We start from the raw sequence: 288358 nt of genomic DNA on the forward strand, positions 1-288358 counted from the left end.
GGGTCTTGTTTTCAAATTTGATTAGAATTCAGATAGGCAAGAGAGTAGACAGACTTACAAGAGAGAGAAACAATACGAGGGTAGGCAGAAATGTGGAAATGAGCTAGGTATTACACACAGGATCGTGAAGAAACCTCCTTGATTTGATGACAAAGTACACTTTGAGCAGTACAAAATAATATTGGACAGATAGGATAGGGACAGATCAACTTTCTGTAATGGAGCTGATGAAAGAGAACAAAGCATCAGAATTTCAAAGTTTTATCAGCTATGTGATTTGTCTTTAAGTAATGTAATTTGCTTTTAAGTATGGATGCAGCCACTCTGTAGAATCATGGTTGGTTAAAAATTGCTATCATATTCAATAAGTGGGGCTTGAATTGGACAGGATCTCGTAAGATTTTAGATATGGAAACTGATTCTGAAGTCCTGTGCTAGATGTAGGAAGACAGGAAGTTCAGAAGTGCATTCTTAGCTAAACAGAGTGTAGGAATAGATCTACTAATGAGGCAACATAAGTGTGCAGCTATGGCAACAATACTATCATTCAAGATTGCTTCCTTTCCCAAAGCAGGAGACAACATTACAATGATTTCCTCTCTCTACGCAGGAGCCTGCTTCCTACCAGCCAGGTAGGTAATAAGAGAAGCTTCATCATTTTTTGCCAGTCCTTCCATGATGGGGACTGGGTAAAGTAAAGGTCATAGGAATAGGAATAATATTGTGTGGGCATAGGAATTTTTAAGGTCTTAGCAAGCACTGTCTTGTTAGTGCTACATTCTATGGGCTTTTCCTTTGTGTCTTCACCCTCTGTTCTCCCAATTGCAAATGAAGAAAAGTGGCACTGAAACCCATCCACCATTAACAATTGCTGCTTAAATGTCTTTTAGCACTTGGTTCTGGAGTAGCAATTATTGGAGCACTTAGCTAATAAATGCCTGGTGAGTTTCATCTCTGGATATCAGAAAATTAAATAAAAACGCCAGAAAACTGGATAGTAAATTAGCAACACCGGTTATTGAAATGATATGTAAGTGTCTTTTTTCACATTAAGGTACCAGTATGATATAACACTCCTATCATGACAGTGCCTAGACTCCTTGAGTTAGCAGAACAAAGAATTTACACCCTACATAACTATTTCAGGCAGTAAAAATTTCTAAGTCAGCACCATTTTTCTCTATAAACCTGTCTTGCATACATCACATTGATGTGAAGTCAGATGAGATAATTACGCGAAGACACTTTGTAAACTGGAGAGCTAGATAATGGTCAAGGAATCATTATTACTATCATTCGACGAATCATGAAAGAACATATTGGAAGGTGACTTGTGGATCAGTATTTTCAAACTCTAGAAAAAGCACTTATCCTTAAGAACTAAAAGGAATGAATTAAGAATTTTGAAGTATTTATTGCGTTTGATATGTTAATAATAATCTGAAGTGCTAACAAGAATGAATACATTGAAACAGTATTATTCTATTATTTCTTTTTAATGCTCTATGGTACCATGTTCCAAGTATATACAGATACATTTAAAAGGATATTCACTGCGACATTGGTATGGTAAAAGAAAACAAAACAAACAAAACTAACCTGGAAACAACTCGTGTGTCCATCATTATGGATCTATTTGAGCAAATTATGGTACATTTATATTATGGAATGCTATATACATAAAGAAAAGAATGAAATAGACTTTATAAATACTAACATGGAAAGATGTCCAAGAGATATTAAGTGATAAACACAATGTACAAAACAGTATGTACGGTATAATTTAGTACATTTATGAGAGCTATATAATTATCAAGGAATTATTGCTCAAGCAACTGAGCCACTCAGGCTCCCCTCTATCAAGGAATTATTGAAAAAAGTCTTTCTATAAAGTAAACAGGAAACATTATTGAGGAATATTTGCTATTCTTCTATTAACAATGGCTGTCCATATCAGAAGAGTTTATCTACAATAATTTTTTAATGTTAGAATTTTTTTTATAATAAGCATGTTTCTCTCATGAGCATAAAAATCAAGGCTTTTACAGATGGATAAAATGTCTGTGCTTCAAACAAAACCTAAACACGTTAATGAGTAGATAGCATTGACTTTCAACCATATATTGAAAAAAATATTGAAGGTTTGAAATTACTTAAGCCAAATAGAACTTAGTGCAACTTGCTGAGGCTCATTTGGAATTACAAGACTTGAAAGAAATGCCTCAAAATATTGATCCTGCTGCTCTAAGGAACCATGCAATAAGTTCAAAATAAGGTTCAGAGTCTCCATGGAGCTAAAACAACTCTTCCTGCTAACATAAGCTGAAACAAAGATGAGTTTTATCCTCCTGTAAGATTTTAGCTTTTGTTTGTGACCAATAAATCAAATGTCCACATGTTTGTTGAATGCATTGTAAGCCCCAGAGAGCAATCAACTAAAATGGTTTGACATAGGTTGAACAAGGTCAACTTGGACTTACACTAAAAGAAGTAATAGTAATGGCCAAAGTTAGCTTTGCTATTTTCCATCGGAAGCAAAGCACGAAGAGTGTGGACTGTTTGTGAAGGGAGATGTTTCAAAGATTCAGCCATTTCAGAGATGAATGATTACTTTTTCTTATTTTCCTTCATTTGTCCATCTGCATGCCTCTTAAATACCTACCTGATGGCTGAATAGAGAGAAAACTGTGATGTTATTAAAATTATAATGCTACAGGCTCTTTAGCAGTGCAAAAAACCAAACTTTAGGCAAACACATAAAATAGTAATAAAATCTCAATCTGTGAGGATGGTGAGGTTGTAGGTGATTTTAAAAAGTTCCTACTGTTACTGTTTTCAATTTGAGTAAGCCACACATTGAAAAACAAAACATATTTGGGGCGCCTAGGTGACTCAGTCAGGTCAGCATCCAACTCTTGACGTCAGCTCAGGTCATGATCTCATGGTTCGGGAGTTCGAACTCCATGTCAGGCTCCATGCCACCAGCACGGAACCTTCTTGGGATTCTCTCTCTCTCTCTCTCTCTCTGACCCTCCTGTGCACTCTCTCTCCTCTCTCTCTCTCTCTCTCTCTCTCAAAGTAAATAAACTTAAAAATATTTTTTAAAAACATGATTTCACAAAAATTATGGCTTCCTACTTCTCAAAGGATGCACGTGAAGAAAAAAATCATGCAATACTATATTTGTGAGAATAGTTTGGTTCCAGACTGATTCTTCAAAACTAGTTGTAAATGTGGCACAGGAAAGGAAATTGTTCTTTAGGTATCCTGTGATTGTCTAATAGTTTCAGCTTGTTCAACAGACTGTTATTATAGGAGAATGTTCACAAAATAAAAAGCCTTTTGGAATCTGAAAGCGAGCTTCCATAAGTTCACTCTGATATTAAATTATATCCCCTTCTGGAAATGTAGGGATTAAAATTAAAAAAAAAAAAGAAAAGCTCAGGGCTCCTGGGTGGCTCAGTCAGGTAACTGTTCAACTCTGGATCTCAGCTCAGGTCTTGATCTCAGGGTCATGAATTCAAGCTCTACTTTGGGCTCAAAAAACAATAATAATGATAAAAAAGAAAAGAAAAAGAAAACCCATACATCCTATTAAATATCTGCCACAAATCTATAAAGAACTTATCAAACTCAATACCAAAAACACAAATAATCCGGTGAAGAAATGGACAAAAGACATGAATAGACACTTCTCCAAAAAAGACATCCAGATGGCCAATCGACACATGAAAAAATGCTCAACATCACTCATCATCAGGAAAATACAAATCAAAACCACAATGAGATACCACCTTAAACCTGTCAGAATGGCTAACATTAACAAGTCAGGCGACAACAGACGTTGGCGAGGATGCGGAGAGGATCTCTTTTGCATTGTTGGTGGGAATGCAAACTGGTGCAGCCACTCTGGAAAACAGTACGGAGGTTCCTCAAAAAACTAAAAATAGAACTACCCTATGACCCAGCAATTGCACTACTAGGCATTTATCCAAGGGATACAGGTGTGCTGTTTCAAAGGGACATGCACCCCAATGTTTATAGCAGCACCAGCAACAATAGCCAAAGTATGGAAAGAGCCCAAATGTCCATCGATGGATGAATGGATAAAGAAGATGTGGTATATATATACAATGGAGTATTACTCAGCAATTAAAAAGAATGAAGTCTTGCCATTTGCAACTACGTGGATGGAACTGGAGGGTATTATGCTAAGTGAAATTAGTCAGAGAAAGACAAATATCATATGACTTTACTCATATGAAGATTTTAAGAGACAAAACAGATGAACATAAGGGAAGGGAAACAAAAAAAACAGGGAGGGGGACAAAACAGAAGAGACTCATAACTATGGAGAACAAACTGAGGGTTACGGGAGGGGTTGTAGGAGGGGGGATGGGCTAAATGGGTAAGGGGCACTAAGGAATCTACTCCTGAAATCAATGCTGCACTACATACTAACTAATTTGGATGTAAATTTAAAAAAAATAAAAATTAAAAATTAAAAAAAATATCTACCGGGGCACCTGGGTGGCTCAGTCGGTTGAGTGACCGACTTCGGCTCAGGTCATGATCTCACGGTTTGTGAGTTCAAGCCCCACGTCGGGCTCTGTGCTGACAGCTCAGAGTCTGCAGCCTGCTTTGGATTCTGTGTCTCCCTCTCTCTCTGCCCCTCCCCCACTCATGCTCTGTCTCTCTCTGTCTCTGAAATAAATAAACATAAAAAAATTTTTTCTTAATTAAAAAAAAGTATCTACCACAAATTCCTAGAAACTCCTTAGGGAATCTGAGGTCCTGGATCCATAATACTTACAATAAAACATTGTAAACACTATGTAACACATTGTAAAAACATTGTAAACACTAAATATATTTATAACACAAATATATGAAGCCATATTTAATAATATTGTAGAATGGCATAAACTCCAAACCGGGATTCAAAAATATTTTCAGTGAAAAGAGCTCTTATAATAAACTTAAGAAACTAGTCAGGAGGTAACATAAGCTTAAATTTTGATTGAATTGAAGCTAAACAAATAACATGTTCAACAGAACAAATTACATAAATTTGGGTGTTTGATATATTGATAATATTGACTGTTAGGTGAGTTATAACATGACATGTTAGAGCTATCTTGGTTTTCAACTAATTTTAATCAAAGATTATGCAACATAATTACTTTGCTTTTATTCTTGTAAAAAACAGATTCAAATGTAAGCTGTTACATAAATGTATTTGCTTCTAAATGTATAATTGAGCTGCAGCACTGGGCTCTTTATTTCTTTAGCTAAAATCTGGTGTTTGCACATTTGCTAACATTTTATACTATGTACAATGACATTCTCTTCATAGAATCATAATGAGAAATTGCAGTATGTGGAACACAAAATTAAAAAGGATTATTTCTAATAATAATCCTTAAGATACAAATAGTAAAATAGTAAGAAAAAAATCACATCACAATGATTTCATATAACTGTAAAAAACTTTGATGCAAAAAGATTAACTTCTATCACCTTTCTTTTTTTTAATTTTTTAAAATTTATTTATTTTGAGAGACAAGAGAGAATAAACATGAGTGGAAGAGAGGCAGAGAAATCGGGAGAGAGAGAATCCCAAGCAGGCTCCACACTGTTATCATGGACGCTCGAGGCAGGGCTCAAACTCATGAATGGTGAGATCATGACCTCAGTCTACACCAAGAGTCAGATGCGTAACTGACTGAGCCACCCAGGTGCCCCTAACTTCTATCATCTTTCTTATTCTTTATGTGCAAAATAAACGTAATTATTTTAAAGAAACTGATAACTTAAAAGTTCTGAAGAGTAAAAATTGACTTAGTACCCAAATAAATTATTGTGAATAACTTTTAACTTTTAAAAAGTGATTTGTTTGGTTTTTTTTCATTTATTTAAGAAATCTCTACAGCCCATGTGGGGCTCAAACTCATGACCCTGAGATCAACAGTTGCATACTCTTCTGGCTAAGTCAGCCAGGTGCCCCATGTAAAAAATTTTGATGAAACAAAATAAACTTTTAAATCTACATATTTAGAATTCCTTTGCAAAAATTTGTCAAAAATTAAAAACACCTCTTAATTTGTAAACAGGTGGAATAGGGAAATAAAGGCATACAGACTGTGGTGCCAGACAGCCGAAGTTTGATCTCAGGCTCTGTTTCTTCTTTGCTGTGCGATCTTGGGCGTGTTACTCAGCCTTAGTTGAGAAACTGCCCTTCAGTTTCCTTCTCTGTAAAATGGGATGGTAACAATAGCAGTACTTCCTTCGTAAGGTTGCTGTTAAAAGTAAATGAGTTAATAAAAGTAAAACATTCAGAACCGTGGCACTTGGTAAGTGCCATATGGGCATTAGATGTTTTTATTATAGTACCTTTCTTTTCAATCCTAAATTATAAAGCAAATGGTACTTTCCGTTGTAGTTGATGGTTGGTTCAAAACTAACCTCATTTTCTGTCTTATGGGGCTGAGTTTTCATTGAGAAATTTCCCAGGATGGAAATCCCAGGACTGTCACGTTGGTCTCTGGCCAATGATTCCAAACACGCTGAGTTGAATCCACCCTGCAGGAAATGTGGTGAATGAGTCAGCTGGGAGGTAACCCACCTGTTTGCTGCTGGCTGAACAAATACTGAAATATTGTTTCATAAAGTTGCTTGGTACTGGAGGGCAAGTTTTCCAACACAGGATGTAACCTTCAAGCCACTTAAACTTTCATGTCATTTTTTTTCTAGAAAGATGGAAGATTAACAAAACCATGGTAAAGTCATTTAGCAATGCATAAGCTTATCAAAATCAAATAAAGAAGCAAAAGCAATGGGTGCCTGGGTGGCTCAGTCAGTTAAGTATCTCAGTTCGGCTCAGGTCATGATCTCACGGTTCATGAGTTTGAGCCCCGCGTCAGGCTCTGTGCTGACAGCTCGGAGCCTGAAGCCTGCTTCAGATTCTGTGTCTCTCTCTCTCTCTACCTCTCCCTCACTGATGCTCTCTTTCTCTCTGTCTCAAAAGTAAATAAACACTAAAAAAAAAAAAGCAAAAGCCATAAAGAAACAAAACTCCGTTTCTGAAGACCCTACCTATCAAGTAATAAAAGCAAAATGTCTGGCAGGATTCCTGGGATGACTCCTCACCATTGTGTCCAGCTGCCCTTCTGCCATCTTGAGGCATTAATAATAGAGGACTGGGTGACAGAGTCGGATTTGCCGTGAAATGCTTTAGAGTCGCAGTGATTTATGTGTGCACAATTGGATGTATACCGCAAATATTTCCATAAACATGGTGGACTGGGTGAGTAACCTACCACCAGTTGTGGGAACAGCATTCTGGTAGTTCCTCTCCTTCTTCTTGATTCCTGTTTTCAGAATAGGATTCCTAGTTTCAGAATAAGAATAGTAGTTAAGATTTATTTAGAATTTAATATGTGATACTGTACTAAAAACTTTTCATATATTGTCTAATTTCATCTTTAATCCCATGTGGTAAGTACTATTATTGTGCACATTTTATAGAAGAGGAAACTAAGGTATCAACTATGCCATGGCCTTATAATTTTTTTTAAATGTGTATTTCTTCTGAGAAAGAGAGAAAGAGAGAGAGTGAGAGAGGGAGAGTAGTGGAGGGGCAGAAAGAGGAGGAGAAACCCAAGTGGGGCTTGAACTCACAAACCATGAGATCATGATCTGAGCCGAAGTCAAGAGCCGGATACTCAACTGACTGAGCCACCACGTGCCCCAACTCCTTATAATTTTTAAAAGAAGGATCTGGGGCTCATACCAAGGCCCATAGCTTTTGCCCTGCACTGCAGTCATATCCAGACTCTGGAAGGAAGGGTTTCTCTGTACTAAGGGACAGGACAGATGCGAATGTATCTGAAAGTAAACACAAGTCTTATGCAAATGTTTTGAAAAAATGCATCCATTTTCCATACCTGCCCACTTCCATTTCTGTACCTTTCTCCTACACTGTTCTATTTCTCCTGTGATCTGGAGTACAAATTTAATAAAGTTATTTCTGGAATAAAATTTGCTAATACAAAATAAAATTTGATTATCTAATCACATCACAGTTCCCTACCCCTAATTTTCCATGGGTATTATGCCAGTTCCATTTCCTCACACCGCAGTATGCTCTGGTTGCCCGTCACGGACCCTGCTGCTAGTTAGCAGAGAGAGGAGACCGTTCTGCTGCCCTGAATGAGCCCTAACACAAGTTCTTTCTGTGCTCTTTCATTGCTCACCAATGGCCTTCTCAGATCAGCTTCAAAATCTCTCGAGAATATAACCCAGCTGTCCTGAAAGGTTCTGTGCCAAATGTATCAGGCTTTAGGCTTGGCCCTATTATTAAAATATAGATTTTAATGAATGAATTATCTAAAATTCTGGTTTCTAAAAGCTTTTTTTGAAGTTATGGTGACAACCAACATGGTCTTAAGTTCATATTTATACATGGGTTCTTAGAAACAGACTCCAGGAGCAAAATGACTACAGTATATTCTGGTTTGCAAACCAACATGTTTGATTGTCATGTAACATTAGTGCTAATCCAATGCTTTTACTCTAGAGGTGAAGAAATGGAAATTCCAAGAAGCTAGGAAATATTCTAGAGTTACACAATTGATTAATGCTTGTGCGGAATTAGAATCCAGGTCTTCTTATCATATCTCTTCTGGTGAACAAACAACAAGGCCAAGGGCAATATGATGTGATGGAAGGAGCACTTGGTTAGAGATAAAGAGAAAGAGGTTCAAGGTGCCTAGGGGGCTCAGTCAGTTAAGTGTCTGACTTTGGCTCGTGTCATGATCTCATGGTTTGTGAGTTCGAGCTCTACATCAGGCCTCTGCTCTCAGCACAGAGCCTACTTCAGATCCTGTCTCCCTCTCTCTCTGCCCCTCCCCTGTTTGCATGCGCATGCTCACTCTCTTTATCTCAGAAAGAAAAAAAAAAGAGCTAGATTCAATTTCAAATTCTTTTTTTTTTTATTTAAAATAGTTTTTTTTATGTGTATTTATTCTTGAGAGACAGAGAGAGAGAGACAGAACACCAGCAGGGGAGGGGCAGAGAGAGAGGGAGACACAGAATCCAAAGCAGGCTCCAGGCTCTGAGCTGTCAGCATAGAGCCTGACAAGGGCTCAAACTCACGTACTGTGAGATCATGACCTGAGCCAAAGTCAGAGGCTTAACCGACTGAGCCACCCAGGCACCCCAATGTCTAATTCTTCCATTAACCATGTGACTTTAGATTAGACTCTTACCCTCTTTGGATCAATTTCTTCAACTATAAACTGATGGATTTGACTTAGAATTGTCCAATAATATAGCTAAGAGCTGCACATATGGCTAGTGATCCCTTGAAACAGGGGTAGTCTAAATTAAGATGTTCTGTAAGTATAAAATATTTACACAGTTTCAAAGACTTAGTACTAAAAAAGAATGTAAAATATCTCATTACATAGTAATTTTAATATTAATTACACATTGAAATAACATTTTCATATATTGAATTAAATAAAACTCATTATTAAAATTATTTTTGTCTGTTTCTTTTCTTTTTTCTTTAATGTGGCTACAGCAAGTTTTACATTTTATTTTTTTTAATGTTTATTTATTTTTGAGAGAGAGTGAGAGACAGAGTACAGGTGGGGGAGGGGCAGAGAGAGAGGGAGACACAGAATCCAAAGCAGGCTCCAGACCCTGAGCTGTCAGCACAGACCCCAACGCGGGCCTTGAACCCACAAACCATAAGATGACCTGAGTTAAAGTTGGATGCTTAACCGACTGAGCCACCCAGGTGCCCCTACAGCAAGTTTTAAATTACATACGTGATTTGCATTATCTTTCTGCTGGATACACTACAATAGAAGATCTCTCATTTTCCTTTTAGGTCAGAAGACAGCAGACTTTTTCTGCAAATGGCCATATCATAAATATTTTGGGCCTTGGGGACCATATGGTCTCTGTTGCAAGTACTTAATTCTGCCCTTGCAGCATTAAAGCAACCACAAACAATACATATGAGTGTGGCTATGTTTTCAATACAAATTTACACATATATACAAATGGATGTATTTATATAATACATAGAGATGGATGTAGCTATGTTTCGTTAAAATTGTAGTTACAAAACAGGCAATGGGCCAGATGTGGTCTACAAGCAAACTGTAGTTTGCTGCCTACATTGTATGAGTCTACTCATTCTTCATTGACTAAGAGGTTGTTATTGTTTTAAAATATGAAGGGGCACCTGGGTGGCGCAGTCGGTTAAGCGTACGACTTCAGCCAGGTCACGATCTCGCGGTCCGTGAGTTCGAGCCCCCCGTCAGGCTCTGGGCTGATGGCTCAGAGCCTGGAGCCTGTTTCCGATTCTGTGTCTCCCTCTCTCTCTGCCCCTCCCCCGTACATGCTCTGTCTCTCTCTGTCCCAAAAATAAATAAACGTTGAAAAAAAAATTTTTTTTAATAAAATATGTAAAATAAGGACTCATCCTCTACCTTCAGTCTAGAGGAAGGGCCAGAAGCATGAACACACAAGCCATCATGATACAGTGTAAATAACACCATAATCAAGGGGGTGGGAGAAGGCTTTGCAGAGGGGAGCCACAGTTGAGTTAAGAGGCCTGAAGGATGAGTCAGGAAGTATCCAGATTTAAACCATATAAATATGTCTGTGGAAATCTGATAAGACGCATAAGGGGATGTGTGTGGGAGTGCGGGAATCCTACGGTACTGATAGTGGGGAGGTTGAAAGAGGAAAGGGGTCAGATAATGAAATGCCTTTTATACTACATTGAGGGCACACGTGGATGCTATGATAGGATATATTAGATGGGAACTCTGAGGGTCAAACAGGCCACCCCGGGGACCGGCCCTGAGTGCAGCACCACCTGTGGAGGGCAGCCAGGCTGGCAGAGGTGAAGAGACCCTGGAGGAGCATAGAAGCAGCTGCAGAAATGATGAGCGGACAACCTCTGGGTAACTAGATCAGTGTGTTTTGCATTAGAGGCTGAAAACCTAGCCCACCGTACCACAATAGGGCCAAACAGCCTTAGCAGGTACTGTTGGCAGGCCTCAGGCAGGAGCACACAAGAAGGGGACAAGAAGTAAAGGAAAGGGAGGAAAGTAGTTGAAAGAAAAGGAGAGTGAGGTGAAAGCTGAGGTCTCTAAGGAGGTAATACATTACTAATTGCCCTAAGAGACCCTTGGAGAGGCTGAATTGGGCCTGACAAGCTACGTCCAAAGATTCTTGGCCCAGGCTATGCACTAGAATCTCTTGCCCAGCTGGGATTTTTAAAAAAGTTTATTTACTTATTTTTGAGAGAGACAGAGAGATGCAAGGGAAGTGCAGAGAGAGAGGGAGAGAGAGAATCTCAAACAGCAACTGCACTGTCAGTGCAGACTCTTGACGTGGTACTTGATTACACAAACCGTGAAATCATGACCCAAGCCTCAATCAAGAGTTGGGTGCTTAACCAACTGAGCCACATGTGCACCCCTGGAATTAAAACAAAAACATTACTGATACCCTGGCCCCACTCCCCCAAGATTCTGATTTAATTGGAATCAGGGGCCTATCCATTAGCAACTTAAAAAGATGATTCCAGTGCATAGCCAGGGTTGAGAACTACTGGTCTGGCTGATTGGAAGTTGAAGTGATGCCCTGTGACTGTTCAGCTGGTAAGCAGACGCTCAAGGGAAGCCAGGAAGAGCAAAACAAAGAATCTAAACTCATTTTCGGTGCGCTGAAATGAGGCTAAGTTCCCCACCTATAAAATAAGACTCATATCTGTCCTTAGAATTGCAGCCATGGCTACATGGAATAATACATTTAAAAATAGTCTAACTTGGGGCACCTGGGTGGCTCAGTGTGTTAAGCGTCCGACTCTTGATTTCGGCTCAGGTCACGATCTCACGGTTCGTGAGATCAAGCCCCGCGTCAGGGTCTGCGCTGACAGCATAGAACCTGCTCGGGATTGTCTCTCCTTCTCTCTGTGCCCCTTCTCCACTCATGCTCTATCCACTCATCCAGTCTATCAAAATAAATAAATAAACTTTAAACTCATTTTCATATGTGGGAAAACGATGGCAATTTCATGCTATACTAATCCACAAATATTTATAGTTGGTTAGTACTGTTATTTACTGTGTATGAAATGTAGCAGCGTGCAAGAAATCTCGGCCTTTATCTAAAATAACTAAAATCAGATGGGTTCACCCGAGGTTTTTGGTCCCAGGTTTTCTAGAGTACTCTTTTTTTTTTTGTGGAGTCATCAACTCTTAGGAACATGTCTTCTGATGCTCCAAATTGCCAGTCACTTTGGAAAGTGGAATATTGCTATCAAGTGATCAATTCAAACTAGATCTATTTCCACTAGAATGGAAAATACATGAGGGCAAGTGTTGTTGTCTCTTTTATTCAGCTACATTCCCAGTAGCTGGCCCTAGTAGGGGCTCAATAAATGTTTGTTAAAAAGGTGAATGAATTGTTTAAAAACCCTTGTTACTTTAACATGTTGCCAAGGTGTTTGAGAACAAGGAAGGAGACGTCTGATATGAGTTTAAGAGTGAGTTTCTTAAAGAAGAACGTTGAAAAGAAGTGGAATTCTACCAAAGCTGTTTGAAATGAGTCAATAGTACATAGATGGAAAGTGTAGGTATAAAATCAGTTACAAGGCTGGGAGAAATTGGATCAAGTTAGTCAGCAGTTGTAGAATTGCCTGTTGACTAAAAGAGGATCATTTCAGGATTTTGATTCAGGTCTAGGTCATGCTGAAACACTTTTTTCCCCTCTTCTTTTGCTCTAAGGACAAAAAGATGAAGTCTGGAGCAGGGAGAGTTGAAGCAATTGCTTTCTTTCTAAAAGTTGCAGGCAGTTATAGATAACTCGTGGTTTATAAACAGAGTAGAAACTACTTACTAAAATTCCTTTATGAAAAGTCGCTTTAAAGTCCCTTGGTTTTTGATCAAAGGCATGCCTACAGACTTCTGATTATAAGAGAAGATTTATGGCAAATTTGTTTATTTATTTATTATTTTTTTTAAATAATACATTACATCAAACAGATTTTATTTTTTATTTCTAAGTGTCATCCTGACACTTTAAATATATCTTTTAACATTTATTTATTTATTTTTGAGAGAGATAGAGTGTGAGCAGATGAGGGGCAGAGAGAGAGACACAGAATCTGAAGCAGGCCCCAAGCTCTGAGCTGTCCACACAGCCCGACGTGGGGCTCAAACTCACAAGCCGTGAGATCATGACCTGCGCCAGAGTCAGACGCTTAACTTACTGAGCCACCCAGGTGCCCTGCTTTATGGCAAACTTAATCTGCATGGGCCAAAATAAACCTGAGTTAATTTAACCAGAGGATTATCGAGTAGGCTACTTAACTGTAATTATAACAAAGGCTAATGGGCAAGATTGTTGATTGTAGAAGGATATTAGATTTCCTTACATTGTTACAAATTGTGATAGCTTTCTAATGAAAACATCCATCATCATTAAGAAATTTTACATAATGCATTATGCATTTCAGTAATTAGGTTTTACGTGAAAAGGTATCACTGAGTGGTAGTTATTCACTCTGGTGAGAAGCCCTCCAATTGAGCTCATGGTTGAGTCATTATTTCTCAACTGTTAACAGCTAACTAAATTTTAGGCTTTCTACCAAATGGTAATCCGGTCATGAGGTACTCATATGCAATCCCAGTACAACCAAATGGTGGCACCAGTAATAAAACACTGACTTCAGGGGGCACTTGGCTGGCTCTGTTGGTAGAGCACCCGATTCTTGATCTTGGGGTTGTTAAGTTTGAGCCCCATGTTGAATGTAGAGATTACTTAAAAATAAAATCTTGAAGACAAAACATTGACTTCAGTTCTGTATCTTAGTTAATTAAAGGAGACAGACAGACTCAGGGGCTGTGAGAAGAGGTGGGAGAACAAGATGGATAGGTAGGAGAGGGAGAAAGATTAACAGTAAAGAAATTGAAATGGAACTATCAATGGACAAGAACACCATGCTGAATAGACTCCTGTGCTCATGCACGTAGAAATCCCAGAAAGACAAGGAGAAGCACACTGAATGACAGACTTTAATGGAGTTTCAGGCTTATTACTAAAGTCTTCTAAAATATTTTCCCTCTAACTATAGGTATATATGGGAATAACAACATCTGAAACCCACAAAAGGAGGTGATACACATAAATCAAGAGTAAACGTTTATTCTTTCTGTCTTGGAATATACTCTTTAGGTATTAAAAAACCTTACAAACCCTAAATTGTCTTTAAAGTAAAAAATTTCCAAGTGACTTTCAAGATTACACATAACTTAGAAGATAGAAGAATATGTTCAAGTGTCTTGGTGGCCTTGAATGTCCAATGAAGAAAAGATTACAAGAAAATTTTTTAAACCCTCCATGAGATATATAGGAAACGAAAGAGAATAAAGTAAGGGAATACAAGTAATAAAGAGAGGACTCAAACTAAAATTGCACCTAAGTCTTTCTACGTCTACCCACACCTCCATCTGGAGAATCTTCCCTGCTCACTTTTACTGACGTTCAGCCATGTTTTGCACCACATGGCCCTCCTCCCCACTGCCCAGCCACAGATGGTGGTGCCCAAAGGTGGTATCTGGTCCAGGGATTGCCAGTTCAATGATTTGTCTGTGGCTAATAAAGTAAGTTCTATGACAGCAGACATCTTTATCTGTTCCTTCCAGCGCTTTTACCCCAGAATGTAGAAGAATGTCTAGCATATATTATATATTCCTTAAATATTTGATGAATGAATGTGGCTTGATGAGCTGTGTCACTTAGAGTTCTCTCTTGTGGATCTGAAATTTGAGAAAAAAAGAGGAAGTTGTGGGGGCAAAATGTAAAAAAAATGTTGGAAACTTGAATTGTAGCCAAAAGTCAAGCCCAAGTTATCAGGAAATCAAAAGCAAATGGAGTTGGGAGAGAACGAAGAGAAGGATGCAAAGATGTGACAAGAGGCCAAGAAGATGTTCTGTGCCCCATGTGTATTCACATCCCATGAGGCTTCCTGTGCTTAGAGCCCCTAAATATCACCTCAGTGTCTTAAAAACCACTCCCACCCCCATCTCATCCCTTGAGTTAGCTTGAGTAATTCTCTGTTCCTTCTAATTATACAAGATCTAACTTAAGCAATAATGTTGTGTTTGATACAGTAATGATGTCCCAAAATAAGATTATAAGAACTACTTACCTGATACTAAAAGGATGCTAAACTGGCATACAGAAAGGATTAAAATTTGCAAAAATAGGCGGGGCGCCTGGGTGGCTCTTTCGATTAAGCTTCCAGCTCAGGTCATGATCTCACAGTTCATGAATTGGAGCCACCCATCAAGCTCTGTGTTGATAGCTCAGAGCCTAGAGCCTGCTTCAGATTCTGAGTCTCCCTCTCTCTCTGCCCCTCCCCCTGCTCACAGTCTGTCTCTACCTCTCAAAAAAAAATTTTTTTTTTAATTTGCAAAAATAGAAAAGTAAGATTTATAAAATGAAATCAGTCCAGGACCTAAGAATATATGAAACTATACATTCATTCAACAAACATTAAGTTGTTGCATCCACACGACTCCTGAAACAGAATGCTACGGACACCAGTGACTGCCACAACAAAGTTTATTACAATGAGAGACAAGGCAAACCGATCGATCAGACCGACGCTCTTGACCAGAGTGTGGTCCGGAACAGCCGGGGTACAGAGTTTTTATAGCCGACCACATCGTCTTATTATCACCTGGGAACAGAGAACAAAGGAATAGTTCCCAGGTGGAAACAGTTCAAACAGGCCCTTGCCCCAATCCAATCAAGCGCTAATCCATCCCTTGATTAATAGGATAAGGCTATTATCTCTTAACCTATAGTGTTAAGGCTACAGGTTAGCCCTACCCTTACAAAGTGTTTATTAGGTGAAGGCATTGTGCTAGCCACTGGAGACAGCAACAGAAGACATGCTCAATTCTCTTTAGGAATCAACAGCCTAAAAAAGTGCAACAAATTTGAAAAAAAAAAAAAAAAAAGATCCAAACAAAGTCGAAAGGGAGCATGCAAAAGGGAGACATTTTGAACTAAGACATGAAACATCAGTAGAATTTTGCCAGCAATAAATGAGAAGATTCTGCAGAAATATTGTACCAGAGTTGCCCAGTGGGAGGAGGAAGTCATTTTAGGCAGGAAGAATAAATGTGCAAATGCATGGAGACAGGAAAAAACACAGCCATGGAATTATTGTGAAGTACACGAAGGGAAACAGAAGATAAAGCTGAACAGTTAGGCAGCGCTAGATGGTGACAGAGTTGAGATTTCATTCCACACATGACTAGAAGCCATAAAGAACACCAAGCACTAGAAAAAACATGATTATATTTGCACATGAGAAATTTCACTCTGTGGTGAGGTGGTTTGAAGGAAACCCTAGGATAGTCGGGGGTGGGGTTAAGTGGGTGGTGAGGTGGTGAACCTGAATGGTGCAGAGGAAGATCTGGATATGAGAGATTGGGGGTAAAACTATCAAGACTTAATAATGGATATAGACAAGATCGACAGGTTTGTATAGGCAAAAAAAAAAAAGATGAAAAAGCAATCATTAACATTTGGAAATAATTTTGGCAGACTCTAAAAAGAATTTACACACTCTTACTTAAACATCAGAACAGCACTGTGAGAGAGTTACTGTTATGATCAAAACCCCATTTTATAGAAGTGTCTGAGAACTATAGTGGCTTGCTCAAGGTCACTTAGACTTCAAGAGGCGGAGCCAGAGCTAAAATGACTCCAATGCCATTCTTTCCCCCCTTCACTGGGCTGTGTCTATGAAAATCAGGCGAACAGATAAGAGAGCACAGAAATAGCTTTCTCAAGGTAGCTCTACTGTTGAAAAGGCAACAACAACAACAAAAAGACGAAATATTAAACTTCTGTCAAAGTATTTTTATAGAATTAAACTTATTTTTCATTTATTCATTAAAATGCCCAAAGAACCAAAGCATTCAGGACTCAGATTTGATTCTTTTCCTTCATATATTGATTTTGTGTTTAAATTCAAAGGTAGGAGTCTTCATTTTTCTTATTTTCCTCTCTTTGAAGAAAAATGACATTTTATAGTTTTGTGAGCAGGGTTATTTTTCTTGTCGCGATTTTATACCCTATTTCAAAAATAGCATGTGGTGTATTTCACAGAGCCCTGGTAGCCAGTTTCTGATGATACTGCACTGAGTCTTTACGTAACACTGCTCTTCTAAGGTACACGATATTTTTACCAACATTCAACTCACTAATCTTTATGATGTCCTTGTCATTTCAAAAGGCATCACGAAATTTTTTCCTTCCTTGCAAATAGAGAAACTTGGTGTTAAAGTGGTTAAGTCTGTTCACGAGTGTCCAAAGTAGATCAATGCAATTGTCTTTTATATTCAAACCACTGGACACATCAGGCTCCAGCTGGAAAAAAAAAAAAAAAAGTATTGTTGCTTTTTAGATTCATGTTCACACTCACATAACCCGTTTCAATACATTCATTTGCCTACTATGGGTAAGGTCGCGTGTAAGTTATTTTTTTAATCCTTAGGAATTCTCCTGCCTTTTACCTACCTAGGTAATGATTAATGACATTAATCTAGTAGAAGAGAGATGAATTAATTGATTTTTTTTTCCCAACTTGGGCAAAGAACTTTTTCCTCACTTTGTATTTAAAGTGAGTTGCATTCACAGAAAGTAAGTGCAAAAATTATAAGTGTACAGCTCAAGGACATTATTATTAAAACCAAATATCAGTTCTTGTCAGTGAGAAAAATAACTTTTTATTTGTGTATGTTTTCAAAAATTTTAGTAACTTCACAAAATGTTTCCTTTAATTTTCATACATTTTAATTTCAATGCCTAAATTACATTAAACAGGGAAGTTTTTGAGAGGCCCTAACAACCATTTTAAGCTGGGTTCTCTAGTTGCAAAGCTAGAAAGAACCACTAGGGGGCGACCAAAACTGTCATTTTCCAAAAGTATTTTGAAATCACTGGATTGGAGTTTTAGACCTGGAAATGACCCAAAGGTCATTAAAGCCAAACTTCATATTTTATGGATGTGAAAACGGATTCCAAGTTAAATGACCTGATTTCCCCAAGATCGTATACCCATCTGTAAATAGAGGCAGCTTAGAAGTCAAGCTTTCCTGTCCCTGTCCAGCCATGTTCTCCTTAATAGTACTCAGACTTCAATTCTTCTTTTCATCGTTTGGCAAACATTTACCATCACTTGGTAAACCATTTCATTGATTCTTCCACCCTCTTAGCTGTTGTTCCCTATCAGGAGAAACCTGGAGGCTTGTGTTAGGTTTTTTGGAGCTTCTCCCAGTGAGTTTGATGATATGAAGTACATTTTGAAGCCAGAACTAGTGAGCAAAGCATGATCTCTCCTGCTGTACCATTATTCAGCAAGAAAATCAGCATCATCATCAACATCCTTGAATATATGTTCTCTGAATACCATGGTTTGGCATTGCTTTGATTTCTTAATCTAACTATTTTGATAAATACTAAAGCTTTCTACTTTTAGATTTATATTCTAGAGAAATTTGTGCACATTCCCCCAGAGATGTGAATAAAAATGTTCACAGTAGCACTGTTCATGAAGACACGAAAAATGGGAAACAGCCCAAATATCCATCAGTAGTAAAATGGATAACAAAATTGTGGTCTGTTCATACAGTGGAATACTACAGGGTAGCAAAAATGAATAAATTACAACTTTACATACCAATGGATTAGATAAATCTTAAAAACATGTTGAACAAAAAAACAAATCATTCAAGCCTAGATATGTATACCATTTATATAAATTGAGAAAGAAGGCAAAATTAAACCATATATTGCTTAGAGACATACATATAAGTCAATTAATAAAGGTGAGGGATGATTAACAAAGTTTTAACATATGGTTACCTATGGGGCAGACAGGGAGGGGGACATCATTGGGGAGAGGTACAAAGGAAACTTCTAAGGTACTGGTAATGTTCTATTTCTTAAGATGAATGGTAGGTACATAATTATTCTTTTATTATTCTTCTTAAACTGCATACACACACACACACACACACACACACACACTCTTGTGAAGGTATGAAATATTCCACAGTAAGAAAGTTTAAACAAAAGAAAGCTAATATTTTCTAAATTAAGTTGGAAATTCTAAACTATGGTTACAAAGGTACACTTTTTTTAATGTTTATGTATTTTTGAGAGAGAGAGAGAGAGAGAGAGAGAGAGACAGAGCATGAGCGGGGGAGGGGCAGAGAGAGAGGGAGACACGGAATCTGAAGCAGGCTCCAGGCACTGAGCCGTCAGCACAGAGCCTGATATGCATCTCAAACTTAGAAACCGTGAGACCACGACCTGAGTCAAAGTCGGATGTTTAACCGACTGAGCCACCCAGGTGCCCCTACAAAGGTACATCATAAAACTGTTTTCTTTTTCATTTAGAATTAAAGCTTGGTTTTAACTTATATCTCAGAACATATTGAGAATTAAACATAGTACAAAATATTGCAATAAAGACCATGTTTTAAGAAATACACTTACACTAAGCATGGGTAGGCTAAATATGGCTAGGTCTGATGTTGTTGGATATAGCTATATTTATGTTGGGCCAACACATTTGAAAAACCAAACATCCTCTTTTCACTGATGTTTCCAGAAATATGACGTATCTGGTGAGCTTTACACTGAACACCAAATCAACTTGGTAAAATTTTTCCTTTTCCTTGTTTTAGGTGTGGTATTATAAAAGCTTAAGTTGTCAGAAAGAAGAGGAGACATATTCTATTACCCACTTTAATATATCTTCAGCCATTTGGGTAACTGAAATTTGTTTTTGCTGAAATAAACATGGCCTTAAACAACCATATGTGTATGTATTTTAGAAATGTTATAAGAAAATTCTTCCCTACTACCACATGTGTATTTATTATTGTAGATTATTGTATTATATGAATGCCTGCTTATATTATTAAGCTCTGCAAAAGTAAAGACTTGACTGATGGACTGAGCAATTCTCTATGTCAGTTCTTAAGGGAAGAGGTAGATTACATGGGAAATCAGAACTGAGAGGGCAAAGGAGATGTGGGGTGATAAACAAGGGAGCTGGATCTCTGTTCCTCTTGATGTAGAACTTGAATATTCTCGATACCTAGTCAGGGTCTCCACAGCTATATGATACATGTGCACAAAGTGGAGAAAGGCACCACCTCCCTAAGTCTTCCTCAAGACATTTTACTTCCAACGATTGTAAAACTATAATGTACTGACTAAATAGGTAACAAGGCACTTAGCTGCCGTTTGCCAGAAAGTAATTTTGATAAATATAAAAATATATGATGTCCATAATGTGAGTGGTACCTCCTTATATGTGATATCTTTCTGCAGTGCCCAACCCACATAGTTCTGTGTCTGGAATTGTACATCTAGGGTTGGGCGCTCGTCTATGGGATATACCATGATGAGGGCAGTTGGAAGCTAGAAGGAATCTAAGCAAAATTTCTTTTCCTAAGGCTTCGTGTGGTATAGGGAGATATCTTTGAGAAAGCCAACTCTACCTTGGATACACTTTGTTTTGATTTATTCCTTTCTTTAAAAAAAATATCTTCTATAATTTACTCTTTGTTTTTTCTTCCACAATCCAGTTTGGTCTCAGCAAAGAGGAACAATTCCTTCTCAGCCAGCTAGAATGGTGGCAAAGTAATCAACCCGGAGTGGAACCTCAGGTGGGGGAGCAGGGATCCAGCTGCCATTCCTCACCAGGAAATTCGCCATGGTTCCAGATTTGGAATTTCTAGATTTTGTTTCCTTACAGATGCTCCATGGGATTTCATGTTGCAAGGAACCAAGAATTGTGAGTTTTGAAGACAAGTAGAGGGGCAGAGTTCAGATACTTCAGATTTTAATAATAGCCAATAATAGTAACACTTGTTAAGCACTAATTATGAGCTATGCTAAAATGTTTTACATGATTATGTACTTTATTTTTTATTTTTTTAAGTTGTTTTAATGTTTATTTTTGAGAGAGAGAGAGAGAGAGAGAGAGAGAGAGTAGGGGAGAGGCAGATAATGGAATCTAAAGCAGGCTTCACGCTCTGAGCTGTTAGCACAGAGCCCAAAGCGGGTCTCCAGCACACGAACCATGGGATTATGACCTGAGCTCAAGTTGGACACTCAACCAACTGAACCACCCAGGAGCCCCTATGCTTATGCATTTTAATCTTTGCAACTACCATATGAAGTAGGTCTACTAATGGAGGAAAATGAAGCTTAGGAAATTTAAATAACTTTTCCTAGAATATACAGAAGTATCTGGTAGAGGTTAAATCAAACATAGGTCTGTCTGTGTGATTGTAGAGCCTAGATTTACCACTACCCAATCTAAAATAGTCCTTAAAGACCTAAGACTTTATCAAATGGACTGAGGCTGAGACAGATTTTACATGAAGCTAATGGAACTTTAGCTTCAGAGCCCCTTTCTTGCATGGGTCCCTTCCACGTCCCCTGGGACATGCTCACATAGTCTCCTGATTTTGTAAAATGTGAAGGCAAGATTTTTGTATTCATTTTCTTAAAGTAGCTTTCCCAAATTATGCAAGCTTAGGGCCTCACAAAACCTCATCCATCTCTGGCTGTCCAAGTCTCATAGGAATAAACAGTTAATCGGTTAGGATTGGCCTAACTCATCTGGTTATTCATTCAAATGCTTTTAGAGAATTGTCCTGGACATTTGGAACTTATGTTCCTACCCTATGAACACTTGTATGATCATCTGTGTAACTCACCAGAATGTGACTCCTTAAAGGCAGACAACATACTTTTTTAACCTGTGTTTCTCTGACATTGAATACATTAAGCTCTTAGTAAATATTTGCTGAATGAATGAATGAATGAATGAGCTTGAGATTCATAAAGAATAAACATCCATTTTCTTTCCACAGTACTGATGACTAAAAATCTACATATGGAGAGTTAGACTTTATTTCAAATAGACTGTGGAGCTGTTTTCATTTAGCCAGATCAATGGGTTCAGATTTGCATTTAAGAGGGTCTGTTTCTTTTTTTTCTTTCTTTCTTTCTTTCTTTCTTTCTTTCTTTCTTTCTTTCTTTCTTAACGTTTATTTGAGAGAGAGCACAAGGAGGGGAGGGGCAGAGAGAGAGAAGGAGAGAGAGAATCCCAAGCAGTTTCCTTACTGACACAGGGCTCAATCTGACAAACCGTGAGATCATGACCTGAGCTGAAATCACGAGTCAGACACTTAACTGACTGAGTCACCCAGATGCCCCAACAGAGTCTATTTCTGATGGCAGAACTAGAGGTAGAGAGGGGAGCAGGAAAGGTTGTGGGGAAACGTAGGGTCATACTGGGACATAAAAAAATTAAAGAGGTTAGGTTGACCTGATGCTTTTCAAGCATTCTATTACTCTGCCATGGAGTTGGGGTTTCATGTTGGTATGAGCTAAACTAAGTTCTCCATGGAGTCATCTTACAGCTGTGCCCTGTAAGGTGGGATAGGAGGGGAATATTTTGGGGAGGGGAGAGCCTGGCATGGAGGAATCAGGAATTTGTACCTGTCCTTCCTCTGAAAACAAGTAAGTGGAAAAAGGTGTCATTAAGGGAACTAGGTGGCAGGCGAAGAGAATTGGTGTTAGGCTTGATATTAAGAGTCAGCTTGCCTGGGCATCAAGATACCCAGACATTTGGTCAAACATGGTTCTGAGGCTGTTTATGAGGATGCTTCTGGGTGAGATTAACATTTCTCTTTTTGTTGTTTTTTTAAAAAAATAATCTCTATACACAACATGGGGCTCAAGTTTAGAATTCTAGATCAAGAGCCATATGCTCCACCAACTGAGCTACTCAGGTGCCCCTGAGGTGAACATTTCTGACTGGGGACTGAGTAAAGCAGATTGCCCTCTCTAATGTGGGTGGGCTCAATCCAGTCAGCTGAGGGCCTCAAAAGAGCAAAAAGGTTGCCCCTCCCACATGTAAGGGGAATCTCCTTGACTGCCTTTGAGCTGGGAAGATTTTTACTGCCTTCAGACTCTGAATTGAAACATTGAATTGAAACATTGCTTCTTCCTGGGTCTCCAGCCTACTGACCTTCTGAATAGAACTACACTACCAGCTCTCTTGGGTCTTCAGCTTGTTGACTGCAAATCTTGGGATTTGTCAGCCTCCATAATCACATGAGCCAATTCCTCATAATAAGTTTCTTTATATATCCATATCTATATTTATATTCATATCTGTCTCTATATCTGTCTGTCTTGATATCTCTGTATCCTATTGGTTCTGTTCCTCTGGAGAACCCTGATTAATACAGCTGGAAATAAGGGCCTGAGGGGTCAAATGTCCATGTTTCCTATGGTCTGCATGTGGATTACATTAAAAAGAGGTGGGTTTGGGTCATCTAAAAGAGATATCAGGGGTGTCTGGGTGGCTTAGTCGGTTGAGGTTTGGAGTCCTGATTTTGGCTCAGGTCATGACCCCAGGGTCGTGGGATCAAGTCCCATGTCGGGCTTCATGCTGAGCATGGAGTCTTTTTTAATTTCTCTTTCTCTCCCTCTACACCTCTCCCTGAGTTGTGCTCTCTCTCTCTTAAAAAAATAAATAAATAAAAGAGACTCCCCCAAAACAGTCTTTCTAAGGAGTGGTGGTGGACCATCTAAAAGCTTCAAGGTGAGATGCAGTATGTGGAATAGGAAGTGGTGGAGAAAGCAGTAGTCAGCCCCTCATCACTCATTATGAAAGGAAACGGGAGGTTGGAGGTCTTCAGGAGTGGGAACTCAGAAAGTCCACAGCATTAACTAGGAAATACTACTTTTGTCCTCTAACCCACCTCCTCCATTGATTGGACCATAGAAGAGCCACAAAGAGCAGTTACAAAGTGTAGAAGCATATAGATCTAGAAAGAAAGAATACCTCTTCATCATCACACACAGGTAGATCTAGAAAGAAAGAATACGTCTTATGCCACACAAACCCACCCTGGCCTTTCCCATTTGAGACTCGGGCTCTTGATTCAGGCCTGAGCATGAAAAGACGGGGGGAATGGGGTCATAAAGAGAAACTCTGAATCAAATGACGGTGTATTATGTTAATATTAGATAATACTGAGCTTTTTATTTTTATTAAAAAAAATTTTTTTTAGCATTTACTTATTTTTGAGAGACAGAGACAGACTGTGAGTGGGGTCAAGGCAGAGAGCGAAGGAGACACAGAATCCGAAGCAGACTCCATACTCTGAGCTGTCAGCACAGAGCCTGATGTGGGGCTCGAACTCATGAACCATGAGATCATGACCTGAGCTGAAGTGGGACGCTTAACCAACTGAGCCACCCAGGCACCCGAATATTGAGGTTTTTAATAGCCAAATATGGTCAGAAAAACTAGGATCCCTGCCTAAGATTTCATGCAAGGATAGAGGAGAATAATTTGACAGAAGTTTGAAAGAATGGTGAAGAATGAGTAAAACTGAAAGAGTAAAAGTAAAACTTTTGCCCTTGACTGGGTCCAGCTTATTCAATTAACCAGGTATATTCAGTTAGCCAAAAGAGAAATTTTTGGTGTGCGAATTTGTAAAACTTCTTATGACTACTGTTACTATTTTATTCCAAAAAGTATAATGGAGACCTAAGAGCGCCCTTGATTTAAGCCTCAGGAGATTTGCTTTCTCTTTTTCTTTCTTCCAATGACTCTGCCAAAGGCCAGCAAACTCATTTCCTGAATCAATTGGATGATTCAAAATTTCTCATCTCCAAAGTATAGCCTTAAAATCCTTTAAACAGAAATTGAATATTGTAGCTTTGTATGTATCATTGTAATAACATAAGCATAAAATGACACCAAGACTTAATGAGCCAACGAGGTCTGTAATTAATTCAGGAAGGTAGGAGTCTGTTGAAGAGGAGGGGGTGGTTCCTGCCAGGAATCTAAATGCTTTTCATCAAGGAAAGACACATCCTCATGAGATGCAGATCATGACAGTTTCAGGGCTATAGCTTTCAAACACTGCCCCTATTTCCAGGAAACAATACATTTGCCCTTACGTATTCATAACAATCTCTGAGTGTTTAGCAACTCGCTGCTTTTTGCCAGGCAGCAAAGTTCTCTGCTAAAATGTTGTCAGATCATCAACCCACAAGCTATAAACCACCTACCCACTAGCTCTGTTCTTCAACACTAATTTTCTTTTAATGCCTGTTTGTTTGTCCGGGGGGTGGGGGAACAGGGAGCTATTATGATGATTTATAGCATCTGCTTGATCTCCAAGATTTGATTTGTTTAAATATGGAGTCTGGTATTCAGACGGCATTTGAAAAGTTTGCAAATAAATGAATATCTTTTCTTGAAATTGAACCGAGGAAATGATTAATTCCCTTGGTTTCTTCTTGTTTGTCTGAAAGTGGGGGTTCAGAAAGCATCAAAATGGAAGGCACCTGTTGTGCCAGCCTTAACTTTAACAGTCAAACAGAGCATAAAATCTCCTGGAGTGGTAATAGAGCTTTGGTTTTCCAAAGCAGCCTCTGCATTCTCAGGACCAAATTAATGGGCGGAATTTAAGTCCACCAGTCTCATCTTGAATTTTCTACATGATGCTACTTTCAGATGTCCACATCCTAAGTCTCTGTCCTTTACAGGAAGGTTTCTTTCATCTTCTTCTATTCTTTTCTTTCTTCCCCTTCTTCTTCTGCTTCTTCTTCGTTTTGTCTGACATATTCAAAGGAATATATCTGACGGAATAGTGATAGCTCACAGAATCTCCAAGAAACCAGAGAACAAGGGTCTGCAAACAAAGAAGACTAGGAAAGGCCAGTTGAATAAAACCACAGACAAAGCCACACACCAGCATCATCTGGGAAGGGTACTAGTGCCCCTGCGGAGTGAGAAACCCTGTAGCTTTGCACTGCTGGCCCTGGACACTGGACATGCCAATGGCTCCATGACTTCTACTGCCCTTGGACACAGGTGTTACATTCAGGATTTTTTTTTAAGTATAGTTGACATACAATGTTACATTAGTTTCAGGTGTACAACATGGTGATTCAACAATTCTACACATTATGCAATGCTCACCACTATATATGTAGTCGCCCTACATTATTAGAATATTATTGACTGTATCTCCTATGCTATACTTTCCATTTCCACGGTTTATTTGTTTATTAATTTAATTTAATTTTTTTTAAAGATTTTATTTTTAAGTAATCTCTACACCCAATGTGGGCCTTGAACTCATAATATCCCCGAGATCAAGAATCACATGCTCCACTGGCTGAGCCAGCCAGGTACCCCTCCACGGCTTACTTATTTTATAATGGGAAGTTTACACCTCTTAATCCCCTTCAATTATTTCACCCATCCCCCACCTCCCCTCCCCTCTGGCAACCCTCCCCCTTCCCCCCCACCCTCCCCCCGCCCCGGTTTGTTTTTGCTTCCATTTCTACCTTCCAGGTCTCTGGTAACTTCTCACGTGCTGATAAAATGCTCATGTCTTGTGGTTGCAGATTCTGTTTTTCAGAACGGAAAGATGAGAACCTTAGTATTACCAGCAATGATTCAGAACCTCACAAAAAGTTCAGTGGGCACCTTTCCCCGGCATATCAGAAGCCTTGGCTAGAATGTATGAGTTTCTCTCTTTGGGTCACGTATTGTGACATCATTATTGCTTGTTGCCATTCTAGTCCAGGAGTTTTAAAAAGGCTTTCTTTCTGTTTGCTTTCATTTCAGTTAAGTAGTCAATAACCATGTGGGCCTAAAAGGCAACAATGCAGCTGGCAATGGGTGTAAGAGATAGGCAGAGGGAAAAATGGCAAAAATAGAACGTAATGGAATTAATTGAGAGAAGGAGAAAGAGGAGAAAGCCAAGAGGAAGAGAAGAATGAGCGAGATGGGAGTATCACACATGCGGGAGATGACCTGTGATCTGATATTAACTAATAAAAAGCATAGATAATGTACAGGCCTTCTGCACTTTCTTATAATGTGGCAATCACCAGAACATTTCATTTTCCTTAGTGTATTTGATAGTTTGGGCCTCGGTCATTTAATTTTTGAAACAGGAGGTGATACGTGTTACTGGATTTTGAAGCGAAGTAAGTTAAATCAGATAAACAAAGCATTTAGCCCACTGCCTGGTGTACTGTAATTGTAATTGCCCAATGAAATGTTAGATTCCCTTCCCTTTGACCCAATAGGTTAATGTTTTATCATGAAAGGAAAAGAGCAAGAGGAAAACAAAAACAAAGGCAACAGGATGAAATCTATAAATAATGACATAAACGCCTTTATCTGTGGATTCTAAACTCTTCTTCTTCCATGACTTCTTTTATCAGGGCTGTCAGCTAATAATAATATTAGCTGATTTGAGTTTTTCCTGTTCTGCTTCCTCTATTAGAAGAAACATTATTTGCTTTGCTTTGGTGGGGGGGAGGGGAGAGTTGTTTTCACGGAAGCCTGTTACGCTGCGCTAAGGGGAGTGGACTGTACTCTTCAGGCTGAGGAGCCAGCAGCATTGTTCAAGCTCAGAAGGCATCCAACAGGCTTTTCATTTTGCAATATCCACCTGATGTAGGAAGGGAGATGAGAAGAATGAGGCTGTAAGCTAGAAATCATTTACACAACAATATGCACCCTGTGCCTATTTTATGTTAGGTGCTAGGGAGACAACATCCCTGACCACTCGGATTTGACTATATAGTAGGGGAGGCAGACCCTCAAATAAGAATGTAAATACATATTTGGGTAAATGTAATGAAGGAAAAGGAAGGAAAGACTCTATGAATGAAAGGAAATGCTTCTCTGAGAAAGTGATGCTTGGGCTTGAGGATAAATAAAGAAGTCAGACAGAGAAGAATAAGGAAAGACCTTATTCAGGAAGGAGAAACTTGAACGTGCTTATGTGCTGAAGGGAATGATGACGTTGTGCGAGGGGGGTTTAGGAGAGAGGCAAAAGACAGGATAATTTATGGAGTAAGAGTCCTCAGAGGATGTGTTCCGTGCTGGGGTAGAAGAATTAGCCTTGGCCAGGAGGAAGGTCACCATTTGCTTCGGGATAGGACAGAAGGAGAGGGAATGGAAACATGTATTGATAGGTTTATAGATGAAAGATAGGATATGGCGGAGTTTTTCTGGGATGGTCTCGTGTTCTTTGCACAGTGGGAGAAGTTGTTGCTGAAGATGAGGACAGCTTATAGAGTGGAGGGCTTGGTGAAAATGGATTGAAATGGCTTCCTTGGAAAACCAGAGGGAGCCATGGCAGGGGGATGAGGCTCCTGTCCTTCCTCTGAGGGATGCTCCCATAGACCCCTTTTCTCCCTTTAATTATTATATTTTCCAAGGAACTCAGTAGTGACATACAACACCCATGAGGACAAGCATAGGAGAATTCTCCCATTACACCTCTATGTCTTAAAAAACAACAACAAAGAAAAATGGTACATTTATGCAGGCTTCCTTTCATCCACCCTTCAGTGAGACCCAATAATGATATTGGCAAAAATGAGAAATCTGAGAATATGGAGTGTGAGTGTCAATGTGGGCAAAAAGGAACACTGCTGGGGATGGGTGTGATGGTGTAGACTCATACAGCTATGAAGAGCCAGGTTACAATGTTTTGTAAAATTTAAACTTCCATAAACTATGTATGCCATAACAGCAAGAGACAGACCTTGAAGATAGTTTTTCAAACAGCAGATGGACACCCAATAGTGGGTCCAGAAATCAAGTGGCTCTCAGCGAACAAGTTAAAAGAACTTAGATTAAAGGTAGGTCATATCAGAGGTCATTACTCATAGAAAGAATAAGTACCATTTCTCAAAAAATGTTGATTTCACCTACATATATGCAACTGGTTACAAGGAGACCTGAGCTGGTCACAGTAAGAAATTTTCCATTGTGGGATGGGGTCAAATAGGTAGAAACCCTTCTCTAGGGCAACTCACACACATGCACACAAGGAAACATGACTAGAGCCATTTCTCAAAGCATTGATTATCATAGTGATTTATAATTTAGGAAACCATCTCTGTCAGTAGATGAATTGAAAGTGGTCTCTTTATATTATGCAGTATTGAACTAGGTCCAACTATATCAGCATTCATAAATCTGAAAAGTGAAAAAAGCAAGCCGAAGAATATGTAAGTATGATACCAATTGTGAAAAATTAAAAAAACCCACAAAATAACGCCATATATTATTTTCACTATATTTATATTTATATAAAAGAATAAAAATACTGGAAAGATATGCCATACGGTTTGGTAATTGTTGCCTCTGGAGAGTAGAAAAGGGACTCGGACTGCACATGGGAACAAAGAAGGTTTTATTTCTCATGTTTTTAATTGAAAATGTTCTTGAGAAAAATGCAATAAGGTAATAATTGCCAGTTTGGGGCAATGAATACACCACTGTCTGTTATATTTTTCTTTGTACTCACTGTAGTTTTTTTTTTAAGTTTCATTTATTTATTTTGAAAGAAAGAGAGAGAGAGGGGAGGGGCAGAGAGAGAGAGAGAGAGAGAGAGAGAGGAGGAGGAGAGAATCCCATGTAGGCTCCACATGTTGCCAGTGCAGAGCCCAATGTGGGGCTGGAACTCACGAACTGCAAGATCATGAAATCAAGAGATGGATGGTTAACCGACTGAACCACTCACACACTCCCTCACTCATTGTAGTTTTAAAGATGTGTTTACAAAAAAAAAAAAAAAAAAAAAAGATGTGTTTACACATTCTTTGATATTCCTCCCCTCAAGAGATGGAGTTTAATTTCCTTCTCCTTAAGTTTGGGCTGGATTTGGTGACTGGCTTCTAGAAAATAGAATATGGCAGAAGAAATGGAACGCCACCTTTAAGATAAGACCAGTAGCTAGGAAAGAAGATTCTAGCTTGTATCCTGGGTTCTCTCTCTCTCCTTCTATTCCTTCCTCCCAACCCCCTCTCAGATTTCTCATTCTGGGGGACCAGCTGCTAAGTTAAACGAACAGCCTTATGGAGAGGCCCGCATGGTGAGGAAATGAATCTGCTACCAACAGTCAGAGGAGTGAGGTCGTGTGATTCTTAGCCCCTTCAGATAACTGCCGTCCTGGCCGACAACATGACTACAGGCTTGTGAGAGACCTTGACCGAGAACCATACAACTAAGCCACTCTCAAATTTCTGACCCTCAGAAATTGTGTGAGATAATAAATGTTTATTGTTTAAAGCTGCTAAGTGTTGGGGCAATTTGTTACATTGCAGTAGATAGCTATTGTAAGTTCTCTGTATTTATATTTTTTCTCAAAAAAGGAAAAATCTCTTCTAAATACATTTATAAGTCAATAAAACTTTAAAATGAAAGGAACAGAAAGAAACTATTACCTACTCCCTTAAAATATCAACACAAACCAAGAAGTCAAGTGTTTGAGGGTATCAGAGTCATAGAATGAAGCTTAAGAACATGAACTGTAGAGCCAGACAATCTAGACTTAATGCCCTTCCTCTGTGCCTCACTAGCTTTGTGACCTTGGGAAAGTTACCTAACCTCTCTGACCATCAGTTTCCTTATCTGTAAAATGGGAATAATAGTAGTTCCTGCCTCGTAGGTTTGTGGTGAAGGTTAAATGAATCTATTTGTTCTCTGTATTTATGAGTTTGTTTCTATTTTTTGTTTATTTTGGTTTTTAGATTCCCACATATAAGTGAAATCATATGTTATTTGTCTTTCTCTGACTTATTTCATTTAGCATAATCTAGTATGGTGACAGGCAGTGACTGCATTTGTCATGGTGAGCATTGTGTGATGTATAGAATTGTTGAATCACTCTGTTGTGCACCTGAAACTAATATAACATTGTATGCCAACTATATTTCAATAAAAAAAGGCTAAATGGACCAACAAATATAAGGCAATTAGAACAGTGCCTGACATACAATGAGCACTTTATACATGCAACTTATAATTCTTAGTATTGTTTAAAGGCAGGGGACCTTAAAGATGATCTAATTCAACCCTTTCATTTCGTGAGTGAGGAAAATGGAGATTCTTCATTTAGGGCTTAGAGCTATTTCTTCCTTGAGATGTCATTTCCACAGGAATTTTCTTTTTCCTCCCTTTATGTTAATTATACCTACTGAATGTCCCAATTTGCAAGGAACTTTGTTGGGCTCCTTTACATACAGTACCTCATCTAATCCTTAAAATAATGTAGGTATTTTTGTTATCTCCGTTTTGAAAAAACACTCAAACTCTGAGAGCTTATCATTTGCTCACAGACTAGTTAGTGGCAAAGTCAGAATTCAAACTCAGGTCTTCTGATAACAAGATTAGTGGCACAAGTACTTTTTAAACCATTTTAAGGTGTTTCAAGATTGACTGTCTGGATTATAAAGGTCTTGTAGCCTTCTCTGCCTACAACCTTATAGGACTCTAGAACAGATGTTTTCTTTGTATTCTTTTTTGGAGGTTACTATGGGTCACTTTCACATTTTTCGAAGGATGATCGAATCTGGAATCATGACTTCATCTTTCTAAAGAGCAAGACCTATTTCTACAGAATGCATTGTTTGGTCTATTTCATTTCCATAATATTCTTCTACTTAGTTCCCTATTCTATATTCCAAAGAGGAACATGTCAGCTGACTGCTAAGAACTGGCAAGTCATCTAACGAGACTTAGCAGATTAGGAAGAGCTAAGGAAATGCTCCCAACCTACTAAAACTGACCTCAAACCTATTATTAATCAACCATGAAGCTTTAGTTTTGTTATTTGATTTTCACAACAATCCTATGAAACCTACTGAGATTTTCCCTTGTCTTACAGATCAGATAGAATCTTGGGGAGTTGAATTGGCGTACTCGGAGTAACAGATCAGAAGTAGCAGAGTTCTGAGTGTCCTTTTCAAAACATCTTTACAACTGTACCCAGTAATTCCACATCTGGGTCTTTAGCCTCCAGAAAGACTCTCAAAGGGTGCAAGAATATATGTACAAGGGTGTTCATTGCATTATTCATAGTAATGAAAACTTGAAGACTACTTAAAGATTCAACCACAGAAGGTTATTTAAAGAAATTATGACAGGGGTGCTTGGGTGGCTCAGTTGGTCAAATGTCCAGGGTCAGCTCAGTTCGTGATCTTGCAGTTCATGAGTTTGAGCCCCGCATAGGGCTCCCCACTGACAGTGCAGAGCCTGCTTGGGATTCTCTCTCTCTCTCTCTCTCTCTCTCTCTCTCTCTCTCTCCCCTACTCTCTCTGCCCCTCCCCCACTTGTGCGCACGTGCGCGCACTCTCTCTCTCTCTCTCTCTCTCTCTCAAAAATAAATGAATTTTAAAAAATCTATTAAAAAACAATAAATAAATAAAGACATGTTCATACTCTGGGAGGGATACTTAGCAGCCATCTAAAACAATGAGGTGAACATACACATACACAGACACACACACACACACACACAGGGACATGAAGAACAGACCAAAAAAAATTATTTAATTAAAAAAATCAGGTTACAGAACAAGATGTGATTCCATTTTAATATAAGGAATAAACTTCACAAATTACTATGTCTGTGCATATAAAATGGTGTCGGAGATCATGTAACACACGTTAACACTGATAATCCTTGGTTGCAGACAGCTGGGAGCAGGAAAAAAAAACCACACATGAATTCCAACTTAGGTTGTTTACATTTTTATAATGGTTATATGTTACTTTATACCTAAATGTTTTAGGCTGAGTTATTCACAATTTTTAAAAGTTATTCAGCCTCTTAAGTATTGAATTTTTGTTATGTGTGTGTTCAGCACTCTGCCAGCCGTTAAAGAACTCACAAGGAAGCTCTCTTGAGGAAGTTTGCGTCTGGTTGGAGAGAAAAGCAGAACTTGGAAAATGATACCAGACAGTTTTTATACTTCACTGCTGGGGGAATGACCAGTTAGTGTGCCAGGCAGATACCTTTTGGGAAGAGTCATACAGATTTCATTCTCTGTTGGAGCTTTTGTACAAGGAAGGTGGTCTTGTGTCCCAAATTTCCCTGCAATGGGATATTTGCAGCTTTGAGTATCACTAAAAATCATGAATTGCTCAGTATCACTTGGGTTAACTAAACTGGAGTAATGTGTCCTTTATTCATCTATTACGTACAGTTCTCAATCAAAGTACAGTGACTTTGATTGGCTTTTCAGCATCAACAGAAATTGGGCTGCTGAAACTGGGTGACGTCGCCTCAGGCACCCAGTGTCCCTTATACGTAGCCCAGAGAAGGTCATTTCTGGCTTGTGAAGCAGTTCTCAGTCCAAGCCAAACCAAACTGTAATGGCCAAGGTATCTGGGTTCATTTTACTGACAAAGCATGCTCTTTGAGCCACAGAGCTTATATTTAAAAGAGCTGATTGGTGCCGCTTTTCTTCATGGCAAATTATGGACACCTACAGCTGTGTAGTATACAAGTTAACAGTGAAAATAGCAGAGGTAAAGGAAAAGCCTCTTTGATGATAGCCAGGTTCAAAAAAATGAAAGAGAAGTCGGCATCTCTTAGCTAGTTTTCTTGGGTAGGGCTGCTTTATGTAGTTGAATAGGTTGTACCTGCATTGGAGTGTTCACTGGGGGAGAAAATCAGGCTGAGTTCTGCTCACCAAACATGGTGCAGTGCTGGCTATGTGGCCCTGGCATGTATGTGATAAGGTTCGTGGGAGAAGAACGCCTTTTTTCAAGTAGCATAAAAGCACCTTGTGGGCCAGCAATGATCCTATCCTTGGGATAATACCGGCTTGTAAACCCTAGCAAACTGTAGAATCAGAACTAAGGGCTATGCTGAAAGATTTGGAGGAAATGGAACTCAGCAGAAAACTCAACTAAGTATTTCCAACTTGAGCCTGGTACATAGTTCATATTTAATAAATATTTGTTAAATGAATAAATAGTGCTGGGGATAGAGTAGGGAGAAAAACAGACAAAATCTTTGAGCTTGTGTATTGAATTAAAGTAAGATGCAGTACTTATTATACTGCATGATACCATTTACATAAAGACCACAATTAATAGTTAACTGAGAGGAGTATTCAAGAATTATTAAGGATGATAAATCAGGGGGACTTTTCAGTTCATACTGTTGAAAGTTTTTACATTAAGAATATGTTCATGAATTACTGCTTAATTTAAATTTAAAAAATTTAAGCACAAGAAAGCCAAGAAATAGTGATAGCGGATCATATGGGCCAGCTTCTCAATCTTTCTCAAAAAAAAAAAAAAACTTTTATAATATTCATTACATTATATAAATGAATTAATTTAACTTGTCTTCTATCAGATTTCCCTCAGAATTACTCCTTCTTAGCACAGTCATGCTATAACTTCCTTTGTATAATTCATTCTCCTTTCATTCTTGGGGTATGTATCTTGGCACTTTCAGAAACCTTCAAATTACAAATTTCATGATAGCTTTTTATTTTTTTTTTCTTGATAAAACTTCTAGTTAGGAATCACTTTTAAATTAGGCTGTTTCTCTTTTTCTACAGTTCCAACACCAGCACTAAAAATTGACTTTCTGGTGGAGACCATTTTCATAAAGAAATAATAATTAGAGAAAATTAATTCACAAGTGTCCCCATGTATATAAAGATAAGGGGAGAACAATAAGATAAAAACTTCAGGGGTATTCAAAGAAATCTGGTACTCTCATTCAGTCACCAGCAATTCTGTAAAACTAGAATTTATGTGTATAAAATTCAAATTCTTTTTTTTAATAAAATTCAAATTCTTACCACAAAAGAATGACAAATAGTTTCAAGACCAAGTGTCTACTGAACAATTGATTATATTAGTAATATTTCAATTCAATAGGGTCTCTCTGAGATTATGTTCAGATCACTTTAACTAGATTTTTGATGTTTGTAAAACTTTTAAATCTCACATTAATCAAACATTTCTTATGATGTATAATTTCTGGTTTAAAAAATTTTTATTATTAGGCATAACATAGATGTAAAGTATAAATAACAACCATAACAATAATAAGTGAACACCCAGATATGCTCCACCCCACTTAAGAAATAGAATATTATCACTCTATGTCCTACCTTCTGTCCCTGCACTATCTCATCCCTCTTCTTTCCTCCTCTTCCCCATGACTATCTTCTATCCTGAATTTTGTATTTATCATTTCTTTGTTTTTCTTTACAGTTTTACTACATATGAATGTACTCTTAAGTAACAGATTGTTTAGCTTTGCATGTTTTTGAACTTTGTATGAGTGGAAGCATATAATTCTTCTCTCCTGAAACATGTTCTTTTTTTCTTCAACATATAGGTTTTTGATGTTCATCTATGTTGACATATGTAACACTAATTTATTTTCACTGCTATATTTTATTCCATTTTATGAATAAACTGCAATTTATTGATTCAGTTGCTTGATATTTGAGTTACCAGTTTTCTATTTGAAAAAATGGCAGTGTTAGCATAATTAAACATATCTCTTGGGTAAGAATTTCTTTAGGGTATATATTCAGGAGAAGGATTGCTGGATTGTAAACATGTGCACATTCTAGTTTATTTGAAATGTCGTAGTGTTTTTCAAAGTGGTTTTAAACAAATGTTTTTTTTTAATTATTGAAGTATAGTTGACATATATTAGTATATTAAAGTGGGTTTTTAAAAGTTTATTTATTTATTTTGAGAAAGAGAGAGAGAGAGAGAGAGCAAGCACAGGGGAGAGGCAGAGAGAGAGGGAGAGAGAGAATCCCAGGCAGGCTCCATGCTGCCAATGCAGAGCCCAACATGGGGCTCGATCCCAGGAACAGTGAGATCATGACCTGAACCAAGATCAAGAGTCGGATCTAGGCACTTCGAAGTTTAGCCATTCATTCTTAGTAAATAGTCAGAATTTAATCCTCATAAAAAGAAGCAGCTGCCATTGTAATATCCCTATGCAGGTAAGGAAATTTAGATGCAGAGGTGTTTAAGTAACTTGGCCAAGGATCTCATATGACTGGAAAGATGTAGCTAATATAAAGACAAAATACAGAGACAAATAGACTTTTTGTTTTTGAAGGATGCCAAGACTTTGAAGTTATTTTTCTTTTCTTATTTTATTTTCATCACATTTCTATTTTCTGTAAACCAAAAGCCACACTGCAAAGTCTTATTCTTAGATTTCTGGCAGCTTGGACATCTAGCCAGATGATTGGAGTTTCAGTCATTTTTTTTCCAAAGTACTTACTTGTAGGTGGCAGTGTTACTTGCAAACCCTACTTTGCATTTTTTTCTGGGGAAGATTAGAAAAAGCCATCTGGTTAACATTACCCTGAAAAATTCTTCTCTGAGTGGAGCTTCCTAAGAAGAAATTTTAAGGGAAGAATGTGGTATAAAGCTACGCAGAATACAAATAGAAACATTTAGAAACTGAAGCATTGCATTCTGATACTTATGAGAAGTATCTTTCCCTACAATAAATTCACTTTTCTTCCAGCCCTTTTCTCCACTTTTCCTTTTGAGGAATTTTTTTTTTTTTTTGAATGAAACTCTGTTTCTTGATAACACTTTTGTAGCTCTTGTTGAGGTTTAATCTTGTTCACATACTGCTTGATTTTGAACTTTGGGCTCCTTTTCCATTAACTGTCTTTTCTATTCATGTTTTTGTTACCACCATCCTCCACCTCCCTAATAGTCGTTCTTGCCTCTCTGCCTAGAAGAGAATCTGGCAAATAATAGGTGCTCAGTAAATACTTGTTGATTAACTGAATGACTGCTTAAACGGAATGAACAAATGAACTAGTGAGTGAAGACCTTTCCAGGGAGGAAAGAAACAAGATCAAAGAGAGAAAACTTGAAACAAATTGTAACTGATGGACTTTGTAAAGAAGGTTTGGTGATAATGACTTTATTCTTTTACATTCCCTAAAATCTGTTGACCCTGAGAAGGCTACATATCCATATAATTTCAGGACTCAGTTTAGAAAAATCAAATGCTATTCTAAAAATGACTATTGGATCAATTTAAAAAGTTAGTTTTTTGGTCTAATTAATTCATTTAATTACAGTTATCTTGTCCAGTTATTTGGCACCTACAACTAACAAGATGTTTTAGATCTTTAATGCCTAGTAAGTTACTCTTTCTTATCTTTTACTTTGAATCTCTTAGAATACCATTTTATATTGTACGGTTCTTTAGTTTTCAAAGTAACAAAAGTTAAAGACGGTGACATTAATCTGGGCCATGTTAAATCATACCTGTTTAAAAAAACATTCATGATGATAAAAACTGAGACATTGATTGGCATTTATTATAATTCTTATTTTTGTCTTCATAAAATTAACCTTTTGTTTATTTTTTTAAGTTTATTTATTTGTATTGAGAGAGAGAGAGAGAGAGAGAGAGAGTGAGTGTGAGCACAGGAGGGGCAGAGATAGAGGGAAAGAAAGAATCCCAAGTGGGCTCCATGCTGAGGCTTGATCCCACAACTGTGAGATCATGACATAAGCTGATATCAAGAGTCAGTTGTTTAACCGACTTAGCCACCCAGGTGTCCCATAAAGTTAGCCTTTTAAACAGCAACTTTCAGGCTCATAGATTTCACTTATATTGTATCTTATGAATTAAAATTTTTTATTTCCTTAATACATTTCTGTATTTTCCAAAATTTATCCAATAAACCTTCATTACTTTTATAATCATAGAAAGCAATAGATCCCGTTAGTACCCTACCTCTCCAAATCAGCCACTTATCCCTCTGAGCAAATTGTTGTTCAGATTTATATTTTATCATAGTAATTTCTGAAGGCATGAGAACCTATGACAGTAATTTCACCTTGAAATTCCTGAGGGCTCTCTCCAAGTGAGTGAATAGAGAATTACATTCAAAATGTATTCATGTAGAATTTGCAATTGCCTTCTTTGATTGTACTGTCTATACTCAGGCAATATCAAGGTTGAAATTACACGCTGATATACCTAAAATGATTTAGAACATATGAATTTATTTCCTTTTCTATCTTTATGACATCCATTGTTTTCTTACACGTAAAATAGGGCAATAGTTGCTAAACTTTGTTTTAGTTCTGATACTCTCTAATCACTCAGATTGTTCTACAATAAATTCATTAGAGAGAAAATTATGGAGAATTGTATTTTGAATTCTCAAGAACACTGTTCATCTCAGGAACCAGTATATGTTCTCAAATTGCATACAGAAGAATGCACTTTGAAAGTGTACCCATGACCTATACAGAATCACACTGGATAGAAAAAAATTGGTAAGTTTGAAGAGTTTTAATCCTGTAATAATCATCTAACCATATCCTGTACCTCTGGTTTCTGCCATTACCTCCTAAATAGAAAGACATCTATGGATTTCCATATGACATTACTTAATAAAGAGGAACTTTCTATAATTTCTTTGAATCTTTTTGAACCTTTTATTTCTCTAACTGTAGAACCCTGCTTATAACATAGACTCCATTAATGAACTTCTATTCAGTTACCTCCTGACTTTCATACACATCCCCAGGGTAACTCAGGATGTGTCTGATCTGTTTTTAGAAGAGGTGGTGGCCTTTGGATGGATTATGAATTTAAAAAATATATTATAGGTATTTTCTTTTTTTCTTTTTTTAATGATTATTTAGTTTTGAGAGGCAGAGAGAGAGACAGAGAGACAGAGTGTGAGCTGGGGAGGGGCAGACAGAGAGGGAGACACAGAATCCGAAGCAGGCTCCAGGCTCTGAGCTGTCAGTACAGAGCCCAACGCGGGGCTTGAACCCACAAACTGCAAGATCATAACCTGAGCCGAAGCCACATACTTAACCGACTGAGCCACCCAGAGGACCCTACAGGTATTTTCTTTTGAAAGTCCATTTTCAATTCTTCTGAAGAGAGCCAGCATATCTTGGTAGGAAAACAGTTAAAAATAACAAGCTTGGAAACAAACAAACCTGTTCGTATCCCAGCTGTACTTTGAACTTCTGCCTGACCTTGGACAAGTTACTTTACGGATCTGATCCTCAGTTTTGTCATTTGTAAAATAGAGATAATAATAGAACTCCTTTTGTAAAATTGCTTATGAGGAATAATTACATGCCACACACTAAGCACTTTGCATTCCATTTAATCAAGTAATACTCATTGAACACTAAGAAAGTGCCAGGCACTGTGCCAAGCTCTGGTCTAACTCAGGACTGTTCTTTTTCTTCCCTCAAGTTTTTTTTTTGTTTTTTTGTTTTTTTGTTTTTTTTTTAATCTAACTTCTATTCCTTTAGATCTCAGTTTAAATGGCACTTTTCTCACAGAAATCCTCTGTGTTAGCTCAGGTCCTCCAAGAAACTAATATCAGGTTAGGATTAGATGTGCAAGAGATTTATTAGAGGAGATCCCTGAGGAAGATAAAGGAGAGAAAGCAAGAGTAAGCAGAGAAAGACTCGGATTCCAATGCAAGTCTGACATCTGTTGAAGGAGAGGGAGAAAGGAGAATCGGGTAGGAAAAGATTGCAGTACTAAGAAAGTGTTGGCTATGCCAGTGGGGAGTTCTGAAGCCAGAATTGCCCATTAGAGGAGTTCTGTGTCCTGTAGGGATGGACTGGCAATAGTATCTCTGCTGTGCTCAGTCATTGGCTGGTTGAGGCTCAGGAGAGGCATAGCCTCCACTCCAAACGTGGTAGGTCTGGAGAGGCAGTATCTGGGGTTGTCAGTCAACTATGCTCCTCACATAGGAGAGCTTAGAAGTGCATGTCCATAGCCAGCACAGCCTCCATAATAGGTTGGATCCCCCAGTTATTTGCTCTTATAGAGACACGTATGTTCCTTTTCTCTGTTACCACCGTAAAAATTAAGTTTCTGTTTTCTAAATTTGTAAAGGTTATTGTCTCTGAACGGTCATCTACACGAAGGTAGAAACTGGGTGGATCTTCTTTACCATTGCTTCCCCAAGAGGCACAAGATGCCTTGGGTGAAATGGCAGATAATAAATACAAAGTACAAGAGTAGTCATTATTTTTATCCATTCTCTTCTATTCTGCACTTTACCACGTCCAAATCAAAGCACTGCAGCCTCACACTGCAGGATAACTTGCAGATTTCAGCTTAACCTTATTTTCTCTGGAGCGTCTTTATTTCATTTTGTCTTAGGGAGATGTTGCATCTTTACTTTTGTTTTTAACTTTTTAAAAAATGTTCATCCATTTATGTTGAGAGAGAGCACGAGAGCATGCGTGTGCAGGGGAGGGGCAGGGAGAGAATCCCAAGCAGGCTCCGCAATGTCAGCGCAGAGCCCAGTGCAGGGCTGGATCCCACCAACCATGAGATCACGACCTGAGCCAAAAGCGAGAGTCAGACGCTTAAGCAACTGAACCACTCAGGTGCCCCGCATCTTTCCTTTTAATATGTATCAAAGCGAATCAAAAGTGGTGAGGCTTTGAAGACGGATTTTGGAAATGTGTTAAAATACACTCATGCATGAGGAAAGAAGAACTTCTGGCACCTGGTTGTAAATTCTTTCTACTATTTCAGTGGGTAGAATCTAAAGAATGTCTCTTCTGGGCCTAGAGAGCTATTTATATACACTGGTGATTGCCAACTTCTCTCTAAATGACCTATTTCTCCATCCCCATCTCCTTTCTGGAAACCAAAATTTTCATCAGATACAACAGAGAGTGTTAGGGAGATAAGAACGGGAATGTAAGTGAGTAAGACAAAGATGAAGGAACCTAGAAGTTAGAGTAGACTCCACATCATGGAAAAGTTCAAGATGCTCAACAGGCAAATATAAAATCGACAACTACAAAACCACATCATCAAAAGCTCTTGAGTCCCTTAGTCCTGCCCTTCTTCCCTACGTCCCAAAGCAGAGCTTTGAGTCAGAGAGGGGCCTATGCTATGCTAAAGGAGGAGGCATAGAGTGCAGAGTCTAGCTATTGAGATTCAAATCTTATCTTTGGCCTTTTTGTGGGATATTGAGCAAAGTTGCTTGACTTCACTAAGACTTAATTTTTTTACATGTACAGTGAAGATAATGAAAGTAGCAATCTTAGAGGACTGTTAATCAGAGCATAAGACATAATTTATGTAAATTGCTTAGCAAGGTGCCTGGCATATAGTAAGCTCCCAATAAATCTCTTTGCTATCAATTCTTGTTAGGACTTCTGCCATACCCTGCTCCAGCCATTTTCAAAGTGTGTTTTAGGAGCCGTGTAGTCAAAATTATTTTCAAAATAATAGTAAGAATTTATGTTTTTTTATTGTTTTAACTTTAGCTTTGATAGTTCAAAAGCAAATCATTGTAGACCACAAAATACTACCTCACATCCACTAAGATGGCTATAATAAAAAAGAGAGACAGTAATAAATGTTGGCAAGTATGTGGAAAAATTGGAATACTCATACACAGCTGATGGGGATGCAAATGGTGCAGCCATTTTGGAAAAGAGTCAGCAGTTCCTCAAAAAATTAAACAGAGTTATCACATGGCCTAGCAATTTCACTCTTAAGTATATACCTAAGATAATTGAAGACATAGGTTTTTAAAAATTTTTAATGTTTATTTCTTTGAGAGAGACAGACAGACAGACAGAGTGTGAACAGGGGAGGGGCAGAGAGAGAGGGAGACACAGAATCCGAAGCAGGTTCCAGGGTCTGAGCTGTCAGCACAGAGCTCAAGGCAGGGCTTGAATCCATGAACCATGAGATCACGACCCAAGACAAAGTCAGACTCTTAACTGAGTGAGCCACTCAAGCGCCCCAAGATGTGTTTAAACAGAAACTTACACATGAATGGTTATAGCAACATTATTTGTAACAGTCAAAAGGGGGACACCCAAATGTCCATCAGCTGGTGATTGGATAAACAAAATGTGGTATATGACACAATGGAATATTGGGTTGGATAATACTATTGAAGGGGTTGTCCTGTGTATTGATTATTGGAAACTTTAGTAGCATCTCTGGCTTCTAGTCATCAGATGCCAGTAGCAACCACCTCTAGTCCCAAGTTGTGTCAACCCAAAATGTCTCCGAATATTGTTAAATAGCCTCTGGGAGCAAAATCACCTCTAGTTGAACACCACTGGCACAAATCAATAGTCCTTATATTCTTCACTATCCTTCTGTTGCTGTTTAAAAATAAATTACAATTTAACTGAACAGTGTTCTTAAGGAGGGTACTTAGATTCTTCCGATGAGATTGGAAGTGATAGTAACAAATGTGGTATTTAGATAGCATAGGATGAAATATGTCAACATTTGGAAGATCTACATAACTCAGTGAACGAATATTTCCAATTGACCACTGTGGGATGTTAAAATTACATTTTAAGAGTTTACAGTTTAAGAGATTCACTGAAAGTGCAACATGGACCAATAGATTTTCCCTTAAAAAAAAAAAAAAACATCACAGCTTGTTGGAGGTATAATTGACTCATAATAAGCTACACATTTCTACACATGTATATACACATGAAAATATTACAACAATCAAGATAATTAATGTGAGTATCACTCATGAAAGTTCTCTTCTAATCCTCTATATTCTCTCCCTTCTACATTCTCCCTACATTCAACCCTTCACCCCAACTCATTCTCCAGGCTCCCACTGACTTGTTTTCTCTCTAAGGATTAGTTTTCATGTCCTGGAATTTTATGTGAATGGGATCATACAGTATGTACTATTTTTTGCTCAATTTCTTTCACTGACCATAATTGAGATTAACCATGTTGCAAGTATATCAAAAGTAAATTTGTTTTTACTCTTAGTATTCCATTGTATGGATATATCATGAATTGTTTATTCGTTTACCTGTTGGCAGACATTTGTGTTGTTTCCAGTTCTTGCCTATTATGAACACAACTGCTATGACGTGTGTACAAGTCTTTGTGTAAACAAATGCTTTCATTTCTTTTGGATATATATCTAGGGGTGTAATGTCTAGGTCACATGTAAATATACGTTTAACTTTTTAAGAAATCGCCGAAGAATTTTCCTAAGAGGATGTAACATTTCACATTCTCATTAGTGGTTATGAGAGTTCCAATCACTCCACATTGCAACCATAGTTGGTATGGCTAGTCTTTTTCATTTTACCATGAAATAGGTAGGTGGTGATATTTCACTGTGGTTTTAATTTGTATATTCTCTAATTACTCATGATGTTGAGTATCTTTTCATGCACTTATTTGCCATTTATATGACCTCTCTGGTGAAGTGTCTATTCAAACTTTATGCTCAATTGTTTATTGGGTTGCTCATTTTCTTATTAAGATATGAGAATTTTTTGTTTTTTGTTTTTGAGGTATGAGAGATTTTCAAAATATACATTCTGGATACAAATTCTTTATCAGATATGTGATTTCTAGATATTTTCTTCTGTTTTTGGCTAGTTTTTTCATTTTCTTAGTGTCCTTTGAAGAAATACTTAATTTCTTTTAACTATTGAATGATGAAGTTCAATTTATTACTTTTTGTCTTTTAAGGATAGTGCTTTAGGTATTATACCCAAGAAATCTTTGTTTAGCCTAAGTTCACAGTTATTTTTCCCTGTTTTCTTCCACAAGCTTTAAGTTTTATGTTTAGATGTATGACCTATTTTGTGTTTTCCCACACAATATTTAACTTCCAACACAATATTTAACTAATTAATTAATTTATTCATTTCACCTATGAACACCCAAATGTTTCAGCATTATTAGTGAAGTCACTAATACAGTCACAATTACTGAATTGCCTCTGTCCTTTGTTGAAATCAACAACTTTGGCACTTTTTAAAAACTCTATTCAGTTTCATTGAATAGGATTTGGTCAGTTTTATTGATCTGTTTCTCTTTCTTTACACCAATACTATATCTTCTGGGTTAATGTAGCTTTATAGTAAATAGTGAAATCAGGTAATTTAGTGTAAGTTCTGCAACTTTGCTCTTCACTCTCAAAGTTGTTTTGGTTGTTCTAGGTCCTTTGCCTCTCCATATAAATTTTAGAATCCTTTTGTCAATTACTAAAAAAGCCTGCTGGGATTTTGATCGGGATTGTATTGAATTTACAGATTAATTTGGAGAACTGACATTTTTAAAGTTTTGGCTCTTCTAAACCATGAACATGTTATATCTTTCTGCTTGTGTCTTCTTACATTTCTCTCAGCATATTTTGTATTTTCAGTGTACAACTTGAATATCTTTTATCAAACTTACCCTGATATATTTCACATTTTTGATGCTAGTTTAAATGATATTTTAAATTCCAATTTCAGATTGTGTATTGTTAGTATAATACAAATACAATTGACTTTAGTATATTGATTTTATATCCTGTGATCTTGATGATCTCATTAACAGTTCCAGTAGCTTTTGTAGATTCTGTAGGATTTTCACCACAGATCATATTATCTGCAAATAAAACCAGTTTTACTTTTTGCTTTTCAATTCGGATGCCTTTTATATCTTTTTCTTGCCCATTGCACAGGCTAGACCCCCTACTACAATGCTGAAGAAGTGGTGAGTACAGAAATCCTTGCCCTGTTCCTCATCTTTGCTGAAAACATTTAGTTCTTTACCATTAAGTATGGTGCCTTTTATAGATGCTTTCTATCAAGTTGAAGAAGTTTCCTTGAATTCCTAGGAATGGATATTGGGTTTTGTCCAGTGCTTTTGCTGCATCTATTAAAATGATGATACAATTTTTCTTAGTTAATATAGTGAATTATAGTGTTTGATTTTCTATTAATTCAACCTAATTGCTGGGATAATTCCCCTTTTGGTCATGATGTGTTATCTTTCTTACATATATTAGAATAAAAACAGCAGGAATTTTGTTAAGAATTTTTGCATCTGTTTATAAGTATATTGGTCTGTAGTTTTCTTGTAACCTCTTGGGTTTGAGTACCAGGAGGACTTTGGCAGAATTGGAAGTTTTCTTTTAAAAATACATCCTGTTAACTCTACAAAAAAAGAAAGCTGGAGTGGCTACATTACCATCAGAGAAAGTACACTTTAGAGCAAAAAAATATTACCAGGAGAAAAAGAGATTTTATAAAGTGGATGATTTATAAAATAGATCATTTCATAATGAGAAAATACTTTTCACAATCAATTTCATTAAGGATAAATTAATCTAAATAACAGAACAAAATCCCAAAGCCAAGAGCACACTGTACACACTGTATGTTAGTTAACTTGACAATAAATTATATTAAAAAAATAATAGAACAATTACAAATGCAAAAAATAGTTTATGCAACTAACAGCAGAGTTCAAAATACATGGGGCAAACCTGATAGAACAAGTAGAATTAGAAGAATCCATAATTATAGTTGGAGAGTTCAATACTCCTCTCAATAATTAATTGGGTAAGTAGACAAAAAACATATTCTAAATCCTCTAGGATTTAGAAGATTTGAACAATAGTATCAACCAATTTGATGTGATTGATATTTGTAGAACATTTCACCCAACAATTGTATCAATACACATTCATCTTAAATGCACATCGAATATTTACCAAGGCAGACTATATTATGAGTCACAGAATAAGTCTCAGTAAGTTGAAAATGATTCAAATTATGGAAAGTATTTTAACTGGATTATTAAATAATGGAATTGAATTAGAAATCAGTAACAGAAAGATGTCTGGAAAATTCCTCAATTTTTGGAGACAACATAATACACTTACATATAAACCACGAGTCAAAGAAAAAAATCTATGGGGAAATTATAAAGTATTTTGAAATGAAGGAAAATGAAAACATAATATATTAAACATATTAAACATTAATATTAAACATATTAAATATATTAAAACGTGTGAGATGTAGTTAAAGCAGTACTGAGTTACAAAAGAAGAAACATCTGTAATCAGTGATCTCAGTTTCCAAGTTAAAAAACTAGTAAGTTAAAAAAAAAAACTTAAAAAATTAAAAAAAAAAAAAGCAAAAGAAAGGAAATAAACCTAAGAGAAGAAATCAGTAAATAGGAAACAAACAATAAATATAATCTTTGAAAGCAAAAGATGGCTTTGGGATTTGAGATCAGTAAAGTTGATAAGCCTCTCTCCAGAATGATCAGGAAAAAAGAACGAGGATACAAATTACCAACTTCAGAAATGAGAAATTCTACAGGAATTAAAAAGAAAATAAAGGTATATTGTTAACAGATTTACATTAACAAATCCAACAACGTTGATATTTTCACCACCACCAAAGTTCACTCCAGTAGAAATATTAAATATTTGTTGAATAAGGGAATGTTAGCTATTATTAAGGACAGGGCGCCGAGTCCGGGCTGTAGAGATCAATAAGGCATTTCAGCCCCAAGCTGCTTTCATTTCACTGGAGGGAGGAAAATAACCAAAACTTAATACAGATCATGGCAAAAGAGTGAGGGAAAGCTGGGTCAGGAAAAGCTCCTCTCGGGCGGAGTCATCCAGCTGAGACACGAAGGACCCGTAAAAAGTGCTTAACTTTTTAAAAAGTGCACAGGAGTCGTTGTGCATTAGCTCGGACGCGGCCCAGAGCCGAACAACGCGGCCCGGCCACCGCCGACTGCCTGATCCCTCTTGTCTCAGGGCAGGCCTAGCCCTTCCACATTCGCGCTCGCAGCTGCTGAACAGCCACCCCGTCCTAACCCAGACCGTAGCATTTGTGCGCCTGCGCACTCAAGCAAAGCACTTGCTGGGGCGGGCGGGGAGGCTGCCGGAAGTGTGACCTTTCGCTCCCTGCTCGCTGTTCCCATCCGGGTCGCGACAGTCTTCCGGGTGTTTCTGACAGGGCTTTCTACGCCGCTTTTTCGGTGACTTTTTGGTCTTCCGCTTCTTGCCACCGCCCCGAACCTCCCACACCCTTGCTGGCCCTGCCTTTTCTTGTGTCGCTCCTCCCCGGCCGCCGAGCCCGCGGTTTAGGTTGCGATCCGGATCCGGAGCCAGGCCTAGCTTTTACGCGGGCCGCTACCTGCTTTGGCTGCGGCGAAAGCGACAACCGAGCGCGCCGGGCTCTCGCTGCTCCGGCCTTGGAGCTCCTGGGCGGGCAGTACCAGTAGGCCCTGCTTAGCCCTTCCCCGAGGAGACCTGTGAGTTAGGGGGCTTCGGAAAGGGACGCAATGGTGTAGGCCCAGGTCGGGGGCGGGGCTCGGGGAACTTTTCCTCAAACCGCACTGTTATGTTTGCGTGGGAAGTTCCGGCGATCTTTCTTAGACGTCCCAGACATATGGGCGGCCCCAAGGCTGCTGCACTTTTCTGAAGAATCTTAGGACCGCTTACTTTTTCCACTCGTTTCCTTTCCTGGCGCCCCGTTCTCAGTCTAGGAGCAAAAGAGGAAGACCGTGTTGGGACCCCTGCATGGAGTTTCAGAGGGTGGTGAAAAAATAAGGTAAACATCTGGATTAAGTATTTAAAATGTAAGGCTTTTAATCAAAGGGGCCTCAGTTCTTCACTTTCCAGGGAAGTGCTCAGTCTAGGACTCTGTCAGATTGTTGTACCCTTCATTTCCCGGTCAGCCTTTGTAGATAGACTCGTCATCTGTCTAGGCCAGAGCACGATGGGGTTTATGTGTCTCACAATTTCTTGATTATCCAAATACCGTCTTTTCTCTCCTTCAGCTCATTGTTTAAAATAGGAGTTACGTACTTAGATTGCGGATACCAATAGGGTGAACCGAAAAGAAACAGAGAAACTAAAACTCAGGCGAAATGGGAACTTGTTGACGGATATGTGGTGTGTGATTTTGTGAGGGAAGATCATAATTGAACACTAAATCTGTGTTTTGTATTACAGGTAACATACTCTTCTTGTAAATTCTGTCTTGGACGGTTTATTACCACAAGGCTTTTAATATGTACAGCGAAGAGGCTCACAATATTTAGCCAGTGGTAGTAACATTATTTTGTTGGTGTGATGGCCCCAATTATGTCTAGTCTGGAAATGCTCTTTCATACAGGCTTTAGGTGGAACAGGCCATTTATCAGTCATTTAAGAAATGGCCATTTCAAACCACATGACAAGATTTTTTTTTTTTTTTTTAGCTCTGGGTTGGTATCTAATTCCTAATCAAAAGGAATGTCCTTTTCAAAACTCGCAAGTAGTTTTGACAGTCGGTGAGCAGGATATAGGATTTGGACTTTTTGCGTTGTGGAGAAAAGAAGTGAGTTTAGGAGGTCAAAGGCATTTGGACGAAGTGGACAGATAACTTGATTTAGTTGCCATAGTTCTGGCTTTTGGTTTTTATACTGGGGAGATTCTGCTTTCCAGGGAATCCTGATTATGGAAGGAATTATGTAACCTTGAAAGTTCTCTAATTGGTTGGAGAAGAGTCAAATTTAGGACAGAAATTCCAGGTTGTGAGTTACAGGACCAAATACCATATCACTAGGAATTACTTTGTAAACCACTCCTGTACACCCTTGTCTCCTGTATGATTATTTACAAATAAACGTATATAATTTCCCATTGTGTCAACCTTAGTCAAGAAGCAACTTTAAGATTCTTTCCTTAAGAACCATGCAACGGTTTTAAAACACATCTTCAGAAGTTCCTATATCATCCTATTTTATTGTCACGAGCATTGAGAAGCCAATAACTTTAAAGCTAAGGAAAATAAGATACCAGCAATAATGTGGATTTTCTTTCTTTATTGTAGAATTTCTTATCCCTGCTATCACAGTTGATGTGGAATCGTGTTTTATGTAGATCATCAAATAGACTTACTGAAGGAGCCTTTCATTCAGAATATAAAGAAAAAGATACAAAATTTTGTGGTGGTCTCTTTAATTCTATGGTAATAGGTGTGCCGGATTTTATACTCTAAAGCTCTATATTCTGTTTAAAAAATGATTCCTCATATTGTTTTTGATGGATGATTATTTTTGGATTATTTATATTATTTATCTTCATCAAAATCAGTGTTGAAATGTATTAGAAAAATATTAGAAAGAGGAATTGAAATTCATGCCTTTTGGTTTACTTCCTGATTTCTAGATGGTCATGCAGGATGCCCATGTTGGGGAGCAGTGAATGCCATTGGTTACATTCCCTAGGAATGATCCGACTGTGAGGGCTGGCCTTGTTGAAGCCATACTTCAGGGCCAAGATTCATACTGAGGAGAACCTGACAGATACTTTGTTTTGGAGAAACTCCAAAAGCTTCAGTTGCTTATCTGGGAATTTGGGATAGGCTGAACTAGATACCTGCCTTAGGTAAACTTTTGGCTCTGGAATCACTGTAAGCTTTTAAACCTTGGATAATTTGGTCATTAGCTTTGTAGAGTATTTGTGGGCCACAAGACATCTTTTGACTTGTTCTTGTTTTGGATCTTATCATGTCATGGCATAGAAATAAGGTGAGGTCTAGACTGTTTTGTCATTTTGGGTTTTCAAGTCTTAATGCATGTATATGGGGCTTTATTTGGGTCCAGAGGAAAAACATAAGCATATTGATGTAAACAAAGTGTCTAGAATTTTAACTATTAATTGATTTAAATAAATCTGAAAATAGAACATTTTAATTTTAGCTTTCTGAATACAGATTCCTTCCCTTGTTTGATCAGTAGTATCTGTATTCCAAGAAAATGAAATATCAAGCAAAATTCATTTAATGAATTATATTTAATGTTATTTTCTCATGAATCTTATGAAATAGGAGTTATGTTTTGTGGGAGTTTGGGTTAGGGAAACAGAATAAAGAAAGTCAAGAAAGAAAAGAGCATGAACCCAGACAAAGGCTAGAACATGGCTTTAGTTGCTAGTCTTGAATCTGGCATTCTGTGATTATTACATGTACTTTTAATAAAGGATTGTCCAGAATCCTGCTTGGTTCAAGATATTTTCCATTTCCTTTGAGCAGTGAAAATCAGGGAGTACAGTTTAGCAGTTATGATAGGAATGATTAAAAAAAAAAAAAAGTATCCTGTAATGAGATACAGACCTGCTGAAGGGAGTTGATGAACTCTTGTTTTCTGGAGGTAACACCTTGTCTCTGGTTCAGATTAGAGAGTCGGGCACTTGGGATGATATCTGATGGGATCCCACGACTCTTACTCACAATCCATTATAAATCTTGGCCTCGTGAATCTCATTCATTATCTGTGTACATCCTTGGAACTTTAGTCTTGCAAAATTGAAAAAAAGCAAGGAACAAAGTGTGTATGAGTGATTTATTAGTTTCTTCACAGATCTTTCTCTTTTTCTATCCTGTTTTCTCCACCAGTTTTTCCAACCATCTGGTCTCAATACCCAGAGGCAGCTATTATTTCTTTTAGATGCTTAAGTGTTATTTTCCTCTGTTATTCTTCAAAAACTTCTATGGCTTGTTTTTAAAATTGACATCTACTGAAAATTAGAATTCAGCACCTTAATGTAGCCTCCCTTATCATTAAATTGTACTGTATATGAACATGTAAATATATATAGCATATTTTAATAATATACGTAATCTTTAAATAAATATATGAAATAGGTATGTAATATGTTACAATTTTGTTTAGATTGATATTTTTTTTTCTTTTTTTTTTTTTAATTTTCTTTTTTTTTGAACGTTTATTTATTTTTGGGACAGAGAGAGACAGAGCATGAACGGGGGAGGGGCAGAGAGAGAGGGAGACACAGAATCGGAAACAGGCTCCAGGCTCTGAGCCATCAGCCCAGAGCCCGACGCGGGGCTCGAACTCCCGGACCGCGAGATCGTGACCTGGCTGAAGTCGGACGCTTAACCGACTGCGCCACCCAGGCGCCCCTAGATTGATATTTTTAATGTTTGTGTTATTGTGAGAACCAAATAGATAATGATTATATATCCTTTTTTATATGACTTTTTGAGTGTGTGTGTGTGTGTTTAGGTAATTTCTTTTTAACTTGCTACTTTTTTGTTTGTGTGATTATTTTTGCCCCTCTCTGTGGTCAAATATGTCAGGTAAACTGCCAGTAAAGTTCTAAGTTTTTTTCTCCTTGGGTCTCTTCTTGAAACCCTTCATCCTCTTGCTCTAATTTAAGCTGTAGCTTTCCTTCACCACTGTTCTGGGGAATTACTTTGTCTCTGCCCTACAGCAGGTCTCCCTTTTCCTAGATCCCAGGTTTTTTGTTTTGTTTTGTTTTTTTGATACTTGACATGTCTGAACATGTTTTTATTCTCCCTTGCAGTGATAGTATGGCTCGGTATAGAATTGTAGCTTGAGAGCATTTCCTGCAGAGACTTGAAGGCGCTAATAACTTCATTGTCTTGTAGTTTCCTCTGTTGCTATTGAGGATTTTAAAGTCATTTTGATTGTCAGCTCTTTATTTATAACATTTTCCTCTTCTGTAATATGTTTCTTTTTCCTTATGTTCTGAAATCTTACCATAATATACCTTGGTACATACATTTTTTAAGGTGCGCTTTGTGCTCATTAGGTCCTTTAAATCTCAGGATTGGTTTTTTTCAGTCCTGGACATTTTATTGTTTTGTTTATTTGATAATTTCCTTCTGTGTGTTTTCTCTCTTCTACAGGAACTTCTGTTATTTTGGATGATGGACCATATAGTTTGATTCTCTTATATTTTTTTCTCTTACTGTCCTGCCTCCTTTCTGCCTTTACTAGTTTTTCCTTTTTATTCTAAGAGATTTCCTCAGTGTTCTTTTAACTTTCTACTCAGTGTTTCTGCTTTTAATTTTATAATTTCGAAGAGCCTTTTCTGCTTTTTAAACAGTATATTGTTTTCTGGTGTTTTTTTGCTTTAATTAATTAATTAATTAATATATTTATCTTGCTCTTGGAATTGTTTTTGTTTATTCCTGGATCTTTTTTCTCTTATGGTGATCCTTGAATGTTTATTTTAAGTGAGAGTTCCTAGAAATCAAATTGGAAGCTCTGTGTGCATGGGTGGGCAGTTTAGTAGTAGACTTTACTGTAGTTTGCTAGCAGGCTTAACTTTTTCTTCGTGGAAAACTGTTACTATATTATAGGTTCTCTGGTTACCATGTCATTTGGTTTCTTTCCCAGTACCATAAATGGGTTTTCTGATTGCCTGCATTGGGAGGGTGGGCTGGGGATCCTATTTTCACTTTGTTGATTTTACTTAATACTTGACTTGTTTGTTACTTTGCCCTACTCTTTGTAAGTTTATAGCCTTTGGGATCAGTCATTGCAAAGTATAAATCTCTCCTGCCTGGGTCAGTGAATGGTTCTGATTGCTTTGTACAATAGTTCCCCTGCTTATTCACACAGGAGACATACTAAGACCCCCAGGGAATGTCTAAAACTGTGGGTAGTACCGAACCCTATATATACTACGTTTTTTCCTGTATATACGTACCTTCGATAAAGTTTATAAAGTACAATTAATAATAAAATAGAACAATTATATTACTATACTGCAGTAAAAGTTTTGTAAATGTTGTCTCTTGGAATATCTTAATTATATTGTATTCTGTGATGATGTAGATGATAACATACCCATATGATAATATGAAGTGAGGTGAATGGTGTGTGTATTATGACATAGTGTTAGGCTGGCTACTATTGACCTGACGATATGTCAGAAGGAGGATCATCTGCTTCTGGGCCATGGTTGACCACAGATAACTGAAACCACAGAAAGTGAAATTGTGGGTAAGGGGGGACTGTTATGTATGTTTTCCCCATTGCTGTGGAACAGGCTCTCTTTTATGTGATGTCCTTTATATAAATTTTTTAGACTTTGAAGGAAATCTCAGAATTTTATAGGTATTAGGCAGTACGGATTCCTTCCTTTGTTTGAGTTGATCTGTAAGAAGATGTGTAAGACCTATATCCTAAGAATCAGGTTGTCATATTATGGTTTATACCTTTGAATAAATTCAACTGGGTATAAATGTAAGAATCTGTATGGCTTCATTAAATGTCTGTCCTGAGTGGTGTCTTTTTTATTATCAGAGTATGTGGTGATACCTTGATTTCTGAAAGATCTGTTGATATGAGGTTAAATACATCACAAATTAGAAACTTGCATTTTTTTTATCATTTGCATGATATTCTTAATCTAGATTTAAAATTCATTATTAACAAGTTTTTGGTTACCTGTAGTGGGACTTAAGAGATCTGTTAAAACTTTTGAAATAACTTTGTAAGTAAAATTCATAACTTGGTAAATAATTGTTTTAAATAATAGATATTAGTTATTACTGAGTTCAGTATTTTCAAGATATAATAATTTGTCTTTTAAAACTATCCTAGGTAGAAGAATACATGTTCACTTTTAGTGAACAAGAGCATGTTCCCAAACTCAATTTTGGGTCGCCCGCCTTTCACCCCAAACCATCAACAACATAATAATTTCTTCGCCCTGTCACCAACTCTTTATTCACACCAGCAGCTTATAGATGCACAGTTCAACTTTCAGAATACAGAGTAAGTATGGTGTTATTTTGGCCCATATCATTTGTAAATTTTGTGTTCTAATTGAGAGCATTTTTATATGTTTATATGTTTCATTTTTATATGACATGTTTGAAGTTAAAAAAACTGTCATTGTTGGGGTGCTTGGGTGGCTCATTTGGTTGAGTAACCGGCTCTTGATATTGGCTCAGGTCATGATCCTATCGTGGGATTGAGTTGCTACGTTGGGCTCCATGCTGAGCATGGAGTCTGCTTAAGATTCTCTCTCTCTCCCTCTGTCCCCTACCCCACTCGTGCTCACTTGCACTGTCTCTAAAACAATAATAAAAAAGGTCATTGTATTGTTTTTTCTGATCAGTGAAATATTTAGTTTTTTATGAAATTGCTTTTTTGTTTAAGGGAAAAATGTTTATTACTATTGTTCTTTATGTGTTTTTGGTAGTTTGTCAAGAGCGGTGTCATTACAGCAGTTGACATATGGAAATGTCAGTCCAATACAGACCTCAACTTCTCCGTTATTTCGAGGAAGGAAGTAAGTACTTCTTAATTATTTTAAAAGAAAAGTTTGCATTTCTCTGAACTGTAGCTGAGTGTTTCTTGTATTCAGATTGTGTGGACATTATGCCCTAAATTTTATTTTCTGGAACCTGTGAAGTCATTCCTGTGACAAAATTTTGAAACTTTTATATTAAATTTAAAAAATTTTAGGGATACTTTTGTTGATTTATTACTGCCATTGCAAATTTTAGATGGAATGAAGCCACATTTTTCAGAAGACTACTTTTAATTGAGATTTTAACTAAATTAGATTGTTTTCTGAATTAGTTTGCTGGGGCTGCCATATCAAAGTACAACTGATTGGGTGGCTTGCACAGAAATTTATTTTCTCACAATCCTGGAGGCTAGAAGTCCAAGATCAAGGTGTTGGCAGGTTTGTTTTCTTCTGAGAAAGACCTCCTTGGCTTGTAGATGGCTGCCTTCTCTGTGTCCTACACGGGCATCTCTGTGTTTTCTGTGCCCTCATCTCTACTTCTAAGGACACTAGTCATATTGGATTAGGGCCTACTTTTAATGACACCATTTTAAGTTCTTTAAAGGCTGGATGTTCAAAACAGTCAAATTTTGAGGTACTGCTCAACCATTAGAATTTTGAGGGGACACAGTTCAGCCCATAGTATCTTCTTTCTAGTAAAATTCACTATTCAATTTATCTAAATCTTACACACCTAAGGTTCTGTAATATATATTATTATAGTAAAAATTTCTGCATGTTTAAAGCTTTCTATAGAGAAGTCAGAGTCAACTAATTTTAACCAATTAGAAGAAATTGATGTACCACAAAGTAATTATAATAGAATTTTAGAGATGATTATTAAAATAAGGTTTGGCAGTATTTGCAAGATATAGCTGCTGAATGCCTATATAAACATTCCATAAATTTATGTCCGATTAAAAATAACACTAGCTAAGAATTATTGATCATTCATGTAGTAGCGTTGTTCTGTGGAGTTTACAAATGATTTAAGTTTCACAAAACTTTATGAGATGAGTACTGTTATCCCTCTTCTGTTGAGAAAGATGAAACAGAGGTTAAGCAACTAGTTATTCAGGTAGAGGCACACTTAGGATTTGGACCCAGGTAGTCCGGCTCTAGATCTTGTGCTTCAAAGCACTGTGAGTTGTTCTTCAAAGTTATCATTGTGGAAGGCTTTATAATGGTGCCAAAAGTATTGGCTTTAATTGAGATTTTAATTTTTTTGAAATTGCCTGGATAGCCAGTTTGTGAATCACAAATGAAAACAAATTCCATTGGCTCATAGTTGTACTTTAAAAACTAAAATTGACATTCTCAGGAGAAGCAGCATATAAAGCTAAGTCACTTTTATGTTAACAGATATTAAATATACTCTTAGGTTTTTAGTACTGTACACTTTTACTTGTGAGTAGGAGTTCTACTTATTTTGGGGGTCAAGGAGAGAGGAGTTGGTGTAATCCTACTGGGGTATTACAATAAAAAACCTTCGGATGGCCGTGACCCAGTAGTTGGACCATTTCCCATGGCCGAAAGTATTGTCTGTATGAACAAACTTAATATATCAATGAAGTAAATATCTTTTTTTAGACAAATAATTATTTTCATTCTGGCTTTTATTTTGAAAAATTTTATGCCTCCAGAAAAATTTAAAGAATAGTACAGTGAACATCTGTATGCTGTTTACCTAGGTCCATTAAAGTTTTGCTTCATTTGACTTTTTTGCCTCTTTCTCTTTATTCCTACTTTTTTTTTTTTTCCTGAACCATGATGAAAAATTGTAGACATCATTTCACTGTACATCAGTGCATTCCTGCTAAGAACAGGGATCTTTTCCTATATAACCAAAATACATTAGTCATGCCCAAGAAATTTAACATTAATACAATACTGTTATGTGAAATGCAGTTAGTTTTCATATTTCTTTAGTTGTTCAGTGTCTTTATAGCTTTTTAATATGATCTTTCCAACTGATGAGCCGGAATATAGGTGGACTTAAAGACCCTTTTTAACTATGTAACACTGAGTTCACTTAATTTTATTCTCATTCTTTAGAATTTGGGTTTTATTGTCAGTGTTTCTATGAATGGAAGTTTTCCTCCAAAGTTTTAACTGCTGAGATAAAATATTGGGATAGTTCTGCAGGAGACTAACCCTGATATATATAGTGTATAGGTTTAAAAATATATACATATATATTCTATAAATTATATATATGCATATATATACATACATATGTGTGTACATATATACACACATCCACATACGTACATACACGTTATCAGTATGCATTTTTCCTAAGGTGTTTTTCTAAGGCTTCTCTTGTGCTCAAAATGAATATTTTAAGATTCACATAGAACTAATAATGTGGCCCTGCTGAAAGAGTCAATATTGGCATTTGTTATTTTTATAGTTTTAATTGTTTTCTGTCATTAGAAAGTTATATCTTTAATTACTAAGGTATATTGCTTGTTTTCAGGAGATTAAGCGATGAAAAAAACCTTCCTCTTGACGGTAAACGGCAGCGTTTCCATTCACCCCACCAAGAGCCAACTCTAGTTAACCACATAGTGCCTTTATCAGGTGAAAGAAGATACTCAATGCCGCCATTGTTTCATACACACTATGTACCAGATATAGTCAGATGTGTTCCACCTTTTCGAGAAATACCATTTTTAGAACCTAGAGAAATCACACTGCCTGAGGCCAAAGATAAGGTAATAATAATATAGATTTTAGTTTTACCTTTTGGAAAGTTGATATAAATAATGTATTAAAAACATCAGAAATATCTAATGTTTTGGATTAAATAGAATATGTCTTTTTTTGCACTGTTTAAACTATTCAACCTAGTTTTCTGTCTAAATTTGATTTTTTGATTTTTGTTAGTTTTTCTTTTATGGAAGTGTAGCTTTCATATCAGGAAATCAGATTTTCTCTGATTCGTAAAAATCTGGATTAGAACTCAAAACATTTGATTTCTTAGTTTAGAGAACTCTACTGTTACTTATTTTTATTTTAGAGAAACACATTTTCATATGGTTATTATAAATGTCAAAAAGCATTTCCTTTTGGGAGGTTTGTGTTCGTCATGAAGTTTTTGAATGTCAAAAATAGCGAATCCAGGAGTCATGGAGAAATTGATGCAATCAGAGTGATATGATGCAGAAAGATCTATCAGAAACATTTGTAAAAAGCATTTCCAATAAATGAAATAAAGCTGTTTAGTAATTCTTGGAAAATGACATTATCAGCATTGGGGAACAATGAGTTATTTAACACTAATATTAGAAGCATATTTACCCCCTACCCCCAAATAATTTTAGGTAATTTAGAAGAGTTTACAATGTAATTATCTGTGTTCTCTTGGCTTGTCTGTGGATTACATTTTGCTGTTTTTACATTTTCAAAGCTGCTCCACTTTTAAGAAATACTGACATCTGTAGGCTAAGGAGAATGATCCTGAAGGGAGTATAGTGACTTTGTTTTACTCATCTGTGGGTTCCTGGCAACCAGCATAGGTCTAGAATGTTGTAAATGTATAGAAGATGTTGGATCAAAAAAGGAGCACTTGGTTCATTCTTTAGTTGTGCTGCTTTTTATTCCGTCATCATTCTTTCATTGTATCATAAAATTCACTCTTTTTAAGTATACAGTTCAGTTTTTAGTATATTCACACAGTTGTACAGTGATCACCACTCTCTAATTCTAGTATGCTTTCATCGTCCCCAGAAGAAACATGTACCCGGTACCAGTCCCTTCCCCGTCCCTGACCTTCCTCTCCCTTACCACCTGCCCCCCTTGGTTGCCACCAGTTGATTTTTTTATCTCTATGGATTTGCTTATTCTAGACATTCATATAAGTGGAATCATACATTATGTGGTCTTGCTTTTTTAACTTAGTGTATTTTCAAGGTTCATCCATGTCATAGAAGTGTCAGTTCTTTGTCTCTTTTTATAACTGAATAATATTCTGCTGTATAGATACACCATTGTATTTTGTTTATGCATTCATCATTTGCTCAGCTTTGGGGCTGTTTCTTCTCTTTGGCTATTCTGAATAATGCTGCTATGAAAATCTGTGTACAGGTTTGTATGGACATGTTTCTATTTCTTTTGGGTGTATGCCTAGTAGTGAAATTGGTGGGTTAGGTGCTAATTCTATGTATGCCTTTTTGAGAGCTGCCAGTGTTTTCTAAAGTGGCTGCACCATTTTACATTCTCACCACCAATGTATGAGTGTTCCAATTTATCTACATCCTTGTCAACACTTGTTATTGTCTGACTTTTTGATTATAGCCATCCTAGTTGGTAAGAAATGGTATCTCATTGTGATTTTGATTTGCATTTCTCTAATAACTAATGATGTTGGTCATCTTTTCATTTGTGTATTCAGATCTTTTGCCCATTTTTTAATTGGAGTATTTATTTTTTATTGTTGAGCTGTAAGAGTTCTTTGTATATTTTGAATATTAGACCATTATATATGATTTGCAAGTATATTCTCCCATTCTTGATTTGTATTTTTCCTTTCTTGATGGTGTCCTTTGAACCACAAAAGCTTTTCATTTTAACCAAGTCCAATTTATCTTTTTCTTTGGTTGCTTGAGCTTTTGGTGTCATATATAAGAAACCATTGCCTGATCCAAGGTCTCAAAGATTAATGTCTATGTGCTATTCTAAGAGTTTTATAGTTTTAGCTCTTAGATTTAGGTCTTTGGTCCATTTTGAGTTTTAATATGATATGAAGTAGGGGTCCAACTTCATTCTTTTGCTGTTAGTCCAGTTGTCCCAGCACTATTTATTAAATAGATTCTATCATTCTTCTGTTAATATGAAGTAGAAAAGCAATTAGGTAAAATGAGTGGGAGGGAAGATGAAGCAAAGTAAAATGGGAAAAGACTAACTTGAGAAGTTTTGGTACTGTTTCTCTCCTCCCTCCATTCTTTGTCTTTTCTTTGCTTTCTCATTTTAAGGAAACTCTTACAATGCTATAATGTAAAAGCCTATGGTATAAATCAAATCTGACAAATTCTTTTAGTGAATATATAAGAATCTTTTACTATGAGTTTTTAATTATGTATACAGACTCATTTTCTATGGAATTTATAAATATTGAAGCTTTCTATCTTTTTGTATGTATTTATATAGTCATAATAGGTAACTATTGGAACTAAGTAACTGCTAGTTCTGCATGTGGACGAGGTATATGTTGAGTGTCAGTAAATTTAATAACATAATTTACATTAGTCAGTATATATCATTTAGTGAAATATGGTTCCATATCAGTAACTTTTTCTGTGCGTAGTAGCATAGAAAAAGATCTCTTATATCTCATGTTTTTTGGAGTAAGCATTTGTTTCAGAAAGGTAAAGATATATTTTGTTAAGCAAATTTTTTTGAGTGCTACTCTCTACCTGCCTAGTTGTGGGAGAAAGAAGGCAAGCAATTAGTTTTGTGTTCATCCTTTAAGAGAACACTTTTAAAGAAAACTAACACTTATTGATGCCTTTTCTAGGCATTCATATGTTATATCGTTTAGTCTTTTCAACAACCCCATGACATGGATATTATCCTAATTTTACTGAGGCTCAGAAAGCTAAATAACTTGTTTAAGGTCACAGCTAGTAACTGACACAACCAAGATTTGACCTTTGTCTCTAATAATACAAAGAAGAGGAATTTAAGATGTTTAAAATCAGAGGTAGGGAGATGACATTCTTAGAATTGACTATAACACCAGGTGATCTGTGAAAGTAATAGCTAATATTTAGTGGCTTTCTTTGCCGGCAGTGTGCTCAATGGTTTCTATCATTTACCTCTGTTTATCTCTGCTACAGTATGAAGTGAATGGGAAGTCCAGTGTGAAAAAAATGGAGTAGTGGTTTGGGGTCTTGAGTGCCCAGTGGAATGCCATTGAAGGTTTTTGAGTAGAGAAATAGCACAGATTGACATTTTGGGGAAGATGGTTCTTGTGGTATAGTGGAGTTGAGCTTGGAATAAGGAGGGCCTGGAAGATGGGTGATTACCTTTAAAGCTATTAAATTCATTTGATGAGAGGCATGGAAGCTTTCAATTATGGCATATGGTAGTGGGAAAGATGTGAAAGACCACGCATAAGGAAAATTGGTAGAATGTGTGGAATCACTGAATATAGGGGAGAGAGAGGGAGGCTTTGATGTCTCCACTGCTTTGATTTTGGACTACTAACAGAGATAAGAAACCTAGATGTGAGGCGTATAAATTAGTTGAGGAACCAGTCATTTGTTTTGTTTTGTTTGATTGTTTTTTAATGTTTATTTTTGAGAGAGGGTGACAGAGCGCAAGTGGGGGAGGAGCAGAGGGGGGGACACAGAATCTGAAGCAGGCTCCAAGATCCGAGCTGTCAGCACAGAGCTCAACGTGGGACTTAAACCCATGATCTGTGAGATCATGACCTGAGCTGAATTTGGACACTTAATGGACTGATCCACCCAGGTGCTCCACAAGAATTTTTGGAAGTATGGGAATATCTGTAATTTTTGGGAAATTTCATCTTCTGCAGATTGCACACTAAGAATATAGGTCTATGGAAAAATAGGACTGGAGCATATTATTTGAAATCTAAACATTTTTGTAACCAGAATGCTATCAAGAGTAATAATTGATACCTTGGGAAATAACTTGGTCATACCAGATAGGCGGCTTAGTATGACTGGATGCTGCTGCAGGGGATATTAAAAATATACAAAATAGAGTTGAGATATTGGCTTGTGGAGGGCACTGAGACAAGGCAGTTAAAAGTGGAGCCCTGAGTCAGTGAGGCTGCTACAAGTAGACACAGAAGGAAATATACCAGCAGAGAGCTGTTTGAGGCTGGGGAGATGTTTTATTGAGTGGGAACCCTCAATATAGTAGGAACGCAAACAAACAGGTGAGGGCTTATTTTTAGTTGTGTTAGGTCCATAAGGACTCTTACCTGTGCAACAGCCAAACTCAGGGATTCTTTTTCTTTCTCATGAAGGTTATGATTCTGAGACTTCACTGTATGAATTTGAGTAAAGGCAGATGTAGGGAAGTTATTGTAGTGTTCTGTTCTAGGTGAAAGGGAATTATACCTTGAATTATGAAGTGCTTGTAGAGCACTTCACATTAGGAAGAGAAATTGATGGATTTAAGCTTTATTTGGGAATTCGAATTTATAGGATTTGGTGATGGATTATATTAGGTCATCCAGGCCTACTTTTACAAGGAGTGTCTTGTTCATTTTAGAATGTCTAACACTCCTGGCTTTCAGCTCACTAGATACCACTAATCCCATTATGAGAAACAAAAAAGTCTACAGACATTGCCATCTTACCTTGGGGTAGAATTGCTCCTGGTTGAGAACCACTGAATTAGAGAAGAAGATACTGAGAATTTCAGGCTTCTACATGGATTCATGGTAGTATCATTGACTGAGATGGAACAAAATGGAAGAGTAGCAATATTTATGTGTGTGTGTGTGCTTAGTAGGGATTGGAGGAGAAATAGGAGCCTCATTGATTCTGTGGACATTTGTCTTTAATGTGTATTTGAAACATCACATTAGATATTAAAGATGATAGTTTAATATTATAGATCTGGAATTCAGAGGAAAGGTATTGACTCGAAATGTACATTTGGTAATCATTGGCATATAGATGGTAGTTGAAGCCAAGAGTGTGGATGTGATTGTTCAGGGAGAGAAGAGATCCTGGATTCAAGACTGAAATAGGTTGAGGAAAGGATGGGAAAACAGAAATGGAAATTAAAAATATATACAACTGTTTTGGGGAGTTTGGCTGTGAAGTGGAGGAGCTAAAGATTTGAAGTTGTAGCAAAGGATTTTTTAAATTTTTAAATTTTTATTTGAACCACATATAAATGTTTAGGGGAAAGATTTAGTGGAGAGAGGGGAAATTGACTATTCTGCCAGGAAAAGAACAATCATGAATAAGATTCCTCAGAAGATAGGAAGGGCATGGATCTTGCTTATGGGTGGCTTTAGGTAAGAGAAAAGCTTTCTGGAACTGGAGGAAAGGAGGGGAGGATAGGTATAGATAATAAGGAAGTTTGTAGATATGATATAGAGACATTAATGTGGAGTTCCCATAGTTGAGTGGCTTCTTCCTGTTTTCTTTATGAATTATTATGCAAGGGCATCTGTTAAGAGTGAGGAGAATGAAGTGGGATGTCCAGGGTTTGAGAATAGTGGAGAGGGTTTGAAATAAAATTGACTGAGGGCAGGAAATCAAGCTGTGACCAGAGAAATAAAATAGAGAAAGACCAATTGCTGGCTGGTGTTAGACGATTCACTTAAGATTGGTAATAATGAATTTATTATAATAATAATGAGTCATCAACTGGTTCAGTTAGCTCCAAGGAGAGGTTTTGTTAGTTAGTTTTAATTACTTTGAAAATTCATATTCTGTGTTTTGAAACCTGAAGATTTAAGTTTTTGAAAATGAATACCCTTTGAGTTTACATTTTTCCTCCATTTTAAAATCTTTTGTCAGTTTTTTTCAAGTTGCTATATTAACAGAATTCTTTAAAATATCTGAATTACCTTTCTGAATTAACATTTATTTCACTCTAGCTTTTAGGTGAATATATGGTTGCCTGGACAAAAAAGAGGCTGTAGAGGAATCAAGAGTTAACCAAGCTCCTGAATTCTATTATAACTGTTCTTTGGAAATTCTGATTAGTTTGAAGATACTATGTGAGTTGAAGTAATTGATTTTGAATTTTTAGTTGAGATGAGGTTAGGCTGAGGTTTTCTTGGTACTGATTATAAAATAAAAAAGATGATTGTGAATTAATTATTCAAGGTATCTTTTATAATGTTTAATTTTGGAAAGGAGAAAATATGGTGGATCCTCTTGGCACCCTTGGAGGAACAGTTTAGGGACAGTTATCTTACAGATCTCTTAGAGGCTCCATGTTTAAAAAAAAATTTTTTTTTTTTAAATTTCAGTATTTCACTTTATTTAGAAACATTAAAAAAGGGGATAAAGTATTTGTAAAGTGTTGGCTCACTGAATTTTAAATACACTTGGCCACTGAACAACACAGTGGTTAGGGGTGCTAGCCTCCTACACTGTCGAAATCCTTGTATAACTTTTGACACCACCAAAACTTCACTGCTAATAGCCTGTTGACTGGAAGCCTTACCAATAACATAAACAGTCAGTTAACGTACATTTTGTATGTTGAATGTATCATATACTGTATTCTTAAAATAGGATGGAGAAAAAATGTTGAAATCGTGGGGAAGAGAAAATCCATTTATAGTACTATACTGTATTTATTGAAAAAAATCTGAGTATAAGGATACCTGTGCAGTTCAAACCTGTGTTATTCAAAGGTCAACTGTAGTTAAAATGCGTGTATGCCCACAACTCCTGCTAATCTTTTATTTCAGCTTTTTTGAGATATGATTGACAAATAAAAATTGTATATATTTAAGGTGTAACTATAATGTCTGTAAATTGTGATTTACCATAATCAACCTAATGTCCATCGCCTCCCATAGTTACCACACTTTTTTTGTGGTGAGAACAACTAAGATACAGTCTATTAGCAAATTTCAAGTATATAATACATGATTATTAAAAAAAATTTTTTAAGTGTTTGCTTTTGAGAGAGAGAGACAAAGACTGAGTTTGAGCGGGGAAGAGGCAGAGAGAGAGGGAGACACAGAACTCTATGTGAAGTCCAGGTTCTGTGCTGTTAGCACAGAGCCCAACGTGGGGCTCGAACTCACAAACTGTAAGATCATAACCTGAGCCGAAGTCAGATACTTAACTGACTGAGCCACCCAGTCGCCCGCACAATACATTATTATTAATTAAAGTCACCATATTGTAAATTATGTCTCTAGAACTTAATCATCTTATAACTGGAAGTGTGTATGCTTTTATCAACATCACCCCATTTCCTCCATACCCCCAGCTCCTGATAATCACTGTTCTACTCTCTGCTTATTAATTTGACTTTTTTAGATTTCGCATAAAAGTGGAGATCATGCAGTGTTTTCTTTTTATGTTTAGTTTATTTCATTTACTATATTGTCTTCCAGGTTTATCCATGTTGCAAATGGCAGAATTTCCTTCTTTTTTAAGGCCAAATGATATTCCATGGTGTATGTATGTGTGTGTATGTATATGTATGTATACGTATGTGTGTATGTATGTTTATATACCACATTTTATTTATCCATTCGTCCGTTGACATTTAGGTTGTTTTCTTATCTTGGCTACTGTTTAATGCTACAGTGAACATGGAAGTGCAGATATCTCTTTGAGATACTGGTTTTATTTCCTTTGAATGTATACCCAGAAGTGGAATTGCTGGATCATATGGTAGTTCCATTTTTTAATTTTTTAAAGTTTATTTATTTATTTTTAAGAGAAAGTGAGTGCTAGTGGGGGAGAAGCAGAGAGAGAGAATCCCAAGCAGGCTCTGCATGCTGTCAGCGCAGAGCCTAACACAGGGCCACGAACCCACAAATCGTGAGGTCATGACCCGAGCCAAAACCAAGAGCCAGACTCCCAACCAGCTGAGCCACCCGGGTGCCCCATATTTTTAATTTTTTGAGGAGTCTCCATACTGCTTTCCAGTGTGGTTGTACCAATTTACATTCTCACAGACAGTATGTGTTTCCTTTCCTCTGCATCCTTGCTGACATTTGTTACCTTTGACTTTGATAATGGTCTTTTAACAAGTGTGAGAGGATATCTCATTGTGGCTTTGATTTGCATCTCCCTGATGATTAGTAATGTTGAACATCTTTTCATGTATCTGTTGACATTTGTGTGTCATTGGAAAATGTTTGTTCAGGTCCTTTGCCCGTTTTTAAATTGGATTATTGATTAATTGATTGCTATTGAGTCATATGAGTTTCTCTATATTTTGGATATTAACCCCTTATTTGGTATATCATTTGCAAATAATTTTCTCCCATTCTGTAGATTGCTTTTTCATTTTGTTGACTGTTTCTTTTGCTGTGCAAAAACTTCTTAGTTTGATGTAGTCCCACTTGATTTTAGCTTTAGTTACCTGTGATTTTGGTGTCAAGTCCAAAAAATCATTGCAAGACCATTGTCAGGGAGCTTTTTTACGCTCTTCTTTGCTAAGGAGTTTTACTGTTTCAGATCTTACAGTTAAATCTTTAATCCATTTTGACTTGGCTTTTGTGTATGGTGTAAGATAGAGGTCCATTTTCATTCTTTTGCACGTAGATATCCAGTTTGCCCAACATTGTTGAAGACTACCCTTTTTCCATTGTGAAGTCTTGGTACCTTTGTTCAAGGTACCAGATAGGTTTATTTCTGTGCTCTCTAGTGTGGTCTGTGTGTCTGTTTTTTATGCCAGTACCATAGTATTTTGATTACTATAGCTTTGTAATATAATTTGAAATCAGGAAGTGTGATGCTTCCAGCTTTTTTGTTCTTGCTCAAGATTGTTGTAGCTATTCTGGATCATTTGGGTTCCATAGGAATTTTACCAATGTCTTTTCTATTTCTGTGAAAAATGCCATTTTAGTTTTGATAGGGATTGCATTAAATCTATAGATCATTTTGGGTACTGTGAACTTCTTAGCAATTTTAATTCTTCCAATCTGCAAATATGGGATGTCTTTCTATTTATTTGTTGTCTTCGGTTTCTTTTGTCAATATTTTATAGTCTTCATTGTGAAGATCTTTTGCCTCCTTGGTTAAACTTATTCCTAGGGCCCTATCTTTGTAATGTATGTGTCTGAAAAGTTTTGAAAGCTACTGAGATGTAAATTTATGTAGAAAATCTAGGCCAGGACTCAGCAGAAGAGGTCCTCAAGTGAAAACTTGTTTTATTTTGTTTTTCCATTCTTTTATTTCTTGGCCAAGTTCAGTAATAATATATGCCTAAAAGCAGTCAAACTTAAGGGAAAGAAATCAGTAATTCAGACTGCCTAATCATTGTGCCAGTTGATAAATTAAGAAGACTACATTTTGTCCACACACAAAAACATAGTAATTTAACCTGCTAACAAGGAGTGTGTTATTTTTGACATGACATTTTCCTGATTCTATTTTATTTTAGTTAATTTTAAGAGAAAGGGAATTCAGCATCAGTAATGAATTTAAACTTTTATTACTTATCTAACTGTATTCAGTAATTAATACCAACTTTTTCTTTTTTTTTTTTTAAATTTATTTTTTGAGAGAGAAGGAAAGAGCCCGTTTGTGTGCACATGCATGTGTGCACGAGTGTGAGAGGAACAGAGAGAGAGAGAGAAAATCTCAAGCAGGGTGACCCCCTGTGTGGGGCTCAGTCTTAAGAACTGTGAGATCATGCCCAGAGCCAAAACCAAGAGGTGGAAACTTACCTGACTGAGCCACCCAGCTGTCCCAGTACTGTATTGTAAGATTATGGCAGTCTTTGTGTCTGAGGGGAGAGAGCCTGAGAGAGCTTGAGAAATTGCCTGTTTTGTTGAAATGTTTATGAACTAATAACTAATGTTTTCTGTACCATACTTAATTTTATTTCCCTTGCCTTGATAGCTCATTACTGACTTGTGCTTGTTGTTTGAAATAGCAATTATGTTTAGTCAAAAGCCTGTCACCATTTTCATATATTATAGTGTGTGGTCAGGTCTTGGTAATCCCAGCTGATAGGTTTTTTTGCTTTCTTTTACCTGGGGACCCAGTGAACAGGGGCAGATATAGAAGCTGCTGAGGATGACATTAGGCTTTATTTATTGAGACACTTAAAATTTTTTCTGAATCCCAATCTATACTTGTCCTTGATGGCTTGTGTTGACCTAAGACAGTGATAACTTGTAATTTGTTTGAGCCTGACTTTTAGGACGGGTTATAGTATTTTTTTAGGAAAAATGAACATTTATATTTGGAAGAAACAATAATATTTTAAACTATATGTATATAAATCTTTTTACAGTTTTGAACATATATAACATTTACTTCTAGTAAAAAATAGGTCTTTTACTATTATTATTACTTTGAAGTTAAAGCAGTAGATCTTGGCAGGCAGCCTAAACAGGTAGTATTGTAGAGATTTAAATAACTTTAAGAATAGGGGGGCCTGGGTGGCTCAGTTGGTTAAGCGTCTGACTTAAGCCTAGGTCATGATCTCGCTGTTCCCAAGTTCCAGCCCCGCGTTGGGCTCTGTGCTGACAGCTCAGATCTCGGATCCTGTTTCAGATTCCCTGCCCTCTCTGTGTCCCTACCCCACTCACGCTCTCTCTCAAAAATAAATAAACATTAAAAAAATTTAAATAACTTTAAAGAATAATCTATTTTACGGATACTTTGTCGTAATTATTTTTTTAAACTAACGATATGGAAACAAAAGCAATTATTATATTTTTGAAGTTTATTTGTTTTGAGAGAGAGAGAGAGACAGTGTGAGTGGGGGGAGTGGCAGCGATAGAGGGAGAGAGAGAATCCTAAGCAGGCTCTACACTGCCCGCACAAAGCCCGATGTGGAGCTTGAACTCATAAAACCACGAGATCATGACCTGAGCCGAGACCAAGAGTCAGACTCTTAACTCACTGAGCCACCCAGGTGCCTGAGTGAAGCAAAAGCAATTAAAGAAAGTTCCTGAAGTGCCATTATTCATAGTCACCTTGGTGTTACATATATGATCTGAATATTTGATGCTTGATATTCATCAGCTGAGGAGAGTTCATATCCTACCTCCTTCCCTGCTCCCCTGAATTATTGAACCGTCTTCTGAAATATTTCTCTAAATTTAAGTAGAAGTCTTACTTTAGCATATATGTGTATTAATTTTGAGTTTTGTCGCATTTTTACTCTATATTCTATATGGTGTTTGTTCTAAGATACAAAAACATAATTTGATAGTGAGAATCCCTAAGTAAATAGATAGTAAGGAAAATTCTTTTGTATAGAAACCTGTTAGATCTCCATTATAACAGTACTTGAAAGAGAAGAAATGTTTCCATGAGTGTAAAAAGGGAAGGGAGCTAGTATATAGTATTATATTTTTCATATAATCATAAATTTTTTCATATGTGAATGTTTCTATATGAACACGATCATTTAGATGAAAGAATTTTTATATATAAAATTTCATTTGAGCATTGTTATAAAGAAATTTGTAACTTTTTGTTATCCAACAAATGTAATTATATGTAGGATAGTACCTGCTATCAGTTCTAGGATTGTGTTGATCTGCCTAACTGATTCTGTAGATCAGGGGATTGGCAAAACTTTTCTATAAGGGCCAAATAGTAAATATTTTAGACATGTGGGCTATGTGGGGCCTCTGTTAAATTTTTTTTCTTTCTTTTTGAAGCAATCCTTAAAAAATGTAAAAATTATTTTATGTTACTGGCTTGTAAAACAGTTCAGAGACGGTTCTTTGGCTTACAGGTTATAGTTTGCCAATCCTACAGATGAATGAAACTTAATCATTCAAGTGTCATTTAAAATTTTAGGGACGCCGGGGTGCCTCAGTCGGTTAAGCATCCACCTTTGGCTCAGGTCATGGACTCACATGAACTCGCGGTTTGTGAGTTCGAGCCCTGCATTGGGCCCCGTGCTGACAGCTTGGAGCTCGGAGCCCAGAGCCTGCCTCTCTCTCTCCCCTTCCCCTGCTCATGCTCTATCTCTCTCTGTCTCTCAAAAATAAATAAATGTTAAAAAAAAAATTAAAAAATATTTATATTAACCACTTTACTGGAAACCTTCTTCAAATCTTTTATAAACTTGGATGCTTTTTATTATGGAAAATATCAAATATATACAAAAATAGAATATGGTATCACAGATCCTTATATCACCAAACTTTAAAAACTACCAACATACTGCCAGTTTTATTTCATCTATACCTCTCTCCCTCATTAGAGTCATTATATAATGACATAATATTCACAAATATTTTCAGTATTTTTTGTTATCTTTTTTATCATTTTGCCAATGCCATACTATCTTGTAAGTCTTGAAGGCAGGTAATGCAAATCCTCCAACTTTTGTCTTCTTTGTGTGTGTGTGTGTGTGTGTGTGTGTGTGTGCTTGTTTTTTTGGCTTTCAAATAAAATTTAAAGTTATTTTCTTAGTTTCTAGAAACAAGCCTGCCAGGTCTGGTCTTGTCCCTTTTCTCTCTTCCCTTTTCTTTCTTTCTTTCTTTCTTTCTTTCTTTCTTTCTTTCTTTCTTTCTTTCTGTTTATTTACTTTTGAGTGACAGAGAGAGAGTATGAGCAGGGGAAGGGCAGAGAGAAGGACACAGACTCTGAAGCAGGCTCCAGGGTCTGAGCTGTCAGCACAGAGCCTGATGCGAGGCTGGAACTCACTGGCTGGGAGATCATGACCTGAGCCGAAGTTGGACCCTTAACCGACTGAGCCACCCAGGTGCCCCACCCCCCACCCCCTTTTTAAATGTTTATTTACTTATTTTGAGAGAGAGAGAGAGAGAGACAGAGGGTGTCAACAGAGGAGGGACAGAGAGAGAGTCACCCAAAGCAGGCTCCAGGCCCCGATGCAGGGCTTGAACCCACAAACCATGAGATCATGACCTGAGCTGAAGTCAGACACTCACCCAACTGAGCCACCTGGCCTCCCATCTTTTCTTTTCTTTTGATTGTACTGACTGTATAGATTAATTTCAGGAGAATTAACGTCTTACTAGTAGTTATTTGATCCATGGGCATGGTGTAGCTCTCCATTTGTTTAGGCTTTTAATTTCTTACATCAATATTTGGTAATTTAAATGTACAAGTTTTATATATCTTTTGGTAAATATATTTCTAAATATTTCTTGTTTTTTGCTGTTATTGATGTTTTTTAAATGCAGATTTCCGATTGTTTTTTGTTAGTACTAATATATATACACTAGTATAGTACTATACTAGTAACCTTAGAAACTTAAAACATGAGAAAAAATGCCTTGGCTTGATATATTATGTTAAAAATTCCATTAATCTTGTGGACATGTCTTTGTGGTGTGCTTTATTATCTGTAGGAGTGTTACTCTCTTCTGTTTTCTTATTAAAACTTTGTATGGGAATTGACCAGAATCCTCTTTAGGCATCATTTCTTCAAATTTTTTTTCTTGCCTCTCATTTGCACCTCCTCCCTTTCTGAGATTCCAGTTTTCCGTTAATTTGTATTTAACAAATACAAATACAACTGAGGGATCTTTCCCTGTACCATTTTTATGAGGGTTGGTCAGGCTAGCTTTCCTGGGTTTATGGCTTTAGGACTTGTCTTCTGTTGTTATGTAGTATTTAAGAAATATATTTTCTGAGACCTTTTCTCTCCTTTTATATAGAGTAGGATTTTTCACCCTCTGCAATATTGGCATTTTTGAGTTAGATGACCTTTGCTGTGAGGAATCAACCTATTCAGGGTAAGATGTTTAGTGGCATTCTGGCCTCTATCTATTAGATACCAGTGATGAACCAATGGCACCTCTCTTCCCCCCAGTTATGGTAACTAAAAATGTTGCTAGGCATTGTCAAATGTCCCCGTGGAGTCAGAATCATTGTAATGCTACACTGTCTTTTCTTTGCCTCTAATGGCTCTTTACTGTTTATTTTAGATTTCTCCTCCTTCCAGTTTCTTGCTTTGTTTTAGAAAGGAGCTTTCACTTTTTTTTTTTTTTTTTTTGAGATTTCTGATATTTCTGTGATCCTCTTACATTTATCTGTGGACTCTTGCATATAGCCTGTGAAACTCTCCCCCAGTTTTGATTGCTGTTCCACTCTGAATTGGATTCCTTAATTTGAGGAAGGGAGCAGGAAGTAGTACCTATGGGCAGTTTGATTTCTGGATGGTCTGGCTTTGGGACTGTCCAAAAATTTTTTTTTCCTTTTTTTCTTCTTATTTCTGATACCATGTAGGTCTTGGTACTATTGGTATTTGGTCCCCTCTGCTCATATTTTGGGGTCCATGAGTAATACATAGTCATTGTATTGTATTTGTTCATGTTTTATTTTGATTTGGTTTGGTTTGATCTGTTTATTTAATTCTCCTAGTTGCTTTATCTTTTTGGAGGGAAGGTTATTAAAAAGTATTAAAATATTAATGTTAAGGATGTTAATATTATCAAAGTGATATTAAAAAATTATGTCTCTTTCATCGCCAAGTTGCCCAGACTGCCTGTCTTCTTAAAATGTGTAATCTAAACATGATAAAAGGAAATGTTTTGTTTATTCACTCTTTTCTCAGTCTACTTAAAAATTTTTCTTTTATTTTAATTAAAAAACTTATTTCTAGTTGAAGGATAGCTGATATTATATTAATTTTAGGTGAACAACATAGTGATTTGACAATTGTATATATTAGGAAATGCTCACCACAATAAGTATAATTACTGTCACCATACACAATTATTGTAATACTACTGACAGTATTTCCTGTGCTGTACCTTTCATTTCTGTAACTTGTTTATTTTGTAACTGAAAGTTTGTACCTCTTTTTTTTATTAAATGTTGTATCTTAATGTTTATTTTTGAGAGAGAGAGAGCGTGTGTGTGTGTGTGTGTGTGTGTGTGTGTGTGTGTGTGTGTGAGCAGGGGAGGGGCAGAGAGAGAGGGAGCCACACAATCCAAAGTAGGCTCCAGGTTCTGAGCTGTCAGCACAGAGCCTGATGCAGGGCTGAAACCCACAAACCGTGACATTATGACCTGAGCCGCAGTTGGACGCTTAACCGATTGAGCCACCCAGGCACCCCTGAAACTTTGTACCTCTTAATCCCCTTCACTTATTTTGCCTATTCCCTCACCTTCTCCTTCTGACAACTACCATTTTGTTCTCTGTGTATTTGAATCTATTTCCTTTTTTTGTGTTGTTCATTTTAAGAAAACATTTTAAATGATGGGTGGACTTGTGCCTGGACTCTGAGGAAGGCCTAGAGAAGGAGAGGCTGAAAATGCAAGAGAAAGATGAAAAACAGATGGAAATATTTGTGCTCTGGAGTGACCAGAAGGCTTGGATACCAAAGTATTGGTAGAGGGATGAACTTTGAATAGGGGAAGAGAACAGTTTGTCTGACAGAAGAGGGAAGGAGATGAGATTTTATTTTATTTAGATATGTTAGTTTGCAAAAGGTTGCAGTTAGGAAACTGAGGAATGTCACATCTGGTATTTTCAATTTGCGTAGTAAACTTTATGTAAAGTTATTTGCTAAAGAAAATGAAGTAAGTATAGGGGACTTGGGGAAAGTAGTAAAGATTTAAAATGGTGATGGTGTAAAATGAGAGCAAAATCTAACCAGAGGCATGGGTGTCTTAGTGATGGTAAGGACCAACCCTGGGCTAGACCTTAAAATATAAATTTGAAAGATGCCAATTTTGTGATTTAAATATTTTTTTCAGCTTCATGTTAGCAACTGAGATGTAAGAGCTTAGAAGGTGGTTGTTTGTTTAGACCTAAGATTAGCATTTTGCAGGACAGGAGTCAGAGCTTCACACGGGAATAATGTTAAGGCATGATAAAAGAGTGGTTCAAGGGATGCACTCTGGGGTATAGACTGGGTAGGGAAGGAAATCACACCATTCAGGTGTTGATGAGCTCGGAGAAAAGAAAGGATTCAGTGGAATCCAGGTCTATTAAATTTCAGAGCTAGAGAAATTCTGTTTTATTGTAAAGACCATGTTATGGCTGTGGGATTGTAAAGCTGGGAAAAAATGTTGGAGTAAGAAAGTTCAGAAATGGTGGGAATATGTTGTGATACGTAGCGCATTGTAGATGAGGAAATTACCTGTGATGATGGCAAGAGTTGGGTTGAAGGGGGAAGTGTGAATCAAATAGGTAGATAAACAAGAAGATCTAACTGTAGATGGCAACAAAAAGACAGGGTTCAGGCCAGTATTGTAAGAATGGGGAATAAGGGTGGTTTGCATGAAAAAAGACAACCAGGGGCTTCTAAAGTTTGTTAGTGTTTGTTATTGGTGGTATAAATATCAGGGGTTAGGCAAAACTTGTTTTTTAAAGGGACAGACAGTAAATGTCTTATACTTTGCCACTCACATGTTTCTGTTGCATATTTTTATTTATCTGTTTGTTTATATAACCCTTTAAAAATGTAAAACCCATTCTTTGCTCATGTGCCTTCCCAAAACAGGCCGCATCCAAAGATTATAGTTTGCTGTCCCGTGGATTATATTCTTTAAGAATTATCTGTGACCAGTTGTACTTTTTTGTGATTAACCAATGATACTTTACTTGGGAAAAGTTTGTAACTATTTTATTTACTAAGTAACTATCATTACTTGAGTGACAGTAGTTTTGGAAAGTGTAAGGAGATCATATGTATTCATTTTAAAGATACCTTTGGTAGTGTTGTTTTACACTTCTTAGTATGGTAATTACGTTTACGTTTCTGAACAAAATTTTTACTTTTTGTTGTGGTGGATTCAAGTTGAGTCAGCAGATACTGGAGTTATTTGAAGCATGTCAGCAGCAAGTAAGTGATTTAAAGAAGAAAGAACTGTGTCGAACACAGCTGCAGAGAGAAATTCAGCTCTTATTTCCACGTATGTTTTCCTATTTTGCATGCCCTTTACATATATATGTTCCTATTTAAAATTTTAAATAATACTTTATAATCTGTTCTATTTCTCTAGAAAGCAGACTTTTTTTGGTTGGGTCCTCTTTAAATGGATTTGGTACTCGGAGCAGTGATGGTGATTTATGCCTAGTTGTTAAAGAGGAACCAGTAAGTAATGAAACATTTGTTTCAAGTGTTAAGTAAATATAAAAATCATTGAAGAAAAAAACTTGTTTTAATTGGTTCTTTGGATTTGCTGTTTATAGTAATTCAGGAAAACCCAGGAAATGCTTCTTTCTCTTTTAAGGCATATGCACATGCACACATAAGCATAACAGGGATTTTAGCATTAATTTATTTTTAAGTTGTTAAAGTGAGATGGCTTCACTGTGTTTTTAAAGAGCTCTACCTCTGTTAGCTTGGATTGGATATGTTGCCAAGATGCAACAGACATGAAGAGAATGTGTTAGTATTATCCTGATATAGTAAAACCTTGGATTGTGGGTAACTTGTTCTGCGAGTGTTCTGCAAGATGAACAAACATTTATTTAAAAAAAATTTTTTTTAATGTTTATTTATTTTTGAGATAGAGACACAGCATGAGTGGATGAGGGTAGAGAGAGAGAGGGAGACGCAGAATCCAAAGTGGGCTCCAGACTCTGAGCTGTCAGTACAGAGCCCGACGTGAGGCTCAAACTCACGAGCTGTGAGATCGTGACCTGAGCCAAAGTTGGACACTTAACTGACCGAGCCACCCAGGTGCCCTGATGAACAAACATTTCTAATAAATTTTAACTTGATTAACTAGTGAGGTCTTGCAATACTGTAGTATGTGACACCAAATGTCACGTGATCACAAATGAGCCAATGGTTCTTGAAATTCACTTTGACATACAAGTGCTTTGGATTACAAGCATGTTTTTAGAATGAATTATGTTTGCAAACCAGAGTTTTACTGTACTTCCTTTCCATTTAAATGATCAATGATTCTTCTTTTAATCTTTTCTCCCCCCTTGAAAATGCTACGGGGTTTGGAGTTCTTATTTTGTGAATACAAAAAGGGATTTCACTGACATTTAAAATATTTTTTAAATATTTTGCCTTGTTTCTTTTTATTTTTGTTTAGCAACCAAATTTTGTTATTTAGTATTATGTTTGTTTGAGTTTCCTGTTAACTGATACTCTTGTGTGTCCTTAATACAACAGTAATCGGTGTTCACTAAGCTGACTTGAGGCAGTCTCTTTAATATGCTGAAGTCTCTTCTGAATTACCCAAGATTAATTTCAGTATAATTTTAATGTGCTTTATTATATTCTGCCTCTTTAAAAATACAAAAATACCTACTGAATGGTAATATATATTTTTATTTTATTATTTCACTAATAAAATTGGCTTATAATTACTGCAAATCAGAAAGAGATTTATTCCAGGAAAGAAACTCTGACACTTTTCTATGCTTTGCAATCATATAAAGGAAAACAAAAACCCTCAGAAATAATAAACATAGTGAAGAATACTAAGAGTTTTAATTAAATCTCATGCAGTTAGACTCTTTTCAGCCACATCACACCAATCCTCCGTCTTGTTCACATGTTTGTGTTGTGTTGTCAGAACTTGTCCTTAAAGCAGCTCACAATGTAGATAGGGAAATAAAACATGTTACAGAAAGTTAAAATTCTGTTTGTTTTTCTAGGAGAGGATTACTTTATGTGCATTTTTACTAAAGTAAGAAAATGACATAAGAATTTTGATTTTTTTTTAATTTTGCTTTAAGTTTATAATTAGGAATTGATTTAGGAATGTTGATGTGAAAGCATAAAAGTTGACATTTTCTATAACATAATTTAGTGTATATTGAAAATAACTTGAAAGAAAAGTATGCTTTTTCTCTTTGTTGAGAAACATTAAGAAAATAAAACATTGAATTTAGAAGATAGTGAAAAAACACTTTATTTTTAACTTTTCAGTGTTTTTTTCAGGTCAATCAGAAGACTGAAGCACGGCATATACTCACCTTAGTCCATAAACACTTCTGTACCAGACTTTGTAAGTCTCATATGCCTCAAGTTCATATGTCATCTGACATAACTATTTAATATGTCTTAATATGTCTCTTACTTTGTTTTCTGATAAGAATTGTTTATTTTCTGGTCAGGATAGGCATAATGTGGATCCTTTTTTCCCAAATGAATTTTTTTTAACTTGATTAAAAAGAGAACAATTCTTTATTGAGATAATCCCACTACATGCACTGGGAATTCAAATGTATATAAGCTTCATTTCTTTTTCTCAAAAGATTATAGGCTGTTAGGGAAGCTACAGCATTAAATGAATAGCTGTAGTGTATAGTATCTGTGAAAAGCCAAGAGAGTGATACAGATAAAGTCTTATGGGTATTCATGTGAGGGAGTGAGAATTTCATCTGTTTCGCAGTGACATGCAATTTATGACATCACATTTTAAAAATATCCCTGAATATGAAGCCCAAGTGAATTATTCCAACAGAAAGCAAATTATTGACTTAGGCCACTGTATTATAAGATTTTATTCTTTGAATAACCTATCTAAGCAGATTTAATCCACATGTGTTAAGCCATCATAATTTATTTTAAACTTCCACAGAATATTGTAGATTGTTGAAGTCACACTCGCCACGTGATGTTGGAAAGAGATGTGTTCATTTATTCAGCCAGATAGTACTCATGTGTCAGGCTTTGAACTGGCAAATTCAAAGTCAAGTGACCTGTTACTGCCCATGAGCAAGTTATATCTGTTGTTGGGTAGAAATCAAGTGATTTATTTTAGTGGACTTAAGTTTTCACATCTGTAAAATAAAGGAGTAATTCATACCCTAAGTAGATTTTTAATAGCTATTATTAACGTCAAATACTAAAAATGGAGGGAACCTTAGAGATCATTTAATTCAAAGGTATTTTTGGTTGTTATTTTTCATAGTTAAGGAGAATGGTGATGAGTGGATTCAGTAATTTGCCTGAGGAGTGTAGTTTGTTTTTTGGTGTCACAACCTGTACCTGGAACTTGAAACTTTTAACTCTTATTTTTCATTAAGCCTCATTGAATTCCTGCCTACAAATTCTGTTTGAAGCTTGACATATTTTATGATTTTGGTGGTAAAAGCATTATAACGGGAAAATTTTTTAAGTCTGGTATTATGTTTTTCTTTATAACATTAGGAAACTGCTCCTTTGGGAAGAGTTGGCAGTTTCTTTTTTACATATTTCTGTATTTTCCTAATTTTCTATAATGAACATGTATTATTTTCAAAAAATATTTTTGTGCTTAATGGAGTAAAAAATATGTATACATGTATTCTTCCTTTTAGGGATCATATTTATTTAAATGTATCACTATCCCATGTATCATGTTGCAGGCATTTCCACATTTGAGACTCTTTGTAAATATGATATTTATGGCTGCTATAAGATTCTGCCTTATGCTATAACAGAAATGAGCTATGCTCCTGCCAACCTAGATATTTTTCCTGCTTATAATGCTCTGATGAATTTCTTTATAAGTATTATTAGATATTAGACCACATTTCTGAATTTTAATATAAAGCCCTCTAAATGGTATTGGAATTTTCAGTCTTAGAAGAATTTGATAATGTCCTTTCTTTGCATCTTAAAAGATTGTGTTTTCATAAACTGTTTTAGCTTAGTAAGAAACCACTTTTTAAAAATATACATTGGAACACTATGAATTTGAGAAATATTTACAGATATTCATATTTTGTCCTTCAGCTGGCTACATAGAGAGACCTCAGTTGATTCGAGCAAAAGTGCCAATTGTGAAGTTCAGGGATAAAGTCAGGTAAGTAATTATTGAATTTTCTTTTTTCAGTTATTTTAGATCATTTTTACATATTCTTTTGATGTAGATAGTTAAGTGTATGCTACAGCATAATAGCTTATCTTCATCAGTTTTTAAAACTTCCTTGATTTGTCTTGGAGATGATTTTTTAGAATAGTCTGAGCAATTCTTTATGCTTAACTGTGCTTAGTTATTTTGCTTGGTATTTCGAGTGTTTAAAACTATCCATTTTAAAGAATATATATATTTACATTTCACATTTTTAAATTATCTCTTGCCTTTTGGAAATGTAATATACTCTTTAGAACATACCTTAATTGAGGAGATTTGATGTATGTTTATATCAAGGGAGTTGTTATAATTATATCTGTCTGTACACTCTACCAGCCTGGGTTCTGAATTTCTTATGGGCATTGGGATTGGAATCTTTTATACAATATCTGAATATAAAATGTAAATAGGTGTTGACTGTTCTATTGGTTAAAAAAAAATTGTTGTTCCCTAAAAATAGATAAGATTGTGATAAATTAGGTTTTCTAGCCCAGTTTTATAAAATACTGAAATGGTTTACATAAATGTAAGTGTAAAGTGTAAATATATATACATAAGTGATCCTCATTATTCATGGATTCTTTATTTATGAATTTGCCTACATGATGATTTTTATTTTGTAACACCCCAAATTAATATTTCTAGCACTTTCATAGTCATTTGTAGACATTTGCAAAGTGGAGAAAATTCTGAATCACTAACTGACATTAAATAATGTGACATTCTGCCTTCCTGTTTCTTCTCTTATGTATAAACAATTATTCTTTGCAGAGTCCATTTCCATGTTTTTTGTATTTTGTTGCTTTATATAGGTGACTTTGCTCTTTTAAATGGCCCCCAAGCATAGTGCTGAGTTACTATGTATTGTTTCTGTGTACAAAGCTGTGATGTGCCTCATGGAGAAAAAACTTGTATATGATATGCTTTGTTCATGCGTGAGTTACAGTGTGCTTGGCCTTGAGTTCATTATCAGTGAATGGGGTGTCTTTAAATGGAAACACATAAAACAAAGTTATGTAGGGGCGCCTGGGTGGCTCAGTCGGTTAAGTGTCTGAGTTCAGCTCAGGCCATGATCTCGTGGTTTGTGAATTTGAGTCCTGCGTTGGGCTCTGTGCTGACAGCTCAGAGCCTGGAGCCTGCTTCGGATTCTGTCTCTCTCTCTCTCTCTCTCTCTCTCTGTCCCTCCCCAGCTCGTGCTCTCTCTCTCTGTCAAAAATAAATAAACATTAAAAAAATATTAAAAAAACAAAACAAAGTTATGTATTAATCAGTTGATGAAAATGTTTTGACTGAAAGCTTGTGGGAACCTAACCCTTTGTTTCTGCTGTTTTCATTGACTTTATAGAAAATAAATACTGCAAATGATTAGAATTGACTGAATATATATATTTTAAACAAATCCTTAGATATATGCCTGGTTCAGACCTTCTCCTCCATTCATTTAAATATCCGCCCAATCTATAAGTATTTGAATTTTTTTCAAATAACTAATGGTAGTTTTCTTTTTAAAAAAAAATTTTTTTTTGATGTTTATTTATTTTTGAAGGAAAGAGAGACAGAGTGTGAGTCAGGGAGGAGCAGAGAGAGAGGGAGACACAGAATCTGAAGGAGGCTCCAGGGTCAGCTGTCAACACTGAGCCCGACGACATGTGGCTCAAACTCAGAAACCGCGAGATCATGACTTCTGCTGAAGTCAGATACTTAACCGACTGAGCCACCCAGGCGCCCCAATGGTAGAGTTTTCTAAAACACTTTATGGGAGATAAACTAAACACAAATAAAATTATTAGCTTATTGTAATTATTTTTTAAAATACATGGTTGTGGGGCCCCTGGGTGGCTCAGTCCATTAAGCATCTGACTCTTGATTTTAGCTCAGGATGATCTCATGGTTCATGAGTTTGAGCCCTGCATTGGGCTCTGTGCTAACAGTGAGAAGCCTGCTTTGGATTCTTTCCCTCTCCCTCTCTGTCCCTCCCCAACTCGTACCCCTACCCCCTCTCTCAAAACAAATAAATTTTTAAAAAAAGTAAAACCCACGGTTGTATTTTTTTTTTATGTTTAAATTTTAATTACAGTGTTTTTAACATACAGTTATATTACTTTCAGGTATACAATATAGTGATTCAACAATTCTATACATTACTCAGTGCTCATCATAATAATCCCCTTCACCTATTTAATCCCCTTCACCTTCTTTAATCCCCATCACCTATTTCAGTCATCCCCCTACCTATCTCCTCTCTGGTAACCATCTGTTTGTTCTCTATAGTTAAGAGTCTGTTTTTTGGTTTATCTCTCTTTTTTTTTCTCTTTATTTATATATTTTTTAATTCCACATTAGTGAAATCATATGGTATTTGTCTTTCTCTGACTGACTTAATTCACTTAGCATTATACTCTAGCGCTATCCATGTTGTTGCAAATGGTAAGATTTCATTCATTTTTATGGAAGAATAATATTCCACTTGTGTGCGTGTGTGCATATGTTTATATATATCACATCTTTCTCCATTGATGGACATTTATTTGTGTATCTTTGTCTTTGATGGATATTTGGGCTGCTTCCATAACTTGCCTATTGTAAATAATGCTGCAGTTATCATAGAGGTGCATATTTCCTTTCAAATTAGTGTTTTTGTGTGATTTGGGTAAATATGCAGTAGTGCAATGACTGGATTATATGTTAATCCTATTTTTATTTTTTGAAGAATGTTTATACTGTTTTCCACAGTGACTACACTAGTTTGCATTCCTACTAGCAGGACACAAGAGGTTTTTTTTTTCCTCCACATCCTTGCCAACACTTATTATTTCTTGTTTTTTATTTTAGCCGTTCTGACTGGTGTGGTTTTGATTTGCATTTCCCTGAAGATGAGTGATACTGAGCATCTTTGTATACACATGTAGAAAAATGTTGCTATGCCAAATTTCTGAGAAATTACTGCCTGTGCTCTCTTCTAGGATTTTTATGGTTTCAGGTCTCACGTTTAGGTCTTTAATCCATTTTGAGTTTATTTTTGTATATGGTGTAAGAAAGAGGTGCAGTTTCATTCTTTTGCATGTAGCTGTTCAGTTTTCCCACTACCATTTGTTGAAGAGACTGTCTTTATTTCGTTGCATATTCTTGCCTCTTTTGTTGAAGTTCAGTTGACCATATAATCCTGGGTTTGTTTCTGGGCACTCTGTCCTATTCCATTGATGTATGTGTGTATTTTGTGCCGGTACCATACTGTATTGGTAACTAGAGCTTCGTAGTGTAACTTGCAATCTGGAATTATGATACCTCCAGCTTTGTTTTTCTTTTTTGAGAATGTTTTGGGTATTTGAGGTCTTTTGTAGTTTTATACAGATTTTAGGATTATTTGTTCTAGTTCTGTGAAAAATGCTGTTGTTTTTGTTTTGTTTTGTTTTTTAGTTTATTTTGAGAGAGAGAGAGAGGGCCAGAGAGAGAGAGAGAGGGAGAGAATCCCAGGCAGCCTCCATGCTTCCAATGCAGAGCTTGACTCAGTTCCACAAACCGTGAGATCATGACCTGAGCTGAAATCAAGAGTTGGACAATCAGCCGACTGAGCCACCCAGGCACCCCACTGATTATACTTTGATAGGGATTTCATTAAATCTGTGGGTAGATTGTTTTGGGTAGTGTGAACATTTTAAAAATATTTGTTCTTCTAGTCCATGAGCATGAAATGTCTTTACATTTGTCTGTGTTGTCTTCAATTTCTTTCATCATGTTTTATAGTTTTTAGAGTACAAGTTTTTGAACTCTTTGGTTAAGTTTATTCCTAAACATTTTTTCTTTTTGGTGCCGTTGTAAATGTGATTGCTTTTTAAATTTCTTCCTATTGCTTCATTATTAGTGAATAGAAATACAGTGGATTTCTGTATATTGATTTTGTATCCTGCAACCTTACTGAATTCATTTATCAGTTCCAGTAGTTTTTTGATGGAGTCTTTAGGGTTTTCTCTATATAGTATCATGTCATCTACATAAAAATAATGAAAGTTTTACTTTTTCCTTACCAATTTGGATGCCTCTTATTCCTTTTTCTTGTCTGACTGGTGTAGCTTTGGCTTCCTATACTATGTTGAATAAAAGTGGTGAGAGTGGGGGCGCCTGGGTGGCTCAGTTGGTTAAGCGTTCGACTTTGGCTCAGGTCATGATCTTGTGGCTCGTGAGTTCAAGCCTCGTGTTGGGCTCTGGGCTGACACGTCAGAGCCTGGAGTCTCCTTTGGATTCTGTGTGTCTCTCTCTCTCTGCCCCTCCCCTGCTTGTGCTCTGTCTCTCTCAATCTCAAAAATAAATAATAAAACATTAAAAAAAAAAGGTGGTGAGAGTGGACATCCTTGTTTTGTTCCTGATCTTAGGGGGAAAGCTCTCAGTTTTTCACCTTTGAGTATGATATTAGCTGTGGATATTTCATATATGACCTTAATTACGGTGAGGTATGTTCACTCCAAACCTACTTCGTTGAGGGATTTAGCATGCGTGTTGTATTTTGTCAAATGCTTTTTATGCACTATTATTTTATATTATTTTATTTTATTTTATTTTATTTTATTTTATTTTATTTTATTTTATTTTATTTTATTTTATTTTATTTTATTTTAGAGAGTGAGAGAGCACAAGGTGGGGAGAGGAGCAGAGGGAGGGAGAGGGGGAGAGAGAGGGAGTGGGAAGGGGAGAGACTTTTAAACAGGCTACAGGTTTAGCACAGAGCGCAGTGTGGGGCTTGATCCCATGATCCTGGGATCATGAACTGAACTGAAATCAAGAGTCGGATGCTCAGCCAAGTGACTAGGCACCCCCTTTTCTGCATCTATTGAAATGATCATATGGCTTTTATTCTTAATGTTACGGATGTGATATATTATGTTGATTGATACGCAAATATTGGACCCCACCCTTGCATCCCAGGAATAAATCTCGCTTGATCGTGGTGAATGATTTTTTTTTAATGTATTACTGGATTCAGCTTGCTAATATTTTGTTGAGGATTTTTACATCTATGTTCATCAGAGATACTGGCCTATAGTTCTCTTTTTTGTAGTGTCTTTATCTGGTTTTACTATGAGGGTACAATGCAAGTCTCAGAATGAATTTGGAATCCTTCCCTCTCTTCTATTTTTTGGAATAGTTTGAGAAAAATAGTTATTAACTCTTCTTTGAGTGTTTGGTAGAATTTGCCTGTGAAGCCTTCTGGTACTGGACTTTACTTGTTGGGAGTTTTTTGATTACTGATTCAATTTCATTGCTTGTAATGGGTCTGTTCAAATTTTCTATTTCTTCTTGATTCAATTTTGGGAGGTTATATGTTTCTGGGAATTTATCCATTTCTTTTAGGTTTTCCAATTTGTTGGCATATAATTTTTCATAATATTCTCATACAATCCTTTGTGATATTTCTATGGTGTTGGTTATTTCTCTTCTTTCATTTGGTGATTTTGTTTATTTGAATACTCTCTGTTTCTCCCTCTTTTTTTTCTTTCTTTGGATGACACTAGCTAACGGTTCATCACTTTTGTTGATCTTTTAAAAGAACCAGCTTCTGGTTTCACTGATCTGTTCTGTACTTTTTTTAGTTTTTATTTCGTTTATTACTGTTCTAATCTATATTATTTCCTTTCTTCTATTGGTTTTGGGTTTTGTTTGTTCTTCTTTTTGTAACTCTTTTATGTATAAAGTTAGGTTGTTTGAGATTTTTCTTCTTGAGGTAGGCCCATGTTGCTCTAAACTTTGCCCTTGCAACCACTTTTGCTGCTTCCCAAAGATTTTTGGTCATTGTGTTTTCATTTTCATTTGTCTCTATTTTTTTTGATTTCCTCTTTGATTTCTTGGTTGATCCATTCATTGTTTTAGTAGCATGTTGTTTAACTTACATGTATTTGTGCTATTTCCAGATTTTTTCTTGTGGTTAATTTCTAGCTTCATAGCATTATGGTCAGAAATGATGCATGGAATGACTTCCATCTTTTTAAATTTGTCAAGACTTGTTTTGTGGCCTACTGTGTGATCTCTTCCGGAGAATGTTCCATGTGTACTTGAAACGAATGTGTATTCTGGTATTTTAGGATGGAATGTTCTGAATATATCTGTTAAATCCATCTGGTCCAATGTGTCAGTCAAAGCCACTGTTTCCTTGTTGATTTTCTATTTGAATGATCTGTCCATTGATGTAAGTGGGGTGTTAAAGTCCTCTACTTTTATTGTATTAATATTGATTATTTCCTTTGTGTTTGTTATTAACTGCTTTAAATATTTGGGTGCTCCTGTGTTGGGCGCATTTTTTTTTTCCTATTTAAGATTATTATACAAACTTTTTTTCATTGTTAAATGTTCTTTATAAACACCATTTTATATTTCTTCTCTATACAGACCATTAAAAAAAATGGCTTCTAATATCCAAAGATAACCAATGTTAACATTTTGGTGTAAAACTTTCAGTCCCTCTTCTATGCATGTGAATGCATAAGAGTTTTTAAAATTAAAATTGAGATTATACTTTTTTACCTGACCATGTATATCATGGATATTTGCTTATATCAGTGAATTTTTTCTGGCTTGATTTTTAATGGCTTTACAGTAGTTTTTCATTCAATTAATATATTGTGATTAACTTAGTTATTCCCCTGTTAGAATAAGCATTGTGTACATTAAATTTTTTCCAAATAAAGGATTAGTTTAATATTTCCAGAAGTAAAATCTGAAGCAAATACTGTGGATATTTTTAAAGCGCTGAATCATACTTTTGGAAAAGTTTTTAACTGCAAACTGGTTGTTGCCTGTTTCTTCCTCTCTGTTGAGGTATATAGAGGAAATGCACAGTGGTTTTAGTGTTAGCCTTGCACAGACGCAGTTAAAGAATGTAACTCTCTTGCTGCCATAAGTTTCCCAAAGGCAAATATATATATATCTTAAGTGTTGATACTACTATCCATTTTTGTCAATATGCATGGTTAATTGAAAGATTATAAGATTTCCTTTCCCTAAAAAAGGAAATCTGCATTGGTAAATTTCAAATATTATAATTAAAAGTTTATAAAAAGGAATTTTGTTAAGTTTTTATATTAGGCAGTCTTTTCATAGAAAAACTCAGTGTGCAGAAGTTGTTGGACCTAATAGTATATTTACATTAATCCTTTCTTTTGAGTTTTGCCATTCTTTGTAGATCCCTTCATTATTGCCCAATTTTTTAAATTGTGAATTGCACCATATCTTTGCTTTCAAAGACGTATCCCTATTGTCCTTCCAGATTATCAGTAGCTCACTTTGGTATAATATAATTTATATGTTATTTATATCTTATCCTTTTTGGAGGGAATATAATGTATAGACTACTTTTATTTTTTTTCACCTGTTCTTTATTTGGCTTTTTATTCCTATTGTTTTAAAGCAAATAATGCTTTACTTCCAAATTAGTTGAGAATATATAACTCAGTGAAATAACTTGACCAGAAATGTTTTTGGTCATATAATTTTGTTTACCTGGAATGGATTGCAAAATTTTATAATTTGTTTTATTAAGGATAATTAAAGCCTTAGAAGTACATTATGGATCTTACAACTGTTATCCTGTTTAATATTTTTAATATACAGTAAATCATATTAAAATAATATACTGACTATATCTTTATTCTTATTGCTAAGTTAGTGCCTCATTTTAAAGTATTTGGTCTTTGGGATCATGCTATTTTTACATCATAGGGTAGATGAATATTAACTTAGTTATTAGGGAGTTAGTTTAATTTGTTCAAAAACACTTGAGGTAAAGTATTTTTCTCTGTTTTTAATAGTTGTGTGGAATTCGACTTGAATGTAAACAATATTGTTGGAATAAGAAACACATTCCTCCTCAGAACTTACGCATACCGTAAGTTTTTTGTTTATTTCCAAATAATTATAGCTTCTCTCTTTATCCTTTATTCCTTTTTAAATATGTTTATAATAAACACTGACATCCTTTTAATTATTTTAATGTGTAGTGTCTCATTTTATTATATGTATAATATGTTGTACACTAAAATTATATGCTACCAGAGTTACAGGTCAATAAAATGAATTTTAGTAATTGGTAATTTTTAAAAGGTGACTAAGATACCTTTTAAAAGTAAGACACATTTATGGTGAACACAATGTTTAATACACAGGGAGAAAATGCTTTTTCTTTTGGAGTTGGGAAATGATACAAACTTACAGAGAAACCATAATATTTTCTTACCATTTTTAAGTTTTCATTTTACTTTCAGTTGAAAATCGAGTTCGTCCGTTAGTACTGGTGATTAAGAAGTGGGCAAGTCACCATGAGATAAATGATGCCAGTCGTGGTACTTTAAGCAGCTATAGTCTTGTATTGATGGTTTTGCACTATTTACAAAGTAAGTATTATGGGTTTTTCCCAATTTTTAAAATGGAAACACAGTTAAACTTCATTATGGTGTCTTTTCTGTTGACACTGTCTTCAAACAGTATTGTTTTAAAAAGTTCTTTCTAAGGCCCATATAGCCATATTTTTCTAATTTGTTGCTTTGAACAAATGTTTTAGAAATGTTATTCCCCAGAAAACATTATAAGGAAGTTTCGCTGTGTTTTGTTTTGTTTTGTTTTTTGACAGTTTTTCCATATTACTCTTTTGTATTCAAAGAACTTTTACCGCTATATTGTGGATCCATTATCTTGAGGCACATGCATGTTCAGAAGCCCTATAAAAATAAGCTCAAGCACCATTCATCATGTTTTTTATTTTTCACTTGAGACAGGAATTAAAGGATTTTCTTTTTGGATAAAGAAGTTTTTATTCCTTGTGAGTTGGCATGGAGTTTGTGTGAAAGAAATAATAGAAGATTGGAAATAATCTAAGTTTTTAAGAATAGAAGAATGATTGAATTAATTATAATATTTTCAGCTGCTAAGAATATGTTTTTAGGATATTTAATGGTAAAAGAAAATATCCATGATATGGTATCATATACAACATGGTATCAATTTTATTTTAAAAATTGTATCTGTATTTGAGTTTGTGTATGTATTCATATGTATATAAATATTGAAAAGTTATGTGCCAGAAATATATCAGGGGTTATTTAGATTTTGTGAAATGTACATTTAATTTTTTTTTTTAATTTTTTTTTTTTTCAACGTTTATTTATTTTTGGGACAGAGAGAGACAGAGCATGAACGGGGGAGGGGCAGAGAGAGAGGGAGACACAGAATCAGAAACAGGCTCCAGGCTCCGAGCCATCAGCCCAGAGCCTGATGCGGGGCTCGAACTCACGGACCGCGAGATCGTGACCTGGCTGAAGTTGGACGCTTAACCGACTGCGCCACCCAGGCGCCCGAAATGTACATTTTAAATTACAACTAAAACTGAAAAGTGAATAGACACTAGTTGTGATTTAGAAATGAGATTTGACTACAGTATTGAACATGTATGAACAGCTATAATATGTGCTCTTTCTCTCCATTTTTGTGGGTTACATTAGATACTTTACTTTGATTGCCTTCTTTAGAAAAATGGACTTTTATCACACATGTACTGAGGCAGTTTGGTAAGCAAGTTGAAAGTTCAGAAATTTTTTACCACTGTTCAAAAATCATGTTAAAATTCTGTTTACATTTTGTTAAACCTATTTTGTTTTTGACAAAGTCCTCTTCACTAAGATGATTTGTAATTAATGGCACTATCATCACTGTTTCTAGGTCTTTGTTAAAGTACATCCACTATGCACAGCTAAAGTATAACTGTATTGAGGTGCCTGGGTGGCTCAGCTGGTTGAGCCTGTGACTCTTGATTTCAGCTCAGGTCATGATCCCAGGGTCGTGGGATTGAGCCCCGGATCGGGCTCCGCACTAAGTGTGGAACCTGATTAAGATTCTCTCCTCTCCTCTCTCTCTGTCTCTCTCTCTCTCTCTCTCTCTCTGTCTCTCTGTCTCTCTCTCTGACTCTCTTACTCTCACTTGCTCTCTCTCCCTCTGCCCATCTTCCCCTCTCGCATTCTCTCTCTCTAAAATAATAATAAAAGTAAAAGCATAACTGTTATTTGGCAAATTTTGGCTACTTCTCACTAGAAGAAATTAGATTGAAATAAGTAGCTGTGTTGAAATTAGATTGAAATAAATAGCTGCGTTTTTGGCAAACAGGAGTCTGCAAAGTGTATTGAGCAGTTCCAGTCATGCGACAGTGAACTAGTGTTTGTAATTTTGGCCAGTTTATTCCACCTTTCTGGCCTTAATATTCTTATCTGTAACAGGGATAATTGGATTGGATGGACTTTTAGGTTTCATTTAACTTCTTAAAGCCTTTTTAAATATCTTTTCTGCCATGAGTACAGAAAGGAAATTTGTCTTCTGTATGTGGAAAGGTTGAAAAAGATTAAAGTATTTCCTAGAATGAATTTCAATAGTTAGTAATTGACTACATATGCTTGAAAAGGTGACTGATGAAAGTGTGAAGGGAAAAAGCCGATGAGAAGAGATTTTAATGGCCATCTAAGATTAATAATAATAATTAATAAAAAGGCAAAAGTATTACCTGGTTAGAAATAATAATTTGAATGAATATTCATAGAATGTTTACCATGTTTTCAGGTACAAAACTATTTCAGGCATTCTAAAATTGCTCTTGAATTTTTGGGACACCTGGGTGGCTCAGTTAGTTGAGTGTTTGACTTTTGATTTTGGCTCAGGTCATGATCCTGGGGTCATGGGATTGAGCTGCATGTCTAGCTGTGCGCTGAGAATGGAGCCTACTTGGGATTCTCTCTCCTCCCCTGTTCCTCTTCTTAGGTTGCACGCGCTCTCTCAAAAATAAAATTGTCCTTGAATTTTCAAAATTGTTGTTTATTGTTGAAGATCTCTTTTTTTTAGTTGAATTTTTGATGAATCAGAATGGAATGTTTCCATGTTTAAATTTGTGGAGGCCTGACCAGAAAGCTCTCATCTGAAATGTAGGCAAAGTAAAATCTTACAGAGTAGCTGTTCTGAAGGTGTTATCTATTGATCAGGTACTGTAATAGTAAGGTGTTTTGTTTGTTTTTTTTTTTTGCTTTTGAGAGAGAAATTTAAAAGATTGAAGTCCAAAATTTTGAAGTAAAAATAGTTGTTACAGCTAGATCCTTCCTGAATGTATGTTGCTTTTTTCCCCCCAAATGTTTAGTTTTGAGAGAGAGAACGAGCTAGCGAGCGAGAGGGGAAGGGGTAGAGAGAGAGGGGACAGAGGATGTGAAGCAGGCTCTGTGCTGACAGCAGATAGCCCAATATGGGGCTTGAACTGATGAACTGTGAGATCACGACCTGAGCCGAAGTCAGATGCTTAACCAACTGAGCCACCCAGGTGCCCCTGAATATATGTTGCTTTGAGTAAAATAAACATTTGAAAAACTATTCAAGACTTTGATGTTACTATCAGGATAGTGTTAACTGCCACAGTACGCCAATTGCTCTGCAATGTGTTGACCTTAAAAAACAAAAGAGCTAGGTTTTTGTTTGTTTGTTTTTTTACCAGTACAGTGAGTTTATTCTGGAATAGAGGAATCGCAATTCAGAACAAGCAAACTGTAGTGAACCAACCATTCGCAAGTCCAGAGAATGGAGGTTGAGGGGCTTGCCTTTATCGAGGAAGGGGAGGAAGCTGGAAGGGGCTGTTTTGCTGAATTCTCATTGCCTGGGCTGTTGCTGAGCAAGGAAAAATTCTTTCTTCCTTCTACTAGAGTATGTAAAGGAAGCTTCTTCCTATTGGGGAATGCAAAGTATACTTCTTATGGAGAATGGTGGCACTGTGTGAGAGCACCCCTTTCAGGGCTTCCTGACTCCACTTTCTTTTATTTATTTTCACAAATGACTAGCTTTAAGGTTGTTAGACAACGGATTTACTGAGTGATATCCCTGCTCCCCAAAACTTTCAAATTGCTTAGTTCTCAGGGTGCTTTGTCTATTGAAAGACCCTAACTAGTGATTACTGTTTGTTTTTCTCTTCTAACATTCTGGTTATGATTCTAGAATGAAATAAAATTTTTTTTTCTAAATGTTTATAACCTTTCTTCACTGTTTTTTAAATAATAATTTTAATTTACTAGGGCTATTCAGTGAGAAGGGAATTCAGGTTTTTAATTAAGTAAACTAATTTCTAGTAAGATTTACCAATTTGACTTCTATATTACAGCAAAATTGTTAGAAAGTCATTAAAAACTATTACATGAATATAAAGACGTTTAGAATTAAAGTAACTGGGGCTTGAGTTTATTTGTAGGATCTTCTAGAGTTTTGAGCATTTGAATGCCTCTGGGAAAAAATATTTTTACTTCCTAAGAGTGATTCCAGTAAGTAATGAGTTTTTCCCCTCAGTCACACACTGTGAACATTCCAGACTATCATGGAATTTTATTTTATTACGATTTCAACTTGGGAATGGAGCATGATACAGAAGAGATATTTAAATATTATGTGATAGAAATTTATACATTTATAATCATAGTTGGAGATCACGTAAGTTGGTAATAATAGTTGATTATTTAGATATTAATGTATTCCAGAAGTCATATAAAAAGGTTTTTGCTAAACTGCAAATTAAAAATAATGATTGTTACTGAGTTTACTTAATTATATATAATGTATTTCTAATTCTTAAATACACAGTTTGTTTTATGGTATTATATATGGTCTTTAATATTAAATCTTGAAAACACATTACTTGTATCTTATACTCAAGATATTGTATTTTGCAGTTTTTTTATTGTGAATATTAAGTACTTTGCTTTCCATGTTATTTCCTTTATATTATGATGATGTGAAATGGCTGTTAATGCATTTAATGAGGTTGGATTTTGATAAAGATATTGGAGAATGAAGAATGACAAAAAATAAAGTAACATATAAAGATAATGATTCCTTTGTATGAAATTTTAATTTTTTATGGCAAAGTGGCATATTTATATTTTTATTTCTAAACTTTATATTTCTGATTTATATTTCTAAACTTTGCTTGAAGCCTCCTTTTTAAAAATTAGTGAAGTTGAAGATTTTTTTTTTCAGTTTTTTTAATCGATCTCCTGAAACTATCTCAGTTTTGGTATTACTGTTTATTAGAAGAAATTAAACATAAAGGGACAATTATGATATAGCTATTATTCTTTCATGATACAGTATCATTGGACTTTACTTAAAAATTTTTTTTGATAGCTACATCCATCTTAACAATGTTCATTCAATATATGTAGAACAATCCTTGTCTTGCTTATTTTGTGTGTGTGTCTGATGTTGGACCAAATGATGTGTGTCCAGTGATGACTTGTTTTTCTAAAAATGCAAGGAACATTTGTTTACCTAGAAATATACATAGTTTATTAACCTGAAGTTATCAACTTAGATATATTTTGAATTTAAATTTCTAGGGATCAGAGTTAATTCACAAAATATATGGAAACTGTTGAATTCTAGCAGAAACCCTTATAGTCTCATACCTGGGGTGTAGCTGACAAATTATTGCTTTGTGAAATGAATTATGTGAATCACAGAAGCTTTAAACTTTTTTTTTTATAGCCCTACCTGAACCCATCCTTCCATCCATCCAAAAAATTTACCCAGTAAGTGTTTCTTATAAATTATTCTAATACATATTATGACAAATATATGTGGAACTATTATATGCAGTATTAATGTGAATGTAAAAGGTGTGATAGTTACCTTCTAAGTATATAATAACATTTTCTATATAGGCTGAGGCATTGGCCACTAGCACATTAAAAATATTCCGTATACTTTTTCAGAAGACTGTCATATTTTATTTGGTTATTGGCAGTGTGGTCATTTTTCTTAATGGTGGAATTATTTTCATGATGCTCATGATTATCACTAAAAGGAATTAAATATATTCAGTTGGTCAAGGCCTATTTAGACTCATTCCAGTTTTCTTCGTGCTATTTTAAATAGTTTTACAGTATTTCTTTACTCAGAAGTCTTTTAGCCCAATCTACGTATGCTTTGAAAGCAGGGGAAAAATTAAGTTGAACAATTGGATAATCATTGTATCTTTCACTTGATTTTACCAACTAATACACCAAAAGGAGTAACACTGATACTTACACTCCTTGAGTGCATAATATTAAGAATCCTTCTGACGTTAATTGGAAACATGAAAGTGGTGAAGGGTGCCTACTATAAAAAGTTTGGTATATACTCAGTTTGAATTTAGAGAAACCTAGGTAATGTACATAACTCACAATCTATATGCTTTTGTTTCTTTTCCAGTTTTTTGTGTTCCTTTTTTCCAGAATTCTGTTTCCTTGTTTTATAGTCCTACCATTTCTGTTTTCCTCCATAATCATCCTTATTCCTGGTTGTATTTGGAAATAATATTTAAACTATCTGTTTAGAATGTTTAATCAGCCTTCTGAAACCATGTAATTTTTACCTGTTTAGTTTTATGAAGTTACAAAAAGCTGTTTTCTAAAATTACTAAATAGGCAAATTGAAAAAGGTCTAGCTTGAGTGATCACTTTTCAAAGGACTTGCTTATTTTATATGTATCATAGAAAATATAACTCCTTGATATGGAATCTAAATTCAATATAACTTAACCTTTGATAATTGAGAAGAACTGATGTTCTTGTTTTTGAACATGTTACTATCGTAATGCACACATGCAAGGTGCTGGATAATGAAAGGTTCACTGTTATCGAGATTGCTGTGGTGAGGACTTCCCAGGTTGTGGTGGATCATCTGGTAAAGACACCGTTATAAGAATCGTTTGGAATCTGGGTATCTTATCTTCCTCATTTTGAAAACTAATTTCTGGTATTATAAAGAGCTACTATAATGTGTTTCAATTATTGCTAGGGATCACTATGCTTTCATAAACATTGTGAAAATGAAAGCATCAGAAAGTATAGAAATAAAAGTAACTTGAACTTTTGGGTCTTATCCTTGAATGGTTTTCTCCCTCCATAAAATATTGATTATTTAGCTTATGCTGAAAGGTCAGAAATAATGACTGGGTGTTTACTGTTTCATTTTATTGTCCCAGCTTTATTGTTAAGACCTAGGTTTCCATGTAGAAAGAGCTGTGTATATTTTTCAGCATACAAAGCATCTAATAGTTAAAACTTGTCCTTTAAAGAATCTCTTACTGTGTGTGGAACAGATGCTTCTACACAAATCTCACTTAAACTCTGTGCTGCATGAATTTGTTTTACTAAAATAAAATACTAATAAAGTCTCAGTTTAATGCTCTATGCTTGAGAACAGAGCAGAGGTATTGCTTTTATTTTAGGATACCAAGGTTCTTACTAGTATATTCTAGTTTGAAGAACCTTATTTTTACTTCTGTTTCATTTTTCTAATTTTCTAGCTTCCCCCCCATGACAGAGTCCCATCTTCTCTTCACTTACACTGTCTCTCACCCTATACTCTACACTCCTGTTGTGCTAATAATCCTATTTCTATACCTGTAACAAGGAAATAGATTTAATACTAGTTCAGTCCCAAAGCCTTAAAAAATACTTGTAGCAAGACCTGCTAGATTTAAGAATGTCTTAATTTGCTTTCAGGTGTGGTTATATTACCATAAATATTTGAAGAATACTATCTTTACTATAAGATTAATGCTTACATGGGTAAGGATATACTATCCACTCTTAACAGGATTTTAAATTTTATCTGAAACCTGTAAGCTAATTGATCAGTAGAGTGCTTTTCTTGGTGGTCCATCCAATGGAACAAGCAAATCAGCTTATTTCTTACTACTGATAACTATTATTTATGTAGTATCTATTTTATGTCAGCACTCTATAAATTTTATATACAGTGTCCTTAGTCCTCGACAGGTAAACTTATGTAGTATTTTCCTTGATTCACAGGTGAAGAAACTAAATCTTAGGAAGATTATATTATTGATCCAAGTTGCATTACAGTCACAAATTATGGACCCAGAAACTGATATTTTTTCTATTATACTGTGCTGAATGAGGAAAGGCAAAATGATAGTGTTCACTAATATATTATTTCATCTAGTTTCTGTTGATTATTAGATTTTATTTGTGTATATCTGATTGTCCCTATACAGATATACCTTTCTTTAAGAAAAACATATATGACAAAATTTCAGGTTGAATAAGTAAGTTTGAGAATGACTTAAAACTTTATAGTAACAAAAAAAACACTTTATTTTACAAGGGAACAAGGTTCTTTTAAATTTTGAGCTTCTCTAATATAGTTAAGTAGAATTTAAAAATAGGATATAAATTTTGAAATAGAATAACATTTGTTCAGTATATTATGCTTTTTTAGTTATTTTCATATTTTCTCCTCAAATTTATGATAATTGTTTTAAAAATTGGTATGGTGTTTCAGTTCGGTTTGGATACTAAATTATGAAAGAAAAGGATGAAAGACTGTGGCCATATCTTTACCTTCAAAAGCTATATAACATTATTATTACTACTTAATTCTTATTGACTTAAAAAAGGCAACATGAATAGTCAAATAGAAGACAGAATATTTACTATTGAGTTAAAGCAGTGAAGTTGAGAATGTTTAAATGTATAAACTTGGGTTAAGCTTATGAAGGGATCTTTAGTTTAATGCAAGTATATTGTGAGATTTACCTAGATTTATGCTAGGTGGAGATTTATGAAGATGACTTATATTTGTTTCTTTCCCTAGTGGCATCTTCATATTCCAGGAAGCCATTTTTATAGTTATGAAGTTAGGAATTCTGAGAAGTAGAGTTCCCCTGTGTAGTTATGTATTGAAATATATTAAATTTTACATATATACATATGCATACATATGTATACATATAGCAACTTTTTTTTCAGTTTTAAAGTGTGTACAGTATGATGAAGGATTTTAGTTATGTAAAACAGGTTATAAATGAATACCTTTGAAAAGACATATTTAAAAGTTTGGGGGGAAGTTTTTTTTAGTGATAAAAACATTGTTTTAAAGTTGATATTACTTAAATTTTAAGAGTTATAAGGAAGTTAATTTTGAAATAATACATTATTTCAGGAGGTAACTATACTGCATTATTGAATAAATTGGACAGTTATGGGGTGCTTGGGTCGCTCAGTTGGTTAAGTGTCTTACTCTTGATTTCAGCTCAGGTCATGATCTCAGGGTCATGAGATCAAGCTCTGAGTCAGGCTTAGCACTGGGCATGGAGTCTGCTTAAGATTCTCACTCTTCCTCTCTCTCTCCCACTCCACCTTGTGCTCTAAAAAAAGATAATGTACAGGGGCGCCTGGGTGGCTCAGTCAGTTAAGTATCCGACTTCAGCTCAGATCATGATCTCGCGGTCCGCGAGTTCGAGCCCCACGTCGGGCTCTGGGCTGATGGCTCACAGCCTGGAGCCTGCTTCCGATTCTGTGTCTCCCCCTCTCTCTGCCCCTCCCCCGTTCATGCTGTGTCTCTCTCTGTCTCAAAAATAAATAAACGTTAAAAAAAAATTAAAAAAAAAAGATAATGTACAGTTATAATAATAATGATGCCAAGCTATATACGCAATACTATACTATACTACATACTATACTAAATATACTAAATACTATATAGGTAATACTGTTGCTGCTATGCTTTGCATATATTATATCATTTAATCCTTATTACAGTTCTATGAGTACTGTTATTTTCCTTGTGTTATAGATGAAGAAGCTGAACCTTTGGAAAGCTAAGCAATTTAAGTTCATAGAGCTAAGAGAAGGTTTCAAAGCTAATTCTGACTCCAGAGCTCATGCTCTTAACCACTTCATTATAGTGCTTCTACTTTATGATGCTTATGTTGCTTTCAAAATGTTAAACATTTTACTAAAAGCAAATATAATTTAAAGGGAATTTCATGATCAGTCTTTAACATGTATCACCGAATTCGTGGTAATCTGCGTATAATTAAGAAAGGTTGGTGAGACTTTAATATATCATTTAGCTCTTTTTCTATTTAGGCAGAACTCTGTTTAAGTAGTCTATATCAGTTATCTTTTTCTTTGAGACCTTCCTCAACATTTATATATAGGGTCTAATAATTTATATTGTTAGAATACTATGTAACTTAAATTTCTCTGTTTGCCTGGAGGTAAAAAATAGTCTTCTTTCAATTAAGGCATGTATCTTTTTAAAGAACAGTTAGCAAGTAAAAGTTTAGCCAGTCTATTTTATTCTAGAAAGTGCTTAATTGTCTAAATTTCAAACTTTGAAGGTAAGATATTATGGCACAGTCTCAGAAAATGATAGAATTTGGCAAAAGATGTTTTTGCCATTTTGGGGGGAAGCAGTTCTATGGGCAAAGAAAAGTTGAGACTTTTCAGATGTTTTTCAAAAGGTTGCCCATTTAAATTTTTCTTAAATTGGCATTGATTGAAAAGGAAAAAAAGGTACAGAAGGTACATATCTTCAAAAATCTTTAAATATCAATTGGCAGATGTTTGCAGGAATTAAGTCATTACAGAATAAAGATGTCTTCCCTACATTAAAAACAAACAGCAGGTATCGATAACCCACCTCACCTCCAAATGCGTTTAGAAAGATGTTATATTCTATCAGTTAAATTGTTTTTCCATGGATTTAGGATGTAATTCCTTTGACTTTTCAATTGTTCTTTATGTGTTTTCTAATATGTTAAAGTTCTGCCTACTCATATCCAAGGTAGCATATATTATTTTTAAATACATGTGCAATGGGGCAGCTCCCTTTAAAAAAAATTCTTTGGTGAAATTTTTCTTAAAGCAGAGAATCTTTCTGTAATGTGAATAATTACCAACAGTGGGGATTTCTTTTTTTTTTTTTAATTTTTTTTTCAATATATTAAGTTTATTGTCAAATTGGTTTCCATACAACACCCAGTGCTCATCCCAAAAGGTGCCCTCCTCAATACCCATCACCCACCCTCCCCTTCCTCCCACCCCCCCATCGACCCTCAGTTTGTTCTCAGTTTTAAGAGTCTCTTAGCTTTGGCTCTCTCCCTCTCTAACCTCCTTTTTTTCTTTTTTTTTTTTTCCCTTCCTCTCCCCCATGGGTTTCTGTTAAGTTTCTCAGGATCCACATAAGAGTGAAAACATATGGTATCTGTCTTTCTCTGTATGGCTTATTTCACTGAGCGTAACACTCTCCAGTTCCATCCATGTTGCTACAAAGGGCCATATTTCATTCTTTCTCATTGCCACGTAGTACTCCATTGTGTATATAAACCACAATTTCTTTATCCATTCATCAGTTGATGGACATTTAGGCTCTTTCCATAATTTGGCTATTGTTGAGAGTGCTGCTATAAACATTGGGGTCCAAGTGCCCCTGTGCATCAGCACTCCTGTATCCCTTGGGTAAATTCCTAGCAGTGCTATTGCTGGGTCATAGGGTAGGTCTATTTTTTCATTTTTTGAGGAACCTCCACACTGTTTTCCAGAGTGGCTGCACCAGTTTGCATTCCCACCAACAGTGCAAGAGGGTTCCCGTTTCTCCACATCCTCTCCAGCATCTATAGTCTCCCGATTTGTTCATTTTGGTCACTCTAACTGGCGTGAGGTAATATCTGAGTGTGGTTTTGATTTGTATTTCCCTGATGAGGAGCGAGGTTGAGCATCTTTTTCATGTGCTTGTTGGCCATCCGGATGTCTTCTTTAGAGAAGTGTCTATTCATGTTTTCTGCCCATTTCTTCACTGGGTTATTTGTTTTTCAGGTGTGGAGTTTGGTTAGTTCTTTATAGATTTTGGATACTAGCCCTTTGTCCGATATGTCATTTGCAAATATCTTTTTCCATTCCATTGGTTGCCTTTTAGTTTTGTTGGTTGTTTCCTTTGCTGTGCAGAAGCTTTTTATCTTCATAAAGTCCCAATAGTTCATGTTTGCTTTTAATTCCCTTGCCTTTGGGGATGTGTCAAGTAAGAAATTGCTACGGCTGAGGTCAGAGAGGTCTTTTCCTGCTTTCTCCTCTAGGGTTTTGATGGTTTCCTGTCTCACATTCAGGTCCTTTATCCATTTTGAGTTTCTTTTTGTGAATGGTGTGAGAAAGTGGTCTAGTTTCAATCTTCTGCATGTTGCTGTCCGGTTCTCCCAGCACCATTTGTTAAAGAGATTGTCTTTTTTCCATTGGATGTTCTTTCCTGCTTTGTCAAAGATTAGCTGGCCATCCGTTTGTGGGCCTAGTTCTGGGGTTTCTATTCTATTCCATTGGTCTATGTGTCTGTTTTTGTGCCAATACCATGCTGTCTTGATGATTACAGCTTTGTAGTAGAGGCTAAAGTCTGGGATTGTGATGGGTCCTGCTTTGGTCTTCTTCTTCAAAATTACTTTGGCTATTCCGGGGCCTTTTGTGGTTCCATATGAATTTTAGGATTGCTAACAATGGGGATTTCTGATGGTTAAATGGAATTTCTGTTTACTTATGGCATCTTTTAGACCCTTTCTTTTTTTTTTTTTTTTTAGTTTGGATTTCTCCTTCGGTTCTCCCCAAGTATATATGCCATGGCCCTTTTTGTATGTGACCATGGAAAAGAATAACGGAGCTAAGAGGAGACTGGTCAAACTGTTAGTCAAGTCATTCAGCATTTGAGTAGAGTAGGTCTCACAACTCTTCATTGTTAATCTACAGTTACTGATCTTTTTAAATTATTGAAAAAAAATAAAAATTTTAAAAGAGGTTCAAACAGTTTTAGAATTAAGATAAGAAAATGACTTTTATTTCAGCATCAGTTCATAAATTGAATTCTTAGTGTGCTATGCACTAGAAATCAAAATTAGTAAAAAGCTTTCTGAGCAGAAGGTATTAACAGTGATCTACTTTTCTTCTCCTTGTCATTTGAACTTATGTTATATCTTTTTGTTTAATTAGCCAGAAAATAACATTTAAATTTTACAAGTTAAAATGCTGTCCTAAGTACAGTTTTATACTTACCAGTACAAGACAGAGGGTGGTAGACACAGTACTCCTGCTGCCCCTCTGCTTTCACTCTTTCTTAGGAATTGAGGCTTCTCTTGTACTCCCGCTAGTTGGAGAGACAATGTAGATTTCTACCTTAGTCTCATAATGTAATACTAAATCTGAGAGAAGTGTAAGGGGAAGTTCCAGGTTTAGGAGTGTCAGCTTTACAAACTGTGGTTGGGGTAGAATGGTCTTCTGAGAGAAAGATAATCTATTACTTCTTGGTAGTTAAAAATTATTGATAGAATTGTAGGACAGGGAGAGAATTTGTTATTTTCTCGCTCCTTTATTTTTACTGGGAGTTTTGAGGATTACCTTTATTTTTTAAATTTTTTAAAATGTTTATTTATTTTTGAGAGAGAGAGTGCACACTCACGCTTGCAAGCAGGTGAAAGGAGAGGTGCAGAGACAGAGAGGGAGAGAGAGAATCCCAAGCAGGCTTTGCATTGCCAACACAGAGCCCAATGTGGGGCTTGAGCTCATGAACTGTAAGATCATGATGTGAGCTGAAATTGAGTCAGTGCTTAACTAACTGAGCCACCCGGGCACCCCGAGGACTGCCTTTAAATAGATGCACTACCCTGTTTCTCTGTATCAGCTTAGTTTTTTGGGAGCCTTTTTTTTTAATTTAATGGAGTGACTTAGACATTACTAATTGAATTGATATCCATAAACCGAAGGTTGATTTGTTAGGTATTTGGGAACCTTAAGGATAAGCTGTTTTGCCTGAACAAGTTGCTTAAAAAAAAAATCTATTACTCTGATGGCAAAGAGGCATGTAGAAAACCCATCTTAAGGACAGTGTTCAAATTACCTTAAAGTTTTTTTTCTAATACGTGGATATGTGTTACGTTAGAACCTCCATAGCTCATTCAGTATGTTTTAGAGCCAGAATTTGTTACTAATAAAGATCATACGTGAAAATGAATGGCATACTATCAGCAAAAAGATAAGTACCCATTAGTATTCTTTACAATAAGTGTGTTGTTTCAGCATGGATTACAAGCGAATGATACCCTCCTTTATGAATATTGTGGTAAAAGTTTGCTGAATATTGCTTGCTGGTTTGTTTCCTATCTTTCTTCTTTTCCCTGCCTTCTTTGTCTTTTGAAGTTTAATTCATGTTGAATTTCTGTCTTTCCTTCCCATTAAGATACAAAATACAAAAATGAAATAAAATTTTAAGAATCTTAAAATTGGTATAAGTACTATACATATATTAATTACTTTTATGGCCTCTAAGAGAAATTTTAAGTGGCAGTTAGAAAACGCTCTTACCTTGTGCTTGATTTAACCCTTTATAAAGTACAACTGCTCCTTGTAGAAGCAGTTAAGGAGATACATTTATAAAGAAATCCATATGTAATTTGATGAAATCTTAGTATGTACAGTAAGGGTTTATGAGTTAGAAAATTTTTTGCTACTGTAGGAATCCACTTAAATGAGTGATATACCTCAGCCAAGGTTTAGAATCTCTTAGTTTTTTAAGTATTTTCTGGCATACTCCAAACACTGGTGAAATCCTTAGTAGGAGAAAAACTTCAGATTTCCAAACTGCCAACATAAAGATTTCTTCTCTCTTTTTCAGAGAGCATTACGTCAGGATTTGTAAAGTTTTTAGTGTGTGTTTTAAATGGCTTTATATTTCCCCCTTTTTCTTTTTGACAGGAATCTTTTAGTCCTGCTATACAGCTGCATCTTGTACATCAAGCTCCATGTAATGTTCCTCCTTACCTCTCGAAGAATGAATCAAATCTTGGGGACCTCTTACTGGGCTTTCTTAAATATTATGCTACAGAATTTGAGTAAGTGAAAATTTCAAATTGTGTTTATTCATTTATCTCTGTGAATGCTACAATTTTGGTCAGAAGCTATATTTGTTAGTTTCAGTGCTACAGACTTGTCTAGAAATACACAGTTTATAAAATTTAATATTCCAATGATTAATTGTTAGAAACTAAGTAGATTTCACATTCCTAGCTAATGAAAAATTACAGTTCAGTAAGCCCGATTTTAGTAGATTTCAGTAGCGATTTCATTTTATGTTTACCTGCCTCTTTTCATAGCAGGGCCTGAATAAATGTTTGTGATGGCCCTGTATAGGTGCTGCATAGTTTGAAACATCTGTTTTTAGGAAGTTAAGATTTATCATAAACACAGCTAAAACAAACTTGGGAAAAGATCTTCTGGATACTTGATATCTGAATAGTTGTGTTAGTATGAATAAAAATCAAGGAATACTCCTTTTCCTTTTTTTTTTTTGTTTCTTTTTCTGAGGGTGATAGGTAAACATAGAACACTAAAGTGTATAATCAGACTGGATTTAACTGAAAGTTCTTAAGGGAGTTCTTAGTCCAGATTGAGTGGGATTAGGGATTGTTTGCAGCTCCTCTGAAAAGCTTGAAGGAGGAAGAGAGAGGACTTAGGAGTTGTACAAAGTTAGAGGAGGAGGGTGCCACTTGGAAGAGATTTGGAGAGAGGGAAAATAGCATTTGTAATAAATTGCTGTTATTAGTTGGGAAAAATTGTTTTAAACATATGTATTATCTCATTCAGTTTACATAATAATCATATCATGTGGTATTATATTATGCCCATTTTACCAGTGAAGCATTTAGAGAGGTGAAGAAACTTTCCTTAAGATCACACAGCTAGTCAGGGGAGTATTTCTGTTGGTTTTGACTGCAAAATCCATACTCTTAACTATGATGCTTTATTGCAGTGTCAGTATTGTTTTGTTTGCTGTGATGCAGTAGCTCTAAAGAAACCTGCCTCGTAGGAGATGATTTGAAACATAGGGCATGAAAGAAGTAATGTTATTTAAATTCCTCAAAGCAGAGCTTTTACCATACTGTGCCTGTTTAGTTTACAGTTGTGTCTCCATTACCTACCCTAGTGCCAGACAGTGGCTACTTGAAAAATACTTGCTATAAATAAATACTTTTGAAGCAGAGGGTAAGATTACAGACATGTTGCAAAGTACTAAAGGTGACTTAAAAATTACTGAATTAGGTTAAGAAAAGGAGTAGGAAAAATGCTGGAAGAAAGTAGTTGAATAAGAATGAAGTTAAAATAATCACCGTTAAAAATGACCAGCACCAGAGTGTAAGTCCAGGCAATAAGGATAAAAAGCAAGGAGCCTTGATTTATAAAGACAAGAAATATGAGACATGGGATGTAAGAGACTGTAAAGGTTATTCTAGAGTTAAGATTTTTGAGATGTTGCAGTAACTGTAGCTAATGTTTAGTGAGTACCTAATGCCTACAGTATACCAAGTGATTTCTATATATTATTTCATTTAATCCTCATGGTAATCCCCCGTGAGGCCTAGGGAATTTGTTTACTTTGTATACTTTAAACTTGCCTGTGGCAGTACAGCTAGATAGTTAGAGAACTGGGATTCGGTCTGGGGTCTGACTCCAAAACTATATTCTTAATTTTTAGAATATATTGGCATTGTCTGTTTTATTGTAAATTAGGGAAGTTTGAAGAGAGGGAAAGGATTCATAGAAAAAAGATATATTTCTACCACATATAGTTTAGGACTAGAACATCTAGATACCAGTACCTTGAAAATCAACTGCTTTGTTGGACTGAAACAAGATGGTAGATGTGCAGGTTTGTGTGTTAGTTTAGTATTAACAGAAACTAGCCGGTTGTACCAAATGATACTGGCTAGGATGCTGAGGTTTCAAAAGAGGTTTTGAACTTTTGGATGCATTTGTTACCACTATGATACATGATTTAGGAGACATCTTCACCCATTCTTTCATCATACAGTGCAGTTGTCAAGTATATTGTTGTTTCATACCAGATATTTTCAGAAATTTGACTGGAGAGAGCACTGCCAAGAATGTAGTCATGGCAATGAACTAGGCGCTGTTCAGAGGAATTCTGGCAGCTGTTAGAAATGTTTGTAAGGATTTCTTCTGAACTTGGAGATACTCATTTAAAAAATTCTCTTTACTTGAAGGGAGAATTAAGTGCCTATTAAGCAACGCTTGAGTACATGGCATAAATGTTGCAGAAATTTGGTATGGCCATTTAAAAATCACTAAGATTTTCCTATCTGCTTCACTCACAGCTTTCTCCCAAACCTTCCTGCTGAAAATTCTTAAAATGAAGCCATACTTCTAGAACTGTACCTGGGAGCAGGGTACTGACAAAATAAAAAAAAAGGATCAGGTAGCTCAGAGAACCAAGGGAAAAAAAAGTCAGAATGTAATAATTTTGTATTTTAGCAAAACAAAGGAAAAATTTAAGTTTTAAATATCTTAAAAACTCCTAGGTACTAGAGATTCTAGGAACCTTAAAAGGTTACCTATTTTTTAATCCTCTTTATTCTCTGGCTGCCTAATCACATGCCATTACTGCTAGTCTATCTCAAGTTAAAAATGCATGCCTACATACTTAAATACATTTTTTAAGAAGGAAATGACAAAGGCCTAATTTTTCCAGCCATCTCCTTTCTTATTCTGATTTTTTTCATCTCATTTAATAAATCATTGAGTGCCTACTACATATCAAGCTATTTTCTATGCATCAGGGATATGGCAGTTAACAAAACAGGCAAAAGTGTCTTCATGGAGCTTACGTAGCATATGTATTGTACTATAGAGAGATAGACAATAAACAAACAAAATGTCTAGCATGTTAGATGGTGGTAAGTGGAGAAAAGTAAAGCAAAAGCAAAAAAGGAGTTTCTGGGATATGTAATTCTTACAGTTTTAATGCCTGCATTGCAGTTTATTACTTAGCATGGTGAAGGAAAAGTCCCACAGAAAAAGTGATCTTTTTTTTAAAAAATTTTTTTTTTAATGTTTGTTTATTTTTGGGAGAGGGTGACAGAGTACGAGCAGGGGAGGGGCAGAGGGAGAGGGAGACACAGAATCTGAAGCAGGCTCCAGGCTCTGAGCTGTCAGCCCAGAGCCCAGCGTGGGGTTCGAACTCACGGACTGCAAGATCATGACCTGAGCCAAAGTCAGATGCTTAATGCTTAACCGACTGAGCCACCCAGGTGCCCCGAAAAGTGACCTTTAATAAAGAAATGATGGAGAGGAATGTGTGAGTTATGTGTCTGTGGAGAAGAGGTTTCCAAACAGAAGGAAAAGCAAGTGCAAAGACAAAGAACCTGAGATGGGGGTTGTCTGACATCTTCAAGGAATAACAAAGAGGCCAGTGTGTCCGGAAGAGAATTGAAGAAAATGCTTTCAAAGAGTTAAGGAAATCTACATCATATAGGGCTATCTAGTTAATTTTGGTGACTTTGGCTTTTCATTTGGGTGATATGGAAAACCACTGGAGGGGTTCCAGTAGAGAAATGATGTAATCTGGTTTGGTTTATCACAGGGAAGAACAGACTGGCTGCTGGTGGGTAAGAATAGACTGAGGGGAGCCCAGGGCATAAGCAAGGAGCCTACTTAGAAGGATATTACAATAATTTAAGAGAAGTGCCTTGGATAAGGATGATTATAGTGGAAGTGAATGAAAAGTAGTCAGATTCCACTTGTATATATTAATTTGCAACAGATTAGATGTAGCATATGAGAAGGAGTCAAGAATGATTTCTAAGTTTTTGGCAAGCAACTGAAACAATGGAGTTGCCATTAGGTGTAATGGGGAAGGCAATGGAGGAGCATTATTGATTTTAAACATTGAAAAGTTGAGATACCTGCAAAATATTCACATGGAGATATTGAGTATATAGTTGGATATACAAGTCTAGAGTTCAGGAGAGAGGTCATGGTTAGAGCTATATATTTGGGAGTTGTCAACAGGTAAATGGTATTTAAAGCTATGAAACGGTTTGAAAAAACCAATAGGAAAGAGAAAAGGCCCAAAGACAACCCTTAGAAAGTCCCTTGTTAAGAGGTTTATAGGAAATACAGAAGGTACAGGAATATGTTAAATGACACAAAGAAGAGAGGCAAATTCAAAATATAGGTGTTTTTTGAAACAACTGGCCTAGTCTCTTAAAATGTCAATGTCATTAAAAAAATAAGTGGAGAGAACTTTTCCAGGTTAAGGAGATGGGACAAATACAATACACGAGCCTTGATTGTAATCTGATTAGGGTGGAGGAATTATAAAAGGCATTTGACTTACTGTTAATTTCTAGATGCTGTTGGTATTATAAAGGAAACAACATTCTTTAGGAGATATATGCCAAAAGATAAAGAAATGAAGTTTCATGTATCCACAGCTTAGCAAATAGTTCAGTTCAAAACACGCACATATACACATATACAAGCACGTGTGGGAAATGTTAACACTATTGTATTCTTTTTGAGCTTTATGCTTTTCAAGTTTTTCTCTCTGAAGAATTTCATAATACAAAGATGAAATAAAAATGAGGTGAGGGATAAGAAAGAACTAATTTATAGTCCAAAAGGGAGGATCATTGAGATAGGAGGAAAGCCAATAGAATGTATTGTCTTAGAATCCAAGGGTGGGGAAGTATTTCGAGGGGGAAGGAGTGATTATCTGTGTCACAGTTTTTGATAGGTCAAGTACAAGATGAGCAGTAAAAGGTGACCGTTGGAATATTGGTCCACATGGGAGGCCCCTGGTCTCTTGCCAGGAGCAGTTTCTGTGGAATAATGGGGGTAAAAAGCATCACTGGTGTGGGCTCAAGAGAGAACAGGGAAGAATTAAATACACATAGTGTAGTATATAGAATGGGGAGTAGAAATCGGAGTTAAGTCTCTCCCTCTGCCCCTCTGCCCTGCTCGCGTGTTCTCTCTCTCTCTCTCTCAAATAATAATAACAAAAAGGAATTGGAGAGTTCAGTGGGGTTGAGTTTTTCAGGAGAAATAACCCATCTTGATGTCAAAATTGATGATAACAGGAAAATACATAGTAAATTGTTGAACAGTATACTTTTTTTGAATCAAGGAGGGTTGGAATCTAGAGCACAAGTGGGATAGGAGCACAGACAATGCATTAATAATAATAAGAAGAAGGGCCACCTGGGTGGCTCAGTTGGTTGGGTGTCTGACTTTGGCCCAGGTCGTGATCCCGCTTTGTGGGTTCAAGTCCTGCATCAGGCTCTGTGCTGACAGCTCAGAGACTGGAGCCTGCTTCGGATTATGTGTCTCCCTCTCTCTGTGCCCCTCCCCCACTCTGTCTCCCTGTCTCCCAAAGATAAATAAACATTAAAAAAAATTATTAAAAAAAAAAGAAAAAGCAGAGTATGTGGATATAGAGGAATTGATAAGAGTGGGAGGTAGTAGAAATTATCTTTTGGTTGCTTTAGTTTTTTAGTGAAATGAAGGATGGACATCAACTGGGAATGATTGTGAGTGAGGAAATTTGAAAAGTGAGAGGAAGTATGAATTATCCTGTAGGAGAATAAAGGAGTGTATTAACTATGGAAATACAATATAATTGGTGGGTAGTAGCATCTAAGGTCTTTTTGAGCTAAGTCATCATAAATTTAAAGTGCATTTAAAGTTGTCATGAATTTAAAGGTCAGCATGGTTGCATATTTCTCTCCAGGCCTGTTGAGCTGCATGGGAGTGAATTGGAGTAGACATAGATTTAATAATGGTTGTTTTTCTACCAAATAAGATCAGTGCAGCAGGAAGGGTAAGAAAGTTGAGGGGGTGTGCACGGAAGTGGTTTATTCTGACCATAGACAGAATGTATTAAATTAGTCTCGAAAATGTGGGCACAGGGATGCATGTAGGACATCCAGGTGGTGGTTTCCAGTTGTTAATTGCAAGGATTGTCCTTGAGCTTAGTATCAAGATCAGGGCTGGAGAGAGGATTTGGGAAAGAAACATCAGACTATTAAAGCTTAGGAGGGGTGCTGTAGCATTAGAAGAAGATTGAAAGAGGTGAGACCCTGATGGACACCAGAATTTAAGGAGTCAGGTGGAAGAAAGGGTCAGGCAGAAGGAGAACCAGGCAAAACAAAACAGAACTCTAACAAAAGAAAACTCTAGGGACGCCTGGGAGGCTCAGTCGGTTAAGCGTCGGACTTCGGCTCAGGTCATGATCTCACGGTCCATGAGTTCGAGCCCCACGTCAGGCTCTGTGCTGACAGCTCAGAGCCTGGAGCCTGCTTCGGATTCTGTGCCTCCCTCTCTCTCTGACCCTCCCCCGCTCACGCTCTGTCTCTCTCTCTGTCTCAAAAATGTTAAAAAAATTTTTTTAAAACCAGAACTCTAGCATTAGACCAAAATTTTCTGTCTGCATAAGAAGCTTGAAATCCCTGACAAAGTTTTCTTTTTGTTTGCTTCCCAGCCCCAAATACATATTTGTTCACTTAATTAGACTAGTCTTAGCATATGTGTGTATGTATTTGTATGTATGTATGTATATGTATATGTGTACATATATACATGGTCATATAGTATCGGACCCATAATTTTGACTTGCTTTGTTAGACTTAAAATTTTAATTTTAATGTTCCTATTTAAGAAAACATTTCAAAACACTTTGTCATTAAAAAAATGGCTAGGAGAGAGTTAATGGATAAGTAGCAGTCCATTATCATTACTTAAGTAAAGAATCAGGCATCTTACCAATATAGAGTTGGTAAACTAAGTTTTATATTCAAAATATTACCATATATTATCAAATCTATTTTAGATTAAATTAAGCCCTCTATCTGCTTTCCTGACACATTCCTCTTTTATAGGCTGTATCTTATTTTACACCTTAATTATTGAGTGAAAAATAATAGATTTTCATATGGCAAACAAATTACAATAGAAAAATACGGTATGATGGGAATGCAAGCTGGTGCAGCCACTCTGGAAAACAGTATGGAGGAGGTTCCTCAAAAAACTAAAAATAGAACTACCCTATGACCCAGCAATTGCACTACTAGGTATTTATCCAAGGGATACAGGGGTGCTGTTTAGAAGGGTCGCATGCACCCCAGTGTTTACAGCAGCACTATCGACAATAGCTGAAGTATGGAAAGAGCCCACATGTCCGTCGATGGATGAATGGATAAAGAAGGTGTGGCATATATATACAATGGAGTATTGCTCGGCAATCAAAAATAATGAAATCTTGCCATTTGCCACTACATGGATAGAACTGGAGGGTATTATGCTGAGTGAAATTAGTCAGAGAAAGACAAAAATCATATGACTTCACTCATATGAGGACTTTAAGAGATAAAACAAATGAACCTAAGGGAAGGGAAACATAATATAAAAACAGGGAGGGGGACAGAACAGAAGAGACTCATAAATATGGAGAACAAACTGAGGGTTACGGGAGGGGTTGTGGGAGGGGTTGTGGGATGGGCTAAATGGGTAAAGGTCACTAAGGAATCTACTGAAATCATTGTTGCACTATATGCTTAAAAAAATAAAATAAGGAAAAATATAGTATGATACAAGAGTTAATTAGGGCCCTGTTTTAAAGAATGACATATTTAGGGAAAATGTTTATAAATTTCCATTTGGATTCTACATTTAAATTCACCTCTAAAAATAAAAATAGTAAATAAATTATATATCATATTTTATTATTTCAAATATTTAACAATTTAGAAATATTTAAAAGCGCTTTGAAAATGCAATAGATTGAATCAGTCTGAATTATAGTGTTTTAAAATATTCTTTTTTTTTTTTTTCCCTTTGTGAAGTACTTCAAATGATATAGTCACTTAAATGGCTGCATTATTCAGGTTGATTATAGGCTGCAGCTTAAATGATACCTGGTTAGGGATAATAAAGTGAATGTAGGTATGTAACATATGTTTCTGTGACCCAGTTTAGAACTAAGTATTGGCATGTAATATAAATTCAGGATTGTATTTCATAGAAGTATGGTGGTAAGAAGAGTTCCTTTGATTAAAAAAAAAAAGAACTGTAATTTAACAGCAGGATACAGTATTTCAACATTCTAAATTTGTCTGAAAGAAAAAAAAATCGGTCTACACCTTTTTAACATTCCAATTTTAATTTTATTTCAGATTCAACTGTCCTTTAAGTTGAATGAGAAACAAGTAGTCTCAGGAAAAAGTTCATTTTATTAGTGAAATTTACCTCAAGTGGTATGAAGTAAAGTGTAGCACAAAGTATCATTGTTTGGTTCTGGCACATGGTTCTATAACTCTCTCCTTTACATTGTTATTTTTTTTTTCTTTTGTATTTATGTATGTATGTAATCGCTATAACCAGTGTGGGTCCTGAACTCATGACCCCAAAATCGAGAGTCTCATGCTCTATTTACGACTAAACCAGCTAGATGCCCCTTCCTTGTTATTTTACAAAAATTTTGGAAACAAACTTGGACCAACAGAGCATTGTAGTTCTTTTCTGTTTGAAGTTTCTACTAATGGAGCTGCTGTACATGACAGATCTAAAACATGTTACTGTAATTAATACTAAGTATTTCTCTTTGATAACCTACTTAGTTTTTAAAAAGCATAAATTCTGATACGTATTCTTAATTTAAAAGCTGTCTTTGCTAAGTATTTCTAGTATTCCTGATAAGAAAAAATAGAAAATCATACTTCAAGGATCCTATTCAATTATCCAACTTCAAAAGGTGCAATGTTTTCTTGCATATTTAACATAGAGATGGATCAGTTTTCCAGAAACAAATGCCATATTGGACCCATGATTATATTCTTAGAAATTCTTTGTCTGATAAATAGAGGACGAGTAGATAAATGTTGGAGATGGAAGGTCCCAAAACTTGGTCTTTCTGTTCTTACTGAAATGGTGGACAGAACTAAATATGGCTGAAAAAAAAAAAAGATTTCACCTATTTTCCAAACTTATTTTTATCTTGTATACAAGGTGAATTGTCATACATTTTAGAGAAAACGAAAATCGTACTTGTGCAGAACTATTATAAAGAAATAAAAAAACCAAACAAAACCAGAATGTAAGGTTAGTACCTACTACAGACAGACTGGTCAGTTTACCTTTCGACATGTTGATAAAATTGTTTTATTTGAATATAACTTTACTGTTAATAGCTACATCTGATATACAGCAATAACAATGTTTTCATAGAGTATTAATTTTTCCTAAAACAGCACCTACTGGCTTCTATTGGAAAATTGCAAAATTTTCTCCCAAATCATATAAATGGACATGCACTAAACAAGATTATTTAATGATATCAGAAAACAATGTGCGATTACATGTCTTAATAAGAAATCCTTCCTGAGGTGCTAACAATGAACATAATTTTTATATTTTCTGCTTATATTTTCTTATTTTTCATATTCATTTATTCAGTAAATATGTATTGAATGTTTACTTTGTACTAAACAATATTCGAACAGTGAAAAAAATACATAAATTATCTTGGAGCTTTCATTCGGCTTGGGAGAGACACACAAACAGTAACATAATAAATAAGCAAATTGTTAGAATTTAAGTGCTATGGAGAAAAAAGAAGGGGAAATAGGGATTGTGGTGCTGAGGGTGGAGGCAAGTTTCAGTATTCTGTGAGAAAATCAGAATGGGACTCGCTGTTAAATATGATAAACCTAATAAAATGAAAATTAAGCAAATAGTTAACACGGTATTTTTCTTCTTTTAGCTGGAACAGTCAAATGATTTCAGTTCGTGAAGCCAAAGCCATTCCCAGGCCTGATGGTATTGAATGGAGAAATAAATACATCTGTGTCGAAGGTAGCTTTCCCACAACTACTACTTTACCACCCAGTTATCACCATGGTACTGAGAGAATTACTTGAATAATTTCAGTTTGTATTTCAGTTAAAATTAATACATTCATATTCTGGCTTACAAGTCTTTTAGTTATAAAATTTTCTTTTTTTTCTTCCAATTTTTTATTTAAATTCCAGTTAACATACAGTGTAATATTAGCTTTAAGTGTAGAATTTGGTGATTCAGTACTTACATACACCATACAGTGCCCATCACAAGTGCCCTCCTTAATCCTCATCACCTATTTAATCCATCCCCCCACTCTCTTCCCCTATGGTAGCCATCAGTTTGTTCTCTGTAGTTAAGAGTGTGTTTTTTGGTTTGCCTCCCTTTTTCCCCCTCTGTTTGTTTGTTTTGTTTCTTAAATTCCACATATAAGTGAAATCATATGGCATTTGTCTTTCTCTGACTTACTTCACTTAGCTTAATACTCTCTAGCTCCATCCACGTTGTTGCAAATGACAAGATTTCATTCTTTTTTATGGCTGAGTGTTTTCATTGAATTTTAAAAAATTAATTCTTTAGCTGTAAAAAATAGTAAATACGAATTTAGGCGTTTAATATTCCAGTTGGTAATATTTGAGCAGTCTTTATTCATCCCTCCTGCTTGTAGGTGATTGAAATTTAATTTCATGACTTGAAGGTGGAAGAAAATATTATCTTCATGTGATGATACTTATACTGAGATAAAATGAGTTCTTTTATAGCTAAAATATCGATACTTAAGGCAAGCTAGGTTTTTATGAATAGTATTTATTTTACTTTAAAAATCGAATGCTCTGAAGATAATCTGTTCTCTAAAATTAATTTACATGTTGTTGAATATTTCTTTGAGTTGGTGGGAAATTGACTTCAAGAGGCAAAATTACTCTCACAGATTCCAAGTTGAAGACTTTTGTAAATCTTGAGGTAAAAAAGAATGTGTTAAGTGCAGTGTTTGTAGGAAAACATCAAATTTAGAATATTTTATTCTTGGATTATATGCAACATCTTAAGCGTCTTTGAATATGAAATTTAATTTCCTGCTTTGGTGGTTGGTTAAATTGCATAGTGGGTGTGTATTATTTTAGTTACTTGTGTTCTTTTGAATATTAAAAACTGTTGTGAAGTGCTGTGTGTGATGTGATCTGGTAGCTTGGCATAAGGCATTACTCTATTTTTAAAAAAAAGCACAGGCGTTCCTCGGATATATTGTGGGTTCAGTTCCAGACCACCACAATAAAGCAAATATCACAATAAAGTGAGTCAAATGAAGTTTTTGGTTTCCTGGTCATATGAAAGTTACGTTTACCCTATATTGTAGTCTATGAGGTGTGAATAGTATTACGTCTAAAAGAACAGTATACGGGGTGGCTCAGTCAAGCGTCCGACTCTTGATTTCGGCTCAGGTCCTGATCTCATGGATTTTAAGTTTGAGCTCCACATCAGGCTCTATGCTGACAGTACAGGCCTGCCTGGGATTCTCTGTCTCCCTCTCTCTGCCCCTTGCCCGTTCATGCTCTCTCTCAAAATAAATAAGATATTTAAAAAAAAGAAAGAAAAATGTACATACCTTAATTTAAAAAGACCGTTGCTAAAAAATGCTAACCATTGTCTGAGATTTCAGCAAGTCATTATCTTTCTGCTGGTGGAGGATCTTGTCTTGATGTTGATGGCTACTGACTAATCAGGATGCTGTTTGCTGAAGATTGAGGTGGCTGTGGCAATTTCTTAAAATGAGACAGTGAAGTTTGCTGCGTTGATTGACTTCTTTTCACAAATTATTTCTCTATAGCATGTGAGAGCATTTTACTCATAGTATTTCTTTGAAAATTGGAGTCAGTCCTTTCAAACCCTGCTCTATTTTTTCAACTAAGTTTATGTAACATTAAATCCTTTGATGACATTTCAGCATCTTCACTAGGAGTAAATTCCATCTGAAGAAACCATTTTTTTTTTTGCTCATCTATAAGAGGAAGTCCTTATCCATTCAGGTTTTATCATGAGATTGTGGCAAAAGTCATTCACGTCTTCAGGCTTCACTTCTTCTTTTTTTAATGTTTATTTTTGAGAGCGCAAGTGGGAGAGAGCAGAGAAAGGGGGACAGAGGATCTGATGCAGGCTCTGCGCTGACAACAGTGTTCAGGCTCCACTTTTAATTCTACTTCTCTCACTCTTTCCACATCTGCAGTTACTTTTTCCACTGAAGTCTTGAACCTCTCAAAGTCATTCATGAGGGCTGGAATCAGCTTCTTCCAAACTCCCATTAATGCTGATATTTTCACCTCTTCCCATGAATCACAAATGTCCTTACTGGCATGTAGAATGGTGAATCCTTTCCGGAAGGTTTTTCAATGGACTTTGCCAAGATCCATATAGGAATCACTGTCTTATAGCCTTACAAAATGTATTTCTTAAATAATGAAACTTGAAAGTCGAAATCACTTCTTGATCCATGGGCTGCAGAATGGATGTTGTGTTAGCAGACGTGAAAACAACAATTTTTTTTACATCTTCATCAGAACTCTTGGGTGACCAGGTACATTGTCAATAAGCAGTCATATTTTGAAAGGAATTTTTTTTCTGAATAGTATGTCTTAAAAGGTGGCTTAAAATAATTTAGTAAACTGTTGTAGACAGATGTGCTGCGATCTAGGCTTTGTTGCTCCATTTATAGAACACAGGCATAGTAGATTTAACGTAATTCTTAAGGGCCCTAGGATTTTCAGAATGGTAAGTGAACATTGGCTTCAACTTAAAGTTATCAGCTACATTAGCCCCCGACAGGAGAGTCCTCTTATCCTTAAGCTTTGAAGCCAGGCATCTTCTTTCTAGTTACGAAAATCCTAGATGGCATCTTCTTCCAGTATAAGGCTGTTTCATTTACTTGGAAAATCTGTTGTTTACGGTAGGCATCTTCACGAATTATCTTAGCTACATCTTCTGAATACATTTCTGTGGCTTCCACATCAGCGCTTGCTCCTTCACCTTGCACTTTTATGTTATGGAGGTGGCTTCTTTCCTTAAACCTCATGAACAAACCTGTGCTAGCTTCAGACTTCTCTTCTGCAGCTTTCTCACCTCTCTCAGGCTTCGTAGAATTGGAGAGAGTTAGGGCCTTGCTCTGAATTAGATTTTGGCTTAAGAGAATGTTGTGGCTATTTGGTCTTCTGTCCAGACCACTAAAATTTTTTCCGTATCAGCAGTAAGACTTTGACTTTCATGTTCATATGCTCACAGGAATAGCTCTTTTCATTTCCTTCAAGAACTTTGTTGCATTCACAACTTCGCGTTCATTCCAAGAGGCTTAGCTTTTGGCCTGTCTTGGTGTTCAGCATGCCTTCTTCACCAAACTCAATCATTTCTAGCTTTTGATTTAAAGTGAAAACTGTGTGACTCTTCCTTTCACTTCACTTGAATACTTTGAGGCCATCATGGGGTTATTTTTTGGCCTAAGTTCAATATTGATGTGTCTCAGGGAAAATATGAAGGCCCAAGGAAAGGGAGAGAGACAGGGCAATGGCCAGTGGGTGGAGCAGTCAGAACACACACAGCATTTACAAAGTTTGCCTTCCTATATGGGTGTGGTCGTGGTGCCCCCTAAAAATTCCAATAGCAACATCAAAGAGCACTGGTCACAGATCACTATAACAAGTATAATGATAAAAAGTTTGAAATATTGTGAGAATTGCCAAAATGTGACAGAGACAACAAAGTGAGCAAATGCTGTTGGAAAAATGCCACCAGTAGACTTGTTCACAGGGTTGCCACAAAAAACACAGTATCTGTGAAGCACAATAAAGTGAAGTGCAATAAAACAAGGTATGCTTGTACTGTGACAATAAACTCCTTTTAAAAATAGCCTTTCTAAACAATCAAAAAATGTACATACAAAAGGAGTGTTTTAAAATTATGGGCCTGCTTAGATTATATGACAAATCTAGAGTTAACCTCTTCATCAGATTTTCTATTCTTCCACACTTTTTCCAGGTCTTTCCCCTCTGTTCCATTTCTTCTTTCTAGCCACTTGATTCTCTTTCTCTTTAGTCATTTTCTTTCAGCTTTAGAGCATACATACGTCTTCTCATCGTTGAAAAATGCTCTTGATTGGTACTGGCTCTTGTAATTAGTTTTTGTGGTGTTTTTTTTTTTCCTTTTTCAGTGCCAGAATTCTTAAACTAGTAATTTTTACCTACTCCTGGCATTATTTCGGCTATCCCATCTCATTTCTAATGCCTTTAGTTATCTTCCTTTTCTCACTAGTATCCTCAATTTCCTTGTCCTCTCATATAGACAGTTTCCTTATCGCTACATATGGACTCTTCTCTCTTATCTTGTGGGGGAAGGGTTAGTGGGGTGGACGTGAATATGTGGAAGGTAACACACACACACACACACACACACACACACACACACACACCTTTCCTTTGTGTTCTTCCTGTCTTCTATACTTCTATACTTGCTCTCCTGTTTCTCTTCTTTCACTGCTAAATTTCCCCTACAAATTACTGTTCTCACTGTATCTTTTTCTAAACCGTTAAACTGTCCACTCACACCATAACTTTGTACTGTTTTCCATCCTTATGAGTATTAAACTTCTAGTTTCAAAGGTATTGACCTTTCCTCTGCTGGATAAATCAGTGGTCTTTTAAAATTAAATTTAAAATTACCTTTCTGTGATATTTGACATTGACCACCTTTTTTGTGTATAGTGTTTTATTCCTTTTGATAATACTTTGTTCTTTATTTTTAGTTCTCTAAGGGTAGGGGATAGGTCTTTGACCCTTTGTCATTCTTCAGAAATCTTATTTTTATAACTTAGACTTAAAACATACCTATGACGGGGCGCCTGGGTGGCGCAGTCGGTTAAGCGTCCGACTTCAGCCAGGTCACGATCTCGCGGTCCATGAGTTCGAGCCCCGCGTCAGGCTCTGGGCTGATGGCTCGGAGCCTGGAGCCTGTTTCCGATTCTGTGTCTCCCTCTCTCTCTGCCCCTCCCCCGTTCATGCTCTGTCTCTCTCTGTCCCAAAAATAAATAAACGTTGAAAAAAAAAAAAAAAAAACATACCTATGCTGATGACTTTGTTTTTACTTGTCCTGTCACTTGAATTCTGTCTACCTTATTAGATGGTTCACAGGTATATAAAACTTTCTTATGCAGATATCTAATTAGGATTCACAATGTGCACTTGCTATTTCATAGGTTAAAAACTGTCAAATATTGGCTCTTTCATATAGTTCAACCTAATATAGAAACCAAAATTCTCATTTTAATAACTTCTTGTTTATATGTGCATTTGACACTCTAGAACCTTTTGATGGAACAAATACGGCCAGAGCTGTGCATGAAAAGCAGAAATTTGACATGATCAAGGATCAATTTTTAAAGGTAAACAGTGTATGAGATTAACTCTAGAAACCTTAGTGGACTAGTATGCTTTGAAAATGGAAAAAAAAAAATCTAATAGGACAGAGTAGCCATGGTTCCTGTGTTATGAAGCTGTTAATGTAGCACAATAGAGAATTCATGACTTGCTAGATACACTTTTCCTACAGAGAAATCGAACTCTGTGTTCATTTACATGGCTTTCATTTTCATGGAAGTAAGCATCAAAATGAGTGAATAAAACCTAACTGACTCCTTTCTGTCCTTGAAATATCAAGGAACTACTATAGCTTTAGAAGAAAGCTAATGTTTGTTCTATGATTTTTCTTCTGTATACCCCATTGTAACACGGAATTCGAGCACCATTTTATCTTTGTTTATATTTTGAGAAATTAAAAAAATCAATGTGTATATTTGTGTACACACACATTATATATAAACCTCAGTGATATATATATAAAATATTGTTTATTCCTTCACTCTTTAGTCCATAATATGAATTTATTCATCGGTGTGGTTTCTTTCCTCAAGGAGTTCGAAGTACTGTGTAAAAACACATTGATGTAAATATATACTATGAGACAGATAGGAGAGAATGCCTCATTAAAGAAAAAAAGATCAGCAAACTGTGAAGGTCATTTTAGGGGAATACTTTTTCATTAGACATACAAGTAGACTTTATTTTGATGATAATTAAAAATGTAAGTATGTCATATTACAAGCTGTCTTTCACATTAGGTCCTCTTTTTATCAACCAGAATAGAAAATTTAAAATTAATAGAATTCTGCAGGGCAAAACAAATATCCAAGAGGAAATATTTAGGTCTATCAGATTAAACTGAGAATTCAAAAACAGCATTGCTACATTGTGGTTTTTCTTGATGCCTGAACTTTCATTTAGGATTGTTCAGCTCTAAAACCAATACTTTTAGTCAGTTGAACAACTGAAGTAAGAATAAACCAGATATGCAGTCACTGAGTAGTGAGCCAAATCTGTAGCCTGTGAATAAGAATTTGTTTTTTTTCTTTTTTTGATAAGTTCTGTGTGCTCTTCTTTTTCTGAAGCACATGAAAGTGGTTTATTAGAGGTTTACTCTCTGCTTTGTAGTACTATTTTTAATTGGAAAAGCTTATTGATGCAAACTAGTCAACCAAATAATTGAAATAATCTCACACTCTCTCAAACCCCAAAGGTTTTGTCTTAATTACTTTGCTATTTTAGATGAAATTATTTAAGTCTGTGAGTAAATGTTAATATTGTCATTTGTATCTTTTTGTACCACCTATGTGTCTGTCCCTTTCTTTATTAATAAATTGGAACCACACAGGTATAGGGTTTTTAAATAACATTTTCTTTTCTGACAGCAGAAAAAAGACATTTACTATATTAAAAACTTGGGAGATAAACACACACACACACACACACACACACACACACACACACACACACACACAAAATCACCCCCAATTTTACCTCCTAGAGAGAACCACTGTTAACATTCTAGTAACTCTCTTTTCAGTCTTTTGTTCCACTTATATTTTATGTTTTAAGAATTATTTTTTTCTTTTTCTCCCAGTCATGGCACAGATTGAAAAACAAAAGAGATTTGAACAGTATACTACCTTTAAGAGCTGCTATCCTGAAAAGATAACTGGCTTCTATATCTTAATAAATTCTTCTGAGAAATAAAGAACAATAGTAACACCATAATGCATTTTGTTTACCTCCATCATGGTTTCTTTTTAACTGTTCTTGTTTTCATGTTTTATTTTTAAGAGGACATACTTATATAAAGATTGCATATTTTATTATGACATTTCCTAATAAAACCCTTTGATTTAAAGATGTATTTTTGAAAATGTTTACATTGATTCGTAATATTATGGCATGGATTTTCAAGAGATCAGATAAAATATTTTTGGGGGAATTATCTGAACAAATAAAAGGTTTTTGATATAACTTCAATTAATTATACCACATGCTAATACTGAAGGGATGTGTGGAATTTTGGAAAGGGACTGATTCACACATACTTAACATATAACGTACAGTATATAGTTTGTTGCCCGTCTGTTCTGGTAAAGTGAAGATTCAAGCCAGTTATTCGGTTACTTGAAACAAAATGAAATCTGTAATTTCACTGAAATCACTGCAGAGGCATGAAATACTGGACAATTGCCTTAAGTCTTCACTTGACTCTCCGGGATAGACTGAGGCTTTGGGTGTGTCTATATTAGCATTTCATTAGTACCTCACATGCTTTTGATGTACTCTTGAGATTGCTTTAAATTTTTGTTGAAAACAGTACATTTTGCACTGTAGTAATATGAGCACCCTGTATTGTTTAGAGGTTAGTAAGTTGTTTTAAAGAATTAGTTCGTTGTAGATTTTTGAAAAGATGAAGTCCCCTGTGCTTTATGATAGTTCAGTGCAATGTGCACTTTTACTTTATTTCACGTTTTCCTGCTTTTATTTTCCCTGTAACATGAAGCAACAAAAACTGAAAGATCAAAGTTGAGATTATATCCTATTGACAGTATCAGAGTTTGTCTGTGTACAAGTGTAGGACTGTAATCTAAACTGGAATTTTTAGGCAGTAAGCCACTATAAAATGTTTTAGGTAAGACAAAATTATTATAAATAAAAGCTTAATGTTTGTAAAGATATCTTTTTTAGTATTTTTTTCCATATGAAGAAGTAGTGGTGGCTGCTAAAAAAAACCTACAGTGTTTATTAAGATTGATTATGGTTTATGTAAATATTTGTAAATTGGTCAGTGCCTGTACATTTAAATATGAAGAGTAATCTTGAAAACAATTTTAACTTTTTCAGAAGGACTGTGTACAACTTCTTTGAGACCTGCTGTAGCACAGTTTGTACCTCTAATGTATTTGAGTTTTTTGCAGACCAATTCAAATGCTAAGACTTTTGCTTTTCTTTGACTTGTAAAGGTGCAGATTTTCATTTCTTCTTTAAGTTTAAATTTTTGTATGATGTCAAATGGAATAAAGTTTATATATGGAAATTGTTGATGTGTTGGTTTTTTCTGTGTGAGGCTTTACTTATGAGGTGAGGCTGTAGTTATCATCTAGAACTGAGCTGTATCTAATTTTTGTGCTTGATAACTTAGGTTATACAGAAAATCTCAGAACGGAGATCATATTTGGTTAAGCCCGCTAAGCACATCAACACCCTATTTCTGTGACATTATTTAGAATAAAGCTTTCCACATAGGTGAATTTTTTAGATTACTGATGTTTTCACACTTTTGAAGCAATTAAGCTTTACAGATCAATTCTTTTTCTTGGAAAGTTTCCTAAAATATACACTGTGCAACTCTTCTTTATTAGAATGTATTGAACATAATATTTTGGTGATGACTGGGCATCATTAAAAACAGTAAAAAACAGTCCTCATGCTCTGTGGTAATACTGTATAGCTCTCAGGGATGGGGAAGTGTGTAGGGAGTTCTGCCTTTATAGTATTAGGACATTTCCTAAGAAAGCCCTAGCGTTTACCATGGTATGGACTCTTCCACTGCCACTGTTTTCTCAGCTCTCAGTGCCATACCCTGTCAACCCCATCTTACTGCTGCTACTTTTTAACTATCTTGCTACAACAAACGCATAAAGAAGTTAATAAACTTGTACCCATTTCTAAGTCAATAGACTGAAACCTAAAATTATGTATCTTATGATAGCCAAATATGTCAAATAAGTGGCTGTTAATATATGAGGAAATTTTTTAGACTTTTAAATTATTTTCAGTTTGACTTACTTGTGTGGTGAATAATACATTCTTTTATTTTCTGTTTGTATTGATCTGGCCATTTCTATATGTTTGCATGTATCATTAAGAAAATAGTGTTAGGAAGTTAAAAATGTGCAGTCTGTACTGCAGCCAAGTTTTGGGTTGGTTTGAACTGGAATCTTTGCAAATAAATCTTGTTGGCTTTAGTTAGTGTTCCCAAGAAATGTTGAGTGAAATGCAAGGAATATACAGTGGCTTTCTATACTTTTGATTAGTGTTTAACAGATTCCCACAACTGTGATTGAATGCTTTTTGTCCTAGGTGAGCAGTCATTTGGGATTACTAGTTGGAAAAGCCTGGCTCATGTTAGGATAATTATTGCTGATGTTAAACCTGGTTTAGTGAACCCTGGAAGACTGGACTCTTGTCTCTTCCCTTCTCACACATACCAGCTGATAATTCTGAACTATCTGCAGTTCTTTGCTCACAGACTTAATGTACACCTATAATCTAGTGTAACTGGTGAATACAACCTAACTTATGTTCATCATATTTAACAACTCTGTGAACAGAATTTGTGGTAATTAAAAATAAATGTCTATTTAGCCATAAAATCATCCTCATGAAAAGAAGAATATGTATTATAAAGATCTCTCTACCTGTTCTATGTACTGAGCAGGTCTGGTCCTGTTCTCTTCAGGGGATATTCATTAAGCATCTACTATGTGCTAAGTATTTTGCTTCCTTCTGGGCCCATAAGAGATGGGGATGGTGGGGTAAAAATGAGTAACAAATTTACGAAATGTACAGAGGGAAACAGACACATGATTTGGATATAGGATTGAATTTAACCTGAGCATTTCAGAGAAAGGTAGTGATCTTGAATGGTGAGTCACCAGGTATATAAAGGTGGGAAGAACCTTTCAGGCAGAAGGAACTGTGTAAATAAGGGTACAGTGGTGTGGCTTAATAAATGTTGAGAATCGTGACTTCTAAAGAAGAAACCAGACAGATATGGGCTGTTGTTATCCAGCATTCATCTTCTCGAGGAGCTTGAGGTTTCGTCCTTGAGCACAGGGACGCCATTGAGTTTTAAGCATGGGCATGACATGATCCAGCCAAAGGTCTAGGGCGTTTGGGTTGAGTTTCAGACAAAACTTAGACGTTGACCAAAGTGGGGAAAATTATTTCTCTTCAAAGTTATTAGGGGAGATAATGTCCCGACTGAACAGGCTAGGGGCCATGGGGTAAGAGAATACACAATTCATATGCAAACATAAAAGGAGCCAATACTGAAAGAACAACGGTTCAAACTGGGCTTATGAAAAGGGCAGACTTAGCTGTTTCCCCCTGGATCACTTACACTGGGCAGGAGACCTTGAGCAAGCCAGCTTCCCAAGCTCTTCTGAGCCTCAGGTTTCTGATCTAGAAAACCAGCATTGCAGTTAAACGTACCACCGCAGAATCGTGAGGGGATAATGAAAGCTAGACCCTTCGCAGTGTGCCTGAACTAGCAACGGCTCTGCTCAGGAAGGAGTAGTTATTTGGTTGGGATGAAAGGTTTACCAAGAAGTTCTGTGCCAAACACACGGCCTACCAAACCCACACTGGGGGAAAGAGAGGCGGGGCTGGGTGCCTTTTCTCCTTTCAGCAACCTGGTGCAGCTGAAGCCTGTCCCCCTCGGAGTGATGATCGCTGCTGGCCCAAAGGGCCGCCTGGGATCCGCCTAAACGGGTGGGGAGGGCTGGGGGGCGGGGGCAAGTTGGCAGACGCGGGGGAAGAGGAGAAGCTGAGCCCGGGCCCCAGGAGCTCGATGGCGAAACTTTGACGCCTTCTATTTAAAGTCGCGGGGCCAGCCCGCCCCCCGGGCTGGGAACCCGAGCCGCGCGCCGGGGCAGGGCCGGGCCGGGCCGGGCCGGGGCCAGAGGCGCAGTCAGAGGGAGAACACCAGGCGCGCGCGGGCGGCTCCGGCTCCAGCTCCGGCTCCGGCCCGGCAGAGGCACGATGGCGAGCAGCGACAGCAACCACGCCGCGGAGAGCCCCTTCGGCTCCGACGGGGACGAGGAGGCGACCCGAAGGCCGGAGAGCGACGAGGAAGAGGAGGACGAGGAGGACGAGACGGCCGCCGAGTCGGAGGAGGAGCCGGACGCCAGGTAGCGTGCGCCCCTCTCCTGAGGCCGCAGCCCGAGCGCGGGCCCGGCCGAGGGCCTGGAGGTGCGGCCGCGAGGGCAGGTGCTTCGCAGGCCGACTCCGCACGCTTCCCTTTTCTTTCTCTGCGCTAGAGTTCGTTTCCTCCGAGCTCAGCACTTTGTCTCAGGGCGTGCTGCCGTGGTAAGGAACTTGAAGGTGAAGGTGCTTGCTGTCAGCTGGAGTGACAGGCCCGCCTGCAGCGGCAAAGTTCACGACCGCCCCCCTTCCCTCCTTCACTCCCCCCTCCCTCCCAGCAACTTGTGACTTGCTGCTCTTGTTTATTCCCGGGGATGTACTTAGGGTCCTGCCTGACCACAGAATGTGCTGAAACGCTCATGTTTGGCCCAAGGCTTAGGAACAATCGTGAAAGCCCGAGCTAGAAGAGAAGGGGGTACGGAGTGGGGTTGGAGGAGGAGAAGGCTGCTCTGGAACCTTCAGATAACCGGAGGTCTCTTGGAAGCCAGCCCTGGACCAGATCGCTATGAGAGGGCTTTAATTTGGTACAAAGGCTTACAAATTCTTAGGACGACAGAAGCCTGACTTTCAATAACCCCTCTTCTTAAAATCGTGCTTTCCCCCCACTATGGTTCCAAATATCGTTTCAATGAATGTGATTGCAATTAGGTAATATTGTATAAAAATATGGGTCTCCTTCTACTTCCATCTCCCTCCCTCTCTTCATGTACGTCCTAAAATGAGAACAGTAGAAATCACCAGGGAGAGAGTCGTGTTTTGTTTGCTTGTTTTGGTTTTTTGTTTTGTCAGTCAGTCATGTCCTTTCCGAAATCTATTAATATCAGTAGAAAGGCTCTGTAGGTGACAGATGGATGTGCAACATTTCAGAATGCCCCTCTCAAAGTTAGAAGTTCTGTCCAACCAAAGCCCACAGAGCTGAAGTTGAAGTAGCCCACAGAGTAGCACTGATTAAGCTGAATGGTCAGTCAGATAAGAAGACTGGAATGTAGGTTACATATTGACCAAGCAATTGCCGAGTGGAAAGCAGGCACAGTCCCTGCCCTCAAGGACTTTATGGAAGAAATTAGGGAGCAATATGGGGAATATGAGTCTATGTGCTAAAGAAATGAGAGGGACAGGGGGACAGACCGTGCATACTGTGGAAGCTCAGAGGAGAGTATGTAGATGTGTGACTGCCTTGAGAGGAAGTGGGCATGACCTGGGCCTTAGAGAGTAAGCAAAAGATGCAGAAAGGAGAGGCAGAAGAGAAGGCACCTGCGGGAAATGGAGGAGGGAGTAGGCACCGGTGATTCCCGGGCAATACTGAGAAGGGAAATCTGTCAATCTCAGCCTTTAGAACCTTTTCCCCTAAGTGGCATTGGGGATCCTTATATCTTAGCCCAACCAGAATTTACCACCTAGAGAATTTGAAAACTCCAATGTGAGCAGCTGACAATGATTCCAAACACCACGCTGGGATTCCTTTGCCTTTTTCGGGTAAAGATAGGATTTTTGGGTAAAGATAGGATTTATCTGCAGTAAGTTTCGGCCTGCTCGGACTGCAGGTGGTCAGGTGGACACCAAGGCCAGCGTCGGGATTAGTAGAGTGAGGGAAACAGGAGGAAATGGGCAGGTGGCTGGGTGCTGAGGCTTTGTAAACCACCACACTTTTACATTTTGGATTTGATAACGTGAGTAACAAGAAATCAGCAATTCTGAGCAAGATTTAGCTAAGATTGGAAACACATTGGAGTTAGGGGAAGGTTACTGACAGCAGATTGGCAGATTGGAAAGTTGGTTTTCGGGAGGGCTCCGATCTGAGAGACAGTAGCAAAGAGGAAGAAAGGTGTGTAGAGATTGAACCATGGTGAGGGCCAAGGGAAAGGAGATGGCAGGGAGGCTAAAGGTAGAGAAGTGTCAGTGGGCAGGACCTCCTGGGGGAACTGAGAGTCCTGGACTTTTTACTATCTTGAAGTATTGTTAGAAATCAAACCATTTTGTTGTGTGTACGTTTACAAATATGACCTAAAGTTCTTTTTCTTCTGAGGCTAGAGGTGAGGACTTGGAATATTCTGTAAAGGATGGGAGGTAAGAATGATGTCTCATTGTTCTTCACCCCTTCCTCTTGCCTCTTCTGCCAAAGATTTACAGTTATGAGAGGGTCTACTCGCTCTGTGCCAGGCTTAGTGCTAAGTGTTTACGTATGTTTTCTCATTTTAAACCCTCCCAGCAACGCGATGAGATGACTGTCCTTTTATAGATGAGGAAACTGAGGCTTTGTATAATTTCCTGAGGGTATAAGGCAAGTCATTATAAGAACCAGGATGTGAGCCTGGGTGTTTCCTCCAAGCCACTGCTGGACTTTCACCACCTGCCTTCCTTTGCAGGACAGACCTTTATGTAGGTGAGGCTGGAATGGCTCCAACTAGCTTCTGCCCTGAAAAATTCATAGAGCAAAAGGAAAGACCTCATCTTTTTGCATAATAGTGGAAATTTTCCCCCTTTGTGAATGGAAAAGTTGTTTGCATTTTCTTGGAGGTCAGAACCTTTCTCAGAAGTTAGATTACAAACTGATTTTTTTTTTAATTAAGAGGCACATAATAGTAAATAAATGGAAATAGCCTAATAGTAACAGAATGACTATTACATCTACTTTATGTGTTATTATTAAGCCATTATTAAAATGCTATTTATTATAGGTTTCTTAAAATATGGAAAGTGTATATATTGAATAGGAAAAAAATGTTCACTGTAAAATTTAGAATGATCTCACTGTAAAATAAAATATGTATTGGGAATAGGCCTAAAAGGTTAGTAAAGTTTCCTAAAAAGTTAATAAAGGTTACCATAATAAACATAATAAAAGGTTAATAAAGAACATTTCAGGAATGGTATATGGAGTTTTCTGTATAGTCACCTTTCTGAATCAAGGGAAAAAAATCCCTTTTAATTATAAAAATGCTTTTCTAGTGCAGACAAGCTCACCATTACACATACCAGTGCTTATATCGGATCAGAGAACTACCCTCCTGATGTATCATTTAGTGATACGAATATGATATATGGCATGAAAAAGCCTGAGTGTGAATCCTGTTAGCCATTCTGTCATGAGCAGATTCCCTATTTTGTCTTAGCCTCAGTTTTCTCATCTGTAAAATGGTAGTAATAGTTCCTAATGTATAAGGAATGTATAATGTATAAGGTTGTCATAAACTATGTGAATGTAAGAGTACTTGCCTTTAGTAGGTTCCCAATAAATTTTAGTTTCTTATCTCCCTTCAGATGAATCATCATTGGCCATCAGATGAGTCACTATTGGCCGCAAAGCTATTTCTTCTGCCCACCTTCATCAATGAGGGGAGCATAATGGTCTCAGTTTTCAATGAGTAATGATCCTGTTCCACTTTGACATTTTCCTGTATTCATTCACTAAACATTCATGGAATGCCTACTGATTGCCATGGACCATGCAAGGTGCTAGAGATACAAAAATTACTAAGAATCCATTACTGTCCCATGGTATTCATATTCTACTTGGAGAAACAGAAAAACATAATTATGTCACTAACTTTATAAGTGATTTAAGGGGGAAAAAAGGTCCTTATGAAGTACCTCAAAGTAGGGAGAAAGTCCTGGAATCCATCCTGCCTGGAAGGATTGGAGAAGGCTTCATAAGGGGCTTTGGAGCAGGGTATTCAATGCTAAAAGTGCCTAGAAAGCTAATAATTTGTGGATATCAAAAAAATATTTTTGTGTTGCTAAAACTTCATACCAAAGTTATATGTGAAAAGCATCTCTATAAAACCTACAGGATTTCAGAGCTGGGAGAAGCTTTAGAAATTTCTGTTCCCAGAGAATCCTTTTGCAGATTCAGAAACTGAGTGTCAGGAACATTTGTTCAAAGTCACACAGCTTTTTAGTGGTAGAGTTGGGACTTAATCCAGGTGTCTGAGCTCCAATCTAATGTTCATTAGTTTATTCTTTCAACAAATGTTTATTGATTGATTGATTGATTATTATGTGCCGGACACTTTCTAGGCACAAAGGATATAACAGTGGACAAAATGAACAAAGTTTCTGTCTTTCTGAGAGTGACTTTCCAGTCTGGGGAGACAAATAAACAAATATGAAATATGTCAGGTGGCAACAAGTGGTATGAGAACACGTGTAGCAGGATAAGGGTTTCGCTGCTTTGGAGAAGGTGGTGAGGAAGGCTTTCCTGATAAGGTGACATTTGAGCGGAGACTGAAGGAATGAGGGTTCTAGGCAAAGGGAAGAGCTGGTGTCAGGGCTCTGAGGCAGGAATATGTGTGGCTGATTTGAGGAGGTTGGGTTGCTGGAGCAGAGAGGGAGTCTGAGAGGTAGTTGGGTTGCAGATCAGGTAGCATTTTGCAGGCCATAGTAAGGACTTCACATTTTATTCTGAGTGAAAAAGGAAGCTGGATTCAGTCTACCAAATCACTCAAGGTTTAAAACAAACAAACAAGAAAAACATGGTGGTTGCTGTATTCCATTAAATAGTAAGGGCCCATACATTCATATACTCATTGATATTTATTGGACATCGACTATATGCCAAACACTTTGCTAAATGTTTCAAATTCACGGTGTCCTGTATGGTGGGAAATATGTAAATGTGCATTCATTATTTCTGCATTTTTTCTGACTGCACAGCAGTGAAGCTGGACTCTTTTAGTCTTTCTGACAGATCACTTAGAAATTTTTCAGTATTTTTGCTTTGGATCATTTTCTGTTGTTCAGTTTTAATTTCTCTGTTTAAGCACAAAGGATTTTTGCCCCAGCAGTACCCAAAACCTAAAAATCCTCTTGAATTGCAGTTTTGCCAGTGTCTGTATAAAAATAGGTCTGTGTAAGCTGATAGAATTAAAATTATTAGTGACATTTACATTTAAGTAATCATTGTAAGAAACAAAACTTTTGGAAGGTGAAGGGAGTTTGTAAGTGGTTTTTGTTATCAGTACGGAGCACTCTGTTTCCATGTATCTATTTATATGATGGCTCCCACTGCTGTGCTTACCCAGGTGTTTTGACAAGTGTGTCATTTGAGCCAGCCCTCTTTTGAGGTCAGTGGAAAGAGCTGCGAGGGGAGGGGTGACTGCTCAGGATGCCAGAGACGAGGGAGGAGAGAGGATAAAACAGGCGCTTGGAGCCAGAAACTGAAGAGCTATTTAAGTGTTGGCTGCATGAGCATTACATGCCCTTGGTTAGACTTTGACTCAATATAAGGAATACAGCAAGAGTTGTTGTTGTTGTTTTTTTTTAAACAGCAAACCTACTAATGTGTATGACATATTGACTGTAGAATTTTACAAAAACAAAAGAAATGTATCCATTTCCTGGGTATTCTGAACCTGGGCTTAGTGAAAACCTTGACTCAGTTCAGACAATATAGCCAAATTCCCCTTCCAACCAAGAAAACTTAGAGAATCATGTATAAGAGACGGGATGTGGTCTGTACCTGAAATAGTAATATTTGGCTTAGTCCAGCATTCTCCAGTAGACATATAATGTGAGCCACATATGTAATTTAAAATTTTCTAATAGCCACCTTAAAGTCAAAAGAAACAGGTGAAATTAATTTTAATTTATTTTATTCAACCCAATATACAAGTTATTATCATTTCAACATGTCATCAATATAACATTATTACTGGTATATTTTACATGTTTTTATGATAAGCCTTTAGATTTGACGTGTATTTTACTTTCACAATGTGTCTCAATTGTTCCCCCCCCCCCCCCAGCTACATTTCAAGTACTCAGTAACCACATGTGGTTAGTAGCTGCTTGTTAGTGCAGGCCTGATAATACCTGGACATCCATTAGCTTCCCTGGAATCCACAGAACTGCCACTAAAGTTGCATATGTGTATACAACCTTAGACACTAGGAACATAAAGGTGATTGCATGGCACAGTTCTTTCTCTCAAGGAGCTCACAGTCTGGCACAGGGAAGCAGTTAGCTCCAACATAATGTCATAATGTCATAAGCACTACACTAAGGATATTAACAAAGGAATAGAGAAAAGACATATATTCTTCTTAAAATGAGACTTAAAAGGTTTTGCAGAGGTAACGCCACAGCTGGGCAAAAAGATATTTCAAGTACAATATGCGGTTAGATATTGCCTTAGACCCTAGTTCCAGCTCTCGTGCTGCTAATTGCTCCTCTGCCTAAGCTTTCTTTTTCTCACCCACCCAGAAGCACTCAGCATTTCCAAGACTGAGGATATTTGTTGAATGAATGAGTGAGTGGCATGAATAACTGAATGAATGAATAAGCAAGTGAATGTCAAGTCATCAGACTCCCATGAGAAGCAAATTTAGTTGGGATGTTGAACCTGTTAGGTTAGGTAGAATTGTGGTACCATTCATTTACCAGGAACTGACAATATCCAGTGACTCTGGAAACACAGTAGCTTGGAGGGGACAGTGATAAGTACGAGGGATTGTTCAATTAGGATGTCTGCAGTCATCATTCCCACCTTCCCTGACTTGTTGGAAAGCCTCCCCTAGGCTGACCCTCCAGCCAGATCATAGATGGGAGGATAAGAATAGGCTTTGCTTTTTGCCCAGAGAAAAGTCCTCTATTAAGGCAACTGGAGTGTATTCAGTTCCAAAATTCCACATCCTAATCTGATAAAGTCCAAGATATGTGGGAAGATTAAATGATGCTACTGTTGTCTTCCAAATTGAACAGCTCAGAGCCTTCTCATTGAGCCATTACTATGTTTTCTTAGTTTGCATATGCTTCTTTTTAAAAATAAATTCACATGCTAAACACATTTACATTCACCACAAATTTCCTCTTAACGGCTGAATTCACTAGGGCACTTAAAATTGTTGATTTGTAAATAAGATTAATTTCCTCCTGTTATGACTTTGTTAAATTAACATTTGTTAAGTGGCGCCATAGGTGGTGCCAGATGGTGAGCCATAGTTTGACAAAAGACCACAAAAGAAATTGCAGTAGGGATCTTTATTACTGACAAGCCCTGGAGGAAGTTCATAGCCACAGGGGAGGTGAAGGCAGAGTGAAGCAGAGAGAAAGTCAAGACCCAGGACACATGCCTTTATTAGGATGAGTGGAGGGCTCTGGGTTTCCTGGGCTATGACTAGATCAGTCAATTTGAACTAAAATTAGTGGGGTTTTGGTAAGTTCCACTGCGGTCTTATCTAGGGGAGGCACTGAAGGTGGGGGAGACTGTTGATCACAAGAACTGTCGGGGAAGTCATATCAGGAACTTCCAATGGCACGTGACTCTTCAGACTGTTACCTAAGATATGTGCTTGCATGAGGGAGGCTGGTCAGCTTAAGGCTCCCGCAGGGCAGCCACTTGACCAAACAAAATGGATGCCGAGGCCCCAATACCATGAGGTAGCTTAGCTAAGCTCATGACACCTTCACTTTCAGGAATGTCCGTACTATAAGAAAAGAGGCTCATTCATTCAACAGAAAATTATTGAGGACCTACTTAGAATGAGTGAACAAAACACAATTCCTTATCTTTAGAGTTTAGTCTCTGGAGAGGGCAGCCAGTAAACAAGCAACCTCACCTGTAATTAGTTGAATCGAATGCTTTAGTGAAATGAATTGGGCCTGGGGAGCTGCGGCTGCTAGCTGGGGTTCTGCTAGTACGCCAGCCCATCAAGTCTCAGAGCCTTTGTGTCAGTCTGTGGATCCACCTTGCTAGCACTTCTCTTTCTGCCTACAGAAAAAGATTTCAATGTCCTGTGGCCCAAGGCTGGCAGGAAAGCCTGGCTGCTGATGGCACTTAACCTTGATGGGGCCTTAGCTTCATTTCCCTGACTTATGTTTCTGATGAGTGAACAGAGACCCAGAGAAGGCAAGCGAAACCAGTATTGACTCAAGGAACAGTTGGTCTATCCCTTGCACTGTCACGTGTTATTTTGAGTTATTTTCTCAATAACTCTGTGATATAGGCATTGTTTTCATCTCCGTTTATGAAAGAGAAAATGGAGGCTTAGCAATACTGAGTAATTTATCTAATGTCAGACAGCTCGTAAGTGTGCTAGGGTTCTAACCCTAGCCTAATGGTTCTCATGAGTTCAGTGCTCACCTCAAGATGTATGTCTGTATACACAGTGGACACATATCTGGTCTTTATTAGCTAATTTCTTTTTTATTTGAGTATAAATTAGTTTTTTAAAAATAACTATTTTAATTTACTTCTACCTTTAAAAGCAAAGCATAAAAGACCCAGAAAATCTGCATAATAGCTAATCCTGACCAGCCCCTTAGCATATTAAGTTTCCTAGTGATAGGGGAAGTAGATCTTATGTTTAAAAATAGACATTAGGCAATCTAGTGTGATTGAATTTTCATAAGGTCAAACATAGCAACACCAAAATAACTTCTCTACATGCTCTATGGGATCATGTGATAAATGTTTAATAGATAATTACTGTAATACCTTTGTTTAAAAGAATTTGTATTGGAGGGGCACCTGGGTGGCTCCGTCAGTTAAGTGTCCCACTTGGGCTCAGGTCATGATCGCGTGGTTTGTGAGTTCGAGTCCCGCATCGGGCTCTGTGCTGACAGCTCAGAGCCTGGAGCCTGCTTCAGATTCTGTGTCTCCCTCTCTCTCTGTCCCTCCCCTGCTCACGCTCTCTCTCTGTCTTTCAATAATAAATAAACGTTAAAAAAATAATTTAAAAAATCATTTAATAAAAAAAAAAATCATCTTGTTCCTGGGTGCCAAGAGAAGGGCATGGAACATGAGAGGTGACAAGTGGTCTTTGAATTTGGCAAAAATGCAGGTCAACAGAGATAGATTAAGGACAGAAATGCTACCACCTGTGAGAAGGTTAAAAGTTGAAACCTTTCAGCATCTGTTTTAGATTGGATTCCCTTTTGAACAAATCCCTTCAAATACAGGACCTTACAACACTTTCCTGGGAAGAAGAGGGCACCAGAAAGGGAAAGGTGGGTTCTTAGGAGTAAGAGGGCACCAAAGGCCCACCGAAGTGACAATTATGCTTCCTCGGTCCTGCTCAGAGAAGTGAGTTAAGGAGATTACCCAGGACACTGCAGAAAACCACTTTCTCCAAGACCTCGGCCTCAGATCACTCATTACTCAGGGAGGGAGGGATATTCTTCTGACTCCCTGACTCCAAGAATCCAGGATACAAAAAGAGGGGTGGGAAGGCAACATACACAAAGTTGGCAGTGCTGATATATGAACCAAAATCACCTGATAATAAAATGTGTAGTTAAATTGACTGATAGGATTCCTACTCCATTTACATACTTTGGAAGAAAATCCCCAGATACTGACCTAGTTGGCAGGAGATGCAGGGTAACACAGCCTCTGTGGCTGCAGGACCAAGGCAGAGAGGTGTTTGCCTGCACCAAAAACTGGGGCCTTACGATCTGAATAACTTAGGAGAATCAATGGTCTACTTAATCTTAGAAGAAAATGGCAAGAAGTGGCAACCATTTCTTAGAGTTTTCTTTCCATTTCTCTCTGCTCCAGTTCTTACCTGCTGCTCAAACTGCCAGAGTTTCCACCTGTCAATCCCACAAGTTCCCTTGGACTGAGTTTGCATAGCTTAAGAGTTAAGAATCACAAATTCAGAAACCCAGGCTTTAGTAACAACATTCCCTCTGAACAGCCTTCCATTTGCCAGGAAATTCTCATGTAAGTGATTTTCTCCAGGTAAGGGGAACTGCCTTGGGTTCCAGAGTCAGGGTCAGTTAGGTTTGGAGTTGCACAGCAAGCTGTGACCAATTGAAGCAGAAAGTGACCCTATTCGCTGGATATTGGTAGTTGAGAAAATCAGAAAAGAGAGTTTAGATGGCCAGGAACAACCCTTAAAACCATGCTTCAAAACTGGTCTGAACTATGCAACTCAATTATAAAAAGACAAATAGCTTAATTTTAAAATGGGCAAAGGATCTGAATAGACACTTCTCCAAAGAAGATATTCAAATGTCCAATGAGCCCATGAAAAAAGTGTTCAATATCATTAGCCATCAGGGAAGTGCAAATGAAAACCACAAGATACCACTTCATACCTACTAAAGTAACTCTAACCAAAAAGACAATAACAAGTGTTGGTGAAGATATGGGAAAATCAGAATCCTCATACACTGCTGGTGGGAGCGTAAAATGATACAACTGCTTTGGAAGACAATCTGGTAGTTCCTCTAACTCTGTTAAACATAGAGTTACCATATGACCCAGCAATTCCACTCCTAGGTATATACCCAAGAGAAATGAACCGATACATCCACATAAAAACTTGTTCACAAGTGTTCATAGCAGCTCTATTCATAAGAGCCCAAAAGTGGAAATGACTGAAATGTCCATCAACAATGAATGGATAAAGAAAGTATGATATATTCATACATGGGATATTATTTGGCCATAAAAAGGAATGAAGTATTGATTTGTGTTACAAGATGGATGAACCTTGAAAACAGTATGCTTAGGGAAAGAAGACAGACATAAAGGACCGCATACTGTATACTTCCACGTTTATGAAATGTCAAGAAGAGACAAATCTGTGGAGATGGAAAGGATATTAATGGTTGCCTAGAGCTGGGAGATAGATGGGGAAAAGATTGGGGGATGATGCTTAAGAGTGTGGGATATATTTTTGGGCTGATGAGAATGTTCTAAAATTGATTGTGGCGAGGTTTGCACAACCCTATGAATATACTAAAAGCCAATGAATTGTACGCTTTAGGTGGGTGACTTGTATATGAATTATATCTCAATAAATTGGTTTGTTTTTTTAAAGTTCTTGGGTAAGGAAATGGTTGCTATTATTACTGGGCACTAGATGTCACAATTTGTACTGTTGCCTCTTTCATACCAGTAACTCAGGATTGCAACAACTGCTACCCCCAGAGAAAATGACGATCTCTACCATTTATTTCATTCATCAGTGGCTCTCAAGTCGGTCTGGAATGGGTGTGAAGATCATCATGGGGAGAATATCTGGCATTGTCACCTTTAGGACCCACAAGGTGAATTCACCAAATGGGAAGAGAGGTCAGATGCTAGACAGTCCAAAGGAAGTCAGATGTGTACTGGAACAGCATGAGACACTGGACTAAGATTTCTTCAGGTTTTGTTACCTGATCCTCAGAATGTTGAATACATGATGTGTGAGATTTTACTTTTTCTATGGATGGACAACGCTTTATTTAAACAGTGAAACAGATCAAATAGTTAATATAATAGGAATAATAATAAATAATAATTAGTAAATAATAATAAATAGGAATTTATTTGGAAATACAACACAGAGCAATGACCGAATACAACCATATGAGGATGAAGTACCCTTTCCCATTAAATATCAGTTGACTCTATCACTGTTTATTCTAGCTTTGACTTTCCATTTTATGATAGTAACAAGTCTTTAATTTAGGCCTCGTAACCTGTCTTGCACATCTTGGTATCTCTGCTTTGGGGTTTCAAAGCTCTATTGAAATCTATCTGTTGCCATTAATTATCTGTTTGCCATTATTAGAAAGTTAATTGCCTTTTAATTCTTTTAGTCTATATACCTAGGTCAGTTCTCCTTTGGGGAATTATGCTTCAACTCACAAGGTGGGCTACTATGACCCCGACCAATGGTTACTTGGAAATGGAGACACTGATTCTACTTAGCTAGTTTTAGAAACAAAAGGTTGGGGTTCAGGTCTCAACTTTTTGGAGATCTATTCCACTTTATTTTGATCTTTTTAATAATATCTTGGCTTTTATGTTTTTAAAAAATTGGTAGCTAATTTTCCTATTAGTCAAAAAAATTCTAAATTTATTTCTATAAACTGCCCAAGAAGAAATTAGCTAAAATTGCTGAGCATAACTTGGGGTCTGAGTTGGTATCCAGAAAAAAAAATGCGATTTAGAACTAAGTAAAGCCTATCCATCAAGGTAGGGAGCCCAGAGTATAGAAGATGAGTGGGGAGGAGATCCCATATAGATGGGAAGGGTAGAACTCTGAGTGTAGGATCACCCAAGTGGGTTTCTAAAACCTTGGAACAGTCCACTCAAAATAGAGCCCAAACAGGGAATGTTTCAGTCTCAGAATTCTGCAAGCACACCTATTGTCTACCTAGGTGTAAGAGGGTGAAAGCCCTCTGAATCTATCCTGTCACTCAGGAAGGCCTCCATCCTTCATCAAGGCAGGTCATGCCATCTGCCAGAGGTGAGATTGTATTGCTTTCCCCACCCTTTCCGTGTGTTCCCTGGAATATAGAGGTGTTGAAAGAGGGAGAAGCAATAAAACACCTTTTCAGAAAGCCAGGATCCTCTGCTTTTGTTTTTGGTTTATGTCTTAATCTCCTTGGGAAATAACTGTTAGGAAACATAAGAACTCCAAGACAATCGTGTAGACTCTGGGATTGAAGGTACCGTTTGGTAGCAACCATGTTGGGCCATGTGCAAGAGAAACTGAGGAAGCCATGCTAAAGGAGAGAGAGACAGAGGGACAAGATTCATGATGGATTTCCTCTTTCCTCTTCCCTGTGAGGCCTGGATACATCTGCCCTTGGATTCCATGAGAAATCTCTGTTTCCTTCAGATAAGTCCTATTTAAGTGCTTTTTCAAAGCTAGCTTGAGAGAATTTGTTCCTTGCACAAGAGTGTTTTAATCTCTTCTTAACATTTCTAGCAGCTATTTTTTTTCTCTTGCAGACCTCTTGCAGATATGTGCCCTTCCTCAGAGCTAGCCAAAAGAACCCCTTAAGGTGGAGTCATGCCCCACTTTTCCAGAAATGCTTATTTCCCCCAATCAGGAATCTTTTGGACATCAATGGCTACAGTATTGAAACCCATTTGACCATGAAGTCCATTCAACCTTCATCAGTACAACTTACTCCAGCAAAATTTTAAAAGCCTGCTTCAGACCTGGAGAAACTCATCCTTCCCATTCACATGCCTCCCTATTGCAAATATGTTAACTCTGTTGAACACAGGGTTATGGACCTAACACCAACTCTAGCACATACCATCCAGGCACTGGTAGCAAAACATTCATGATCAATCTCAGATTGACCTCAAGAGTCAGAGTCCCAGACTGTCTTTGAGTCTCTCCTGGACAGTTGTTAAACCCTTAGCAGAAGTTCTCCAGTATATACTGGTTAGAGCTGCATGACCTCTTTGAGCCTCACACTCTGAAAGTTGTGGGTATGGGGAGGAGTAAGTGAAAATATGAATGCACCAGGATATCACATGCTCCTAGAACAGAGTAGAGTGTTAAGGGGTGTCCATTCTTCCCCCTGCCTCCCTTCAGTATGATCTGTCAGGACCCCTTGACTCGAGCAGTTTTATGGGACCATGCTGCCATCTAGCAATGCTGCTCTCCAGTGCCCACTCCTCACCTACACCTTAATTGGGTGTACTCCCAGTTGTACAAATAACTCTCCTTGACTGGTGCTTTGTTTTTTGACTTAAAACTGACAGTGAACTTCAGTCTGGACTACACCTATCTCATTAGTGTCCTTCTCATTTCCTCAGGGGGTCAGAAAATGTCAAAAGCTTTCTTGTTAGAAAAGTATTTGAATACATCTCAGGGTTTCATTAAAATATACTAGTCCTAAAGCTCCCTGCAATAATTGTGAGCTCCAAGTCAGAATAGAGCCAGGGATGATGTCCCTGCAGCCACTGGGATGTACAGTTGGAACAGCTCCGTCAGCACAGTTTGGTGAATGGCTTTTCTCTCAATTTAGGTTTCAACACGATCATGGCATTCTAAAAAGGATTTCATTCTTCATTTCTGTTTTGTTTAGGGTCTGTGTGTAATTTTTCTTTGGAACACATAGCACACACTCGTAGATGTTGACTGAGAGCATAAGTAACGATTGAGCAATGCAGGGAACAATAACCAGAAAACTCATCAATTTTGCTTCGTTACACTTTACAGAGATAATCATTGTTAGAGAGATGCCTTCTCTCTTTACTATTTGTAGTGTTATGAATCAATCAAAGTGGATTTGTAGATCCTTAAAGTCTGGACTTTACAAGGTTAATTCAACATCAGAAAGGAAAAGGCAGAGAATGAACATATGGAACACTTGTTAATTGCTAAGTATTGTACAAGGCATTTTACACATAGTGCAATGCAGCTGCCTTAGGAAATACATTATTAATTTCCATGTTAACTGATGATGACCTTCAAGCTTAGGAAAGGTAGAAGAAGTAATTTGCCCAAGCTCATACAGCTAGTAAGTGATGAAGCCAGGATTTAAATGCAGATCTCTCTGGGGTAAAAAATGTTATTTCTACCATTACCCCATCTGTCTGTATCGCATTGACTCAACGCTGTGGTATATACTAAGGTAATGAGACTTAGTTTGTGTTTGAAGAAACTTAATGTCAAATAGAAGATGCATAGTAAATACTAATTGTAATAATGCTAAATAGCAGTAAGTAAACACTGTGGTCGAATTATCAGAGAAGTACTCTGTGAGCAGAGAATTCCAATAAATCTCAAGTACTGTATTTCATCTGAGAGAGTGAGCTCACTAACAACTAGCTCAGTCACATTTTGATTTTCTAAAAACAACTCTCAAGACAGGGCTCACATGGTACACTGTGTTGATAAGTGTGGGTAAGGACACAAGGCTCTTGTACAGGCTGCTGATAGGAACACAGCAGGGATAAACCTTTCTGGAGGGAAAATTGGCAATATGTATAAAAATTCTGAAAAACTAAGTTTGACCCTCAAATTCTACTTCCTAAGGTGTTATTCTAAGAAAACAAGTGTGCAGAAAGAGATATATTTGAGGATGTTGTCATAGCATTTAAAAAAATTTTAAAGTTATTTATTTTGAGAGAGACAGAGCATGAGCTGGGGAGAGGCAGAGAGAGAGGGAGAGAGAGAATCCCAAGCAGACTCTGTGCTATCAGCCCAGAGCCCAATGTGGGGCTTGAACCCATGAACTGTTAGATCATGACCTGAGCCAAAACCAAGAGTGGATGCTTAACTGACTGAGCCACCCAGGCACCCCAACATTTTATTTTTATAATTTTTTTAATGTTTATTTATTATTGAGAGACAGAGAGAGACAGAGAATGGGCACTGGAGGGGCAGAGAGAGGAGGAGACACAGAATCCGAAGCAGACTCAGGCTCTGAGCTGTCGGCACAGAGCCCAATATGGGGCTCAAACTTACAAACCGCAAGATCATGACCTGAGCCGAAGTCAGATGCTTAACTGACTGAGCCACCCAGGTGCCCATCATTTTTTTTTTTTTTATAATAGCAAAAACTTAGAAATAATCTGTTTGACAATAGGGTATGGGGTAAAGTGTTATATCCTGTGATAGAATGCCATGTTAACCATTAAAGCTATAGACCAGTAGTAGCTTTGAAAGTTTGATCTCACAGGGTGTTCTCAAGATCAAAACTGTTTTCATTATAATACGAAGACATTTGCATTTTTCACTTCCATTCTCTCATTAAAGTGTAGAGTATGAAAAGTTCATTGGCAATTTTATTAGAATCCACATTGTAACTAATCTTTAAAACACTACCACTTGTCAAGTTTGGGTGTGGTTTAAAGAAAAATACCCACAATAATCTGAGAATTACTCCTCTCTTTTTCCACTACCTATCTGTGTGAGGCTAGATTTTCTTCATATATTTCTTTTTTTTTTCTTTTCTTTTTTTTTTTAAGTAGGCTTCATGCCCAATGTGGGCTTGAACTCACACTCTGAGATTAAGAGTTGCACTCTCTACTTACTGAACCCACTAGGTTCTCCTTCTCATATACTTCTGCTAACAGAACATATCTACATTTTGCATGCAGAAGCAGATAAGAGAATTCAGCTGTCTTCTGTTAAGCCAAACATTAAAAATATTTGCAAAAATCTGGGGCACCTGGATGGCTCAGTTGGTTAAGCTTCTGACTCTTGATCTCATGGTTCCTGAGATTGAGCCCGAGACCCTGAATTAGGCTTTCTGCTGCTAGCGCAGAGCCTGCTTGCATTTCCCTTTCTCTCTCTCTCTCTCTCTCTCTCTCTCTCTCTCTCTCTCTCTCTCTCTCTCTCTCTCTCTCTCTCTCTCTCTGTCTCTCTCTCTCTCTGTCTCTCTCTGTCTCTCTCTGTCTCTCTCTCTCTCCCTCCCTCCCTTTTTCTCTGCCCCTCCCCCACTCATTCTCTGTCTCTCTCCCTCTTTCTCTCTTTCAAAATAAATAAATAAATAAACTTTAGGGGCCCCTGGGTGGCTCAGTCGTTAAGTGTCCGACTTCAGCTCAGGTCACGATCTCGCGGTCCGCGAGTTCGAGCCCCACGTCGGGCTCTGGGCTGATGGCTCAGAGCCTGGAGCCTGCTTCCGATTCTGTGCCTCCCTCTCTCTCTGCCCCTCCCCCGTTCATGCTCTGTCTGTGTCTCAAAAATAAATAAACGTTAAAAAAAAATATAATAAAAAAAAATAAACTTTAAAAAAAGGTTTTGCAAAAATCTAAAATAATGTCACTTTTATCACTAAATATTTTTGTTTACATTGAAAAATAGAATTTTTTTTTGTAAAATATGTTACTGATGTTGACATGTAAGAGTTACCTTAATTAATTAATTAATTTTAATTTTAGAGAGAGAGTGTAAGCAGGGGAGAGGGGCAGTGGGAGAGAGAGAGAATCTTAATCAGGCTCTACGATCAGCACAGTCTGACACAGGGCTTGATCCCACAACCCTGGGAGCATGACCTGAGCAGAAATCAAGAGTTGGATGCTCTACTGACTGAACCACCAAGGCACCCCAGAGTTATTTGATCTTAAAATGAATTAAAAAAATAATTTTTGTTAATTCCTAATATTATAATTATCAAAAATACAGTCCACATAAACAAAAGCTTTTTGAAGTTCTTGATAATTTTTAAAAGCATAAAGTGGTTTTGAGAACAAAAACATTGAGAATAGCTGTTGGAATAGAATATAGCATGGGAGAACGTTCAGAGTACATTTTTAAACTTAAAAAGCACATTACAAAGCTTACCATTTGTGTAAAACAAACAAACAAACAAACAAACAAACAGAAAGACATCTCAGGATAGAAGAAGAATAAAAGAAATACACCAGTATATTAGAAGTAGTCGTCTTTGAGTGTTGAGATTATTGATTATTTTCATTTTCTTTTGTGCTTTTCTGTTTTCCCACATTTTCTACAGTGAATTATATTTGGCAATTAGGAAAATTTTTTATTTTTAAAGACAGAGCATCAAAACCTTGCCTTTTTACCTGAATTCAAATGAAGAATAGGGAGAAAAGTATTAGCAAATGTTGCCTATATTATGCTTTTTAAAACATTTTACTAAGATCTTTTTTTTTTCTCCACTGGATTTTTCTTTCTCCTTTGTGGGTGATGAATAAGAGAATGTTATGGGAGATTCATTTTAATTTTTAGAACTACTAAAGACGTTTAAGTGCTTTAAAGTCTTATATATATGATTTGTGGGGTGCAGAGTTTTACGTTAATCCTATTTATCCCAACATATCCATATATCTCCCATAAAAGCAAATTAAGTGATTGAATCTATTTTTGCTGATTTCCAATTTCGAGATTCTACAGTCAGAAAAAAAAGACGAGGGGTGCCTGGGTGGCTCAGTCAGTTGAGCATCTGACTGGGGCTCAGGTCATGATCTCATGGTCTGTGAGTTTGAGCCCCGCTGTTAGCACAGAGCCTGGAGCCTGCTTCAGATTCTGTGTCTCCCTCTCTCTCTGCCCCTCCCCCGCTCATGCTCTGTCTCTCTCTCTCTCTCAAAAATAAACATTTAAAACAAAAGTTTTAAATAGAAAATAAAAAAGATAATAAAAAAAGAAACAAAAAGACTAGAGCAAGCTACTGGCAAATTATTCCTAGTATATTAATGGAAATTTTATTTCATCTTTTTGTTTCTTTTTCTCTCTGGAATTTGAGAAACTTCCTTGATGATGTTGCTTTTACTATCTGCATTATGTTGTAGGTGAAATGCTTCTTGTTTTTTTCCAGCAACAGTGTTTGGACTTGATGAGGGGACCATCAGCTAGGTTGAGGGTGCCCTCATTGTGCTGCCAGTGGTGTCTCGTGAGGTTAATTCAAACAGGCCCAGGAGAGCCAACCCACTGTCCCCCCCCAGCCTCTCTGCTGGTCCAGGTGGAAGGTCCCTGCTCTGTAACCTCCAGGGTTGGGAAGCTTCTCACCCATCCCTGTTCAGCTTGGCAGCATCTGCCGGAGTGAGGTCTCAGTGTGTTTTTTTTTTTCCCCCTTTAAAAAAATGACAGAAAAAAAGAAAAATGTTGCCATATACTATACTAGGCATATGGACAAACCCTCATTTCATCTAATAGAGGAGCTGGGTTTTATCTTTAAGTGTATTATTGTAATTTTCGAGACCACAATATAAGGCCTCTTTCTTTATTGCAGACCTAAGAAAAATCGCTGGAGGGACACTAAGGAAATGAGGAAAACCAATCCAATTTTTCCTACTTTTTGGACCAATTAGTCCTCATCCTCCATGCTTTTATGGAGTTATAATTGTAGTAAAAGAAAAAAAAAAAGTGGAACAGCAGGGGAGAAGTCTATCCTGACTCACTGATTTATTTTAAAAAGATCCCAGCCTGACACATTCTATTCAGATGAAGTGCTCTGTCTCTTGGTAACCACCCCTCAACCCTCACAGGAATTTGACAGCAGTGGCTGGTGGGGCACAGTTTTTCTTCTGCGCTAATACTCAGTAGCTGTTGAAGAATTCCAGTGCTAAAGAGCTAAGCCTGTGTGTAACTCCTCAGCTGGGAATCCCAGAGCACAAATGTTCTTATCCTCCTTGGTTTTTCATTTGCATGCTCAGCCAAGGTTAATGTTGCCTATGGTTGATTGTTTTTTCCCCTCAGTCTTGGGTCTGCCTATACCAGTGGTTCTCAACTAATATAATTCTGAAGATATTTTTGGTTTTGGGGGCCAGGTACTGTTAGCATCTGGTGGAAAGAGGCCAGGGATACTACTGAACACCCTTAGCACGCAGGACAGCTCCTCCCTCCTTGACAAAAAATTTACGTAGCCCCAAATGTCAATGGTGCCACCACCGAGGAGCTCCCAAGGCCACAAATAACTGATTTGCCCACACTTTGGTTTGAAGTAGTCACTAAGCTATGAACCAGCCCTATTACACCATAGTTCATTTATTTTGCTTCTCTAGGCTTGGCACCTTTCTGCCCTTAGTTTTTTATAATAGTGGAGAATTTAATGGTTGAGTTTTTATACTTCTCTCTGGTGGATTCAGACATTTGCCTATAGTTTACTTAATTGAATCATAGCTCCTAACTCATGGCCAGGCCCTGAATAGATAGTTACCCCCTAAGTATTTATAAATTGATTGCTCATCCCAAAACCTAAAGTACTCTTTTCATGTTGGGGAGATAAACGGCTCCTAGAATTCCAGAATCCTGAAGGGTCATGTAACACCTTTACCCACTACTGGGTAGACGTTTCCTACTTGAAGTAAATGAAGAAGTTTATGCATGTAACCCACATGTAATATTTTGGTTGGGGAGGGGTGGGAGTCAGAAAGATGAAAGATAGTCACTATTTTGAAACCTTGCACTTTCAGATGAATCAATTCTTCATGTAATCCTGGTGAAAGGTCAAGCACATATTGCAGGCACTGAGTAACCCAGGTTATCTCAAGTGTATGTGTAGTTCATCATTTACTAATAATGAAGACTGTTTAAGCGCTGAGTGATGAGTATCTTCCAACCTGCTTGGAGGTTGCAATATCATTTGGAAGCATCGAAATAATATGTGCCACTGGATCTTTGAGTTTTCAAAATTAGACTTATGCACACCCAGTCAGACCCTATGGTTTCACACCTCCCTCCTTTTGTACTTGTTCCTTTTACTTGAATTGCCCTCAATCGTTTCTAACCCGGTCCTCCTGGGAAACTCATTTTAATTTTGCAAAACTTTATATCAGCTTTTCATATTCTGTGATTATATTTCAGACCCTGCCTCTCACATATATTCACACAGCCTGCCCCAATCTGCTCCCAAGTTAAAAAAATGTCCTTCTCTATTCATCCATGTCGGATGCCTTTTGCACAGTCTTTCTGTTATCACATGTGTCAACTGTATTTTAATGATCTCTGTCGATTTATCAACATGCTAGGGTTGATGTTCCTAGAAGGCAGGCACTGTGTTATTCCTCTTAGTATTCCCATGATTTTCCACATTATGAGTACTTATTAGAATTTAAAACAATTTCTATTATTTATTTTGCCAGGCTCAATTTTTTTTTTCATTTGTAGAATATTATTGATTAACGGTTATCTTTGATTCTGAGACTGAATCGGGGTTGTGGTAGTTAAGAGAGACTTTGCTTACCAATGTTAGAGTAATTTTTTACAAGAATGTTTTCATTTATTTGTATAATCAAAATTAAAATTTTATACACACACACACACACACACACATACATACATAGATATGTATACATATATAACAAAAGAAGTGTTTTCTATGCCAAGTAGTACCAATGTTCAATGTTGGTGCTCCATGGTGACTGAGAGATGTAGTTAAGGTTTGTATTAGATAACACTAGCTGCTGTAACAAACCAAATCGCAGTGACTCGTCATAATAAAAGTTTCTCCTAAGCTTGCTTGAAAGTCCAATGCAGGTATTTCTGGTTGGGCAGCTCTCCTCCAAGTAGTGACTCAGTGACTGAGGCATCTTACTTGTTGTGGCTTTGCCCTTTTTATTATGTGACATTTAAGGTTGCCGTGCTTCAAGCTGCACATGGGAAAAACTACAGAGGGTCACATGTGGGAGGTTTTAATGAGCCCTACCTAGGAATGGCATATGTTACTAGTGTTCACTTTCCATTGCCTAGAATTCCGTCACTTGGCTGCCATCTAGCCAGACCTAACTCAAGGGAGTCTCTCTGTATACAAAATGGAAAATGGAATCTGTTAGAAGAACTTTGAAAAGCTCACAGAACAAATGGTAGACTGAGGGATTGGACAAGAACTAGGGGAGTGCTAGCTGGGGTCCAGGGAACAAGAAAGTCTGCCATGGATTTTCAGTCTTCCAATCATGCTTCTAAGATTCAAATTCCCCATTAGGATAGAGCAGGGGGTGGGGAGTATATGGACCATATAGTATATGGGGGGTATATTAGCCTAGTAGCTGCTCATCTCTGAGCACCTAGAAGACGGCAGGACTGACAGTCTGATGGCTTACTGTCCAATTCAGAGTGAAGTTCAAACACTTCCCATGGCTTTGATGACCAGGTGTACTGGCTCCCAGCTACCCTTCTTGCCTCATCTCCTGTTTTTCTCTCTCTCTCCCCCTCCCAGCTCCATTACACTCCCATATTTGCTGCATGTGTTTGCTAAGTAGTCTCATCTTAGCGATGTTAGTAATATTGTTTGCTAGTATTTGCATGCTTCATCCCTCACGCTTTCCAAATCTGCTCAAATGCCTCTTGACATTGAGACGTCTTCTTTGACTACCCTATTTAATATAGCACCCCAACTCAAACCATCTCCTTCAATCTAATTTTTTGTTTTGTTTTATTCACAGCCCTTACCATTACCAAACATTTGTATGTTTGCTTTGTTTTCTGTCTTCCCCTCTACTAGAATTTAAGCAACATGAGAGCAGGAACTTTGTTTTGTTCACATGCGAAAAATCAGACACTGGGTGAGTGTCAGAGCAGGCACTAGAATCCATCAGCAGATCACTTGAGGACCAGCCTAAGAATTGACATGGCCTGAGGCTAAAGTAGCCTGAGGCATTAAAGAATACTAACTTTTATCTTTTTTGCACAATCTGACTCAAATTGTCAACCTTATTCTCACGAACATTTTTGCCATGGATATAATATTATTTATCACTGACCATGGGTAATGCACTTTTAAAATTGGTCTACATTGCTTACAATGCATCATAACAACCATTGTAATTCTGGACTTCTGAAAACTAGTGCAGATGAAGATGTGCACAGGTCTGTGTGCGTGTGAAAGAAACCTACACATGGACAGGACATTACTGAGTTCTGCCTGGCGGATTTCTCTTGGTCTGATTGGTTCACATATCAGTTTATGGTGGATACTCACAAGCACATAGGTTAGCTTTCGTAACTGTTCTTGCTGTCAAGTGATGTCCTTTAGGCTTTGCCCACTGCTATTCTTGTGGCCATTTGTGTATATTGGGCTTTGACAAGTAGATTATTACACAATATCCTCTATCCTCTGCCTAAATTCTGAAACAACTGATAAATAAATCAAAGGAATGGCAAATAGAGATGAAAATGTCAACCTTATTACTGATAAAGCTGCTAATATCAGAGAATGTGGCTTAAATATAGGATAACAATGTGCTTTCTAATACCAAATCTCAGAAATAAACAGTTTTATGTACCCAGTCATGAATTCTGAAGGACTACAGGCCTCTCCACAGGAGGGCCTGTTCTATATACTTAACAGCACAAGGAACAAAGTAAAATAGGAAACAGTGATAGAGGGAAGCTAAGCCAGGAAAGACTGTTACATAATAGATGTTCTTCCACATGGAAAGAGATACCTGGAATGAGTAATGAGTGTCTCGGTTAATAATTTAAATAAATTGCTGTGGTGTATTCTGTGAGATTTTGTAGATTAAAAAAACTCCTTTAAAAAATCTAAAAAGGTGTGAATCTTTATACTGCACAGTTTATCCATAATCCCTTGTATAGATGAAGCAGAAAAATGTTCCCACACAACCGAGTGTTCTGAAACTAGGCTGGGAGAATGTTGATTGTGTCTGGCAATGCTCTTGTAGAGGTGAGGGCTTAGGCAAGCACCTGATTCACTTTACTCTGGAGCTGCCTCCAGTAGCAACACCCAAATACATCTTAGATTTCAGAAGACTACAATAAGGAAAAAGTAATTTTCAGTTCTACCATAAATCTATAGCTCAGACAAAATTGGTTAATTTGAAGTGAACTGTAAAGATCTTTTAGAAAATTTGCACCAAATGATCATCTTGCTGTAAAAAATCATGCCTAACCCAGTGCCTACTACATACTTGGAGCTCAGTAAATACTTGTTGAATAAGTGAATCTGGATTTTGGGCTTCAGTCTGAAATCAGTTAAAAGTCAACAATGATTGAAGAAATTTTACAGTTTGGAAATTCCATGGGTATAAATGGATATTAGAAATGTACAGAAAGAGTAATATAAGCTCTCTTAATTATTTTCCACTAAACTTAATTGACTAGAGTAACCAAAGGCCCCTAGTTAATCTTTAAAACAGGCTGATGCCCAAGGCAAGCTAACCACTCTTTGTAGTAGGCTACTGTCTAATAATACCCATCATTTTGAGTAGCATTGTTACTAAGGGTCAGTTTTGAGTATTCCCAAACCTTTTAATACTAGTTGTACTTGTTATTGTTATAACATGATTTAATTAAATATTACTCAAGCTGATGAAACCGAGTGCAAGAGTAAAAGAGCTATTCTTCTGAAAACAAAAGTGAATGTTTTGGAAAGACTTCACAAGAGGAGAGGTCATAAAAGACAGCATTCCTGTTCATAGGTAGTTCACAGCCTTGTAGAATAGCTAAGAAATATGTAAAAATAATTGTAGTGTAGGGTGGCAAATACCATAGAAGATTATATGAAGATTCCAGAAGTTCAGAGGAGGAAAATTACTTTTGGCTCACAGAATCATTGACAGCTATGTGGAGAAGTTGATACATGAGCTGGTCTCTGAAAAGTGTAAAGTTTGGATGTACAGAGATGATTCACTCCAAGTAAAGACAAGGATATAAGCAAAGCCTTGTGGGCTAAGGTTAATGTTTGGCTGGAGCACAGGGTTCGTGAAGAAGAGTGAAAGATAAAGGCAGAGGGATAAATGGGTTTCAAGTAGTAGAGGGCCCAAACTTCCATGCTTATGAAGTGTCTGGTCATTGTGAAAATAAGATACTTATTCTTCTCATCCACAATGAACTTGAGTGGTCTTTAGGATACCTACAAACTGAGGACTTTATATTAGGGCATGATAAACCTGTATAATAATTTTTTCATTCATGGTTTCATACATTTTTTTTCTTAACTGCCATATAGCTTATAAGCTCCTCTTAACCTAAGCTATTTTATATTACTTTCGTTCAACAATGCATGTGATTAATTTTCTGCTAAGGAAATGGGTATTCAATTAATTTTTGGTGAAAATATTAATTGTAGCATTAGTGAATATGTTCTACGCGTCTTTTTTTTAAGGCCCATATAAAATACTAACAATTTGGGGGGCGCCTGGGTGGCGCAGTTGGTTAAGCATCCGACCTCAGCCAGGTCACGATCTCGCGGTCCGGGAGTTCGAGCCCCGCGTCGGGCTCTGGGCTGATGGCTCGGAGCCTGGAGCCTGTTTCCGATTCTGTGTCTCCCTCTCTCTCTGCCCCTCCCCCGTTCATGCTCTGTCTCTCTCTGTTCCAAAAATAAATAAACGTTGAAAAAAAAAATTTTTAAATACTAACAATTTGTATTAGAATATTACAAGCCTGCTTGATATTTTATACTTCAAAAACATGTTTTTCAGAGTTTGCAATATAAGCAAGATCACATGTGAATTTTTTACTATGTTATAACAGTTGATACTTAATGTGCTCTAACAAGTATAGTAGGGAAAAAATCCTATCCATTACCTTTCTTTGTTTGAAACATTATTAGTGCACTGTGATTCCTTGAGAGTGGAATAAGTCATTATGAAAATCTGAGGTATTTCTCATAATTATATTCCCATAAGGAATGTCACTTTAGTTGTTGGTCAGAAGAAGGTACTGCTAGTTCCTAGAAATTAATCTTCAGCTTGATAAAAACAAAATATAATAGTTATAAATCTTAGCCTTCAGGTAAAAAGTTTGAGGACCTGTTTCACTTCTTTAGAAGTATAGTTCTTTTGTCTTTAAGTAAAAATAAAAGCACCAATTAAAACAAAGATGATAATGGAATAAGGGAAATCATTATTTTGTTAGTTCTACTTCAATGGTTAGCCATTTTCCTCTTTAAAATTTTCAATTTGGATATATGTGTATTTCCTTTCTTTGGTTTTTCTCACTTGTAAAATGAAAAATGTTATAAAACCACAAGGCTCGGGGCGCCTGGGTGGCGCAGTCGGTTAAGCGTCCGACTTCAGCCAGGTCACGATCTCGCGGTCCGTGAGTTCGAGCCCCGCATCGGGCTCTGGGCTGATGGCTCGGAGCCTGGAGCCTGTTTTCGATTCTGTGTCTCCCTCTCTCTCTGCCCCTCCCCCGTTCATGCTCTGTCTCTCTCTGTCCCAAAAATAAATAAACGTTGAAAAAAAAAAAATTAAAAAAAAAAAAAAAACCACAAGGCTCTTTCCATTCATGACCAATAATTTAATTTTCAATAAGTTACTAGTCTCTCTTTCAGCTAAAGTGTAGAAATGAAGAGACAGGGTATATCTAAGGAGGGTGATCACTGCTAAATTGTGAACACAAGAATTTTTTTGATATGGTCATATTCCAGAATTTTATCCTTCATTTTGGAACTTTAGAAGTTAGATTTTTCCAGCACATTTAATAAAATTTATCTCTTGAGAACTGATTTATACTAATACAACTCACACACACAAAATAAATTTAGAAAATACATCAATTTAACAACAAGATATGAGAATATTACCAGCAAACATACCAAAACACAATTCAGGGGGTATCATATCCCCTCCTCACTATACAAAGGGGTTAATATGTCACACAATGAAAATATAAATTAGGGTTTATTGGGAAAAATTTAAAGAGATGGAGAAGTAGCAGAATACACAAATCCTTCAAGTACTTATCCCACAGAAATTCTTACTTATTCAGGGCATTGGCTGGACTGCTATAGGAAGACAAGGGCTCCTGGGGGAGGGTGATGCTTATGTAATGCTTAACTTATTTATAGGGAGAGGTGGACATGGAAATAAAAGACAAGATTGAGAACTTTGTCAGAGGACTGGAAACAAAAGAATGGAAACCCTAGAAGTGAAAAATACAATAACAACGAAATATTTGATGATTTTAGTAGCAGTTTAGACATAGCTGAAGACAGAATGAATGTACTGAATGATAGAGTAAAAGAAACATTCAAATGAAGCACAGGTAAGACACAATGAGAAATTGTAATATATGAAAAATTGGAATATTAGAAAAAGGAGAGACAAGGGACAGAAGTAATATTTGAACAGAATATGGCTAAGAATTTCTCAAAAATGGTGAAAGACATCAATATACAGATTCAAGAAGCCATAAAAACTCCAAGTAGGATAAGATTCCTAAGCACAAGATAGTAAAACTTCTGAAAACTAAAGACAACAACAAGATCCTAAAATAGCAGAGTGATGATAGGGAGAAGTACTCCAGAATACCTTCAGAAAAGCAGTTACATTAACAGTTGATTTATCAATGAAACAATGGAAGATAGAAGACAGTGGAATGCTATTTTTAAAGTATTGAGAGAAAATACCTGCCAATCTAGAATTTTATGCCCTAAAAAAATATTCTTCAAGAATGGAAGTGTAAAAGACTTAAAAAAAAAAAAAAAAAGAATAAAGAGAATTTATCACCAGCAGGTTCACACTAAAGGAAATATTAAATGGAATTCTTCAGGGAGGAGGAAAGTAATTCCAGATGGAATTTTGGGGTGCAGAAAGGAATGAAACACAATAAAAAGATTCAGTATCTAGGTAAATCTAAATGAATACCGACCTTTTAAAATAATAATAAAGCAGGGGCTCCTGGGTGGCACAGTTGGTTGAACATCTGACTCTTGATCTCGCCTCAGGTCATGATCTCACAGTTTGTGAGTTTGAGGCCTGCATCTGGCTCTGTGCTAATGGCACAGAGCCTGCTTGGGATTCTTTCTCTCCTTCTCTCTGCCCCTTCCCTGCTTGTGCTCTCTCTCACTCAAATAAATAAACTTAAACAAATTAAAATAATAGTAAAGTTATGTACACAGGATTTAAAAACATTTATAGAATTAAAATATAATTACAATAGCATGTAAATTGAAATTCAATTGGTTTATAGTCTTTGTGTTGTTTTGGACAAAACAGAAATACCAATTTGTGTTAGGCATTAATGAGTCAAGGATGCATGTTATAATCTCTAGGGTAATCACTAAAAGAATAGTAAAATGTAACTGGCAAGCTGATAGAGAGGGAAAATGGAATAATAATAAATATTCAAAGGAAAATAAGGCAAGAAAGGAGAGAAAAAGGGACATTGAATAGGTAGTGCAAATAGAAAACAAAGAAGACTTAACCCCAAATATATGATAATTATGTTGGTAATTATAGTAAGTTTAAATGAACTAAGTGCTGCATTTAAATTGTCAGAGTTTATTTTAAAAAAAATCTTTGAGCTACTGGTAAGAGACACATCTAAAATATAAGGATATAGGAAGGCTAAAAGTAAAAATGCAAAAAGATATACCATGTAAAAATTAATCAAAACCAAGCTGGTATAGTTTTATTAATATCTAAGTACAACTATATTAGTATCACAGCATCCCTAGGCAAAAATCATCATTTACAGATAAAGGGAACATTTCATTATGATTCAAAGTTACTATTTCCAGAAAGATATAACTATTCTAAATTTATTTGTATCTAATAACATAGCTTTAAATATATAAATCAGATATTGATAAACTACAAAGAGAGACAAATTCATAATTATAATATAAAATTTTAATAGATCTCTCTCAGCTAATAGAAAAAAACAGACAAAACATCACTAAAGATAAAAAATTTGAATAAGACAATGAATAAGTCATACTTACTGGACCAATATAAAATGTTGCTGAAAGACTGCAGGACACATGCATTTTTCAAGAACACACAAATATTAAAAACAAAACCACCCCAAAAATTTGGCCAAATATCCATAAAACAATTCTTAACAAATTTTAAAGTGTAACTTAATATAAAATAAATTCTTTGGCTGCAATGCAAAGAAAGCACTAACAAGAAAATAACTAGGAAATCCCCCTGTATTTTGAAATTGAGAAATATATTTTAAAATAATCACTGTGTCAGATTAGAAATCACAGTGGAAATTCAAAAATATTTTGAGATTAATAATAATGAAAATATATATACAATGTTTTATGTGATACATCAAAACCGTTTTTGAAAGAGAAATACACAGCCTTCAGTTAATACATTAGAAAAAAAAGTTAAAGAAAGGAAATAATAAAAAGCAGACATTTATGAGATAGGAAACATCAATAAAGCCAAACTTTATTTAAAAAGATTACTAAGTAATAACCTCTGGCTGTTCTTATAAAGAAAAAAAAAGAGAGAAGATAGAAATAACCAATATCAATTATGAAAAAAAATGGATGACATTTTATTTTTTTATTTTTTAAGGTTTATTTATTTATTCTTGAGAGAGAGAGAGAAGAGGGGTGCAGAGAGAAGGAAAGAGAGAATCCCAAGCAGGCTCTGCACTGACAGCACAGAGCACGACCTGGTGCTCTAACTCACGAACTGTGAGATCATGACCTGAGCCCCAAAGGCAAGACACTTAACTGACTCAGCCATCCAGGTGCCCCGTTATGAATAATTTAACTCCAATGACTTTTTAAAATTTAGGTTCATAGGCCAATTCTTAGAAAAATACAACCTACTAAAATGGACACAAAAATAAACAGAAATTCCAGGTAGACACAAACTATTAAATAAATTATTAATTAAAAACCTTACCACAAAGAAGACTTCAGGCCCTGATGACTTCACCAATAAATTCTACCAAATGCTCAAGGGAGAAATAATACCATCTTCCACAAATTTTTCCAGAGAATACTGAAAGAGAGAACATTTCCTAATTTGTTTTTTGAGGCAGCACAATCTTGATATGAAAACCTGACAAGCACACTGTAAGAAAAGAGATTACAGGTCACTTATTCATGAACACAGGAATAAAATTCCTAAACGAAGTATTAGTAAACAAAATCCAATATTATATAAAAAGTATAATACATCACAAACACATGTCATCATTTCAGGAATTCAAGGTTGGCTTGACATCTGGAAATCAATCATTATAATTCCTTACATTAATAGAATAAAAGATATGGTCATCTCCATAGCTGTATAAAAAATTGCTTAATAAAATGTAACATTCATTCATTGTTTAAAAAAACCTCTTAACAAATGGGAATAGAAGGAAACTTCCTTAATCAGATAAAGCTTATCAAAAGGAAGGAGGAGACTGTGGCATTCAGCTCTGGCCTCAAGTATATTTTTCTTGATCTAACTCAGACCTGGTAAACCTTCTCCTTGCTCAATGTAACAAGTAAGTGAGCTACATACACAGGTCATTGAGATGTGTCGGTCTTCTACATGGGAAGCCAGGTAATAATGAGAACGTTGTGAGAATCAGAGGAGAATGAATGAGATGATGTTCATAGCCAATGTCCATTAACTATGAGAAGATGATGTATACGTTTTTGCATAGATGAGAACACTTGTGTTCCTGAACAAGAAATATATTTCTGAACTCTATGCGGACCATTTATCTTCTATTAAGGGAAATTATTTTTTTAGACTGAGTGTAATGTGAATACTTGGGCTTTGGCTTTACACATGCTAATATAGTCATTCTCTGATTCCTGTTGGCTCTGTCATTCTTCTATTCCTTTGCTTCTCTCCAAAAATCCAGACATCCCAAAATACTTTTGGGTTTTTCAGTGAGCCAGGCTGATTTATTCATATGTACATTTTGCATATTCTGTGACATTTTCCTGGAATAACCTCTCCATCCTCACACCACCTCCACTCCTCATCCATTTGGCAAACTCCTATTTATTCTTCAAAATCCAACTCAAGTATCTTTCCTTTGTAAAGTCTTCTCTTCTTTATATTGTCATTATATCTTGCATGTCTTCTAGAATAATACTAATCACACTGTGTTAACATGTTTAGTTCTGTCTCCCTATTAGATTTTTAATTTCTTGAGAGAAGATTCTGTGTCTTTATATTTGTATTCCTAGTATTTAAACCCAACGAAAGTTTGTTAAGTGAGAAATGAATGAATGAATGAACTCACCTCAGTAGGTCTCTGTCTTCTTAGGATCACCATTTGGGTATTCTGCTAAGCACCCGTGAACTCATCCTCGCTAGTAATGAAAATTTCTCCAGTTGAGTACATTAAATTTACAATCAATAATTAACTCTAAATTGAATTTATAATTGGTTTTATAATACTACTATAGTCATGGGGTCTCAAAATGCTGACTTCTCAGATGCATGTCATAACCTTAATTTTTAATTTCATCCTGCTTCTCTTAAAGCTGAAGGGAGAAGGGGTAGAAGGAATTGAAAATTCTGAGGAATAACTTTAATTAGGTATGTAAATAGCCTGAAAAAAAAACATTTTAAAATAAGATTCAATCCAAAACCAACATAGAGTGTTAATTCCTAATTAAGTTCAGTGGTTTTATACCAAAGCAAATAAGTGAGAGAAGAGTTGCCAAGGAAATGGAGAAAGTAGTTCTTCCCACTGCTTTCCAGCCCTTTGCACTCATGGCATATATAGGGAGTGAAATTACTTACAGTGCACTGGGATGAATGGATGAATGGATGAATCTTCTTGCTGTTGAAGACCAGCAGGGCAGGGGTTCTGCCTAGCTGTGATGAGAGTTAGGGAAATCAGGATCTCAGCGGTCCATACACCCTTTGCTGCAGACTGTTGGGGAAACTCTGAGGTTTAAGAAAGGAGGGTAGAATGTAACAGCAAGAATTTATGGTCTTGGCCCTCAGCCTCACCTAACAAATTAGGAAGTGTTCGAAGTAAGTGAGAAAGGCATGTACTCTTTAAATTTCATAGTTAGGATTGTGTAGGCTGGTGATTTTTAACTCTGCTTTAGGCTGGTGTCACTTGGAAGCTTTTAAAACCTAAAAACACAGAAAAACTGAGACCCTACCCTAGTAAAGTCAAATCAGAGTCTCTGCCGGGAGGGGTATAGGATGGCATCAGTATTTTTAAAAAACTTCCTACAGGTGACTCTCAAATATATCCAGAGTTAAGAACCACTGGCATAAGCAGTGACTGATGATTAAAAATTATTAGTAAGGGACCTAAATTCTAACTGTGTATGTTTTCAAAAAGTGACTCAATTTAATACTTGTACTTAGTGGCTTTTTGTATAGAAAGGTTTTTGTTTTTGTTTTTATTGTTGTAGAAAGGCATATGTCAGTCAGTAGTTTGTGTTTATCTCAAATTATAGCCATATTCCTAGAAGGATATAACCCTTGGAGTTTTAATCTTGAACTTAATGTTTATGAAGTATTGGCAAACAGGATCGCTGAATTGATCAGGAATAGTAACACTGGAGGTTTTTAAAATAAGCCTTGAAGAGGAGATAGAATTTAGGTGTGCAGAAAAGGTAGAGTGAGAATTTAAGTGGAGGAACAACATGAGCACCAGAAAGGAAAAGGTATAAGAAAATTTCAGAGAAAAGTACTGCAGACTCTGAGATAGGGGCCCAATGGCAATTGAAGGGGCAGCCAAAGCCAGTTGTGTCTTGAGACATATGAGAGCAGTCCAAAGAGATCACCTTTTCAAACACCTGTAGCAGTTGAAAATGACCTTGCCAAGGCTCCCTAGGTCTCTAGTCCAATGATTGTGTAGAAGCCTTAATTACAGATAGTGTTTAGTGAGCACTAACTATATGCCAGGCACTTTTCCTGAGCATTTCGTGTGTATTAACTAATTTAATCCTCACAGCAGCCCCGAGAGGTAGGTTCTATTATGATCCCTGGCTCACAGATGAGGAAAGTGCCGCCCACAGGCTGTTTTTTTAGGGTATCTCTATATTTTCCCTGTATGGCTCATACTCAGTGTCCACACAATATATTAACTGGACAGGAAATTATATAGTTAAAACAGAAATGTACCAGGTATGAATAAGGTAACAGTTGGTACTTGGAAATAATGTCAGCTAGGGATCAAAGAGTTAAGTATTTTGAATTTTTTTTCTACAGGTAGAAAAAAATTTACTGAGGAATTTACTGATATTTTTAAAGTTTATGTATTTATTTTTAGAGAGAGAGAGAGTTGAGAGACAGAGAGAGAGGGCACGAGAGAGCAAGCACAGGCAGAGAGAGGGAGAGAGAGAGAGAGAGAGAATCCAAGCAGGCTCCGCATGATCATTGCAGAGCCCAATGTGGGGCTTGAATCCACAAACTGTAAGATCATGACCTGAGCTGAAATCAAGAGTTGGACACTTAATTGACTGAGCCACCCAGGTCCCCCTCTACTGATATCTTTTGAGCAAGCAGTGTGATGATGAAAATTTTTAGTGAAGTTGGTGTGGAAAGAGGAGTAGGGTAGGGTGAGGATGGGGAGGGTAAGAGGTAAACATTATACCAGCTGACCAGTTAGGAAGCTAATGAAATAATCTAGGGATGACATGATAAAGGTCAGGGTGGTCATAGTAGTAACAGAAAGGACACAGATGCAAGTGCCATTTTGAAGGTCCTTGCGCCCAAAGAGTGAGCCTGAGTGACTGGGTAAGCCCAGGAGGTCAGGGGGGCAATCCTGATAAGGGTAGGTGGTGAACTGAATCATTCCAGCCTGAAATGTGTTATTATATTTCATATTCTGACTTAGAGTTTTAAATTTTATTTTGTATACCTCCTTATTTTTGATATAGATGGCAATACTTATCTGTATACTTTAATTTCACATTAGCCCATCCACCTAGTAAGAATAGGATATTTACTTATTTCTACATGTAATTAATATTATTATTTATTATTAATATACATGTGATTATTAATAGTATTATTACTTACTTTAGATTATCAGACCAGGATGAAGAGGGCAAGACCAAGCAGAAGTGTATCATAAATGACCCCTCCTTTTCCATGGTGACAGTTCAACGGGAAGATAGTGGAATAACCTGGGAGACCAATTCAAGCAGGTCTTCTACTCCTTGGGCCTCGGAAGAAAGTCAGACTTCTGGTGTATGTAGTCTGGAAGGGTCAACTATGAATTCTTCTCCAGGGAATGTTTCCTTTATTGTGGATGAAGTTAAAAAGGTTCGGAAAAGAACACCTAGGTCAAAGCGTGGCTCACCATCATTGCGTCGGAAAGGCAACAAAAAGAGAAATTCTTTTGAATCTCAGGATGTTCCAGCAAATACAAAAGATAATCTTTTAATTTCAGAAAGCCAGGTACTAAACAATCAGAAAGAGAAGTCATCTAGTGGCGTTCATGATAAAATAAGAAAAAAGAAGACCACCTCAAACACACCTCCTATTACTGGGGCAATATACAAAGAACACAAGCCCTTAGTGTTAAGGCCAGTTTACATAGGAACAGTACAATATAAAATTAAGATGTTTAATTCTGTTAAAGAAGAATTAATTCCTCTACAATTTTATGGAACATTGCCAAAGGGTTATGTAATTAAAGAAATACATTATAGGAGGGGGAAAGATGCATCCATTAGTCTAGAGCCAGATTTGAGCAATCATGATTCTAACTTAGTTTCCAAAACAGGCAAATTAGTAGCCCCAAGCATAGAAGATGATAAAGTAAAAGGGCTTGCTTCACCCTGGAGAGGCGTACTCTCCAAAAGATCAGAGTGCTCGACCTCCTCATTCAGTCATGAAGATGAAAAGAAAATTTACGTTGATTCTCCCCTAAAGGCCACATCTGCCACCAAGCACACAGTTTCCTCTTATGCAAGTAATGACACAGCAGAACAAGAAACACAGCTCAGCCCTCCACAGTTAGTGCCACAACAACCAGGCGATGAAACAAAACTCCGTGAAATGGAGTCTTCCCCTCTTACACCTGATACATCTACAACTGGGTTCCTGGGAAGAGCAAAGGAAGAATTTGAGCCTGATTCACAAGAAATTGTGACATCAGAGCATGACTCTTCAGTCTCACCACCTTCAGTGGATGAGGTAAAGAAGGAAGATGTGTATTCTGCTGACCATTCCATTTCATTGGAGGCAGAAAAGGTTTCTTGGGTAACAGGTTTACCAGGTCTGGCAGCATCCATCCAGGAGGATTTTGGCCCAGAGACAGAAGGGGTGGACCTGACCTCAACAGAAAGGGCAGAACCAGTCTCTGAAAAATGGAGCCCTCCTCATCTTGATGTCAAAGGAGTGGAGGAAGAAAATGTGCCTGAGCCATCCATTTCTCTTTCTGAACCTGCAGTATTAGAGGAATCAAAGAAAGAAATAGAAACTTCTCTACCAATAGCTACTACCCCTGAGTCTGAAGATTCTAATTTAGTGGAAGAAGAGATCATAGAACTTGAATACCCAGAAAGTCCATCTATTTCTGAGAAGCCCTTCCCATCATATTTGGCCCCTGAAGTGGAACGGAAAGAAGAGGAGATCACTTTACCATCGCTGAAAACATCAACACCTGAATATGTTGCTTCATCTGAGGAAGAAAGAGAGGAAAATGAGTCTGTTTCTACTGATTCTGCCTTTGTATCAGAATATTCAGTCCCACAGGATTTGAACCATGAACCAGAGAAGCAAGATGTTGAGCCAGTTACTCCATCCACTGTGAAAGGTATATCTGAACATGCAGTTTTTTCAGAAGAGGAGAATGAGGAATTTGAGCCTTTGGCCTCTGCGTCTGAACGCTCTCTCTCACCATCCACAACTGAGAAGACTTCTGAATGCCAGTCCCCACTGTTTTCAGCAGCTATCTCAGAACATGTGGTCCTGTCTGGAGAAGAGGCTTCAGAAAGTGGATATTACACACCAGATTCCACATCTGCTTCTGAATATTCAACTCAATCACAGGCAACAAAAGAGTCACTGAAGAAAACAATTGACCATAAGCCCCCATTAGAATCAACAGGTGTTTCTGAGCATGTGATTCTATCAGAAGAGAAGGAAGATACAGGACCATATTCCCCAGATGTGGCCTCTGAATATGAACACTCTCTCCCACCATCCACAACTGAGCAGACTTCTGAATGCCAGTCCCCACTGTTTTCAACTGCTACACTGGAACAGGCAGTCCTGTCAGAAGAGGACCTAGGAAGTGAGTGTTTCACACTGGATTCAACATTGAGTTCCCAATATGCAGTTCCATCAAATGCAATGCAGGAATCCCCAAAGAAAATAATTGATGTTGTGTCCCCATTAAAATCAAGACATGTTTCTGAGCGCATGATTTTGTCAGAAGAAAAGGAAGTCACTGGGCCATATTCCCCAGATGTGGCCTCTGTATCTGAACACTCTCTTCCACCATCCATGACCGAGCAAACTTCTGAATGCCAGTCCCCACTGTTTTCAACTGCTACACTGGAACAGGCGGTCGTGTCTGAAGAGGACCTAGGAAGTAAGCGTTTCACACCAGATTCAACATTGACTTCCCAATATGCAGTTCCATCAAATGCAATGCAGGAATCCCCAAAGAAAATAATTGATGATGTGTCCCCATTAAAATCAAAAGGTGTTTCTGAGCACATGATTTTGTCAGAAGAAAAGGAAGACACTGGGCCATATTCCCCAGATGTGGCCTCTGTATCTGAACACTCTCTTCCACCATCCATAACCGAGCAAACTTCTGAATGCCAGTCCCCACTGTTTTCAGTTGCTACACTGGAACAGGCGGTCCTGTCAGAAGAGGACCTAGGAAGTGAGTGTTTCACACCAGATTCAACATTGACTTCCCAATATGCAGTTCCATCAAATGCAATGCAGGAATCCCCAAAGAAAATAATTGATGATGTGTCCCCATTAAAATCAAAAGGTGTTTCTGAGCACATGATTTTGTCAGAAGAAAAGAAGGAAGACACTGGATTGTATTCCCCAGATGTGGCCTCTGTGTCTGAACACTCTCTCCTACCATCCACAACTGAGCAAACTTCTGAATGCCAGTCCCCACCACTTTCAGCCACTCCATCTGAACATGCTGTCCTATCAGAAGAGACAGTAGAAATTGAGCGATACACACCCTCTTCCACCGCAACTTCTGAAGTTTCAGTACCACCATATGCAACACCCGAATCACAGGAGGAAGAAATTATCCAGATATCCCCTTTAAATCTAAAAGGGGTCTCCTCACCCACGAATTTCTCAGAAGAAGAGCAAGAAGACATTGGACCCTTTTCTCCAGACTCAGCATTTGTGTCAGAATTCTCATTTTCACCCTATGCAACTCAGGAAATAGAGAAAAGAGAATTTGAATGTGATTCTCCAATATGTTTAACATCACCATCTGAACACACTATTTTGTCAGATGAAGACACTGAGGTTGAACTTTTCTCTCCAGACTCAGCATCACAAGTTTCAATTCCACCATATAGAATCCCAGAAACAAAGAAAAATGAATTTGAGCATGATTCACTGGTAACTACAATATCTGCCTCAGGATACTCTTGCTTTTCAGAAGCGGGTGAGGAAGATATTGCACCAACAGCTGCTACACCTGTACCTGAGCACCTCAGTTCATCACAGAAGCAACAAGCCAAACCTTCCCCTTCACTGTCTGCACCTGAAGACTCGAGTTTGCCACCTTCAGCAAATAAAAGAGAGATCACAGAAGTTCAGCCAGATGCTCAAACAATCTCAAGACCTGTATCTGAATATCTCATTTTGGCACAGGAGCAGATAACTCGAGCATTTTTAGAACCTGACTCTGAGGACTTGATTCCATCATATTTAACCAGTGAAATGGATAAGGGAGAAATTCAGACTATTTCATCAGTAGCTGCAAGACCAGTTTCTTTACCTGAACAATCATTTACGGTAAAGGAAGACACCAAAACTGTTGTGTGTTCATCTCAATATTCAGCTTCACCTGATTCAGTTCATGCACTTAAGGAGGAACAAGAACTCAAAACTTCACTCACTCCAAAAGCTGCAAATGAACAGATGGCTTTGTTAAAAGTTAAAAGTAAGGAAGAAATTGTGCCTGATTCTCAAGAAGCTACAGCACATGTATCACGGGATCAAGAAATGGAGCCTCAGCCTCCAAATGTTCTAGGGTCTGGGATGAAATATTCAGTTCTTCCTGACTTGGTAGATGAGCCAAAGAAGGATGTGAAACCTAATTTAGCTCCAACTGTGACATCTGAACTAGAACAGAGAATGTTGTCAGAGAACGAACCTGAAGTAATAAAACCATATTCACCTCTAAAGGACACATCTTTATCTGGACCTGAGATTTTATCAGCAGTGAAAACACAAGTGAAACATGACTCTAAAATAACTGATACATCTAGAGTGCTGCATTCAGCTCCACCAGGAGTGCAAAAGGGAACTGAACATGAACCACCTGCACCAGAATTTCCGGAAGAAATAAAGAAAGAAATTGAACCTAGTTGTTCATTAACCACAACATCTGTAACTAAGCATGACTCAGGCTTAACTAAGTTAGCAAAAGAAGAAACCCCAACAGATTTCTCTTTTACCACCCCTCTAGAACATCCAGTCTTAACAAAAGTAGAAAAGAGTGAATTAGGAAGTGATTTGCCACCACGGGTGACGTCGACAGATGAACATCCACTTCTTAAAGAAGAAAAGGTAGCACTGAAAATTAGTTCTTCTACTGAAACGGCTACATCTGAACGTCCAGCTTGGTCAGAAGCAGAGAAAGAAATTAGACTTGATTCACCTGCAGGAATATCCTCTGTACCAGTGCATTCTTTGTCCAAGGTAGAAACTGAAGAAGTTAAACCTGGGTTGCCAATAACAAAAGCATTGTCTTGTCAACATTCAGATGTAACTAAAGAAGAGAGGGTGGAAAATGAACAAGGTGTTTCATTTTCTACAGTCCTGGACTCTGAACAACTGGTTTTACCAGAGAAAAAGAATTCTCTGTCTGCCTCAGAAGTGTCAGGGCCTGAACATGTGCTTTTGCTCAACGAAGGTAGTGAGGTAAAGGAAAAAGAAACCAAACTTTTTTCCTCACAAAACATGTCACCTGCACCCAAACAGACATCCCCAGAATGCAAAAATGAGGAAATAAAAAGTTCTCCTGCATTGGAAAATTTAGCATCAGAAGACTTAACTCCAACCCTTGGAGATGATAAGAACAAAGAGGCAGAAGAGCCATCTTCTACAGCGCGGGGAAATTTCCCATCAGAAAGACAAGATCTTGTTCTGGCAGAGCTCTCTTTGGAACCTGAAAAGAAAGACAAGCCATACCAAGTATCAGAATTACTGAGCACTGGGTCAGAAGTCATTCATAGTTTAGGTGGGCAAGATGGATCCATAGATACAAAACACATAAAATCTCCCATAACCAAAACAGGGGATTCTGTCTTAGAAAAGAGCCTCACTGAACTTAGGAGTAGAGGAGAAGGAAAAGAAGAGAACAGGGAACGTCATGTGTCAGCTACAGTCGACCCTGAAATTCCAGAGGTTTCATCATACCTTAGGGAGGAACCACAGATTCGAGAACTTAAATCTTTCTCTCCCAAGGTAGTCAGCTTAGGATCAAAGGAAGCATTGGACCCTCTAGTTGAAGGAGACAGCTCAAAAGAGCTTCAGCCACTTTCTTTTTCTTTAAAACCATCATCAGAGAAATTGAACCATTCAGCCGACATTAAAGAGGGAGAAAAACAGGAAATAAACCCATTACTGTCAACAGGAAATTTGAAGACACAGGTGATAGGACATATTGAAACAAAATTAAATGAACAAACAGACCAACCAAATTCATTCCGTGTGCCCCAGAGTATAACAGATCCATCTAAGATTGTTTCTTCTGACCTCCTTGTAGAAAAAGAGAAGCCAGGAAAAGCACTTCATTCAGAACAAGCTGTTAAATTACCTGATATAAGCACATCTTTTGCAGATAAACAAGATCTGGGAGTTAAACAATTTTTATTTCTGAAAGAGAATTTGCCTTTGGAAGAATCAAAATCACTTACAACAAATGAGCCTGAAGACGTTAAAGAAACACAAGTGAAAGAGGCCCTTATTTTTCCAAAGGATAAAAGCTGGATACTAGAAAAGCCAGAAAGGGATCTGGCAAGTCAACATGAAGAAAGAATATCAGGATCTGTGCAGCAGGGTTCCTCTGGCAGTAATGATTTGATGACAGGACAGCTTAAGACTGTTGTGCCAGATAAAGACCACACATGTGAAACCAAAAAGCAGGTTCTGCCACATTCTGCTGAAGTATCGCCTGTATCATTACAAGAGCCAGTATCTACTCTCAGTACCTTCAGTGGTGACATAGACACCTTATCAACTAAAACTTACTCTTCGGAAGAAACAAAGCTGGCCCCCAAACCAAAATCTTTAGTTCCAACTGGAAGTGTAGAGAGAAACGAAGCAGAGAGGAAGCAGATCTTTTCTTTCATGGGGAGTGAAAGTTTGACAGTGGAAAAAGCAAACGCAGAATTGTCCAGGCCTTGCAAAGAAGGCAGCCAGGAAGAAATCAACCTACCTTCCGAAAGAATCCTCCAGAAAGGAGTGTCTGGCCCATCAGTGGAACTGATCAAATCAGAAACCATTCCCTCTCCCTCCAAAGCAGCCCCTTTCCTAGCAGAAGATGCAGAATCTGCATTGGACAGTGAAAAAGAAGCGCACAGGAGTATATCTTCTTTACCTGGAGAGAAGTCATTAGAAAAAGAAAAAACGATTCAGTCAAAGGTTTTAGATGTTAATGAGAGAGGGAAACCAGCACCTGAAGTGAAAACACCCACACCAGTAAAACTCCTCTCTTCGATCCAAGAAAATGAAGAACCTCAATCTGCAGAGCCATCTGAGGCAACACAAAAATTGCCTAAGCAGCCAAAGGCAGTTGAGCGAGGCCTTTCTGAGGAGAAGGGAAAGAAAGGAATCTTATCATGGATGTCCAGTTTGTTTTTTGGATCAAGGACTCCAGATGACAGAGTTGCTGAAAAAGATTTAGAAACTCAGCCAAGTCCATCTGTAGAAAAAGCAGTGCCTGCGACACTGAAGTCTGAAGGAGCAGCTCCAGCTGACTTTAATGCAACCAAGACGCCAACTGATCATCTGTTACCAGAGACAAAACTTAAACCTGCTGAAAAATCCAGAGGTACTTTAGTTAAATCTGGTGAAAGCCAAGACTTTAAAGAAAAAACTACATTTTTATCAAATGTAGAAGTTTTACAACAGCCCCAATCCAACCTTGAGGTGTCTAGTGAAGATTATGGGAAAAAAGAAATCCTAGCGTATTCAGAAGAAATGGATTTAAACTCGGTAGTTACTTCTGCTGATGGTGAGGAACGTCTTGAAATTCAATCTTATTCTCCCATGGGTGAGAAATCCATGGTGGAAGAAGCACAAAATGCTGTTCCTCTTCTCGTCGCTGATAGTAAAAGAGCCCAGAAGCCAGAAATTTCTGCTCCATCTAAATGGAATATTTCTATTCTTAAGGAAGAGCCAAGAAGTGATCAAAAAGAAACATTATGTTTTTCATTTGATGCAGTGGATAACGTGCCACAACAGCCAAAATCAGCTTCATCTAGCTTCACAAGTAAAAATATCATGAAGGAATCAGAGAAGCCAGAGACAATAATTTTGCCAGTAGAAGAATCTGAACGCAGTTTAATTGATCTGGGTAAAGACAGACCGAAGAAAGATACGCAAAAACCTGCTTCCTTGAAAATTTATGAAGAGGAAATGAAACTCAGGTCTGTTAGCCCAACTGAGGAGAAAGGTAACTTGGAAACCAGATCACATTCCTTGGCAGAAAAGAAGGTGCTGGCAGAAAAGCAAGAAACTATGGCCCCATTAGAATTTAGAGATAATGAAATGGGGAAGGCACAAATTGCACGTGGATCTAGCCCTATTAAGTTGGAAGAATCAAAAACCACAGCTGTGCTTCAGCAAGTCTCTCAAAATGAAGACCACAAAGAAAGATACACAATTATGGAGGAGGAGAAAGATGAAAAACAAAAGCAGTCACAAGCATTTTTAGAAGGAAGAAAGTGGCAGGAAATTCAACCTTATTCCTTGAATGTAGCCAGGTCTATGCCTGAAGAATCAGATATCTCTTTAAGTCATTCTTCAGGTGAAACTCAACCACTTTCATTAGTTAAAACTCTATCAGTTACTGAAAAATCAGAAACTGTGCTCTTGGAGGCTCACCCAGAAATCAGAGACACAAGGGCAGTAGGAACTCAACCACATCCAAAAGAAGAAAGTAAAGTTTTGGTGGAAAAAACCAAGACTTTCCTTCCAGTGGATCTTTCTTATCATGAAGAAATAGATAAGCAGTCTGTACCTAAGGAAGGAAATCTGATATTGGAAAAGTCAAGCAGGGAGGTGGCAAGTCACAGTGAAGAAAAGGAACAGGTTATAGTGTCAGAGCCATCAGAAGGTGTTTCAATAGATATTACAAAAGAAAGTATGAAACAAGGATCTCCATCTAAAGAATCTGAAAGGATTTTAGATCATCCTTTTGATGAAACAATGAGCTTAGAAACCCCACCATCTTTGTTGTCATCTGCGAAATCACAAACACTTGTTTCTAGAACTTATCCAGAAATTGATACAGTGAAGAAACAAGAAATGCCATGGTCAGAATTGACTCCAGATAGGCATACAGTCCATACTATTCAAACATCTAAAGATCTAACATCTGAAAGGACTAAACAATCTGTTGTTGCTTCAAATCACCACTTGGAGGCTGTGGAAGATGCCCATGTAAATGAACCAAGCTCTTCAGTGAGCAGCAACTATGCTCGATTTATAAAGGATGCATCATCAATTGATGCTGATAAAATGGTTTCTTCTAGAGAAATATCCAAGGAACCTGAAGACACGTATGTAAAAGATGAAGAATTTACAATGACTAGCAAGCCAGCTGGACTTTCAGAAGATCAAAAGAGTGCCTTCAGTATTATTTCTGAAGGCTGCGAGATATTGAATATTCATGCTTCTGCATTTATTTCTTCTGTTGATCAGGAAGAAAGTGAACAAATGGAAGATAAATTAGAATATTTGAAAGAGAAGACTTCATTTAAAACAATATCTCTTCATGACAATAGTGAGGCAGTCTCTTGCCATAAAACATTAAAGAGTAAGTTAGAAGATTCTGATCAAGTTATATCATTGCAAGAAAATAAACAAAAGGCATCTTTTAACACAGAAGGGGAGATGCCCACCTATTCAGAAACTGATGATTTCACCTTTAATCAGCCCGCAGCTCCTAGTGAAGAAGATTATTTTGAAAAATATACATTGATTGATTATAACATCTCCCCAGACCCAGAAAAACAGAAAGCTCCATGGAAATTAAATGTTGAAGTGGAACTCTCAAAGCAGGTTACAGAAGATACTGTCTCTTTCCCAGAAGGTTCAGAGGAAAGTGCCCTGGAACATGAATATGACTTGCTGAAGTTAGATGAAAGCTTCTATGGGATGGAAAAGGACGACAGCAAATTATCTCACCCAGAGACCCGGAAGCATTTGGATATCCAGCAATCAGCTGACAGAGATGTTCCAAAGAGCATAAATAGAGATGTGGACTTAAAGGCACCTGGGATGCCATTATTTGGTGCAGAAGAAGGAGTTTTGTCACGAACCCAGATATTTCCTACCACCACTAAAGCCATTAATCCTGAACTTCTGGAGGAGCCACCTGCACTCGCATTTTTATACAAGGATCTGTATGAAGAAGCAGTTGGGGAGAAAAAGAAGGAAGGGGAGACAGCTTCTGAAGGTGACAGTGTGAATTCTGAGGCATCATTTCCAAGCAGGAACTCTGACACTGATGATGGAACAGGAATATATTTTGAGAAGTATATACTAAAAGATGACATTCTCCATGACACATCTGTAACTCAAAAGGACCAAGGCCAAGGTCTGGAAGAAAAAGCAGTTGGTAAGGATGATTCATACCAACCAGTAGCTGCAGAAGGGGAAATTTGGGGGAGGTTTGGAACTATTTTGGGGGAGAAGAGTCTGGAAGAGGAACAGAAAGCTATGTATAGGGAAGGAGAATCAGTAGGCTATGTGGGGCCTCTTGACAATGAAGCTATGCATGGAAAAGTTCCCATCACTGAAGAAGTCACAGTGGTTACCCAGAAGGTAAGCTATGCGATTCCATTTGAAGACACCCATCATGTCCTGGAGAGAGTAGATGAAACAAACAGTCAGAGTAATGAAGCAGAAAATGCAAGTCCAGAAGTCAGTCTGAATGTCCCAGTACAGGTGTCCTTCCCAGAGGAAGAATTTGCGTCTGGCGTAACTTGTGTTCAAGAAACACTGCAAGAATCTAAAGTAATAGTCCCGCCTGAGCCAAGTGAAGACAGGCTCCGCCATAGCCCTGTTCAGGATGAGTATGAATTTGCTGAATCCCTGAATTATGAAATGGTTGTTCAAGACACTTTATCAGAGGAACTATATTCAGAATCCACACCTGAAGATGTGTTATCTCAAGGAAAGGAATCCTTCGAACACATCAGTGAAAATGAATTTGTGAGTGAGGTAGAACAAAGTACGTCTGCTGAACAGAAGGAGTTGGGTAGGGAGAGGACAGAACAAGAACAATTATCATCAGAGTTAGCAACTGAGAAGGAACAAAAGGAACTGAAAAAGTCCCAGATCGACACGTACTGTTACACTTGCAGAAGCCCGATTTCTGCTGTTGACAAGATGTTTGGTGCCCACAAAGACCACGAGGTTGCAACACTTGATACAGCTATAAGTGCTGTAAAGGTAAAGAGATGTTAAAGCTTATAAGTACATGACAATACATATACACTTGTTTTAATTAACATTTTCTCAATTTAAAAAATGACCAATATTTAATATATTCATATTTAGGCATAATAGTCTGAAAGAAAGCTAAGAATTCTTTCCCTAAGCATTTAGTTACGATCAGTTTGGCAAACATTTATTGGGTATACACTATGTGCCAGGCATTTTTCTAGGTTCTTGCAACACCAGTGTAAATAACACAGGGTCACTGCCTTTGAGGGGTCCTCTCTTATGGCAGTAGCCCTTAACATTATCTGAAAGGGCCAAAGGATTTTAAATTGAAAAATGTACTTTTGAGCATAAAACACAATTTATTTTCTATTATCTACACTATTATTCTTTAAAAATACACATTTATATTACAATGAACAATATTATTGCAAGTTTTATAAAAAACTCAAGATGGTCGTTTTAAATTTTGGTTTTCTCTGTATTTCCTCCTTATGGTAAAATTGATATTAAAAATGGAAAACCTTTGCATTCTTTCTGGCTATGTCTATAGATTCCCAATGTTAAAAAGCTAGTCACAACACGTACCCTCAATGCATGTAATTATAAATACTCTCCCCAGAGATACTATTGGAAGTCAAGTATTTAGTCTTACAGATTGTGACATACTTTCAGTAGCCTTCTAACTGGAATCCCTATCCTTGTCTCTCCAAACCATCCTCCAGTACATTAGCCAGAATGATCTTAAAATGCAGACCATCACAAGAATTGAGCACTGGCTACGTGCCAGGCACTGTGTTAAATTCTGTGCATACAAGATATCATCTACTCCTCACAACAACCCTGTCATTATCATCAATTTTCAGACAATGAAATGAGTGCAAATTGTTTTAAGTGATTTGCTCAAGGTCATGGAAGACAGACTAGGATTGGTACCCAGGTCTGTCTGATGCCAGAGCTATGCTCTTGGCTGTATATCCGTATTGCTTGGCCCAGTGCCTTGCTAATGGTAGCAATTTTCAATATGATTATTCAATCAGGTCACTGTTAAATAATTGTTAGGCTCATTTTGATTTAAAAAATGATGTTAGAATCTTGACATTTTTTCCCCCAGAAAATTAAAATTTCTCAATTGTCTAACATAGGTTATGCTTCTCTACAGTGAAATTTTGTTGAAACTTTACCTGGTAAAATGTGGGAGTAGAAGATGGGGCAATTAAAAAAAAAGAAATCTCAGGCTTCTGGATGCATTAGCACTGGTGAAATGTGCCCCATTCTGTGATGACACTTGGTTTCGCCAACTGACAACTACTGGGCACTGTCAGCAGAAAGACTAGATTTTTTTTTAGCTTTCTTAATTATGTTTTGTTTATCTCTATGAGTTTTAGAAATTAAAAAATAATTCTGTCTAAATATTGTCAATTTAAAACAAAGTTCAAAAGCAAGGGGTTACGTCTCCTGCTTTAAAACCATTTTGAAGTTCTTCCCCCCTGATGTTCTCTAAACAGTATGACCAAAAAAAGTGGAAAGCTAGTTCACTAAAGCCAGAGAGACCTGCTTTGTTTCATTAAATCAACTGTGAAGATTAAGAGTTGGTTGACAACTTTTAAAAATTAGAAATCAATTTAAAGTTATACCTTGAGAATTCTCTAGCATCTTGTGTGAGCAGACCATTTGTAATGAGTCAGAAACTGGTGACTGCCTTTATAGATCATCGAGGTCCTTGCTTCTCCTTTCCTGCCATCTCTACTGTGGTGGCTTATCTTTTGCCACTTATTTTCTTCATTCACTCTCTCCTTCTTTCTCAGTATTTATTGACCTCCCATTACATGTTGGAAACTGTCTAATCATTGGGAATGACAACAAAAATAAAAGAAGATGGACTAATGGCTCCCCAAATCAGTCAGGATTATGGGAGCACAGTGTTTTGAAAAAGGACCCTTTTGGGAGTGAGCCAAATGATAGAGTAGGACTGAGAGGGTGAGGGAAGGTGAAGACCGAGTGAACCTTCAGTAAGATAGAGGTTTTTCCAGCAATCAAGGCACGGAGGACATTCTAGAGACACGAAAAGGCACATGGATGAGAAAAAGTTCAAGGAAAGATGAGGCTTGTGTGATTGGAGCCTGGGACCTTGTGGAAAAGAGGCAAGAGCTATAGAGGGAAGCAGAAGCCAGATCCAGAAGGGGCTTCCATCCTTGCAATTTCTCCATCATTCTGTGGATAGTGAACCAGGCAGCTGAATAGATTATAGCAGGGTTTATAACTATGGCTAAGGCAGCTACCATCTTCCCCCATGACCCATACATTTTCTAGTTGGCTTTCACTTCTTGAGTATTTTAACCCTGTAAGGGTTATTACAACCTTTAGTTCTCTTTAGTAAACAGTTTCCATTATTTGGTATGCTAGGCTCCTGGCCCAGTGACACTCTGAGCACCTTCTCAGAGTGATCCAGGCACACTGAGGCCATTGGCACAAATGTGAGGAGACTACTTGGATAAGTTGAACAAGTTCAACAAAAAGTCTGCAATCTTTGAAGAAGACAATGTATAAAAATTGAAGCTTTAGGGACACCCAGGTGGCTCAGTCAGTTAAGTATCCAACCATTGATTTCAGCTCAGGTCATGATCCTAGCGTTGTAGGATAAGCGCCAAGTCAGGCTCGGTACTGAGTGTGAAGCCTGCTTAAGATTCTCTCTCTCTCTCTCTCTCTCTCTCTCTCTCTCTGGCCAATCCCCCCCAACCCCGGCCTCAAATTTGAAAAAAATTGAGGCTTTACTAAAGAGAAAATTAAAATCCATGGTTTACTAAAACAAGTATGCTTTGAATTTATGTACTCAACAAGAACTCCTTCCTCTTGCATGAGAAAATAAACTTTGTATTGCTCACTCACAAACCTCCTAATTGTTTAGCATACAGAATGATCTACAGTCAATTTAGATGAAGCAGCAAAGAAAATTTAAAGATTGATTTGTTAGTGAATGTCATATAGTAAATCTCTACCAAATGTACTAAATTTATGAGGAAATTAGAGCTCACTGGTTGAAGTTATTTTATCAAATGTCATATACCAACCATATCTAATTTTTTTTCTTCAGGTCCAATTAGCAGAATTTCTAGATAATTTACAAGAAAAGTCCCTGAGGATTGAAGCCTTTGTTAGTGAGATAGAATCTTTTTTTAATACCATCGAGGTAAGTTACCATAACCCTTTTACTTTGACCTGGTTTGTTCATGTCATTATAAGAATTCCGAGCCAGAACAATCTGAATTAGGGATTGTGTATGCATATGTGGTTTGCCATTGTTGGTTTTGTTCCATTAAAAGTGAAGGTCCTCAAAGTCTTCCATCTGTGTGTAATCAGTGAAACTACTTCCTTTCCAAGGATAAACGACTTGTCCTTAAAAACATATACACATTTATTAGGTGCTTACAATGACAGGGCAAATGCTTTGCGTGCTTTATCCAATGTAATCCTTAAAATAACCATATGAAACAGGTGTTATTAATTTGTTCCCATTTTCTAGGTAAGGAACTGAAATTTAGAGTTAAGTATATTACCCAAGGTCATAGTAATTTCATAGTAAGTTGAGAGTCAAAATTTAAATTCAGATCTGAGTTCTTAACTTGCTCCACTATCCTGTCTTTCATTGGCTAGCTCTGCAGAAATGCTTGATGTCCAATGCCCAGGACAAATGCGTGTCTCTCATAGTACCACTATCTGGATGAATTTATGCCCTCCTAGCTGTTGGCCCCTGCTCCCTCCTCAATGGAGGCAGGGGTGGGGGGCCATCTCCATCCATATGCAGAAATGGCCCAGATATCCTCACTTGTCAATCAGACGTGGCAGAGGGCTGCTGCAGAAGGCTGGTGCCCACGTTCCCTATCATGAGGGCAACTCTCACCCTAGTTTGCTTGAGAAGAGTCTCCTTAACTCCTGTTTTAGATCAGTTAACACCTGCTAATTATTTCAAATGCCGCCACCAAGTATCCATTTTAGACGATAAATTATATGATCACCTTATCACTAGCCCCGTAGTGAGAACCACTATATCCAGTGGGTATCTGGATTTGCCAGATGGGCAATAAACTTTCTCTTACTGTGGTGGAAGCTGTCCCCCTCCCTGGAGAGCACTTGTGAATATAGTGCCCTGTCCAGTATCTTGCTTCTCCCTTCCTCACACAAGGATTTTCATGGAATGGTGAAAATGGCACTAAACGAAGGTCAGGGATCTTCATTCATTCACTGTGACGCCATCTTCAAGTTTTATCCTGTGGAAATGCAAGTAGGCAAGCCTTCCACACAAATATCTTTTTGTTTGTTTGTTTCGTTAACTAAATCCTTCTGGATAATAATCTTACAGTGAATTTTATTGCAAAGCTAACCGTGGCCAAGAGGCTTGATGTGTTGAAAACATAGACTGTGCCCATAATCTAAAATTCTCTTATGAAGACACCAGAGCTCAGTTCTTTAAAAGACTGGTGTTTCTCCTAAAAGAAAAGAAATAAGACGTGCACTTTGTGACTCATTAAAAAGTGGGGTTTTTTTTGTTTGTTTGTTTTATTTGTTTTTTAGGAAAACTGTAGTAAAAATGAGAAAAAGCTAGAAGAACAGAATGAGGAGATGATGAAGAAAGTTTTAGCCCAGTATGATGAGAAAGCCCAGAGCTTTGAGGAAGTGAAGAAAAAGAAGATGGAGTTCTTACATGACCAGATGGTCCACTTTCTGCAGAGCATGGACACGGCCAAGGACACCCTGGAGAGCATCGTGAGAGAAGCAGAGGAGCTCGACGAGACTGTTTTCCTGACTGTAAGCACCAATTAAAACAGGCCTAGACACCCTCCACCTGCTCTATGCATCCAAGTCTAGTTTTTAGAATTCATCTTTCAATATTCCCCAAGATCACTTGTATCATTTATATTTCTCTGTGGGGTTTATGTAATTCTGACATTTAAAGATTATTAGGTATGCCTGATGCTTATGGAAAAGGCCCAGAAAATCCTGAAAGTCTTAACATCCAAATCTAGCTGAAGGATATATGAAAGTCAGGTCACAGCATCAACCATTCACTCTGTCACATGGATTGGTCACCTTCTAAGAGTGAAGGAAAATAGCCTGAAAGCCTTACTCATGCTATGCCTTCCCTTTGGGTGCCAGCCTGATCTCCCAGTGCCTGGCATCCTCATGCTGGCCCCTGGGCCTGTCCTCTCCACACCTACTCCCTAATCTGAAGTGACATCTCCTAGGGACCATTCCCCGTGAGCCTCACCCAGTGGCTGAGAGTAACATGTCAGTACACTTGCAGCATGCAAAAGGACGACATAATGTGATACCTCTTTCAGGTAACACATCAGTGTTTTTACAAGGGTCCTCCTGGGGACCAGATTCCTTAATTCAAGTATCTTATGGACCGAGATTGCCCTGGGTGATTCTCAAGTTGCACCACAGAGGCAGCTCTTTGCTCTCCTAATTCCCTAGAACATTCAGTAAGTTCCTGGTTCTCCATGGAACCAGGATTGACCAGGAGTAGTGTTTTCCTGGACGATGGTCTCACACCTAATTGTCATATTGGAGGAAAGCACCATCTTATGAAGAGTTGGGACCTCCCTTTCAAAGTTCCCCAGTCCTCCCAGCTCTCAATTGAAGTCTGGAGATAGAACAAGGAAAAATGGGATAATGTTAAGCTTTTGATATGGAGATATTTCCAGGTAGGACTAATTTGAGTATGTTAGACATGGCATCCTCAAAGGAGAATGAAAATCCTTCAGTTGCTTTATGTTTAAGGCAAAGCTTTAATCTTTTAAAATTAGGCACCTCTTGTGAAGTGTAACATTAATAAAGTTCTTTGTGTTCCCTAAGAACCTTACCTTTGTTTGATAAAAATATTTTCTCTCTAGAACAAATTGGAAAAAAGAAAGCATTTTTTTCTGCTTATGAAAGTAATACATATCCATTTTTAAAAATTTGGAAAATACAGAAAAGCACAGAGAAGGTATCACCCAAAGATAACTACTGATTGCATTTTAGGTATATATCCCACATTGAACAATTAGAAGTCCTTTTTCTTGCTTTGGAGAATTCTATTCTGGAAGCTAAGCCATTTGTTAATGAGTAGAGAGGAGCAGCATAAGAATTCGTTGCTGGCCTTGCTTATCATAGAGAGTAGAGCAGAACTGGAAATTAAGCCCCCTCCATCCCTGCCCAGATCCCCCTACCCCTTCTGACCCTCATTTCCTTGCTGCTGGGGGTTATAGCCCCCAAAAGAAACAGATGGAGGGAAGATAAAAAGCTAAAAAATAATGCCTTTAGAACATGCATAATCTTAAGGCTCTAGGTTGGTTTTACACTTTGTTGTTAATTAGTTTCTCTCTCTCTCTTTTTCTCTCTCCTTCTTTCTTATTACCTCCTAAGTCATTTGAAGAAATCAATGAAAGGTATATAAAACATGGCACAATGTAGTGGCGACTGAGAATAGCATGACTGTATGCTTTATTTTTAATATTTTGATGCTTTCTAGAAAATGAGCTGCCAATTAAAAAATACATACATTGACTGAGCTACTGAATTTTCACTTTTAGACACTGTGCTTTTAAAAGCTAAATGACAGCTTTGAGAGAATATTGCATGTGCTTTAGTTAAATAACAATTATAATGTAGATTTTTAACTGCTTCCTTGAGATGTATTCTGTATTTTCAGCCTAATCTGGACCATCTTTCTTGTCATTGCATATAGAATATTTTGTAGATACTTAGACTTACTGGTTAAATATGAGCATTTGAAAGAATCATTCATTTATGCTTTGAGTAATTTTGACTTCTGCAATCTTAATGGAATGTTCTCTCAGTTTCTCTTCAAACGATAGGCATGCATGTATCTTCTCTTTCTTCTCAGCTAATCTAAGTGAATCTTCCTCTTTTGATTGTGTTTTGTCTTTGTTGCTGCTGTTAACACTCAATCTAAGGGATTTTTGTCATTATTTTAAAAGGCAAAACACTCAACAAGAAACTAGGAAATGTCTATAAAAACACGTACCATCAGATCTGTGTTTATCTTTTGGAGCATCTGATGTTGAACTGCTCATACTGATCTGACACATTTTCCCTTTCGCCACAAAGCAAGACCTGAGGACTTTCCTACTAGTTGAGCCTAATGTTCTTATTATTTCTATCCCTTTGATGTACATTTTTTAAAATTGTAAATTTGGTTCAGTTTACTTCAATGGCAAATTGCAAAAGAGCATAAAGCAAAATAAAAAAAAATTGCGTTTGTGTTATATTAAAACATAGAAACCTGATTTTTTTTTAGATAATGAAAACTGCACAGATGATTCCTGCTTACCTTTAAAAACAATCTATGCAACAGAATATTGCTAATACGTTTTAAGAAAATAACTTGTATGTTAGTACTGGTGTTATTCAATAAGGGTTTTTATTACAATGGCTCTGTCATAAATCAAATTACCCAGGGAGCTTTAAAAAGTGCTGACGCTTGAATTGTGCCTCTTGTGATTCTGATTTAATTGGGTTGGGATATGGCCTGGGCATTTTTAAAGCTTCTGAGGTGATTGTAATGGGCAGACAGGGTTGAGAACCTCTGGCGTATAACAATCCATCCTCCAGTGCACTGGTTCCGTAAACATGTTATGCCTGAATTACCTGTGAGGTTTGTTCAAGGAAAACGCCTGGAGTCCCACCCCAGATCCACTGCAGGAGAAGCCAGGGTGGGATGATGGGTCTGCATGGTTACCAGTCCTCACACAGGAGTCTCAGGCACACAAGGTAGGTCTGGAAACTCATACCCAGACCTTATTTCCAGTTTTCTTTATTTTTTAAAAAAAGTATACATTTCTCTAAGTATTATTGAATTTTGTCTAAAGAGTAGATGGATTTTTATATTACAGTGCCATTTCATATACACTGGACAGTGTAGATGCATTATTTGCTTACTGATATTTCATCTACTCACTGAACATGCTGATTGGCATGAAAATTTGGTGAATACAAAATAGCAAACACTTTGACCTTCAAAAATGCTATAGTACATTTTTATTTTTCTTAATGTTAGGATGTTAACTTGCTAATATGAATTGGCATCCATTTAATTCTAAACACCAGTTCTTTGGTTTTGTGCTTGAACTTGTTCATCTGTGTGTCCTTTTAATTAATTTTTATTTCATTGTCCAATTGACAATGGATTAATCTTTGCTACAGCCGCATGCCACCTAAAGGAGAATACACGTGGGTAACTGTTATTTTTCTTGAAGAAAAAAGACAACAAAACTTGGGATTTGGTGAAGAAACACGAGCAATTAATGAAAGCCCTTTTAGACACGCACAGGGGTGTGTGGACATGCGCACACACCTGCAAGCGGTAACGCTTGATTATTTCACCAGAAAGAAGACTCTCAGGTCCTCAAGACAACTTCTGCCTCAAAGCCTCAGTATTATTGGTGTTCTTTGCCATAATAACTGTTTATTATCTGGTTTTATTTTTTTTAACTTGTTTCTTCTCCCTGCCTTCATATGATATCTCTAAAGGCAGTGCTTGTATATTAAATTATTTTTCTCAACACTGAAAACACTTAAGGAATGCTGTCAAACATATTTAGACTCAATATTTGCATATTTTGGAAAACACATTTGCTTAGAAAATGCTGGTCTGTTAAGAAGATGCATTTACTTTTTCTCTCTCCGGTTCACTTGTTTGTGTTACAATAATGAAAAAGAAGGAGAGGCCCAACCATTGTAGGACCTGCCCTTAAAAAGATGCTTGCTCATCCTTTCATATACAGATGTTAAAATCGAACAGGGAAGTGTGTCAGGGAAAACTCAAACATTCCATTTGTGTATCTACACCCAGAACTTTTGCGTTACAGAAACTCCCCCACGTAGTCAGTTACGTGCCTTGATTAGGCTCGGTGAACGTGCTAGTCAGCACTATTCCTTAATTCAGAATCCGTCATCTCCACCCTCTGCCTCCCCAAAGCCTTCTTTTAGGCCCGTGGTGTCTTCCCTCACCCAGAGCATTGTGGGCTTCTCCCAACCCACTTCACTAATGCCTCTGGTCTGCGTAGTTGCTCTGGTCCTTTCTTAGACTCATTCAGGGATATTCTTCTAAACTTCCCTTGTGAAAACACTCCTGTGGTTCTCTTTGCCTTGTGAGATAAAATGGAAACTCTTGGTAGATATGAAAGTCTTTTCACAGTCAAGCCACAAACCACCTTTCCATTTGTTCTTTGTCTTCAGTTTGCTGGTTCCCAAGGTAGCCCCTGGGTCCCTCTGGCTCCTCAGACTTGCTGCACCTTTCACAGCTCTCAGCCTTTATTCAAGCTGTTTTTCTGTCTGCAACACCCTTCCTTCCTTTCCTGCCTCAGAAACTCCTATTCATTCTTCGAGACTCAGCCCAAATTTCACCTCCTCTTTGAAACCCTCCTGGAACCATCTCTCCTAAAATCAGATGATAGTGTATTTTATTATTTTATTATTCCTAGCAATAGTAAGCATAGTGGGCACTCTTTAAATATTTCAGTTATATTTTATGATCTTTTCCCCTCACACTGATTAAAACATTTACCAGACCTGAGATCCTGATATTCTCATCCAAATGAAAGTATCCTCTATTCATTCCAAATTTATTTGTTAAAAGCTTATTGTGTGCCAAGTAACACAGCACGGTATGGTGGTGAACAAAACAAAGTCCTTTCCTGCATGTAGATTATATTCTGGTGAAATAGAAGGACAAAACAAATAGGTTGTGATAAGTTTGAGGAGGTAAAATTCAACAGAGTAAAGGATATTAGGGACAGGTTGTGCTGTGTGAGTAGTGTACTCTCTGAAGAGCTGACCTTTGAACAGAGATGCAGTGAGGAAGGAGCTATATAATATCTAGGAGAAGAAAGTTCCAACAGCAAGTGTAAAGGCTCAGAAGTGGATCTGTGCTACCCAAACCAAAAAGTCCACGATAGTGAAGCCAGTGGAGTTCCTCGAACCTGGCTTAATTGCTGGTATATATTTCTAGCCTCCTTTGAGCGAGATGCACAGAGGAGAGCTCCTAACGAAACTTAGGGCCCCTCATGCTAAAGTGGAACGGTTTTACAGTCTCTCCTTCCCCCTTTTCCTCTCTTCGGAATCAACCTGTTTTATTTTTGGTTGTTTTGGTTTTTTTTTTAAAGCCCAGGTTGTATCTGAAGACAAATGCTAAGAGTTAGCATCCCTGCTAAGAGGGTCTTGAGTATATAAAAGCTGTTGACTTATAAACTGTGGTTTGTTTAGTCTTTTAAGGATTTATAGGAGCACCTGGGTGGCTCAGTTGGTTAAGCATCTGACTTCAGCTCAGGTCATGATCTCACAGTTGGTGAATTCAAGCCCCGCGTCGGGCTCTGTGCTGACAGCTCAGAGCCTGGAGCCTGCTTCAGATTCTGTGTCTCCCTGTCTCTCCCTGCCCCTCCCCCACTCGTGTGTGCACTCTCTCTCTCTCAAAATAATAAATATTAAAAAAAATTTTCTAAAGAATTTATAGACTTTATCCTCCTTCACTGTTGTATCCCCAGTACCAGAACAGTGCCTGCCACATAGTAGGTGAACATAATTTTTGAAAAACTAAATAACTAGAAGCATAATAGTGAGAGTTGAGAAAAGCAAGGACATCACAGAGTATGTGAATTTCCAGAAGGGCTGTCCACCTTTATATCCTTCCGGAAATAATCATTAGAATATAGTAATAGGACTATTATATTAGGACTATCTGTTAGGACTAACTATTATAATAGGACTCTCTATTAGGACTAAACTTATAGATGCAAAATTGGGACTGTATAACTTGATGGAATCTATCTGGTTTGGGAATATAGGTATGCAATTTCTAATATTAACCAGTTATAACCAAAGAATCCTAGAATAAATAGATTTTAGACATATATTTTCTAGACTTTGAAACAGTTTAACTCCTTTTTGGATACAATGCCTCAAAAAAAAAAAAACCCACCACCACCACCACCAACTTTATTTTAAACAGTTATTTTCATTTTGTATGTTAGTAATTTCTTGACTTATGTAGAAATGTTTTTCCTCCTATGGTAGGTTGCTGTCTGCAATGGAGAACACAGCTTCTTTAGAGAAAATGCCTGCTGCATTTTCATTGTTTGAACATTATGATGACAGCTCAGCAAGAAGTGACAAGATGTTAAAACAAGTGGCTGGTAGGAATTTTAATATATTAATTACCTTGTTGAAATCTGGCAGTTTTTCCTTGTTTTTTTTTTTTTCTTTTGTAAAGGTTTTTTTTTTTTTATATAAATACAGTGGACAATGTTATGTTAGTTTCAGGTGTACAACAATGATTCAAAAATTCTGCACATTGCTTGCAATGTGCACCCGGGTAAGTGTATTACCATCCATCACCACACAATGTTATTACAGTGTTATTGACTGTGTTCCCTGTGCTGTACTTTTCATCTCTGTGATTTATTTATTTTATAAGTAGAAGTCTGTACCTCTTAATCTCCTTTACATATTTCACTCATCCCCCAAATCCCCTCCCTTCTGGCAACCACCAGTTTGTTCTCTCTATATTTATGTTTCTGTTTCTGTTTTTGTTTGTTTACTCATTCTGCTTTTTAGATTCCACACATAAATGAAATCATATGGTATTTGTCTTTCTCTGTTTGACTTACTTCACTTCACCTAATACTTTTTAGGTTCATCCATGTTGTTGCAAATGGAAAGATTCTGTTCTTTTTTATGGCTGAGTAATATTCCATTATATGTATATCACATTCTATATATATATATCACATCCTCTTTATCCATTCATCTGTCAATGGGCCTTTAAATTGCTTCTATCTTGGCTATTGTAAATAATGCTGCAATAAACATAGTAATAAACATATTACTGTTTGTGTTTTCTTTGGGTAAATACTCAACAGTAGAATTCCTGCATCATATGGTATTTCTGTTTGTAATTTTTTGAGGAATCTCCATACTGTTTTCCACAGTGGCTGAGCCCACTTACATTTCTACCAACAGTGTACACCAATATCCACAATCTCCACATCCTTGCCAAGACTTGTTTTTTCTTGTCTTTTTGATTCTACCCATTCTTACCAGTATAAGGTGATATCTCATTGTGGTTTTGATTTGCATTTCCTGATGATGAGTGATGTTCAGCATCTTTTCATGTACCTGTTGGCCATCTGTATGTCTTCTTTGGAAGAATGTCTATTCAAGTCCTCTGCCCATTTTTTAATTGAATTATTGGTGTTTTTTTGATGTTGAATTGTGTAAGTTCTTTATATGTTTTGAATATTAACCCCTTAGATATATCATTTGAACATATCTTCTCCCATTCAGCAGGTTTCCTTTTAGTTTTGTTGATTATTTCCTTCACTGTGCAAAAGCTTTTCATTTTGGTATAATCTGAATAGTTTATATTTGCTTTATAGTTTTTGTATGTAAGGAAATATAACTGGAAAAAAACCTCTTAGTTGTAAAAATTTACAGCTAGATTCTGAATCAAAGCATAAGACTAGTGTACCATTACAGTTATAATCTGCATTTCCATTTGAACCTTTGTGACTGTCTTAGAATATCAAGGAGATAGGGAGAAGGAGTGATGGAACCAAAGGTCTCATCTTTTTTTTTTTTTTTCTCTTTGTAAAACAAGATTTCTCTCTCTGTCTTCTAGAGATTATTTGCTTCACTCCAGCAGTTAGGTATAGAAGGAAAAATAAATCAAATATTTTCATATGTGTTGAATAGATTTTTCCTTATGAGTGGTTTTTCTCTCTTCAACTGAGCCACTGCCCCCTTTTTTTCATACTAAACAGATTAGTTAGAGAACTACCAGCTCAGCATCATGCTCTGTGGCCAGGAGCCTCCTACTCAGCTGTCAGAAGCATCCTGCTGGCTCTTTAAAATATTTTTTAATGTGCTATTTTAACAAACAAGACAATGAAACTTATTTAGATTTCCCAAAGCTGCTGTGTTTCAGTGAAGTTACCAAGTTTCACTTACTGTAAAATGTACTCACCTATCTTCCTTAAAAGATGCTATATTCCTTCTAGACCACCTTAAAGACAGCTGATGTTTTTAAACTGACAATTAATTTACATTCCTGTAGGAACAATTTTAGTTTAGTAACTAGTAAAAGGCTTTTTCTGTGTCTTTTAGAAAGACCCAAAAAACCCATCAACCTTATATAAAGTGCAAAATTCGATCATTTATCCTAATAGATTTTATCCATAAATGTGTCACACAAAAGGGTGTTTTTTGGTAGTGTCTTTGGTAGAGGCATTGAAATAGAGCAGTGAACTATTGGTGGGAATGTAAACTGGTATAGTCACTCTGAAAAACAGTATGGAAGTTCCTTAAAAAATTAAAAATAGAGCTACCTTATGACCCAGCAATTGCACTACTAGGTATTTATCCAAAGGATACAAAAATGCTGATTTGAAGGGGCACACGCACCCCAATGTTTATAGCAGCACTATCAACAATAGCCAAATTACGGAAAGAGCCCAACTGTCCATTTACTGATGAATGGATAAAGAAGATGCAGTATATATAAAAAAAGGAATATTACTTAGCAATGAAAAAGAATGAAATCTTGCCATTTGCAACAACCTGGATGGAGCTGGAGTATATTATGCTAAGCGAAATAAGTCAGTAAGAGAAAGACAAATCTCATATGATTTAACTCATATGTGGAACTTAAGAAATAAAACAGGTGAACGTAGGGGAAGGGAAGGAAAAATAAGATAAAAACAGAGAGGAAGGCAAACCACAAGAATCTCTTAAACACAGAGAACAAACTTAGGGTTGCTCGTGGGGAGGTGGGTGGGGCGATGGGCTAAATGGGTGATGGGCATTAAGGAAGGCACTTGTTGGGATGAGCACTGGGTGTTATGTGTAAGTTATGAATCACTAAATTCTACACCTTAAACCATTACTACCCTATATGTTAACTAACTTGGATTTAAATTTTAAAAATCCCAGCAATTAGAGCGGTGATTGGAAAGTAAGAAATTCTGATTAATGAAGTAGATTGTTTGCTTTTAAGGGATTCATTAAATGTTGTTTTTCATGTAAAAGGATTCTTTTGAATATCTGATAGGCAATGACAGGACATCTAATATATTTTAGAGGCCACAGGGTTAAATTGTCACAAAGTGTTAATGATTTATTCGGAAATAGGGCGCATGGCAGTCCCAGCAGTTCTGAGCTGTTTATAGGGAGACTGATTTCTGAGAGGAAAATGCCATGCATGGTGTGTCTGTTTCATAGAACTGGAGCCCAGGGTGTTGACTTGCTGCTAAATAGTTTTTGCTCATTTGTGATCAGTGATGCGTCTCAGATGTAAAATCTTTGCCTGATACCTGAAAAGTTAATCTGATCATACCCTAAACCAATCAGAAATCCTAAGGAAAGGATGTGACTTTTCTACTGGGAAGTGGAACAGTCCCTAACACTCATTCCACACTTACATGATGCCATGTAAGGGTACCAGGGAGACTGTTAAGCATATCCTAGCATCCAATCTCACAACAACCCTAGGAAATAGGTTTTGTTCTTATTCCCATTTGACGGGTGAAGACACAGAAGGAACAGAAAAATGTCTCTCATATTGCCCTAGATACACAGCTACTTGAGGGTAGGGGGTGTGTGTGGTGGGGAGCACTTAGGCTTCAAGGTCTTCATACTTGAACCACTCCTCCACACCAGAGAGGTGAAGCACACTGCTGTAGCAGGAAGGGTAACCAGAGATTAGTGACATCCAAGGCTTCCTTGACTTTGGCTCCTGCGGACTTTTTTAAATTATTATTTGTGGTAAAATACACATAACATAAAATTTACCATCTTAACCACTTTGAAGTGTACATCCACATCCTGTATAACTATCTCCATCATCCGTCTCCCAGGTTCTTTTCATCTGGTAAAACTGAAACTCTGTATCTACTGAACAACACCTCCCCATTCCCCCAGCTCCCCGGCCTCTGGCAACCACCACCCCACTCCCTGTCTCTATGAGGTTAACTACTCTACATCCCATGTATAAGTGGAATCATACAGTATTTGTCTTTTTGTGATTCACTTATTTAGCATCATGTCCTTAAGGTTCATCCATGTGTCAGAATGTCCTTCCTTTTCAAGGCTGAATAATATTGTATTGCATTGTATTACATTGTATTGTATTGTACTGCGTTGTATGTGTTGTATTGTATCATATTGTATTGTATTGTGTTGTATGTTTATATCGCATTTTGCTTGTCCATTCACCTATTGATGTCCACTTGGGTTGCTTCCAATTTTTGGCTGTTGTGAATAATGCTGCTCTCCTGGGAAGAACTAGATGGAATGGGAATCTGCATCTGGCCACACAGGTCCTGAAGTCTAAGTTGATCTGATGCTTAACTTCCTGAGTGTGACAGCTCTTTATGGGCACACTCCATCAGGAGGAGGGAATCCATGGGGTGATTTCTCTGCCCAATTCCTTAGCCTCCAATAAAGAAGCCTTAAAATCTCATTTTGTATTTTTTTTTTTTTTGGCATTACTCCTGTGCAAGTTTATTCCTATAGAAGTGTAAACAGAGTTGCTGACATATGAAATCTCAGTCTCTAATATTCTGCCACATGGGAATTGTAAATCCAGCCATAATCGTTTGATTATATCTATGGAATATTCTTATTCTCTTTTTTAGAGTACTTTGAAAAGTAAAAGTATTTCCTGTTTTTGAAAAAGAATGTTTTAACTGTAATAATTTGGGGGGAAGGAACACATGAGGTCCAAAATCATTCCTAGCCCACACTCTTTGTTTAATTCTCTACAACTACTTCTTCCTTAAAATTTGGTGATTTGGGGGGAGTAAATATCACTTTTTAAGTTTGTTATGCTACCTGAGAGAGATGTTTTTGTAAACATGTTGTCATTTTTATTTATTATTTTTTAATTATTTTTTAAATGTTTTATTTATTTTTTATAGAGAGAGAGAGAGAGAGAGCATGAGTTGGGGAGGGGCAGAGAGAGAGAGACACACATACACAGAATCAGAAGCAGGCTCTAGGCTCTGAGCTGTCAGCACAGAGCCTGACACGGGACTCGAGCTCACAAACCATGAGATCATGACCTGAACCAAAGTCGGACGCTTAACAGACTGAGCCACCCAGGCACCCCCATGTTGCCATTTTTAAAAGCAGATATAGCTCAGTGTAAAATTCATAGGAAAAAAGAAAGGGAGATTTTCATTGTTCATGCCTCAAGGAGTTCTCCTACACTGTTTCAAAGGCAATTGACAATGGTTGAAGAATTCTGCCTGGCTTTTCAGTAAACCTAGGTAACATGAAAATTTACTGAACTCCATTTATCCGGATGAACTCCTTTAGAATGTGACACTGATTTCCTGCTGGGAAGACAAACAGGAAAGTCAAAGACAGTGTATGGGTCTCTGAACCATTATCATTTGTTGGGGAGGTGCTCTGCCAGGCAGGCTTCTGAGTTTATTAAGCATGGCTGCTCAGCCTAAGTTTACTCAGCATGTCTTACCTCTGTAGACCCTCTGTGATATACCAGATGATGGATCCTCGGTTCAACTCGCATCTTCACGGGCTTCCTACCTTCTTCCCTCCATTGTCTGTGCTGCTGCCAAGGCCTTTTTGCCTTTTGAAAATTTAGCACTGCTGATATGTGAGAGAATCTACTAAGCACTTAATGTATATATGCTGGTTACAACTAACCTGGGACGAAATGTTATTATTATTATTGTTGTTTTCCCATTTTAAAGATGGGGAAACTGACACTAAGATAACACAGCTAGTAAGTGAGGGATCTGGCATTTAACATCAGGCTCTTCTTTGAAGCCCATGAACTTGACCACCCGTTTATCCTGCTTCTAATTTTTCATAATTCTGTACTTCCTCAGCTCTTTATGTTTTTATTGAATCTTCGATTTGCCTCTTTTTGTTCCATCCCTTAGACCATTTATTTTTTTTCTTGTTTTTACCCTCTTGTTGAACTAACCTTTGTTGTCTTTTCCTTCGGTGTTGACTTTTAATAAAGTAATCTCATAAGACTTGGCCCATAGTATTTCAGTAAGCTTCTCTCTCAGGAAATGTTGACTGGAAAAAATAACCACAAAAACAAATTTAGAAGCATAACATCTTTTCAACTATAGGAATAACCTTTTCCTCTAATTTGTAAAATATGTTCAGTGCTTTTGTATCTCAAAATTTTGGAAGACAATTGCATTGGAGCTTGATTTATGGTGTTGTATACACTGTTAATGTTCAATATGCATAATGTTAACTTTTTAAATCTCTGTGAAAACTCTTGAGAATATTGTCTGAATTTAAAATTCAGAATAACAGAGTTATGTCAGATATCTAAACCTTATCTTTGAATCAGTTAATAGTGTACTTTTTCTTCTATGTAATTTTAATATTTTGTTTAATATTTTAAAAAATATGTAGGTATAGTCACATTGGAAAGAGAAAATAGAATATAATTTCAGAAAGTGTATTTTGATATTTTATTCATACAAGTCTTTTCTCTGTTTTGATCATGTAGCAACTAAATCTCAAAAGGGTTTTATTTATCTCTTTTGTGAACATAGACTCTATGTAGAAGGATACAACATTGGTTAGGTAGCAGAGCAACTCAAGTTTTTGTTTTGAATGAAAACCATATCATTTGATGCATCCTCTAACCTGTATACATTTATTACTCTGAATATAGGACCACAGAGGAGTATTTTCAAGTGATCATATTTTGGGGTCTATTTTTATTTCTACGTGGATATAAGCACACATATACAAATGGATAAAAAACATTTTGGAGGGATATGCCCTCAAATGTCACAGTGGTTGTCTCCAGTGAGAGTCTTTGGGGTGGGGGGTGTTGAGAATGAGAGAGCCCTTCCACTTTTACTCCACGTACTTCTATATTGTTTGAATTTTTTTCAACAGGCCTAAGGGACTTTTGTAAAAGGAAAAAAAATCAATAAATAAAAACAGCATTAGTGATAATAAATCTTGCTTATATTGCAGTTCCACAACCTCCTAGATTAGAACCTCAGGAACCCAATTCTGCCACTAGCACAACAATTGCAGTTTATTGGAGCATGAACAAGGAAGACGTCATTGACTCATTCCAGGTTTACTGCATGGAGGAACCACAAGATGACCAAGAAGTGAACGGTAGGATCTCTAACACAGATACAGATGTGTGTGTACGTTTCTGCATCTTTATGTGAAGTACTTACAGATATCCGTATTAAGACTCATTCCACAACGCATTTGTGGCCACATACAGAAACAACAATAAGCCAACAACCATATAAGTAAACATAAGACATATAAGCAAATATTGGAAGTCAGAATCAAGAAAAAGAAAATGCATAGGTATCATAATGGTCAACATGAATATTGTAATTGAGATTCAAATTTGGCTTTGAGTTCGCGGGATAACAGGAGCAACTAAGATATTCTCATTTTCGGAAAGGAAGTAACATACCAGCCTTTCAGGGAGAACAAGTCCCTTTCAGTGCTTGAGTCTAAAAGAAAGTATAACACGTACCATTTTGCAGGGGAGAAATGAGCCATATATAGGACAGTGTCCTCCATAATAATTGAAGCACAAATGTAGGATTAGATGTCATGGTTGGCAGTTTCTCAGATCCATCTTGATAAAAGCTGCAAACAAACCATAAAGGTTAATTTAGAGTTCACAATTCTTGAGGCATGGGCTTTGAAAAATGTGCTTTCCTCATGTTCCCAAATAATATGCAGAGAGAAGTGAAAGTGCTTAGTAGGGTGAATGTATGATACATCTTTAGAGCCTCTGTAAATATATCTCTTTTCAGTAGGACTTCTTTTTTCTTTCATTTTTTTTTTTTTTTTTTTTTTTTTGAGAGAGAGAGAGAACGTGTGAGCAGGGGAGGGGCAGAGAGAGAGGGAGACACAGAATCTGAACCAGGCTCCCGGCTCTGAGCGGTCAGCACAGGGCATGACACGGGGCTCAAACTCAGGAACCATGAGATCATGACCTGAGCCGAAGTTGGACTCTTAGCCAACTGAGCCATCCAGGCACCCCTGTTCAGTAGGAGTTCTAATAAGACCTGGAAACCAGACACTTTGAGGTTGTACTTCCTGATGAATCAGAGCTGGGTGTGCTGGCATTCTATATTGCTTGTTGAAGACAGACCCACATTTTTTGGAAAACAGAGGAGCACACGACAGGATGGACATGCTATTCCAAAACTCAGGGGCCCAATTTGTAATGAGGAATGAATTTTATTATATTTCACTGTTACCAAGATTTAAATTTCTTGAGATGTCATGTGATACATATTTAAATTAGAAAAAAGTTAAACAAAATTTACAAAGGCAACCATAGATATAGTGTGAAGTTGGCTAAGTTTGTCAGTTAAGGACTCTTTATTTTACTGGTGACCTATGACCACATACAACATGAGATAAGTGTTATCCCCATTTGCAAATAAGAAAACTGATGTGGGGGCGCCTGGGTGGCGCAGTCGGTTAAGCGTCCGACTTCAGCCAGGTCACGATCTCGCGGTCCGTGAGTTCGAGCCCCGCATCAGACTCTGGGCTGATGGCTCAGAGCCTGGAGCCTGTTTCCGATTCTGTGTCTCCCTCTCTCTCTGCCCCTTGCCCGTTCACGCTCTGCCTCTCTCTGTCCCAAAAATAAATAAATGTTGAAAAAAAAAATTAAAAAAAAAAAAAAAAAGAAAACTGATGTGAGGTTAAGTAATTTTCCAAAGGCCACACAACTTATACATGACAGGGGTAGGACTCAAGCACAAACCTTTGAGACTCCAAAGCTTATGTTTTTGTCTGCTTGTCTCTGGGTTTGTCTTGTTATACCACACTTCCTCTTCCTCTGTATCTAGCTGCATATGTCATGGACCTTCGTGACTCTCCAAGACTCCTCTTAACAATGATTTATTGATTGCCTGAAGTGTGTTTTTTTCTTAGTACTTCACCTCTGCATCTGCCCCAGCCCCCAAACACTTACCTGTCCTGTGTCTCATCTATTCACCGCCTTGAAATCTGCAGATGCCTGTTAGCTAATCTGGTGATCTATACTGTGATGCCCTGCTCTGTGTAGGGTCTCCAGCAATGTATGTTATGTGCGTTGTTAAAAGAAGTACTGGGGCAACGGAACTCAGCCCAAGAGGATGAGTCCACTGAAAACTGTAGCCACAGTTTCTAGGATGTGGGGGAAATGTTTTTCACTGTATAAGTCCTTATAAGATTCTTTAAACCAAACTTTCTGTCCAGAAAGAAGAGCTCATTGGGACAGAAAGATGCAATTAAATAAATGGAGTTGAAGAGTTCCTAAATTTCCTTTAAAAGTAAATGATCTGGGCTTCTTAACTGGGGGAGTTTTGAAGATGTGATTTTCAAGAGTAATCAGGGAGGATAACTAAAATTATCAGGGCTAATTCAAAAAAGAAAATAATTCTTTTTAAAGGAGAAAACATTTCAGTAAGAATAATCAGATTGGCCCAAAGGGGCAGGTGTTCGTAATGGTATCAAGTAATGATACTACTAAAATATTGAGAGTAAAGTGACTTAGAAATTTTAGGAAATGTCTTAATTGACCAAATTACTTTTTAGAATAGTTTGTGACCTATCAAAGTTATTTAAGTATTTCTGTAAGTTGTGGAACTCTCTAGTTGGAATGATTCTGTAATTCATGAAGAGGAACCAGGATTTGAAACTTTGAAAATTATACTGAGTACTAAAATTGTTGACTAATTTGGGAAGTTGCTTTATAACATCATAAATTTGGAAAACATGGGGTTGTCCTTATTTTATTACATGCTCTCCTGAAATATTGGCATTGCTTCTTAAGAATTTTTTGAGAATGTATTACTGAGATTTAAGTTAACATAAACGATGCAATTTTAGTATTTGCTATTGAACTACATTACTTTAATTGTGGCAGATGAAGTTCATATCTTACTAATATCCTATTATTTTCTGTAAGTGTTCACATGTAATATGGCATCTTTCTAAATGTCTCTTTTTAGCATGCTCTTGTTTTCTTAGGTATTTGAAAATACTATCTATCACCAAATGATATCTGTAAGTTTATCAGTTTGAATTTTCCACTGAAAATAGTAGACCAATTCTTCTAGTAGCTAATTTCCAATTAACTTTAGAAGACACCCTAAAGTTTATAATTGTGTTTTGTGCTAGACTTGGTGGAAGAATACAGATTGACAGTGAAAGAAAGCTACTGCATTTTTGAAGATCTGGAACCTGGCCGTTGCTATCAAGTGTGGGTAATGGCTGTGAACTTCACTGGATGTAGTCTGCCGAGCGAAAGGGCAGTTTTTAGAACAGGTAAAGAAATGTTAAGGGGGTGTCGGGAGGCAATTTTCAATTCTTCATAGATTACTAAGATCAACCTATAAGCATTTATTAAGCACCTATAGTATGCTAGGTGTTGTGCAGTGGTGAGTACACAATGATGAGTAAAACTGGGCTCCTGTTCTCAAGAAGCTTGCTGTCAAGGGCGAGAGATAAAACAAAACAAAATATCATAAAAATTGTGGTAAGGGTCATGATCTATTTATGTACAAGTTATTGTGAAAACACTCCAGAGGAGTACTCAAGAGAGCCTGGGACAGGGGCAGGTTTAGGAATGGCTCCTTAGAATTGCTGCCTAAATGGAACCCTTTGAAGGATCAGTTAAAGGAGTATATTCCATTTATAGAAAACATATGAGCAGAGGCATCAAGGTAAGAAAAAGTATGGAGTGTGCAGGGCACTACAAGAAGTTTAGAATTATTTCTTTGACTTAAAAACAAGGAGAGGAAAGATGTGAGGTGACAAAGGCTAGTGTATGGGGGCCATGTTTGATAAGGTAAGATTGGGCTTCATCGTATGGGTACTAGGAGCCCTGAAAGGTTTCTCAGCGATGATATTCAACTGGGAATACATCCCATGATGGAATCTTTTCACTGAAGGCTGCCGTGGGTGTGGCATAAGCCAGGTTTGCATCACCTTTAAGATCATTCTAACTACTTCAGGGGGAGAAATGACTCACTCCCACCATTTTATTCTTTCTTCTTGCCTCCTAAAATAAGTATTTATTGAGTACCTACTGAAGGCAAGATTATGGCTAACTTGTGTGAAGGGAGACAGACAAGAATCTGTATTGTAATTTGCTTGTAGATGTATAAGAAAACTGTTGAGATTTATAGGAAGCTAGTATTAGAGGCTCTCTGGGGATGGGTGAAAACTGTACAGTTTGGAAGGCAGAGGTGGGAGGGGGACTTTTCATTATATACATTATCTTTTGGGCTTTCAACCAAGAATGTATTTTTTAATCAAAAATTAAAATGAAACCATGCCCAAGCACTCTTCCCAGGGTACGAGGGAAGCAGAGCTGATGTTGATTGTTCCGTGATTGCTTTGGTTCTCTCTCGCAGCACCCTCCACCCCTGTAATCCGCGCCGAGGACTGTACTGTGTGTTGGAACACAGCCACCATCCGATGGCGGCCTGCCAACCTGGAGGCCACTGAGACCTACACTCTGGAGTACTGCAGACAGCACTCTCCCGAGGGTGAGGGCCTGAGGTAAGGATCTTTTCCACAGGGAGAGCCCAGGGCGCCTGGAACTCAGCTCAAGGTCCTAACCTAACTGAGCTTCTGCCTAGAGAGGGAGAAGAGCTTCCTAACATCCTGCTGAGCTCATTAAGCTGTTGACTTGATTTGCAACTCCATCACTATATTCGTCAATGAACTCCAAGTTTGTAATAAAACACATGCTACAATGTAGAATAATAACTCCCTTGTAAGAAAAATGTATGCAAATTTTAATAAGATAGAACATTCTTTGAGGTATATTTAACTTGAGTCGTTAGACAGGATTTATGCATATTTCATGCATTTTTTAGTAGTTATATCAGAATAGATACACCTAACTCAGGAAACTAATAGTGAGCTTATATATAATGTAAATCTGTGTCTCCATGATGTATTGGTAATATAAAGGAGCTAATTATATATATGTGTATATACATATGTGTGTATATGTGTATATATATATATAATATGTATATGTATACATATGTATATGTGTGTGTATGTATATTATATACATAATATATATACATATGTATATGTGGGTGTATATATATATATTATATATATTATGTATATATAATTACAGAGACATACCTGCCTCTCCAAGAGCAAGAAGGATCTAAAGAGATTTTTCCAGGAAAAAAAGAAATGGGAAGCTCTCTCACTAAACTTATAAAGCTTTAAATTTGTTAATAAAGGGGTATGCATCCTGGGGGCATTTGGTAAATGTTAATTTATTTACTGAGGTGGTGATTTCTTAGACTCTAATCCATGGCAATAGAGCAAGTTCACGTTCCATGATGAGTATTCAGATCATTATTTTTAATGCTCATATTTTAATAGAGGCACTTTTAGCTTGTTTTCATTTATTTATCTTTTTGAAATGTTTATTTAAAAAATGTTTTAATGTTTATTATTGAGAGACAGAGAGAGACAGAGCATGAGCATGAGAGGGACAGAGAGAGGGGGAGACACAGGATCAGAAACAGGCTCCAGGCTCTGAGCTGTCAGCACAGAGCCCGACGTGGGGCTCGAACTCACAAACTGCAAGATCATGACCTGAGCCGATGTCAGATGCTTAACTGACTGAGCCACCCAGGCGCCCCTGAAATGTTTGTTTATTTTTGACAGAGAGAGAGAGGGCACGAGTTGGGGAGGGGCAGAGAGAGAGAGGGGGGGATCAGAAGTAGGCTCCGCACTGTCAGCAGTGAGCCCGATGTGGGACTCGAACCCACAAACTGTGAGATCATGACCTGAGCCGAAGTCAGATGCTTAACCAACTGAGCCTCCAAGCACCCATAGCTTGTTTTTAAAACAAAGTTTACTGAAATAAATTATTTTGGTAGGATATAAAACTTTGAAATAATAGTACAACAAACATTAGGCAGCTTTTTAATAAAGTATATTATTTAAGCTCTTGATTATCTACATGATCAATCAACAACTATTTATTTAGTTATGTAAGGTTTCACATGACTGAGCAATAATCATAGTTTCTTTCAAATATGTGAAGACAGGCCTCACAAAACAATGATCAAACAATGAATTCATGTTGAGTGGGGTATGTATGGGTGGGATGTAGGCATTTCAGCAGATGTGAGAACATAGTAAATGTACATAAAACAACATAGCTGTTAATGTGCCAACTGCTGGATGGCAGACCTCAATAATTAGCAAATAGAGGCGAGGTGAACTCTGACCACAATGGAGTGGGAGAAGAAGAAATGGGGGCAGGGGGAGTAGGGAGAGAAAGAGACAGAGACAGAGAGATTATAACTGACTTTTATTGAGCATTTACTGTGTGCCAGTCACTGTTTTTGCCTTATTTAATTCTCATAAGAACTCAGAGAAAACAGACTCTTTGAGAGGGTACTCAGCTAATGAGTAACAATCAGGATTCAAGCTCCATTTTGTCAGTTGTCAAAGTCCAAGCTGCTAATCCCCATTTAATGTCACCTAGGGGCATCCTGAAACTTCCTGGAACTTCTCCACAAAAAACCCTTGGTGTCATGAGAACCCGGTATCAGCAGTGCCCAAGTCCCTGGCAACCCCTCCCACTGTTCTCCGCCATCACCTCAGTTCTCTCTGAGGCAAAATCAGACTGTTAAGGAGTGCTCTGAAATGACTCATCCTTGTTATGGCATCTGGCCTCAGCTGATATTTGCATAAATAATAGCACAGTTGGATTCTTAAATCAGCAGGGATCTGGAAACCCTGAGATCTAGTGGCCATCGCACTAAGGGAACTGTGATGTCATCTCATAAATGTGGCTACAGGGAGAAGGAACGGGGGGATGGGTGGGGAAATGGCAATCCATTGAGGGCCTCAACATGCCAGGAACTATGCTAAATATCTTTCAACTCTCTCAAAAATCCTAGGAGGGAGGTGAGGTGATGAACTCCATTAAATGAGATTCAAGAAAGTTAAATAATTTGGCCAAGGTATTAAATGATGGAGTGAGAATTTGGAGTCAGAATTCAGACTCAGATCTGTCTTATTCTCTCCATTAGTTCTAAAACTTGTATTATTATATAGACTGAGTTGGCATACTTCAACTGCCTGATAATAGGGAGTTATTATGTATCTAGAATTTCTTTTGACATATGAAAATTATAGATGTAAAGAGAGAATGCAGTATCATTATTCAAACCTTTCCTGACCAATGTTTTTCCTTTCCCTGATCACCCTGGGGGCCTCAAAACAAAACAAAACAAAACAAAAACAAAAAACCAAAATATTCATTTAGTATCAACAATGAATAATACATTCCAAACAAATCCTTCTATCAAAGCCAAAGAAGCCAAAGACAGTTCCATTTGTAAGAAGAAAATGGCCACCCACAAATTTTATTAAGACAAAAGTTGTGCTAATTAAAACATAAGGCTTGTCATTATTTTATTCTGTTTGGGACTTGCTGGTAGGTTCATTCTAATTTTTCCTGTTAAAGGAGAGCCTCTGAGAGGCTGGATAAGCAGATGTTCCTAGTAGTTATAGAACAGTACAGGGATCCTTTGTTATTGAATGGATATAGTCCAGCAAGTTTAAAGTGAAGGGAAATTCCACATTCAGAGTCTTGTTGATAGCTTGGAGCTGTTTTGGAGATGGAACTGTCTTCCAGGTGCTAAAAGATTCCTCAGTGCCAGGAGGTAGAATGGTATGTCCAATCCACAACCCAGGGGGGGACTCTCCAGCCTCTGGATCCCTGCTGAGTCTGACAAAAAAAATAACTTCTTGAAGCAAGCACACATTTGTTGGCCACAAATCACTACCTTGTTCATTTGCTAAGTCTGTTGCCGATGTACAACATTAGAGACATTCCTCATCAGTACAAGAACCCTCAGTGTCTTAAACCCCAGGTTGGCATCAAGAGACTGCAATAACTCATTTTTAATTTCAGACGCCCAGAGCTGCAAAACTCATTTGTATTTCTCTTGGTTCTCCAACTTAAGAGTTGAGAGGAAAGGAAAAGTGGCCATGTGCCATAGTCTTTTGACTATCTGGTGCTTACAACTACCTTGAAAGTATTCCTTACAAGGTCTGATGGATCAAAACTATAAAACGTTATGAACTATTTAACTATGATCTGTATTGTTGCATCTCTAAGATAACAACTGTACACAGCTAGTCAGATAGTAGAATTGATAAACAAACTTAAAACTTGATCACCTCTAGTCAAAATGCAAACAATCCCTACTGTTCCATTCTATTAGAACCACATTCTTCACTTCGGTTCTCTGTACAGCAGTACATAATTAGAGTTATTTTTGTCTTGGAAAGAACAGTAAGCCAAGAGTTATCTGATCCCACTCACTTGTTGTCTCCATGAAGGGATCATTATGTAAATTTGCAGCCTCAGTGTCTGGGACACTATCTGGCATATTGTAAGTACTCAATAAATATGTGTTACCTGAATGGGTTAATATCAATTAGCACTGAACACATAATACTGATACCAACAAGAAAAGTTAGGCCGGATTTGAGGATAATCTCTTACTCAAAATGGGAACAAAATAACCTGTGCTGAAAAGTAGCACAGAATGGTGAATGAATTAATTTTAGTGCTTGGGTGCTTAGCTAGGAGATAAGACCAGCCTAGTTCATGGACTAGAAACTATTTAATGGATCACTCTATGGCACTTATAATCTTGTTTAGCCATTGGTCACATAACCTTTTCATTGGTTCTGGGTTCTATCCAAAAATCTTATGCTAAACCAGATCCAAAAATTGATACAGAGGTCACTGTTGGGGAGTAAATGGGATCAAAGGTTCCTTCTTTTTGATGTGGTGTGTTTGGGTGAGGATGGGCAACTTATCTGTGTAGATATTCAATAAAGTTCTGTTAAATGAATGAATGAGTGAATGAATGAGGGGAGTAGCCAGCCTCCTTCTGGCCTTGCCACCACCAGGTCATCTAGCTGGCTAGAGTCTCTGGTACAGTAGAGAGGGAAGACTAAAGCGAATTGAGAACTAAATGAGTTCATGTCTCTTTCTCACCTTCAATTTCTGAAGAGACAGATAGCCTTAAAGGCTCTGGTCTGGAGTAGGAAGAGAAGTTGAAAGGAAATGAAAAGAATGGAGAAAAGGATGAGTAACATGAACGTACACACACACAGGGAGGGCATTGATTACCGTTTAGACTGGGGAATCTGATTTTTGTTGCCAGAACAGAAGGACCTGCATCTTCAGACCTGCATTCATTCTCCCAGTATGATGGCCTCTAAATGTTCCAATTTAAGACCAAAGGTGCTGGGCGAACTCTTACAGTGAGTGTTTGAATGGAGTGAGCCTACTGAGCCCCCAAGTTCCATGACGTGGTATCTGAAATAGCCAAGCAATTGCCTCCATTCCGTAATCCTCACAGAAAACACATTTGCATATTTTTGTGTGTGGGCATCATGGCTGGGTCCCAGCAGTCGGCCCCTGTTGGGATTGGGCGGTGGGCGGGAGTGACAATCCCCGGCTTGTGTGTGGGGGCTGAGGGAGCTCCTACTCACCCTTTCCTGTTTTTCTTTGAATGCTCTCCTCAGGTTGGGTGGGCTCAAAACACTTTCAAAAATTTTCCACCGCTCGGCTGTTTCCTCAGCTGTTCTGTCTCTCCTGTGTGGAGAGAAGTCAGCAGAACTGTGGGTGGAGGAGGGAAAACTGAGAGAAATATAGTACAGGGATTAGCTGTGTGGGCTGTGCAGAGAGAAGCTGTGTACTGAATGACAAATCTGTGAGACTCAATACACCACAAAAGTAGTTGGTAGTGAACTTCCTGCCCCTTCCCCTGCCACCCTGGCTGTGGCTGTAGGGTGGAGAAACCCTCCCTGGGTCCCCCTCCCCAGAAGCATCCCCAGGGTGAGCTGGGGTCTGGGTGCTGGGCCTGTAAACTCACGTTCCTCCTGCTTCCAGCATTCAGGGCCACACATGGTGGGGCAGGAACAGAATTGTCTCTCATGGTTGGGTTTTCTAGCTGGGGACAGCTGCCACTCTGTCTGTATAATAAGGACAAATAGGGGCGAGTTTTCTAATGAACTTAGTACCTGAATAGGATATGAAGAATCCCAGCATTTCTTTCTTTTTAAAAAAACTTTGTACCAAATTTTCGGCTGGATAGGTGATGACCAATTGTCAACAGCAAATGATTTGACCTTCAAATCATTGACTTCCTCCTCCTGGAGGAGGCAGTTATTCCTGCTCCAAGCTTGCTTCACAGGGTGATAGGAGGATCATTGACATGAACGGACCAAAATTTATTGAGTATTTAAGAGCTAATAGCCAATGTTTACATGGTATTGTTTTCCTGACCCAGGTAATATCTCTCAGCAAGGAGCACTTGGGAGAGTGAGTTATGGGATGATTCCCACTCCCTTACCCAGGATTCTTGGCATTTAGCTTTTCCTAAAAGAAATCTTTCTTCCCAAATGAATCTAATTAACTTTGATCATTTACAATCCTATACACCTCCTGGTTGTATAGTAAAACCTCAATCAATGAAAACCCAGACTGTTCCTTCACTTCTACCTTATGTTCTGTCAATTTCCAAAAGGATTCAAGTTGTTCACTCTAAAAGACCTAGACATAATAGAACGACTAGAAACAATCATGTAAGAACAAGAGCCAGATCATGCAGGGGTGAGGAGATTGTATCAGAAAGTACAGGTTAAGAACAGTAGCTCAATGGAACATAAAATTTCAATCTGAACTTCCTGGTAGCTAAGGTGAAAACAAGAGAGGGGGAGACAGTAAGAGGGAGAAAGAGATTACATAACTCGTCTTTTTATAAAAAGGAAGCATAACATTTCACTAAGAGACAATTATATTTCTTGACATTCAGCTCTAAGATGAATTTTTCATGTAGATCTTTATATAAGGGCTATTGAACAAGATAATAGTGATTGTCTTTAAGAGCAGTTTTACAAAAATTGCAAAAACATTGCCGATGTAATCATTTTTTAAACAAGGTCTGAAAATGTAATGTTAAATCACCATTCCAGGTGGGTGGTGCTGTAGGGACCGCAAGTAATTGTCTACATATGTGGGCTTAAAGTGGTTAAGGAAAATTTAGAGAATCCAGAGGAATGGATGTTACTAGACTCCTGGGCTTCTCTGCCTGAAATAGAAATGCTATCATTCAGGCTTTGGAGGGGAACTACAGAGAAAACAAAACTCCAGGATCCTTCTGCTGGAATCCTTTGGCTCACTTAGATTTTTGTGAGAAATCTAATTACAGGAGAGCCTGAGTCCCAAGGTTGGCAGTGTTCAGCCCTCGTGTTCCTACGCTATTATGAATAGTGATGTTTAGTTAACACTGAATCTCATAATGTCCTCATTTATCAAAAGAAAAATGGTCCTGTTCAAAAATTTTTATTTTACCAAGTTAAAAAAAAATCCATATATAAAGAATTTTCTTCTTAATCCTGATTTAACTAAAGTTTTTCATCTTAAAACAGAAAGTTCCATGTTTATACAGTTTAGGTTTTTAAAATGGCTTCCAACAGCAAAAGTTAGTTCTTGCATTTAATGTTGCTTATGTTCTCATGGATTTTTCTTCTTTTTCCTATTTCTCCCTCCCATCCCGTCTCATCCCACTCTATCTTATGAGTGTGTTTTCCAAACCTAACTGATCATAAAAATCAACTGGGTTGCTTGTAAAAGCTTAGATTCACAGGCCTCTTTAAGAAATTCCAATTCAAAAGGTCTAATGTGTCCGGGCAGGTCTGGGAAACACTACTAGCTGGTCCCCTAGGGCCCAGCCATGTGCTCTGTTCACAGTTCACATGAAATGGTGTTGACTGACTGGCTGAATGTTGGTGCGGCCAACAGGAATGCTAGCAAGAACCCACTGTGTTTTTAACAAACAATTTGTACTTAGCCATCTGTTGTGCACTGCAGTGACAGCACCATCCGTAGGCTGCTTCCAGGAGTAATGGCACTGGATTCCTCCATATTGTTTGTACACATGCCGCCCCCCTCTGCCGGGGAGAAAACATGCTAAGTCTAGGTGTTAGACACGGCAACGCAGAGGCAGTCACTCCTCAGTATTACCAGCCCCTCAGGTTCCCTAAAGCACCCATACACTCCTTTCTTCCATCCCACACAAATTGTTGAATTATCGAATTCCTAGAGAAGCTACTATACAAAATTCAAATTAACACGTGTTCTGCAAACACATTCAACCAACTCCTGAGCTTGTAACCTAGCTCTAAAAGTAAATTATTTAATTAATTTTGGATAATATCCCAATGGTACAAAATTCAAAAGATACAAAGGGATACAGTGAAAATTAAGTCTCCTTTCTATTTATCTGTCACCTACTCAATTCTTCTCCCTGGAGGCAACTACTCTTACCTGATTCATATTTATCCTTTCAGATGTGTGTATACAAACATCTCTATATTTTTGCAACCAATGGTAGCATACTATAGATATTTCTACCACCCTTGCTTTTCTTATTTAAAAATATTTCTTGGTGAGTATCCTGTACCAATAGATATGGAACTGTCTCAATTTTAAGAACAATTCCATTATATTCTGGTTTAAGAATATAATTTAATTTATTTAACCAATTGAAAGGTACTTAAGTTGTTTCCATTTTCTTGCTATCACAAACAATGCTGCAGAAAAAACCTTATCATATATCATTTCACACGTGTACCAGAATATCTGTAATTCCTAGAAATACAATGACTGGGGTACCTGGGTGGCTCAGTTGGTTAAGCATCCAACTCTTGATTTCACTTAAGTCATAATCTCATGGTCTGTGAGATTGAGCCCCACATGGGTCTCTGTGCTGACAGCATGGAGCCTGCTTGGAATTCTCTCTCTCCTTCTCTCTCTGCCCCTCCCCTGCATGGGTACACACACTCTCACTCTCTCTTTCTCTCAAAATAAATAAACATTGAAAAAATTCTTTAGAAATAGAATGACTGGATAGAGGTTTTACATTTTGGATTTTGATAGATATTACCAAACTGTTTACATAGAGGTTGTGGCTGTTACACACAGGCTAGAAGCATACAAAAAGAGTGCTTTGTTCTTCATATCCTAGCCTGCATAGGGTATGATAAAACTTTTGATCTTTGACAACTTGATAGGTAGAAGATAGAATCTTATTATAGTTTCAGTGTGCATTACTATTAATAGGTTGAACATCATTTCATATGTTTCGGAGCCATGTACTTTCTTTCCTGTGAACTATTCATTTCCTTTACCTATTTTTTTTTTCCTGTTGGACTATAGTTTTTTCCTTATTGATTTGTAGAAGTTCTTTGGTTTTTAAAGAACATTAGTACTCATCTACAACATGGGTTGCTAATTTCTTTTGAAGGTTTTTTGCCATGCATAATTTTTAAATTGATTTGTAGTTGATATTCAATATTATATTAGGTTCAGGCATATGACATAGTGATTTAATACGTATCTACCTTATGAAGTGATCACAATAAATGTAGCTATCATCTTTTAGCATACAAAGTTATTACACACTATTAACATACTATTAACTGTACTAACATACAGTATTCCCAATACTGTACCTTGTATCCTCATATCTTATTTTATAAGTAGAAGTTTGTATCTTTTTTTTTATAATTTTTTTTTTCAACGTTTGTTTATTTTTGGGACAGAGAGAGAGACAGAGCATGAACAGGGGAGGGGCAGAGAGAGAGGGAGACACAGAATCGGAAACAGGCTCCAGGGTCTGAGCCATCAGCCCAGAGCCTGACGCGGGGCTCGAACTCACGGACCGCGAGATCGTGACCTGAGCTGAAGTCGGACGCTTAACCGACTGCGCCACCCAGGCGCCCCTGAAGTTTGTATCTTTTAATCCCCTTCTCCTATATCACCCATCCCCCCACCCCTCTCCCCTCTGGCAACCACCAGATGGTTCTCTGTATTTATGAGTCTGTTTCTGTTTTGTTTGCTCATTTTTCTTTGGATTCTACATATAAGTGAAATCATATGGTATTTGTCTTTGTCTGACTTAGCATTGTTTCACTTAGCATTATACACTCTAGGTCCATCCATGTTGTTACAAATGGCAAGATTTTGTTCTTTTTTATAGCTGAGTATTATTCCATTGTGAGCTAGGTCTGTAGGCCTAGATATAGAAATATCTCACATCCTCTTTAATCCATTGATGGACCCTTAGGTTGTTTCCATTTCTTGGCTATTGTAAATAACGTTGCAGTGAACATGGGGATGCAGGTGTCTTTTTAAGTTAGTGTTTTCATATTCTTTGGATAAATACCCAGCAGTGAAATTGCTAGATGATATGGTTGCTCTGTTTTTAATTTTTTGAGGACCCTCCGTACTGTCTTCCATAGTGGCTGCACCATTTTGCATTCCCACCAACAGTACACAAGAGTTCCCTTTTCTCCACATTCTTGCCAATGGTTGTTACTTCTTATCTTTTTGATAATAGCTATTCTAACAGGTGTGAGGTGCCATCTATTGTGGTTTTGACTGATGTCTCTGTGGTGATGAATCATGTTGCATATGCCATGTATACCTTTTGATATTATTTTAGTTGAATTTATCAATCTCCTTTTAAAATAGCTTTTAGTTTTTGTCTCCTATTTAAAAATCCTCTCTCTTATGTTTTTTTTAGTATCCAGTGATTTCATTTTTAAAAACTAGATCTTTTATCATCTGAAATTTATTTCAGTAGCAAGTGTGAAATTAGTAATCCAACTTTATTTTTTCAGTATGACTATCCAGCTGTCCGAGGAAGAAAACCCATCATTTGACCTTCTGATTTGAAATACTTCCATTATTATCTACTTAAGAGCCTGTGTTTGGGGCGCCTGGGTGGCGCAGTTGGTTAAGCGTCCGACTTCAGCCAGGTCACGATCTCCCGGTCCGGGAGTTCGAGCCCCGCGTCAGGCTCTGGGCTGATGGCTCAGAGCCTGGAGCCTGTTTCTGATTCTGTGTCTCCCTCTCTCTCTGCCCCTCCCCCGTTCATGCTCTGTCTCTCTCTGTCCCAAAAATAAATAAAAACGTTGAAAGAAAAAAAAAAAAAAAAAAAGAGCCTGTGTTTGGCTCCATTCCTGACCTTTATAATCTGTCACGTGTTCTATTGATCCATCTATTTATGTCCCAGTGCCATGCAGTTTTCATTACCTTAGCTTTGTAATTTAGAACTCTTGGTAGGTTAGGTTGCCCCTGTATGACTTCTTTTTTTAACCTCATGTCCATGTCTCCAACTTATAGGAATGCTTTTAGTATTTTCTCATTGAGCATTAGGTCCCTAATGGTTTTTTACTTCATGAAGACCCTTTTCAATTCCCACGTAAAATGATTCTTGCCCCATTGTCTGTATGGTAGGTTGTGTCAAACTTTAGACTGCCTTGTGAAAGGTCTCAAGCTACAAAGGCCTTCCTTATATTGGGCGGACATTGGCTCCCAGTGGCTTCCACTCATTTGCCTTCTGAAACAACAGAAGAGAGGAACAGTCTCATTTACCGTAGCCTTTTGGACTTCTGTGGGTCTCCTTGAAAGTTTCTCTCTGCTTTACAGCACTGGAGTTTAACAAATGTTATTTGTTCTACCAGTGGAGAGATGAACAGCTGAAAGTCTTTTAAAGACCTGCTGAGCACAGAAAGGTGGGATTGTACTCCTCGGCATGCTTATGCTCCACCAGCAACCTGCTAATTGCTGATGCATCAGGGTTTCTAGATGCTTCCTTGCCCTCACATTCCTGAAAACTGCACATAGAGAGCTGTCCCCTACACTGCAGTATGGCTCTTGTAGGGAGAATTCCACACTTATGACCCAAAGTGAGGCCATCTGACTCACATTTCTTACTGTCTTTTGAATTTTACTCTTGGCTTTAGACTTCTCACATAGATCAGTCATAGTACTGATGAGGCTAACATCCCTCTTACCTAAGCACCAACAACTTGCTGTGGTTCCATGTGTTGTGTAATCACTTACCTCAGTTTGGATATTCTGTGAATCTGGGTCCTACTGCAAACTACACTTTGGATAAGTCATGTGGGTTCGGTTGCAGTGATGATGTTTTTGTTTCTGCAATTAAAAAAATTATCATCTGTGGAAGAGTGCCACTCTTCAGATTTCACATTCCAAATTTTTAAAAGTCTTTATTGGGTGGGGCCCTGGGTGGTTCAGTCGGTTAAGCGCCCTACTTCTGCTTGGGTCATGATCATGTGGTTCGTGAGTTTGAGCCCTGTGTCAGGCTCTGTGCTGACAGCTTGGAGCCGGGAACCTGCTTCAGATTCTGTGTCTCCCTCTCTCTGCTGCTCCCCTGCTCACACTCTGTGTTTCTCTCTCTCTCTCTCAATCTCTCTCTCTCTCTCTCTCTAAAAAAATAAACATTAAAAAAAAGTTTTTATTTGGCTACAAAGCAAGGAAAGCTAATATGAGGAATTTTATGGCATTCAAGTGATGAGGTCAGACAAGTAAAAAGACATGGAGATAAACCATTTGTATGTGAGATTTTTTGCTTTGTTCTTGGTGCTGGAGCATAAGATGACAACTTGTCACCAATAAAACTCTATGACATTTCACATCATTTTCGTGCTCATGCCTAGTGCTTTTATTTCACAGATGCAATGAGGGCATCGTGCATATCTGTCAACTCTGCATGGCCTGTTCACATACTGAAAGCAGGATCTGATCCCATATTCTGACTTCAATACCGTGTAGACCTTTATTCTTTAAATCAGTGGTGAGACATAGGATGCAGTTGATTATATATATGGAATTCTTTCCTTGACAAATTTCCTAAAACTTCAAGGCAAACACTTCCCCCAAATCAGTATTTTTGGTATTTAACAATCTCATTGTTATGAAATGAAGCCAGCATGTTTTATCCCTTCTCTGAAACTAAAATTTCCTCACCTAGTCTTGCTAAATGCCCCTCAGGCTTCAGGGTAACGGGGTCTGGTCACACAAGTGATTGACAGACATTTATTTCATGAGTGAATGAAGTTAATTCAGTACAGGCCCAAGTATGCTTACTGAGACAATAATTTTACAGCTTATTATAATTAGCATACATTTAAAACATCTCTTTAGTCATCAAATCAAATAAGATAAGCAATACATCCACCCCAGAATAATATGCTAGATATTAGTCAGGAATTACATTCTTAATCATAGGACGTGGGTTTTCATTAACTAACTGAAGCATAATTAGTTGTCTGTGAACATGTGGCTCATTGATCCCCTGTGCATCTAAAGATAGTGCTTGTGGAGGGCTGGGTCAGGTGGTAGGTTCTGAAATAAGGACCAATAACATCTGAGCAGTCTCCAGCGGTCTCTTCCAGACAGGGCACTAAATAGCATATACACAAATAGACCCAGTCTGCTCCCCTCCTCTGTCCCCTTCTTTCTGAGGAAGATGGGGTGTTTTTTCACTTTTAGACGTGGTGGGGGAGGGCATTGTTACTTTGTACATATTTCCTGCTTTTGAAAACTTTTTGATTAGTTTGTTTTTTGAATCAATGATGCTTTTTCCTTCTTCTGATTCTCCATGGTGTTCTCTAAGGCAGGTACTGAGAAGTGAAATAAATCTACAGAAGTAGAAGTGACCTGGAAAAAATCTTTGATTCAAACACTTTTGTAGTACATTTGTTGATAACAAACACAAAGAAAAACAAAAACAAACAAGCAAACGGATTAAAAAAAAAAACAAAAACAAAAAAACCTTCTGAGAATGAGCAGGAAGGGTATTGTACTATTGTTTTCACTGACCATTATCCAAAGGCAAGATCTCCAGGGAACAGAGCCTGGCATTAGCACTCAGATTAGGAATTCCTTAGTAAGGAGCCTAACTTGTAACTCTCTCCAAAGCCTCTCCAAATAGAGGCTGAAAAAAAAGAGCACTTGTGTAATTTACTTGTATACATGCTCTGGGTCATGCTATCAAGCAGATCAAGAGAATAGAAAAGAGGCACAAACTACTTCAGCTCCCCAGCAAGTTCTGAGAGCTCTCTGTTCAAATCCAGCAAGTCTGTATGTGTTTAAATGGTTGGGCTGTTGTAAGCCTGTTGCCACTTAGATACCACTACCAGCCTTTTATCTTAATGTACATGGGAGATTTAGAAACAGAAACTTTGGGGATTTTATTTGGCAATTAGAACTTGCTTTTCTTGCTTGGACTAAACTTGCTTTACAAGATATTGTCTTCTAGGGGCGCCTAGGCTACTCAGTCGGTTAAGTGTCTGACTCTTGATACCAGCTCAGGTCATGATCCCAGGGTTGTGGGATCAAGCCCCGCATCGGGCTCTAAGCTGACAGTGAGGAGCCTGCTTTGGATTCTCTCTCTCTCTCTCTCTCTCTCTCTCTCTCTCTCTCTGTCTCTCTCTGTCTGCCCCTTCCCTGCTTACTCTCTCTCTCTCAAAATAAATAAACTTAAATATTTTTTAAAAGATATTGTATTCTTTAGGGCTCTTCTGTTTCTATAACTTGACTGGCTTTTGTATGATGGCCATGTACAAAATCATCACTCACGTTAAGTTTTCCACTATGCTGGATCTGCTAATTAGATATTAGGATCTGTGGTATTATAGATTGGCTTAACATCATCTTAATCCAGAAATGCCCTCTTAGGCAGAAATTGATAAAGTAATATATTCTTGCAGACTCATTAACCACAAAATTAGTCTGTTTTCTGAATTAAAAAAAAAAGTTTGGTTCAATTCAGGAGCATTCTGGAAGGCATATATTGGACAAAGTTGACAAAGGTAGAAGTGATTTGATTAAGTAATCTTAGTGGACCATAAACATTTTGTAGAATCGGGCTTGCTAACTCGGTGGTCACCAAAAGGGAAAAATAAGTTACTTGTTCATTCACTCCAGGATTGAAATATGATGAGTTGTTTAGCGTGTGACCCAGTATTTAAATTAGTTTTTCTTTTGTGTTTAGATCCTTCTCTGGAATTAAAGGACTCCAGCTGAAAGTTAACCTCCAACCCAATGACAATTACTTTTTCTACGTGAGAGCCATCAATGCATTTGGGGCAAGCGAGCAGAGTGAAGCTGCCCTCATTTCCACCAGAGGTACTTCTTTTTCATACACACACAGAGAACTATTTCCAAGCATTTCCATTTCTTTCCTTCTAACACCTAGAGAAGACACTGTAGAAGACTACTTCTTAAAGCTCCAACCTCTTGGACTAGGTTCTTGGCATGAGGACCCAACATTGGTTAAAGACCAAGATATTTCTTTTAGATTTCTGGTTTAAGAAGTTCTCAACCTTGGCTACCCATTAGCCATCAGTCAGGGTACTTAAAAAAGACCGATGTTGGGGCCCCACTCATGGAGACTCTGATCTGATTGATCTGGAGATGCATATGGGCTCTGACATGTGTTTTTAATCCCCCCAGATGATTCTTGTTTGGCTCTCAATGTGCTATAATTAGTGGGCATGTTTTGAGTGTGTGTTAGGGACAGTGGGATGGGGATATTCTTATTTTATTACACTGTAAACTCTATGAGCAAGCTTCCAGTCTCATTCTTCTGTTTATTTCTGGTGCCTAGCACATAGTTTGTGCCAATTAATGTTTGTTGAATAAATGAGTGAATAACTCAAGGAAGTGATAAAGCTGTTCAATGACATTTTGGAGAAAATAGCCAAATGATGCCCATAAAAAAATACTTGGCTGTTCTCAATTATTGTGAAAAGTGAGAGATGCAAAGGTGATCATTTTCTTATCTTATCCTCGACCCAAAGATGGCAGAAGATTGAGGGCGGTACATCAAGTGATTTGCTTAACCAGCAAAAACTTGTGCACATGCCTTGTTTGTGATGTGGTCAGGGCCAGCCTGATGTTTACAGGAGAGGACATGAGGGCTGCCTTCCCAGAAATATTTCCCCTCCAGTCCTAATATGGTGCCTGGATCTTCCACTGTTAGAACCACTCCCTCGGCTGACACCAGTGCATCTTCAGACTTTCGTGTGTGCGTGAATCTCCCGAGGAGCCTGAGAAAATGCAGATTTTGGTTCAGGAGGTCGGGACGGGCCTGAGCTTCTGCATTTCTAGCCAGTTTCCAGGTGATGTTGTTGGCCAGAGGAGCACAGTTTGCATAGCAGAGGGAGCTCGACTATGCGAGGCGCACCGCAGCACCAGGTGCAGGCACGTGGTCATTAGCACTCACCCAGGCCTTGTTTGTCATGGATGAGATTTCCAGCTTGTGGATCTGAAGACACTGAGCAGGAGGGCATTTTGATGTCAGGGGAGAGGGAGACTGCAGTCTGAAATGTGGGGCTTGGCCCAGGGACAGCACTTACTATTGTGGTCATCTTATAATCTTATGTTCATAACTGCAATAGGAACCCGATTTCTTCTGTTGCGAGAAACGGCTCATCCTGCCCTGCAGATTTCCTCAAATGGGACAGTGATCAGCTTCGCTGAGAGGAGACGGCTGACAGAGTAAGTTGAGTGTTCTGAGAGGGGTGTCGCCCTGGTGTGGCCTTGCCTGCGCATGTTCTTGGTTTAATGGACATACCTGGGAGTATAGTACCGAATATCATCACGAGCACACCCATACGGTTCGGGTACGGCTCATCACTAGGGAGAAAGTGCCAGTAATTCCTAAGTTGGAGTGTCAGTATTTGTATTGCAAACACAAGCACAGATGGTTTTGCTTAAAACATAGGCTGTTTTCAGGTACCATTTCTGATTTAATGAAAAAAAGAGTCTAGGCTAAATTCTTCTGTTATTTTCAATAGCAGACCAGGTTTTGAAGAGAGGAGAATGACATTTTATTGAGTTTCTGCTTCTGGCCACAGGGAGGACTTTCAGAGTTTCAGACTTTCTTGTCCCTCCCCACCCAGGAGCTCCCAGAAAAAGGAGTACTAAAGAGCCAAAAGCCGAGGGCCCCATGGGGAGACTGATCTGCAATTTGCTTGCGATCTCTCACTGTCATTGTGAGGGGCAAATGGTCAAATGGGAGAAAGTATGTGAAGGCTTTTGAAAAGTGTAAAACATGTGAGACACAGGCAGCTGTTGGCGTGGATGTGCCTCCCACATGGCTGCCGGCAAGCCCTCAGTCCCTCACTGTGGCTGCCAGCAATGACCTGTGTGGTTTTCCCTTCTGGTTGCTGTTCACCGTATTCACTACGGCGCATGGCCCAGCTCAAGTGCTAGCTGCTCCTGGAAGTCTTCTCTGGGCCCCAGCACCCTTTGATCTTACCTGTGAAAAGGTCTGAGCGCAGGTGGATTGTTTGTTAGCCAGTCTGTCTTGAATAATCCTCAAGGAGCAGCCCTGTATTCTGCATCTTTGAATTCCCAGAATCTAGCATGGGGCCTGGAATGTTGTAGGTGCTAAAAAATACACAAATAAGTGAATTCAGAGGAAAAAAAAGATTTAAGAAATAGATTGGGCTTTTCTGTCTTTTTCTGATTTTTCAAAAAATCAAAAAGAAAAGAAATAGACTGGAAGTTGGTTAGAGTTCATAGATGGTAACTGATGGTAACTGTAATGTATTTCATAGACCTTTATTTATTATTAACCTGAAAATTAGCTCATAAATATCAGGCAGCTAGGCTTTGCTCAGAGAGCAAAGGCCTGCCAGTATCCACCTCTTTGAAAGGAGGTTGTTGGGTAAAGACACGAGAAAGTGAAATACATTCCTTTGCATTAATCATTTTCTCATCTGTTAAAAAGGAGAGGGTGCTGACTGAATATTAACACTGCTTAAATTAAAAATGCTTCCTTGCTGTCTCAGCCATTTCAAAGCAGGATTGAGTACTTCATGCAAACAAGGTCACCCATCAGCAGTTGAAAGTGCTTGGGTTCATTTCACGGTGCCCGTTACAAAAATAGCTAAGGTGAGACAAAAGACCTTTCAACAACCTCTCAGGTGCCCCTACTACAATCCAAAGAGGCCAGAGTCCCAAAGACTGTTGACCACAGCTTCTACAAAGCACACTCATCACTCCTGATCAGTTCTACACTCTGCTCTGGCCTCACCGGCTGTCTTGCCGTTTAAGAGCTGCACCTCATTTGGTCTCTGTGCCCAGTAAGGCCAGCAAACACCAGAACTCATTGTTAAAGAAGATTTTGGAGACTCCTCCCCTACCTCCTCCTACTTTTCTTCGTCTTCTCTTGATGTTTTGGAAAAAAACTTTGCAAGTTATGTTCTCTTGGACCTCCCCACCTTCCTCCCTTGTATTTCCTCACTCTCCCTGAAAACAGAGATGGTGCCATGTCTTTTTTTCCCCTGCCATTATTCTAATTATTTCCTGGCTCTTAGCTTCTTCAAGAGATGCAGTATACTATACATGCATGGTGTATGTGGCAGCAGAAATTTATTGAATGTATGTTGAAAATTTGTGCAGTTCTGTGGCAATGAGCTGAAAGTTGGGGGCACAATGGACAACAAATGTCTCTAGTCAAATTCCAGCAGTTTCCAAGGATAGAATCCTGCCTAAACTGTGTGCAACTGTGTGAATGTGGATGTTTAGGAGATCAAAGCTGGTGATACCTGTGCTAGGTTTAAGTGATCCACTTTGTCTGCAGAATCCCCTCAGTACTGGGTGAGGAGCTGCCTGCCTGTGGCCAGCATTACTGGGAAACCACAGTCACAGACTGCCCAGCTTACCGACTTGGCATCTGCTCCCGTTCAGCTGTGCAGGCTGGTACCCTGGGACAAGGGGAGACTTCGTGGTACATGCACTGCTCTGAGCCACAGAGGTAAGCTGGAGCCTTGCTTCCCTTCTTGGTCAAAGTGTCATGAGTTAATGTGTAGGCAGAGGTCTCTGAGGCACCTAACAAATAGTATCCTACTTCTCTGTCCAAGTCTGAGCCGACAAAGAAAGAAAACAAAAGAGTCAAACATATGAAGACTAAACTGTTAGTCTGATTACTGAGGAAGCCAACTTTAGTGAATGTGATTCATACCTGAGGGAAAGGAGATTGCTTACATTGAACCCTATTAATAGATTTCACCCAGCCATGCCACCTTCCCCACCCTGCATGGCAGAGTTCGTTCCTGGAGAAACAAAAAAGGAAGTATGTTTCATCAGTCAGCTCATTCTCCAAAGATAGTGAGGAGAGACCTCTATGCCTCGCATGGCCAATTTCTCCTTCTAAACTCACCTGAGGGTGGAGGAGGTGACAAGGGTAGTACTAAAAAGCTTCCTCCCCAGAGAAATCAACAGGAGTGAGAAAAGAAGTGAGTCCCCGATACCCCTCTCATTGGTCCATATCAGGAATTGGCAAACTATACACTATAGGTCAAATAGGACCACTGCCTGTTTTTGTAAAATTTTACTGATAGTATTATTGGAATACAGTCATGCTCATTGGTTTACATATTGTCTGTGGCTACTTTTGCATGTCAATGGCAGAGCTGACTAGTCATAACAGCAACCAGTGACCCCCAAAGCCTAAAATATTTACTATGTGGCTCTTTACAGAAAAAGTTTGCTAACTGTATTAGTTGTAGTTTTGTTTGGTTGGTTACTATGTAAACACCATAACCTGTGTTAGTCTCAGAGAGATGAGGCAAGCATGGAATGATCTGAATATGCTCACAGGGTGGTCTTTATTAGAAACCTGACTTTAGTCCTGGCCCCATCCTTGATTAGCCTCCTGTTGGCTACTCACCAGGAGTCAGTGAACCCTTTGAGCATACCTAATAGACCTCATCTATCTTGTCAAGGGACAGGGATGCCTGGTCTGCTACATTTTTGGGTTGTGAGGATCACATGAAGTCAGGTACAGGGGAGAGTCTTGAAATTGTAAAGTATCAGGAAAATGTGAGGCATTATTCAAATGTAATGCTTTAAAAAGGAAGCCTTCAGAGCTCACAAGTTCCCAGAAAAAGGCCCACAGATTGGGATTTTGCATATCTCTGGCTGCACATTCCTCCCTGTATCCTATTTGACAGAGTTTGATTTTCTGACATGGTTCATAAGGACACTATCTCCAAGAGCTATTTAAAGTCACATTTCATCAAGTCAGAGCAATTATGATAATTGATGTTCATTGCTGTGCAATGCTTAAGGGCCTAGCCCCTGCCTGGAGTTTAAAATCTCTCAAACCCAGAAATTATAATGAGTAGATTTAGAGCTGGAACCAGATATTGATTTCATGAACCAGATATTGATTTCGTGAAAATTTCCTTAGGCACTTGAATCTTTTTATTTATTTATTTATTTATTTATTTATTTTTTAACATTTTGAAAAAGTTTATTTATTTTGAAAGAGAGAGAGAGAGAGAACATGAGCTAGGGAGGGGCACAGAGAGAGAGAGAGAGAGAGATCTCAAGCAGGCTCTGCAGGGTCAGCATGGGCCTGATGCAGGGCTTGAACTTAACTAATTGTGAAATCATGACCTGAGCTGAAATCAAGAGTCAGATGCTTCACTAACTGAGCCACCCAGGCGCCCCAACACTCGAATCTTTGAAACCCCAAAGCCATAGATTAGCCTCCAGTAACAAATTTCTAGACTCTAGAAAACAGAATTGTATCTTGTCAACAGGTTCAACAAGTTTGGTCTTGGGCTCTTTCAGGCCCAGGGTAGGCTCTGTGGGTTCCGGGAGGAAGAGTGTGCCCGTCTGTATGGTCACAGCACAGAGAGGTCAAGCCTTGAGTGCCTTCATTTCATGTTTCAAATAGAGCACCCCACCTTAAGGCACTGTGATAACCACTGTGGCAGACCCCTCTCTGTTTCACTTTTCTGGCTTCATGATTTTAAACCAAACTGTATTACTGTTGATACTGCTTGGGTAGAATCTAAGGTTTAAGATATTATAGGTGGAAAGGAGAAATGGAGAGGGTCTGAGGACATAGAATCAACTGGACTTCTTCCTGCCCACTCCTAAACTTTCTCCCCTAGTTCACAGCCTTTTCACCTCCTCCACCACGGCTACCATGCCTGTACCTTCCAGGGCGAGGTCTGCACCCATGCCACACTATCCTGTGTGTTGCAACTGGCAAATATTTCTAGAATATCATTTCCATCATGTCCCTTGTGTTTTTGCTCAAAAATCTACAAACATCTACAGTTTGTAGATGGGACCACAGTCAAGACAGGAATCCAGGAATAATATGACCAGGAAGGGGGAAGGATGAGGAGACCCAAGGGGAGTAAACCATCACGACCAAAAGGGGCTGGACTCAGTCTTGGCCAGTAGTGAGATTCACAGAGGTGGGCCCACCGGGACGTGGGAGCCCCAGTAGAGCAGTTCCAGAGTTACACGGGTATCTAGAATCAAGTTTCGATCTTTGTTCGAAAGACACCAGCAGTCCCAAGAAGGGGCAGGCAAAAGCTGGGCAGGGAAGAGGGCTCCAGGCAGACAGGCTTGGTTTCAGGCCAGAGTGGAAGCTAGAGAAGGAACTGATATGCTGGATAGGAAATGGAGGTGGAAGCAGGGCAGGGCAGGGCAGGGCAGATTCCAGGCCCTGCAGAACTGGTGGAGCCAAGGCTTTGAGGAATGTCTCTCCCTCCTTGGCCTCTATGGACTAGCTCAGGGACTGACTGGGGCTGGGCCTCTGAGCACCAGGGGCCTTCTAAGCATGACTTGGGGAAAATAGCTCAGTAGGGCATTCAGAACTCTCTAGACCAGTGGTGTGCAATCAAAAATTCTATGAAGATAGAAAAATGGTGTCACAGATGGCTTTTGAACACTTGTAATATGGCTACGAGGACTGCAGAATTGGACATTGAATTTTATATCATTTTAATTTTAATTTAAGTGGCCACATGTGGCTAGTGGCAATTGTGATGGACAGGGCAGGTCTAGTGTCTGGCCCCTGACTTTACTTATTCATGTAATATCCTCACAGTCACTCACATGTCCTCTCCGAACCTGTCGGACAGATGGTGCTGTTCTCTATGACCAATGGGCTTATTCTGCCACCTCGTCATTGCTTCTGCTGTCCCTGCTGGTTGGATCCCCTTCCTCTTTCCCACCTATGTCCGGTTCCAACTGTTCCTTTTTGCTGAATATGAGCTCATCTGCTCCCAAAGCCTTCTGTAAGAGTCCCAGCCTATGCTGCTGTTCCCAGTCACTGCCACTTGCAACCTTGGTCTTCTCTGTGGCTTCCAGGGCTTCCTGAGATTCTTATTGTTCTGTCAGATCTCTCACTGGCAAGACATTGAAAAGGTCCTTTATCACTGTGTACGCCTTGCTTACTTTCACATCCCCGTGAACCTCTGCCGTCTCACATGGTGTTTATTCTGCAGGGAAGTTGCTAGCTTCCCATTCCCAAAACACACCTGTACTCAAGTTTCTGGGCCCTTAACACTGACGTCATAGGCCTTAAGGGTCCTTGGCTTTCTCTGCCACACCAGTGCCGCTGTGCTTCCACTCCTCAGACCATCCCCACTGATCTGTCCCTCATCGCTTCTATCTCATTTTTTCCCTTCTCCCACTTTCAGGGCCCCAGCCTCTGCTTCTAAGACTCCCAGGAGAAAACACCAAACTTGGGTTACTTTTTGCCCAGAGCAATTTAGCCTCTTCTGTTGAGCGATTTCCCCTTCCTAGCCTGCTCTTGAACCTGTCCTTTCACAACCAAACAGGTCCATTAAATGTGTGTATAAACACTACCAATCTCTGCCCTGAGACGGAGCCTCACCCATAGCCCACTTTTAAGTGATCAACAGAGTTTTCCTCCCTGGTCAGGAGGGTCTGGGTTCCCCAAGGGCAAGGACAGTACTCTGTGGTCCTTCGTAGCCCCCAGAGGGCCTAGTAAAGTGCTGGACTCACAGACATGCCCAGTGAATACTTGTTGAATTTATTTGAATTTATTTGAATTGAAGAGAGAAATTAGAGGCAACACACCTGAGCTGCAAGGCTGCAAAAAAACATTCAGAAGATAAAAAGGAAAGTTGGTCTGGGGCAGGGGGGGCATATACAAAGGATGAAGTTGGGCAAAAATAATGAAATTTTTCTTAAACTTCATAAAGGCCCTTATGTAAGTTACTTAAAGAATTTTTAAGCTGTAAAAGTAATACAGTTTATGGAAGGCAAGCCTGCAGTACTTTTAAAAATACATGGCAGCCTCAAAGGAGTTTTATTCAAAAGAATGACACCATGAATGCGGTAGTTAAAACATGTGGGCAGCTGGGAAAGAATTAGAATGTTGAGAAAAATCACAAGGGAGGCATATGCTGGTTATTCTGGGACCGCCTCCTAATGTAGAAGGAGCAAAATTATTAAAAGTGTTTGTCTGTTGAGATGAGCTATGCATTTTAGCATCTAGGAGGGATCTGGTTAAAGGAATTGGGATAACATTGTTGCAACTCACTGTGTAGTGAAATTAATATCTGAAAAATTAGTTATCACCAAGTGATCTTCTTCACCATGGTCTTTCAAGATTTCTAGTTTTTAATTCCCCATTCTGTTTCATTTCAGATATACATTCTTCTACAGTGGCATTGTGAGCGATGTGCATGTGACTGAGCATCCTGCCAGGGTGGGCATTCTGTTGGACTACAATAACCAGAGGCTTCTCTTCATTAATGCTGAAAGTGGACAGTTGCTCTTCATCATCAGGCACAGGTTTAATGAGGGTGTTCACCCTGCCTTTGCCCTGGAGAAACCTGGAAAATGTACTTTGCACCTGGGGATTGAGCCCCCAGATTCTGCAAGGCACAAGTGATTGTTGGCTTTCAGAGTTTGCAAGAAGAATAATTCAAATTTTGGGGGTCTATTGTTCTTTCCCTTGGGTGCTATATATTCAAAACGTCTCCCATACATTCACACTAATGATAGCTACATGCACAGTGATCAGCACGTGAGCAAAACCACCAAGGAAACCTTGACTTTCTAGGTAGCGTTTGAGTAAAGACGATGGAAAAACAACTTCTACCCTTTGCTTTATGTATGTTTGCGTTCTCCCCTAAACTAAAAGAATTTATACCTGATTTGGGCACCAGAATAGAGAAGTGGTCTTCCACCTGTTTTATCTGTGATGGACAGACAGGATATCCTTCTCTGACAAGAAACATGGGCTTTTTCCATAAGAAAGATGTCACCTCACTCCATTAACGGATGTTGGATTCTAATCATTGGAGAAGGAGTTTTAATTGTTCACAGCTGATAACGAACTCTTTTGTAATAATATGTACTGTAGGACATAAGTCTCTTTTCCCTGAAATTTTAAATGTAGACAAGAGCTAGGTATTAGAAATTTCCATTTGCTAAATAAATGGCTAGAGTCTATAAAACAAAACCTGTTATATGAACTTATTATATATAACTTATGAGCCCTGCATCTCTGGACTGGGACAGACGGCCAAGTAAATGACCATCACGCTTCAGTGGGTTGTGTCACGACTAACTTTCACATAAGAATTTTACATGCGTCTTTTAAAATCTGAACACTTTTATCCCATAGTTACAGTCAACTACAGGAAGCTGGGAATCTCTTTTTGCCAAAATGAAATAGTTGGTCATTTTTAGATACTATATTGAAATCTCTCGAATTCTTCCTAAAATATGTGTGCCAAGTTGATAAATCTAGAAGGCATTTTGAGATGATTGCTCTTGTTTTCAATAATGTAAATACTTTGATCTTATTTATAGATTTTTTAAATTATGAATTCATTTCTTTCTTTTCTTGTAATTAGGAAATCATATCCTACTTTTGAGATCTGTTCTACATTCTCTTGATTCACAGCTAGAAAATCCAAACTGGATCTGTAACTGCATTGGTAGAGCCCCTCCAAAGCCATCACAACTCTGTTTTAAAATGAGAGCAGCTACGGGCAAAGTGGATACTTAGTGAAATAGAAGGAACAATGTACTGCTTTGTTGAGAATGTTCTCTTCACTTTTGTCAAGACTTAAAAGTGTTACCATCAGGTTCTGACTCATCAGCAACCCATGGGCATTATTACTTTTTTGGTGAGAATGTCATGTAATTAAAAACAGGAACAGTAGTAGCAACCACATGAATTTTAGAATTTGTCTCAGCTTGGGTTCTTCCAAAAGTAGACCTGGAGATAAAGATGCAGGGCTGGTTGTTTACACAGGAAGGAATTCTGGGAAGCACACAGGAGGAAGTGGGGAAAGTAAGACAGGAAGGGGGAAGAGCCAATAAAGGACATGTTTTATGAGTGGGTATTGCCACTCTGAGCAACTGGGGCTCACTTGTGCTGGTGGCACCCTGGAAACCACCCAGAACATTCCAGAAGCTGGCATTTAACCACTCTGTCCAATCCCTGTTGGTTGAGGGTTGATCCACGGGGCATTAGGTTCCCATCCACTGCCCCCCCCACCCCCGCTTTTCCAGGTGTGTTCCTTGCAAACTCCTGCAGTCTCCAGAAAGCCCTCAGACAAAGGAAATGAGAAAGAAAGTCATCTCATGCAGAATTGTCACCAGACAACTCCCTAATGGAGCTGTTGGTACACTCAAGTGCGCTGGGGGTGAGTTGGAGGTAAATGGGACAGGGCACCAGCAGCATCTGCCATCAAGTTGGCAGCTCTGGTATGAAGGGGAGAGTTAGAATAATGGGAAGAACTAAGGTTGAAGCTTGATTCAGCTCCTTCCAGGTTTTAACTCAAATTCTTTAGTTATGTCTTTCTCTTGGGATAATTGTAAACATCAGATTAAACAAGCATGTGAAATGTCACAGCATTTTGTAGTTTGTAAAACATCCAGACAAGGGACTTCAGAGATCCTCTTTAAATTTTTTTTTTTTTTTTCAACGTTTGTTTATTTTTGGGACAGAGAGAGACAGAGCATGAACGGGGGAGGGGCAGAGAGAGAGGGAGACACAGAATCGGAAACAGGCTCCCGGCTCTGAGCCATCAGCCCAGAGCCCGACGCGGGGCTCGAACTCACGGACCGCGAGATCGTGACCTGGCTGAAGTCGGACGCTTAACCGACTGCGCCACCCAGGCGCCCCCAGAGATCCTCTTTAAAGCCAATCCTCCATCACGTCCCGTGAGTGGTCCTCCCATATCTGACTCCATGTGTGTGGTGGAAGATAGGACTCTGGGCTCAGAAGGTCCATGTTTCAGCTGCCTCCATCTGTTGACTGATAGATTTCCAGTGGGTGGGTTTCTACGGAATTATTCCAGTGGAGACAAGCAAAGTGAAGTTAACGCCTTTTCCTTACATCCTCAAGCAATTCCTTCCTCCTGGCCCTTGTTTTGAGTTCATTTTTCCTTCTTTTTGTCCTTCCCACTCACATAACACAAACCCTCAGAGCAAAGAAAGGAAGTCAGCAAATTTTGTCAAAATTGCTCCTCTGCAAATCTGTCAATGGTACTTACTAGTTTAATAACATGCAGAGCTCATACCTCATCTCTTTTAATCTTCATCAGGACCTTGCACAGTAAAAATCACTGCCATTTCATAGATGAGGAAACCAGTCTCAGAGCAGTTAAATAACTAGTTCACACTCACAGCCGGCAGGTGGCAGAGTGTGGATTTAGATACAGCTCAAATCCTGAGCCAGGAGGATAAAAAGATGTTTCATTTTGTATCAGAGACCATGTTTTCCATATATATGTGATTTGTGAAAATTACATGTGTGTGTATATACATACACACTCTCCCCCATACACCTGTACATATGCAGGCAGACATTCATACATAAATATTTTCTTCCCTCCTGAACTCACTTCCTTCCCAAATGTCAGTTTTGTTGTTGATGCTGTCTTGGGTTTACCTTTGATTCCTTCTTCAGTACCGATGACCTTAATTAGGATTCCAAAGAGTCGGTAACATCTTATTTGTGAAGAAAAGACTTTAATTCGTGAAACCACAATGCTTCCTCTCAGAGGTATAGGGCCAAAATAAAGGAGTTTTGGGAAAAAGAAGAAGAAATGAGGGTTAACACTGTGGTCCTTCTTTGTTTGCATACACACCTGCACAACCCTGGACAGGTACGTTCTTGGTCGAAGATGGAAGGATTTTTCTACTGAAGCAAATCAAAATGCATTCCTGCTGTTTTTTCTGGAGATGCTTCCATAACGTGCAACAGAACTGAAGTATCTTACTTCATCATACCCACTTACAAAATTGTGTGCCTTAAGCACCAAACACTAACACTCTCCTGTCAGAAGCATCCTTCAGGCTCCAGAGTGGCCTGTGTTGGAAGTCACTTCTTACCTTTACTGTGTTAATTACCCACCAATGATCTCAAGTGTTCAACTGCTGAAAGGACTCACAGGACTCAGTTCATATTCAACGAAGAGCTTCGTCACAGGCAAAAGATATAGTACAGCTGCACAGAGGAATGTTAGGCCATCAAGGGGTTCTGGTATCTCAAGTGCAGCCTTGTTTGTGCTCCCACCATTGGGTTACGCATTCTGTCCAAAGTCTCCAGGCCTCAAACCACCACCAGTGTGCATGTGAGGCATTGTGATACCAGGAAGCCCAAGTTTTGTTTCTGGTGGTGTTGGGCCAGTGAACTGGTCACATAGGCACTTTCCAGATATACAACTAGGCCTAACTGTTGAGCCTTACTCCTCTGCCTCCTTCAGCCTCCACCAAAACCAATGCAAATCATCAATCTGTTGATTGTTACTGAATGATACTATCATTCTGCAGCAAAACAACTGGTGGTTGTTGAATCATGGTTCCAGAATCTCACTTTTTTTTAATGTTTGTTTATTTTTGAGAGAGAGAGCACAAGCTGGGGAGGGGCAGAGGGAGAGGGAGACATAGAATCTGAAGCAGGCTCCAGGCTCTAAGCTGTCAGCACAGAGCCTGACGTGGGCTTGAACTCACGAATTGCGAGGTCATGACCTGAGCCAAATGCTTAACCGACTGAGCCACCCAGGCACTCCATTTATTTTTAGTTAATAGATCTCATGACCATGTCCAAGGGTCAGTAGCTTTGTGGATATGCATGTGATCAATTAAGACTAGCAAAAATAAGCCCATGCTGGGCACTTACTGTCCTGTGTCCCTGAGCTCAACTGCTGGGGAGTGTTTGAAGAGTAATAATAGTAAGAACTGAGTCCATCCGCTCATGTCCCTGATATGGTGATTGCCAGAGTGATCCCAAGCACATCCCTGAGTTGAATGACACGGGTGCTGAGTTCCAGTCCCCTTTATAAAGTGCAGGAGGGAACACGCTTTCTGGGCTGCTTTCTGAAGAGGAGATCAACACCTTTCCTTTTTCCTTAGTATCCTCAAAGTGTTTGTGATTGTGTCCCTCTTGGTGCTTCTGTTTTGGTTGTAAATGAACTCCTTTTCTATGCTGAGTTTGTTTTTTGCAAGTGATATCAATAATTTCAAATCCCAAAACAGTATATGAACTACAGTTTCAGAATAGATGGGGGATTAAGAATGTCTAACTTGGAGCAAAGATGATTAGGGAAGGAGGTAAGATATCTTTAAAGGTTTGAAGAGTTATCTCTAAGAGGAATAAAGCTTACTTTGATTTTTATACTAGGACTGGTGGGGAGTCCCAAGGTTGACGAATTTGGTTCAAAAGATGGAAGAACGCCCATCAGTGATGATTGGCTCAGGGACATGCTGCTTAGCAGTAATGAGCACTCAGGATGAATGATCAATTGCCGGAAATATTAAAGATTTGGGTTCTAGATTCGTGGTTTTGAAACTGTGTTCCTGAAGTGCTGGGATTCCACAGACTTGCCTGATGGCCACTGTGGGATCCAACAGGAAAACCGAGTGGGCATAAATTCTGACCCCTGTCCTATTTCATCACGGCAGCTCAATATTAATCTGTTTTACACATTGGGTTTCATATAATAATTCATTTGATGAAAAGATTTCCATGAGTAAGTAAAGTTGGAAAAGTAGATAACCATTGAGGTTCAAGTCTGAATTCTGTGATGCAGGATGACCCAAAAGTCCTTAAATCCTCCATTCTTTCAGAGTACCTTTTACTTTACTATCCAATACTGATATCATATGGACTTAAAGAAATTGTTTCCTATCCCAAATTTCCAAGAACTTCTATAGATGATTACATTCTCCTGGTTGACATTGCTGACCTCCTGCTTCTGCGTTCTTCTCCATGACCTCTAGCTACCTCACCACTACATCTTCATCCTTCCTTCGTCCTATTTGATCATCCCGAAACATTGACACAGTGCTCCATTGATTCCTTAAGGCAGTGCTAACACAAGGCTAAAGCTGGTAGTGGTTAACACAGCTTTTGCTCAAGAGTTGGGTTTAGTGAGGGAAATTTCTTCATAGATCATGAAACAAAGTAAAGCTGAATGTGAGGCATCTAACAGTGCTAGGAGCCCCTTTTGATCTCTTCTCCAGCTCGGTCTTCCAGCCACACTGAACAGACTAACCTCTCCATGCTACTTTATTCTTTAAGTTTCTAGATTCTGCTCAAACTGTTTTTTTTTTGTTTGTTTGTTTGTTTGTTTGTTTTTACTATCAGCTTGCAAGGAAGCTGAAAATGTCAAAATACAAAAGCCTCTCTTACCAATATAGACATTTTGTATAATAGAATGAGAGAAAATTTTTCCCTCCTACCTCAGCCTCTTCCATTCTGCCCAGATTCTAGGCCTCTCTCTTTGCAGAACTAAAAAGGCCACTAAATCAATTCTCTAAACCAAAGAACACTCATTTCCCCAGAGTGCATTTGGCCATTACCCCTCAGAATGGTTTTAGAATTCCCTTAGTGTCTGCCCTTTAGTAGATTTGTGTAGAACTAGGTAATGTTTGAAAGTTCTTTCTCAACCTAACTGGAGCGCCCAGACTTTGTGGTGGACTTCCTGGCACTGTGGAGGACTTTACTGCATGTTAGGCACTTCAGGAAGAATGACACCCTTCTAGAGTCAACATATTATTTGAGGATTTGATAACTTCAGAGGCAGTGGGTAATTAGGACAAAGGAAAATGGGGAAGGAGAAGCATAATTCATTAATTAATTCATTCAACACATGTTTATTGAGTACTTACAATGGGCTGGGCACTCTTCTAGGCCCTAAGGAAATGATAGTTATCAGATCAGACAAAATCCCTGCTTTCAAGGAGCTTATATTCTAGTGGAGGAAGACAGACAATAAATAGATATATAGCCTGTCAATGGGGAATAAGAACCAGGAAAAAATAAGAGTAAGAGAATAAAAAGTAATAAGAGGTAGAGGCTGCTATGTATTTTAGGTATGATGGAAATATCTCTGATAGGATGATATTTTAGTAAAGACCTGAAGGAAATGATGGGGTGAGCCACATGTATGTCCTCGGGAGAAGAGTATTCCACACAGAGGAACAGCAAGTGTAGAAGTCCTGAGGCAGGAGTATGGGGGTGTTGGAAGACCATTGAGGCCATGAAGGCCGGAGTGGAATAGCAAGGGAGAGAGAATGCTATGAATACAGTCAGAGAGGAGCTGGGAGCAAGTCCATAATGACCTTAACAGCCAAATAAGGACTTTTTGTTTTATTCTAGATGAGTTTACAAGAAGTAACAGGTATGGAGAGTAGACACAACGGCAGTCTCAAAGAATTGGCTTTTCATGTGCTTGGGTATTATGTTTTTTAACATTAAATGGAAGATTTCATGAAGGCCCCCTGAGCTGGCCTTTGCCAACTCTCAGCTCCCGCAGAGAAAGTGCTTGGTGTAGGTAGAAGAAAAGGTGGTTTTTGTTTTTTGTCTCCTCCCCAGCTCTTCCCAGGAATCCTATGGCCCTACTCACTTTCTATTTCAGGGGAGCAGCCCCTGCTGACTGGTTGCCATTAGGACCATCTAGCCCAGAACTGTGGAGGGTGGGGCGGAACTGCTATCATAGCTGGGCTGACATTGTGCTGAACAGAGTCTCCTCACCCTTAATGACAGGTTGGCAACCATCCAAGATGGAGAAATATAAGCACATTTGAAGGAAATGTTTCACATCTTTTCAACGGCATGATTTTTCAGTTACAGAGAAGGTGAAGTAATGATGTCATCTAGGGAGGTTGCCTGCCAAACAGGCCCTCATAGGTGTGTATGTGAGTGTGTTTGTGTGTGCATCTGCATGTTGTAAATATTTCATATGTGTAATTGTGTGTATATGTGTGTATGTGTGTGTGTGTGTGTGCATGTGTGTGTCTTAGCAGGGGTGTGTGTGTGGCCAGAAGTGTCATTACAATTCAGAGCTTGCTTTCCCATTGAAGATCCAGGAACTGGATTTATCAGAGCTCCCAAGGGTTGTTAGGTTCAGAGGGACTCACCCACATTAATCAAGCCCACAAAAGACTTATTAAGTAATTTAGAACACCATTTGCTTAATTTATAGTGAGAAATCAAATTATCAAAGGGACTGATGACCACATCTCTACTGGTCACAGGATTCTCTCTCTAGGCCCCTGAGGAGAATTAACATATTTCCCCCCCAGGGAAGCCCTATGACACTCAAAAGATTGTTTGGTGATCAAGGCAAATTATGTGAATGATCTTAATGACCAGCATTATTAAACTGCCATGACGAGCCACGGGCCCAAACATTTGGGTTTACTGCTCTAAGTACTTTCTCTCTGCATTAGCACTGGGCTTCCTTAAATCCTGTCCTTCGAGGGTTATTCAGTCCAGTTGCTTACATTACCATTAAGAAAAAATGTTGCCTTAAGACCATTTCCCAGGCTATAGATTTTTTTTCTTCATTTGGTAAATAATTGATTCGATTTTTAAGCCCTGTTCCTCCTCCTTTTGATCTGAAGAATATCATGCCTGTTACGATGACTGTTGCAGATGATAGAACATTATCTATTACATAAAGATCTTACTAATTTAACACAAGGAAACCACACTTGCAAATTCTTCTGTGGCATCTCACTATCTCTCTCATGGGTTGAATGCATGTGGGAGGAGGACATTCATTCAAGGATTTGTTGTCACTGATGAGAAAGAGTGGTTGAGAACACACATCCGGGAATCATGGAGATGGAGCTCTGTACCTTCATAGCAAGTTGGGCAAACTGTTCCACCTCTTACAGAGTCCTCATAGTAAGACAGGAATAGTACCAGTTATTATGTCATAAGGTTGCTTATACACTCATTTGAGGACTAATTAAGTACCAAGCACTGCTCTAGGTACCAGGGAGCCAGCAGTGATCAACCATTGCTGCCCTCTGGAAATTTGCATTCAAATGAGAGGAATGACACACAGTACAAGAGATAAGTAAGTACACTGTTTAGTTTCAGAAAGTGATCAGTGCTATACAGAAAAATAAAGCACGGAAGGGTTGTTGTGACATGTAAGTGAAAGAATGTATGTAAAGTCCTTAGAATGCCTGACCTATAATAATAGCAAAAACTTTAGCTGTTACCAATTGAGCTGTACCGCAGGGACTCTTACAGTGAAAGAACTAAGTGTGGCCCTCAGAATAGCACATGGGCCTCACACACAACTTGGCATGTAGTTATGCTATCCATGACCACTGTGTCTCCAATGCAAGCTTAATATTTTCCTGTTTTTACTCGTTGCAAACACTCGGGAAAAGTATTTAGAACAAAAGATAAATTATCCTTAATGTCACCACTCAGAAGCAATTTAACATTTGGTATGCATCCTCGTAGGCTTTTCTCTTTTTCTTTGGACGCACACACACACACACACACACACATTTTTTTTTTAATTTTTAACATTTTATTTATTTTTGAGACAGAAAGAGAGACAGAATGCAAGCAGGGAGGGGCAGAGAGAGAGAGGGAGACACAGAATCTGAAGCAGGCTCCAGGCTCTGAGCTGTCAGCACAGACCCTGACGTGAGGCTCAAACTCATGAACCTAGAGGTCATGACCTGAGCCAAAGTCGGATGCTTAACGGACTGAGCCACCCAAGTGCTCCCCACACACATTTTTTAAATGCAACTAAAATTACTGTTACATAACCTGCTTTTGTCACTTAAAGCTCTATCCTCTGACATCAACAGATTCACATCAGTATTTTAATGTCCAATTATAGTCCACTGGAAAGAGAAATCTTTTTATTTTTTTATTTTTAGAGAGAGAGCAAGTGAGCAGGGAAGGGGCAGAACGAGAGTGAAAGAGAAAGACAGTTCAGCGCAGAGCCTGACCTGGGGCTCCATTTCATGACCATGAGATCACGACCTGAGCAAAAATCAGAAGTTGGGCGCTTAACTGACTATGCCACCCAGGTGCCCCTGGAAAAATGAATCTTAAGCTAGTTTGTTATTGATAGATATTCATCGACTTCCAAGTTTTTGTTTCTATAAAAATGCTTTGGTTTTAAAGGCACAACTTCACTATTTGGCCTAGAGTTTTCCATGGATCTGTCATGAGAAAGTATGCATTATTTCCATATTTACTATGAACTCTTATCACCTTTTAAAAACCCAGCTGGGAAGATTGAATAGAAACTCCTTCATGGTACCCAGTTTAATTTAGAGTCAATTCAGTGTAATTACATTTAACTGTATTCAGTTTAGATGTATTTTTTAACGTCTTCCGTGTCAGGACACCATGCTGATTCCTGCTGGGAACCAAGATGAGTAAGACGTAATCCCTCCTTTCAAGGAGACCAAGACAGGAACATAGATATTGGTAATCAGTATATAGGCCAGAAGAATCATCAGATCACAGACTAGGGAGAGGACATATCTATCTGTTTGCTGTGACCAAATAATAAGAAATGTTAGCCTTATGTCACTAGCGTGTTGAATAAGCAAGCCTCCTGAGACAGAGTCATAAATGATGTACTGTTTTTGTCTCCTTGCTCCCTTTTAAGTTTACTCAGTAGAAGGAAGTTCTAAATGAAATTTTAGGCAGAGGAACTTGGGAGGCCTTAGGTGGGCTTTCTTAGAAGAAATGTGGAAACTAAGACCTGGTGATTGAGTAAAAGTTGGCCAAATTGAGGGGTGTGGGCTCTGGGGCAGGAGGAGGGAAGAGAAGAGTGTTCCTGATGTAGAGTAAAGATGAGGAGGTGAGAAATAGCCTGATGCCTTAGAGGGGTTCAAAGATCAATATAGTTATGTGGGAGGGAAGGAGAGGTGTGCTGTGGAGGGCTTTTATAGTGGGACAGATTTTCTCTGAATACCCCAGGTTTTAGCCTACATTCATTCATACAAAGTGGACAGTAAATAAATATTTTTGAAAATAAAGTCTGAAAATCATATAAGTTTTTGGTTCCTTAACACAATTTCCCTTCTCACAATTCAGAACCACCATGCATCAACTTCCCACTTCTTCTCACTGGAAAATTGGAAGACTATCTCCAAATGGTTTTTGGACCTTAAGGCAGAGGGAGAAAAGTTTGCATCCTTCAAGCAGAAGCTCCCATGGAGTTTGTTGGTAAAGCAAGTTGTCTCAGGAAGTAATGACTCAAGGTGAGTGAAGGATTGAAGCCTCCGGGTCAAGGATTATCATTCAGAGTGGACGAATAAGCTAGACTCATCCAAAGCATGAGCTATTTCAAAGGTGGTTTTCTTAGGAAAAAAAATGGTGATCAATCATATCTTTCAGGAAATCAACTCTGCTGAAAATAATTTATCCTGCTTTTTACTTTTGTCTTCTTTCAGTGAATTAAACTATAACCAAGCTTATTTCTTGATTTGCATTTCTCCTTAATTATTCTGAGCTAAGTTCTACCCTGCAGAGCTCCAGAAAATGGATAAAATATGCATCCGAGTGTTGAACAGCAGCGGCAGACTCCTACACACCAATCCCTGGCTGTGTGGGACGCTGCCATTTTCCCCAAGTCATTTCAGGTCAGAAACACCTCTGCTCCCAAAGAATAGCATTTAGGGGCCCCCACACAAGGTCTTTGTATGCACCGTATAATATCTATCAAGGAGCAATACATTGTTCTGCACCCTCCCAAGAGTAAGTGCAAGGCTACTTTTCTGCCCCTATGGACATAGAAGGGATTCTACAATCATTCTGCCCAATGGGAAACCCTGTGAATTACCTTTAGAGGGCTTGAAGTCAAAATCAGAACATGATTTTACTTTATTCTCATCCAATAAGCCAAGCTTTCTTTTAAAAATAACATTAATCCATATGATTGTGGAACTTCTGAAAACTGCAGAAATGAGTTAAAAAAAAAAAAAAAGTATCCACAATTCTGCAGACTTACACTTGGTTGGTATGTTCTTTGGCTTCTGGACTTCTGCCTCCTGCCTTCCCCTAATGCAGATACAATGCCTAGAAGTGTCACAGGCAACTTGCAACCTTGAGGATAAAATTCACATGCTGAGCATGAAGGAGCATAATGACAGAAGCTTGGATTCTTTCTCAACGCCATTGGTGAGAAACCATTCTGGTTCACTACTTCTTACCTCTAATCTTTTTGGAGTAAAATAAACCCCTATCCTTGGAAACCATTAAAATTTTAGCTGTATTTTGAAGTATGACACGCGTTCAGAAAAGTGCATCACAAGTTTATAGCATAATGAATTTTTTTCAAAGCCAATATAAGTGTGGACATGTAATATATGTATACCAAGAAAAAAAGCATTATAGTAAGTGACTCCCAGTTACTCTCACTTCCTTAAGTAACCTGAATCTGAAGTTAACCACAGATTAGTTTTTCCTGGTTTTGAACTTTGTATGAATGGAGTCACATAGTATTTTTTTTCTTTGTTTCCAGCTTATTCTGTTCAACATTATATTTGTGAGGTTTATTCATGCTGTTGTATGTAGCATTATTTATTCATTCTCTTCATTGTATAGTAGTATAATTTATAAATATACCATAATTTGCTTATTCATTTTGCTACTGATGGACATTTGAGTTGTTTCCAATTTGGGCTGTTAAAAATAATACTGCTATGAGTATCCTTGTACATATCTTCTAGTGAATATGTACACACTTTGTAGTGAAGATAGCTAGGAAAAGAACTGCTATCCTTGTACATATCTTCTAGTGAATATGTACACACTTTGTAGTGAAGATAGCTAGGAAAAGAACTGCTAGGCCATGACATATGTATGTTCAGCTTCAGTAGATAGTGCTCAAGTCCAAAGTATAAAGTTACTTCCAAAGTAAAAAAGTTCCAATTTCCATTCTAACCAGCACTCTTAAGAGTTTCAGCTGCTTCATATCCTTGCCAAGTATATTCACATCATCGTGGGACCTGAACTTTTGTTTTGTTTTGTTTTTTTAGGATTGGAAGACACTATACTTTTACAAAGTGATTGTCATGCAATTCTTATTATTGTTCACTCCCTAAATACTGAGTACATGCCTGAGTCTTAGTGATGATTCTCTCTCTTAAGGGAACAAAATTTACAATGAGTCAAGCTGGTTAATATGAGGTTTTGGATTTTGAGGTTATAATGAGGTCATCCCTTAGCAACTAAGCTTAAAGCTAATGTCATGCTTCATTTGAAATGTTAGGTTAAATTGGCTTTGGTCAATCAATGCTAGGTTTAAAAACTAAGAGAGAATGTGTGGGATGTTCTTGCTCCATTATGATAAATGCTGTGATACTCAAGGGTATTGCTGTGGACAATAGGATGTGGAATTCAATCAATCTGGCACAGTGCCCTCTACTTTGCAGAATGAAGAGAAAGCTGACAGTTGGATGAAGAAAGGCCTTGTGGAGGAAGTGTCATTAGAGCTGACCTTCAGGAGCAAGTTCAGTGTTACTGCAGGCAATCCTGGGGAAGTTATTACAGAAAGTGCAGAGGAGATCACTGGATCAGAGGTGAAAAGAACATGCGAGCGACCCTGAGGAAGCCAGCAACTAAGCTGCCCCAGAAGTCAGGAGTCTTTCAGTCTTTTCCGTGCTTAGAGCCTCATCAACCAAGACAGGTGTGTACGTGTGGTGGGGGGGGAGGGATGACGGGGCAGGTTCCTCTCAATCCCCTGGCTTTAGTCTTGCTCAGCATTCTGGGGTGTGCTGGCTCAGGTCGAAGAAGCAGCACATACTAACTTCCTTCCAGCTGCCTTAGTCAGCTGAGCCAATTGCATTGAGTGCTTGACATCAAGGCTTCTCAAACAGAATCCTGTTGGAAGTAAGAAACACAGACAGAGCTCTCCCCTCTTGTGTCTTGGCCTCTGGTAGGACATTTTCATAGATGGTGCTCATCTCCCAGTTGTGGTACTGGTGGTTGGGATAGTGATTACCTGTCTAGGTTGTGGCCTGGCTGGACTGAGGTCCCATCTACTAACTTGCCCCAGGGAGGAGCCAAGGCTCAGTCAGATAAAGCCTCTTCTCATTACACGGAACACACCCACCCCATCGGCCCAGTTCTACTGCTTTTGATGTCAGGGATGCAGACTTGGGCTGATTAGTCCATTCAAAGTAGATTGAAAAAAAAGTCCCTATTTATTTAGTCAGGATTGTGTTTCAACAACAAAACCCTGAAAAGCTCTGAGGCTTCAAAGTTTATTTCTTATTTATGCTATATGTCCATTATGGGTTGGATGTGGCTCTATCCCATCTTACCTTTACTCTGGGACCCATGCTGATGGAGCAGGGGGCCCTAACTGAAACATTGCTATTTATCTCCTGGCAGGGAGGAGCTCAGTGAACCATCCATTAGCCCTTAAAACTTCTGCTGGGAAGTGATCCAAGGCTCTTCTGCCCAGTTCCATTGGCCAAAGTCAATCATATGGCTAAATTTTCTTTAAGGGGTAAGGAAGGGATAATCCACCCCCCCCCACCCCCCGGGAGCAGCATGGAATATTTGTGAAAAATGCTACAATATTCCACACTTGGTCACCAAGGGAGGTATTCCTCAATTTCATCGTAAATTTACCTTAACTGACAGGTACTGGTGTGGTTTTTATTTACCATCTTTTAAAACGGTGGGAAAACCTGAGTGGTAAGTACCAATCTCCAGGTGATTGGTGAAGGTCATTCATTTTGGGTGAAGAGCTGAGAAATAACAGATTCAAAGCGTAGTGTGTGTTGTAGGTTGGAGGCATAGAGTAGGAGGCAAGATGGGGGGAGAGAGAGGAGCTTGAGTGTGGTGGGCCTTAGGCACCAAGGGTTTAGAATCATTCTTTAGGCAGTGAAGTTTCATTGAAGATTTCAGAGTGTTGGGATGCACACTCTTCCTGCCAAGAGCCCCGAAGACATTTATAAAGGATGAAATGAAGGCTGGGTACTAGTTAGAAACCATCACTAGGAGAATAATGGTGAATTTGACTTCAGTTCCAGACAGATTTAAGTTCAAGATCTGCCTTTGAAATATCACAGCCACATGATTCCAGGGAAGTTCCTCTACCTCTCTAAACCTTGGTTTGTTCCATGTAAGACGGAGATGATAATAGTATTGCCTTCCATGGTTTGCTGTGGGAACTAAGTAAAGTAACGTATGTAAAGTGGTTAGCAAAACCCAATACACCTAGAAAGCCCTTACATGTGGGAAAGCAGAGACAATGAAGATTTAGAATCAATAGGATCTGGTGATTTTATGTGAAGAGTAAAGACATGGGAGGATTTGAAGAGAGTACCAACGTTCCCGGACTGGTGAATGGTAATGCCACTTACCTATTCAGAAGCTGGTAACAGCTGGGGGAGGAAAAATCCTGAGTCTGGGATCCCAGGGAGACATCCGTGGAGAAGGTTTCCAGCAGGTGCTTAGAAATGTGAGAAAGGCTTAGTAGATAGAACTTGTACAATGAGTCATTGGCTGATTGTGTGGACAGATGGTTTCTGGGGTCTCTTGTGGAAAATACTTAATTTTATTTTAATACTTACACAGCACTAAGAGCTGAGGAAAGAGACACTTCTCCAGGCTAAAGATTCTGGATGTCAGTCATTCTCACACTTGAACATATCAGAATTACCTGGAGGGCTTCTTTATGCCCAGAATTTCTGATTCAGTAGGTCAAGAGGCTGGAAACTGGGTTTCCTCACCTCCTCCAAATGCTCTGCTCTTATGTTGTCTCTGTCTTAACTGAGTCTTAGAGTAGACCTGGAAAATGCTGACCCCACAAACAGGAGTGATTACATTCACACCATCGATCCTCATGTCTAGAATAAGATTTAGGGAAATGGCCTTTTGAGAATACACAGCAGATTGCTGGGAGATCAGCAGCAATTCAATATGACAGGTGTGGCAGATTTTTTGATTTGTAACATCCCTATGTTATAATTCATAGAATAAGTCTTTAGCCTATGGACCTTATTCAAGAGATCTCATCTGTCCTGATGAACTAAAAAATCCAGAAAACCACAATAAATGCTTGTTGTGTGCAGATCTTTGTCTCACTCAATAGTCTGCCTTTAGCAGCAGCCGCTGTCACAGAGGGGATCTTCCTTTAGGCATTAGCAGGGATGAGGGGTTGGGATGGAAGAAGTGACAATCCTAAACTCCCCTCAGTAATAAAGACTGCACGGATTTACATCCCTGAAGAATTTATAGTTTTTGCCTGGATGTAAAGCATTCTCTTAGTTTACTAACAACTATGTAAAATACAGTAATCCTTTCTTTTGTCCAAAGGACCATCTAGTAAAAGCTTCTAAAGTTTGCCATTACTTTTTTTTTTTGCAGTATAATTGACATAAAATAAACTGCACATACTCAAAACGTACAGTGTGATGAGTTTTGACATATATTCACATTCATAAAACCATCACCACACTTAATATAGTGAACATATCCATTACCCTAAAAGTTTCCTTGTGCCCCTTTGTAATCTAGAGACTACAAAGTCTTAGAGTGTGCTCTACTCCCTACATGACCCTATTCCTCAGCAATCACTAATCTGCCTTCTATCACTATAGGTTGGTTTACATTTTCTAGAATGTTGTATAAATAGAATTATATATACTGTTTTTTTTTGGCAGGGGAGGGGTCTAGCTTCTTTCATTTAGCTGAAGTTTTTTTGAGATTCTTCATGTTGTTGTATGTATCAATGGTTCATTCCTGTTTCTTTTTTAAAAATTTTTTTTAATGTTTATTCATTTTTGAGAGAGAGACAGAGAGTATGAGTGGGTGAGGAGCAGAGAGAGAGAGAGAGAGAGAGAGAGAGAGAGAGAGGCAGACAGAGAACTTGAAGCAGGCTCCAGGCTCTGAGATGTCAGCACAGAGCCCGATGCGGAGCTCAAACCCATGAACCACAAGATCATGAGCTGAGCCAAAGTCGGACCCTCAACTGATTGAGCCACCCAGGTATCCCATTTCATTCCTGTTTCTTATTGAGTAGTATTTCACTGTATAGATATACTCCATTTGTTTACTTATCTGTTAATGGGAATTTACTTTGTTTCTAGTTTGGGGCTATTACAAGCACTGCTGCTATGAATATTCACGTGAAAACTCATGTACATGCAGATGCTTTCATTTCCCTTGGGCAAATACCTAGTAGTGAAATGTCTTGATCATGTGATGTACGTGTAAAATTTTAAAGGAATTGACAAAATTTCTGAAGTGTTGGAACTATTTAAGATTCCTTAAGGAATCTTAATGGTGTATGCAAGTCCCAATTTTTCTGCTTTCTAGCCCATATTTAGTTTTGCCAGTCTTTTTCATTTTAGCCATTTTAATAGATATGTAGAGGTATCTTTTTTTTTTTTTTTTTAACGTTTATTTATTTTTGGGACAGAGAGAGACAGAGCATGAACAGGGGAGGGGCAGAGAGAGAGGGAGACACAGAATCGGAAACAGGCTCCAGGCTCTGAGCCATCAGCCCAGAGCCCGACGCGGGGCTCGAACTCACGGACCGTGAGATCGTGACCTGACTGAAGTCGGACGCTCAACCGACTGCGCCACCCAGGCGCCCCGATATGTAGAGGTATCTTATTGTGGTTTTAATTTGCATTTCCTTGATGGTTAATGATGTTGATTATTTTTTTCAAGTGCTATTTGCTATTTGTGTGTATATATAAAAACATATACAATGTATACAAAATATATGTACGCAATTTTTTGATGAGGTATTTATTTTTAAATTGATTTGTTTGACTTTTCATCATTGAGTTGTAACAGGTTTTAAAAATATATTCCAGGGGCGCCTGGGTGGCTCAGTCGGTTAAGCATCCGACTTCAGCTCAGGTCACAATCTCACCGTCCGTGAGTTCGAGCCCCGCGTCGGGCTCTGGGCTGATGGCTCAGAGCCTGGAGCCTGCTTCCGATTCTGTGTCTCCCTCTCTCTCTGCCCCTCCCCCGTTCATGCTGTGTCTCTCTCTGTCCCAAAAATAAATAAACGTTAAAAAAAAAATAAAAAAAAATATATTCCAAATACAAGTCTTTTGACCAACATATGTTTTTTCAAATATTGTTTTCTCAATCTGTGGCTTGCCCTTTTCACTTTTATAACAATATCTTTTGAAAAGGAAACATTTTATTTTGATGAAGTCCAGTTTGTTGGTTTTTTTATATAGTTCCTATTTGTGTTTCATTTAATTACCCAAAGTTACTAAGATTTTTTTATGTTTTCTTCTAGAAATCATATACTTTTAGTTCTTATATTTAAGTCTATGACTCATTCTGAGTTAATTTATGTTTATGGTGTAAGGTAAGGATCAAGATTCATTTTTTTTGTTGTTGTTTTTACATAGACTAACCAGTTGTTTTGGCTCCATTTGTTAAAACAATTAACCTTTCCTCATTGAGATGCCTTGGCATCTTTGTTAATCAGTGGATCATATATGTGTGAATTCTCTGTTCTGTTCCATTGATCTGCATCTGCCTTTATGCCAATATCACACTATCATAATTACTTTTACTTTATATGTATTTCTATCTTACTTAGTTACTTTATAATGTTTTAAAGGTAGTTCCTCTAATTATTTTTTTAATATGAAGCCAACCGAAATCTTTTAGAGTTGTACAAACTTTAATCAAATCCCCATATAGCTTTTGTCTCTCTAAACTGAGAAGTCTTGATTTTTCTGATTTGTCTCTATCCAAAAACTCAATAACAATTATTGTAGTGAAATTTTATCCCATTGCTTCCATTTCTTTTTTTTAACGTTTTTTAATGTTTTTAAATTTTTTAATTTATGTTTTTATTTTTTTGAGAGACAGAGAGAGAGCACCAACAGGGGAGGGGCAGAGAGAGAGGGAGGTGTAGAATTCAAAGCAGGCTCCAGGCACTGAGCTGTCAGCTCAAAGCCAATGCGGGGCTTGAACCCACAAGCATGAGATCATGACCTGAGCTGAAGTCGGGGCCCCCCCTCCACCCCATTGCTTCCATTTCTAACGTGCTTTCTTTGTGACACACACACACATACACACACACACACACACACACACACACGGCACCTGAGTAAGTGCAATAAGAGTAGCTTTCCTTCACCCTCCTGTCATTATCACTATTGCTACTACTGTTATTACCATTACTGCACACACACTTTAGTTTCCAACATCCTTCCTAAATATACAAAACCATTCATTTTAGTTTTGTGCCCCAAAATTGAGCCAGGTTAATTTCTTTAATAAACGTACATCACTCCTATGTTCCATTCCATCTCGGCTATTCTAGAGGCTGTACTGGGGTATCTCATTGTGGTTTTAATATGTGCATTTTCTTATGAGTAATGATGTTGTACACTTCCTGGAATATAATGGAAAACTCAGATATTATTAATTTATAAGTATTACTTAAATTCTTTCTCCCTAAATGTATAACTGAGTACTTTTTTACACTGATCCTTTTTCAGGATCTTGCCCCTTTACCTGTCTTCGAGAGATCATTCTGTGGTGTGCCCTGATCATATTATCATTTAATAGACTGAAAAGCCCTATGAAAACTGGAGGTTATGTCTTGTCTTTGTTTTCTGTCTTAAACCAGTGTTCTATTCATAATAAAAATTTCCATTTCCAACCCAACCCCTAAAAATGCAGTTTTTAAGAGTGCTGTGTGTGTGTGTGTGTGTGTGTGTGATTACCTCAAAAGTTTGGGGAAATGCAGATTATAAACTCAGCAACATCAGGCTTACCTCTCTGCTTCTCTTGCTTGAAACCAGTCAGATTTTTGTTCAAATTTCAGCAAATTCCACTCTAAGTGATGATATGACTTTAAGTAGGGGAAACTCCTTTCGGCTCTCTTACAGCATTTTGGAGAAAAAGGAAGAGGGGCTGACAGGCAAAGTTGTTAAATGTTAAATCATAAGCTGAAAAGTCATTGAATGCAAAATAATTCAAACTCCAAATGAGAAGAGAGTTCAGGAGGGACTTCTCACAATGAAATGGAAAAAAAAAACGTCAAACCAGCAGTAATTGAGGGAAAAGTCAAATGGAGGATGGAAGTCTCCTTTCTCAGAAGAAAGGGCTACTCTGTCTTTGTTGCCTCCTCCACTTTTCCTTTTTTCAACTGGGGATGAGGAAGGTGACAAACTGTAGGGAACATAGGTGGAGGGAGAGCAGAGGAAATTGCTGGCTGAGCAGGAGCTGCAGGGGCGGAGGGGGAGGGGCCCCACTTTGTGCTTAAAAGAAGCTGAGAGGCTGCCAGCCGCCCGAATATGAATTAAGGAAGGTGACCTTACAGAAATAGAAAAAATGACCTCTCTCTAAAATCTAGAGGGAAAAGATGAGGATGTTAACTAGTTAGGAAAAAAAAATCATCGCATATTGGAATATGAAAGGACCTTGGAGGTCATGGAAACCGACTCTTGCATTTTACAGATAGGCCAACAGTTGTGAAGAATGAACCATCAGAGTCCAAATTGGTCTGCCACAACATAATATGTTTGCATTTGAAGTAATAAAAAATAATGTCCTTCAACATCAAAGAAATTGTGTGCTCTGAGAAGAGTCAGTCTTTTCCTCTAGTGGCTTTTTGTCAGTGACACTTAGCACCATCAGAGCCCTTTTAGAAGCACCGGATTGACTTGCCTAAGAGCCATAGCTTGTTTCATGAGATCATTTTATTTATTTATTTTTTTTCAATGTTTATTTATTTTTGGGACAGAGAGAGACAGAGCATGAATGGGGGAGGGGGCAGAGAGAGAGGGAGACACAGAATCGGAAACAGGCTCCAGGCTCTGAGCCATCAGCCCAGAGCCTGACGCGGGGCTCGAACCCACGGACCGCGAGATCGTGACCTGGCTGAAGTCGGACGCTTAACCGACTGCGCCACCCAGGCGCCCCTCATGAGATCATTTTAAATTGTGTTTTGGAATATTTGGAAAACTATATTCATCATCGTACTTAGTACTTAATCAATAGTTGTGTACATTTTGATTCTTTTAATAAATAGCTATGGTATTTGAGCAGGGTTGCTGTATACCTGGTGGCCCAGTGGGTTGGGGCCAAGGAAGACAAGGCTCTTCATTCCCACCACCTCATACGTTTCTTAGCTTTGGCTGTAAGAGCGGCCTTTCATGTGTCTTCCTGTCTCCTACCTTGCCCGCTTCCGAACCATCTTCTGCACCAGCCCGCAGAGTGACTTTCCTAAAATGCAGACCCGATCATACCGCCTTCTTGCTAAAAACTCTTGGTAGCAACTCAAAGACCACAGGTTAGATTCTAAACTCCCTAACCTCCAGGTCCTTCCTGCCCCCCCCCTCATTTATGGCTCCCCTCTTAACACTTTACACTCAAGTTTTAGTGATCCCGTGTTACTCAGCAGACCACTCCAGATGGCTGTGTCTTTGCTAGCAGTTCTTTACTGCCTAGGATGTCCTTTCCCACTTCCTTCTCTACCTACTATCTGTCTACCCGTCCCTCAAGGCTCAAAGCAACAATTTCCTTGCACTCCCGGTTACAAGCGACTATACCTCTAATAGTGTCTCACTCCTTTCTGGACGTACATTTCTCATCACACCTGTAACATCTTATTGCACTTACTTGTATCCACATCTATGCTAGAGAAATCAATGGTTTTCAAACTTCAAAGCACATGGTGCACATAAGAACCACCCAAGGAGTTTGTTTAAAAGGCAGAAATTTCTTGGCCTCACCCCAGAGCTTCTGTTTCTGATTCTGATTCAGTAGGTCTAGCATCAGAGGGGTTCACGGACATCTCTGAGCCTAAGGAGAACCTACTGTAAATCAGGTAAGTCTTCTCCTGCTTACAGCACCATTTTTCCAAGGGCAGAAGATACTGCTGGTGAGTTCCACCTGCTTCTCCCTGATCACTGACTCACAAGAGTATCAGCTTGAGAGATCCCAACACTCCCTTCCTCTCCTCCCACTCTCTTGGGGGTAGAATATGCAAAACTCATTTATATTCCCGCAAGTAGGTGAGAATCACATTCTGGGCCATCACCATTCAATAATGGAAGCTTTGTGGAAAGTAGTGACAGGTGAGAGGAATGATTTCATTTTTCACTTTGACAATTGGGTGAAGCAGATTCCTGGCAGTTCTGCAAAGGTTTTATGCCCACATAGTTACCCAAGGGATCTGCTTAGCAACCAAGAAATGCTGCAAGGGGAGGCAAAGCATATTCTTCTCTCAGTGGCATCTTGTAACTGAGATGCTGCTGCACAAAGAGGAGATAAGAGCGCACCTCTGACCTAGGGTTCCCGCTTGTTCTACGGTCTCCAGAAAGGCCTGTCCTGAATGCCCTGGTCCCTCTCCCCTCCCCACAGCCCACACAGAGCTCACCTAGAGGGGAGCATCATTCCCCAGGGGGCTTGGCTGTGCTTGGCTAGACTTCTTCTTTGTGCGACTATTTTTTCTGACTATAACATTCAGCCTATTTGTTGGAGGTTTGTTTTGAGAGGATCTAATATAGCACCCCTCTTTCATGCCTGGGTTTTGAACTGCGAAGGCAAAAAGCAGGCACTTGGCAAACCAAATAGGACAAGTTCATGGAAAAAGTGGATATTGGAGGATGGGGCTTGTATCTGCCGACAAGGGGGTTTCCTAATGCTGAATCCTGGAACCAAACTGAACTCCCTAAGGGACAGCCCTCCCGTCTTCTGCCCAGGAGCTGGGGCAATCTAGCAAATGTGCCCTGGGCCAGAAGGTGGGTTCCCTGGAGGAAGAGTGGCAGGGGCTGGGCAAGTCTGGATGTCTCTTTTAAACCCACCCATCTGGTGACTCCTTCAGTCTTCCTGGGTGGAGGGAGTCAAGGGCAGGGAGAAACCACAGTGGCAGGAAACATCAGACACAGGTACAGGTGTTCCCCAAACCCAAGTATATTTACTGTTAACTATTGGGAAAATACAGAAAAAGTAGATAAGGAATAAAATGCAAACCATCAGTAATTCCAAAGATACACCATATATTTTTTTATTCTAAGGCACATATTTCTTACTTTCTAATGTTCCTTAAATTGGGATGTACTTTACAATTGTATGTGTTTAATGTAGTATCATGACTTTTTCATGAAAGTTTTTTTAAGCCTCTAGTGCCTCTTTCAGTTGTCAATATCTTAGAAATGAGGAAAGATGGTAAATTTCAATTGTTTTACAAAATAGGGATTTTACTGGAGCATTTGTCTATATCAATAGGTAGTGAAAACCTGATGTACAATGACAGCAAAATAGTCCAGCAACTGAATGTATCAGAACGTATTTAATCCCTACCTTTTGTCATTTAAGTTGTGCTTTTCTGTTTGTTTTAGTTTTTAGTATCATAGATAATGTGGCTGGTAAACTTTCTTGTACCGAAGTCTTTGCTCCAAATGTGATCTTTCCCCCCTTAAGAATTGGTTCTTGAATCCAGGATATTAACTTTTTTTTAATGTTTATTTTTTTTGAGAGGGAGTGTAAGTGGGGGAGGGGTAGAGAGAAAGGGGGTCTGAAGATCCAAAGCGGGCTCTGTGCTGACAGCAGCGAGCCTGATGTGGGGCTTGAACTCACTGACTGTGAGATCACGACCTGAGCTGAAATTGGCTGCTCAATGGACTGAGCCACGCAGGTGCCCCCAAGATATTAACTACTTAAAAGTGTTGGTTTCATGTGACCATATTGTCCCTCAGAAAGTTATCCAATGGAGCATCCCACTAATACTCTCTGAGGGTGCTCATCTCAGCACAGGCAGCAACACTGAATATCATATGTTACATTATAAGGTAAGATACCTTCTGAATTCGAGAATTGTCTATCTTAATGCCTACCTTGCCACTCTTCAACCCTCCCATGGTTCCTCCCAGTCTGGTCCAGTATCCTGGGAGAATAAGAACAAGCACAGAGGACAAGACTCAACAGTGTAAAAATCTTTGCTGCCAAACCCAACATAGTCCCCTGATTGGTTAGGCTCACTGATGGAGGAATGAGGCAGCCCTAAATGGCTAGAATCAAAGCAGGCAAAGGAACATCCACAGCTCCTTTGCCCTCTGTCCATGATCACAGCTCCCAGTGGCAAGGTAGCAATATGGCAAAACAGTGCCGAGGAAGCTGGCCGGCTAAGCATTTGTCTTGATGCCTAGAACACGCTGGTTGAGGTTCCTCACTGCACCTCCTTCTCTCTTTACCCCAGTGCTCGGGATTGGAGGAACCTTGAGCTTCCTGTGGATGTCAGAAAGCATCATCGATGGGGATGCCATGCTTCACCTTGGTCTCCAAGTAGCCATTCCAGAGACAGCAAGGGAAGGCTTTGGTCTGGGTTTGATGCCATGCAACACATTTTAATCAGCGTCTGCCATGTGAAAGTCAGTATTAAGTGCTGTAGGAAAGACAAGGTTTTATTTCTGTCGAGAGCTTTTTATGGCAGCAGTTCCATGGATCCCCACCCCACTCCAACCCATCTGTTTGCTCCTTGGGTATAGGCAGGAGATTTTTCTGGAAAGGAACAGCATGTGCTCACTCCTCAGAACCAAAGACAGAAGCAGATTGGACTATGGCAAATGCAAGCCTGTCATGTTTACTGGGAAAAAAAAAAAAGTTCTTGGTTCCCCAGAGAATAATGTATCAAAACAAAGTGGATTCTATGGACATTTCTCAGCAGGAGGATGTGTACTCAGGTTAAGTAGAGAATTCTAAGGCCTAAATATGCCCCAATTACACTGGATTCTTTACCTGTTTCTTCCCTGAGAAACAGAGTCTCTTATTTGATACTTAAAACCAACTGGGGGCTTTAGGTGAAGATTTTAGGGTAGAATTTGGGCTTTTTCTAGTAAGATGATTTAGTAAGATGATTTACCACATCTGCTGGGCCAAATGCCTTCATGCTACAACAGTTTATGTTTAAACAGTTTCTATAAAAGTAAGGGGGCTCGTAGGGTTTCCGAGACAGGTAAGCTGCACTAGGATAGAGCTCACTGATAATGAAGCCCAAGGAGCCTTCTCAAGGGACACTACCAGGGATGGTGGTTGTGGACCAAACAGAGGAGCAATTTGAACAGCCAGTCTCTCAGACAGGAAAGGTGGAAGAAGATATCCTTTCCCAAAACAGGTGGTAGCGCAGAGTGCTGGATTATGTAATAGTGGAACAGACCCATCTTGGGGAAGACAGTGTCCTTGGGGGGTTCCTCCAAAGGGAATTCAAGGAGATTTGAAGGCAAAGTGAGTAGGGTTGACATCTCATCAAGACAGTAGGGCTCTAAGGGTTGATCCAGGAGCCCTGGGCACTCTGATGTCCTCATAATGGTATCCTGTTCTCCTGGCAGAGCAGAGAAACTGGGGAAAACTTGGAGAAGCTTTGATGCACTGATCTCAGCCAGCTCCCAAAGATCCTTGGAGCATGGGAGAGCAGAAATGAAGCCTCTCACTATTATTTTTCCTGAGGCCCCATCTGTGCAATGAGATTTACTGCCTGAGGTCAGGATGGGGATTAACTCTTGGATCTATCCAGCCCATTGAGGAGAGGGTCTTTGTCAAACAACCCTTCACTGGGTTGGTATCTCACCAAGAGAATAGGGCAGAACCTGTAGGGTCAGCAGGGGGGTAGGGGATCTCCAATCTGTCTGTGCTGGTGGGGCTTCCACTATGAACACTCTTGGGGTTTTACTTCCTGCTGACCATTTGAAAAACAAATCCTGGAAAGTAAATAATATATAAGAATAACAAAGAAGATTTGGTTTCAATAATAAAAGATGAGAAGATTAAGATGGGCTTAAAACGAGACATTTTAAACATGAATAGGCATTTCAAAATAAGTTTAAAAATAAGCAACTGTGTTTGAAATTCCAATAAAAATAAAAGAGGAAAAATAACTGAAATAAATTAGGTTTAAAAATAAAATTTTAAATTAAATTCAAAAAATAAAATTTAAGAAATTTTGTATCTGGAAAGTTGGAAGAAAAGTTACAATTCCAATAAAAGAATATTAAGAGTTTTTTCAAAAGAGAAGCTACAGCTAGATGAGATTTAAAATAAAAGAAATGGCTGAACTCCAGTAAGAGATCAAAAACATAAAAAATGAAGCAATGCATGATCAAAATAAAACCCAAAAGCCATGAGGTGAGAAGCTAAAAACCTGTTGGTAAATGAAGCTAACCATGACATAGGATTTGTAAACATTATAAAATAAAAGGAAAAATATGTAGGATAAAATGAAAATGGAGAGTTTTTCAATTTGGAGTCAGGTGTAAGACAAAGTGGGTGAGGAGGAACAGACCAGGCAATAAGTTACTGTGGACATGGTTTCCAGGGACTGCTCCTCCTTCTCCCAGTCAGTGACCTCCACCTCAAGGGGCGCCATTTATTTTGGGGGTGGGGGTGAAAAGCCAGGTGGCAGAAAGTCAAGAGCTCCTCTTACCCCCTTGTCCTAGACATCACCCCCCACCCCCAGACTCTTGGTGTGGTCTAACCCTGACGGTATTTCTCCTTGCTCCTTAATTCATCGTACCTATGAGAGGCCCCGAGGAAAGGAATTTTCCAGAGCCACTGCAGCCCTGGGGCAGAAGAAAGAGCCCCAGATCCTGCTGTGACATTCACCCTCCTATTTTCACAGGAAAAGGGGAAGACATGAAAATAGGTAAAGAGAAAATCAAATATGTATTGAGGGTAAAATGTCTAGAACTGTAAATCGTTCACTAATAACTCCTTTTGATGTCTTCTGCATCAGAACATAAATACCAGTGGCAGGAAGTTTATCTTCTGCAAAGTTGCTAAAACTACCCCATATATAATTATATATTCTTACTGTATTGGCTTGAAATTGTGCAGAATAAAGTGTAACCTAAAGAGAAGCCAAAAATAGTTACTTCGTTTCCTTTGCCAAATTTCCTTGAAAAATGTAAATGCATGAGTGTTTAAAATTAGGTAATCAGCTAACAAGTATTTGTTGAGTATCCTGTGTTTGGAGGCCTGGAAGCCTCGCTGGAAGCAATGAGGACAGACTTCTTGGCCTTGCTGTCCACCAGAAGGGCACAGGGCCCAGCCCAGGCTAATTTTCATTGCTGTGACCTACTTTTCATCAATCTGATAGCCAAAAAAAAAATGTATTTGGGGCATGCTTGCTCTTCCAGGGTCTTTCTTGGTCCACTACTAAGACACTCAGGCGTTTTCTTCTCTTCAAAAATAGATTATTCCTGCAAGTGGGCATTTTAGAAAGTGCTGTGCTATTTTACTTCCTTAACTCACTTTTTTCTGCCTCAGATGATGCTGCAGGTCTGACCACACTACCTAAGCAGCAGCAGGTAGAATCCTCTGGTAAGAATCACATTTATAAATTAATTTCATGTTCCTGTTTATTACTGTGTATACTCTAAGCCTCATCAGTCTGTCAGTAACAGAGAGGTCCTATGAAACATAGCCCAATAATACCTAATAAATGCACATCCCAGTCATCCATATTTCGGGGGGTGCCTATGATAGTTCATGCCATCACACTTAACTCCTTATGTTCACCTCTGGACCCTCTTTGCTGTCCGTTTGTGAATCCACTGGAGACTGTTGTGTCACGGTTACCACCAGGTCCCGTGGTAAATGGGAACAGGAAGCAGTTTACACACCACTCCCCCCACCGTCCTGAGCCCTCCAAAAGACTTAGAGCGAAGGTAGACGAAGGAATTTTGCGTGTTTGTGCCTGTATGGTGGACCCCCAACCCTGCTGTTCACCTCAAGCAAATAGCCGCTGGTGCCAAGAGGCAAAGCTAAGAGCTGTAGAGCCATTCTTCATCTCTGGGAAGCCTTACCTGCCAGAGCCCTGGTGTGCTTCACACAGAGCTATCGAGAATACCTACTTCCTGCATGCGGGATGGTACTTCTCACCTGCACTCAGAAAAACATGCTGGGCCCTTCCTTGGGTTTTCCCTGGAGCCCCTTTATCCATAGAACTTAGACACAGAACCATGGACTTGGCCTCAGGGCTAAAATGTGACATATACACCATGTTCTCCTGGAGGGATGTGAGCTCTTTTCCATCTTCTCAATAAAAATACTCTTAATGCAGGTCAACTCCTAGAAGGCCCTCCTACTACTCAATCAGAGAGGCTCCTGAAAGCTGGTTCCCACCTTGGTCTCAAAATGCTCCAAGCACAAAAGTAACCTGTGACCATCAGCAAGGCGTTTGTGCCCCCCTGGACCTCCATTTCTTCATCTGTAAAATGTGATGTGCCCTTTCCATGTCAGTTACAAGTATCAAATGACATCATTGATGGCTGAGCACTTTTAAAAAGCCTTATAACAATACGGAGTTGGAGGAAACTAAGAGCCAATTGCTTTGTTTTCTTTAAGGCCAGAATGTCAGACTTGGGGGAAAGGTTGGTTTCCTTTGCCTAATTCAATCTGGCTGGCCTAGTTTAGTTTTTTTAAATAACAGATTAACTTTATAAGAATTATTTATATATTTTACTAGAGTTTTGCCAAGAGACTTTAAACACGTCAAAGATGTTGGGGTTGGGAGTACAATGGTGGGTTGAATAGGTAGGCAAGCATTGGGGGGGGGGAAGAAAACAAGAGGCTATCTCTCATAAAATAAATCAAAGTGCATAGCCCCGCCAGTACCTAAATGGAATATACTGGATATGTGCGAGTTAATTAGCTCACTAGTCTGCAAAGCAGAGCCATACCCAGGACTAACTGGCAAACCCAATATCCAGAACCACCGTTTCCCCTATGCCCGCAGCCATGGCAGACATTTCTAATGGATTGTGGCACCCTCTCTATCTGGGCCGAAAGTTGACCTCACATTCCTTCACGGGAAATGCTTTTTAAATTCTTCTTTTTAATTTGTAATTTTTTATGCTAGAAATCTTGAAGAGTATAGTTAGATCAGGGTAGCCCACGTAATGACAACAGTAGCTTGAAGCTACAATCACTTAAAAAAAAAAAAAGAAAGAAAGAAAGCTAAGGGGCCATATGTTGAAGGAAACTGCTTCATGAGCTATTTGGGCAGTTGTTGGTGGAACGTGGGAGGACCATAGACCAAGAGGAGACTAAGAGAGGAGGGAGGGGGTCAGAGCCTGCTGCTGTGAGATCATTGTGCTGCTTACCTCCCTTGCCCCCTCCCTCACCTCACAAACAACTAATCCCCTGAACTGGGTCATATATTGACACATTGAACTTTAGATTTAGATTTAAATGAATTTAAATGAAATGTACTTAAAAATTCAGTTCTTCAGTTACACTGGTCGCATTTCAACAACTCGCTAGCCTTATGTGGCCAGTGGCTCCTCCATTGGGCAGTGCAGATACAGAACATCCCCATCATCACAGACAGGTCTATAGGCAACCTGTAGCAAACCCTACCATGTATCCTACTCATAACACTGCTCAATAGCCTGGCATCATAGGACTTGTCCTCACATGGTGGGAGTTCCTCACACACAGTATTGATAGAAACTCAGTTCTGACCACCTGCCTTCACTTCACCTATACAGAAAGAAGGACTCAGGCTGGGGAAAGAAGGAGAGAAAATACACTATTTCAAGAAATTATTTTTCTTCAACATGAAAGTTACAAAAAGAACAGATGGCACTTTTTGAAAAATGAAAATCTGGGATCGAAGAGAAGAAAAGAGCCAAGCATGAGTCTCAGGACTGCTGTTGATTTTTCCTGACCACCCCAGCCAACTCAACACCATCGTTGTTGCTATAAAATACACAAATGTTCTTAGTTTTAAAACTTGGGTTGCAGAGAGAATTCTTACTTTTACATTCAGTTGAAAAGAAGATGCTTGCTTTTACCTAAATTTCTTAAGATTCTGTGATTTCTTATCCTGCCTGCCTGCTGGCTGTTTTGTGTATGAGGCAGAACAGATAAGCTTTGACCTTGGAGCTGCTCTGTGGGATTTTCTGCAGATGGTTCTCAATAATAAGGTGTTTGCTCATTTGTTTCTAGGTTCCTTTATTTCAAAATAAAAGTGCAGCCAAATTGACCCATGGGGAGAGAACAGATTAGGCAGAAAATAGAATCTCCTTACATTTCTTACTCTAACGCACTCTGATTCCACCCGTGAAATTGTCCCACCAGGATGCTGGCAGTAACAGAACAGGGCATGGCAAGGAGAGGCAGAGAAGAAACCTTAGTTCTGGATGGGCACATGTGAGGGCCAGGAAAGTCAGCTGAGGCTGAGAGGGCAGACAGGGGCCTCAGGTTCGGAGCAAGAGGCGAGGATCTAAAGTGCAGGAGTCTGGGGAGAAGGTGAGCCTCATATGGTCTGTTGCTGTAGGCACCTTAGAGCTGAGCACGGGCAATTTCCCCACCAGCCTTGAGCCCACAAGGTTTATCTGCATGTGGGTTTCAGCCCTAATTGAGGCAGAAAGGAGATGGAATCCTGGCACATGAGACCTGAAGGGACCTTTGGTATCCCCTTCTGGAGTCTTCCCGAAGAGCCTGAAGATAAGAAGCACCTTGTATACTTGTTAAGCGTGGAGGCCTGCATCTGAACCACACCTCCTGAATCTTGGTCACCTAGGTATCTGATAAGCAGCTCAGGTGACTGATCTCAGAAAGTCTGGGGGGATGCCTGGGTGGCTCAGTCGGTTAGGCGGCCGACTTCAGCTCAGGTCATGATCTCATGGTTCATGAGTTCGAGCCCCGTGTCAGGCTCTGTGCTGACAGCTTGGAGCCTGGAGCCTGCTTCAGAATCTGTGACTCCCCCTCTTTCTCTGTCCCTTCCCCAGCTCATGCTCTGTCTCTGTCTCTCAAAAAATAAATAAACGTTCAAAAAAAATTTTTTTTAAAGCAAGTCTAGGAAACACCTATCCAACGGTTTTCAGACTGGACCCCACAGAGCCCTGAGGTCTCTCGATGCTTCTTTAGTGCTACAGAAGGGTGCAGTAAGAATGAGGGGAAGGTAGGTGATGGGCATTGAAGAGGGCATCTTTTGGGATGAGCACTGGGTGTTGTACGGAAACCAATTTGACAATAAATTTCATATATTAAAAAAAAAAAAAAGAATGAGGGAAGGACAGAATGTGTGAAACTTGAGGCTTCCCACCCTGCTACAATGTGATAATGGTGAATAATAGTAGCAAGTGCTTATCAAACCCTTCTATCCTAAGAGCTATGCATGTATTATCTCATTAATCCTTACAATCACTCTATGAAGAAAGTAGTATTAGAATACCTATTTTATGGATGACAAAACCATGGCTTGGCAAAAAAGTAGCTTATTCAAGGTCACACAACTAGTAGGTAGCAAGGCTGAAATTTGAATAATAAAACTCCTTACCATCATGTTATTCTAACCTTGGAGAAGCTCCACTTATATTTGGTTTATGTCTTATTGGGCACCTTATAGTATTTAGACTATAAAATAGTGGGTTACCCCACTAATAAAGGTGTGAAAGCACTTGGCTAATCTGATCCTTACCTTTTATACAAGAAGAAGCTAAGGCCCAGAGAGGTGACGTTGTAGTCACAAGGTCACAAAATAGGGACACAAAGTTGGATGATCTAGCCTGAACAAGGCTGGTAGCTTCCCCAAGAGGCTGGCTCTGAACTGGGCTCTGCACTCAGCCAACGGTATGCACTGAGCCAACCCGTTCTTGTGACCTTTCCTGATTTCCTACGGCTGGCGGTCATCATCGGCTGAGAAAGAGTTATGGCCCCCACTGAGGCCTGGATTGGGTACTAAGGGCATTTAGCCAAAGGGGAAAACAAAGGTCACAGTTCATGGTGAGTAAATTTCTCATCTTGTTACACGGAACCATGACTCCTTTGTTAGCCAGCCTCGAGTGTCTATGACTGCAACTGAATCTGATCCTCTTTTATTCCTATTGTAATTAATGTCCATGTGGCATGGGGCTTCCTGAAAGGGTGAAATATTTTCTAGAGGAGGCTATATTTCAGGTGCCGGTGACTTATTTCTTCTTCCCTGGGACTGGTTCATCAATCACTTGGAGATGTTTTGCAACCAAAGGGCAAATGCATTTCTCAGAGCAGCGGCCTCCATCCCAGTCCCCAAGGCAAAGCCAGGTGATCAGGAAAGGGCTTGGGGGGCAGCCAGCCCTTGTCTTCCAAATCCCACCATCTGGGAAGTGTGTGTTTTGCTCCCGCTGGGGAATGGACACATGGCTAGATGCCTGCAATCCCTGATCCCAGATTGTATGGTGTCTGTCTGCCTACTGTCCCTGTGAGGAGGAAAAGAAGGTTTTGAAGCTGCACACTCTGCTTGGGAAGTCCTGCTGAGCCTTCAGGTTGATTTATTTGATTGAGTGTCCAAGACCCGGTGTGGTTTCCAGGGCTGCTGTCAAAACTATCTTTTCATATTGAGAAATCAATTTTCCTCCCTTGACTGAAATGGTTTTACAAAATGTACATTTGATAGAGAGCTTTATTCTGGAGGCTACTTCTTGAATGACATGTTTCTTGACACAGGCTCTGTCTTGGAGGGGCTTGGATGAGTTGGGTCTTGACTCCATGGATGGCCTTCTTGTCCCCGCCCCCCCCCAACCAGGTTTCTAAAGAAGGTGGTTGCATAGTTGCACCAAGTAGCCTTTAAACATCTCTCCTCATTACCTAGCAGATGGATCGCAGACAAATTCTGCTTTCGTTTTTTCCAAGTAGTGATATCTCTGATGTATCTTAGCAGAAAGTCCCATGCTAAGCAAATCTGGCCAAGGAAATCTGACCTTTGCAGCGAGAGGCAACACTGCGGTGCCACACATCTGCAGGAAAGTCTGGGAAAGACAGGTGGGTAAATAAAATGGAGGTGGGATAACAGGGTGAATTTGGAAGCCAGCAGTTGTGGGGGGAGACACAGCTTTGCCCTCTTAGGGATCTTTTTGGCTGGGCCTGAGAATTAAACTGACACAAACAGATCAACAGGAGAAACATGCGCACGTTTATTTAATGCAAGTTTTATGTGACACGGGAGCCTTCACAAGGAATGAAGAACCAAAGAAATGGCGAAGACTACTTGCTTTTCTATTAGGTTGAACAAAGAGAAGCAATTGTGGAGCTGCAGGGAAAGGCTAAAGGAAGATAAGAATTGTTTTAACAAGGTCTGTTTGTGTAGCAGAATTCTCTCCAACCCAGCTTATCCGGGATGATAAGAATGTTGCTCCCCTCCTGGTACAAGGAAGACAACTTTCCTATGGGAATCTCATCTCCTGCTTTTAAGAAAAAGAAGGAAGGTTAGAATGTTTCTTGTATTTGCTGTTTGAAGTGCCTTGACTTCAGAAGAGTCAATATGGCAGAGAGGCATATCTGGGGTGGCTTGTTCTGAACCCCTTCACTGTGCAGCATGAGGGGAGGCTGCATAGGTGGCTATTAAGAGCATTAGGCTTCTGGCCAGACTGGGTTCGAATCCTGGCTCCATCACTTCCCAGCTATACCTCTGTGAGCGAGTTCTTTATTCTATACTTTTGGTGGCTTCATCTGAAAATAGCACTTACTTCATGGAGTTGTGAGAATTAGATGAGTTAATGGATATAGAACATTTAGCACCATGCCTGGCCTATAGTATGTGCTTAATAAATATTAGTATCATTATTCACCCTTTCTTGGGAAGTGATAGTGGCTTAGTGTGGGGACCTACCTAGTGAGGTTTTGATTCATTCTTGACTGATTTCTCAGCCTCTTGGGTGGCCATGTTTTCCTGGGAAGTTGGCAAGTGGAGTGAACTACTCTCACCTGCCCTGAAACGCTGGGTCGAGCTTCCTAAAAGCAAGGCGGCTGGAAGGCAGGTGATTCTCTCAGAGGCTAAATGCTCCTCGGTCTCCTGACCACTTCATTCTGCCATTTCAGAAGGGATTTTTCAGTTAATTAAAGAGAGGCAAGACCAATTACATTCAGCCCTGCCTTATAAAGAGAAGACTTGCCGGTATCTTTACAAGCATTGCCTCATCCCAGCGTGCTCCTCCTTACCCTCCAGGCAGAACATGTGTGTCTCTTTTTCAACCTCCTCAGGAGAAAAATGAATGACTCTCATATAAATACACAAATGGCAAGAATAATTAAATCCGGCAGTGTTTGAAATAAAGCCATGGCCTATTATTGTCCTGTCTCCGCGGGTCTTTCATTCCTGGCCTGTGCAGAGTCCTTGAGCAGAAAGAAATCACGGGCGCTGTGCGGTGAGCTGCAGTCAACCATGCTTATGAACTGCAGGGCAAGATCCCCAGCTCGAGCCTCAAGGGCTGTCCTATGGGTTGAGGCAGCTGTCTAATAAAAGACCATTTTCGTAATCAGTGTTCAGTGAAAACGTACCATTTTCATTTATAGAAACAGTGAAGCCACCTGCTATTTAAAGGCCCCCTCCTCCTCTTCTTCCTCACCCCAGGGCTGAATCTCCCAGCTCACTCCCTCAGCCAGCTGTGTCTTGTCAAAGTTCCAATCTCCTCCTTCGGAAACATAAATCTCTCTGACCGTCCACCCCATGCACATTGCTTTTTATCCTGTCTGGAGTGTAGGATTATGGCCTCACCCGCAAAAATAGCTTCAGTGAGAGTGGTCAGCTGAGAAGGAACTAGGTGTACCCTATCAAGGGAAGGGTAGCTAGACATGACTCTGCTTCAGAGCCCGGACTCACTGATTCACACGGCACCCATTCCCACACAGCTCCGGCTGAGTCAAGCACTGACAACTGAGAGGGCGGAGAGGAGAGAGGAAGAGAAGAAAATGCTGCTGCAGAGACAGGAGCGCAGCACCCAGAGTAAAAGGAAGGGGCTCAGAGCAAACAGAAGGAGGAAAGCAAAACAAAGAGACAGATGCAGCCAAACCTCAATTAGACAGCCGGCTTGGGGAATGGGCGTTTTGGTTAGTGGAAGTTTCTAGTTAACTGTGAATGGAGCCAGAATCCTTTGTCTTAACCCTTAATTCAGAAAAGCTTTTTACATAATGTTAGTTCACTTCCCAAAGACCATTACAGATGGGGACCATGGGATCTTACGGCATCTCAAAGGGCAGCAGTCAGGATGTGAATACCAAGTGCACAGTGGAGAGTGTATGGAGGGAAGTGTCCTAGCCTTGGAGAAATAGATGCTGAACCTTGTGTTTATCCTGAAAGTTAAATCTCTGATTTAAACTTGCCTTTTATCTTAATCACTAATTGCTGCGAATTTTTGTTAAATTTTAACTGCATAGTACGCTCCTATTTATTCTTCAAATCTCAACTTCAGGGGCGCCTGGGTGGCGCAGTCGGTTAAGCGTCCGACTTCAGCCAGGTCACGATCTCGCAGTCCGGGAGTTCGAGCCCCGCATCAGGCTCTGGGCTGATGGCTCAGAGCCTGGAGCCTGTTTCCGATTCTGTGTCTCCCTCTCTCTCTGCCCCTCCCCCGTTCATGCTCTGTCTCTCTCTGTCCCAAAAATAAATAAACGTTGAAAAAAAAAATTAAAAAAAAAAATCTCAACTTGAATATCACCTCCTCTATGAAGCCTTTCTGATTACTCCTGCTCTCCCCTCAGGCCCTCCCTGTCACTTCTGTCTTTGCTTAGCATACTGTGTTTAAATAATCTGTAAGCATGGGACACAGTGGGCAAGTGATTGAGGGAGGGCTTCATCTAAGACCTTGCTTGTAAAGAAGCTGAACTCCCAGTCTTTGCCTTATGATAGTAATAAACTCCAATTACCTGTAAAGTCTCAGACGGTAAAAAAAAAAAACAAAAAAACAAGTCCAACTTTACTGTTAGATCCCCAGCCCATAGTCAGAAATAAGGGAGGGAAAGAGAGAGGTGAAAAAGGGAGGAGAAATTCTATAAACGTAAGAGGGGGAGTGAGAGAAACCATTTACAGTCTTGGTGATTTCATCTTAATTCTGAGACCTAGTCCTTGCTGTTTCCCTCTGATCTGTAAAACAAAGTGCCTCCTACAGGGTTTTTGAGTTCTGAAACAACTCAGGAAGATGATAGTTGTCTTTCCATTAACCACTCCATTCTCTAAATGTACCATAGGGGGTAGGAGTGGGGTGGGAGTTTAGGGAAGAAAATCAGTCAACAGTTAGCAAGAGCCAGGTAAACACAGTGGCAGATCAGTGGAAGCTGAATTTAAGGATAGACTGAAGTCCAACCAAGAGCTAGAAGGTCAACTCCATTCAACATTTGCTGGGTCTCTATTCTGGGGGCCATGATAAAAGTCACCAAAATAGTCCTTGTTGGGCCATGATCTGTTGTGGAGAATAGGAAATAAGGAGTAAGGCAAAGAGAAGGCAGGGGAGGGGCGCCTGGGTGGCTCAGTCGGTTAAGCATCTGATCTCAGCTCAGGTCATGATCTTGCGGTTCATGAGTTCGAGCCCCATGTTGGGCTCTGTGCTGACAGCTTAGAGCCTGGAGCCTGCTTCGGGATTCTGTGTCTCCCTCTCTCTCAGCCCTTCCTCCGCTCGTGCTCTGTCTCTCAAAAAGAACTTAAATTAGTTTTTTAAAAAAGAAGAACAAGGCAGGGCACTGGCTTGGCATCCAGTTGCACAGCTCTGGTTGTGTCAGGTCTTTGGTCCAGGAGGCAACTGCCTGGACACTGGTCCGTGGACTGCTGGCACTAGAGGGCCATGGAAGGAGCAAGCAGGCAGGGCTGGTATCTGGGAGATTAGCTCCATCTTCCCTGAGCTCAGTGGAAACCCAGAACACCTCTCTGCCCTGGGCATACTCCTGGTGTGTGACTAGCCCCCAGTAAGCCCTGGCAGTCTCATGTCTGTCTGGCCATCATTTCAATTCTAATTTAAGCCATGGCCCTGGTGATCTTTTTAACACCCCTCTGAGGGGCGCCTGGGTGGCTCAGTTGGTTAAGTGTCAGACTGTTGATTTCAGCTCACAGTCGTGAGATTGAGCCCCACATCAGGCTCTGTGCTTGGGATTCTCTCTCTCTCTCCACCCCTCTCCCTGTCCCTCCCCCACTCAAGCATGTGCTCTCTCGCTCTCTCTCTCAAAAAAAACAAAACAAAACAAAAAAAAAAACACCCCACCCCTCTAAGAAGGGCTGCATATTCCTTAAAAACTAACCAATAGCCCTTTTGAGCTATGGGTTTTACAGACAGGAGAGTGTGTGGTGAAATCCTATTATAGACGTTGCAACACTGTCCTTTATTTTTTTTTTTAATGCTTAATAATATTATTTATTGTTTTTTTTATATATGAAATTTATTGACAAATTGGTTTCCATACAACACCCAGTGCTCATCCCAAAAGGTGCCCTCCTCAATACCCATCACCCACCCTCCCCTCCCTCCCACCCCCCATCAACCCTCAGTTTGTTCTCAGTTTTTAACAGTCTCTTATGCTTTGGCTCTCTCCCACTCTAACCTCTTTTTTTTTTTTTCCCTTCCCCTCCCCCATGGGTTCCTGTTAAGTTTCTCAGGATCCACATAAGAGTGAAACCATATGGTATCTGTCTTTCTCTGTATGGCTTATTTCACTTAGCATTACACTCTCCAGTTCCATCCACGTTGCTACAAAAGGCCATATTTCATTTTTTCTCATTGCCACATAGTATTCCATTGTGTATATATACCACAATTTCTTTATCCATTCATCAGTTGATGGACATTTAGGCTCTTTCCATAATTTGGCTATTGTTGAGAGTGCTGCTATGAACATTGGGGTCCAAGTGCCCCTATGCATCAGCACTCCTGTATCCCTTGGATAAATTCCTAGCAGTGCTATTGCTGGGTCATAGGGTAGGTCTATTTTTAATTTTCTGAGGAACCTCCACACTGCTTTCCAGAGCGGCTGCACCAATTTGCATTCCCACCAACAGTGCAAGAGGGTTCCCGTTTCTCCACATCCTCTCCAGCATCTATAGTCTCCTGATTTGTTCATTTTGGCCACTCTGACTGGCGTGAGGTGATACCTGAGTGTGGTTTTGATTTGTATTTCCCTGATAAGGAGCGACGCTGAACATCTTTTCATGTGCCTATTGGCCATCTGGATGTCTTCTTTAGAGAAGTGTCTATTCATGTTTTCTGCCCATTTCTTCACTGGGTTATTTGTTTTTCGGGTGTGGAGTTTGGTGAGCTCTTTATAGATTTTAGATACTAGCCCTTTGTCCGATATGTCATTTGCAAATATCTTTTCCCATTCCGTTGGTTGCCTTTTAGTTTTGTTGGTTGTTTCCTTGGCTGTGCAGAAGCTTTTTATCTTCATAAGGTCCCAGTAATTCACTTTTGCTTTTAATTCCCTTGCCTTTGGGGATGTGTCGAGTAAGAGATTGCTACGGCTGAGGTCAGAGAGGTCTTTTCCTGCTTTCTCCTCTAAGGTTCTGATGGTTTCCTGTCTCACATTTAGGTCCTTTATCCATTTTGAGTTTATTTTTGTAAATGGTGTGAGAAAGTGGTCTAGTTTCAACCTTCTGCATGTTGCTGTCCAGTTCTCCCAGCACCATTTGTTAAAGAGGCTGTCTTTTTTCCATTGGATGTTCTTTCCTGCTTTGTCAAAGATGAGTTGGCCATACGTTTGTGGGTCTAGTTCTGGGGTTTCTATTCTATTCCATTGGCCTGTGTGTCTGTTTTTGTGCCAATACCATGCTGTCTTGATGATGACAGCTTTGTAGTAGAGGCTAAAGTCTGGGATTGGCAACACTGTCCTTTAGGATTCCCAAGGTAGACAACAGTGTGGATGCCAACCTGGCAGACAAACTGCCCGTTATGTTTATGTGCATCAGTTGTCTGTTCAGAGCTATACCCACATGAGGAAACAGGAAGCACCCTGGACATTTCCCTGGTATGTCCCTGCTTTCCCTGGTCTCCTGGAGGAGAGGTCCTATTTTCATAGTATCTGGCACACAACCTGACAGAGTGTAGGTGCTCAACAGATGCTCCCTGAATGAATATAATAATTCTATTTTCAGAATTCAATTATGACTGGATCAAGTCTGACCCATCATCTCTTTGCTCCTTTATAGGGATGAGCTCATTGAATGTCCCCACAGGCCCCAGTAGCTCACCTGTTACTCAGCTGCCACCATCCCAGCAGCAAGGCAGGCTGGTCCTCAGGCTGCAAGCTAGAGCATGCAAGATATTATATTGCCTTATCCACACATAAATATGAGTAAGGATCTTGGCCCAGTTATAAGACAGGTGATTATTTCCATTCCTTTCTGTGGCACCTCAAGCCTCGATTTCTGCCACATCTAGAACACAGAGCCTGATGAAGCTGGAGTTGGGCGTCATAGTGCCTTTTGGCCTAGGATTTCAGAGCCTGAGCTCCACACTCACATTGGGCAGCTCTTGAGCCAGCTCAGGGCTTCCAACATCTCTTTAACATCTATCCTTGAGATAGTGGAGAAGAGACCTTAGATATTTGGTGGGAGTCTACTGAGCCTGCTTTTGGTCGGTCTTTTCACGCTACTCTTGAAATTGGATGCCTTCTGATCTCTCTGGTTTTTCTGGCATTAGCAACTCACTGCCCTGGGAATCTTTGCTGGCCACAGCGATTGCCAAGAACAGGGAATGACAGATACCTCTGAACCAGAGCCTTGTCTTATTCCTTCAGGTTTGTGGTAGACTGGGATGCCCACCATGTGTACACACACCCACAGCACATGTCGTAGGCACTCCTGGTAGTTCAGCTCCATGTTAACTTTGCTGTCCAGTGGAAAGTGGCTGGAGTGCTCAGGGATGAGTTCACCCACTTTCATGTAAGAGTCTGTATTTACTGATGGATCAAGGCCCTTGGGATTTCTGTAATTTGACTGGGTCCATTATTTCTCACCAGCACTAAATTCAGGGGGTAATCGGAATCAATTTAGGGTTTTTATTCTAGTCACTTAAAAGTAATTTTAAAAAAATTCACCTTGTCCTACATCTACTTCCCACCTGTACCTTAACAACATATTCTCTTCTGACTTACGTACTGAATAAGTTTTGAGATGAACTTAGGGCAGGAAGTCTTCATCTGGCTGCCATGGAGGTAGATAGTTTCCCAAGAATCTTCTTCGGTAGGGCAGGTGGCCATGTCTCGGTCCCACCAGGTTTGACAGCTACATTATCTAGGGCCTGCTAAGCTGCCTTAGGGAAGCCTGCACCAGAGGAGGTGGGGGTTGGGTCCCCTATTTGTTTGTAGACCCAGAAATCCTGAAAGCCCCCCAGGAGCCTATTCTTCTCATCTGTACATGTAGATGTTGACTTCTGGAGCATTCCAGGTTCCCAGGACTGAGGCCACCAAACTAGGGGGAGGAGGGTGCTTTGGACTTGGGTAAGTGCTTCTTTCTAAGCTACTGTGCAAACTGGCCAAGGAGAAAACAAGAGATAATGAACTCTTACATTGAATATGTTCCTCCTTTTGTGGAGGATGTTGCTTTCCCTACAGGAGCCTCCCTTTAACTTTTCTCTTCTCTCTGGCTGAGTTCCTCTGCAATTTATGGTAGAACTTCTTCCTACCACATGTTTCTCCTGGAGTCTACTTCAATGTCAGTAGTCTGTTTTCATGGATTCAACAATTCACTAATATTCAGACCTGGATTCATGGTATCTTCATACTACTATTAGGGAGAGAAAACCTTCTGCCAAAAGGGACAGTGCACACAGTTTCTCTCTCTTTTTGAAACATATTCAGCTGTGACTGGAAGTGGAGAGACAAGAAAAGAAAAGAATGTGGCCACCCAGACTAAACCATAAAAGTATAGAAAGAAGGTTCCCCCCACCATCCTCATAAGGTGCCACGTCAAGACAAAAGTGCCTTTCAATGAAGATAGCTCAAAGTGGCTTGCTGATAACAAGTACAATCATGACATTGATGACAAAGATGAGGAGGAGGAAGATGATAATTGTAATGATGTGATCTGAGTGTTTGAACAAGTGCCAAGAATGAATTCATTTGATTCCTGAAACCTTCATACTGGGAGTGTCCAGTAGTTTCATAGCAATTGGCATCATGGATCGATCAGTAGCAGCCATTTCAACTGAGTGGAGAAGGATTCTGAGGTTACATCCAGGGTCATCTGCAGACGATGTGATGACCAATTAGTGACATCAGATGTAACCAAGAAAGACAGTGGGGAGCAAGAATTTCATATACTCACCATCCACGCCGTGTAAACCATGGTTTGTTTGCATCTCTTCTCATTCCACGGTTGAGTCATCTTAGCTGTTTTGTTTTGCATTGGGTTATTTTTGAATGTGCCATAGTTTGTTGGTCAGCCACTATGTGCTAGGCACTCTACTACATCTTATCTCGAAGACTTGAGGAGGGCTAGGAAAGTGGCCTTTTCTTACAGTAACCTTGTGTCCAGGGCCCACCCTTCTCTTTGCTTTCTGTGGGGGCACAGTCCGTTTTTCAGTGACAGGCCTGATGTCATGATGATTTCAAGTGATTTGGCCCAAAGACAACACCTACTCCCTGAACAATATCCATGAAAACTTAACACAGTAACTCGAGTGAGTCACATTTTCCCTGTGGATGTGATTTGCAGATGTCGGGATGGAACTTAACCAGGGCTGCCTTCTGAAATGGAACTTCCAGAGAGCAGCAGACTGCAGAGCTGCCTTCCCAGAAAAAGAAAAGCCTCCTCTAGACAATTAAGAGCTCTGATCACACAAATGAAGGCAAGGTTTCCAAAGAAATTGAAATAAGAGTTGAGAGAAAACGAGCGTGGAAAATTTCTTTACAGAAAGATTCAAACTCACTGTAGAGCCATGTAAAGGAATCTTTTTTTTTTTTTTAATCAAAATATGTTCACAAATACTGGCTTATTTGATTCTCATAATAACCTTGGATGTGGGCTGTGGATGTGGGCCACGAAAACATTATCCTCCATTTTGTGGTTGGGAGAAGCCAAAGAGAATGTAGTGGTTTGCATCTCAGGGCACATGACTAGCAAATGATGGAAGCAGGACACCGGTCTTCTGGTTACTCCTAGACAGTGTTCTTTCTGCCTCACCCTGCCTTTACAAACTGGAGGTAGGTCACCTAAGTAGTAATCTATTTTCTTTCAGAGAGAAATGTATCTTTTAAAAAAATGAGGATAAAAAATAGTCTTAAATAGGAGCGCCTGGGTGGCTCAGTCAGGTAAGCATCCAACTCTTGCTCTCAGCTCAGGTCTTGATTGCATGGTCGGGAGTTCAAGCCCTACATTGGGCCCCATGCTGGGCGTGAAGCCTACTTAAAAAAAAAGTCTCAAATAAACATAAAAACAGTATTTTAGTTATATTTTATAATACATTCAAAGATTTTCTTAAGATAGAAAAACTGAGGGGCAGAGGGAAGTAGGGACAAAAGGAAGTGGAAAAAGCACAGTGGAGTGCTAGATACACCCATGACTTACATGGAGTAACAGCCCCATAGTGTCGCTTTTTACAACACAAAAGGGTGGTTATCTTTTCACAATGATAAGCAGAAATGTGGGCAAAACTTCTCCTGGGAGCTGGTGATATTGAGGATAAAATTTGGGGTAGGAATGAGAGTTCTCTTAGCTGTGGCTGAAAATGAGGGAGATCATTTCCTTTGATGTTGTAATGTTTAACTTTGAGAACTAAGCTACTGCTCTGGATTCAGCTCCTTCTTTATAATAATGGGCAATGACGACTGATGAGCACATAGAATACGAAGAGTAAGAGAAAGCATGGCAAGAGAAAACCAGAGTGGTGGCTTTTTAACACATTAGGATCATCCAGGAAGCTGTAAACCTGTCCAGCCCAGCCCTGACCCCAAACCTCTCGAGCCGCCATGGCTGGGACCCTGGCAGCAGATCAGGACTTAAGAGTCTACAGGTGTGGCCAATGTGTGGCCAGTTTGAGAACACTGGTCCAAAAGATCTGTCCCAAAAGGCTGATATAGGAAAGGAAAATACACCAAAATAACTGAAATGAGATTGGGGGAGGGCCACGCAAAGTCTTCTCCTGGAAGAGAGACTGAGAACAAAAGATAGAGATGATTCAGGAGGTGAGAACGCAGGAGGGTGGCAGCTGAAGATGCCGTCTCTCTGATTCAACTTCCAAGAGCAAAGACAGAGGGGAGAACCCGGGGATTTTGCTGGAAAGTTGAGTGTAAGAACATCTTCCCCCTTTGCCTTAATTAACCTTTATTCCAATGCAGCACTTTGAGGGCTGGGAGAAGGGTGCTAAATCCTCCGATTCATTTGGTGCTGGGCCTCACACAGCAGCAGTGTAGGAGGAATTCTCACCGGAGGGAACACTTGCTCTTATGTAGGACTCCTAAGGTTTCCCTCCTCCAAAGAAGCCAACGGTTCTGACAATGGACAGACCAGCCATAGAAGAACAGCCGCCTCACCAGTGGAGGTGACCAGCCAGACCAGCAGGAAGCTGGTGATGGTGAGTGGGTGAGGGACTCTGAGATAATGTGTGATGAGAATGAGAAAGGAAAAGAAAATGTCAGCTTTCAAATTCCTTCTGAGATGGAGTCAGGATGAGGGGTTTCTCCTTTTATAAATGATCTGAATGAAGGGATGAAACTTCCTTTTAGATCGATATTTGTACCAACATCACTTGTTATGGCTACACCACCCCAGGAATCCTTAGTGTCATGACCTCCCTCCCCACCCACTCCCAGTGGGTGTAGAAGCTCCCTGAGGGGCTATTTCTTATGCAGCTTTGCAGCCTTTAAGGTATACAGTTTAGCACCTCCCCAACATGTAGTAGAATCTAAGTGAAAGTTGATGGAGAAACCAATGTGTATGGGAAATACCATGGGCTAAATTAAATGGGTCCCCCTGAAATGCAGGTGCCATGTCCTGTTGCTAAGGGGCAAGCGGGGATGCCCTTTGGGGAACCCAGGTCCAAGGGATTTCTACTCTCCAACCTCATTCAGAATGGGGGCAGGGAAGAGGAGAATGAACTAGAGATATCCTGGAGGTGACATTTTAGATCATGACACTTGGAGACTCTCTGACAGGAATGTGGAGGGCAAGGCAGTACAATGATCTTCTCATCCCTCAGGTCATGGCCAACACTTTGGGGAAGCAACTGAGGGACCACAGCACCAGGTGTCACTGCTTCCCAGAAAACTCAGTTTGTGATCAAGTGGATTTTATGATGCTGAAGTCCTTTCTGGAAGGCCAGAGACACTTTGAAATTGGGTGTCCAAGTGGGCTTGAGAACTGGATTTTTCTATTGGTGAGAGAGCTCTTGTTTCCTCCAAAGCAGTAGGCCCTGAGTAAGCTCTTGGAACCCCCCTGAAGCCTTGGAAAACTTGCCATCTTCTGAACAAAAGCATCTCATACATACCCTTAGGAAATAGTTACATGGAAGTTTATGCTCAGTCTCACTTTGTTTTGCCTGCAGCATATAAAAAGTTCCCATGTGCATCTCCCGTGCTCTGATGTTGTGGATTAATCACATTCTGAGGTAGAGCCTAGAGCCTGGCCCTGCCTGAACTTTCAGTGAGAAGATGCAGATATATTGGTCAGGACAATTATGGAGATAGGTCAGGGCATTAGAGGCTTTGGCTGCAGGCACTGGTGATTAGGTTAGAGCCCGTTGGACAAATGGATTAGTGTTGGCTGATTGGGCTCCCTTGGACAAAGGGAAAGAAAAGACTACTTTAATCAAGACTAAGCCACATCTCCCAGGCAGTCAGCCATCGTCAGTGCCTAAGAATGTTCCAGTATGCTAAGGCCTGGCTGGTGTCTGTTAGATGGGACTCTGCACCTGCACCAGTCGGGAATACAGTCAAAAGATGGAAGCCTGGGAGGAAAAAAAATCTAGGTCAACTTCTGTTGATTCCCTAAAATTCTAGTTTCATGACTTAAAATGTGCTTCTCATTGGTCCAAATAACTACTGGACCCCAAGTTTATGAATATAAGCACTTTCAAGCAAGCTAAGTGGCTCCCAAGGAATATATAGTTAGTCCAAGACTTGGACTATATTTGCATTGACCTTGGCTTCTTCTTTATCAGCTCCCAGGTCTATCTGATTGGGTCTTGCCATTTGTCAATTCTGAGTAATAAACCTTCTAGATGAGCTCCTGGGCTGCAGTGTGTTGATTTTCCTGCCATGGTTTCCTTCTCCTTGTGTCTTCTTCTTTTTTTTTTTTTAATTTTTTTTTTTTTTTGCAACGTTTATTTATTTTTGGGACAGAGAGAGACAGAGCATGAATGGGGGAGGGGCAGAAAGAGAGGGAGACAGAGAATTGGAAACGGCTCCAGGCTCTGAGCCATCAGCCCAGAGCTTGGCGCGGGGCTCGAACTCACGGACCGCGAGATCGTGACCTGGCTGAAGTCGGACGCTTAACCGACTGCGCCACCCAGGCGCCCCTCTCCTTGTGTCTTCTGGAAAAGAAGACCTGGTCTGAGTTCCCTGGGTGTTTCTTTGCTGGAAACATTTGGAACCTTTGAGAATCAGTCAATATTTATTCCTTCTGGCTGGGGAAATCAGGGAGGGCGAACTGATCTCTGTATTTAAGAAGAGGTAGAATTTAGGCCAAATTTCTCAAGTCTGAGTGTACCTGAGACTTGCATGGGTGGGGGCGAAGGGGATTGGCAGGGTTAAAAATTATTAATACCTGGGCTCAACCTAGATATTTCTCATTCAGTTGTTTGGTATGAGGCTCAGGCCTCAACAGTGTTCCTAAAGTTCCTTGGGTGATATTAATGTGTGGCCAGAGTTGAGACTCCGATTTCAGGTTCTCAGCTGAAAGGAAATTTGTAGAAGGGTGTAGGTATCCCATCTCTCTGATTAGATTATAAGCCCCTAGAGAGTGAGGACAGCGTCCTTTGTTTTGGCATCTTCTCCCTCAGCGTTTAATAGTGTGCAATATGCACGGGGTTCTCAGTAGGTATTTAAATATGAATTCTTGGGTGCATGGACAAAACATTCCCGGAGAAACCTCATCCTGTTGAGGCAGTGGCTACTATTTTAAACACACTGCAATCCGGAGGCCCTTTTAGGGAAGTCTGGGCCAGCTGGACCTGTCACAGTTACACTCAGCACCAACCTAGCTGCTTAAGAAATGTCTAGACGGAGAAATCCTCCAGACAATGAAAAGTAGAAGGTGTCTAGGGTATTCTTTCTGCCTCGCCTTGTCTTGCTTTGCTTTGCTTTCTACAGGGAGGTGGGAAGGGGGAGATGGTCAAGTATCTGATAAGGCATCTAGGCATCTCTGTTTCCCTTATCTTAAACATACAGTTTCTGTAACTTGCTGGAACCCATTATTTCATTATCAAGTTTTCCTTGGAAACCTTAGACGAGGGGCCCCTGGATGGCTCAGTGGGTTATTCATCTGACTCTTAACCACAGCTCAGGTCATAATCTCAGGGTCACGAGTTCAGGCCTGCATCAGGCTCCACACTGGGCATGGAGCCCACTTAAAAAAAAAAGAAAGAAAGAAACAAGGGAAAAATTAGACAATAGAGTCGCTTGTCTAAGTACATCTGGAAGGAGCCTCTGCGGTTATCCCTTGATACACTATTATGATTCAAGTGCCTGTAGGTCTGAGCACTTCATTCTCATAAAGAAGGAAACTGAGAAAAGCATGACAAAACAGAGAGGGAAGCAAGAAGAGAAAGCCAAGAGAGGGTGAGAATGGAGTTTAGAATGAGCCCCAGCATAATAGCCACCTTTGCTACATAACACAATGGTCTATGGATTCTATTTCAAAAATCGACCTAAAAGCACAGAAGAGCATTTTGGATTTTCAAAAGTAGCATACACAACAAGGAGGGATTGCAGATCAATAAGAGACTAGATGGAGCCTCACAATTAAATGCTTTCTATACCGTGAAGAGCAGATTTCTTCCGTTCCCTTTGTTCCTTTCTCTCTCTCCTCTCCTTCCCATAAACACTCATTGAGCTAAGAATAAAAGCTCACAGTCTTCACATTCCCTCAAAGAGGTCATGATTTCCTAAGGCAGATAGGGCATGCAACAGCTCTGACAAACGGTGGAACATGAGACATGCCCAAGCGAAGGAACGTGGGAAAGGAGGGGCTGTGCTCCCACAAAGCTGTTCCCATTAGAAAATGAGCGCCAAAGGCAGCCCAGCTTGGTGAACTCAGCCAAGAGAGAGTGGGCCTGGCCCAGCCCAGCTCTCAGAACGCAGGCATGACGCCCAAGAGGAAGGTCAGCGAGGTTGTCATCTAAACCTGCTCCTGTAAAAGTGGAAACAAAGCTAAAAAAGGAGGCAGGTGGGGTGCCTGGGTGGCTCGGTCCATTAAGCATCCGACTTCAGCCCAGGGCATTATCTCGTGGTTCACAATTTCGAGCCCTACATTGGGCTCTGTGCTGACAGCGCAGAGCCTGGAACCTACTTCGGATTCTGTGTCTCCCTCTCTCTCTGCCCCTCCCCCGCTCGCTCTCTCTGTTTCAAAAATAAACATTAAAAAAATTCTTTTTAAAAAGGCAGCAGGAAAGTATAAATCTTCAGACAAAAAAGTGCAAACAGGGAAAAGGGGAGCGAAGGGAAAACGGGCTGAAGTGGCTAACCAAAAACCAGACGACTTTCTCCTGCAGAAAATGGAGAACGTAAAAATGAGGAAAGTCCAGCCTCTGACGAAGCAGGAGAGAAAAAGCCAAGTCTGATTAATACCATGTCTTTTCAGTGTCCCTGTCTCCATTCTTGTACAATCTGGAGGACTGTTTTTATCAACTATTTTATAAACGCAAGTTTTTTGGTAGCTCTTGAAACATTTTTTAAAAAGAGACAATCCCACCCTGTCCCATTTTTTAAGTGTAAATGCTTTTTTTTAAAGAAATGAAATCATTTGCAGGTTGTTTATTTTCAGGTACAACCAGAAAATAGTGGGATATTGAATTTTGGAGGTTTTGATTGTCTTGGGTGTCAGCTTAACATTCCATAGATGGGGCAGTTTTCGTAACCTATAATACCAAGCCAACTAAATGACAATTTGGAGTCAGTCTCGCATTTCATATGTCTTGAAAATTTTAAATTACCTCTATTCCCATGTTGCTTTTGGTAGAATTGTTTCCTAAATAAAACCACTCCTTGATCTTCACTCTCCTTGTCAGAATTTTGTGTGCTCTGTGTAACACCTTGGTCGTGGTAATCCAGTTTTCCTGGTAACTTTGTTAATGTGCTGTGCAAGATCGAAAATTTGACTATGTACTGTATATGATATTAAATTGTAAATTAGTGGGGCTTACCAATGTAACATGTGTACATATGTACATATGTACATTGGGGCTTACCAATGTAACATGTGTAAACATATCTTCCACAACATTTGAAGATATTGGTACTTGATATAATGTTAAGGAAAATTTGCCTCCAAATTTTAAGATGGAAGGTCACTGGAATAACTTTTCAAAAAGAATCACAACTACATGATTTTTTTAGATTTTTGGTATGTACGTTAAGAATTCTGTACAAATTCAAATCTCTGTATGATCCTCAGAACAACCAATAAAAACTCAATTATTAAAGAAAAAGAATGAACCCCAAAATGAACTCTGGTTCTCAAAGTCTAAAAGGACATCTAAGGCCATCTCATCCAGGGTGCCTTGTGGGATCCTTAACCAATCCATGGTTGTAGAACCTTACTTAAATATTTGCTGTCTTCCATTGCCAGACACTTCTAGCATCCTTAAGACAAGCAACCAAGTCAGTCATTATCATTCACGACTCTCATAGTTATGATAGAAAATTGCTTCCTGGTGGAAGCAAAAAAGATAAGTTAGTAGCTCATATAACAGTAATGTCCAAGATGTAGGTCTGGTTTCAGACAAGCCTAGGTGTAGGGCTCCATAGGGAGTCTTCTGCTCTCTCTCCCTCAGCTCTGCTTTCCTCAGATTCAGCTTCATTCCCTGGCAGGCAAGAGGGTCACCAGCACCTCAAAGTTCCTATAAACTTAGCAACCCACAAAGAAGAGAGCACCTCTTTACTACCAGTCTTGGAAAACTCTCATTAGCCTAGTTGGAGTAAGGGCCAATCCTTAAAGAAGGAATGATTAAAGATAACTCCAAGGTTTCAGACTAGGGAAAACTGGGAAATATTAATACCTTGACCAAAATTAGTGTAATCAGAAAGAACACTAGATTTGGAGAAAGAGAAATTGGAAAGGAAGAATTTGTTTTGGGATAAGTCAAAGATATTCGTGGGATTCTAATGAAGAATGGCAGGTGGTTAGAAAAATGACTGTGGTACCAAATGGCAGAAGATATTTGCAAATGATATAACCAATAAGGTGTTAATATCCAAAATATATAAAGAACTTATTCAACTCAACACCAAAAAACCACATATCCCAATTAAAAAATGGGCAAAGGACTTGAGTAAACATTTTTCCAAAGGAGACATCCAGATAACCAACAGACACATGAAAAGATGCTCAATATCACTCATCATCAGGGAACTATAATGAGACATCAAAGATATAATGAAATATCACCTCACACCTGTCAGAATGGCTAAAACCAAAAACACAAGAAACAAGTGTTGACAGGGATGTAGAGAAAAAGGAACTCTTGTGCACTCTTGGTGGGAATGCAAACTGGGGCAACCATTGCAGAAAACAGTATGGAGTTTTGGTCAAAAAATTAAAACTAGAATTACCATATGATCCAGTAATTCCACTACTGGGTATTTACACAAAGAAAATGAAAACACAAATTTGAAAAGACATATGCATCACTATGTTTATAGCAGTATTATTTATAATAGCCAAGATATGGAAGCAACCCAAGTGTCCATCAATAGATGAATACATAAAGGGAGGCTCTGGACAGGTGACTTGGGAGCTATAAAGCATTCAGTAAGTGGAAATTTCTATTATTAGAATCAGGATTACATGTATGAGAAAGGAAGAAAACAAGAGGCCAGAGAAGGAGAATGAGATTACAGGATGGGGCCTGAGATGCTGCAGATCATAATAACCATAATTAGGATTCTTGACTAGGAAAGTCAATTTCTCTAGGTAACTCAATTCAAATTGGCTTAGTAAAAAAAAAAAAAAAAAAAGGAGTATTTTGACTCCTATAACAGGTAAGTGCAGGGTAGTCCAGACTTAGATGAATTCTGGGATTCAATGACTTTGGGACTTGTTCTTAGTCTTTTCACCTTATTCTGCTTCCCTATGTTAGCTCAGAAATCTTCTTCTTATGGTGACAAAAAAAGAAAGAAAAAAAGAAAGAAAGAAAGAAAGAAAGAAAGAAAGAAAGAAAGAAAGCAAGCCAGGAGCTCTATTCTACCTTCTTGAGAGCAGTTCTCCAGACAGTTCCAGTAAAGGGCTCCAAATTCGTCTTACTGACTCTGGTTGGCATACCTGCCATTATATGGCCATTTCTAAGCTAATCTCTGGGGCAAAAGTTTGTTATTCTCTGATGTTTAGAATTAAATCAACTGGAGACATGAATGGAGGCATCCAAATAACATGGGCTGAGAATAAAGGACGGGCGATTCCCTAGAGGAAAAGTGAGGTGCTGTTCCCAGAAGAAGGTGGAATAGATACAGCAAAAACAAGACTATCTACCACAGAAACCAGGAGAAGAATGTCAAGACGGGTGATAGTCCCAGAGGTTGAAGAATATGGGAAGTGAATGGACACAGTGCACCTTAGGCAAAGGCAGACGTTCTTTAGACAAGTGGCTGAGTCATTTACTTCTTTAAAAGATCAGAAACATGGGAGGAAAACAGATTTTAGTGGGTGAAGGAGTGAGTGGGAGTAGAAACACTGTAAAGGCAGGAATTTGGTATTTTAAAGAAGTCTCTGAAGGAAGCAGAGAGACCAGCTCTAACCCAATTTCCACAATTATTGAGCCAGGCACTTTGCTAGGCACTAGGAGAGGTGAGATGAGTAATTACCAGTCTGTGTCCTCAAGAGGCTCAAAGTGTGGAAAGGAAGGGAGAATGGTCAACAAATAAAATATGCAAAGAAGGAATATGTAGTATCTCAAAGGTTGCAGAGTGAGAAGGTGCACCCCTGGGAGCCTGATATTAGATCAGAGTTATCTCACAAGAGAGAATGACGAAATCTATCCAAGGGTTTGGAGGAAGTCTCTTCATGGAAGGTGGTGCCTGAACTGGGTTTTATGTGATGAATGGGAGTTTGCTTTAGGAAGCAAAATGGGGAGAGGGGTGCCAGGCAAAGGCAGAAGTTCCCTAAGAGGCTCATGGATGCATATTGTGGGAGTGAAAAGCATTGAGTGGGGGAAGGCAGGTGGAGAAGCGCCCATGTGATATGTGGAGGGGGTGAGGGCTTTGTCCAGTGGTGTTGGGCAGGGGGCAGTGAAATGTCAGTCAGGGCAAGACACATCAGACTAACATGTTAGAAGAATCTCTTTGGATCCATCTAGAGAGGAAGCCGCATGGAGATGGGCAGGCCAGTTCAGAGGATGGGTTGGTGGTGGTGGGAAGGAGTGACAACGTACAGTAGACCTCTGTGCCCAACAGACTCTGAAGAAGGGAGAGAGTGAAAGGACCATCAAGAGCAAGGGAAACTCATGAAACTGAATAGTTATTGGATGGAGGAGCGAGAAAGAGCAAGCTTTGAAGGCAGGTGACAGAGATGAGGAAGGATGCCCCGGGGAGGGCGATGCCAGAGGTGCAGGGCGGGGGAATGGGGAATGGGAGGAGAGCAATACCCAGAGAGGCAGGGAAGGCGGTGCGGCTCCACACACGGTGGCGGCGCCACAGGCTGAACGCTGAGTGGAGGGGAAAGTTAGAGAAAAGGGCTAAGAATCCGGCGTGTCATTGAGGACGGCAGGAGAACAGTTGGAGGGCTTTAATTTTGTCAGTTCAGAAAGCAGTAAGATCACCTGTTGGGAGTGAGTGGGCTTCCGACTTCCCTGTGGGAAACATGGGGATAGTAACAGAACCAATCAATCCCCGAGTCATGCCAACTCCACCCCCACCTGGGCCCTCCTCTCCACTTCCGGCCGCTTGCCTCTTCTAGGTCGTTAACTACACCAGCGGTGCGTGGGGTGGGAGTGCTTTTCAGACCTAATCGCCCCTCGGAGTTTCTTCAAATTCTCACCACCCCAGCATCTGATTTGGGAGGTCTGGAGTGAGACCCAGGCACGTGTGTTTTCAGAACACTTCATATAGGAGATTCTGAAATGCATCATACCCCCCCACACAGTTGAGAGTCGCTGAGGTACGTAGGGCTGAGTCCTGGAATTTGCTATGATGTGGGAGAAGATGGCATGGATTCGTTTGCAAAAACTGGGTGGGTGTCAAGTGACTCAGGAAAGGAGGACAAGGAGAGCAGGTGGCTGTGCCAGCAGATTCGGGAAAGCGCGGGGGCTCCCATTCTTGTGTTCAGCGGATATGCCTCTCCCAACCACACAGAGTGCCAGAGAGCACATAAGAGACTCAGAAAATCTATAAAAGCTGAGAACAACCGAGGATAACCACATTTCTCTGAAATATCACGGTCATTCTTCTAAAGGAATGGAAATGGGGAGGGAAAAAAAACTATTGATAATGGAAAGGCACTGGGGAATCAGCAAAGTTGTAGTAGTTTGTGTGTAGCACTGCCCTCTGCTGGTTACAGTCGGACCTGCAGCTGTATGGCAACAGCATCCCTGACTTCTTGCGTGCACCGTGGAGAAGACAGGTGAGTGGGGCTTGTGTGCAATTGGAGGTGAAGGCACGAACCAGCGTAAGTCCACACATATGACTTTCAGGTGAAAGTTGAACCTGGAAATTTAGACTTGGAAATCTTCCAGTTAGCTATGTTCAGAAAAAACAAACTGTTGAGGAAAAACTGCTGGGGCCCTGAAAAAGTTTCTTTGGAAAATATTTTGATGTGCATTTAATGGGCACAGTCACCTAGAAATAAGCTACAGAGGTAGAATTTTTTCCTGGAATGAATTAATGAACTTTCGAAAAGGTTTGGCATTTCTATGCTGTTAATAATAACGTCCAACATTTATTGAACATTATTGGCCGCTTGTATGCGTTACATCAATTAACTTTCATAACAACCCAATGAGACAAGAACTATTATCATCTATACTTGACTGGTGAGGTAAGTGAGGTGTAACGAGTATAAGTACTATAGCCAAGGTCACAAAACCTGGGCTGGGCAAGGAATGAAGCCTAGAACCATTATGCCATCAACTGCTGTATCACATACATGAAAAAATGTATAATCGCTCAAACATCAGCGATATTTATTTTGTGTTCATGTAATGGGGCCACTCAGGTGTTTCTTGTGAATGGGTGCATCTCTTCCTCCATGTGCTGGTTTAAGGACTCAGACCTCCCCTGGCTTGCAGCTCCTTTTAACTGGGTCTCGTCATTTTCATACACCTCTCGGCAGCCAGAAGAAGAGAAAAGAGCAAAGAGAAAGCACTTCTTAATACTTGTTAAAAACTGTGGCTCACATTCCAGTGATTAGAACTAGTCCATTGGCCACACAATGCCAAGGAGGCCAAGAAATGTGGTCTCTGGCTCATCGGCCACTTTCCAGCACCAACTCTACACCATGGGAAGGGGAGCAGGGATTCGCGTGGTCAGCTGGCCACCTCTGACCTCCTTCCAGTAACTCTGATGGCATGGTTCACTGGCTCAGGTCACACCTGTTCAGGGAGGATGGAGGAAACCGATCACTACCCAAGTGAATAATACCACAGCAAGATCCTGAAACTGGGGTCTTTAGCAATAACCCACTTGTACTTTTCCTGCTAACAAAGCATTTTCATGCTTATTTTCTCATTTAATCCTCACAACTCCTGGGGGTGGGTTAATGATTTTTATTTCCCACATAATAAAACCAAGTGTAAGCAGTCAGGTGGTTTGCCCAAATTCTCACAGCTGGGGCTCAGAATTCTCGTTTCCAGATCCTTGAAATAGTGGTGGCTGCTCAGGTAGGTGGAGCTCGACTGAAATATTTTATGGTGAGATGAGACGAGTAGGCAGAGCAGAAACAGGTGATGCTGCCCATGGCCTGAATAATTGCTTATTAAACAGGGACCTGGTGACTCTGTCCAATCTCTGCCAGGAATTCTAAAATTGGAAAAGGATGACAGTGAAGCAGAAGGGAAGCAACAAAGGGAGGAGAGGGAAAGAGGCTCTTGGAGAGTCAGCAAGGTTCTCAAAATGTGTCCTTGTTTTCTTTCGTACCAAATGCAGAGAACGATCAACTATGGTACATTTCACAATTTATCAATTTACATTGCAGATTCTCTTTACCTTTGGTAATTCTATCGTGTTCTTAATTGTTACAGCATTTCCCTTCTTCGAGTTTAGGAGGGGTCTTTACTTCCATCTACTCCACGCCTCCTTTTTGCTTTATCAGAGTCGCCCATAACAACCTGGTAAAAAGGAGGGACTATCACTATTTTAATTCGCCAAGTTTTCATTCTGTGCTAGTTAAAACTTTTATATTTTTTGTGAAATTATTTTAATATACACAAGGCAGAAAAGTAATATATAAACATAGAGACACTCAACAAGTGAATTAACAATTTTAGCATTTTTCACATATTTTTTGGTTAGTGATTTTTAGATTAATTCCATTCTGTTTGGAGAGTAGAATTTGCTTTCAGTTATTTTACATTTGCCAAGGCTTACTTATGACACAGAATGTGATCTATCTTCGGAATGTTTATTGTGTGCGTGAAGAGAATACATATTCTGTTCTATGTAAATACAGGTTAAGTGTGTTGGTAGTGTTGTTCAGATCTTCTGTGTGCTTGCTGATTTTCTGTCTATGGTTCTATTGATCAGTGAGAGAAGATTGTTGAAATCTCCAACAATAACTGTGGATTTGTCTGTTTCTTCTTTCACTTTTTGCCTCATGTATTTGGAACTTCTCTTTGTAGGTGCATACACATTTAAATTGTTAGATCTTCTTGGTAAGTTGAGCCCTTTATTATTATGAAGTGCCCCTCTTTATTTCTGAAATATTCCTTAATCTGGAATCTGCTTTGTCAATAATAAAACCACTTCAGTGTGTATTTGACTAATTTATATTGGAATTATTTGTGTTCCATCTAAATTTATCTGTTGGCTTTTTTTTAGTGGTTTTAGTGGTGCACTAGTAGTTAGAATATATACACCTAAATTTTCATAGTCTACTTAAAGGTAATATTTTACCACTTAAAGTAAACTATAGTGTCTTTAGACCATACTGGTCTTTACTCTCCCCTCTTTATGTCGCATTTGTCAAGTGTAGTATATCTACATACACAGAAATGTCAGCCATATATTCTTAGGATTTTTGCTTTCAATAGTCCTATCTATAAGTAGGGGGAGAGAAATGGTTTTTATTAACCCAGATATCTACCCTATCGTCTCTTCTTCATTCCCTAAGTTTCAGGTTTTCCTCTGATACCCACCTCCTTCTGCCTGAAGAGCTTCCTTTAGTATTTCTTTGAAGGAAGGCCTGTTGGCCTTCTTCTTCTTCTTACTTTCCTTCATGACCGAAGACCCCATGGGGCCATGACTAGTTTGAAACTCTAGAGGAAAAACGGGAAAAACGGGGGGGGGGGTGGTAAATCCTGGAAACCCATGCCCATGTAGGTTGCTTCTTCAAATTTTGATACCCCTTCTCTATCTGCCTGCTTTTCTTTTCAGAGTCCTCAGATAATTGCTTTTTGTATTTTTTCCAGTATTTTAGTTATAACCAGTGCGATAGTTTGCAGCGGCTTAATCCATCTTGGCTCAACTCTGTTTCCTCTTGTTTCATTGAATTTTATCATCTTTTTCTAGCTTCTTAAGATGAAAACTTAGATCATTGATTGGAGAATTTTTTCTAATGTAAGCAATTTAAAGGTATAAATATCCCTCAAGACACTGCTTTGATTGTATCCCACAAATTTTAATGTGTTTGATCTCTATGATCTTTTAGTTGAAAATATTTTATATTTTTCTTTGTGATTTCTTCCTCGATGAGCTAATTAGAAGTGCATTGTTTAATTTCTGAATATTTAGAGGCTCTTCATTTATCTTTTATGTTAATGATTTCATTAATTCTGATGTGATCGCAGAACATATTAAGTATAATTTCAATGAAACGCATTGAGATTTGTTTTATGGCCCAGTGCAACCATCTATAAGTTGAATATGTGCACTTGAAGATATTATTGTATTTTGTGTTGTGATGTTTTATAAATGTTAGACCGAGTGTGGTTCAGATCTCCTATGTCTCTACCGATTTTGTATTCTATCAATTACTGAAAAAAATGTTGAAATTTTGTCGTTCTTCTTAAGTTTTATTTCATTAGTTTTTGCTTTATGTATTTTTTGAATTTCTGAATTTGGATGTATTCACATGTAGGATTTTATTGCTACAAAACATCTCTCTTAGCTTTCATGATAATCATTGCCTTGAAATCCATTTCATCTACTATAAATATAGCCATTCAGTTTTCATGATTATCTTTCTAGTGTAGCTTTTCCCATCTTGGCCTTTAACTTCTGAGTTTTTAAAGTGGGTTTTCTTGTACAGAACACTTGTTGGGGTTGTCTAGTTTGGCCATCTCTGCCTTTTATTTCATGTATTTGACAATTTATATTTAATATAATTATTGATATAGTTGGGTTTAAATATAATATTTTACTATTTGTTTTCTATTTGTTCCAATTTATCTCTGTTGCTTCTTCTCCTCTTCTCCTACCCTCTTTCGGATTTATTGAGGATTTTTACTATTCCATTGTATCTCCTCTATTGGCATATTGACCATACCTCTTTTATTGACTTGCTAAGTGTTGTTCTGAAGTTCACAATATCCATGTTTAACTTAGCAGAACCCATCTTCAAACAATACACGATTTTGCATCTGTATATTTCTACTTCTCCCTTCTATCCTCTGTATTATCACTGTCATACATTTTGCCCCTGCAAATGTTACAAAGCCCACAATACACTGTTACCAGTTTTGCTTTACACAATCAAATGTCTTATTAAAGAAGTTTAAAAATGAGAAATAAGTATATTTTATTTCTCCCTTTATATTAAATATTCATCTTTTACCTTTAGTTATCTTTTTTGTGCAGGCACAGATTTCTTTCCGGTATTATTTCTTTCAGGTTGAAAAATACCCTCCTTCTTTTCTTTTAGTGTGAGTCTGCTGGCAATGAATGCACCTAGTTTTGGCTTCCCTGAAATAAAACATGTTTTTATTTTTGTCCTTACTTTTGAAGAATATTTTTACTGGATATAGATTCTATATTAATAGCTTTTTTCCCCTTTCAGCACTTCACAAATGTTATTTCATTTTCTTTTGTCTTCTGTTACTTCTTTTCAGAAGTCACTAGAATTTTTTTAAATCTTTGTTCCCCTCTATGTAATGTGTTTGTTTTGTTTGGGCTGCCTTTAAGATTTTTGCCTTTGTTACTCATTTGCTGAACTTGGATCTATGGGTATATAGTTTTCATCAAGTTTGAAAAAATTTGGTCATTTCTTCAAATTCCATGAATAGGGTTGGTCTTTACATTCTTTCAAGTTGTCCTTGGTATCTCTAAGTGGCATCTTAAAGTTGTCTTCTTATAGATCTTAAATATTTCTTATTTATTTCTAGGTATTTATATTTTTGTTGTAGTGGCTGTTATAAATGAGGTTTCTTTGTTACTATATGTTCCAAATGGTTGTTGCTTTTATAGAGGAAGACCACTATGCATTATTCTCTATATTAATCTTGTCCCAACCACCTTACTGTATTCCATTATTGCTTCCTGTTCATTTGCCTGTATTTTCCAGGTGCATTTAATATCAGGAAGTGCTACTGTGATTGTATTTCAAGATAATTCCCTTTCTTCATGATATAAGACATATTTCATCTTCAGTAAGTAGCATTTCCTATAGAGCCTGATGAGCCTGTATTATGCAGGCATCTGTTGTACTTGGTTCATTAGCCCTTTGTAGGATTAATTATTGGATACTTTTTTTCTTTTTCTTTTTTTTTTTACTGTAACTTCCTTTGGTTATGGTTTGGAGAAATTTTGACTAACACCCGCACATGGTTCAATTTTGGAAGTTTGATTTCTAGAGGTCTACTTTTTTACCACCCACAACATTGGGCAGATGGTCAGCTTCCTGCCACATCCTTAGACCAGTGGGCTGAGTTTTCTAGTCCTTATTTCATGGAAGGAACAGCCTTCTCTGGCTTTTAGCTTTATTCAAAGAGGTCAGTTTCTGCTTCTAACCACCAGCCAGCCAGAGGCTTAATTCTCTCTTCTTTGTGTCTTAAAACCCAACTTCATTGCCAACACCTATTTCTAGTATCCCTGTAGGCCATTTGCTCTTAGCACCTGCTCCACTTTTTGGGTTTGAGTTTCAACTTCTTTTCTGGGACCTGGGAATTTTCCTTGCTTAGTTTTGAGTTTGGCTATGAAATAATGATGATAATAGTAATGACAACAACAGCAACACATGTGGTTGCTGTTGTTGTCATTATATTTTATAGAGAATTTATATGGGCTTGGAGCATAATGAGAAACTTCCCAAGTCAGTTCAATCTGTGCTGTTGACCAGGATTTCCTGATAATCTCTTAAGTAATCCTGAAATATGTTCTTTACTGCCACAGAGAGGAATTAGTTATCCTCAGAATATCTTGGGCCCTGGAAATAAAAGATACCAATTGTTCGTATTCGCTTGTGCACTCAGCAATTTCCTTCACAACCTCCATTCTACTCTTTTATATACAAACATCTATTGAACATCTATTTTGTGCCAGAAACTACGCTGGCATATAAAAATACAGTGACATCACTTGCTTATAAGACATGACTCTATGGTACAGGGTCAGGGAATACTTTTCATACACTCTAAGTACCAGACAGGCATGCCGGCAGTGCATTTGCAGGGAAATGTTGCTTAAACGTTTTGTGTAGGAGTACAAAACAGAGATGACCATGTGTCTGTTTTTTATTTTTCTTTTACATCCTGGGAATAATAACACAGTGGTAAAGTAGGCAACAGGAGACAGGGAAGAGAGTGGGAGTCACCCTGAGAATCAAGACACTTGGCTACTGATACTTGTCACTAACCAGTCAGAGGCTGTCAACCCCAGCTGCCCTTCAGAAGCCACCCACCTGAGGTCCTGACTCAGCAGATCTGGAGTGGGTCCTAAGTATTTGCATATTTAGAAGTTTATGTGATTTAATATATGATTAAGACTGAACATTAACCTAATGTTACCACCTTGGGTTAGTCATTTTAACCCTTATTTTCTCTGTGCCCTCAACTGGGAAATGAAGCAGGTAATTCCCAGTTAACACATAATAGTTGCCCAAGAAGACTGTTTGTGACCATTGTTGTTTTTGGTGATAATACTATTGTGTAATCCCACTGCTTTTAGCAGCTTAGTTGGTATTTTTCCTGAGAAAAGTGCCAATAACCTCAAATGAAAAGCAGACTACTTTTCCTATCATCCAGTGTTTTAATTTGGCTTCCAAAAATTAAGTAACGGTGCTTGCTGTAACAGCTTTGCCAGTCACAGGACCTGCCTTTACACACAGTATTACAAAGTAACGAGACTGAGTGTTAGGATTTGTGGAATCTGCCTTCTTGCCTTTCAGTAACACCTCAGGGGTGTGTGGGCAGGCAGGAGAGTGTGAATCGTAATTGTTACTGAACCCAGTTGGAAGACTACAGCAGGTGCCCAGAGGTTAAGGTTCCAAATGTTTCCCATTAATTATCTTCAAAACAACCTCTCATCCTAAAAAAGCCCCAATTAGGGAGCAACACATGGCTTTGAAAGCCATGGTGGTAAATTTCCTGAGGTACTGGTTTTCATTTGGGGAATTAGTGAAGCACAATGGGAAAAACGTGGACTCTGGAGCCAGCCAGGCTGGGTTCAAATTCTACTGCTACCACTTAACGGTTTGATGACACAGGGTGAATTACTCCATCGCTTGTGCCTCAGTGTCCTCATTGGAACTATGGAGATAATGATAATGACACCTACGTCACAAAGCTGTTACACAAATTAAATCAGTTAACCCATGCATGACATTTAGGACTATGCTTGGAGTATGTAAACATTCAAGAAGTCCTGGCTTTATTTACTCCGAGACAAAAATTAAATCTATAGGGTTTGCATCAAAGTGCAAAGTGGGGGCACACGTCAGGCTTGTGTGGAAGACATCTGGGGGATGGGTCGAGCTTTTTTTTTTTTAATTTTTTAGTGTGTTATTCATTTTCTGAGAGAGAGAGAGAGAGAGAGAGAGAGAGCAAGGGAGGGGCAGAGAGAGAGAGGGAGACACAGAATCCGAAGCAAGCTCCATGGCCCGCAGCCTGATGTGGGGCTCGAATTCACGAACCATGAGATCATGACCTGAGCTGTAGTCAGACATTTAACTGACTGAGCCACCCAGGCGCCCAGGTGGGGGCATGGGTTGGGCTTTACTGAAGTTCTTACATGGCATTTTCTGGTCCTTCTAATGCAAGGCCAGCCTTGCCTGGAGTGCAAGCCCACCTCTGGCTGGCCAGGTTGACAAGGACTGGACTGAGGATCCCACAGACAGTGTATGAGACCAGACCACGAGACACTGGGTCAGACAGTGAAGAGCTCTTTGCATCTGTCAGCCCCACCACGGTTTCCCCCTCAGCCTCTCCCTCACTCCTTTTAGCTCTTTCCCCTCCTTCTGCCCAAGCCTGGCCTCCACTTCATCTGCCTCATCCCTAGGCTTTTCTCCACCTAGAGATCATCCTCAGGGCTTGCAGCCTCGTGTCAAGTCTGATGAGTTCCTGGCGCCTTGACCCCACCCTACCCACCTAGAGCAACAGGGTCTTGGGCCCAGCCTCTTCTGCTTCCTAGGATACTAGGACTTGCGTGGAAGTGAGCCTCCTGTATCCCATGCAGAAAACAGCCATCCTGGCTAGGGAGGGGCAGCTTGTTTTTGCCATTCCCCTGGCAGACTGTTCTCACACACACATTTTGCTCAGGGCAGTTTTCAGAACACAGACATGCCAAGCTGGCCTCACCTCTTATTAACTGGGACTCAACAGTCGAGTCAGTTTTGGTTTTAATTAAGAGAACACAAGGATTGGGGCAAATTTTGCAGAAGTAAGAAACAGGAGCGAAGGAAAGAGATTAAAGCCATGCCGTGTTCTCATTGGAACATTGGATGTTTTGAGAATACAGAGTTGTTACTGAGTCTTCTTCATTATCTCTAAGGAGGGAGAGAACAAACCCACTCATGGAGGGCAAAATTGACTAATGTGTATCCTTTAATGAATTCTTCTTAGCAACTGGTTTTCAGGGCGTTGAGAAGCCCTGTGAGTGTAAAGGGCGTGTTTCATTTCAACAAACTGGGTGGACCTCGGGAAATGCAAACTTCTCTACACTCACATATCCTTCCTTCAGTGTACGCGTTTCCACACGCAGAGCTGTGTGTACCGGAATGCTGGAGAAATCTGTAGGTGATGAGAAGCCAGTAGGGTCACTTGATTAGTTCCCCAGGATTGCCATGGTAAAATGCCACTAACTGGGGGGCTTAGAACAACAGAAACTTATCACCTCTGAGGTTACAAAACCTCAGAAGTCAGAAGGGCAACACTTCCTCTGAAAGCATCAGGGAAGGATATGGCCCAGGTCTCTCTCCGAGCTTCTGGTGTTCGCTGGCTTGTGGCAGTGTGACTGTAGTCTACATGTGGTTTGCTCCCTGTGTGTGTATGTGTTTACAAACAGATTTCTCCTTGTTACAAGAATACCAGTCTTGGAGGCCTACCCTATTCCACTGTAACTTCATCTTAACTAAGTACGTCTGCAGCAACCCTATTTCAAATGAAGTCACATTCTGGAGTACCAGAGGTTAGGATTTCAGCATATGAATTTGCGGGGGGTGGGGGTGGGGGCACAATTAAGTGTGCACCAGCCACAGCTATGTCCTACAAATTTGAATCCTCAAAACTGTGGGACTCTGCTTTGCATAGCCCATCCCACAGCTCAACACTTCCCTGCTCCTTGACCACACATTTGCTAGAATGACTCTGGTAATAGCTCTGCGTGTGCTGGAAATGAGGCCAGAAATGTGGGCTGGGCTGAGTGTGCAGAGGCTTAGGGACCGGATTAGAGCCCGGTGCTTTATCCTAAGGGCAATGGGGCCCATTGAACATTGGTCAACAGAGGGATGGTCAACCTCTACAAAGACTCTTTCAACTATAGTGTTGGGAGGAGGAGTGGAGACAGAAGAAGGCTGTCTCAGTTTTCCAGGCAAGAGACAGAACTGGCTTGAGCCCCACTAGTGGCAGTGGAGTGGCAGGAAGATGGCTTAGAGAGAGGACTGCTGTGATTTCTTTATCAGTGTCTAGAGAAGAGGAACTCAAAGTGTGTGTTATTGTAGTATGGGCACTGCCATTTGGGTTTCTGGAGATGGACACTCTAATTTTGGAACAGATTCTCTTGTTTTCGAGGAAATCACCAGGATGAAATCGTTATTCACACCAAAGTAAAGCAGGTTGTTCTTGGAACAAGTGATACAGACATCATACATCTGACTGTGACCACTGCAGAGTGAGATGCAAAGTGGAAGAAATTAGAGAAAAAATTTCCTGAAGTAAGGATTTAGACTAAATTATTTGTAACCCCCATGTATTGGTTTCCTGTCTGCTGCCACTACAAACTTAATGGCTTAAAATAACACAAATTTATTATCTTACAGTATCCTATCCCTGGGTCAGGATCTGTCATGTTTCTCCCGGGGAGAAAATGGAGGAGTTAGCAGTGCTGTGTTTCTTTTTGGAGGCTGTGAGACTCTTTGCTCTATTTGTTTCTTTCTTTTTTTAATGTTTATTTATTATTTATTTTTTTTTTTTTGAGAGAGAAAGAGAGCTTGAGTGGGGGAGGGGCAGAGAGAGAGGGAGACACAGAATCAGAAGCAGGCTCCAGGCTCTGAGCTGTCAGCACAGAGCCTGATGCGGGGCTCGAACTCACAAACCACGAGATCATGACCTGAGCCAAAGTCAGACGCTTGACTGACTGAGCCACCCAGGCTCCCCTCTTTGTTCTACTTCTAAGGCACCTACATTCCTTGGCACATGGCCCCTTCCTCCATCTTCAAAGCCAGTACTGTGGATAATCCAGGGGAGTCTCTCTACTCAAGGTCAGCCAATTAGCAAGCTTAATTCCATCTGAAACCTGAATTCCCCTTTGCCACGTAACCTAATGCATTCACAGGTTCTGGTATTGGGATGTGCATGTCGTGGGCACGGGGGTGCATTATTCTGCCTACCACAACCCCCATGGTGAGTAAATTAGTATAGTGCAGGCAGTGCAAGGCTGAGTACTGCACTTGTCTTATCTGAGCTCTGGAGAACTTCTCAGGGGCTTTCTCTTGAAGGAAATGGAAATTCCCAGGGCCAGGTAGGCTGAGGCAGCATGAGCAGACCTGAGTCTGGGAGTAGGGGGCAACACTCCCTGTTCTCTGGGGAGAGGGGTTGGGGAGGGGGATCCACTCTGCATTGGCATGATATCTTGTAAATAACCTTATTGAGATACAGGAGACTGATAGGAGGTAGACATGGCCTTCAGGTTGGGGGTCCAGGGCCTGTGACTCCAAGGAACACAACAATCCCCTTCTGTTATTCCCCAGACATTCAGGACATATTGTCACCTGTCCTAGACTAGGGAGTTAGTGATGGGTGGGGGTGGGGGAGGTGCCATGTTGCCACTTGAAGCGAATTCCTTTAGTAAAACAGCACATCCTGGCTAGCCGAGTGATGGGAGGCAGCGTGAGATGAACTGGGGGCTCCAGACCGCAGCACTGGAGCCTCAAGTGGTAGATAAAGTGACACACGCTCACCCTCACAGCATCTTCAGGGATTCCCAGAAACGGAAGAGGGAGACCCTTGGGGGTGGAGGGAGGTGACAGGGGTGAGGGGTGACGTGGGGGTGCAAAGTAGCTGTTCTGCTAATCCCAGACAGATGCGCGTTTGACCGTGAAACAGTTGAGACTTTATTTTGGGCTCCTGAAGCAGACATCTGGGTTTCAGGAATTAGACATGGAAGGACTGTGGGAGATGATAGAGGAGAAGGTGTCTGGCTGACGCTCACATGTTTCCTTGTGGAGCAGGGTGGATTCTCGGTTCCTGGAAGATGCATTTTGAGGAGGCCTGAGGCAGCAAGGATGTAGCCATTTGCCTTCTGTGCCTGGAACTGGGGCAGCTCCCACAGGCCTAGGTTTAGAGTTGAAGCTTCCTGTGGTAGCAGCACAAAATGAGGGGCATGACTATTGATGCTAAACAGGTGAGGGCAGGGAGCACCCTAAAAGCCGCTAGGTCTTTGGGAGGTGGGGCCCCCCCTCCTCTCCCAGTACCTATTGCAAAGGTCAGCTACAGGTGTAGGGCGGTTTCCTCTTCTGGTTCCATCTTCCAAAGGGAGGAGTAGTTTCCCTGTAAGATGTCAGGAAAGACGCCTTTTTAATGAGAGACCTTGGTGCTTGGGGTCTTCTCACCCTCCCTCCTCACCACCTTGGCCTTCTCCTCCCACTTGCTGTCTTCCCTTATTTAGAAGAAAGGTTTGGTTAAGACCATTTGCTTCATAAGATATTTTCTGTTTAGTCTTTTTTTTTTTTTGATTAAAAAAAGAAAAAATTGTCAAAGTCTTAGCCTCAGACACCTAGTCCACAATTGTCCATAGGGTTACATGTTCCTATATCTGACTTTGTCCAAAATGCATCCCCTGGAAGAGACCCAGCTGATCTTCTGGTTGCAACGGAAGAGAGAACAGTAGTAGTCCAACAACAAGCAGCTTTTCACTGCTACCAACTCCACCTGGTTCTGGAAGCAGCAGGAACTTAAACCAGATACTTGTTGTAGGTTCCAAAGGCATTTTGTCTTAGCCATGCCCTTGTCCTTCAGACTTGTCTAGTTGTGCCTTCGCCTCTAACTCTTTGATTCAGTTCTGTTCTGTGAGGGATCCAAAGAAATGAATCTATTGCCAGTCTATGCTTAAGCAACTGATGAGAGACGAGGGCTATCTTCAGGAGGCAGGCAGTTATGCTAGGAGGTTACACTATGAGGCAGTTTGTGAGTAGGTCCCAACCATAGTTAAGACTGATGGGAAATTCTGTCAGGGTTCAGAGCAGGTAGAAGGAACTACTGAGGCATTGGTAAATTGGGAACAGAAGACTTTTTGAAATTATCCCTTGAAGGATTATCTCTGCAGAGAGAAAGGAATAGGGGCATGGAGTAGGGAGAGAGCATAAGGGATATGGTATATGTGTGCATGTTTGCACGTACAGGCACATAATTGTTATACGTGTAAACGGTGTAAAATTCGAAAGGATAAAAATGTATACAAAGTCTCCCTGTCTCCTAGTCCCTTAGTCACCCAGTTCTCCTCCCTAGAGACAGAGTTGATATTTAAAAACATTTAATAAATACAGAGAATCCCCCCAACACACACACACACACACACACATGTACACCCATGGCCGGATGGCCAAACCATCTTCTAGGAATGGAAGTCTTAAACATGCATGTTGACTTTGTTTTCTCTGTAGTGTTATGTGGCCATTCTTTACAACCACGAAACCCTGACAAAGAATACTTCACACACTGTTTTGAGGGCCATGCTACTGGAACAAGACGCTGAAAACTAGAAAGACCAAGTGTAATTACATAATGTTAGCCACCCCTAACCCCACCCAGGAATCCCAGGAGGACTTGGCTCCCCCAGGGCATGGGCTGCGGAGTTGGGCCAAGGTACCTAGATGACATGGACTAGCGGCCCTAGCTGACACATGGGCTGCACCTAAGGGAGAAAGATTTGGTTCCATTTGGACACCAGGGAAGAGGCAGGGCTACCCCCCTCTTTGCAAGTGAGTGTGCAAAGGAGGTGCACAGGGGACCCACAGAGGCACCCCTCAGGGAGGGCGCTGCCAGGGCTCCAACACTGGGGAGGAAAACAGAACCTGCAGCCCTGCTGTGGCTCTTTCCAGATGGGTTTCCCGACCAGAGGAGGACTCCCACATTGAAAGGTTATGTGGGAAGGATTCTGGTTTTTCTTCTCCTGCTGTGAAATCAATTAAAAACAGGATGGATATAAAATGGTTTTATAACCTCCTCCCCCTCCTGGCTTCCTTCCCTCTTGGGGATGGGCCAGCCCCGACTGGAGAGAGACGAGAGTCTCATGGTCTGAAAATTCTGTGGCAGTTTAAATAACGGTGACCTATTGCTCCCGCTCTCCTCAGGGGACCTGAGGCAGGAGGAGCGAACGTCTCCTGGAAAATGGACAGATGAAGGAGGACCCCATAGGTTGGCAGGGAGGGGCCGACCCTTCGGGGCGCTGTGCCAGTCCCTAGCCTCTGCTGCTGGTAGGTTCAGAACTGGTCTAACCTGGGGAAGTAAGGCTACCTGTTTTAGAAGACAATGTATTTCTCACAGAATAATTCAAATTGGCTTGTTCTGCTTACACATACTTGCTCTGTACAAACCAACATCAAGAATTTTCATTCTGTTTATCTACAAATGATCGTAACAGATAACTTTTATTGCATACGACTGTGTGCCAGGAACCTGATTAGGTGCCTTTGCTAAATTAATTCTTCCAATTCTGCCACCACCGAAGGTTAAGTAGTGTTTTGCCCAATGTACAAAGAAGGAAAATGAGCCTCCAAAAGCTACCAGGTGGCAAAACTAGGGTCCCAGTCCGGGTCTGCTTTCCACAGCCCACTAAGGTAAGTAATAATGATTCTCATTTGTTGAGCCTTTGCTGTGTGCCAGAGACATGACGCACGTTATCTGGAATCCTCACGGGCGAACCTGTGAGGAGGCAGCAGCTCCGCCCCGCTTGTAGACAAAAAAGTGGCCCTTAAGGAAGTAGCCTGAGGTCACAGAATTGACTTGGTGAAGTCAAGGCTTGAAGTCGGCTCTCCCTGCGTTCGGCAATTCATTCCCGGCATGAGGAAGGTGCTCGTGTCCTGAGGTGCTCCCGGTGGGTGCTCTGCAAACAGAGAAGGGCCCCTGAAGGTCATCCCTGGTGGGCTGAGGTTGAACTGGTCTGTGCACAGAGCATGAGTGCAGCTGTCGCCAACACACATGGTTCTCAGCAGCGTGTAATGTTTCCTGGGACTGTGGCCAACTTGGCTGAGGCTTTTTAGACATCTTGAGGGACACAGTTCTGAGCATCTTAAATGAATAGACAGACTTCTGTCAGGAAGTGCCACTTCATACCACAGAACTGCCCCCATTTTTCCCAATGAAGAGTCTTAGTTGAAAATACGTGATCATTTTAGGGTCCTGTGTTTTTCTTAAAATGTTTTAACACTTATTTATTATTTTTGAGAGACAAAGAGACACGGAGCACGAGTGGGGGAGGGGCAGAGAGAGAGAAAGGGAGACACAGAATCTGAAACAGGCTCCAGGCTCTGAGCTGTCAGCACAGAGCCCGATGCGGGGCTCGAACCCACAAACCGTGAGATCATGACCTGAGCCGAAGATGGAAGCCTGACTGACTGAGCCACCCAGGCTCACCTTAGGGTCCTATTTTTGTACCTGATGCAAAATCTTGTGAATGGACCTGTATGGCTTATACATCCCTCCTTACACATTGGACAGTTTTTAATCTCTCTTTAGGCAACTCCATCCTCTCTGAACCCCTGTGCTATTTTCCAAGGTACAACCTCCCCTCAAAACATCTTGCAGTGTCTTAACATCCTAATCGGCATCTTCCCTTCACTCACTTTTCCCCATATGATCCTCATCCTGAAACATGTAGTCTATAAACAATAGCAACATAATACAATCCAGGTTTGGGTTGGCATCAGAACTTGCTGACACATTCTCATGTCTATTATGTATTTTAGGGCTCTTTTTAACCCAAGGAGGAAAAGCCGTACAAACACAGGTTTCAGAAAGGAAATGCAAGACAGTGATCAAAGCAGGACTGGGGCCTACGTTTCCACTTTCTCCCTTTTTCTCCACCTCTCTTGGTCCAGACTAGATTCTCAGGTGCAGTCAGGCAACTGCGCCCTTGTGACTCAGGAACATTGCTCTGACTCAGACTGTTTCCTTCAAGGGGTTTCTTCAACTGCTCTGAAAACTCAGCCTGGAAATGGAAAATGCCCCATACAGGCGAAGCTTAGATCTAGAACAGTGCATTTCAGAAGAAGCCTATTTTCTGAAACCAAGATTGTTGGACAATTTGAGCTATCTCATCTGCACCAGTGGCCGGTCAGTCATTCACTCAGCAAACACTTAGAGTATCTTCTAGGCACCAGTACTGCCAAGTACTGCGGATGTGGTTGGTAACGATACAGGCACAGTCCTTGTCCTCCTGGAGTTCAGAGTGCTTTCAGGGAGTTGGATAATAAACTGGAACTCACAGTGAAGTTATATGTTATAACAACAGGTAAGCCAGGTCAGTCCCAAGGTTTGGGACAATTTCTGTGAGGATATGACCTTCCAACTTGAAGAAGTTTCACAAGCTGGCCAGGTGGGGATGAGTTGACAAGGATTTCAGGTATGACAGCCAAAAGCATGGTCCTCACAGATCTCTAAGTTGAGGGAATTTAATTGCCCAAGGCCCAGATGCTGCTCTCTGAAATCCATCCCCATGTGTTGAGGCTGTGCCTCCCATAGGCACTCCCAGCCAGTGACTGATCATGGCAGCCTGTTCCTTGGAAGCCAGGACTCCTCTGATGCCACCTTGGCTTGAGGATACCCCCACAGCCCTATCAAACGCCCTTACATTGCTGGCTGGTCTAAGCTGTGTCCACCCACCTTCCCTCCCTCCCTCCCTCCCTCCTTCTCTTGGGATCAGACTTGCCCCTGTGCTCTTTGTTCAGCCTCCCCATTCTGCTGCCTGGGGAGTGGATGGCATTGCCCAGGGGAAGTGAGCCAAGAAGAAAGGAAAAACCAAGAGGAAAGGGCCCAGAGCAGATCCAGGCAAGTTCTGTTCTCTCAGCAGGAGGAGGAAAGTCAAACATGAGGTGCTGACAGTTTATTCCAGGCATTGTTTAAGACTAGATTTCTCTGTCCCTTCCTTTGAAAATTTCAGAATGACTCTGGCTAAAGCACCCTGTTTCAGGACAGGGTCCCAGAGGATTCTGGGGCAGGATGGAAATTGTTACGAAACCATCTTTTATTTTACCTATAAGAACGTTTCCCTTCCTGTAACATCTGTATCTTTATGGGAGCAGAAGCAGGTGACCCTCCAGGATCTCACCTTGGCAAGGCCCTTCCCAGACCTCACTGGGGGCAAGGGCAGGCAGGCCTCAGACAGGGCCAGTCTAGTCTAGGTGCCAGGTGTGTCCTTATTGTGGAGATGGACACTACAGCCTGTCAGCACCTGGCACCATTCAGTATCTAGATCCTTACTAGCCATCAGCCCAGGCTCAGATGCTTCCTGGCTACATGGGGAGAATGTCCTTTTCCAGCTACCGTGAGTCACGTAGCAGATCCAGTTCTTCTTGCATATTAATAAATTGATTTTCTGGTTTTATTTTTAAAACAAAAGAACAACAGTAACATCAAGGGAGGTCATCAGAGAGGGAAAGAGTTACAAAAAAGCAACATGTAGCCTGTGGGTGTCAGGTGGAAGTAAGCGGAGTAGATTTGGGCTTTTAGGTGGGCATAGTTACCCCAGCCAGGATTTCAATGGTGCCTTTCAAATTCATTCTTTATCTATGTGATGCCTGGGGATTAGGTGGGAGTACCAAAATGCTATAATTATCAAGAGGAAAAAAATGACCCTGCTGGTGATCATTTAAGGAGGTATTTAAGGACAAATAAAAGGAAGTACATCTTTACACAGCCTGTAGCATATAAGTGGAACTCATTGCCCCCTAAGGTGTTACAGATGAAAATAATAAAAAATGGGTCCAAGAAAAGGCTAAGTAAATTCACGGATATTGGATGTAATGGTTATTAAGGTCAGCCTATGAAGACCCCATGTTCCCTCAGAAATGTTTCTGGTGCCCCTCTAGAGACACCTGGGTTCGAGGCACATCAAGCTTCTACATGTTTCTGGAATGCGGAGTGCTCTTTCTCAGTGCTATGCCTTTGCCACACTGTTGTCTTGAGAGTCCCTTGCCACTTTCTTCTAAGTCTGATAAACTACCGTGAATTCTTCAAGACCCAATTTAAATGGAGCCTCTTCTGGGTAGCACCCAGATTCCTCCTGATTCCTCCAGGTCAATGCTGATCACTCCTTTCACCAGTGGAACCCTCTCCCAACACACTATCATGGTTTGCCCAACTGGACAGAGATTGTGTCTAATTCTTTTTTTTTTTTATTTTTTTTTGATTGTGTCTAATTCTTGTGGGCTTAATTCAGAGCCTAGTTGATAGCCCCTAGGTATGAAATGTCTTGAATGAATGAATGAGTGTTGAACTATATCAACCAATGGTTTGAACACATACAATGTTTATGATACTCTTAATGACCCTCTTAGAAGCTTCTAATATCGGATAGATGATACTTTTCTTCCAGGACATATGCTTGTTTATGTCAGCTAATACATACGCTACTCTCCAAAGAAGCATCTATGTAGTTGAAGTGGAGTAGCCAAGAGTCTTATTGAGATTTTAGTGTCTTTAACTTAACTGTGTCTCTTAGGCAAGTGAGCCAGTTCCCCAGAAATCTGGTCTAGAAATATTGCCAATGCACATTCCAGTGACTTTGAGATGTTAGAAAAACAGACATATCACCTTTCAGGCTGAAATCACTGGGAACTGCATTTTAAAGTTGGGTTTCCTTCCAGATCCTTAGGTTATGAATGACACAGTCTGTGGAAACTTTATGAGATCACCAAGAAGCTGAGGTCTTTAACTCTCAAGAATTGTTTAATCACAGATCAACCAAATACAATATTTGCATGTTTAAAAAAAACAAAACAGCAAGCAAAGGTCTGTTGATCAAAATGCTGCCCCAGTCCAACCAACACGAGAGGCCTGCCCAAGCTCAATATGGAGATTCAGAAGATGATGAGTTTTAGGCAGAGGGAAGAGAGCAGCAACCCTGGACAATAAAAGAAAATGTAAGAATAATGAGAAGTCCTTCTCTGTCAATTAAACAATCAGGCCTAGAGAAAGGCTCTTGGCAAGACTCCTAGCAAGAACCTGGAGGTCCAATCCTGATTTTAATCCCCTCAAAACACCATTTGAGTTTAACTTTTGTAAAGTTTTAGTAGTCAATTTAAAAATAAGTATCTACAGAGGCGCTTGAGTGGCTTAGTTGGTTGAGTGTCTGACTCTTGATTTTGGCTCAGGTCATGATCCCAGAGTCATGGGATCAAGCCCTGAGTCGGGCTCTGTGCTGAGCATAGAGCCTACTTAAGATTCTCTCTCTCTCTCTCTCTCTCTCTCTCTCTCTCTCTCTCTCCCTCCCTCCCTCCCTCTGCCCCTCTCCATTGCTTACGTGCTCTCTCTCTCTCAAAATAAAATAAAAATTTAAGAATCTACATACTCTACTAACTTGAAGGTAAATATAGGGACCACATACAGATGTTCATTCAACAGACAGCTGTGGGAGCAACTCTTTCATTTTAGGGGCATCTGCTTGGACCCTGGAGATGCAGCAGGAAGCAGGGCTAAGGTCATCCTGACCTCTTTGGGCTTATAGCCTCACAAGAAGGACAGGCCAGGATAAGTGACAATGATAATGACTGGTGAGGTTTCCTGGGCAAAGTTCAGGGAGTTCTGCTATTGTGTAACTAATTAGAGGACTTTATCTATCCCAGAGGTCTGGGAAGATCTCCCTAAGGAAATGATTCTTAAGCTGTTGCTCAGAATTGAGGTTGTAGGGAGAAGAATGTTTCAAGAAGAAAAGAGAATCCTGAGGAACTGAAGCTTTCAGCATTGCTGGAGGTCTGAGAAACGGTGGGGCAGGGCTTTGTAGGCCTTGTGCAGGAGTGAGGTGCACGTATTTAACCACCGAGCATGAATACAGCTCAGTCATCATATTCACCCAAGGTGCATTCCATTTTATTCTCTCACTAGGCTAAATTGTAGATATTATTCAACCTCTTCCTTGCTAAGAGGTTTAAATAATAGTACGAATTGTTTGTAGATGTGCGGTTTTTTTGCTTGCTGTACCTACCAGTGCATAAATGATGTGCCACAGTCATGATAAAACTTTTCCAAAGATGTTTCCCATTAAGTTGCTGGACATTAAGTAACAGGGAGAGCTCGGTGTAAGAGGATAGGTAATTCACTTAACTTAAATGATATTTTTTAGGATGCAGAATTTTTCTCAGCATTTGCTGAACTGGCAGCAATCAACAAAATTTCTTAGCCTGTATAATACTGTGTTAGAATTTTCGTATTGACTCTGTATTGACTAACTCATGAAAATTGTATACTGGAATAACATACTTCAGTCTAACCTAATCCTCCAGTCTAGATGAGAGGCTCAAGTTGGCAGTTACGTACTGAGCTGTGAATTTAGAATCCTGGCTCAGCCACTTGGGTGTTAGATAGCCTCTCCGTTCTTCAGTTTTCTCACCCATAAAATGGAGATTATGAGATCTATAGTCCTCAACTGAATTAATATACCAGTAGCATTAGTACTCATTTTTAGTAATAAAATTAATATTGTAAATTCTCAAGACAGGTGGGCATCAGGTGGGTTTTAACCAAGGCCTTAAATAAATGTAGGAGGACTTCAACAGGGATGAATTTCACACTGGTCTCCAAACCATTCCTAAGGGAGTCCATATATCTCAGGAGTGACAAGCATTCCTGAGGAAACCCTGCCTGGAAGCTGACCACAACCTGCGGGGACCTTTTACCATCCACCCATTTGTTCTCCCACTTTCACCCCCGTAATCTGGGAACCCAATTCCAGTGGAGGCTGGAGTTCCCACGTGGGTTACTGTGAGGGAACACTGCCCTGTGGTAGTTAGCCACAGCCTCAGAGGACCCTGGGGTGCCAGCATGTCTTCCAGGGCCAATGTTATCCCCTGCCACAGAGCTTGGGAACACCTTGGTTAGAGGACTTGGTCAGCATAAGGACTAGCACTAGCTGGTGTGCTGAAGAAACCAGAATGATCTCCAAGCAACACCCACCTGGGCTTGAGGGGAAAGGGAACACCAAGATACAGGCATTGAGCCAACTATGGTAGAAGCCAATGACAGTGCCCAGTAGTCTGTACTTTTGAGAAGAGTAGCATAAGAACCAACTGGTCAGAGCAGATTCAGCATTAACTCTTTAGTTGATAGCTAGTGAAGACGTAGGGAAGGTATTTCCAAACTATGGGAGAATTTCAGTATTTAAACAGCCAATGTAACTAGCTATATATATAAACACAAGTTGAATATTAATTTGGGGACCTTGGAAACCATATTAATGGCTCTAGACTCCATCATAAGGATATGGAGAACTATAAGGGTTTTAAGTTATTTTATGTATTTTTTGGACCAAGGCTTGCTGAATACAGTAGGGAGGACGGATTGAAGGAAAAGAATATAGGAAACAAGAAAACAGTTAAGGTGACCTTGCAGGAGTTCAAGTTGGAGATAATAGTAGGAATGGGTGGATATGAGAGATATTTAATGAGTACAATTTTCAACACTTGGTGATTGACTAGACATGGGAAGTAGGAAGAAGGAGGAGTCCACAATGACTTCTAGGTTCCTTGCTCAGGAAATAAGACAGATTATGTCACCATTTAATAAGGGAAATCAGGAGACAGAGCAGCTTTGAGGATATGATATGACCAGTTTGGTTTCAAATGTGTTGAGCTTGAGGTGCCTATTACATATTTACACAGAGATTCAGTAGACAATTGGATATATGGGTACTGTGTGTGAAATAAGCCTGGCTGGAAATTATGGTTTTGGAATTTTTATATATTGATGCATGAAGTTGTCCTGAAAGAGAATATAGAGTGAGAAGAAGTAGGTGTGAGTCTTGAGTAACAAAAACATGTCAGGAACAGGTAGTAGATGAGGTACCACAAAGTTAGAGGTTGTGAAGTTGGTGAGCTGTGGACAGAGGGAAGAGAGCAGAAACCCTGGATAATAAAGGAAAATCTAAGAATAACAGAAGGCAAGAGAAAGGTGTGTTGAGTATGGTAGATGAGCAATTAGCATCCATTCCTACCTTCTGTTTTATTTGTCTTCCTGGACAGCCAAAGACTACTTCCCGAGATTCCCTTGCATCCAGAGGTCTGGATGCAAATTAAGTTCCACCAACTACGTATACCACTCAAGATTTAGGACGTGAAACTGAGGCAGAGGCTGATGCTTTTGGCTATTTTCCACCAAAGTTGTGGAGCTTTTCTGCAACAGCATTCCAGCATTTAGTTGCTAGCTTCGTGGTTCTTCAGTTGTCATGGTAGTAGCAGCAGCTTCCTAACACCAAGATTGTAGTCATAATAGTGTGTTCTAATTCCCTACCTTCCTAATTTTGGCAAAGGTATCATCTTCCCTGGCAGGCCAGTTTGTGATGTCATTCTTGGAGATTCACCTATATCTCAAGCCCTTCCAACTTTAATAAACTCCTAATTTCTTTATCTTTATTTTTAGAGAGAGAGTACACGAGCAGGGGAGAAAAGCACAAAGAGAGAATCTTTTAAATTTTTTTAATGTTTATTTTTGAGAGAGAGAAAGAGAGAAAGATACAGAGTGTGAGTGGGGGAGGGGCAGAGAGAGAGGGAGACACAGAATCCCAAGCAGGCTCCAGGCTCTGAGCTGTCAGCACAGAGTCTGATGCGGAGCTCACACTCATGAACTATGAGATCATGACCTGAGCAAAAGTCAGACTCAACCAACTGAACCACTAAGGTACCCTGAGAGAGAATCTTAAGCACGCTCCACGCTCAATGCAAAGCCCAATGTGGGGCTCAATTCCGTGACACTGGGATCCTGACCCGAGCCAAAATCAAGAGTTGGACACATAACCAGTTGAGCCACCCAGGCACCCCAATAAACACCTAGTTATATATTAAATCCTTTTCTGCTTAAAATATCTACAGTGGTTTGTTTTTCTTTTTGAATTCTGAATGATATGGAAAAATATTTCAGAGAAGGATCCATCATGTGTGTCTTTGCCCACACCATCAAGCAATTAAATCAATTCTGACACTATCTACCCAGAGATAGTGTTAAATCCTATAGGTAAAGAGCTCAGTCCTACAAGACTGTCCCCAACCTCAGATGCCAATTGCAAGTCCAGAATGTCACCTGGGCTTGTAACTGATGAGCTATATAGATTGGAGATTTCTACAATTCTCTCCTCAGGTTTGAGTAATTTACTAGAGTGGATCACCAAACCCTGAGAAATGTTTACTTATGTTTAACAGTTTATTATAAAAGGATATTAGAAAGAGCCAAAAGGAAGAGAGGCGTAGGGCAAGGAATGGGAAAAGAGCAGGAGCTTCCGTGCCCTCTCTGAGTGCACCATTTATTGTCTTAACACTTCCATGTGTTCATGAACCTGGAAGCTCTCAATCTCATCCTTTTTGGACTTTTATGGAGTCTTCATTACACAGACACAGTTGGTTAAATCACTGACAATTGGTGATTGATTTTACCTTTAGCCCCTCTCCGCTCCCAGGAGGTTGGGATGGCACTGAAGGTTCCAACTGTCTAATCGTTTGATTGGTTCCTCTGGAAATCAGCCCCCACCCTCTGTGCTTTCCAAAAGTCACTTCATTAATATAAATTCAAGTGTGATTGAAAAGGATTTGTTAGAGGTATCAAGACAACTCTAACCCTCTTATTAGGAAATTCCAAGGGTTTTAGGAGCTCTATGCCACAAATGGGGACAAAGACCAAATATGTATTTCTTACTGTAAAGCACAATATCAAAGGACTTCAGTGCACTTCATTTCTTCACAGGGTCTCTTGTGCCACTCTAAAGAGTTTTGGTTTAATCTGTGAGCAAAAGGAAACCCGTAACTAGTTTTAAGCAGAAGAATTACAAAAGCATATTGGCACACATCAGAAATGTCATTGAATACAGGGAATGGTTGGGAAGGTAGCAGACTGGACAGGGGTTACCCCTTAGGATTTGTTGGTCAGTCCTCTGGGCAAATTTTGATGAGGTCTAAACTCAGGCAATGACAATGGAGATGGTGAGAAAGAAGATAGATGAAAGAGAATTTTAGGAAATACTGTCTTAAACTTTGATTAACCTCAGGTAAAATTAAAAAATTCAGGTCACCATGGTATTTTATGAGAAGCCCTATAAAGAGAAGTGCTATAGACAGAATATTTGTGTACCCCCAAATTTCGTATGTTGAAACCTAATCTCCAAGGTGTTGCATTGGGAGATGGTGAGCTTGAGTTTGGGAAGTGATTTATGTCATGAGGGTGGAGCTCTCATGAATGAGATTCGTGCCCTTATAAAAGAGACCCCAGAGAGCTCCCTTATCCCTTCCACCATGTGAGGACATAGCAAGAAGATGTTTGCCTATGAACCAGGAAGTGGGGCCTCACCAGACACTGGATCTGCCAGTGTGTGAATCTCAGATTACCCAGAACTGGAGCGTCTGGGTGGCTCAGTCGGTTAAGCATCCAACTTTGGTTCAGGTCATGATCTCTTGGTTTGTGAGTTCAAGCCTCATATTAGGCTCTGTGCCTGGGTCTTATTTTGGATTCTGTGTCTCCCTCTCTCTCTTCTCTCACCGCCTCTGCCCTGTCAAAAATAAATAAACATTAAAAAAAAAGAATATTCTTGGGAATGCAAGTTGGTGCAGCCACTCTGGAAAACAGTATGGAGGTTCCTCAAAAGACTAAAAATAGAACTACCCTACGACACAGCAATTGCACTACTAGGCATTTATCCACAGGATACAGGTGTGCTGTTTCGAAGGGACACATGCACCCCCATGTTTATAGCAGCACTATCAACAATAGCCAAAGTATGGAAAGAGCCCAAATGTCCATCAATGGATGAATGGATAAAAAAGATGTGGTATATATATATGTGTGGTATATATATCTATATTTATCTATCTATCTATCTATAGATACACCATGTGGTATATATATATATATGTGGTATATATATATCTATATATCTATATAGATAGATAGATAGATAGATATACACACCACATCTTTTTGTGGTATACATATATATACCACATCTTCTTTTTTCATTGCTCCTTTTCACCATATGAAATAATACTGGAATTAATCTCTGCATTAAACAGGCATTTATTAAGTACTTGCTGCACGTAAAAGAATTTGAACCCTGATCTAAGGAAACTTGCGATCTAGATGGGACATTCATCAGCAAATAAATACATAATATGTTTTAAATATTATGGTGGTGGGAATCTAAAGTTCTCTGGAAGCTGCACAGAGGGAGATTAATTCTGGGTTGGAAACTGGGGAAGGCTTTACCAAAGACAAGTTGGGAAGCAGAAGGGGAAGGGAAGGGCACTCTCAGAGAAATTTCTGTAAATATTTAGAACTTATGTCTGTGAATTTATGAGAAATCTGGGTGAGGAATCAGTAAAGTGTCAGTATTATTTGTGTTTGTGGAAAACTCTTTATCTTCTAAATTTGCAGAATAAACTTAACTCTGCTTTTAACTTAAAGAATATTCCATATTTGCACTCTAGCAACAATAGGAGTAAGATGAAAAAATTATCTAGGTAGGAAAAAGGTCTCAAATAAGATTAAAATACACATCCTCTGCATCTTGACTTATGATGCCTTTCCTCTCCAAGGTTGGGATTTTCAGTGAGAAAGAGGGGTTTGCCAAGATAAACAATTATTTACAAGGTTTGTAGTATATTCTTTTAGAAATGTAATATTAAAGACTTGTGGGGCGCCTGGGTGGCGCAGTCGGTTAAGCGTCCGACTTCAGCCAGGTCACGATCTCGCGGTCCGTGAGTTCGAGCCCCGCGTCGGGCTCTGGGCTGATGGCTCAGAGCCTGGAGCCTGTTTCCGATTCTGTGTCTCCCTCTCTCTCTGCCCCTCCCCCGTTCATGCTCTGTCTCTCTCTGTCCCAAAAATAAATAAAAACGTTGAAAAAAAAAATTAAAAAAATAAATAAATAAACGTTGGAAAAAAAAAAAGACTTGTGATAACCTCAGAGGATAGAAAATACATTCATTTAAGAGATGGTTTACTTAAGTCATAAATGTGATTGTTATGGGAAAGTGAATTTACCTGCTTAAGTTATAAGTGGACTCAATAATTGTATTAATTCATCCATTTGATGTACTGAATTAGATAGAAGGCACCTGATTACTTAGTCTAGTTTTCTTCCTGCAAAGTGCTTGCAATTAAAGCATGCCTGGGGCAGCTGGGTGGCTCAGTTGGTTAAGCTTCTGACTTTTGACTTTTTTTTTTTAATGTTTATTTATTTTGAGAGAGAGAATGCATGGGAGCTGGGGAGGGGCAGAGAGAGAGAATCCCAAGCAGGCCTCATGCTCAGAGCAGAGCCTGGTAAGGGGCTCAATCTCTCGACAGTGAGATCATAACCTGAGATGAAATCAAGAGTTGGCTGCTCAACCTACTGAGCCACCCAGGTGCCCCTGAACTTTTGACTCTTTATTTCGACTCAGCTCATGATCTCACGGTTTGTGAGATGGAGCCCCAAGTGGGGCTCTGTGCTGACAGCATGGAGCCTGCTTGGGATTCTCTCTCCCTCTCTTTCTGCCCCTCCCCACTCAAAATAAATAGATAAACATTAGAAAGAAAGAAAGAAAGAAAGAAAGAAAGAAAGAAAGAAAGAAAGAAAGAAAGCAAGCAAGCAAGCAAGCAAGCAAGCATGCCTTTGGCCAATTTTGACCCAAACACATGACAAATCTTGTTTTTCTGTAGGTGTTAAAATAGTCAGGACTTGGTGATTGGTTTGAAAGATTAAGCAAGGAATGATCTTCAGGAATGATGCTCAGCTTGTTGGCTTC

The 288358-nt window shown here is 39.0% G+C and overlaps 2 protein-coding genes and 1 long non-coding RNA gene across 4 annotated transcripts; 2 read left to right on the top strand and 1 right to left on the bottom strand.

Annotated features, from left to right (window-relative positions):
- The first annotated feature begins 46756 nt into the window (after positions 1–46756).
- TENT2 (terminal nucleotidyltransferase 2) lies at positions 46757–118234 on the top strand. 2 transcript variants are annotated; one of them, XM_047088452.1, is made up of 16 exons: positions 46757–47078; positions 47308–47377; positions 53190–53363; positions 53794–53883; positions 56363–56600; positions 73271–73385; positions 73476–73567; positions 75368–75446; positions 77162–77231; positions 85079–85155; positions 85532–85660; positions 90819–90862; positions 99857–99993; positions 109713–109804; positions 115132–115211; positions 116786–118234. In XM_047088452.1, the coding sequence occupies exons 3-16, from the start codon at positions 53227–53229 to the stop codon at positions 116858–116860; spliced, it is 1455 nt and encodes a 484-aa protein (XP_046944408.1). In that variant the 5' UTR covers positions 46757–47078; positions 47308–47377; positions 53190–53226; the 3' UTR covers positions 116861–118234. The 2 variants fall into 2 exon arrangements, with proteins under 2 accessions (XP_046944408.1, XP_046944416.1); XM_047088460.1 differs by having other exon boundaries at positions 75380–75446.
- Positions 114558–114976, bottom strand: LOC124518443 (uncharacterized). The gene is made up of 2 exons (XR_006963673.1): positions 114891–114976; positions 114558–114657 (listed from the first exon to the last, which is right to left on the bottom strand). It is a non-coding gene; the product is annotated as an uncharacterized LOC124518443 (long non-coding RNA).
- Positions 118235–120963: 2729 nt separating the features above from the next.
- CMYA5 (cardiomyopathy associated 5) lies at positions 120964–210414 on the top strand. The gene is made up of 14 exons (XM_047070448.1): positions 120964–121112; positions 153928–156146; positions 156735–164752; positions 167838–167933; positions 169316–169549; positions 171152–171174; positions 175820–175938; positions 182777–182926; positions 185954–186100; positions 187192–187339; positions 201724–201857; positions 203132–203231; positions 205324–205497; positions 210168–210414. The coding sequence occupies exons 1-14, from the start codon at positions 120964–120966 to the stop codon at positions 210412–210414; spliced, it is 11958 nt and encodes a 3985-aa protein (XP_046926404.1).
- The last annotated feature ends 77944 nt before the right edge of the window (positions 210415–288358 follow it).

Source organism: Lynx rufus, unplaced genomic scaffold, assembly GCF_022079265.1.
Source record: "Lynx rufus isolate CCGP_SWC_20201006 ecotype Redwood Valley unplaced genomic scaffold, mLynRuf1.p SCAF_1, whole genome shotgun sequence".
In the NCBI taxonomy this organism is placed as follows: Eukaryota; Metazoa; Chordata; class Mammalia; order Carnivora; family Felidae; genus Lynx; species Lynx rufus.

What these genes read in the sequence shown, in the direction of transcription:
- TENT2 (XM_047088452.1), top strand. Translation starts at nt 53,227, where the DNA reads ATGTTCCCAAACTCAATTTTGGGTCGCCCGCCTTTCACCCCAAACCAT. An exon ending in CCTCAGAACTTACGCATACC is followed by an intron (nt 85,156 to 85,531) that starts GTAAGTTTTTTG and finishes TTTTACTTTCAG; the next exon opens with TTGAAAATCGAGTTCGTCCG. An exon ending in TAAATACATCTGTGTCGAAG is followed by an intron (nt 109,805 to 115,131) that starts GTAGCTTTCCCA and finishes TTGACACTCTAG; the next exon opens with AACCTTTTGATGGAACAAAT.
- CMYA5 (XM_047070448.1), top strand. Translation starts at nt 120,964, where the DNA reads ATGGCGAGCAGCGACAGCAACCACGCCGCGGAGAGCCCCTTCGGCTCC. An exon ending in GAGGAGGAGCCGGACGCCAG is followed by an intron (nt 121,113 to 153,927) that starts GTAGCGTGCGCC and finishes TACTTACTTTAG; the next exon opens with ATTATCAGACCAGGATGAAG. An exon ending in AAGGGCAGTTTTTAGAACAG is followed by an intron (nt 186,101 to 187,191) that starts GTAAAGAAATGT and finishes TCTCTCTCGCAG; the next exon opens with CACCCTCCACCCCTGTAATC.